Source organism: Rhea pennata, chromosome 4 (assembly GCF_028389875.1).
Source record: "Rhea pennata isolate bPtePen1 chromosome 4, bPtePen1.pri, whole genome shotgun sequence".
Classification (NCBI taxonomy): Eukaryota; Metazoa; Chordata; class Aves; order Rheiformes; family Rheidae; genus Rhea; species Rhea pennata.
In genome coordinates, this window is record NC_084666.1 from 9,755,694 (window position 1) to 10,021,282 (window position 265,589).

Sequence of the window (265,589 nt, forward strand, 5' to 3'; positions counted from 1 at the left end):
AACTCTGGGTGACCTGTGACTTTGCCAGTGACACACATGATTTAAATCCATGCAAATGAAAACCTTGCCCATGCCACAGGCAAATTCTTTGCTTTTCTCAAGCTGCTCTCAAGGAGCTGGATATGTTTGATGAGTAAAGTCTTAGTGATGCATTTCAGCAATAATTCATACCCCATACATAATGTAGGAACTCACTGCACTGCCCCCCGTAACACAACTTGTACAGCATGTACACACACGACTAGACAGTGGCTTTAAGGAGGCTCCAGGCATAATTCACAGTAAGGATAAGTTTGATCCAGCTCCAATTTGCACCTGCCATATCATGAAGGGAGCTAATTGGGTTAAAATATTGTAATTATCATTTCATTTATGTGTGGCAAAACCTTAGGGAAACATTCTAAATAGCAGATAATTTGAGGACGCAGTCTCTGAAGTCTGCTGCTTAGAAACTTAATGCTCTCTCCCTTCTCCATTGCCTGAGACTCAAATTTGATTGCTAACAAAAAGCAATCTTGACGAGAGATGTATATGTAGTCAGTGTAGCACACACAGATCACAAAGTACTAGTTGGTCTGATCAGGCAAGCGTGTTCACATTTATCAGGGCTACTTGGATGCCTTTTACATCACCAGTCTGTAAAGACTGCATCTAACTCTCCCTGCAGCCCCTACACAGGCAAAAGTCTTGTTAAAACACCCTCAAGTGCCTTGACACAGGAGTTCGAACGAGAGCAAGCTGCCAGGCTGGCTGTGAACCTGGAAGAGGCGTGGGAATCCCCTTCCTTTTGCTACGGCAGCCGTTTCCTTTCCGCAGGGAGATGGTCCTCTGTTTGGGGGCCGAGACGCTGCGGGTGCTCCGCTGACCTCCCTTTCAAGCAGAGAGCAGGACACGTGGCCCCACACAGGGCTGGAAAGCCACCCGCCGCCTGGCACGTGTCCCCGGACTGCGTTCGCCAGGTCCGGAGCACAAAGCAGCCAAGCGTTTGGATGGGATCCAAACACCCAGCTGGGATGAGCCATGTCTCATGTGCACTGAAGAGTATCACCGAGGAGCAGGGAGACTACATGCCCTCGCTGCTGCCCACTCTGACTGAAGGTTCATTCCAGAGCCTAATCAAACAGAATACAAGGAAAAGCAAAAACAGGCCAAGTTGATGTCTTCTCTCACCTAGTGGGTGCTCTTCAGAGGAGGTAATTTATTTTGTGTATTGCAGTGGATTTACATGTTGCATTTTAAGATGCAGAGAGATCTCAGCCTGGATCAGATGTGGAACCGTTTTCCTCTGGGTGCTTAGTGCTCAATTCTGTATCAAAAGATGTCTAATTAATTTCAATATTTTTTCCAAGAATAAACAGTCATGGCCATGATGAGAAATAGTATATAATGTTGCTGTGCTCTTGTTTACACAAAAGCCTTAGGTAGGGTTCATGCCTTGGGTCTGGTCTGCTCAGGTCTTCTGTGGAGCTGACATCTAGCTATTGATCAAAAACAACTTAAAGCTTCACTGAATGGCCAGTCCTAACTGGAATTTTGTGTTTCTGTCAAGAGCAGAAAGGTGGCAACAGGAGAGCAAATATCACCCTTACAGAAAAAATATTAAAGGAAACTCCGTTTTAGGGAGTGTATTAAATCTACATGAGATACAGGCCTCTAAATAGTCTAGTTTGCAATTCAGGCCCTGCTCATGTCAGCAGCGAAGGATGGTACATGGGGGCAGTGTTAGTACTCAGTTCAACACTTTGCATGACTGACAGCAGCCTAGAGCCTACTGCTGACACACTTCCCAGATCTCAAGGTTACCATTTCTTTTTTGGAGCAGCCAACTCAATGCACAATATATGGACCTGACTTCCAAAAGGCAAGCAACCCACCCCGTCTGGAAACTGGAGACTTGGTGAGACATCTCCATCAGACAAGCAGAAATCAATGCACGCGCAGTCATTAGTCATTCTGGAAACCTCCACCTTAGTGAGTCAACCAAGGAGCCTGGCATACTTGGCAAGCTGGAAGGGAATCTGGGGTTGTTTTGTTTTGTTTTTTTCCCACTACTCCAAAGTTTTAAACTTCAGTTGTACAAGCAGTAATCAACCAGCTTGGGAAATCTTCTGGCATGGAACATGACATGAAATCAATTTCTGGTCTCACTGCATCACATTTAACATGTCTAGAGAGTATTTGGCCTACCAATTACCCCCCCCCCCCCCCCCCGTAAAAACAGCAAACAAAGAAGCAAATATCACCAAAGCAAACTAGCTGATGATCTTCTGTTGAATGCACAAGCCCACGGGAAAGGGGAAAAAGTCAACTGAAAAGTAGAATTTGCTATCTGCCCACTTTTCTCTGGGTTATCTCCAAGAAAGGCAGCATGATGGACGGTTGCCCACAAACAGACCAAATACGGGCACTGTTAGTTCAGCTAAACACTGATCAGAAATAGCATTGCCATTCATGCAGTTCTCCAAGCTTTAAGTCAGCCACGACAGATTTAGCCTAGATTTATATTCTCCACCTGGCCATCCCAGTAAATCATCAGATCTGCCCGTTTCCAGGCATAGCTTGCCTGCAATGGAAAGCTAAACAGCACAGTTCTTGTTAACAGGACTTCCAAGACTGCTATGAATTTACGCAGCCGTATAAAGGAGTCTTAAGCCTGTACTGTGTGCTTAGCGTTGACTTTGCTTGCCTTAGCTGGACACCACATGAGGAATTCAGCCTTCCCAGGTTTAAACTTCTAACACGCCTCTGTGCAGTCAATGGCTCCTCCATGGGGCTGCACAATCTACACATTAACAGCTTTTTACACTCAGTAAGCTTTTGCCACTTACACATCTCACGTGCTACAAATATATATTTGGTCTTTAAATCTCCACACTGCTACAGCGTTGATAAAAATATTTTGCTGAAAAAGACAAAGCAGGTCAATGGAAATAAACACTTACCTTTGAACACGCTAATCTTGGGTTATAACCATTGCATTTCGGTGATCTAAGGGATTTGACTGACATGCTTTGGAGGTGAGATGAGTAACCCATCACCGAAACTGTTGCTTTAGTTTCCTTGAGACACAACTGCAGGTGTTCATTTCAATAGCAGAGAAACTGATGATTCTCTACCAGAGCTCAAAAGTGTACAAGCAAGCCAACAAAACTCTGAAGAGGCAAGGGAATGAGGTATATCTGGGCTCACCCAGCTTGGCTTAGCATCACTGCATTAGACAATCCAGTGACAGGACCGGGTGGGAACCACAACACAGCTGACTCTCCCTGATCTTGGATGGTTGAGAAGTCAAAGTCTATAATACTTTAATACTAGATTTTTCTAGAGATACCAGCCTCAGTGGTGGTTTTCTCCTGGGCATCACATTTGGGAGCATACAACAGCTGCCATAGCTTGGAGCAGAGTAAGGCAGCACCCGAGTTTTGTGCCGTAACACAGTTTCCACCTGTGCTGGCTATAGTGAGCTCTCAGGCTCTACCACAGCCCCTAAAATCCAAACGAGCCCACAGAGACAGGAAATCATTATTCAACGAATGTGATGGCAATGTGTAGGCCAGAGCTTAGCATGTATCACTTTGCTTAATAAATGACAGAGGTTTGTCTGCTGAGCTGGCTGTCAAGGGCAGCCAACTCTCTAAACATCATTAAGCCTTTAGCACTCCCCAGAAGCAGTCCAGCTCTCTTCTTCGTGTTGTAATGTAGCTCAGTAGTTTTTATGATCCACAGCATTTACTTAGCAGTAAGACTTTCCCAGCTCCTCTCCTTGGAGGATATCAAGGAGATCCCCAGCAGACTGCTTCCTGGAAGAGGAACACTGACCCAACAAGACTTATCTCGGCCTCCTCTTAGGGGCATACCCTAGCTCCAAGCTGGGTCACGCTCCTGCTCTTTCACTAGCAGAGTCCAGCAGGAAGAAGAAAATGTCTGAAGTTCAGTCAGGGGGCTGTAGATGGCCAACCATGACCTCTGTGTTTAGGAGAAGACACAAACCTGAAGAGAGAGCTGCTGCCTGCCACCCCACAGAGGCATTTCCCTTACAGTGTGAACTGTTTGCCTGAATGTGACGGAACGGATCGTTCAAGGTTAAATTGGATTAAACTGTTACGGCTCCACTTTCCCATGTGTGGTTTAAATTTAAACGCTATAAATTTCATGGTGAGTTATTAAAACCTTCTTGGCAAGGAAAACTCATCTCTGAAAGAAAAGATTTTCTTCAAGTTTGCAAACCCAACAGGAGGCCTTAAGTCAAGTTAACGGTGAGATTTCCAAGTGGAGGGGAAGGAAGAAGTGATTAAATACTGGTGTGTGGGAGCAGAAGCCCTGCTGAGCAGTTTGGCTCCATCTCCCATTTCAGCTGCTTGCCAGGTTTTCGTGGTATGTGCCTTGGTCCCACATGTTGCATTTTGTGGCATGGATGCTTCTGGAGCAGATGCTGAGCAGTGCTCTGTACAGCAGATTCAGAGACAGTGAGAAGTTCTGGGCTAGGTGGACAGAAATTTTTGTGAATATTTGTCAGTGCAAATTAACCAACAAACAGTATGGGAGTCCTCAAAAACTCATTCTTCTGAGAAGTCTCATCCTTCTGGTCCATCAGGATCACTCAGCAACATGGTGATCTTTGCATTGTTTGAGTGTAAAATTTCACACTGAGGTTCACCTGAACCTTCCTGACATGTGTTTTCACTCAAGGAGCAACACAAAGACCATCATGAACATCACACACAGAGACTCTCCGGGACAGTGGGTTCTGCCGCCAGTGTACATCAGCGTGGCCACCTTCATTTCACTGGGGCCATGGAAACTCCCCAGTTCACCCAAGAGGAAGGTGTTTCCCTATTGCTCCTCCCTCCACCTATTAACCAAAAGCCATAAGGCAGACCTCTGGCAGGGAACCGAGCAGTGAACCATGAGGAAAAAAGGACTAGATCAACTGTTCACAGCAGGGCAGCCATGTTATGTCAGGGCTTTCTCCTTCTGCTCACCACAGGTGATGTTTTTAAGTGTCAGCCACAGCAAGGACGGCATAGGAAGCATTCGCCCTTGCTGTGTGCCCATCCTGGCTGGACGTTGACCTCCAAAGGACTGAAGCCCAGAGAGGTTGGGGCTTGCTTCTTTGCTGAACTAGCACAGCTCAGCAGGAGATACCAGCCCAGGCCACCCTGTCCCACACACTCATTTCCAAAACCTGCCTTCCGCCCTCTTCTCGCGGAGCAGATGTCCACCAGCCACTCTTGTACTTTTGGTGGCAGAATCATTTTCCAGCTTAAAGCCTTCAGCACGCTGCCCCATCGGACCACAGAGACACGGCAGCTACCGCCTCCAGCAAAGGGAATTGCAAAGCTTCTCCCTTCCTCCTAACACAGCCGGCAGGAAAATAACGCAGCGTCCCACGAGGCACCTGTCTGTGCTTACAGCACCACCGCGACAGACCACGAAAATTCAAAACCTGAGAGCAAACACCGTGGGCACCAAGTTGGGGCTGGATGATCTCCACCGCTGGCTTCTGCTTTCAAACATTTTTGCAACTGGGAAAATGCTAAAATGTCCCTGATGCCTAGCTGAAGCGTAATTCCCAGGGGACCTGCAGAGCCAACCGGGCAGTTTTTGGCAGTTTTCCCCGTTAAAAGGCACAACCAGCTCAGAGGACAGCAGGCCAAACCGCGGGAAGTTCAGGCCCTGGAGGGACATCCGCTCTCCCCTGGAACCAGCGGGCCTGGCTGACTCCAGGCCTTTCCGAAAGGACCCGGCTCCCCTGGCGAGGATGCCTGAGCAGGCCCAGACGTGGGCCTCAACGTCCCGCGGCTGCGCGGCGGCACTGCGCCCGGCGGCCACGCGGTGTCAGAGCAAACCCGCGGCTGCCCCAGCCGCTGCGCAGGGTTCCCGCCGCGCTCCGGCCGCTTGCGCGGGCCCGACGGGCCGCTTCGGCCTCGAGGGCTCAGCGCCGCCGGGCCGGGCCGCGTTTCGCCCCGGGGAGGCCCGGGAAGGGAATCACAGCCGCCGCGGGGAGGCTGCTCCCGCCCGCAGCTTCCCCGCGTCTCTGCCGGCTTTTCGGAGCTCCTGAGCCGAGCAGCGCCGGGGCCCGGCGGGCAGCTGGGCTTTCCCGCGGCGGCAGCGCTGGCCTCGGAGCCGCCAGCACCCGGCGCTGCAGGAGCCAGGAGCCAGGCGGGCTGGTGAGAGCCCCGAGGGGCTGCCGAGACCCCCCTGGCCGTCCGGCCGCGGACAAGCCCAGCCAGCAGGACGCAGCGCCGGGACGTGCCCCGGGGAGGGTTGCTTTGCGGTGCTCTACCAGGCCCTGAAAATACCCAAAGGCCCCAGTAACGAGACTGCAAAAAAAGAAAAACCCCGAAGAAACCCGCAAACCCACAGGCCTGCTGCCCGGCGGCCGTACCACGAGAGGCACCGGCACCCCGGCAGATCCACCAGCAGGGACCCCAGAGGGGCAGAGGGGCCCCGCAGCGGCGGCAGGCCGGGGGAAGCTCTCAGCACGAGGCGCACTCCGGAACGGCGCGAGACCTCCGTGCACCTGTAAAGCCCGCGGACAGCGAGGAATCGCAGTGGGAATCGCACGCTCCAGCACCCAACAGGCTGCCTAGAGAGCGCGGCCGCCCGGCTGGCGGGGACGGAGGCACCCGAGCACGGAGCAGCTCCGGTGTCTGGGGGCCCAGAACGGATCCGGGCTGGCACAGGCGCCTCTCACGCTGCGCGTCGCTACAGACAACCTTGGCGGTCTAGCACGCAAGGGCTGGTGAAATGAGGAAATAAAACATATGTTTGGGGAAAAAAAACCAAACAAACCAAACCAACAAGGGACCTGGGAAAGCAGAGAGGCCTGGGAAACGGGAGGCATCTCTCACACGTGCTTACGCAACACAGGATCTGCGGGACAAATATCTGAGATGTTTCTCTGCGCAGACAGGCAGAACCAGCCATTACCAAATGCAATTAACTGCTTCGTTACCATCGAAAGCAAAACAAACCAATCAGCCTCCGCTGTGCTTTGCTGGAGAAGATAACAGCTCTAGCAGGTTTTTACTCAGCTTAGCACAGACACAGACATCACCCTCCAGACTGCAGCTACTGCAAAGCAGCCGTTACGGACGCTCCAGCCCTGCTCGCCGTTCTGCTCCCCGGCTCCGTCCCTGCAAACACATTTTAGATTCCCTCTGCTGTTTTAGGCATGCTGAGCACACCAGAGAGCCGCTATTCAATACGCTGAGCAGCCCCCATGAAGTCAGCCAGAGCTGTTCCTAGGGACCCAGGCAGAAGCGTTGGAGATGAGGGAAGAATTTAATCTTCAGAAGTCAACCTTTACCACTGGATGCCTGTGCTTAAAGTGTGCACCAGGACTGGAAAGTTTTAACAAGCCAACTGAAGGGCAGAGACTGCTTTTAGAATCAGACCTGTCTGCAAAGAGCAAGGGAGCCTATAATATACTGACCACTTGCAGGGGATAGTGAAGAGGAGAAGCTGTAATTTTTGAGCTGGAGTCCAAAGCCACCACAGATCTCAATTTACCTGACTGAACACACTACTTTCAGAGCAACTTAGACATTTCCTACAAGCTCTCTTCTTCCCACTAGACATGTCTCTACACAAGGGTCCAGGTGACTGGCACACAGTAAAAGGTCTGACATGCAAGAGAAATGCAAAGAATTGACTAAGAAATTCAAGGTTAAGTTTCAAAGTGCAGTTAAAACATCATAGTCTGGAGATTTTGGCATCTCCAAGACTTTCAGTCTGCAGAGAAGACTGTTGAAGACAAAGAAAACTGTGCTTACTTCTAGGATGAGGCACAGTCCATTTACAAAAAGGATTATTCAAGGTTGTTTGAGACAGCAGGACAGGACAATCCAGTTTCGTGTTCTCAAGTCTTTTAATAAACTCACTCTCCAGTGCCTCTTCTGTAGGATGAAGATAACGTACCTACAGCAGTGAGTAATCAGGACCTGTGTATTGGTGTGCTAGCATGCTGGTACCATGGTTACCATGGTAAGATAAGACATACTATGCAATTTGCAGGGTTGAGGAAGGAATTACTATACAGTATCCTATGGGCTCTGCTACAGTGCATTATGGCAACACCTCTGCTGCGAAGCCCAGAGAAATAAAAGCCGGACAGTCCTTTAGCCTGACAGTCTCTGAAGGAAGCAGCCTTGTCTGTGGGGCTCGGAGCAGACTCAGCAGAAGTCCTTGAGGGCCAGCAGCCCCCTCCCCACGTTCAGGCAAGGGAAAGCTATGGGACCCCAAGTCCAGTCCTTGAGGGCTAACACATTCTTGTGTGCAAATATCAATGAACACCTTCTGTATATGATATTTAGTTACATCTTGTGTTGTACATCACAGCAAAGTCTGTGCAGAGCCAATGCCCAGCTCCTTAGTCAAACAGAATTATCCCCCTGCTTTATGGCTGGGGAACTGAGGCACAAGAAAGATTTGGAATCAGATACAGTGTCCTTGGAAGCCCCTGCAAGGGCTTTGCCTTGATTCCAATGTGACTGCGTAAAACATGCAAGAGGAGCAGGAACAGAACTCCAGCTTCCTGATGTCCAGCCCACTGCATCCATCATGCTACTGCCATGTCCCCCAGGTACAAGAATTAGCTCAGTTGAGCAGCAGAGCCATGCCTAGTAATTACAAAGGAAAACAAAACTGCAGGATTATTTCTTCTTTAGTTAAAGGTTGAATATGTGAAAGCATCATTTTTTATGTATCCAGTCACTACTTAGCTTCCAGTGCATGCCACACTACCTACAGAAGTTATCTGGAGTGCAGGGGGCCCACTTGGTCCTTTGCAGGAGTCACACTTCTCATCCTGACACTAATACTCACAGCAGATTTGAGAAATGTCAGCCAGCTTGTGAGGACCAGAGAACCACAAAGCACAGCTGGAGAACAGGAAAGTGCTTCCTCTAGCTGATCATTAGCGAGGTATCTGTGGCCGTGGATTCTTTCCTTTACCAAAACGATAGTGTATTTTTCCCCTGCTGCTTTCTTTGCTGTGGTGCCCTGGCATAGGAATAACTCCAGGGTGAAATAGGGAGATGGCAAATACTGGACTGGCTTTGCTTGTGCCACAGGCATCCCCAGGGAACACCTGCTGGAGCACAGGACAGCGAAACCCTCACCCTCCACCCTGGATGCTGCACCGGCTGCTTCATCCTGCAGAGGAAACATCGGCACTGGCAGTTCCTGAATTGATTCATATGCTTTTGAGACCTTCACAAACACCTCCAAAGAGCATCTGTGTAATACAGACCAGCAAGTGTCCACTTCGGCTTTAGTTCCAATACACGTGGTTGCACCGTTGCGCGTTTAGGAAACCGTCTAACATTGAGTTAAAACATTCTAATGAACTAGAGAAATGAAGAGTTCACCACATCTATTAGTTCATTAATTTAGCAACTAATTATCCACACAAGAATTAGCCTCTTATTGTTCACATGAATTTGTTCAAGTTGGTTCAACTCACTGGTTACCATTAGATCTGCCAGCCTGGTGACAGAGCCCTCGTTACCAGATCTGTGCGCCCAGCGTAGATATTTACAGTGCAGCTAATTGCTTTTTCAATTAACCTTCTCTTTGATACTATAGATCGATTCTCTCTGATTCAGTAGATGGCACCCCTGGAAGATTTCAGCATAAGAGCACTTTCCAATCCTTTCGCCATTCCCATGGCTTTTCCCTGGCAGTACAATGTATGCCAGAAATGCTGTCTTTAGCAGTATGCCAGCTCGACACCTTTCCACATTCAGGTACACGTTCTGTTTTGCCAGATGCTTTTATAAACATCACAAATAAAAAAAATATCCCAAATGGGCTCACAATGTACAAAGCCATGAGGCATCAAATCCCAGCAGCACAAAGAGCAGCAATGAAGATATGATTTGGCAAGAACCAATTTCCTCTGGCAAATAATGCGACAACATCTGAACCTTTGGAGGGTACCGGAAAGCCTCCAGAAACGGCAAGCCAGACAGACATCATTTTTGTCACACTGCGCTGGTATTCTCAGATGCTTTTCTGAGCTATTTACACTCAGAGCAAGTGCTTTCATAATTGTTAGATCTGGGGTTAATGATTTTTTTTTCTTTACTTTAAAACCAAACTAACATTATTTGATGATCAGCAGTTATTTGCACTATGCAATTACATCACAGTATGAGAGTTATTTGTTGCATGAATAGGAATCAAGATTTTTTAAAAAGTGAATACTTTCTTTTTGTCTTTCTTCTTGCAGGAAGAAAGCAGAAAAACAAAAAAATATGATCAACAAACAAAGAGACAACAGCCCCCCTCTGCCAAGGACTAATATTCCTGTTCATGTTGGGTGGAACTCTACAATTAACATGCACAAGGCTCTGCTTAAGTGGTGGATATTTCTCTAATCTGCTCAGAAATACACTCATGTCTTAGGTAAGACAACACCTTGCGTTCCTCCTGGGATTTGATTTTATCAGAAAGGAAAACCAAAAAAGATAGTGATTAGAACGTGATGAGCAAACATGACCAAACCCCGCTTCTTTCGGGAGTACAGCTGCACTACCATTTTCCTGCTTTGTTTCAAGAAAGGACATCAGCCTTGTTTAGAGAACAAAACCCCCCAGACGCAAGAAACACAGGCTATGTAGTTGGTTGGTCCTATTCCAACAGGACCTAATAGTTGTATTTTCTTATTTGAATGGAGCTTCTTCACATGGGAGCTGTAGCAGACTTCCTTCATTATTATTTAAAATTATGACAGAATTATTCCTATAAAGAGATGTACAGTCACTGCCTAAAACCTTTCATTTCTATTTTTCACCACTGAAGAGAACATTTCACCCGGAGATCACCTATTCAGATTAGCCTTTGCAGCAGCTACAAGAAGGAAAAGTCCTAGACAAAAATCAGACAGCTCAGAAATTGTCATTCTGCACTTTTGAACTGCTTGATTTCTACTTTTTTTCTGCTCTACCTCCCCGTGCCCGAGAGTCAAAGAATCACAGGCAGTTCTTTTTCAAATATATTTATGAACTTGCACAAGCAAGCTTTTTCTCTTTCATAGCTTCATCCAGTAATTTCTAGCTTTTCACAGATAAGCCAAAGTGAGTTGAATTTAAAAAACAACAAAAACAGAGCACTTTACTGCTGCATAATGAACAGGAAACTTGCTAATGAAACAAGTCACTAATGGCCTTGAGAGAAAATCCAATTATTTGAGTCCCTCAAACTCAAAAGCACAAAAGCAAATGAAGATTTGGTAGCACAAAATCTTTGGATTCTCTTTGCCAGTAGCATCCAGACAGCCCCACTGCTCTTAAACACTGCTGGTGTGACTCCTCATGATGTCAGAGCATCTGTCTAAAACAGCCAAAAAATGGAGCCCACAGTCCCAGCCCCAACTGTTGCCAAAGGGCAAATTTCTCCAAACTGTCCAAAAAGACTGAGGCACTTGAGAATTGTTTCCAGATAAGTCTTTTCAAAAAGACGGGCACTTTTGGTATGTCTTCTGCAATGCTATCACAAAGAAGTTATCAGTACAAACGCTACCTGGGACTATTTCTTTGCTGTTTATTCCCCCATGCTTCTCCAAAACGTATCAGGACCGCAACCCAATTGCAAGTAAAAAGCTGAAGAGAGACACTGCTGAAAATATTACCTAGAAGGCAGTCTCCTCAAGCACCCTCTCTACTAGAGCGGTACTTTTAAAATTATTGTTAACTTAGAGCATAAAAGAATCGGGACAACAACAATAGTGGTTTTTTTTTCTTTTTTTTTTTTTCCCTGTGAAGAACTATGTAAAACTGCAAAAATATGCAAACAAGATTTTCTAGAATCAGCCACGGGTTTCGTGCTTGCTCAGGTGGTATGAACGCTCGGCAGCGGGTTCTCCTCGGAACACAAACCCCTGCATTAGCTGAGGTAGTTACCTGCAGCCTGGCTGGCTCTACAGTCCCCATGCGCAACGGGCCTTTACCTACCACGCTGCAGCAGAGCCTGATGCTCCCGGCAGCAGCCTTCAGGAACCGGGCATCAGCAACAGCCCCCTTTAAAATTGGCCTTATGCCATGCTGGTGCACGGCTAACCACCGCTGCTGATCAGAAGGGTCCGAAATAGCAGACAGGAGGCCTGGAGGTCTCCACCGTTGCTTACATCCCTTCATAGACAGACTTTGCCTTCTCCTTTATAGATGAGCTCAACCAGACCCCTAGCAGATGGCTGCCACTTGCAGAAAGAAGCTGAGCAGAAAATGACAAACTTGATCCACTTGGTGAAACATGAGGGTGAAACATGAAGGAAAAATCTGCACCTAGGCTTTGGACTTCAGAGCCCTCATGTTTAATAAAAACAATGAGTTCATGAAACACTAATTGCCTGATTTGCTTTCTGCATCTGTAGCACACGCAGTTAGTTTGTGTTCAGAGAGACTGCTTATTTCATTAAAACCTTATCTTCACACTTTCAGATTTGCTGTAACAAGTCTTCTCCCCTTTATCCTTTTGGCTGAATACTTTGCTATTTTTTTTGGTTTAATACTGAAGAAAATAGTCAAATAAAAATTTCGTCTTTGTAATATGTAATACTTACTAGTAGGTATCAAACCCTGGGACCCTTCCTTTCTTCTCTCCAAACTAAAGGAATATTGCAGCAGGGCACAAAACGAACGTTCGAAAGGATCCGGTGCCAGGAACTTGAGGGGGAAGATCGGGAAGGAACAGAGATGAAAGCTCCAGGGATGGGGTAATATCGCTTCAAATCTTTCACCGGCTGTAAGGCACCCAAGGAGGCTGCAGCATTAGCTCGGTGCCTATCTAGGCGTAACGAGGCACAGTTAGATGCCCAATTTCCACAGCAGAAACAGGCAGGGGAAGGGGTTGGAAGAGGGGAAGGAGAAATAGCCGGAGGACCCTCCGAAGTGCCGAAAGGGATGACCACAGAGGAGAGCCCTTCCAGTACAAGCACAATAAGTAAAGCATAATTCAATTAAATGTTATTATCGGAAAATGAGAATTCACTGCAAGCCTCTGACTCGGCAGCGTAAATCTTCACGGCCACAAAGCGAGCTGCTCGGGCAGCCGGAGCGCGGCGGCGGCGGCGGGTAACCCGAGGATGCGGATCTGGCATCTTTGACTTTGAACAAACCGGCAGCGAGTTCAACCGGGGACGAGATGCTGAGAGCGCCGGCGTTTTCCTCCGGCTCCCGGGAACGGTCACGACGTGGCTGCGTTTGGACCCGCCTCACAGTCCGGTCTCCCACGTCAGCCGCTTCTCCGGCCCAGCTCCATGCCCCGGCGGCGCAGGCACCACCGCCCGCGCCCGCGGAGCTCTTCTCCCTCCCTCCCCAGGCCCGATAACAGCAGCCTCGGGCCACTTCCCTTGCCCATCACTTCCGTCCCGTTGCTCCTCACACAGAGCTGCCGGGCGACCTATTTTAAGTATTTTTGAGCCTTCTTGGTTAGGAAGGCAGAGAGCTGTTTTACTGAAGCTCCTTTCGCTGCAGAGGGAGCCCTGATACCGAGCCTCGCTTTGCAGACCTGGAGGGAGTAGGAAGCTCTGTATGATTAGCACAGCTCCAGAGAGAATTGTTTTATAAATTGTTGTAAGCTTTTTCTGAAAACAGCCTTGACTCAGAGGGAACCTCTCTTGCAGGCAAGCCCAGCACCAGCTGAATTATTGCCACCTTTGGCAACGCTCTTATCTTTCTATCCCATCTTGGCTCCCTTGCAGCAGCCCCCCAAAGGAATGGAGAAACCAATGGGGAATTTGGAGAAAACAACAAATTCCTTTTTACCCTACTTTCGACAAATCCTCAAGCACTGTGAATTTTATTTAAAAAAATCCCTTTAGGACAAATTTCTACTGTTCATTTACATGTAAACACTTTAAGGGAGCAGTATTTGCCTATAAATATTCCGTATGCCAATTCAAATGCAATCTTAAAATTGTGCAAAAAATTCCCACACAATTTTCCTACTATTGCACCATACAGAAGTTGAAACTCTAAGGTCACAGGGCTACAATATTTTTTTTTCTTTAGTGGAATGGCCTCCTGAAGATATACATTAAATCCTCTAGAAAAAAATCTCTGAAAACCTACAACAACTGCATCAGTTACATCTCATACAGCGAGCATAACAAATCAGTATTGGGCATATATACTTTATACGAGTAACTGTTGAGGTAGATCCAAGGATCAGTATTTCCATGGCAGATTTGCATTACTCAGAATAAATTATTCTGATTTGATTACAGGCAGACCAAATGTGTGTGAAGTGGCCATTGACACAAGATCTTTGGGGAAGGGAGAGTTTAAGCCGGGGCAGGGGTAACACAAAACATGTTAAATCTTAAATGACAGGTTAGTACTCAGGCCTTGATTTGCCACTCCTCTGTGTAAGGGTGACTTCCATTTTCTAACTTAAACTCATTTCTTTCATGTTATTTGCAAACTGGGCAAAGCAAGACAGAATTAAGGCCGTTTCTTTGACAGGATGTCAGCTGTCACTGTGTGTAAACAGACCAGAAATGAAAGAGCAACCCAGCACATGGAAGTAGAAAGTCCTGACATTTTAATTATCTGAAGAGATTACAAGATGAAAGTCTTCCTTGAGGCAAATGTATATTAGTATTGATATAGTCATTGTGCTTTTCAGTAAGAGAAATAGGAGTCTGTATTTACATAAGAAACTATAGTGTTTGAGATCTTTAAATATCATATTTATGGAAATGATTCTGAATTACAGCATTTACAAAATAAAAACAAGCTTGAATAAATATTCAGTCCATTAAATAAGATTCTTTTTTCACAGAAGCAACTTTTTGTGCATATTTATTTCACAATTGAAGTTTGTTGTATTCTTTTTACCTATAAAAGAAGCATTATATTTGTTGTTTTTCTAAAAATAAAACTGCAATAGTCATTGCAATGTGAAGCCTGAGATTAAAGCCTGAATAAGTATCATTGCTTGCACCACATTACCCACCTCCCACCGAACACCCACCCCATGCCTTTTCAAGTTCTGGTGAATCTGACAGTCCAGCTCAAGGACTCCATGAGAAAAATTTTGGAAAAATGATAATAAAAATATAAATAAGGTGAGGATAACATTTTATAGCTGAAATACTCTACAAACAGCATCATAAGGCTTGTGCAATACACATAAACTAAGTGAAGCTGTTTCATCTGATTCAAAATGACAGTAGTGCCAACAAACTCTTATATCCTTATATGGCTCATTAACACTGAATATAAAACCACATGACAAAGGAATGTCCACAAAAACAAACAAACAAACAAACAAAAAAAAAAAACCCAACAACACTGGCCAGATTTGCTTTATCATTTTGAATGACAATCTTTGAGTATGATACTGCAAACAACTTCCTCATCCTTTTTTTGTATTTATCGTCTTGAAACATGCTGTGTAACACTGCAAGTCAGGAAAGGGGATACAGCAAAGAGCTCTTGATCTCATTTCCTCTGTAACCACAGCACACAGCATCTTACTTTTAATGTGGCTAACTCAAAGCATGTCCAAACATTTTTGAAACCTCAGTGCTCATGGAGCTCTTACTGCAAATATTTTGTGCAAGATCATAGCATGAATTCATGTGAATCTTATTTCTTTCCTCTCCAAGTGGAAATAAAAATTAATTCCTAGTGTTTCAAATAAATACAAATGTTTCTGAGGTGTTAGCATGAGTGAAGTAACAGTATGCAATATTTTACAGTTACTTTGCCAAAGGTGGACAACAAGAACCCTTACCTGGTTGACCATTCTGTAGGACCTTTGAATATATTATAACATTACATACTTATCTTTTTAAAATCATTTAACAAAAACTCAGTGTGGGATAAATTGTCTGTCACATTTACTGAATTTTGCTGCTAAACTCTTTCAAAAATATGTACTTTAACAGTAAATCATTCACTTGGAATCATTTCCACTGAAGTGTTTTGTTACGTTTTAGTTGTCGATATAGAGATCAAAGCTCTGTATTATATTTCTATTAACAGGATTTAGCATAAGTGATGCAGGCTATAAATAATTTCAAAATCCCCAAATATGGAATTATAAGTTAGAAAGTTGAATTTTTAGAAGACAACTTAGAGTTATTGCTCAGCTCAGTAAATGAAAGGCAACAGAAACATACTGCTTCAGGACCTTCCATTCTTCCTATGCAACTCAAACAAAAATTGCCTTCATAAATACTGAATACGGTTTTGAAATATTTTTGCTTTAATTAATCCTAGCCTAGGTAGCAAAAACCCAGTAACGGGAAAGCTAAACCGCAACTGGAGGGAGAGAGCTGACATCCACAGCCATGCTAGAATTGTAGTGAGCGCAGAAGTGTCCTAGCTTTGGAATTGATTTGCTGTGATGAACTAGTTAACCAGCTACTCTGTTCTTAGCACGTAAGATAAGCAGCAATGCTTGTTCAGTTCTCTAAACCCTATTTCTTTCCACGCAGTGCATTTGTTCGGCATATGGCATCGTAACATTAATGTTATAAATTTATGGAAGACAGTACTGTAGCTTTACAGCTACAGACGCTTCATAATTCCCTTTAGCAGCGTAATAAAATGCAATAAAAACTGTCTGTACAAAATTTATAATAATGGATGTCAAAGCCTACATGCCCTCACAGGGTCCCTCTTTCAAGTTAATTCTTGGCTTAGGTCAAATATATTAGTCCGTGCAAGACTCCAGTAGACACATCACTAGTTTAATATGTCAGATACCAGCTCTGTCACTATAGAAAGGAGTGACATGGAACATGTAACAGTGAGTGCAAACACGGACAGGCTTCATCTGACCATAACGAGGTAATGGAGCAGAGTGAGAGGAACAGCGGGAGCAGAAGATCTGAAAAACAAGAGGAAGATTTCACTTTAATTCCTTTAAAGAACTTGATGGGACAAAACTGATTTTGAGAAAAGGGAGAGATTGTATGCACCGTGCTCACCAATTTCAAGAAAAGAGAGAGTGTATGCACTGCGTTCACCAAGTACTGGGAACACCACCTTTTGCATCATGTCAGCTAATAGTCCTCTGCAGGCAATCCACAGTCCAATGACAAACTATTCTGACCGCTCTTAGCAAGCACTAACATTAGCCAATGCAGACCAGTTTCTCTGTATAGGTCAAGAGAAAAGATGGCTCATCCAGAGAAAACAAGCCATGCTGACCTTAGAGAAAGTCTAGGGCAACATCTGTGAATATCCCCACAGTTCTTACTCACACGAGTCTACTATTAAAGTCAAAAAACCAATTTCTCTATCCTCATGATTTTTGACCAGCAAGTAAGAAAGCAAGCGAAATGGGACTGCAGATTTCTGGTTATCCAAGGCACACAACTACTTTATTCTCCCTTGCTCCCTCCTCCTCCTCAACAAACTTGCAAAACAGCAGCCCTATACATTGCAGTTTTCCTGTAAAGGCTTATAAAGAAAGCAAAAGGCCACTGAACAAGGCCACTGATCCCCCTCACAGCACAGGCTATGCACAGCACTGACTTTGAAGTTCATTAAAGCTTACAGACGTAGTCTAGAGTGACTCTCGATTTAGGGTGCTGATTCTAAGACCTCAGTAGGGAGCTCTGATTTTTTAGAAGGCAAATGTCTACTACTGTATGAAATTCAAGACCCTCCCCTTCCTTTCTAAATGTAAGCTGAACAGTTGACAATGAAGACATACAAAAACATTTGTCACTTTTGAGAATCCTGGTGAAGAGCATGCATTTCGCTGTGCAGCTGAGTTCCTGTGGTGTGTGTGAATTTATGGTTCTCTTTGGCTGACATTTTGTCACACGTTTAATAGAGTCGTTACCTTGCCACAGCTCCTACAGTGGTGTTTCCTGCGAATGACTGTGAAAGGAGCCTTGCACGCGGTGCAGTAGCTACAGACTTCATCTGGAACCCAGTCAGGAGGATCTGTCAGAAACACAGCAACAAAAGGGAACATAGTTCAAAAAGGAATAAAAACAAACATGTGATTACAAGATCCTCAAGGGAGTAGTGAGAATAAAATAAGAGCAGCAGCTTTCATCTAAGTGTCTCAAGGTGCTTTGTAAACAAGAAACTAGGTAAGTTTAAGAACAAGTAAGTGGAATCACTCCCCATTTCACTAAGAGGCAGCTACCTTTGATGCAGAGCGCAGCAGGTGTTTAAACTGAAACAGCGCGTGGCAGTTTTTGGACTTGAAATGAGAAATATCCTCTGCAAGTGAAAGTAGCAAGGAAAAGTAGAGAGGCAAAATGAAATATAAAGATAAGATAAGCAGATCTGGAACACAAGTGTTTTTGACAAGCCAATCAACCACCAAAACAAGCTGAGTGCTGACGCCACTTCTAACCTGTTCAGTCTGTTACAGAAAGGCTGACTGCTTTTCCTTCAATTAGGCAAGCAATCCTACAGATAATAAACTCAGGACCTCATATTTCTCTTTGCTAACTATTAGTGCTCTTACTGGAAGTCTGCTTTATCAGCAATTAAAGCAAAAATGCAAAATCAAGTGCACAAAAACTAGCAGAGAAAGAACTCTACCATTATCCTTGACAGTATGTTTTAATAGGTTGTTTTTCCTGTGAGCTCTACAACCTTTCCTAAAAGCAAAGCAATGAAATGATTTGTTTTCTACAAATCAAGATGTATTAGGCTTACTGCTTCTCTTGAACCGCTTCTACTAGTGACAGGCCCACACGACCTCAGAGAGTCTAAAATTATGAGCGTAGAAATGATGCAGTTGATTGCTTAACCGAGTTAATAAAAATCTAAACCAAGGGCAAGCCAACTTCTATCCAGAAGCAACCTATGGACACAAGGGAACATGAACTGCTAGATATATTTATCCCAGGTCCCAATGTGCAGCTTCTCTCCAGGTATTATTTACAGTATGTAACATGTGACTGCTGATTCATATACCTGAGAAGCAAAACACCTGCCTCAAGAAGCGTACTCTCCAGCAGAAAAATATACGGTGCACTTGATACAGAGACCAAGTGCACAGCAGCTACAGGCAAAAAGAATGAACAATTACTGAAGATAATTAGATGAAAAATCCACATAATTTCCACTGCATTCTTCTGTTAAACATAGCTGTGACCAGTTTTCATGTATTTGTCATACTGCAACATTTATCAGCTTGAAAACAAAAAGGATATACAATTCAATGCAGAAGTTCAAAAAGGAGGTAAGTAAAATAGAAAATGGACAAGAATTTCAATTCTTGATACAGCTTTATGAGTTGTATCCTCTGATACAACTGGGAATTAAACTAGGAAAGAAATGAATCTTTCATTTAATGAATGAGCTGTTTTCTGATAAAGTCACAGCAATAGGGAGAACAACCAAACCAAGTCTGTGTGCAGAGAAATGACCAACGAGGTGGAAAAAAGGGAGACTGCACAGGGCAACCCTTCACCTCAACCCCGGGAACAGCAGAGTTAAAAAGTTAGAACTGAACTGCTACAAAATCCTCCTTAAAAGACATTTTTCCCTGTCATAGTAGGACGATGCAGGACTACTAGCTTAAGTCTAAGCATTAATAGCAATGAAAGCCAGAAACTTTCCTCTTCATTCTTTTCTCTTCCTTCTTTCTGCAACCTCCCTAGGTACTACATGTAATTTCTTTGGTGTAATTTACTCCTAATATCAGTTTGTGATGTGGATTTTGAAAACTTCATATCACTTTTGCAAGAATCTCTGATGTGAAATCACAGCAAGCCTGGTGACCTTGGAGGATCTCCATGTTCTCCATCCAGGAGGCCCCTTCGGATGTCACATGTATTCCATGGAAAATAACCAAGCCAACAAAGATATTTCTGTTTAAAACTTGCCATTAGACTACACAGCTTTGATTCTGTTTACAGGGATTTAATCTGCCCCTCAATTCTCACTGATTTTGAGGACAGCAAAATTAAGTTCTGCAAGCTCTGTGCTATCAGGTCTCCCTACCATATGAACCCAGATCTGGTAGAAGCAGTTTGGTAAGTTGCCTACTTTGCTACCTACGATATACCAACTGGCTGAACACAGTAACCTTCATTTTAGCGTAGCTATTAATTTTGACGCTTTGAGAACAGCCACAAAACACAGCCCCTTTTTGTAAACTCTATCAGGAATTGAAACTTCTGGAGAAGCTAGTACCAAAACCGAGTATCTTTCTTGAGATTCATGATTAGTGCAGATGCATTATAAGCTAAAGTAATTCTACTACAGAGAATATGGAGTTCATCAGCAGAAAGAAGCTTTCTTATCAGCAGGTGTTTGCCATTTGGATTTTGTTTGTTTGTTTTTCTGTCATTGCCCTTGATGAGCAGTGTGGAAAAAGTGTGCGGTGGGTGGGTGGGTGTGGAGGAGTTGGCCTTGTATAGGCTTGTCTCCAACGCTAAATTAAAAGAAAAAAGGGTAAAAATATGTATGTCAGAGATAGCAAAAGTATTTTGATAAACAGAGAACTTACACACCCACAATAACCATGTAGCCCATAGTCTATGGTTACAGATTTACTTTACTGCAAGATAAATTCATTTGCAATCTTTGTTTTAATGATGGCATAATAAAAAAAAAATCATATCTCACTGGTACTTAATGTATAAAAACAGTATATGCTTCTACACAGACTGTTTTCCCAAATTAGAGGAATTCTCTTTTACCTCTGTTAATATCGTGTCAGCTCATTCATCACTCCTTAACATTAGTGCATCAGTAGAGTGAGCTAAAGGGTACATTTTCTCCCAGACAGTGACTCAACAACAGCAAGGCAGGTCAACAGGACCTGCACTGTGCCGTATTGCTTCTGGGTTTTAGTGCCCTCCTGACATCCAATTTCCTAGCATCAAGATCAGCTGCACTGCAGCACACCCTCAAATAGTAACACTTAGTTATGTAACAGCTTTTAACATCACAAATGCTGTGCAAACACTAACTGCTTTAATCGTCATCACCCATCTACAGTTGGTAAGTCGGTCTATTTGTGTGGGGGTGGGGAGAAATCAGAAGAGAAATGCCTTGTCCAAAACTACACACTAATGCAGTGGGGAAATAAGATTCAGAATACAAAACGTTGGGGCCTTTAGCCCCATGCTTTTAACTCCACTTACGACAGAAAAAAAATCCTTACGCTGACTACAAAAACAGAAGCTTTATTTTGAGATTATGCACTTGCTTAGAAATGCAGGGTTAAATGCAATCCTGGGTTAGAGCAGAAGTGCTCAGCATCTTGCACGAAAGATGAAGCTCTGAGTGACTCAAGCCTCCCTCACACCATGCAGGTACCAACAGCAACGGACTCGACACCTTCAGTTCCATTCCTAGACCCCTTCACAAGCCCCATCTCACTCAACCACAGGAGCAGCCCTTCCAACTTGCATATATTAATGACTGAGTCATCAGGGTTTTTATAGAACAGGTTTTGGAAGTGTTCTCTGAAGAGCAGTCTCATGAGAGTATAAAGCTTCAGTACGATGATGAGTGTAGTGAATTATATAAATTAAACTCCTAGCTTTATCCTGAAGGCATGCTGGAAGCAGGGCAGTAGCACTGCACTAGTACGCTTTTTATGTTATGGTCCTTCTGCTGGCTATACTGCTCCATTAGTTCTGCATGCAGCAGCAAATTGAAATATCCTAAAGCACTGTCTCTCTGTGCTCCAGGGATTTGCACACAGAGTGGAGAGAAAATCTTGTTTGTGGGCTAACTGGCCCATTGCTTTATCATGCAATAAGGGCTAAAAGAAATCTGTTAGAAAGCAGATGAAGACCACAGCAGAAACATCAAAGGGAGGAGGAAGGGAGGGAATTAACAAGACAGAAAGACTACAGAGATAAATTTGAGAAGGTAAAAACATTAGAAGCATGTACAGGGAAAAGGCAGGAAAAAGAAGAGAAACAAGCATTTAGCTGAGTAAGAAACGTAAGCCTAGAGAAAGGAAGATTTTTTTTAAAGGCTCAAGATAAAGTCAAGTATTGTGAAGACCAAAGATGACAGATTAAAAAAAGAAAAAGAAAAAAAGGATTGTTAAATTTTAACTATTCAAAAATCTTGCCTCATAATCTTGCTCATAAATCATGAAATTCTATCGCCTTTGAGCTGAGCTGTGCTGTAGCTTTTAGAGTTCACCTTTCTTTGTCTCTGCAAGCCCTTTAGCTAAAGTAGTTTCATTCTGCTCTATGAAAACTTAAAATTGTCACAAAAGCCCAGGAAGCTGGAGCTTTAAGAAAAAATCCTAATCACAACAAAAATGATACAAGTTGGAAACATTGTCCAAAAGCACATATGAAACTCATTTTGTTTAAATATGTGCAATAGATCTGCTGCAGTCCTATCTAATCTGACAAAAGCAAGGGTAACATCTCTGTGTCACAGAACACAGGGAGAAGAGAGTCTGAGTTGCTGAGCCAGGACCTGGATCCATCTGTGTTGATTCTAACAACACTACAAGACAACGCCAGTATAGTCTTTAATTAGAACAGTTCCTACTGGGTGGCGTGAGGGGCTGGACATTTGGCAGTAGCCACTCTGAAGGCAGAAAGACGAGAATCGAAAACTGAACCCTTTCTCAGATGAGAGGACACTGTACAAATCCAATCTCTTTGACACCTTTGAGTCACAGAGCTCTGAAGTAACACCGAACCCTTCTCCAGGAAGGGTAAGTTTGGTGGTGTTGAGACACATGAGACTGGGGGCTGAGGAAAAAACCCATAAAGTCATTAGAGCTCTAAAAGAAGGCCTAATTTAGCAAATCTATAGCCTGGAAGAAAACAAACTGGAAAGCAAGAACATCATGACAGCCTGTAGAACACCACCTGCTAAACACAAAACTTGTGACAGTGTTTGCATTATGGCCAGGCAATTCAGAGAAAGAAACCTTTCTGAATCTTCCACTTTTACCAAATACTATTTCTGCACAGCTCAAACTGTATGCTTTCTGGATCAATGTATATTAGATTTTAGAGCACTTCATGTATAACCCTAATTGTACTGTTACTAAACTAACCTGAAGAGGGCTGTTCCTACAGCAGTGTGTTGAACTTAGACTGCTGCAGCCGTCAAAGTGCATTATGCTCACAGCTGCAAAAAAGGTCAGATCAGCTTGCTATAACTCTTTTGATGGAAGCAGAAATTGTGAAGCATAGTAAATTCTTACAGTTTAAAGTACAGAAAGCAGAGAACTAAGATGACATGGCTTTACCCTTCACTTCAACTGCCATTGTAAAATGAACCTTTTTGTCCCTTCTGACATACAATTTTCTGCATGTCATTCTGGGCAACCTCTAAATTTTACCCGAGATTCCTAGAAGAATATTGCGCTAACGCAATCTCAGTGAAGAACTGTAGTCAGTGCTGATTACCGCTGGTTTGAAATTTATTGCGAAAATGTTTTTTGCTTCAACAATATTATACAATGAAAATTTGGGGGCAAGAGAGAAAGCAGAGGCAGAGACTTACTAACTTCTAGGACAGCTTTGTCAAAGCTTTCTTAGGACAGAATTTCTGCACAAATCTAGAATGGTCTCACCACAGCACACAGCTTTGGTAGACTGGTTCAAACCTCTGCTCTGATTCAACATGATCTTGAATGACGATGCCCTTCTCTGCAGGTACATAACCAGCAACTCTCTCTTTCAATGAAGTAATTGTTTACAAAAAACAAAACAACTCTGATAGAAAAGACTATCTTCCACTAGGATGAAGTTCAAATCTTTACTCTAAATCAGATGGACCTGAGAATTTGACCCTGTATCTTCCATATAGCAATTTTTCCTTGTAGTAGTCATCAACAATTATCAAACAATTTTCCTTCAGGTTTCTCCATGAACTATTTTTTAAATTATTTTTTCTGTTTTTAAACATCTCAAGTTCTTTTCAGACCACAAAATAAAAATACATTCTGAAGCCCCCAAATCTGAGATTTACAAATTATTTATTCTAATAACACACACATGGATTGCAAATATTTCTCTCCTGACACCTTTTTGACCTAGGTTTTAAATCCCAGAAACATTTGATATATGTATTTTTAGGACAAAGAAAAATTTAAACTTAATCAAAATACCTAAGTCACTGTGAAGCCAAAAAAATCTTGTGCTTTACAAGTACCTATGGGCTTGTTTTCCCTCCTCCTGCAGTAAAGTCTCAAGTTTCATATTGGTCAGTTCAGATAGAGGGAGATAGTCTTTTAAAAGGTAAGAGACTCTGTGCAAGTTCTTTAACCTTAAATAAGAACAAATTACTGAAATACTACCTAAAAACAGTACATTTGGAAATCTAGTAGTTTTACATGCAAGACTGAATATGTTCAGTTTATTATAAAACACTGGCTCATTTTGGAAAACTCAGTACTAAATTCTCCTCTTACACAATGCACGCAGAGCTGCTGAATAAGGAAAAAAGTTACACAGACAGAATATGTTTGGCCACTGAACTGTGCAACAATTTAACTTCTTTCATTTAAAAAGTGTTGCTGGTCATCATTATAAATAACAGAGAGCCATAGGTGTGTAAATAACAAAAGAAAAATTGAAACATTCGGATGGGGTTGACAGCTAATTCTAGGCTCACAGTGATTAGATTCTGCACACAGAGGAGCATGGGAGGGTTTCCTTGACCTTGCAACTCCATATGGCAAAAAGAACAAGAGCTTGAGCCTTGGGATCATAAATTACTGAATTGTGTTAGCGTCGCTGGTTAGAGAGCAGCAAGGAGTTGTGCCTTGCAAAAGCGGGTGGGCTGGAACGTTATGAGATGGAAAGGGATCAAGGAGTAAAAACATGCTGCTACACAGTAAACAGATGCTAACGCCATTTGGCGCAAACAGTTATTTGTACCGGCAGTCATGGCAAATCCTTCATGGTTGGAGTTACAACTGCATGGCAGTGAGGAGGGCAGTTCCATACGAACGCTAGAGGGAAAGGGAGGGGAAATGAATGTATGGCTACAGAAAGAGCTGAGATGCTACAGTGATTACACTTTTATGGAGCACAAACAGCTTCATAACACATTATTCTTTTCCTGAAAATTTTTCCAGTTTTTAAATCCCTTGTGTGTTCTTAGACCAGAAGCATAACTCACCTTCTCTTAGTCTGCCTGTAACTGCATGACATTGACACATTGGAAATACTCAACCTCCCTGAATCCCAATAGATGAATCTTCCTGAGCGATAAATCACCCCAAAACCCTAGTATGGTCAAAACTCAGATTAGCCAAGCAAAGATAACTATTAAAATCATCAGGCTCACCAGGACTATCCTAATGTTTGCAAATGTGGTGACCAGGGACTTAGACTTGATCAGAATTACAGATTAATAAAGAAATGAATAAATAAAAATCTTTGTAGAAACAAAAATTTAAAAGTTACTATATGTATATGGGAAACTGCAGGCACATACAAAGCAAGATTTTTGTAGGGATTGGAAACAATATCCCATGCACATAAATGGCTTAAGACTTCAGACTTCTGCTTCCCCAATATATTTTCTAAGATGCTGTAACACATACTGCAGTCTAGGAACGATGCAGCTCTGTCCCAGCAGGGTTACATTCCCACTGCATTAACTGAGGAGTAATTTTCTAAAAATTTTCAGATGTGAAGGTTTGCTTTAACCTGTGTGTAACCCTCTCTGCCCACTCCCAGTCACATAAAAACCTCCTGTTCTGCTTATTACCCAACAACAGTTTGCCTCAACCTGAGCTTGGGAACTGCCCGATAACTTTCTCCCCTCGTGCTCGTGGGTGCGCTGGCTGGTAGCTCACCCCCCACGCAGGGAGAAAGGCAGGACCACAAGAGAGGAGGAGACACCAGCCCTTTCTGCTGTTGCTGCAATGCACAGCAAGCACCATGTGTGCTCTCATCTATCAGCAAAGAGCTCAAGCTGCCTTTTTTCTGAGCTACTGTACTACCGTTTGCTTTCAGTTCATATACAGAACTTTGTCACTACTGGCCCTCATCATAATAAAATTTTGTGCTCTGGTCATATATTTAAAACTCATTTTAGGGAGTGTTGTATAAATTCACCTTATATTCTAGGAAAATATAAATATATTTACTTTACATATTCTCTAAACACAAATAAACTACTTTATATATTCTCTGAAGTATAAACACATTTGCTTCCTAGAAAAAAAAATCCTAGAACATTAGAAAATCACAGCTATATACATATATATATATATATAGAGAGAGAGAGAGAGAGAGAGAGATGTGTGTGTGTATATATATATATATATATATGTATGTATATTTTTTTTTCTGTGGGCTCATCTGTATTTTTGAAAATGTTTCTTGTTTTGGAATGCCAGTTAATCTGTAGTTTATTGTATTTCAACATTCAGAAGGTCACAGGTTTTAACTCTTATACCCTTGCCAATGTCAGTTGGCTCATAATAAACATTCATATTTGTTTTATGACCAAGACCAGCTGGTGGATTTAATACAGGGTAAGAATGTGAAATCTGCAAAAACAAGTGATTCATCTTCATAATCTGTATAGAGGCTGGAATCTTCAGCTGAATCTTAAAACTATTCAATTATTTGTTTGGCTTTCTGAACTTACTTTTTTATTAGCATTAATTGGATGCAATCTTAAATATTTGGTAATTTGGGTAAGAGGGATTTATTTGATAATTGGAAATAGCTTTCCCAGCAGATAGCTTACTGGACTTTTTCAATTCGATACATGCTTGTGTTCCGCCATGATGGCAGAACAGAGGACCTACTGATGTGCTCATTTGCTTTAAACTTTCTTTTTCTGTTAAAATCACTAAGAGTGACCCTGAAGTGTTGAAATGATGTACAAGAAAGGATACACTTAGTTTCAGTGTGGTGCTGTCAACAGACTTTGTTTTGAATCATTTACAGTGACAACTGCAGTGCATTCCTGTTGGTGGCCTGCGGTCCGTTTTTGGCCTGGGGGACAAATCCACCAGGCTCACTGCAAGAGGCACGGAACAAGCGTTCCATCAGCAAAGGTTGCCCCAACGACCAGACAGCTTCATCCGCACCCAAACATCATCCAGCACAAAGTCGGCAGCTGCGGCTTCCACACCCTCTGCACAACGTTAGGACACAGACTGACGCCAAGTGTTTTTGCCAAAGTCACAGTGACCTGCAGAAATGAGGCAGTTAGGGAGGTCTAGGGGGCAAACACACATAGCTGCTGAGGTTAGAACATGTTGTAATGCCACACACTGGATGCTTTTGGAGTAACAAAACCATGTATCCATTAGCTACCACTGCATGCCTCAGTCAAAGAGAAGTCTGTACAGCTTTGCCAACAGTGACAATCTGTGACCTCTGCCAGAATGGGTAAGGGTCAGGAGTGTACTGGAGGAGAGGACATTGAAGAGCTGCTTCTACAGTGTAGGCAAATTTAACAAACCAAGCCACTAGAACGCTCCTTTCTGCAGACCTTTTAGAAGTTTCATGCTTGTAAGGCAGAGTTCATCCAGGTGAATTTTACCTCCATGCTCTCCACCACACCTCATCTTTTTGTGACATTTGCCTCATCTCAAAAGAAAATCTCTGCCTATCAGGAAATCTGAAAGCTAAGTAACAGAGCAGACCGAAGGAGGTGCAGTTAAAGCCAGTGGGGTTGTATGGATTTATTCAGAGGAAGGATTTATAGCACTGCTATTTCCAACAGAACCCAGATAAGACTTCCAGAAAATGTCTACAAAGAGATTAATTCAGACATGCCCAAGCCATCCCAGTGAGCAAGTATGGGTATCAACAGCAGAATATCTGCAAGAGCATGGACTAACTGGCCCTGCCCAGAGGATACGTTAGCATGAGGAACACTGTGCCGTGGCAGCCATGCTGATTCTGGTATCCAGGCAGAACATCACCCAAGTACCAGGACTGTTTGTTCTTGTTATTTCAATAAATAATGTTCCAGTCCAGGGGCTGCACTTCTCCAAACACAAAACTTCCTGGTACCCATAGGAAACTCTACGAAAGGCTGAGGAACTCTAAGAGCCAAACAACATTTCATGGAAGTGAAGCAACTCTGCTGTAACAAAATGCACATCCACTGTGAGAAGGTTAGTTAGCATCCTGCAATTAAGAATAACTTGCTTTCGAGCTCTGTAAGTCAAATTCATTGTCAGCACCGTCATCGATTCAAAACAAAAGAATATAAATGTAAATAGTAGAGAATGAATAATCTCTTGCATTCTGTTCAACTATAGCCTATACATGGTACATATTTTACTAAAAAATTGTTTTATGTGAAACAGTTCTTCACTGCATCTTCTGTCACATTCTGTGTTATGGCACCATAGAAAAGTCAATTAAAATTATTACAGAGCAATTCTTCATCTGCTTCAAAATCACCTTTCAGAAAAGAGAAAAGATATTATTTCTACAGTGCATTATATATGAATTAGCCCTGTTGTTCTAAAATAGATTTATTTGAAATCCTTTAGCCTGCTTTACCTTCAAATGAAGGGATAGCCACAAACTACAGGTTCTATGCAAACATAATATAACTTAGGTAGCACTACTCTAAAACCTAATCTTTAAGAGGTGTTTTTTTTTGTTTTTTTTTTTTTTTTTTAACTATAACCTCTGATCTTACTACAAATGACAAACTAACATTTCTTGTTTGTTGGCCTCCCTTCCACATTCAAGTTGAGATTTAAGTTGCTTATCACTCAGATCTCAGTCATACTGGGTTCAAACCTCTGACTGGAAGAACAGTGGTGCATGTGATTAGACCCTGCACATGCCCAAACAAGGAGACACAACAGTGGAACAAGGTTTTAAAGCACAGTGAAGTTACCATGCAGCTGAATTTCAGGGAAGTTCGGATACAGTTTCATAGTTTATGGTTGTTTTGTATTTGTCACCTAACCACAGGAGTATTATCTACCCAATAACTGGGCTCCTGAGGTGCTGAAACCATCACCTTGTCTTGAAGATTAGATCAAAGCTGACTGTTTTCTTGTCTGCTATATCCCATAGACCTACTTTCTCTTTTCTTACTCTTCGACTGTAAGGTCTCTGATGCCTTTTTATTCACTGTTTATACAGTAACTACCACACTAGAGCTATAGTCCATGACTGTAAGCTAAACACTACTGCAGCTCCATTAAATGAACAAATAAACAAGAAAACCCCAACACAACTCTGAGCTTTCAGTGTTCAAATACTGATCTAAACTTTGAGACTTAAATATGCTCTTTCTTCACTCTTATTGTACATTGAGATTCAAGTAATATAAGCATTTATGGCACACCCTTAGAACAGTCACCTACAACTATTTTTTCTAGTTTATTTACAAGAAAATATGGGCTTGATTGATTGCAAAGAACATGAAAACAGTAACAGCAATATTTTGACCATTCTCCTTGAAGATAGAAGTGCAGAATATATGAAAAGTACATTTTCTGGAGAAAAAACTATCATTTCCATGCACACCTAATGATATAAAAGATCTCTTTAGATTTGGCTAAGACCTTGCTTACAGTTTTGCATCTTACATAGCTGAGACCTGTGATATGTAATGTCACACATTATATTAAAGCTTTTATTACGCAGAACCTTTCTGCACTGATACAAAGGCATTCATATTGGAATGGGCAATTTGCATATGCCAAAGTTTCACGAGGCTGTTAGAAAAAGTTCTAGAAAACATATGCTCAGTACATACCATACTATGAAAACATCTTACACTCGCTTTCTAGAGCCAAACTTTATATGCATTTTCTTTTACTTTAATGACTATTTTTTATACCTCAGTTTTGTCTTATTTTAATTCTCAGAAATAAGAAATACCTTCAAAGTCCCCATCTCTGGCTTTTGCTGCAAGTTCTGAAGATGATATACTTTCTTGACATAAAGCACAGTCTTCCAATGCTGCATTCCTTAAACCCTGATTAACTGCAAAACAAATCAAAAAGTACTTGAATTTTTACTTTCCAGTTTGCACTTAAAATGTTCATGGTCAGATTTCTTTTATTAGATTACAGTAGCATCTGTATGTACCTTCTTATAATTCTTGCCTTTTCTTTGCCTTGACACAAACAGTAATTTAAAAGTATCCTCCTCTATTCTTTTTTTGAAATGACAACAGAAATGAAAGACAATGTTATCACAGGACATCCAGTCCTCTCTTCCAGTAGTTTAGCTGCATCTTGTATTTTATTTCCCAGTTTCTTACTTGGATCCTTCACAAAGAAATATTTATGAGGACAGCCAGAGATTCCCTAGGTGAATCATGCACATCAAATCACATAAATCAAGGAGAAACTTCATTCCATAATCCCATACTTTTGGTTATGCTTACTTCTGCCAACAAATTGTTCCTTTTTTTTTTCTTTGTAATAGTTCACCCATTAGAAATGATTCCAATTAAGTACTGTTGACTACCATATTTTCATATCTTCAAAACATACTTGTTTTGGTAAACTAAACCAAGACAAGTTCCGTTGTGAAATAATACCTGGACAACCCCAAAACCATGAAGTCCAGACTTTGCATATATTATATGATGAACATACTGGCTAGAAACACTGGTCCGTTAGCCACGTGGATATGGAAATTTGCAGAAGCACTCTGAAAGCCTTAACTTTTTCAAAATTTGCTTCAGGACATACTCCTATGTACATATATTTTTACTGACTTCATCTTGTTTACAGTCTACTTCCATGATTTAAGCTTAGGTCAAATGACTGAGCAGTGAAGCCTTGTCAGAAATTTAACAAAATGTTAAGGAAATTCTTGCCAAATAATTCATGGACCCACATGCAGCTACTAGCAGAAATTTATGATAGAAATCCCCTATCCCTCCAAAAAAAATTATTTAGATCTCTTCACCTTTCTTTTGCTTCTCCTTGTCTTCTGTTTCAGGTTTGGTTGCCATAACTTCAAATAAAGTCTTTAAGATACTTCTCAGATCACTAGCATAGTTTGTCTGCAATTGGTCAGCAACACCTAAGAGTTTGAAAAAAAGGATGGAACTATTACTAGACCATTACTATCCCCCAATTATTTAAATTTATGTATTGCAGTTAGTAACTGTCTCGTATTTCTTCTTGAGGAGATTACTTGCTTATGTTAGTGATAAAAATAGCACTTTTAATTAAAACTAAATTACCATAATACCAAATCATGTCCTGGCCTTTATATTACCTGCAATTTGATTTATATGTTTTTCTTGTCCTTCTGGCAGAAAGAGAGAGATTCTGTTCACATCAATACATAACTGCTGGATCAAATTTCATCCCTTTAAGACAGACCACATCACCAAGAAAAATGAAGCACTATAAAACTGAACCTGTTGCATGGCCAAACTCTTCGTCACCATAGATCTAAGATATTGGCATTATTTGATTCTGGAACTTGGTATCACTCAAACAACAGACTTTACTAGACCCGTCTACTTCGGCCCCAAACCACAGTCTTTTGGCTCTGTTATCTGAGTCTGTTTTACTACCCCATATCTTTATGCATGTCAGAGAAAATGGTGAATAAGGTTTACTTTCAGAACAAAAAGACACTCTCATACCTGAGATACAGACAAAAAGCCGGTGAATAAGATCATTGCTGCCATGAAATCTGGATCTGATCTTTTCTCTGGTGGCGATTTTAGCAGCCTGCAACGCAAGCTGAATTTCTTCCTGATCAATGTCATCAGATGAACAAGAACTTGTCATTAAACTGCTAGTGGAGAAAAAAATATAAAGAAATAGTAAGGTAAATCTTCATCTGATTGTTCAGTTTGCTCAGTAAATTGTAAAGGATTTATTACTCAAGAAATACTTTAGAGTAAAATAGAATGAATTGTTGTAAATTCTTGTTGAATTTAATCTACACACAATCAATTGCTATCGAGTTTGATTTTCACTTTGTACAACAGTTACAAAACAACTTTTGAGTAGAAAATCATTTGTCTGTATTTTATTGTATTCCCCTTTACTGTTACAAAGCGTTGTGCCATTTTTCACATTAGCTTCCACTAAAAGCTCAGTCTGGAGACCGTAACTGCAACAAAAATCCAAAAGGGGAATATTGGTCTGAAAATGAGAAGGTCAATTCTGCAGCCAACTTAGAAATTAAAGTAGAAGTTAATTTGAAAAAAGAATTTCTCAATTAAAATAGAGAGTCACTAGAAAGCAGATATTACAGAAAAAGTTGAAAGAAAGGTGATAAAGTCTGCATAGTAGAGCTAGATTACTCCTCTTACATAACGTGATTACTGTCAAATGTCAAACTGTTATAATAGAATGGCTCATTGAAACCAAAGAGATTAAAATGTGTCACCAAATGTCTTCTAGAGACATCTAATCTTCATTTAAAAAGCCATGCAGAGGGTTGTTCACCATTTACATCTCTTCATAAGAGAGAGAAAAAACCCTCTAGGAAGTTTTAGTCAGAATCCTTCTTCAGGTAATCTGGAGTTACCTGAACTACCTCTAAATCAAGGTACATACAAAAAAAAGGGGGGGGCAGGCAGGAGGGAAAACATAGCACTTCTCCCACAAAAAAATATCCTGATTTGGTAGTAGGGCACAGGATGAAATTACACTGAAGTTTTAAGGATTCATTGGTGACTGGAAGGAAACATGCATTTTACTCTATTGTATTCAGAGATAGAGGAATATAAACCAATTTTTCCCCTCAGACAAGAATGAAATTCATCTCACCAACAACTATGAAAGGTAGAATGTTTTACTTCTAACTGCATTTTGGCTGTACAAAAAAAATTATCTTACAGTGATATAAACGTCTGCAGCATATGCTGCTCTTCAAGACAAGTGAAGACCTAATGACTTGAACAAATACAGTTTGTTTACGTAGTCTCATTACAGGAATCTCCTTGCAACTGCTAAACTACGCAAAAATCTAAGTGCAGGGGGGAAAAAAAGCTAGAGGTTCAAGGTTAACTCCCGTCTCTCCAAGACATGGTTGAAGAAATGTTTAGGAGCACTGTGTTGGGCAGAGAGCTGTGAAAACCACCTTTCAAGAACATAAAATATTTAGTCCCTTACAGTTTTGGAGAAAGGAAGGCTTATTCCACCCTCCTGAACAAGTTCTAGCTCTAATATCACTGTTCACCTTCATAGTCTCGTCTTCCTGTGTCCAAGGGGAACGATTTTACCTATGGCTGTTCCAGATCCTTCTGTGCTGGATTTTGTGGTGAGTCACTAAGACCAGTAATGTCCTACCACGAGACTGGCTGGCTTTTTCACACGCAATCCCTAGTACAGAGCACATACGAACTGCTTTGGCACTGTGGGATGCAATACACACATTTGTCACGTGCACTCAGATGCCCAGGGAGCTGCACGTAAAGTACAATACCCAGTCAAGCACGTTCAGGAAAGAGGGCACGTTGTATTCAGGACTGCCGGTGCCCTGCAAAGAGGAAACGTGAACGCTCCAGAACGATTCAAACCTGGATCTAAGAATCACTTCAGAGTTCGAAAGAAACGATTACTCTGCCTTTACCAACAGGACCGAGTCAGATTTAGGCAGAAATGACTGTTAGAGAATGACTAATGACCATCTGTTCTTTACTTTAAAATACATTTTATTCTACAAGAATGTAACTAGAAAATAAATAGTGTAGAGGCAGTGAGAAATACCATAAGGACAGAAACAGAGCAATTAACCATTTCAGGTGAGTAGCTAGCTTTTCCTATAACAGGGTATCCCACACAGCTGTGAGTGCATCTGTGCAAATATTAAAGATTCTCTTGACTTTTAAAGTGACATCATAGAAAATAAAACCGAATTTTGACCTGCAGAGTTCAACTTATTTGATGGCCAAATTATTCTTACAAACAAGCTGGTCTTCTAATTCTGCAGGGAATACCACTTCTGCAGGGAATAACTCACATAATATGGATGAAAATTTTCAGCTGATACTAGACATGTAGGAAGCATTTCACTAACATCAGGAGATTATACTCCAATTCGGAACACTTCAGTGCCAAAATCTGCAGAACTGACTACCACTGCAGAACAAGCACAACCATACTTCAGTCCAAGGTAGTGAGAGAGGTTTCCTCATTTTTTCAGCTTCTTGGTTGAAGAGAGCCCTGCATTACCCAAGGAATTAGGTTGAAAAGAAAATAATAAAGGCAGAGATAAGACAAAAGTAAACATGGAATTCCCCTTGCTAAGTGTTTATCATATAAACAATGCTCATCACGTATTTATTTTTCATACTGTGAAAACATTGCAAAGTTAATATGTCTGAAGGTGAGTATCAAGAAAGAAGACTTTATGTTAAAGGTTGACTCCAAACAGTAAAACTGCTTATACATTATAAAGGAACAAATACTCTCTGGCAGATGCAATAAATCAGCTTTATATCTGAGTTGGCTAGCATTTACTTATTATTTTAAACGACTCTTCATTTATCACGTTGCGAGACTAGCAGTCCTCTTTCAGCATTTTAAATATGTATCTCTAGAAATGATGTTTGGTCTTAAAGCTTGTCTATGAAATTTAATTAGCTATGAACAAGCAAAACACAGTACTGTCACTGTATATAATATCACCTTTCACTTGTGGAACCAACATGCTTTACAGCTTTCCAATTCCAAAGGATTATCTACAGCCAGGTTAAGTAGTAGTATCTATACATAATGGAAAACAAGACTGTGGAACAAAAAGGTTACAACTGACATTTGCAGAAGTTGCCAGGCGTTTCACCTAACCATCTGTGATACCTCAGGCCTCGTGCTGAATGCTGCCGAGTGTTGACACTCATCCAAAAATACCAAGAGCAGTAAAGTCTCAAACTGAGCAACCAAAATCAATGGATTCAAATTTAATCCAAACATAAATGTGCTATATTTGTGCTCACACAGTCAGTGACAGTAGAAATCTTTAACTCACTGATGTTTCCTTCCGAACTTGCCTAGAAGCATTTGTTTCATTAAACTTGAAATCTTCTCTGAATTGAATGCAGAATGCGCAAGATTCTCTCTAATTCTAATCCCCATTAGTCACAAACAAACTCTCAAACTTGCATTAAATACACAATAACAAGCAAACAAATTTAAAAGCTGTATTTGAGCAGATTAAGAAAAGCTTCAATTCAGAAATTTAACTTTTTAATCATAATATTTTATTAAGAGGGTTTTTGCATAGAATATACAAAGAAATCAACCGAATTACTCTGATTTCAAAAGATTCACAAAAACTAAAATGACTGGTTTTAGAAATCTTCAACTAAAAGCAGCAGGTGGTCACTTATAGCAAAGAAGAAAAACCCTTCATAGATCTGCTCTACTCTGGGTTATGTAACAATGTCACCAATTTCAAAAGGAGAGACCATCCTCTATTTTTCTGACTTTAGGTAATGTCTTTAGTTATGACTAATTTTCACGTACAGATCTCAGAAGATCGTTGGTGATACTTTTAAATTAAGAGGGATCAAGTTCCAAGTAAGACAAATTCATCCCAACTAAATGTCTAAGAGCAAAACACTTGTAAATTCTACAAGCTACATCACACATTTGCTAGAAAAATGTCAACATAAATTTAGGGAGCCTACTTAGTCCATTTATACTATACAAATACTGGGATGGCAGTGGTTTCTATTTGCTTGTTCTGGAAATCTCCAGCAAAGTGCACAAGAATAGTTAGAAGCAGCATATAACATTAACTGTGAAGTTAATTAACTGCAGATCTAAGTGGACTGTATGTGTGCATTATTCCTACAAACCTATATGAACATATGTTTATCAGCAAAAGCTCCCTTTTGCTTCTTGTTTCCCATACTATAAAGCAATCGTGTAACTTCTCAATTTTTTTCTACACAATCATTTAATTTCTCTGACACAAGAAAAATTCTAGAGTTGAACGTGATTTCTTTGCTTATAGTTCCAAGCTCCTTTCTGCCAGCAGTCAGACCAAATCTCTCTCAATGCCACATTCTTATAGTTTCTCTAACTAATATTTGCTGCCTCTATTCATGCCTTTTTTTGCAGCACCTCTTTTTTTTGGTTACTCTCACAAGAAATGCAATAAACAGTGTGTAAAAATCCTTCAGTTTCTAACATGTACCAATGTTGATACAGTTGGGAGGAAACCTGCTATTATTTTATGTATTTAGTTAAATTAATAAAATTAATGTTGTCTTATAATTATTTTAAGTGTGGGAGGGGTGTACAATCAATTTTAGAATCATTCTAGACAAATTGAGAATATGTTTTCTTATTTGGGGAGTAGCACATAGTTATTTAAGGACAATATTTTAATGAATGAGCTGAAAAGCTATATTTGAGCAGATTAATAAAAGCTTTAATTCAGAAATTTCTTAACTTTTTAATCATAATATTTTATTAAGAGGGTTTTTGCATGCAATGTCTTAGGTATTTTATCCTTATTTTAAGAGAAAAGGCTCAAGACAAAAATCTCATATTGTTTCCAGTTCCCAGGGCTTCCAAACTTGCAGATGCAGATACAGATCCCTCTAGCTGGTGCAATTCAGCTAAGCACCACCAGAAGAAATTGAGTTCTAACACATTTCACTGTTACCAGCTGCATTACCAGTGCCCAGTTCCAGACACTTTCGGACACATGCGAGAAGCCCCATCTGCTGTCAACCTTTTGAATTCAACAACAGCAGAAGCATTTTTCACACACTGCAAGATTTGCAGAAGCCCCTACTTAGCTTTTTTGCCCCAGCTGAAGTGGGCAAGAGATTAAAATAAACAATTTGGCTAATGAGATCAGCCATATGTCCTAAGCGATATCTTCAATCAGGAAAACTTCCTTAGCACTGAAGACTATTGAGTTTGATTTCAGTAGGAACATCTGCTCCAGACCCTGGCAGCTTCAGCAGCTGTCCACTCTGTTTGAAGAGCAGCTTTGTGAATCCTTCCTCAGCCCTTCTCACCTCAGACTGCAGAGCTCTCTCCTTGCACATCATGATGGACTTCCCAAAAAACACAGGTGTTAAAGCAGCATGCTGCTAAATAATTACCATAAGAAACTCTTTAGCCAACTGTCCCATTGCATTGTCATGTTGGCTTATTCAAACTCATTGCCACGCTGGCTTGTCTTTTCAGAAGAATGGAAAAATTCTCTGTTCTAAGCAGAAATTAAATAAAACAATACTGCAAGTCCAAGAATTACCAACTTCCTTTGACATAGTTATTTTGTTCATTACAGATAAAATTTCTATAAATATAAGTATGAACAAATAAAGCATTATTAATCAACAAGGTTGCTTTCTTACTACAAAGCTGAATGTCAGACACTTGCAAGGCATCATATTTACTGCATTTCTGAAAAAAAAAAAAAAAACTAAAAAGGGGTAAAACTTGCCAGACAAAGGATACTGGAAAATTCAAGAATAAATAATAAATGAAAATGCAACAAATTAAAATTGCTTAGATTCTATTAAGATTCTCCCAAATCCATCATTCTTGTAATCTTTCTTGTAATCAAACACACGTTTAAAGTTCTCAGAAACATTCAATCATGCTGCAAAATAAATAATATGAGATTAGAGCATAGAAACACTTAAACTCAAAAAAATAATCTGGAAAAAATGAAAGTGAAACACAGAAGCAGGTAAGAAGTTAGGGGGAATGGTATAAAATGTCAGTTCTGCCATCTAACACGGGGATAGAAACGTCTCAGTCCCAGCTCTAATTGCTTATCCTCAAACCAGAAGAATCTGATACAGGATGGATAGAACCTTGCTACCTGATGCAGGATACAAACCCTTCTAAAGGAAAAGAGGCATTTCATACAGCTGCTCAGCAATGTCTTTTGTGTTATGCAAGAAGCTATACTGTATGGTATAATAAAAAGCAAATTAATTTAACATCCAGCTCCACTAAAAGCTGTCCTGAGTTACAGATCTTGTGTGTGATAGGCACAGAGATGGAGAAGGAGCAATGAAAACCATTTTCCAGCAAGAGGAACTCTGAAGGCTAGAGCTCATTAGTACATTTCTTTATTTGCCCCCACGAGTTCCTTCAAAAAGTAACAAAAAACAACCAGCTGAAGTGCTGAAACATCTTAAGGTCTAGGAGAATCGCCCAGGAATTCTGTATATAGCCACAGAAGTTCAGAAACACTAGTTAAACGACGAAGTGGAACTTTAAAATTTCAGTTAGAAAAAGGAAACTTTCTCTTCAGTTTTCAACTGCAATGCTGTTTTAAGTATGAGGAAATCCTCTTTTTCCTAAACATGATTGTGCTTTTACAACATATTTTGGCTATAGGCAGTGCAAGAACTCTGCAAAACTGTGATTTTAATTATTACACATAATCTCAAAACCCCTAAATATGCTACTGTAAGTTTGGGGGGGGGAATTTATAAATAAAATCAAATTTCTGAAAGCTGTTATTTTGTGCTACTAGTAGCACAGGGAACACCAAGTGACATTCAACAACAGATCTTACACATCCTTAAAATGGACATAATTATAAATGTGACTAAATTACTAAATATGAAAATCAGAAGTGAGCTACATAAACACAATAACACTAACTGACTACTATCACTCTCTGTCAGTCTCATGCCAGATGATATGCCACCTAGGATACTGCCCCAAAATTGTATCTTCTAGAGTGCCAAGCAATTTTGCTGGAACAAATTTACTGCCTCTGCCACTAATTCTAGTCAGCTTAACGTATTGCCCTATTTCACTTAATTTACAGAGAGAGGAATACATTTTATATTTAATTTACTTCGATCATATTAGACATTTTAACTCTCTAAATACAAAGATTACAGTTTAAGTAGGGAAAGATCAAAGTTTCACCTTCCCACTGTAGTAAGCATCTGTTAACAAGTAGTTCACACAAAACACCTGAGTCCTTGAGAAAAAAAAAATACATCAGACACTTGTTACTGAACACAAAGCCATGAATATGTTATAGATACATAGATAGATAAAGATTCTACCTAGAAATATCTTGCAACATTTTTAAAGGGGAACACAACAGTTTACAAGATACCACCATCTGGAGATTTATTTTTTGTCTTGCAAGCTCAACTGTAAGCTCGTGAAAATTGAAGAACAAGACAGGCATGAACACATCAAGAAGAATCTTGCTGGTGAAGAACCAGACATCTGCTTCAGTCATGTATGTCTAGTTGACTAAAATCATAAGCAAATGCCAATAGACCTTATCAACACTGACTTTTTTTTTTTTTTTTTTTTTTTTTTTTTTGCTGGTACTGCTCAGCTGCTTGTTAGGGCGAAGGATATAGCAGTAAAGCAAAAATATTCTACGCTGCAGCCTGTTTATGATGGTCTCTATCAATATGAATATTAATCGCTCTCACACCACTTGAGTGACAGAGCTACAGAGCTAAACAGCATAGACTCACAAATGCCTAAAACATACATATGCAGTTTGCAATTCAAAATCATTAAGCAGGAATAACATTTATTTTAGATGCCATTCTGATTTTCTCAAGGTATAACACCCTTCTGTCTTCCTGAAGCTTTCCTCACTGCGCTCTGTTTCCATGATTCCAGTATAGTACATGCAAAGCAATTACACCAGCCTTTTTTCAATTATCAGCCTTCTTTCCATAAAGAGCAGCTCTATAGACAAAGGGGAAAGAAAATTGTGAACAGTAATTCATTGACAAAAACAAAAATGATAATACCAAACATTAATGAAGAATTAAACTGTTGTTTTGTATAGCTTAAACAAATCTAACTTGACCAGAATAACAATGGTAAAACGGCAGGAGAGAAGATTCAGGACACATCTGACCAGGCAGGCATCAGACCTGACCAGACCACCCAGCAAATCCAACACTGATGCATTCAGAGTCCTCTAAACTACTGCATTCTCAGGAGTCGTTGTGATCCCTTTATAGACCTGGTGGGCATATATCCTACACCGTAGCACAGATTAATGGACAGCACTGGACTATGACATGAAAGAACTGATCCCTATTCCTCGTACGGTTAACAGTCCTGCTGTGTGACCAAGTTATTCTTCCTTCTTGTATCCTCTGCAAAGCACCAAGTTCTAATGATGAAAAGCATAGTGTAAAAACTGTTTTTGCATGAAACTGTTCACCCACAAGAACTGACTGGGCAAGGTAGCTTCAGTCTCTTCTACAACCCCTTCTATTTTTGAAGCAGATAATCAACATTTCAGCTCTTTCTCTTTTATATCCTAAGACAGCTTTCTCCTTGTTTCACATCTGTGTGTTTAAACTAACAGGAATCTACTCAAAATATGTTATACAGCAAGTGATTCCAGCAGCTATATCCAGCCAGCCAATGAGACAGTGATCAGTGCACACACAGGCAGACGTAGAGTTTTTGGCAGAAATAATACAATAAATAAGCCACTCTAACTGCTGGCAGAACCTCACTGTTTTGGCACAGATTCAAGTCACAGTATACTTCAGATGCATACTTTCATAGATTGTTGTCAATATAGGCTAAAATTTCATTACTAATTCTTCCTAAATGCCTAATATTGTAGGAAAAATACTGCAAAAGGCAGATATTTAAAAAGATATTTTAAAAGCTCCAGTCTTTCAAAGCACTTATGTTCCTATATGGCTTTAAGTACATCAAATCATCTCATTCAGTTAGCATATGAACAGCCTTTATTTCCGTCTCAACCCAAATTGTAGGCTTTGTCAGGATCTTGCCCAATGATATTCACACATGTTGAAAGCTGAGGGACAAAGAGATTCCTGAAAATACAGTTGAATTTTAAAAGCTACTGTCTTTCAGACAGAAATAAAGAAACTACATCTGACACTGAAATGGACAAGATTGCAGCACTAGGAAGAGTGTTGCCAGCAGGTCGAGGGAGGTGATCCTGCCCCTCTACTCAGCCCTGGGGAGGCCACATCTGGAGTACTGTGTCCAGTTCTGGGCTCCCCAGGACAAGAGAGACATGGAGCTACTGGAGAGAGTCCAGCAGAGGGCTACGAGTATGATGAGAGGGCTGGAGCACCTGCCCTATGAGGAACGGCTGCGAGAGCTGGGCCTCTTCAGCCTGGGGAAGAGAAGACTGAGGGGGGATCTGATCAATGTGTACAAGTACCTGAAGGGAGGGTGTCAAGGGGATGGGGCCAAACTCTCTTCAGTTGTCCCGTGTGACAGGACAAGAGGCAACGGGCAGAAATTGAGGCATAGGAAGTTCCGCCTGACCGTGAGGGGGAATTTCTTCCCTGTGAGAGTGACGGAGCACTGGCACAGGTTGCCCAGAGAGGTGGTGGACTCTCCTTCTCTGGAGATCTTCAAGGCCTGCCTGGATGCAACCCTGTCTACCATGCTCTAGGTGACCCTGCTGAGCAGGGCGGTTGGACTGGATGATCTCCAGAGGTCCCTTCCAGCCTTACTGATTCTGTGATTCTATGATTATATTTTATTGTTTTATCTACCTATTTGTAATTCAGTAAATTATACTTACATTAAAATCATTCTAAAAAATAAATTTTTAGAAAGATATCTGTAAAAGTAAATGGACCGTTTTCTGGAGTTGTTAAAAAAAAAAAAAAAAAAAAAAAAAAAGGATCAATTGCTGCTTCCCTGCTACAGTTACAAATGTCTCAATTCCACTCAAGTCAGCAGTATAATTCCACATTCACACTGACTCTTGCAAGTCTACAAGTTTCTCTGTAGCCTTCTGAAATAAACAGAAAACATTTACTCTTCACTGATAAAGCTGCGTACTGATATAATCATCTAAAATTTGAATACCTCTTAATGAACATTTTGCAAAAGAACAGCTTCCAAACAGGGCTGAACATTCAACTCTTCGACAATCAGATCTCCAAGATTAGAGGGAAAAACCTGTAATACAGATCAGCTACTAACAAAACAATCAAACTTTTCTTAGCAAATTGACTTTAGGATCCTCTTTATCATTTTTTCAAAGTGGTCGTGCTTCCAGCAAAGTTTTAAAATGTGTGTTTCAAATTACTGAGTGAGCACAATCAGCGCTCAAAGTATATAATCCTACTTCTGATTAAAGACTGAAAAATCTTCGGCCCACATGAGATTCAACAAACTAGACAATTTCCTGAGGTTTCTGTTTTTCTCCATTGACTAAAGAGGGAGCCTAGAGCAAAAAGAACCCTCATTTAGATACATCAGTTAGGTGCCTAAAGTTAGGATGGATGAATCTAGCTCAGAAAAACATGCAGCGCAGTGTGATGATGGAATAATTTAAGGCAGTAAATCATGCGCCAATTTGAAGCAGCTTTCTTTAACAAGACCCTGCAATCCAACCAGCTCTTCCTCTCTCAGCAAATATCCTAATGACAAACAACGACACACGGCATACAGTGTTCTCTGAGATGAGAGGAGGAATTTTCTCCCAGTTCTCCATTTGGAAAACAAGAAATATGTATGCATAAAGAATTCTATACATAAAATAATCCATTATTTCAAAATCATTATAGCTATATGCTAGATTCAGCTTCAGTATTGGTTATCCACCTTAACTTGCAATGATTATTGTATCAGCACAAAAAAACTGCTTATGACTCACAGAACGTCAAAAGGCCAGAAAAAAAGCTTTTTAAGAATGCTATGTTCAGTTAATTATTCTTCTGATAAAATTGCAAATGTAGCATTTAAATTTCTAATTTTTGTTATTAAGATAACAAGTGAAAGCAGTAAGAAATTAAAAGATAAAAATACTATATGCCAAGAAAGGAAACAAAAATCAAGAAAACAAGTTAGATACTATTTTGAAAATGCAGACAACATCATGGAGAACTTAGTTATTTCAGAAAAGAGCATTCTGTAGACATAGTTGCAAAGGACATTCTTGTCCAGTATATTTTCCAAAGAAAGTCAAGCTGGTACCCAAAGAACTTGGCGTTGTAGCAGACAAATGATAAAGCTCTAGAGAAATTGGTTAAAAGCTACAAAAAATACTCTTTAGATAATAAGAGGGCAGAGGAAGACCTTAAAAAACAAACATATTCTAAATTGTAACACAAACAGATGTACTGAGATGATGCAGAGTCAAATATTATATATATATGCACACAGCTCTAGAAAGCTGCTTCTCTGAAGCACTCAGACTTTTGAGCTTTTTTTTTTTTTTTGAAACTACATAGTATAGATATCAGTATAGTTAATAGCTCATATCAGTATAGTTAAGTAAGCACTTAAATGTTTTATTGGACCATAAACTGCACGAGCTAGACTCTAGTAAAGTCAATCAGATACAGAACAATGGCAGCTTAGATTTCTTAAAAATGACACTAAGGAATAATGCAGTGAAATAGTTTAGTTTGCAAAAAGCACAGAATACACATGTGCAAATACAGCCTTACAAATCAAACACTCAAAAAAACCCCTTAATGATTATGTACTTAATGATCTTAATGATTATATAGTTTATGATTTGCTGCTTAAGTATCAAGATATTTTAATACAACTCTTACTTGACTTTTTTAAAAGCAGAAATCATTAGAAAGATTGAGCCTCAAGATGGATAGAACCTAAAAAAATATATCCTAAAAAAAAAAAAAAAAAAAAAAAGTAATACTACTTCTGCCATTATTAGAAAAGACCATTTGCCTCTTCTTTCAATTCCCAAATCCAGACAAACTTCTGAATTCGTGAGCTAAAGAGCTCATTTCACATCAGGGAAATAATGCTTCTGCATATATATTGAAAAATGCAGAAGAACTCTTCTAGCAACATTTTTCTGCCCTAAAATTTATTCTTCTACTAAGTACTCACGTTAAAATTCATTGTGAAGTTAGAACTCATGTAGGTTTAGAGGGTGAGAATATAAATCAGTATTCTTAACAATTTTTGGCCTACAACACTGTGGAAATTATGGTTAATTGGGATGCTTTCCTTATTTTACTAAGCTGAAATAAAACGGAAATATGGTATCTGTAAAGTCAAGACCTAGCTCTACACAAACATTCAGTACATTTCAAGCCAAAGTTGGAAGTCTCTCTTGAAGAAACACTAAGCAGACAAAAATGAGATTACTGACATATCAGATAATTCATTGCTCTATACACTGAAACTTTTCTGTAAATAGTTGACTCTCAGTTGCAACAGCACTGAAGAAAACTGCGAGAAAAAAAGTATGTGCTGTTCAAAAGGAAGAATAATCAGAAGTGTTGCTGTCACTTGTTTGTTAATTCAATGAAAATTTGTAACCAACCACAACCCAACACAATTAGTCAAATCTGACTATGAAGGGACGTTATTACCTCAGAGTGTATATGCTGGAGAGACTACATGTAGTGACAGAAACACTCTCATAGTCACTGCTGGAGATGGAGCTGAGGGGGGAATCACGTAAGCCATCCTGAGAACTGAAAAAACATACGGAAACAAAATGAACTGCTGAAGCGAACACAGGTAAGAACAGCACGGCGGTAACTCACAGATCGTAAATGATTATACAGAAGTAAGAGTAAATTAACAGTTACATTTCTGTTCTTTAGGAAATAATACATACCTATTTTATATCACTACCAAAAGGACAGACAATTTGGCAAAATCAGTAGGCACACGCCTGTAAAAATCTTCACTTTAATTCATAACGTACAGTTAAAACATTCAGGAAAGGGCCAAAAGATGCTACAATTGCACAGGGTACAGATAGAACAGTGCGCCCCACACAGTAAAATGTGGCCTGATTTTATAACAAAGACATAATATCACTGCAAATTCATAAAATCACTATGTGCTTCAGGCCAACACAGCCTAAAAAAAAAAAAAAAAAAAAAAAAAAAAAAAAAAAAACTTCAAGAACCTCTATAATATCACAACAGATTTCATCCAAGTTTCCACAGAATGAGGATGAGCAGGAAAAAATCCAGGAGAAAGCAGACAGCTGACTGTTCAGTAAAAGAAAGGGGGCTAATACAGCTACCCCTGATCTGAGCGGTCCCTACAGTGATTCCTCAGATGTGTGCCTTAGGCCAGCCATGAAGCAGCAATCCCGTGACAAAATACTAACACTTCGTTACACCAAATCTACTAGCTTCTAAATAAAAATATGAATAATTTAAATTAATGATTACCAACTTTTCCCTGTCATTCCTAGGCTAATGAAAAGCCTTTAAATATTACATCATTTTAGATCTTACATCATATTATCAAATAAGTTAGAAGATTAAAAGGAGTTTCATAAGCACTACAGACCTGTCTCGGAGAGATCAATTTTTAATATTTCAGTAACAATTTACTGCTCAGCTACTGGAAATTCCAAAGGCTGAAGAAAATTAAATTATAGAAGATAGGAAAAAATAATCTTGAGCAAATGTATGAAAACTGTGTTGGTTCTAGGCAGTGCAGAAGAATCATGACAGCCTGCTGAACTGAAGTGTTCAGTCAGTAGAAATCTTTGGACAATGAGGAGAGAAACCTAAGAAATATTTTTTAGTTAAAAGAAATGTAATTATTTAGACTAGGATTAAAAAAAAAAAAAAAAAGAAAAAAAGAAAAAAAAACTTACTCCTCTATGACTACTGTTAGATTTATTACACTATTTTGATTTGTAGGAGTAGGTTGGCTAGGTATTCAAACCAGCTATGCTTCGAATTCTTTTCCTCTATTAAATTTACTATTATGGATATTTTTGTGGCTTGAAGTCTGGAAGAAAACTTATGGGGAGTTTTTGAGAGTCATGTATGGAAGGTATGTGCTCTAATCCCTTTAAGATGTAATAGGATTTGTTTGCATACCTCCTCCTCCTCACTTTGAAAATATATCTCTTAGTATTCCTCATTTTTGATTTCCAAATTGAAAATAAATCCAACACGTTTAGCTTGAAAACAAATCCCAAATGTTATGTTTTATTTGAAAGAAGAGCTGTCACAACTGGAAAATAATGCATCAGACTTGAACAAAAATCTATTTAACTTTCATTCGTTTCATACAATTTCCCTTGATAATTCTGCTCATTATGGAGAGATAAGGCTTGCTCATTTATAGCTCATCACCTTTACTTATCCGATTTTGCAATGTGGTATTGCTACTAACATGTACTTTTACTATCTTTTATAGCAGTTAAATGAGGTAAAAAAACCTCTTTAGATTGTGATTTTATAGCATGATTGAGCAAAAGATACTGCTGCGCAAAGATGAAATTTATTGTTGAAACAAAATAATCTTTGAACAGCAGAACCAGGACGTAAGAACAACCAGCAAACTCAGCATTTTCTTTTATTGCCACCATCCCTTACTCCTCCTCCCCAGTTTCCAGTTTTGTTCCTAACAGTCCTGCAGGCTGACTTGGGGAACAACGCTTTTTCTGAGATTTAAGGTCTTGGTTTGCTGTCCTTCAGTGCTTTTGTTAAGCTCTCCCTGATATATTTGAAATCTAGTCAAAACATCTGTTACCAATAGTACACAAAACAAAATCATGAGACTGTTTAAGAATCTAAAATTTTATTTTCTTAGGTTCAGTTTTGAGAATTTGAGCTTTCCAGCTCTTTCTAACAACTAAAAGGGATGAAACTTTCCTTAAGTATGAAGAAGTCAAAGTTCTCATACAATTTTGGGAGCTAAATGCTCTAGGTTAAAAAAGAAGAAAAAAAAAACTCTCTCATTAAGAGCTGGTGACTTTTAGCAACATTGTTGCAGGTCACAAAATCACTTTCTATCCTGAGCTGCTGCTCTGGAGCATGCAGTACAAGTTAGAAAGCAAAACTATAAAGATGGCACATAAAGTGCTGGATCTTAATGGTAAGTAAACCTGATGACTGCCCTCAGAATATTCTTGGGCAGTGGTCAAAAACAAACAGAAAAAAACATCTCCAAACTTGTTCACCATCAAAACACATTTTACCTGAACCAAGTGCTGGCAGATAGTGATCTCCGGCTGACCCCTTAATGGCATTTTCCTTGCCTCTGTCATTTTGAGCTGCAGCATGCTCCTTGGGCTCTCAAAGGAGTCTATACCACACTGCTTTCAGATGATGTGAAAGTAGAAACCCTTTCAACACAAGCTTCAGAACTGCACTGATACTGTTTGCAACATCATTCCTACCCTTCCACAGTACCTAACTGTGCGCTGAACGAAACGTTAGTTCATCCGGGCAGAGAAAAGGGTCCTCTCTCTTCATGCTGCAGAAAGCCACATTCAGGCAGGTTCCTGGCTATATCGATTCAAGTGCAAAGTGCTCTATACACTGCAATTATTCCAGCCTCCACGAAAAGTCTGGGGTCGGTGAGAGAGGGAACTGGCTTTAGAACAAAGTCCCTTACATGGTTCAAACAGCTTATACAAACTAAAGCATCAAATGGGACAGGTATGTCCTGTATTTTGCCAGCAGTAGAAATGGAAGTGTAGTCCGGTGAGACCTGAAGTAAAATATTCTGTCCATCTGATTATCAAAGCCTACACATGAGAGTATCTTTGATTGCTGATTGAAGAAAATCTTGGACTGTCTTCTCATATGCATCAAGAAACACCACAAAACTCTTGCCTACCAAACAGCCCTCGCTCATTAAGAAGGGCTGACGTTGAGGTCTTGAGACAGACTCTCAGCTGACACGAGTTGCTGTCATTGGTGTAAAACCAATTTACATTACCCAAAAATCTCAATCCTATTTTTCTTTTAATGTTCTTGGATATTCTCTGACCACCTTATACGTATCATCCGAGTCCTCTCCCACATGTAAGTAGATACTATTTGCACAATTTTCCACCTCTTTTTAATTTTTTTTCCTAAAAAAAAAATTTTTGCCATTCTTACACCTTCATAAATGCCTCTCTTCCCCCTACTATTTCATCTCTCGATGCACCAATCTGTATGATAGGCCAGGTCAGCCACATGCCATAGGCCATGCGCCAGCCACAGCTTTCAGCACTAGAAATCAATCTCGACAGTAATTGTTTGGTAATGCAAACTGTTTGGACATGCTGTATATAGACCTCACTTACAGAGGTCGGGGTATTATCCTAAAGCATATGTAGTTTAGATAACTGTAAACATTTTTCTTACTCTTGTGCACCAAGATAGATTGACCTTTTCTACCAGAAATGTCTTTCTGCTTTATATTTAGACTGTGACCTCTTTAGGGTAAGAAAGTCTGTGTTTGTTTAGTGTCAAGAAATGGGACCCAATAATGATCTTTTTTTACACCTTCTCAGTGTTACGCTATTTAGCCTAAAAAAATTTTTTTGAAGACTCTTGACCAATTCACCACATTCATAGTTAGTAGACACAAAATTCAGGATACCTTTTTATATAATATTCTTTTCATTAGTGTCTGAAGATTCACTCTGCAGTTCTTGGATGCTGGTAGCTCCTGAGGTGAACTGACCTGCTTTTCCCAACTCATGGCTCCTTTTATCAGCTACTGCTAGCTAAGCATGTCTTCATTAGTGCTTTTGCAATAAGAGAACTTACACACACACAGACACATTTTATAGCAGGCATCAGCACAAAAAAAGCAACTAATCCTTTCTTCACATACCAGCCTACATGCAGCCTAAACTACACTGCATCGCTTGTGCTCATTTGAGATTAATGCCATACTACACTGGGCTCCCCTTGTCACAGGATTCATAGGACTTGGCTTAAATTGCCTAAGGTGGCACAAGTTTGTTTCACTCATGAGGTCCTAAAAACCTGTGAGGCTATTTTTTAAAATGCCATTCCAGCACAGAATAAAATCTGCATCCAAACTCAAAGAATTACAATTCTCCAGAGTTTTTGATGAAACTAAAGAATAAAGATTTGAGAGAACAAAGTAAAGTTACATGGAGTGATACGGCTGCTTCTTTTAATGGAATGCTGGCACAGCGAAGCAGTGAACCAGCAGTTCTTGGTTATTTTTGGTAGGCATTATAGGCAAAAAAAAAAAAAAAAAAGACACTTTCATCCATATTTGTATGACTCTTTTCTATCAGAATGTGTTTCCAGACTCTTAGGCTTAACTGAAATTCTCATTGTTTCATGGGATAGTTTCTTCTTCATGCACGGATTTTATTACTTGAGTTACAACTGCATTTCAAGTTACATTAACTAATTGGCAAAGATACTTCCATCTTAGTCTATTTATATCTATAAGTGGCTTATAAAACACTGACACCTTTTATTTGTATCATAAGACTTGATAACAGCAGCTGTGTTATCAGATACCACATAAAATAAATGTTCAACAGACAAGGTCAAAACCTGTCACTTTTAAACCTAAAAACTCACTGAAAAAAACTCATTTGGACCAAATCTGATTTGGCCGATTGCACAAATAAAAGATTGTACAATACCAGAAGGGGAACACAGGAAACTCAATTAACTGCTCAATAGCCAGGTAAAGATTTGCTTAAGCAAAGTTTGCAATTGAAGGGCTGATAGGACATGCTCTAGGTGCCCCTGCTGAGCAGGGAGGTCGGACTAGATGGTCTCCAGAGGTCCCTTCCAACCTTACTGATTCTGTGATTCTGTGATTCTATGATATTTTATTTTCTGTTAACTACTATTTCCTTCTTGCTGTTAGCTACATTGATGAGAAATTTTCTTACTCTTCAATAGCTGGTTAAAAGACTAATCAATGCAAGATGGCTAAACATATTTTCAGTTAAGTAAATATGTACAACTGTCCATTAATTCTTATGAAAAAGGCAAATTTGTCATATGAAGAAAAGCATAGCTGTCTTAAGTCTGTGATAGAAATGTTATAGGGAAAGCATGATTTTAAGGCCTATATAATCAAGTTAATTTATATTGCAGTATCAGTTAATCTAGTTTTGATTAAGGACTGCTTACAGAGTCAAAGTAGAAACTTTAAAAACTTTTTTAGTTATTTCCAGCCACCCCGAAATCCAAATGCTTGTTTTTCATGCAGTTATGATGGAATGTGCACACACCTTACAGTTTACATACTATTAACCAGTGAGAAAAATTAAACGAACACATAAAAATCAAAATTAGAATCTGACTGTACAAAAACAGCTGTTCATCTTTTTACAAACAAATTCTAATAAGAGGAAATAAATTTTTTTAAATATAGTTTTACATTTTTAGGCCATGAAACTGCAATGCTAAGAAATAGGACAACTTGAATACCAAGCTGGAGAAGATTATTTTAATCATCTCATTGTAGGATTGCAATACAGAACAGCAAATAATAAAATACGCTCTTTCAAGGATATGCATCATTCCTCTTCCTTACTCTGCAAAAGTATATGGCAAAATATTCTGCTCTACAAGCCTCTGCAAGTAAATCTGAACATCAACAGCATCTAAAAGCTGATGAAGGACACTTACAGCTTGCAGAAAGTGTGAACAAATTAAGTTCTCACTATCAGTTTCAGCTCCTTTTGCCAAGTCTCATGTGCACTGTAAAAGGCTTCATTAAGAGTACGCTCACCAAATAACAAATGAAGGAAAATGGCAAAAAATCTATGTTTTAAGGTAGACTTAATAGACCTGCAGGGGAAAGGAGAGAAACTACATTTAAGAACTGCTACAAGGTCAATACATTGATAAACGAACACACAGGCATTTAAACCTAAAACATGAAAATGCTAGCATTGCATGACAACGTGAAGAAAGCTGCCAAACTTCATGAAACATGTAGAGGAATACACAGTTTTACAAGGACTCTTCAATTTTGGAAGGAGCAGAAAGCCGAGTATTTCCAAAACACCAACGTAAATGTGATTTTCAATCTATACATTTTTTGCTTGGAAAGAGCAAGAACACTGTGACAGAATGAGTGCTTTAGTAATCTGTACAGCTTGCTTCCAGTTTAAAAAGAAGGAATACTAAATACAGATCTAAAATATTTTTCTGGTGTTAACTTATATCCTTCCTACTCCAAAATACTAAATGCTTCTTTGTTGCATTATTTTACCATCTTCTGTATTGTTCTTCTTACATTATTCCCCCCTTTACTGGTTTACTTTCTGTTACATGACAGTCTTTATTTTGTGACACTGTCCCCAGCATCAGTCAGACACTGACTAAATTTTTGCTCGCACTTTTCTCATCTTTGAATGACGTTAATCCCAGTGCCCAAAACTCAAAGTGCCCTTTCTGTTTGATTTTTTCAAGGTACTTGCAAGCAAATAATGGAAAAAGAGATAATAATTTAACAACTAGCAGCTCCAGTTTAAAAGGTAAAGTCAGAAATACATGTCAACACACAAACCTTAAGTAGAATATTTAATGTGTACTTTAAACTTCACTGAATATTAACTTACCAACTGAGTAACCGAGGCTAGATCCTAAATATCTGGCTTCACTGGGCATTTAGAATAGCTAGGCACTGTTGCAAGTTCTGGATTAATTACAGTAAACCTGACCGGATCATTGAAAGTATACCTTCAAATGATGTCACACTGCATAGTTAAAAAACAAAAAAAAAAAAACCCACCACAATAACAAAAAACAAACTGATTTACTGAAAAGAAACAATTTCTGTCATAACATGCACATTTGATAGCTCCTTGATTCAGACAAGGGAAAGAAAATTTTCTTCTCTTAGTTGCTGACTTACCGTAACTAGAAAGTAAATATATTTATCAATTTGATGAATAAGTATATCCTGCAGCTATTCCATGTGTATTAGACTGCCTATTGTTCAAGCTAATGGGTCCATCATTCTGAAAATAATCTACTGTCTCAAACATTTCTCCTATGGTTAAGTTGGCTTGCAAAAGCAGGTAATAGGGAACAATCACAGAAGCCTAATATGATCTTCGTATTTAAAAATACCATTGAAAAGCAGTGATTATTCACCACATAGGCAGCATGTGTAAGGAAATGTCCATGTTCTGTTTTGTAACTGAATTCTCTCTCCCCAATAACATGATTAGCAATTCACAGGCAATAACTAAATCTGTGTTTACACACACACATTATATACATATATACACATTACAAATATGTATAAAATCTAAAGACCCCAGCAGATGCATCTTTGTCTCACACAAAATATTCCGAATGAATTAATCTCAGAACATTTCCAAATAAAGGAAAAATAAATTAATAACAAAATGCTTCCATTCTTAATTATTTCCCTATTTAGGAAAAGATGGAATAGTACTTGCCAATTAGCAACAGACACACTGAAGTCTAAACAATGAATACAGAGATTTATTGATTTTATAATCAATAAAATAACTGTAGAAGAGACTATGGTGATAATGGACAAAACCCCCGTTAATATATTGAAAAAAATATTCAAATATATCCACCCAAGACTTTCAGGAGAACTCAATAGTGAAACAGATGAATTACTGACCTCTCATTTAGTTCTTGATACCTGAAGTTTAAAGGTGGCAATCTAAAATAGAAAAGGACTCCAAGGAGATTCAAAGAACTCCGATCTTAACGAGCCTATATTAGTACTAGACAACTTCACAAAAGCTAAAATTGGTAGACAAGAATGAGAAAATCTGCCTCGGAATAAATAACACTGCTTCTGCAAAGGGATGTTCCTTCCTTACAAATGTGTTGGGAGTTCTCTAAGAGGGTCCAGCAAGCACAAGGAAAACGGTTACTCAGCTGAGAATCTCTAGATTTCAAAAAAAAAAAAAAATTACACAGAATCATAGATTGTCTGGTCTAACCCCTTGCTCAAAGCAGGGTCACCCAGAGCATGGTTGCATGGTATCACGTCCAGTCATGTTTGGAGTATCTCGAAGGAAGGAGACTCCACAACTTTTTGGGCAACCTGTTCCAGTGTTCAACCACCCTCCCAGTGAAAAACTGGTTTCTTACTTTGAAGTGGAATTTCCTGTGTTTCAGTCTGTCTGTTGCCTCTTGTCCTACCAGTGGGCACCACTGAAAAGAGTTCGACTCTCTCCTCTTTACATCTTGTCATCAGATATTTACACAGACTGATAAGATCCCACCTCAGCCTTCTCTTCTCCAGGCTGAACAGTCTCAGCTCTCTCAGACTCTCCTCATACGTCAGATGCTCCAGTCCCTTAATCATCTTTGTGGCCCTTTGCTGGACTCACTGCAGTAAATCCATGTGTCTCCTGGAGCCTAGCACTGGACCCAGCACTCCAGGTGTGTCTCAACAATGATGAGTAGATGGGATGGATTACCTCCTTCAATCTCCTGACAATGATACACCTAATGCTGCCCAGGATACCACCGGCGGCCTTTGCCACAGGGATGCATTATTGGCTCATGGTCAACTCGCTGTCCATCAGGACCCCTGGGTCTTTCTCTGCAAAACTACTCTCCAGCTGGTCAGCCAGTAGCCTGTAATCCTGCATGGGGTCATTCCTCCCTAGGTGCAGGACTCTGCACTTGTCTTTGGTTCAACCTCATGAGGTTCCTCTCCACCCATTTCTCCAGCCTGTCAAGGTCTCTCTGAATGACAGCACAGCCCCCTGGTGTAGCAGCCATTCTTCCCAATTTTGAGTCCTTTGTAAACTTTCTGAGAGTGCATTGATCTCATCACTCAGGTCATTAATGAAGATGTTAAACAATATTGGCTCCAGGATCAACCCTTGGGGGACACCACAAGCAACTGTTCTCCAGCTCAACTTTGTGCCACCGATCACAACCCTCTGAGCCTGCCAGTTCAGGCAGTTTTCAGTTCATCTCTCTGACCACTTACCTAGCCCATACTTTATCAGCTTAGGAGAGCTTTCTGGGAGACAGTATCAAAAGTCTTGCTGAAGTCAAGGTAGTCAGGTCATCCACTGCACCCCACCACATCCACTCTACCAGTCATATCGTCAGAGAAGGCTACCAGGTTGCCTAAGCATGATTTCCCCTTCGTAAATCCATGCTGACTACAAATTGTCCCCAAAATATCAGAGTACCTCAGCAAAGGCTTTTAAGAAAACTAACCAGCTATAGTATAACAGAGAAGGGTCCAACATCAATTAATAGTTCTCAGTAATTAATAGGGAGCTATTGTTAAATTACCCCTTCTCAGAAGGGCAGGAGGTCACCAATGAAAGTGTCTGAGACCTTGGGGATTTTAATATTCATATATGATCGGAAGGGAGAGGGTAACAAGGTTAGAAAGTTTATTAGTGATAGAAAGTTATTCAGGGTAGTAAGAAAAAGGGCAGACTGAAGAACTGCACAGGATCTAAAAGAGCCAATATAAGGGCAGAAAATCAGTGTGAGAAACAGGGGGAGAAACAGTTTTAGCTTCATATATGGAATGATGGCCTCTCTGAGCTGACAAGTATTTTGGCGCTTTGACAGGCAAGTCCAAAAAAGAAAACCCCCATCAGCTCCCTGCTTGGCAATGGTCCAAAAAAACCACAGTCAAATATTAGGAATCATTAGAAAAGTAAGAAAAAAATACTTATGCCACTGGACAAATCCACGGCTTACCCGCACCTTGACTACGTATAGTTCTGTTTCCCTTATCTTTAAAAGGAAAGAGTAGAGTTGAAAGAGGTTCAGAGGAAAGCAGGAGACCATGCAGGGAAGGTGTAACCGATCCTATAGAATCACAAATGACGTGGACAGATCAGACAGGAATTGACATCTCTTCCAAAGCAGGAACTGGAAGCCCTTAAATGAAGAGCCAGCTCCCAAAGAAAAGGATCCGAGTTATCACACAAAGAGACAAAGATCTACAGAATGCTTTGTAAAAATACATTTTTCACACAAAGTTTTTACATGCTATTAACAGGAGGCTGGACAAGCACTTGAAAAAAGAGGTTACTACATACACAAACCTAAAAAATAAGTTTACTTATAATTTTAATAAGTTTTGCAGAATTGTTCTTCCAAATATCACCTAATATCTTGCCCAAGTACAATAAGTAGACAAATGGTCTGTCTGAGGTTTTGTAATACATGTATAACTTATCAAGACTTTGTAATTAACCATATAGTAATTATTTTTAAACAACATTCCACTTAATGTGGTGTAAATGCAGAAAATAAAGGGATTTGTGAATTATTTCTTATGAACTTCTTAAAATGAAGTTCACTCAATATTTCTGTTGTAAGGCCCTGAATATGATCATACTTGCAAGCCTAATATCACAAGTATTCAGAGCGCTGAGAAAGATGAATAGTTACCATCTCAGAAATAGTTTTACACACAGTAATTTGTGTTGCACATGTAAGAGGAATTAAGCAACATCTATTGATCTACTGCTCCAGCCCTGAAACTCTTAATTCTATTTCCACTGCTAGTGAAGTATTTCATAATTCACTTGGTACATTATTGTATACATTTTTATTTCTGTAGCCTTTACACTGTGGCAATGTTTTACGATACAAGCTGCTCCACTGGGTTATTCTGAACTCTGTATACATTTAACAAAAAGACAGATCCTGCTTAAGACACACAATCTTCATAGTACTGACATAGCATGACACATCAAAGGAAGTGAACTGTAGCAGAAATACAGAAAACAACAATAACTTTTACTTCATTTCTTCACTCTGCTTTCTGATATTCAAATTTCACATAAATTGTGGGCAGATTTGTGGGTAAGAAACATATCTTGAATATATATTGTCATAAGGTATCCCTGATGTCTAACCAGAGCTGAGCTAAAGCATAGCATGTGCTCTAAAACAGATATTATTATCTTATTTTCATAGAACATGCAAAATCTTAATCCATGACTTCCATTCTTCTGCCAACTGTGGTTGAATTTGTCAAAGGGATTTAAAAGCTACTTCTGCACTTTTTATTAGCCTCCTCTGGCATGTGCATTCACACGCGTGCACACACACACATGTATACACATGCCCACAGGCAACATGATCAGATACATTTTCTTAAAACAAGCTAAGGTAACAATGAAGTTGGAATGTGGTTAGATCACAATTTTATTCTGTAAACTAATGCAGAAGCAAACTTTTAGTCTCTATGCATTTTTTTTCCTGCAAAATGGCCATGTAATTATCAAGGTAATGCTCAGCTGCAACGCACCCTTTGTTATATTACACTGTTAAGATTGCTGTACTTTATTTCAATGATACGGAGACATTACATGTTTAAAATTTAAATGTTCTCCAAACGTTTCCAAAAACAGATAAAGTCCAATAGAAAGCTTTCAAAAAATACTGTGTATTCAAAAATTCCTTAAGCCTGCAATATTCTATTCCCTTTAAAATCAACATTAAATATACACTGATCATTAAAGTACAAGGATATAGACTTTTTTTTCATTTGCCAATCTTATTACTAAAACCCCAGGTTGCTCTTACCTTGAACTTGATCTTGACTTGATGTCGTCCTTTGTTGTCCTTTCACTACTACTGTCTTCGTTGTTCTCCATTTTTTTCTCATATGGTTGCTTTCTCTTCTCCCACTTCTTTTCCTGATTTGAGATGATTTCTGCTTCTCCCTGTGATTCACTTTCTGCTCCTACTTGTGAACCTGAGGAATGTGCCAGGCACTTAGAGGAGATTGGCAGTTTCTGCTCTTCCCTGCTAGAGTCTCTTTCTGCTAGCAAAGCAGGAGAAGTTTCAGGTTTTAATGTTTCCTGTGCAGGGACTGAACTGTCCAAGTTATCTACATGGTCCATTTCTTTAGACTTTACTAAAGTATATGAAGCATTTACAACATTTCCTGCAGAATGTTTAGTCTTTAAACCTTCAAGATTGTCCTCCCTGCTGTCTTCACAGCTGCCACAACACACACAGGAATTAATTAGACAGTTTGTGGCAGCTATACTGAGCTTATGGGATTCATTCTCCTCCTCATTTGTTAATGGATTAGCAGATCCAGCAACACAACCAATAGCTGCTTCTGGAGTTGTTACTGGAGATTCTGAGCTAGAGGGAGATTTAGGATTAAATATTACAGTAGCAGATATTTTCATTCCACCTGTCCTGTGAGCTATCACTTCTGCCATTTCCGCATCATCAGCATATGTATCCCAACCATTGAGGTACAACTGTGAATCAGGACCTTCTAAACAGCTGCATGAATTTTGAACTGATATGCCAGACCTCTGTTTGCCATCTTCAATATTGTTATTATTGCTTAAGTCACTTCCCACATCTTTCAGAAGCAAAGTTTCTTCTGTCTGATGGCCATTCTCGTACAGTAGAGCATCTCTATATTGCAGGTTCTGCTTTGAACTGTGGCATGGGTTATTCACCCAAGCAAAAGTATCATTTACTGAATCCAACCCAGCAAGAGCTTCTCCTGCTCCATCTAGGTCATCCATAAAAAACACTCTGTCCTCTTCATCAGCTAAATTGTCAAGATGGTGTCTTGTTGGTGAGGCCTCTGTGCCAGAACTATTTCTTAGACTAGGTCTGTGAGCTGGAGACTGACAGATGCTTGGAGGGGAAAGCAGAGAAGACATTTCATCCCCTACCCTGTGTACCATTCGATTCAGCTGTTCCAGCTCCTGTTCATCATACTGCATAGAACAAGCGAGCTCAGCGTCTGTGTTTTCAGCTTTTGCTGAAAGCTCCTTTGCAGGCAAAGTTGCAGTCATGCCCGATGTAATGACAGAGGGCACTTCAGGATCTGTTCTGACTGGAAAATCCACATCTTGAGAGATACAGAGATTACGTTCTAGCGTGTGCAGTTCATCCTCAGTTAATGTCTGAAGTAGATCCCTAAAAAGAAAGAAATACACCCATGAATGTGCATTTACAATCACAGAAGACATTGATGTCACAGATTTTCCAGAAGCTTTTACAGTTAGCAAAGAAATCCAGAAACTGAACTTGGGAGCAGAGTACTTTTAGCTGTATAACTCAAGGTGTATTTTGTACTCAAATTCAAAACACATGTGATTGCTGATGCCTGAATATGAAATTACTTTCGCAAATGTCAGCTTCTAGATTATCTACATCCTTGCAATGAAGCCAAACAATAACTCAAAACATGTCCCAAATATAAAACAGATCTTCCCACTCCCTTCTGCTTACAGTGAGACAGTGTTACCCACATTATATAATTTTGTCGTGTAATTTTTTTATTCCGCAAATCTGACTTTGATTAGCATACAAATTTGCTATCTTTGGCACTAGACCCTGAAAGTTATTGCGCAAGAGAGTGCAGCTGAAGTTTCACAGTATTACATTATCAGATAAAATTAATTTATTAAAAATAATCAATATCACTTTCACAGTGCTGATGTCTTAAAAGTCTCAGACTGTAATAGATAACAAATTTTAACATTTTGGAGACATCCTAATCTGTTCAGTGTCTTTGTACAAACTATTACAGGTCTTGGTGATTACAATAAGGTTACAACTTTTTTTCCTGCCTCCTGGTATTAACATCTAAGTATTGAATAGGTGAAAAACAAGTAAAGGAAAAATATGTGGACAGTTTTGCATTTTTTCCTCTCAGTCATTCTTTGCACTTTGGTCCTTTAAAGAATGATGTCTACAAATAAATATAACAGCTAAAATATCAAATAGTACATTTAATTATTAAAGGCACTTCATCACTTTTTTTTCCTAATTGGTCTCAAAAAAATACAGAAAGTATACCATGTTCTGCTGCAAATAATACTAACTAATCTTGGATACACTATTAATCTATTTTTAAGCTCCATCAGCTTCTTAAAAGACCTCAAAATTAAGATGTAGTACAAAAAGAGCAACTGCAAAATTAACACTAACATGACAGTTGCTTCAATATCCACTCAAATGACATTACTTATGGAAAACAAAACAAAAAAAAAAAAAACTCTTCCAGTTTTGAAAATGTAACTGAGAATTTTTTAGTTGCAGTTATTTTATGAAAGCATAAATCATCCAGAGCTCTGCAGCTTGAAAGAATCACTAGACATAAATGCGGTATTTCCTGTCAGTACACCAATGGCAAAAACTTATGAAAAGAGGAAATTCCTTTCAACATATTTCAAAATACTCCCCTTTGCTCTTACTTGCTGATAATGTCAACGAGTTAAAGCCTGTAAAGAGAGAATTGTAGCAAAATCACACTATTTCACCTTCTGGAGAAGGACTGTGGCTTGTCTCAAGGGTCATTTAAGTTTATAGTCATTTTTTCCCCCCCCAACATAACTGGGATTTCTGTTACTTCAAACACTGGGCTCCCCCATTTCACCGGCTGCTCCGAAGACATCACTTCCTTTGGGCTTGTAATGAAATAATGCCCCAGCTGAAGCCCACAGATAGCTCTGACTGCGTAACAGGAGGATCACGCACGTAGCAGAACCACCAGGGTACGGTGTTTTCCGTCACAGGAATACGCCTTTCCCAAACAACTCACAGCTTTTAACCAACTCCTGAACTAAGCACCTAAGTCTCTCTTTCCAAAATTGAGTTGTGATAGGTCCTAGCATAAGCAAGAAGGGATGATCCAATATCAAGGAGTTTAAACTACTCACCCCAAATATGGAAGAACTGGATACAGCTCATTCTCCACCTGAAGGATTCCCCCATTTTTAAGGAACTACTTGAATATCCAGTTTCCACTTCAGAAGCATAGGGTGAATAAAATTCAGACCTAAAATGAAGTGCTGCTGCCTCTGTGGATTTTGTTCTACTTATAAAACACTTATGTGTAAGAGTCCCAAATGACAATTTTTTAGGTGGAAAACAGTAACGCTTAGAACCCTTGATAACGCTGGAGATACTGTATGTCTCTTGAAAACATGGTTTAGCTAAAGCCAAAATGTTTGCTTTTATGCTTGCCTGATTCTTCACATCACATTACAGCTTAGCTACTTAATAATTACTTGTCTGAGATGGGAGAGAGCCAGGCTCCAATCCTTGTTTCAGCAAATATATCTAAAGAAGAAAATTTTGTCTTCTCATGAGTTTTCATGACCAAATGAATGTGTAATTGCACATGTAAGTAGTATTTTATCATAAGAATGATCGCTCTGACAAGTATATACACACTTATATCAGAAGATATGCTTTGTATACTTTTTAGGCAGATTAAAGTAGCTTGGCAGAAATTATGAAAATGTCTTAGTTTAAAAGGAACTGAGATAACACTATTATGTAATTATGCATTGATAGTAGGTATAACACACCAATGATAATTTAGTAATAACTCAATATATTTTACTTATATCTAGATCAAAATTAACACAAGCACCTTGCACAGATTTTAATTAAAATATTTAAGCTCATTGCTTGCTGTCCCACCATATCAAAACCTAAAAAACCCTCTGAATTCTTTTTGTTATAAAGGAGCAGTGGAAAGTATTATTCCTGGTCTAATTACCAGAGAGCCTCCACATACAACAATCTTCATTGTTTTCAGAATTTCCAACCATCAGTAAGACACCAAAAATATAACTGATTCGTCTAGTCAACAGGTATTTTCACAAGCCAGTTCTGATTTAAATATGTGGATCTGTGTAAATACAGTACTTCTCTACTTCAGAGACATTTAATAGGAGAGATGTTTTAGAATATTCAGCTTAAAATCAGCCTGTAATACAACAAAATTATGATCTGTATATTTGGGTTTAATCCATAAGTGAAAATACTTAGATGGATAAAAAGTTACAGCTTACTGAAGAATTAATTACTGGAGAAATTTACTGGGATGTGATCATAAGATGTTGGGTTTTTTTCTTAAAACAGGCATATGACTAAAATATAGGATGTAAATATTTTAACAAAAGACTCCTTGTGACTATTTTCACGCGTTAGCTACTGGTGATGGAGATTGGAGAAATACTCCTGGAAAAAAAATGCTCCTTTTTTGCTAGAGAGGACATCAAATACATCATTCCATCTTCCCTCATAGGTTTCTCTGAACATTTACAATGAGCAAGAATTGCAATCTGATGAGTTAAAAAAAAAATCTGTCATAAAAAAAAAAAAAAAAAAAAAACTAGCTAGTTCAGATAATTTTTAAATTAATTTCATTATACTACATAAATACATTATATTATATATTTAGGATTTGCTGTGTATAATACTACGCTGCAGACATGTCCTTCCTTTTTTATTTGTATTTCAGTGTTCTTTACCCTCATTTCATCTTTTGTTGTTCAAGATTATTACCGAAGATTTTTTAAGTCCAGTTCTTCAAATATTCAAATTCTTCAGGTGGGTTCCCTGACATTCCTTCAATCACCAGGCTGAGCTGCAATTTCACATTACATTTTAACTTGATTTTTCACAAAGCTGTGACAAAAACTGTTTCACTAAGGACACTAAGTGAACTTTGCCCAGATAACTGAAATCACATTTCTTAACACTTATTTGAAAGAATAAATATGATACAAATCTTAGACTATAAGAGAATCTTTCTTTTTCAAAAATAACACTAAAAGATTCTTTTCATTTTTAAAGGCTGCATTGGTTATTGAACAAACCAGCATTTTACAATATGTTTTCAACCCAACCATTAAGTTCCAAGTAACTGAAAATTAAATGGACTAAGCAATAAACTGACTTCACTGATTTTCATTTTCCATATTATAAAATGTAAGGGGTAAGCATGAAGTAAGATTATGAGAAGTACACTAGATTTTAAATATTTTTTGGCTTTATTAATCCAGTAGAATACAATGCTGAAACTTTCTGCAATGGCCATATATTGGGAATGAATAAGATATTTTAATGTAAACTTCACAGACTTATTGAGCTTCAGTACTATTTCTTGTAAGTGTGTTTTTCAGGATTTTACTAACCTAAGTTTTGCCACTCAATTCATGTGATTCTTTTAAATTAGTTTTTTTTTATAAAACTATAATCACTCAAAATATAGGGAAAAAGTAGCATTAATTTGTGCGTTTTCATCATGAGATTTCAAGATCAGTATCCATAACAAACCTAAAAATAAAACTGTACCTCTTCTATACAGAAATATTAGAAAAATCTTGAAGGGGCACAAATGGATATGGTTTGGACATTCACAAAAGCTTACTTCAGAAATGCCTCCTCTCTGAACCACTCCCCGATAGAGCCTAGTTTCTACAACCGGAAATGTTTTACCTCTCTAAACTGGATAGAGACTAATCTGTGGATTAGTCCATAGATTCTCTCTTCCAGATAATCTTAGTCTATCTAAAAACTCTTCTTACATCAAACCATCATAATGACAGACAGGAATGGAGGTAACTAGGTAAAAATTGGATATAAGACAAAACTTTTGCTAACTTATCTCTAGAGATTTATAGGAATGAAACCTGCACTGAGAATAAGAAATTTAAATTCCAATAAAATGTTAGGGTACATGGATATAAACACCTAGAACAAAACATTTTAAAAGTGCACTAAATATGAAGATCCTTTAAAGATATGGTTCAAACAAATCAGTCCTTAGAGACCTCAAGCTGAGCAAAACTTATTTTAGCATCTTTTATATTTAAATTAAGCCTCAAACGCTGTATCTTCAATGGTTATTTAGACTAAAACACAGTGCACAAAGAGGTATATATAAAAAGATCCACACTTTAAAAATAGATCCATAGTTTGAAAAACTTATAGTAATTTCTATTACATTAAGAACGATCTGAATATTGCATCATGACATACAGAGAAAAAGTAATAAGCCTAGTTAAACAGAAACATTGATGCTAATTAGAAACAGGGTCTCCCAAAAATAAACTGCAACTTTAGTATTTCAGGCATCATCCACCCATAAGGAAAAACTGAAATGTAATAAAGTGATATTCAGAGACACATCTCACAAAGAGATGAGAAGTTCAGAAAACTCCAGTGAAATGAAAAACAACAATTAGGTACATCAGGTAGATGAAAGGAAATATGTAACTTATGATTAGCATAGTAACCACAAAAATGATATTTTAGACATTTTTGTGTGTTATTTAGGTCTCTAGCTTTAACTACAGAAAAGATGCAATTACAACCATCTTTTACCACTTGCCTTATTTTTCTCAGCAGGGTGTGAAAAGGTCTGAAGAGTTCTGACATATCTTCAGGCTTGTGGTCCAAGTTTAATGGTCCCTCGGAGTAGACTACAAGGCCACTGTAGTTCAGAAACATGCATGAACATGCAAATATTCAAAATTTCATTACACAGAGCAATTATTGAATGAGTAGTCAGAAAAACAACTCTACATAAACATTAAATCTACTCAATCACTGAAGTTACAGGTTACATAATTTTTGTATTGTTATCCTATTTTATTCATCTGCAGTTTCAGTATCATGCTATTTGAAGTAGCAGCAAGACAGTCCCCCCTTCTTCCCCCTCCTCTCCCAAAGGATGAGAGAAAGAGCAATGGAAGCATAAAAGGAAGGACATACATTTCATTCTTACAGTTGGCCAAGGAGAAAAAATAAATAAAAAAGAAAAGAAAAAAGAAACTGATTATTAGCCACTGAGTTGGAGTACTTGGGGAAAGCTCACTGACTTGAGAGAGATCACAAAAGGCTTGGTTTTTCTAGTCTAAATAAGCCTTAGCTTAAAACTATTTATAATTCTGTCTATTGCAAAAACAACTTACGTTTTTCAAAGGCAAATGCATCACGTGTTCTCACACCCTAGCCTACACATGCTTTGTTTTAGATAGGGCATTTTCCCCTTCCTGCCCTTACCTGGATTGAGGGTTGACTCTATTTGAAACATAAGTTACTCTTACTACGCTCAACTTAAACGTTGTTTCAGAGAACTTCCTACCTAGATGGTCTGTATTTGAATCAGCCAGAATAACGGGGACACTCAGCTCACTATCAAGACTGTTGATGTATCTTGAAAATATTTTTGTTCACTAGCAAGCACCCTGTGTAATCACCTGAAATTCTCTGACGCACAGCAGTGATGCTGATGTCACAAATAATATGAATCCCACTGAAATATTTTTAAAAAATGACCACTTACACTCTGTTTACCATCTGGGTAATACTGCTCTTTCTCTCTTGTTTATAAACGCAGAGTCTGGCTCATGCCCTGGTACTGTAGTCTCCCATCAGGCTGGAAGATGGCCATCAGAAAGTCCAGAATTGTCAAGATAACAGAGGGTCCAAGAAATTTGACTACTGAAGGTGATCAACACTGGTTCTGGGATTAGGATTTGAGGGTTGGGGGCACAAGAAGGGGAAGAAATGGACGGAGAGGGAAGTTGCTTCTTTTGCAAGTCATTTTTTTTTTTTTTTTGTGTGTGTGTGTGTGGATTAAGGCAAACTATGCTGTTACCAAAGATACTTGTTTGTTTTTTTTATTTATTACTTTCTAAGCTTCAACAAGCAGGCTACCATGAAGCAAAGTAGTTACTGCTGACTCATATCTTAATCTTCTGCCTAAACAAATGTTATTTCTTCACTAGGTGGAAGCTAGAGGCTGCTTTCAGTGAAATTTTAATTGACATAAAATCAACATTCCTTTGGCAATTTTCAAGTATAGTTTGCTTTCTTTATAGCTTAGCTCTCTGAAGAAATTCAAAATCAGAAGATGGCTAAAGCACTACAAAAAAATGACTTTGAAATGGCCTCTCTATATATGATTGTATATTGAATCAAAGTGCAAATACAGTTGCACCATGGAGGGGAATCAAAATTGCAGGAAAATATATCTTCATATTTCATACTGGGTTAAAAGTTCACTGACATCTGTACATAGATACACATACACAACATAGACTGTACAACATGGACAGTAAAATGATGTCAGGAAAGTAACTTAAATGAAAGCTCTGTGATTAGAGGACTGAGGGAAGGCCAGCATTTGTCCTTGTCCCAGACATACCCCCTTATAAAACACTGCACAGCAACCACATGACAACGTCCAGTTGCATCTGCCTTGCGTATAAAGGCATCTCTTTTCACAGTCCAAATAAAAGGCTTCCATTTCTTCAAAACAACATTACTTCTGGAAGATGTATTTTTTCTGTGAAACTTTACGTAGTAGCGATTTATTTTCACATCACTTGGTACTCGGGAGCAGTTAAACTGACCTCTCTCTCCTCCTCCCTCTCCCTCCGTCCTTCTTTGTATTTTTGGATTGACACAGAATGTTTCTCAGAGAGCCTTTGGCTTTCCAGTTAGTCATGATGTATTTTTCTTGATTGTGTCTACCAGAAACTTCAAACTGAGTCCTTACACTCCTGTTGTCTTTTAATGATCAGATTACTGTAACCGCTATTATTTTTACCATGACAGCTACAGACAATATCCTACTTAACAGGAAGAATGGGCCAGAGGGATTTCCTGAGGAGAAGCAGGCAACACTCAGGATTTGAGGTTTCTTACTTCCCTCAATTATATTAGTTACGTTAGCCAACTTTAAAACATCGCCAATGGTAAAATATTAAAAATATGCTGGCTGTACTCCAGAGAAGCTGCTGACTTATGAAATCATGACTCATTAGAAAAAATGCTCCTCATTTCTTCAATATACAATATTGCAATGAACTGCATGAAGTAAAGAAAGCTGCCTTAACACTTACTTGTCTGAGTAGTTGATACAGGGCAAAACAGCGACACAAACTTGTGCATACCTTAAACGCATTAATACTTTCCTCAAAAGAAGATTTAAATCTAACTCACTGGCCAGAATGCATTCAGTTTGTCATGAAAATTCTTTTGGACCTAGACTCATTAAGAAAAATACACAATTACTATTGAAAACCATTGTTTTTCAGGACTTGCATCCTTAGGCCATATTATTTTGGAGTGAGACAGTGTATATCTGCATTCAAAGACAGCTTCTTGATTAAGTGACATTCTATATATTAATATTATTAATTCATTTTTAAAAATTTCTTTCTGAAGGATGACTGATCAACTGCTCCAGGTTTCTTCCATGTATATTTAGCATTTTACGTTCTCTTTGTTTCTTTCTTTTTTCCTCTTGTTAACATGTATATTTAGCATTTTACCTTCTCTTTTTTCTTTCTTTTTTCATCTTGTTAAGCCTCTAATGATTAAAAAAAAACCCTCATTTTTGTAAGAAGGTAGGAACAAGCTCAGATGAAAGAAAATATGCCAAAATTCTGAACAAAGTGCTCTAAATCTTCAGTACATTAAGTGAATGTGTGTGTGTGTGGGGGGGTACACTAGAGATTAGTTAGAAAAAAAAAATACTTACCACACAATGGCTAACCTCGGAATGGTAAACATTAAAGCTGGTTCATAATCATCAATCATATCTTGAGTGAGGTAACCAAGCCTTAAGGCTCTAAGCAGAAGAACAAAATGAGTTAGAAAGAGATAATCTGACTTTCAAATAATATAATTCACCAGGAAATTATGAAAAAGGGGTTGTTATATAAGCAAACCAAACTGATAGTATTTAATTCATGAAATCTTTTTGTATAAACCAAAATATTATACATTATATATATATGCATATACACACACACACACACACTGTTGCAGTCGCCACTATAAAAAACATTAATATTAGAAAAAAATCATCTTTAAACACTATCAAATTTTTATAGTCATCCAAAACCAAAGTCATTTTTATGCCACCTTTCCACCCCATTGACTATTTTATGACAAGTTTCAACCTGTTACTGAAAACCACTGATGCTTACAGGTTTGCAGCTAATAGTTGAAGAAGCCTTTATAAAAAAATAGGGGGAAAGTATTTAGTTTCATTTTTAATCAGAACTTGCTGAAGTTTCCTAGACCAAAGACCCCTATGCAAGCAAATTAAACTAAAAATGGTTATAGAGAACAACTGTTACTGAAGTCTCAGAATCTAATATTTGGGACAGGTCGTCATCATCCTCTTCAAGAATTTTTCCTCAAGTCCCTTCTCCTATTAGACTAAAACCCAGTTCTTTTAGATTTTCCACTTGGTCATGCTTTCTAAGCTTCTTCATTATTCCTATCTTCTGATTTGCCCACATGATTTTGTAAGATGACGCCCAAAACTGCAAACTACTCCAGCTGCGCTCTTACTGGCCCTTAGTAGAATGGAATTAACAACTTGGTCTTATCTCTTGTCACTGCTCATCTTGTCAATACTGCTGCCAACAGACACCAAAATGATCGTGACTTTCTTTCTTCATGCTAGTAGCAAACGGACGGGGCCAGTATGTGGCCCACTATGACCCCCACATTTTTCTACAGTTTGCTGCCTACCAGGTTATCCAAAGGTTCAAATGCAAAATCATGATTTTCACCTCAATGGGCAAGTATGTGGCATGTATTTTTATTAGCTATCTTATTGATTGAACGTAATTCCTCCTACCTGTTGGAAACATTTTGAATTTTAATGCTGTCTTTTTAAATGCCTGAAACATTTCTGATCTTGGTGTCATGTACAAATTGTAAAAGTGTTCTGTACTGCTTCATTCTTTATCGAAACTCTCAGCAACATCAGGGTCCCACTTAACAAGTTTCCTAACGTGACAGAAAAAACAACACTTATTCCAAGTGTGTTTTACAGTCAACTGATCTCTAATAACTTCTTCCAGACTATACTTTAGTAGTTCCCTTTTGAGAACATTATTGCGCTGCTCAGAACTTCACTAAAGCTGTGATGCATTGCTGTTCCTCTCTCCTGCCCATCTTCTAGGTCAGTTACTCTGTCAAAGCAGGAAATAAGAGTCGCTCAACATGGTATTTTCCAAACAAATTCACTTTTTTTTTTTCCTTATCACCTGTACTCTTAAAAGCGCCTATAAATCGCTGGATTTTTAAAAAAATCATCTCTTCAACACATAAAGGTTGGGCTTCAATCCTCTAAGATTTTAACAAGCCTCTAAGTTCTTTATGATAGTCACTGGAGTTTCACAGATTACTTAAACCACCTCCACAGTTATTCTTGAATGAAATACCTTAAGGCCTTGCTGACTTAAACTCATTTAGTTCATTTAAATGCTTAGTCTTCATTTACACATCTATAATTACATATATCAACAATATTACAGATTTATTAACTTTTCTTTTTTTTTAAAAAAAGAAAGGCTTGTGCCTGGGAATAGTGCTTAACACTTTTTAACTTTATATTTGAGTATTTACAAGAAAAGCAAAATACCTGATCTTCTATGATGCCTTTTAAAGATTATAGATAAGGTATTTCTACAACAGGTCAGACTGAAATTAAACACAGAAATGAACTCTATTAGTTATGCAAAATGCTTACCTCTCCACAGTTTCACAAAAAAGTACGATTACCTCTTGCTGTACATAATATTCTTTTGGAGATTTCACAGGTACCATGGCCGACACGTAACTACAAAGATTATAAAGTCATTAACATACTACTCTTTTACCTTCTTTGACAACCAAGTAATAAACAAACTTGATCCAATTATCTTAGCAACATAACATCTCCTAAACTATTTTATTTTGACATTAGTCATTATGAGAATTGTACAGTGTAAGAAATCTGTAAGAACTGCAGATTAAGGCAACGGAACTTGGTAATGATTTTATGAGTATGATAACACACATCTAGTAATCACATTTATGGCTTCATATTGTATGGCACAAGGAGGTAGGTCCTGACGTATCCTTGTAGGTCTGCATTTCCTAGAGAAAAAAAGTAATCTAAAATACAAATTTTTAAATACATTAGCAAAGTTAAATTCTGTATCTACTGAAAAGCCAAACTGACTTGAAAGTTGGCCTCATTTCTATGTGGAATTACACACAAAAGTACTAATGTACAAGGCAAGAATTACTGGTAAAAGTAACTGTTCTTCCATCACTGTTTTACTTAGTCAGTCATACATGCACTACAGCTAACTTAGGAGGAAAAAAGAAGTTGTTTCGTAAAACAGTGGCAAGTAAAAATGCTGTTACGTGCACATTCCTACAGTGGGCAGGGACAGGTTAGAAATTGCACTTGCACTGTCAAGAATCGGCTCCCAATTGCCATCAGTGTGCATACAAAAAGTCATGCTTGACCAAAAAAAAAAAAAAAAAAGGACAGTTTTTGATTAAAGTGTTTTTCACTGTAACTGTAAAATTTTAATCAGAAAAACACTCATTTGGGCAAAATAGTACAAGAGAACAAGAATCCAGTGATCTGAGACAAGATTGTCTAAAGATTTATTCCCAAGAAAAATTTGAAACACTGCCCAATTCTCAGAAAAACTCTTCTGCTGAAGGTAGGAATGGCTGCAGTGTTAGTTCTGTAGATAATCCTGTTCAGTATCCTGACATGTCTGAGAGGTGCAGGAAGTTGGCTTAAATTCCAAAGCTCAACACAGTATTTGGTTGACATTACCTTTGATTCAACAAACAGGTAATTTTTCTAGCTCTCAAATTAGTTATTTTTGCTTTTGCTGTAAACTGCTACCCCATTTTTGAATCTCAAGATTTTAAATCAGTGAGTTCCTTATTTCAATTATGTCTCACATAAAGTAATTTCCTTTATCAGATTTCAATTGCCCTTCCTAAATTCATTGGGTGCATCCTTGCTTTTTCTCTAAGCATAAGAGAAAACAAAACCTCATAATCTCCAGCCTATTTGTTATCATACATGCTTTTTTACATCACTTATTCGTTGCCTTTCCTGGGGTGGGGGGGGTGTTAGGGGAAGAGATTTATGGCTTCCTTTTGTGTCTTGGAAAACCTCCCTAAAATGCCAGATGCGAGTATGTAAATACAAGATTACAGTTTACTTGGAGAGAGCAAATGCTGAGTGCCAAAAATCTATTTAATTTTCTTTTCATTATTGCTACACTGGAAAGAAAAAAATGTAACAATATAACAAATTACTGAAGAATCCAAACAGCATGATAAAAAATTACATACTTTTTCAATAAAAACAAAGTAGTACAAACACCCAGTCTCCAAAAAACAAGCCAAACAGCAGCTGTAGTACCCATGCCAATACTCAGAATGATTTTTTTTTTTTAGAATCTGTTACCTTAATTCAAATTCAGCAAAAAGAACATCAAAATGTTTAAGTGAATCTTTCATTTTTTCGGTGTAGAGGTTCAAATCCCTTAAGGCCTGGTCACGAATGATGTTTCTGACTTCCTCTAGGCTCCGGGTCAGATCCTTGGCCAATGGTCTCATAGCCATGCTCTCAATTTCACGATTCATAATAATCGAACCTGCAGCCAAACACTGTGAAAATACATTTTAAAAGAGAAAGCTTTTTTTTAATTAAAAAAGTGATTTGTACTTAAAAAAAAAAAAAAAAAAAAAAAAAAAGGGATCACCACGACAAGACGACACATTTAATACCAGAGGTGGGGAGGTGCTAGCCTCATTTGCAGCTAATTATTACCCAAGTAAAAGATGAGAGACAGGTATGTTGATAGTCACAGGTGATCTTCGCATAAAACGCTAGCGAGTAAGCTCAGCCAGGGGGATAGGAGAAGAGGTGGGAGGTTCAAGGGGAAGAACCACAGAGTTGACCGAAGAACCTGCATAAGGGTCTTCCCACACCAGTTACGCAGACACAAGTAATCACTGCTATATATGCTGCATGTGCAAGGACTTCCTGGGTAAAAAGGGCAAGTGAAGCCAGGTAAAATATGATCAATTGACTATTTTCATTCAGATAATAAATCCATTCCTTAAGAAAATAACAGAAATTCTGTGACTATGGTGACTTTTGCAAAAAATGGTCACCCTGGCTTAGACATAGGATCCAGCTAGGCCACTGTCCTATCTCCCCCCAACGCCACAGGAATATATTTCAGGAAAGAACGTAAGCAAACAGGTCACAGACAGAGCGATCTTGCCCTAACAACTTCTGGAAACCAGCTGTTTAGGGACTTTTTGCCCAAGGAGTTATATGCTGACTCCCTCTGACCAGCTCACAAAGACATTAGAAGTATATTTTTACCTTAACACACTAATAAAACATTATTTAAATCTTGTTATTAAAAAGCAGCTATTTATAATCTCTGCTGCTGGCTATGTCCCTTGGAAGGGACCTGCACATATTTGGAAGACAACACACACTGACATAAGTCATACTGGTTGTATTCTTTAATAGTAATACTTTTATTAATTGAAAATGTACAAAGTTGTTTTATTCCTGAAATTTTCATTATTTTTTTAATCCCCATTCACAACTCTGTCCTTGCCTCCTTTACTCCAGGAGACCAAAGACCAGCCCCGGATGGAGGATCTGCAAGCCTCGACCTTGCTCAACAGCTGATTAAAACTGATAAAGAATTTTGTCTTCTTGTCTCTTAGCAGCCCAAAGCACTAAATCCTGGGAGAGTATGGACAAGGCAAGTCTGACTTGTTGATAGGTACTTTTAATCTAAAGAGGACTCAAAGTAGTGACAGGGATGCATAAATGTGTATTCAAAAGCAGTCCATACAAGTCTTCCTCCCTACATGCATTTGCAGGAGGACAGTGAATACTCTGCTTTTGTCTAGCAGCGTGAGTCAGCAGAACTTCAGCCCTGCACAGATTATACTTTTCTGACACCAACAATTCCGTTCAGACTAGAGACAGCAACAGTCTGATCTGGATGACTGGAAGCATTAATTCATGTAACAAACTGAAAAAAGGGAGGATTCTTTTTTCTCCTAGAATATCCTGGCTGTCTCAGTCCCTCCTCAAGCTTTTTCCAACATGCATTCAGAGAGTCATTTCTTTTTTGGTTGGTTTTTTTGCTGTTTTTTGTTGCTGTAATCGTCATTTGTTAGTCCCTTAAAGTAGGAAGAAATAAAAGGATTCACATGGACTCATTATGAATGGTTGCAAAAACGACAGTCCCATCATGTCCTCCCTAAATACCAAGCACAGGCTACGAAGTCAACACATCAGACTCCCTCCACATTTTAAAATCGAGCATAGTATCTGCTGGATGAAGGTAGCTGAAGGTCAGATGGTAATGACAGGGAAAAAAAAAATGTTCTTGCTGAACATAGGATTACAACGCATTGATATATTGATATATCAGGTTCATTTTGTAAATTGTACCCAGGACTTCCCTGAATTTGAGGAACTTACATTTAACAAATTTTACAGAAATTTTCCAAAACAGAACACATGGAGGTATATTGGACTGAACAAGACAGGAACTATTGGCAGAAAGCATGTACTTTAAAAAGGGAGGAGGAATGCAGAGAAGACTGCATGATAACAAGAGCTGAAGGATTGCTTCAAATACAAAAATACAGAAGACGCAAAGCTGAAATCAAACAGAAAAAAGTGTTGCTGCATAGGGGATGTCCAGATCCACTCCATCTTAGAAACACACGATGCTGAAAGTCATCTTAAGGCCAGCAGATCTGAAGATACTGAATTCACTATTTAGGATGCCACAATGATCTCTTTAGCCAGCAGACATCAGCACTAATGGACACGTACCTTATCTGTCACACTTGTTCTGATTATTCAGTCTTTCTTTGGTTAAAATAATTAAAACTTACTCACTACCAAATTCTGTTTCTATAGGTTGCTGTGGAAGCATGACTGAGAGAAACGAGGTAAGAGAAGGAAAGTAGACCTCAGTGCTTTGCACAGAACTCATTTTATTTTCCGTATATATGTGAAACAACTGAATTAAGTGCAAGAAATGTCAGCTAAACAAAGTTATATACATTTAACAAGAGTTACAGCATAACACAGTCATTAAAATAAAATGACATCATGTACTTATATTGGAGATAGACTTTTCTTCTCAGAAAGAACTTCATTACACGTGTGTGTGTGTGTTTATAAAAAATATATATACACACACACATATATATGCATTTACGATTGTCACAGAATGAGATGCGAGATGGCCCATCCAGATGAAAATAACCAAGATGATAAATCAGATACTAAACCATAAAACAATCCTAATCAATACAGAATCCTGCACATCCACAGGTGTGCACATCATCTGCACACATGAGGACAGCAAAGATGTGTTTACATTATTATCTGCTTTAATTCCAATTATAAGCCTTACGTCACAAAAAAATGGCCCTTAGCAGTAAGCAACAGAAAAGAGACACTCACCTCTGCTCCAAACCAAAGCTGTCCTGCAAGGTTGTCATGGCGTATTTCCTCTGGAAACTTAACACAAAAGTCTCGGTTGGCCCGTTCATGAGGAATGCATTCATCCATGATTTGATTTATGATGTTCAAAACATTATCCTGAAGCAAAAAATATAAGGATAGCATATACCATAGACCAAGCTGACTGATCCCAAAGAATCTCACAAATTCCTTAGTTAACAACTAAATAGATAACTTAGAAAATATACTATTCAACTCTTAAGGTCATTATATACACACAAAACACACTGGGGAAAAAAAAGGAGACTTGTATGGAGGAAAGGGTAGCAAACTACAGTTTTTCTAGTTTTCCTGTAGAGTGTTTCTCAGATTCACTCCACTTAACTTTGAAGATTTAAGCGAGACCTTTGATAGATGAGTTTAGAATCATCTATTCAAGTTCAGACTACGTTTAAACATAGTTTAAAGAGGTTATTGCCCCAACTATCTATCTATAAGATACCATTAAATAATCTAGAAGTACAAGTAAATTAGATTTCTCATATTTTCTCTCATCAGCGATAATGAAATTCATTCTTCCTAAAAAGAATGCCCTACAGAGTGCCCTGGAGGCCTTAGAAATTAAGTTACATTGGGGCTGCCAGCACTGAATAGACTTAAATTCATTCTGTAAAGCTAAAATAGGTGTTTTTGACTCAAGTGTCCAGTGCGCAAGAGCTGGCACACCTCCCTGCCATCTCTCCCCACCATGACTATCCAAGAGGATAAAGGGGCAAGTTAGATAGAGAGGTCTTAATAATTGATCTAATCTATACTTGGACTATGCCTACAGGTCTTTCATATATATATATATATATTTATATACTCCCCCATATATATATATATAAAAACAGCTTCTTGAAGTGCAGTAATAATCTGTATTTATTTATTTGAGAAGATGATTTTCAAACAACCCTGATAGGTATTGCATGGAATATGATTAAAATAATAAAGGTAGATTCAGAGCACAAAAAAAGGCTGAGTGCTTCCACTGAAGATGTTTGGTTTGTCTCAAGCTTTTTCCACTATTTACAGAATTCATGTTCTATTTAGAGTGCTTTTCAAAAAAACAGAAACAAATCTGTCACTTATACAACTGCTTAACAGATAGAATTGCTTTCAATCTCCAGTTTCCTGGGAGGTTTTTTTGTACTTAAAAATTAATTAAAAATAGGAAATTTAAAGTAAAGCACCTCTTTTGTCTGTTCCCCACAGAGACAAACAGAATCTAGTCTATGTCGAAAAAATAGGTTCATATTTTCCTAAATTTCAGTGCAGACTGCTGTAACTATAGTTGCCACAAAATAATCATAGGATCAATCCAATAGCCACAATGGTCTCCTACTACTACCCCTCCCACCCAAAAGGATTGGCAATGTTTATTACACATTAGTATAAGGAATTTCCTTTATTGTTATAATCATTAAAACATATTTTTACATAAACTTAGCTTTTTTTCCACTTTTAACAAGACTGTACCTAAAACCATTTAAAACACATTGTCAGGCACTAATATTCAATTGTCTTTTCTAGCAAGAAAATCTAGAAATCAAATACTCTGAAGCATCTTTGCAGCATCACAACACACAACACAGTCAGCAGTTACGGGAAGAGACAAGAAAACCCAGTTAGATTCACAGAACTGCTCACTGTACTGCTGGGAATGGCGTTTCTCTTTCCAAACACTGGCTCTGAGATTAGCTCCCGAACAGAGAACTTGATTCAGTAACAAACTCTGCACGTATGGCACGAAGGACCGTGCAAAGTGCAGAGTGCAGGTGCGAAAGAGGCAGGAGCGGGACCTACACACCCCACTGCAGAGGAGCTGCACCCAGAAGAGTCACTCCCATGCTGAAGCCGTTCTCTGTAAAACACATTTGGATTTAGAGATGCATTCTCTAGTTCAAATCTGAGCACTAGAACACTGCTGGGATGAGTGAACTACCTGGACCTCAAGGCACTCAAAGAGATGAAGAGACTTCATCCCTCTTCAGCAACTTCCTCATAAACTACTGCCTGAAGAACAAACAAGACTGAAACCACCTCCCGCTACCAACCTTAAGTGAAGCTAGTCAGTGGATTACGTGCAAAAGGAGTTTTATGGAGACAGAAAGCATGAAGTAATAAGCTTCCTGTTCTCTTTCTTCCTCTCTCTTCCTTGTGCCCAGTTTCAGATGTCACAGAACATTTATAAAATAATTAATAAAAATCCTAGTTTCTAATTGCTGGTATTGACTACGCTTCTCACATCACTAGCGTAGCTCTTGCTGGAAAACTAAAATAGTTTGAAAATAGGTCCCATAAGGAAGTCAAACGCTAAACCACTTAGCCCCCCATCCACAGTTAGAGAGCGTAGAATGAAACTGAGGATTGTAACATTTACATTGTAGTAAGTTGTAAGTCAAGCAAGATAGATTTTAAATCAGTTCGCTACTGATCTATTTTGAAACCAGGTGCTTTGCCTGAAGCTCCACATTATCACCAGAGCAATATGGATTGGCATATTAGGCTGAAGAAAAAACAGATTCTTCGTATCAGGGAATTAATATAAGCTTGCAAAGATCTTTTATCATTGGAAAGATGCAGTGGTAAAAGTAATTCTACCAGTCACATTATACAAAAGCTGCAGGCAATACAGTAGGCTGTTAAAGCAGAGAACTCGGAAAATAATTACAGTATTCTGACTTTGATTATATCAGAGTTTAAATAATCCAATTTCATTCTAGTTTAGAAAACGATATCCTAATTTATTTTACTTCTTAGCAAACTTGAGTATGGGAAAATGCAATTTTCAATTATCTTTTTTCTTTTTTAGACTGCTATATCACATAGGACAAGAAAAGTACTTATCCAAAACAGATTTCTACATTTCTACTTAATCTTGTATTTTTCCAATATAATCTTATTTTATAGCAATTGTAAGAAAAATTGAGTTTCCAGTTTATAATCATCCACTTACTTACTCAAAATCTGTGATATGTCCATGAAAGTTTCATGCAAACTTAGAGTGAAGCAATAGACTCATACCTGGCTAAATAACCATTCTGTGCTTTTGTTCTGTTTTTATTATCCTTGTATCTGCAAAAAAAGAGCTCAGATTCTGTCTACATCATTTCAGGGGCTAATTAAGCATAATACAGTTTTGTACATTAACGAATATATCTCAAATCAAATAATGTAATTTCATTAAATATGGTCAGTTTTCACCAAATTTTCAATATCCGTCATATACTGTGAATATTTAAATACATTATTCGTTATATAGACAGCATTCAATTTTTATCCCCATTTTCTTCAGGTATTCCAATAATCTCCAGCTTTCTGCTCCAAAACACCTACAGTCTATGAACACATCTCCATCTATCTCACATGCCCAAAGAATTCCGTGAGGTGGATTATTTTTGCTATTTCAGGTTTCTTAATTTCCCAAATTCTGTATAAGTTTTATGCAAAACCTTCTGTAGATTAAAAAAAAAAAAAATACATTCTATTCCTACCTTCTCCCAAGTTCTTACGTCACCCAAAGCTGAATAATTTAAATAGGAAATTTGGAACACTTGCTCCCATGATGATTTCAAATCTCAGCTACTTTGAAACTGGAAAATGCCAACCAATTTAGACAGACTTTCCAATGTATTGTAATGTAAGCAAATTAGTCTTTTCTTTCCAGGAGCTTCAAAAAGCATTCAATTTAGTTAATTACAGTATTCTGCTTTGTAAGCTAAGAATGAATGGGTTCAGATACATGGCAGCATTGAGGTTTTGCTCTAATTTAAGCAACAGAAATCAATTAGTTGGAACTGTAGTAGTAAATCTTTCATTTGATCCATCTTTCTACACAAAAGCCTCCAGATTTTAATGTATCCTTTGGTGGTTTTATCTGTTATCTTTTGGTTCATCTGTATACTGGGACAAGAACAGCTCTGTTTCAGCTGATCTAGTAGCTTTCTACCAGCACAAGGGACAGAAGTTGCAGAGGTTCTGGTTTGGGATTTACTCCAAGTCACTCATTCCTGGAAAACAGAACTCAGTGTTTCACATAATGGAGAATATTTGTTTATATGTTATTTTGTTAGAAATAATATATAATTATATATTATTTTGATAGAAAATAAAATAAGCGCTAGTAAGACAGTGAATAAGGCAAACTGCAGTAGAGGACAAAATGTTGGTTTATTTTTGACCAAGCAATATTTGGCCATGTACTCAATAATCAAACCATAAAGCTAACAGCAACTGATGCATTTGCCCTTTAAATAGTTATAAAAAGAAAAGTCAATAATTTCATCCTATTTATACTCTGCAAAATATGTTTATATCAAAAGGCAGACTTATCTGTCTTTCCACATATATTCTTCATAAAATTTACACTGCTTTCCCATGTTATTATTAAATGCCCTTCTTGCCCTGCTTTAATAACCTTCTTGAGGTATATTAAATTATTTGCAGGATATTTCCTCTGTTAATTAGGTAATATCAATTTAATATAAATTATTCTGAATCATCATATCAGTAATATCTACCTATGATCTCTATTACCACGAATTCACAGAAGATATTTTAGTCTCTTTGTTGAAACCTGTCTCCCAAATTTTCTGCTTCTCTACCTGGCTTGATACTAAGTTGCAAACTCCCTTCAAGGGCGCACTAGCACAACTGTGACACACAGAAGTAATTGGTAAACACAAATTCACACTGAACATAAAGGAAAGAGTCTATTTTGCTTAAGGCACCCCGTTCCCCGCAGTCCTCCTCCGAGGCCGTGCTCTCAGTCTCTCTCGTGTGCCCGGTCAGCTTTTCAAACTGTTTCCCACCACTAGCTTCTGAAAGCTCCACCTTCTGAAAGCAGCTCAGATTTTTTTTTTTTTTTGTAGTTTGACAGGTTTGGACAGTAGCTCATAGTCTAATCTAGCCCACTGTAAAGTGCTTCTAACTCTTCTCAAGAATGAAAGGCAGCTTGAGTCTCCAGCAATTTCAAGCCCTGGTCCTGGGAACTCTGATTGCTGCAGTTGGTGTTAAACTGTACTACCAACTTCTCTCTTCTCGAACAGTGTTGCACCGCTATAACAGCACGATGCACTCCAGAAATCACAAGTTTGTAATCTTTTCTCCTGCATGTATTCAGAGTTCATTAAACTTGCACTGAATAATTATATCTCCCCAAGTGGATTGAATGTTACATGTGAAGTACACCAATGCTGTGCTAATCCAGCATGCATTCTTCCTATGGATTACATTTAAGTTTTAATTAAATCTATTTTCAGCCTCTTTCTCTCTAACACACAGACCTAATCATGGAATTCATTTCGCTCTTTCCCTGCTACCCTCCCAAATACAGCTCTCAGTGAATTTAAAAAGAAAATACTATTCACAGTAGGGCTGTTTACAACACCAACTTGAGAGACTGCATTAAGTACTGTCATGCTGCAGGGGATCAGCCTCTCTCTGTAGGATGCTATCATCAGAAAAAAAATCCTGTCTTACTCTCACACATCAAAAAGCATCAGCTAATATTAGATACAGCTGACTGTACTGAAATGAAGTATAGGAGGACTTTACTGAAACAGTGGGTTAACAACACAGAGCTTTTCAGTCTTGTCGTCTTTATCACTAGCAGGTGACTTAAAAACTCTGACCACTACGAATTCAGCTGTTGTTGGACAAATACCCTGGATATAGACATGTTCTTACAGTAGTTTATGCCTACATAAACCTTTTCTATAAATACTATGAAATGTTTACCTTGCATTAAAAGACATCTGAAAACACTCCAAGAAGCAATCTTATGCCTTAACACTCCCTTTTATATAGTTTCAGAGCAACAGATGAGTACAAGATACTCATTTTGGACTCAGACCATCTCCTACAACAAACATAAAATGAGCTTTCTCTTCTACCAGCATCAGGCAGCCACCATCCTACTGCAGTAAAGCAGTCTCAGAACTGTCCTGAAACACACTGGAAGACCTTCCAAACACAAAAATCCCAGACTGGCATGGAGTTGGCACAGTCATCTTCATATTGCTACTGCACTGCTGTGCAGCTCAGGCCAATGTCATCATGACTTAAAACCACCTTTACTTTCCCTTTCCCTACTGCACAGAGTGAAAGCATCCTGCATCCTCAATGTATTCAGTATTGAACTGGAATTGGGCCAGATTTCCTCCCTATGGTTTTTCCCTGTTACAAATTAATTCCCTGACCTGCAGTGCACAGCATTTTCAAACCACTCTGCCCACAGACTTAAATAATAAGCAGTTCCTCTGAATGACCTATTTGATCCATATGAGCAAGTGGAAACAACTGAAAAAGCTGGTTAACATGAAAAATTTCAATTTCAGACAACTTCAGTAGACACTACTATGATCCTTTTCTCAAAGAAAAAATTGCTTAAAATATTAATTATTCCCTATGTTGGATCAAACAGGAATCCCACGTGAAGAAAGGAAAGACCATTCTTGGTTTATTGAGTTGTACTAATGCCTCTGCGTCTAGCCAAACATTCGAATGTAACCTTCATGCTAATCATTTGGTAGCGAAAAATACTGCAAGCAACCAAAAGTTTCACAGGAATGACAAAGAAAAACAGATAAGCAGAGAAAATTTAAAAGGGATACACCTAATTCTTCTATTTACTCATGAAAAAAAATTAATTACTGTATATTTGTTTTATACCTATTTCATTCCACTAATCACTTAATTTATAGGAAAAAAAGGTTAAGTTTTAAAAAGTGTAATCTTAGCCTACTTCGTTACTGAGACTAATAGAGGGGGGAAAAAAAGTTTTACTTACAGGATATTTAGTGTATTTTCCACAATTAGACCTAACGTTCTTTTTTCATTGACAGTTCAGTAAAAATATCATATGAAAGAGTTGAAAAGTCCACATATTTTTAAATGTTACATGCTTTTGTTCAGTCCAGTACCTATACAGCAAATGGTTGCCTTGACATCAACTCTTTGTGGATGTGATGAGGCACAGTTAAGACACCTGTTGATGCAGTGCAACTCATAAATAATCATTACTAGGTGTGATGAAACAATAAATACTGTAATCAATTATAAGACAACTGAATTGGAGAAAAAATCCACTTTAAGGGGGGAAAACACGAAAGCTCTATGATCACAGATAAACAGTACAGCATAAGTGTGCATTGTCTGGAATTCAAGGCTAGCCTTGACATTACCACTTAAATGAAGCAAAAACTTTTTTTTTTCCTCAGATTTACTTCTCTTCTTCCCAAAAGTGGTGCAGTTCCCACTTCAACTAAATAGGATGAGAATGTATAAAAGAAAGGAGAAAAAAACATTCTTTGAACAAGACTTGGCTCAACTGCCTGATCCTTCCAGCATGAATTTCGGGCTTTCCCACATCTGTATCAAGTCATGTAGACTTCACAGGAATTTCCTCACAGCCCACCAGTTCTGTACATTTTTTAAAAGAGCCTCACAAATGCATGCAATTTAGAATACTAGCATGATAAGCTCTTCATCACAGATCAATAAATCATGCTCAGAGTATTCCAGTAGTACTGAATGGGCTAGAAGGATTCTGCTTTTGATTCCTATTTCTTCCCTCTCCTAGCAAAAAACTTCAGTCTACTACTGTTCCTAACATTTGGGAAAACCAAGGCAAAGAATTTTGCTTTAAGTCAATTTTTATTTATTTTTCAGTAATTATCCTGCTGTCTCCTTCACTGACCTCCCTAACATAACTAATACAACGTCTCAATGGTTGCAAATTAACAAACTAGAAATACTTGGCCATTACTTTAGCCCCCCAAAATACTCCTGGCTCAGAATCCACATGGTTTAACCTTTGTAACATTTAACAAAACAATATAAGGAACAGATTCTTGCCAACTTTTAATCAATCATTAGCTTTCAAAATCCAACAGGGAGTTTTGTACAGTTTTATTCTAACTTGTCTTCTGTAATGAGATCCATTTCTGCCTAATTCTACCTGAAAATGTTCTTGGATGGACAGATGCAATCAAACCTGAAAACATCATACCTCTGAACTGCCTCACTGCTCCCAGGGATCATGGTGCATGCTCCAGTTTGCTCTTGTCAAGACTGTTAATGAATACAATTAGTACTTCTTAAGTAATCCGCTGCCATTCCACAATGACAACATCATTGTGCTGTGAGTTATTTCACAGCTCTTGACATGTTCCTTCTTCGCCAAGGGATGCTCATTAATGTTCACTTTCTTTATAACCATTGCTTTCTCTTCATCACTGATACAATACAGATAAAGCACAGATAAAGGGCATATTTTTTTCTGAAGATTCCTTATTCTCACACCACTTAAACTTAGCAAATAATAGGAGACACCTTCAGCTAAGTTTCTTTTATACCTGAAACAGAAAGTTACTCTTCATCAAGGACTGGCAGAAAACAGTCTAAGGCCATTTCACAATATAAGCTGTCAGGCAGCAATGCTGGCTTGCAAAGTCCCCCCCGCAGCTCATCTCCTTTGAGGCTTTTGCTCTGTCCCCAGGCTGAATCCCACCAGCACGTCAGCTCACTTGCGCTGTGCCACACTGTGAACCGGCTCAGCTCACTGCCCCGCAGCGAGTCGGCTCTGTTCGCCATCAGGGTTCATTGGATGCCTCTGCAAATACTGACATCAGTACACCTGAGGATGCGGTTTCACTGCCTAAAGCTGACCACAGCTCATTCAATCTGACCAGGGAGAGGGACCTCTAAGGCCAGTCCTCTCTCTCCGCTCCCGTCTGCGGATGCTCTCTGCTGTACGCCAGCACTTTCATGCCATCATGCATCCGCACATTACATCAAACCAACTTGCCCCCTTTGCCTGCAAAAGCATCTCTATCAAAGATTCATTTTTAGCCAGGCTTGCAAGCTGATCAGTCGGTCCCGGAACACACGCTGGGGTGCGTGCACCCAGGCCAGGGCTGCAAGGAAGGACGAGAGCGCCTCTTCCAGTGGAGGCACCGTCCCGGACCGGTCCAGTGAACGTGAGCTGCTCTTGGAGGGGGACTACGCTGCACTGCCGGGGTAGGAGCAAGAGACAAAGGGAAGTGGGAACAGAAATCCTCTCAGCTGACACTGTCAATGGATCATGGAATTACAGTCTAAGGAACTACAGGATAGAACATAAAATACACATTCCAGGAGTTTTTTTTTTTTAATTTACATTTACTTTATCTTATTTGCTCATACTTAACCAAAAAATCAGGCAAAAAAGCTAAAAGATATTTCTGCAAGCTAAAAAGTTTGTAACCTTTCTAACAACTGCCCAAGAGCTTGCTTGAACCTAAGAGTGGACAATGCATATGCACAGCTGCTAAAGTTATCAGAGGACTCTGATCGAACTCACTGAATTTTACATAAAATATTTTCTTCTGAAATCACTCTGTGCATTTCCCTTAATATAGCTGTAAAATGTGGGAATGCTATTCCATGGAAGATTTAAGAGACTGTAGCAACTATGAGAGAAGGAACACATTAAAAAATAATGAAAAATTTTTCATTATTTCACTGAATACAAAGTTAATTGAGGGACGTTCTGTAGTTGCAGAGAAAACAAAGAAAGACTAATATAGTATTACTTCACCAATAAACTGTAGAGTTATTTCCAACAACAGTTCAACTCAAAACTGCACGTCCCAAACTTTGGAAAGATCTGTCCTAAAACAGAGTTTTCAGGTTTAGGGTCATTTCTTCTATCAGTATAATAGAAATGACCGATTAAAAGGTTTCTTCCTAAAATGCATCTACATAAAGAGATTGCTGCCTTCCTTGCTGAGGAATGCACTCAAAGTTGTATATTCTCAATGACAAAATACAAAGAGCTTTTAAGCTCTTATTTGCATTATAGAATAAGTCATAGAACAACAGGCACGTCAGTTGGATCTGTTGACATACCTTCTCACATTCCTGTTACAGACTTAAATTATTTTGCACTCAAATTTGTACCCATGGAAGACCACGGGTAAAACACCATTAAGCAGGTTTGAAATTGAGGCCATAGGGCTGTAGGAATGTGTGAAAACAGTATTTTTACTCCCAGTCATGACGCAAGTCAAAAGTAGTCAGGAATCTGCAAGCCTGTTAAAATTCATCCCTGTTTACTTATAAATAAATATATCTGATTTACTAAGGAAAAAAAAAGACTTTCTGACAGTATCAGAGCAATTGTAAGGCAATTTATTTTAATGCATCACTTACTTGCACCAACCAATGCAAAAAGTTAGCTTTGTAGCAGGAAGGTGATCACCCACCCTTCTATACGAATGGCTACAACTGCTGACTAGGAGCACTACAGAAGTGGGACAGCGATGACTTTGGCAGAAGTTACAGGTGCCTTGTGAACTTGAGAAATTGTGGAATACAAGTAGCTGTTCCTTGGTATTTACCTAAATAAACATCATCCAAAGAAACCCTGAGAACTGAAAATGTATTCTCAGGGGAAAATCAAAAATTTATATTGGGTACGTCACACAGTGGCATCATGGGGACCATGTTTTCTTTAAATTAAAAGGCTTTTTTTCTGAATTATGCAACAAGTTGCCATGGCAGTTTCAAATATGGAAAAAGTTAGCTTTTATTTACTTTGAAGTGGGAAGAACCTTGTACTTTGGGCAGTACTGCTGTTGTTCATCTCAGTACTTCATACTGTAAGGCTATAACTACCTCAGATACTCCATTTTTCATTAGTTCAGACTGTGCCTTGTCCCCAGTTAATGTTTGATATTTTTAACAGACTCTAAGCTTAAATAGTATATTGAAACAAATGATATCTTAATTACTACTTTTTCTCTTTGGGGTTTTTTGTTTGTTTGTTTTGTTTTGTCTTTTAATAGCAGGTTTCTAAGTGTTTAGACTTAGGAACGCTACTTTTAAAGAAAACACTATTATGTATGTAAAAACAGAAAATCCAGTAGGTGAGAGAGTAGATGGGGTAAGCAACAAGGAGAGTGTTCTTAACCAGAACTTCTGCATAATTTGCTTCACACAAAGACTCATTTCTCAGAGTGTTTAAAATGGAAAGTTTCCATATGTGTACGTAGTGCAGAAGAGTAGAATAACAAAGTCTACCATCTACTCCCGCATTAGGTTCATCGTTACACCATATCTGGTCTCTAATACCAATAAACTTACTTACCACAAGCTGTTTTCATATCAACCATGTCAAACCTCAGAAGTAATCTTAACTTGCTAATAAATATAGCTCTTTCAAAAACTAAAAATAAAATAAAAATGACTAACCTATATTCTGCATTTTTCTGTCAATCTTTTTAGAACATTGTGTAGCAATGAGCTAATTATGAATTCTTTCCAAAGCATAACTTTGAGATACAAAACACAATCGCTGCATTTATTTACTGTAAAAGGAATTTAGAGTTATGACTCAACTATTCAATCTTCTCCTTCTCTCAGTTGAATGATAGTTACAATAATTAATCAAGTTACCCTAACAGATAACAGCTTATTTATTTCATTTGGTTTTGGTTTTCCCCTTAATTTTGTTTTCAAGTAGTTAAACTAGTAATTTATTTTTAAATTATACCAGGCTACTTTTCACAGTCACGGTAACAGCAGCGTATCAGCAGCCTGCGACTGACCTGTTCTTTCTGTATACTCCGAAAACATTTTCTATCTCCTCCTTCTTATATGTAGGAGTCCTTGCTGTGCACAAAGCATAATATATCGCGACAAAAGACTTCCTTTCAATTAATGAGACTGACATAGGGCAACCTGACACACGAGAAAAAAATCTTTCACAATATTCCACAAAATATCATTCATAATATTTGAAATACTATTACAGTGGCGTAGTATGTGTGGTATAGCCCTTGAAAATATATAAAGGACTTAATGTTTCGTGAATTATTTCACATTAAAAAACCCAGCCTTTAACTGTCAAGTATGTTAAGATCATAATGAAAAATAAACTCCACTGCTAGGGTTGTCTTTAAAGAATTTATTTGCCCTCTTGTCTTTCTTCTCTTACTTCCCCATATTAAGAAAAATTAAATGGATGAACACTTTTTTCCTACACGATTAAGTGAAAAATCTAAGAAAATAAACTCTAAGTATGGAAATACTAGCAAATAAATAATCTGCATATATTGTTAATCTTGTTAGCATGGTAGCTGCACACACATACAGAGCAAAGAGGGCATGAAGATGGTATAAATAAATCAGTGGCTGATATCACAATTTACGGTCCTTTGCAAGAGTAAAAATGAACACAAAAAAAACAAAAAAAAAAAGAAGAAAAAAGAAATACATCAGGGCTGACAACAATTCTCTGATGACACCAAGGAACACAGAAGAACTATAAAGCCTCTGACAGCTAGACACGTCACATTACATTAATTCCTACAGAAGTGGGTGGATCTGGTATAATACTGTACTTCATAAAAGCTGAGAAAAGTCAGTTTTAAAATTATCTTGCTCCACTGTCCTGATTTAGCTTTCAAATACACTGGTCATTACCAGCTAAATTACCTGTTAAAGCCAGGTCCTCTCTCTCACAAAGAGAAGAAAATGCCATATGTCATATATGCCATATGCCATATATGGCTATAATGCCATATTTTTAATTTGGGCAAAACTTGTGATACTTTGGTCACAAAAACTACTTTTATCTGACTTTCTAATTGTAGTATATATAAAGTATTAACATTATTCTCATGCTACGGCCTCACGTTTTAAACAGATATCTACCTCATCTTCTACCAAAGCCAGATTATATTTTTCCTGAGAGTTTGCATGCAATGGTTAGTGAGAGTGGACAGCACATTACTATCTAGCCTCACAATTCCTTTCAGTAACAACCTAAACCTCCCCCAAAACACATTATTTAATGCAATCATGTCCCTTTTTTCACTGATAAAAAATTAATTGGATTTTATAGGCAAAGCCAAGTTTCCTATTTCATTATTTACTAAGTTATCAATATAGCTTCAGTTTCACCCTTGTGCAATATCCATCGCCACTTGTGTTGCTATTTTATGCCACAGCATTTTATAAAAATCAGCCTGCTTATAAAGATCCTTTCTATTTTATAGAGAAACGCGCACACACTCTGTGACTGAATTCACTCCCATGCAGGGACACTTCTCCTCAGCTCTGGGGAGAACTCTATTGGGCATTTTGGAAAATCTGTAGTCATTTCAGGGTTGTTGGATTTTTAAAAGTCACCAAAAAAGGAAGCTAGAAACCTGCCGTAGACATGGACAAGGTGCAAGCTGAGGTGAAAGGCAATTAGACTGGTTTCCTTTTATCAAGTGAAACCAGATAACTGCTTTCCAAAGTGACTCACTATCCAACATCAGCAACTGCTGTTCAATTAAACACTAAAAAGTGACGGATGAGAGGGCATTCCCTGCTTTGAGGCTTGCCTTGCCTTGTCCACTCATCCCCAGCTTCAGAAAGCAAACAATGTGTTACTATGGTCTTTGCCTACTTTAAAAAATTATTTCCATGATGGAGGCTATAATGCCTTTTTATTTTTTAAACGAAAATATAGATGTAGCACACTGCTCTGTGACAAGGGAGACGATACACATGCTTGGAGCAGCATTTTGTCCTGCATCTGATTACTCAGTGTTTCCAACAGCTCATTTTTACCCTCTTTCCACATTATACAGAAAGCTCTTCAGCTTGTGGACCAGAGCCCTTTTATAACACATGCCTCCTTGGCAGTAGCAGCAAGGCTTCATTTTCCCTGACACTTGAATCTCAGCTTATCTTGTCCTCTTGCTCTCAATTGTTAAAGTGAGCTGGAAAAAAATATGGAGATACATATGATTGGTAGAAATGGAGCCCTTCTGATACATCTTCACCTTGTATTTTATACTGCTACAGAAATTCTTGAGATGGACATCATAAAAAACAACACTGAAATCTGCTTGAGCTTCCTCTAAGAGCCCTGATGCTTCAGCGGGATCAGATCACGTTGTGATAGGCTATGAGACCTCAATTCACAGCCACCTACTTCACACTTGCCCCATGGAGGACTGAACTATGTAGGAAGCACGCAAACGAAAGGCTCTAGTTTAAAGCCTGATCTTGCAGCAAACTGAAAATGGTGCTAGCTGACTTTCAAGCAACATGTTGTCATTTGCAGTGATTCAAGAGGTTCCCAAGCACCTTGATCAGCCAAGTAGCAGGGAAGGAGTGAAGGGCCAGCGCAGTACCCTACCAGTCACCGCACTGCCAATCAGTCCTACAAGTGAGCCAGAAAATGAGAGGTTTCACAAGTACTATCCACGTCCCAGCTTACTCTGCAGTGACATAGCGCGAGGGTAACACATCCAAGCGAGTACATGGTTTGCTTCAGGCCAGTCCCCTGACAGGGACAAATTCCTTCCCAGTATATCATTATGGATCAAATTACACATTACCAAGACATTATCTGCAGTTCAAGGGATAATTTTGATAAAACCATGCTGGGAACTGACTCATATGCTATTCTGAGAACTCGCTACTTTATGCAGACAAACAATTCTCAGCAAATTGAAACAGCAAGTAAGTACTACAAGCCTGAAAATGCTAATGCAATCGAAAGCAATTATACATAGGCTCAGTGTTGACCTATCAAGTTCTAATAAAATATCTGGGCTAGAAAAAAGGGTGCTTTTCTTCATTATTGTCATCACGCTTAATCCATTAGATTTTGTAAAACATAAAATTAAACCTAATTCCATTTAAATGACCAAGAAATTGTTTTAACCCAGCTTATCAGCTAAAGTAAAAGGATAGCAACCAATGTGAAAACAGTAATGATCAAGGAATGATGAAAAATGTTTGAATGATTAATTTAAATTATACACCAAGTACCATTACTTCAACATTCAATACCAAAATAAGCCCTCTGATGTCAGGAACTTTCTGAAATTGAGGGGTAGGGGCAACATAAGAAAGAATACCTTATCTCAACCCTCATAGAAATAGTTTTAGGAATTATTTGTGTTGCAAATGAACTAACATTACAAATTCCTCAAAATTCACAGTTGCAAATACATTTTTCTTAATAACTTGTGTTCCCTCTACTACTATCAATAATCAAGTTCAATAAATTGAAGTATGACATTCTAGCTAGTGTTCTTTTTCATTTAACAAAATATCCCTGCTTTCCATTATTTATCGTGGCTTACTTAAGTTATCATTAAGTTTAACAGGAAGTAGTACCAGAAGTGTTTTGTCAGATATTATGAATACAAGAAATGCAAGGTATTATATTAATGCATGTGTTATGTTCTCATAATATTCTGCTATTGACATGCAAATGCAGAATGCAATTTTTACAGTAAGCAAAATGCAGGATGTCATTTTTACAGTAAGGTACCATAATTGAAACAAATTGCTATAGTGCATTAATGTGTAAATGAAAAGTGACCTTGATTCTTACTCATCACTATGATAATTAGCATCATGCTATACAGTCAACTCACAGCATTTGAAATTCAAGTTGCAACATCTTTTAGATGTTTAAAAAAAGAATTTACTGTAAAAATTGTAATTTTATCATCAATCAAATAATATTAAGGCCAAAAAATATAAGGTAACATTAAGAATGGCAATTCTTTAGTAAGGAAGTGTCAACAATCTTGAAAACTGAAGTTTTCTGCATATCCATAGGAAAGCACCACCATGAGGCTTCTCAAAGCACCATGCCTTCCACTTGATTGACTAATACTTAAAATGTCCTTTCTGTTAAGATAGAAAAAATTAAGTATGTCCATTATAAAGCATTACAATCTTTAGGCAGAATCTTTTGTTGTATGAATTCATCTATACACTGTCAGAAACTTGAAACCCTTTTAACAATAGCCCTGAATTTTTAAACTGAACACAAAGATATAAAACACAGCTTTTTGGAGATAGTAAAGATCCAACAGAATACAGTCTCTCTTTAAAAGGAATTGCCATTTGTAAGGCTTGTTGGTCCTTCAGGAAACTGCAGTAATTTAAAAAGACAGTTATCTCCCTTAGATAATGAGATATGGAATAAAATTTCAAAACATCACCTGGTAATTAAGCAGATACTATCAGTAATTCAACTGAAAATAAGCAACTCAGGAACAAATAAGAGATAGACCTTGTAAATTAATTTCAAGTCCAGATGAAAAGATAGAAGATCATAGGGATTTTAGAAAACTTTGTTCCTAGAAAACACCAAAGTCTGATGGACAGACTATGTCTCAATAAGCTTTATGGAAATAAGCATGGAGGATAATCTGGAAACCTTAATAATATATGGAGGGGAAAAAAGATAAGATTGGAGCAAAGATTGGGAATATGCTTAACTATATCCTGTGGCCACAAAAGCATTGCTTGATGCTTGTACACCCCTTCCATTAGAACAGTTTTGATCCCCAGGCTGACATCATCTTCAAGCCCCACCAAAAAAAGTAAACAACAAAAAATCCAAACACTTTGTTTTTACACAAAGTGTTACAAAATAATTTGGAAGTCTCATTTAATAAAATTATTATTTGAAATGACACTGGATTATGATCTGACTTATTATGCAGAATCTGGTGAAAATTATGAATTTTAAAAATAACTAACTACACAAAAAATGCAACTATCTTTCAACCCTTGCCACAGATTGCTTTTGTAGCAGTAAGATGTTAGAAAGAAAGGAATCATCAGACTTCAGAAGTATTAAGAGTCACAGGGTAGTGACCCAGGAACAAGCTATAGCATAGAATCATAGAATGAGTAAGGCTGGAAGGGACCTCTGGAGATCATCAAGTCCAACCCCCCTGCCCAGCAGGGTCACCTACAGCATGGTAGACAGGGTTGCATCCAGGTGAGCCTTGAAGATCTCCAGAGAAGGAGACTCCACAACCTCTCTGGGCAACCTGTGCCAGTGCTCTGTCACTCTCACAGGGAAGAAATTCCCCCTCACGGTCAGGCAGAACTTCCCTGTGCTTCAGTTTCTGCCCGTTGCCTCTTGTCCTCTACCACGGGACAACTGAAAAGAGTTTGGCCCCGTCCCCTTGACACCCTCCCTTCAGGTACTTGTACACATGGATAAGATCCCCCCTCAGTCTTCTCTTCTCCAGGCTGAAGAGGCCCAGCTCTCGCAGCCGTTCCTCATAGGGCAGGTGCTCCAGCCCTCGGATCATCTTTGTAGCCCTATGCTGGACTCTCTCCAGTAGCTCCCTGTCTCTCTTGCCAACTAAACTGACCAAGAAACTGCCAGAATCTGCATTTCTTGCATTCCTACTACATTCAGAGAAGCTACTAGGGTTTACTGATACTATAAAAACAATCCGAAAGCTTGCGCACCTGCAGAGAAACAGCGAATGAACTTTATCTCCAGGGATAAGACTACGAACAAGGAGATAAATTTAGAAACAGAAAAAAACACCACAATATAATCAAAAAGATGCCATTTTGACTACCTGACAGGAGCGAAACTGGTTGACTAGCAGTGTACATCTCTGCGGGTCTTTTCTTCCATCCAAACTGTCCAGTTCAGCTGCTACTTGATTTAGTTCCTCATCAGCATAGTAGAACTGAGCAAGAAGCTGTGGGTCTGTTCTCTGCAATAAAGAGATATATATACCATATTACATTTTTTTGCTTAAAAAAGAAGTACTTTAGTTACTTATTTTATTTTTTCTTCGGGCAGATTAGCAGTCTGACAGCAAGGAAAAGAATGATTTTAAGACACTTGCACATACTTACAATTATTCTACTTTGAAGAAAACTCTCTCATACAGCAAACCTGAAGCATTATTAAATACCACTCTCTCCAAAGCCTTGCTGGCTTTCTCCCTAATTCTGTCATAATTATATGGTGGAGCAAACAGCTGAATCACAAGTTCTGTTTATTGAAAACAAAATAATACATTTCAGCTCTAGGCAAAATAAGCCAAAATTGCTTTCCAAGTTAAAAGAGCAAGAAAACTGTGATCTATCAAGCACTGTGAAGGACCCTGGGCAGAAGCTAGTGCACCAGCTGGTCAGATTTGCCACAATAATCCTCATTTTGACAATCCCAAGAATCAAGTCACAGATGGTAGATGCACAGAATCTACCAAATCTACCAAAAAAGTTACCAGGGCAGAACAGATGCCCTGTAAAGATTTGACAATGCAAATAATTGGACTGAGACAATTCAGACAGAAAACTATGCCACAAGTCTTCTGAGTGGCAAAAAGCAGAATTATCATGATGGATTTTCATTCACATTAAAACCAAATAGCAGTTACAGAAGAACAACAATGTAATTGACACAGAATCACAGAACAGTTGAGGTTGGAAGGGACCTCTGGAGATCATCGAGTCCAACTTCCCTGCCTAAGCAGGGTCACCTGGAGCATGGTAGACAGGGTTGCATCCAGGTGGGTTTTGAAGATCTCCAGAGTAGGAGACTCCACAACCTCTCTGGGCAACCTGTGCCAGGCCTCTGTCACTCTCATGGGAAAGAAGCTTTTCCTTGTATTCAGGCAGAACTTCCTGTCCTTCAGTTTCTGCCTGCTGCTTCTTGTCCTGTTGCTGAAAAGAATCTGGCCCCATCCCCTTGACACCCTCCCTTTAGGTGTTTGTAGACATTGATAAGATGTCTTCTCTTCCCCAGGCTGAAGAGGCCCAGCTCTCGCAGCCGTTCCTCACAGGGGAATGGCCCAGTCCCCTAATGATCTTTGCAGCCCTACGCTGGACTCTCTCCAGTAGCTCCATGTCTCTCTTGTACTGGGGAGCCCAGAACTGGACGCAGTACTCCAGATACGGCCTCTCCAGGGCTGAGCAGAGGTGGAGGATCACCTCCCTCAACCTGTTGGCAAGGCACTTCCTAATGCAGCCCAGGATACCATTGGCCTTCGTAGCCACAGGGGCACATGGCTGGCTCATGGTCAACTTGTTGACCACCAGTACCTTCTCTGCAGAGCTGCTTTCCAGCAGGTCAGTCATTAAAATAGTAAATAAAAGCCTGTGCCCTAAAAGGAATAATTTAAACATTCATCAGTGACTGGAAATTCTGATGCCTACAAAAGCTTCCATCTAAATATTCAAAAAATAATTGAAGTCAGTGTTGGGGGGGAAAAAAGAAGAATTTTGAATGTTACAAGAGACTGGAGATACAGATGGAGGAAAGGAACCAGTATTATTTCATAGATGCCGTGAACTTGGTGAAAGATTCAAGGGTTTCAGATAAACAAAACTTTTTTTTCCTAAACAAGGAGTTAGTAAACCATACACAGTCTATTCAGGAGGTATGTATACTTTTTTTTCTTTTTAATCAAATTCGATGGAATAGGCACATAGTGTAAAAACCATTTGTCTATACTACCTATAGACTGGCAATTAGACATAAGTAGTTGTTGTCAGATGAGACTGAACATCAAGCAGAGCAAAAAATAGCTGAAAAATATCTGAAAGGGGTTCTTAAAACATGGAAGAATGAAACAGTACAAAGTTACTTCCACCAAGACTGAGTTATGTGTAAAGCCCAAATAACATGGAAGCAATTTAAAGAAAGTCAAACATTGAAGACAAAATAACATAAGAAAAAAATCTTACAGGTAAAGAAAATCATTGGGTAAAAAGAAAATATTGCTTTTAAAAATGAAGAAATAGCAAAAGCATAGAAATTAGCAAAGTGTAAAACATTTTAAATGATAGATAATGCAGATCAGAGCTAGACATGCAATAGTACAAGACAAATGTAAAAAATAAGGAAAATACTCAATAGCAAAATGGAAGACAGTATGACTTTGAAAGATAAAATTATTCAGAACAACAAATGGCAAAAAAGGACAAAAATACTGAGGGTATAATGATGAAATATATGTTGCACAACTTAACATTCTCTGTTTGAAATATAGAAAACATTTCCCCTATTATAAAAAGATGAAGTAAGATATTTTTGAAGGGACGGGCATAGGTTTGCAGCAAGAGTAAAAATTAGCAAACTCCAGGTTTAAAGCACTAATAGAGGTGATAACAGCTATACTCTGAAGTCGAACATCTCACATACTTTGCCAACAGCCAGGCACACAAGGCCCCGCCAGGCTCGGGCCGTGAGCACGGCCTCTGCAGAGGGGCCGCAGCAGAGCGGCGCCGGGGACGCCGCCACGATCGGTAACAGACCCCAGCGCACCCTAACGCGCCGAGAGCGCAGAAAACGCCGCCGTGAATTCTTGAAAAAAGCAGAGTAACTTCTGCTTCATTAACTTCAAAAAAGCATTCAATAAATACTACCACAGCATGCTATTCAATTCCCAGTTTTAGCCTGCACAAAATACATATCCTGCAGAAAAACCCGTTCAGGCCGGTACAACAGCATCAAAACACACACAGCTGTAGAGTCCCTGAGAAGGAACAATTAATTAAAAAGGTATTAATACCTTTTTTAAAAGGTATTTTTAATACCTTTTAAAGAGATCAGTATACATCCTCTGCTCTTGACGGGAGCAAAAAATTAACTACAGCAAATATTTTATTGTAATAAGACAGCAGAAAAAAGATTTAATCTTTTAAATTATGCTAAGTACTACCTTACACTTACTTGCTGTACTGCTCCTCCCTCAGCGATTTAACGAGGCAACAAAAACCATTCCTGAGCAGAGACTCGTGTTCTTACGCGCCTTGCTTGTGCACAAACACAAGGAGTTTAAGGCTATCTTTAACATCATCATGAGCTGTAATACTGCTGCAAAGTGTTCCTCATCACTAGGTCAAACCATTAAAATTCTGAGGCAAGTCACCAATGAAATACCTTTCAAAGGAGCTAAAACATATAGTAATTAAAGTGGGGTTTTTTCCCCAAAGGGAAGCCATATACTTATTACAAAATAAACCTTTTCAATCTTAAGGCCCTTCCTCTTAACCCCTTCAATGTTATCTCTTACTAAACAGCTAAGATGCACTAAGCAAATGTAAAAGATCAAACAGTTGGTCTTGGACGGTATCTTCACTATAGCCTTGATACAAAAATATCCAAGGAGAAGGATAAAGCCTGCAATACATAGTAATGAAACCAAGGAAACAAAATTCAGAAAGAATGATAGTAAGAGGGAAGCCATCTAACTAAACTCCTAAATTGAGTCTTGGGCTAAATTTCTGTATTTACAGAATAAGCCTCCATACAGCATTTTTTCAGCATTTCCCACTCAAATCCCATCGATTATTTCCGATTTTTATTTTTTCCTTTAACATTTGTCTACATTCATTAAAACTTTCTAGACAAAGTTGTTAACTAAAGACGCAGGAACTCAAGTGCTAAGTTTTGGTAACACGTGACTATTTATAAGCATCTAAATTGCACTGCTTAAGTTAAATAGGGAATCTTAAGACTGACTGAAAGCAAAAACCATAAAGATGAGTTTTTCAACTCAAACGTCTGATCTTTCAAATTGGAGATAAAGTTTTAATCAAGTTCTCTCTATGTGCTATGTTCACATGGATTAGCAGTGGGAGCTGATTGTGCCCATCTTACAGGGTCCCCACCAAGATGAAGCTGCATGAAAATCTATGTCTCTTAGTATGAGGCCATTTGAAATGAATATTCACAACTTTCTAAATTAATTTGTTCCAATTGGTATCAGAAAACATAAGCTAATACCATTCTCAATGTTAATTTTCGCTTTCAGTTGATGCAAAATATGGTTCAAACGATTCCTTGTGAATTACTTATTACTCTTCTATGGCACAGCACAGATTGGTTATTCCCATCATCATCTGTTTAAATTAATAATGCAGAAGATCTTATTTGAAAGTCCCTGACAGAGAACCTACCACTTATCCTGCTGTTTTTTTTTTTTCAGAAATTACCACATTTACCATCAAATTCATGTATCTAATTTCTTGCTTTTATTTGCTGGACTTCAACTTCTAAATACTAGATAGGTATTTGCTCTTGTTTTGCCTTTTTCCACTAAGCCATCCAGTTTTTGTGTTACCTCTATTCACCTATTTCCACCACATCCCCCTGGGAGATCACACAGCTGGTTCTTGCGCTGGGTCACCTGTGAGCCTGGTGGCATCCCGACTCAGCTATCCGGGCAGGAGTCGTTCCTGTTCTGTAGGAATACCCTGCACTGCCCGTCTCTAGCGTTTCTTTATGCTTCACATCTAACGTTCAAATGGATTCAGCCCACTAAACGATCCAGTTATTCTGTGTAGCTATACTGGCAGCCCATGATTAACCGCACTGCCAGGCCACAGGCTTTACACATTTTAGACCATCATTTACAGATTGGTCATTATTAATTATACTGATTTGTATGATATACATTGATTATCACTCATATATAAAGATGGGAATCAGTCACATATGTTTTTTAAAAACATTTAGCCACATCATGCATATTTAATTCCATATAGCACATGAACTAGAGGAGACCATCTGGACAATATTACATCATTGTGTAATATTGCAACGTTCCAGTCTTCTCTTTATGAAAAATCACCATTTTTTAAAAAAACTTTTTTTCTTTTACTTTTTATCAAGTATCACTCTTCATTTTCTGCTCTCCTTTGGTCAGTCATTAAGTTTAGTATACCATTGACAGGCTTAGTACATCCAGTCTACAAGAGAAAGTACTATAGACCTATTGAACTTGCTAAACTCAGTTTTTGCCAATAAAGTTCTACCAATGACTACTCACTCAGACTAGATGAGCTCAGTTTGCTGCATAATAAATTCTGATTAGATTTTTAATCAGGATTTATATAGACTATAGGAGAATGTTAGAAAGAAAACAATTTGGGAGATGTGGAGTACATATTCACTAATTCTTATGTTACACTTAAAATTTTTTAGATAAATAACAGGCCTGTATGATTACTTATTACATATTATCAAATGAAAAGACATCATTACCACATCTTGTAAGCAAACTGGTCTTCGTCAAAAACTGAAGCTGTAACCAGAAAAAAAGTGTAGAGAGATGCACTTAGAGGGCAAGTAAGGAATTTTAGCACAGACATTTCTTCATAGGACAAAAGCAAACTGCTAGAAAGAAAACTGATACTACAATGAGAAGGCAGGATGCTAAGAGATAAACCTTAAGCTGTTCAGTAATTTCAAAATTTGAGTATTGCTTTGAAAATGACATTTCTAGATATATGGATTCTTCTTGTGGAGGATTTCCTTTCTGAGACACAAAACTACAAGAATCTTTCGAGCAGTTTTAAACACAGACAGCTTTCGAGTACAAATACTGTTTCTTTCTCATCTATCCAACATATTAAAAAGCTCGGTCTTACGAACATAACTGACATCAGCCCGTACTGAATCATAAGCAATTTTAACACCAATGAGAACTTTTCCATGCAGTTTCTACGACCCGTGGCAGGGAGGTAAACCCTTCGGGCTTTTCTTCTACTGACATCACGGCAGGCACGGAGCCCCCCGCCGCCCCTCAAGCCCCCCACATAAAATACGTAATCATCACAAATGAACTCAAGAGGAAAGACTGAAGCAAGGAAACCCTGGAGATGAGCGAGATCCTAGCAAGCGACAGAATTATCTTGTGATGCCTGTCAGTTATCCTCAGGAAAAGAGCATTCATCAGCTGTGAACTGCTTCAGAACAGCAGCTACTCCCTCACCCTGCTTAAAATACCACCCCGGGGAGCGTGAGCGAACGCTGCGGATCTCGGTCGTTCATTTGCGCTTTTCTAGCATTCTGCGCATTTACGTCTCTCCCACACACTTAGAAACCCTAACTGAATCCTTATGGAAAACTACTAATTCTATGCATTTTGCTGATGGTAAATCAGCGTTGCTTTCTGACCAGAGAACAACATAACCTCTCTCCTGGACCGGACAGCCCAGGTGTGCCGGTTTTAACTGTAGTAAGTGCCTTACCGTGCTATCCTTCCTCAGGGTTCGTTAGGAAACATCAATTAGCTCCTCTACAATTTCTCTTACGCTACAAGCAGTGAGACTCTAACAGCTGAAGCTGAAGTGAAAAGCTTCAGAGAAAGGCCACGGCATTCATACCTGCGCAGCTTCCTTCACCCCTGCTTGGTATGGAAAGGGGGGGGGGGGTTGTATGCCTCTATTACCAGGACCCAGTTGTTTCTGGTCTAAATCTGTTTTGTCTACTGTATTTGCAGGGAAAGGCAAGAAGGGTACTGTCACACTGCCAAAGTGAATCAGCTTCAAACTTTCCATATTCTCAATAAACACAGCAGTTATCAGAAAGTCCCAAATACGAACAACTAAACGACTGCACAGAATTCAGGAAAGGGTCTTCACAAATGGAAGCATGTCCTCATTGAGCTGGGAATTTGGAAAGACTATAGGTTAAGAATTTGATCTCCACGAAAAAAAAAAAAGGCCTAACATTTTGGAAAACAATTTATTGTACAAGATGACAATGTGTTCTGTGTATCACAAGGTCCTGACTGTTTTAAATATATTCAGTTACGCAGTTAGATAGCACGTTTAGCAGCCATGGTGGAATAGCTATTTTGACCTGTTGTTCAATACCAACTTATTTTAAATAATCTCCCATATATTGTACTTCTGGATCAAGAAATAAAGGTCTTAATCAGGGCATAGATTCTCCAACGAGATTAAAAAAAAAAAAAAAAAAAAAAAAAAACGATCCAGCAATGAGTTCAAGCCTGCTGATTATACGTGAGTTATTACATAGTCCCACTCAGGTATTAACAGGCAAAGCACAACACTTAGCTTTCTTTGTATTGAAAGAGCATTTTTATTTTTGTCTGTGTCAGCAAGCTTGTTAAGGATGAATTTGAGGTGCCCTATATGATATTCAAAAAAGCACAATCATCTGTGTAAAGTTGCTCGTACAAAACCTAATTTGCTTTGTAAGAAGCTTTCAATAAGCTCAGGTTGAACATCTGGCAAGATGTTCAAAACACAACAGCTACTTTTGCCTCGTATCACTAGCACAATTGATCATTACAGCAAAAAAGATTTCATCAGAACATTGTTCCTAAAAGCATTTGCTCAAGTCCAGTGATGGCAGAAACCGATCTTATCAAATACTCATCACGTGAGCTTTTTCCAGCTTCTGCTTTCCATTGGACAATAATATCAAAGAAATGCCTTTGTGGTAAAAGTTTTTATCTATTTCAGCTAAGTCATGTAATCCTCAAGGAATACACGCACAACAGAGCCCTTCAGTCAGAACACTTAACATCGTCTCTCTTCTCCACTGGGCATAAAGTTCCCACCTCCACGCAACTTCTGGGAACATTCTTGCTTCTAAGAACTTGCTACTGATCTGAGGATCCTTCTGTCCAGCTTGCCTGAACATGAAGAGTGGTTTTGAAAATTGCCAGCAGACAGACAGGCAAAAGGCACCAGACAGATTGACAGCATGATTGCATAGGACTTTGTAGCCCCTGCTAAAAAACAAACAAAACAAAACAAAAACAAAAAAAACCTTTCAGAATAGACCATCCATTAAAAAAAAAAAAAAAAAAAAAAAAAAAAAAAAAGATGTAAGCACACAAAAAACATAAATTTGCTGCAAGACAATAAACTGGATGACAGTGCATGGTAGGATGCTCACCTGGCCCTGCCTGCATTCCCCTGCTGAATTGGATCTTTTTGCTCAATTAGGCATTCCTTGGTCTTTTCAGACAATACAATATCCTCAAGGTCTCTCCTTGGTCTCCTGGTCACACAGGAAATCTCTCTTGGGAAACAAATGGGTTTGTACAGCTATTCTTTATGCCCATTTTTAGGCATAAATTTTCCTGAGCTGGACAGTTTTATATTCTTTTATTGAGGGTGAAAAATACAAACAACAAAAAACAAAAATCATAGTCACTACATATTAGTGTGTCACATTAGGATTTCAAATAGGTTCTAATACCCCAACGTAGGCTCCTCTAATGAACTCCAGCAGGCACCATACCAAAAGCAGAGGCAGACTCATGACATTTCTGGCATATAATGAATGGGGCAAGGAATTCTAGTGCTTACAAAGCCTTAGAGAAAAACACCTGCTGGAGTTTCTGTATCTTAAGTATTAAAACCATAACAGGGTAAGAACCTCTATTGATTTCACTATGCATATGGCATCTGACAGGAGGCTCAGCATATGCACCATCTAGGATCAGAGTTACTTACTACTTTTCAATTGAGAAATAGTGAATATTTTTCTCTGAATTAAAAAAAAAAATTAAACAGTGAACATATCATTTTTTGCCATTTGGAAACAAAATTATTCCCAGTGATTGCAAAGTTAAATATATGAATCCATCCCATCATACACATCTGTCCACTTACCTTTTTTCTTTATTTGAGAGGGAAATGAAGTCCAGAATTTATTAACTGGAGGTGACAGGGGCAAGAACATAGTCTAGAATTGATTAAGTTAGGGGATACGTGTACATCTGGGAGAGGTGTCAAATATGATTTGTATTCAGTGAAACACAATGATGTTGTTTGAAATGTACTGAAAACACAGCAACGTAAATCAGGATGGCACTATGCCTCTACTCCCCAAGCAGCTACTGCTCGTGTTTATTCCTAGCATCACCTACACCAGCATAACTACTGGCCAGGCCCCAGCATAGCTGAAGACAAGAGAAAGGGAAATAACAGAGAAAGGAAAAAAGCATATTAGTAGGATGGTGGAAGTACTGACTGATTACAGTACAACATATTCTGATATACACACATATTCCATACACTGCAAACTAATTTCAGAAGTTTTACTGCCAAAAATTAATTTCCAGGAGGTATATGAATGCAGATTGTTTCTGAAAGATCAGTTTGAAACACAGTTTCTCTCAATTAAAGAAAATGAGTGAGGCACGAAATACCATAGTCACTTTGTTCAACACAACACTGAATGCTCAGGCACTATGGAGGAATGTAGTAAGAATCTACAAGCATAAGATACAAAAAAGCACAAACAAAAATACCCAGACTGAGAGAGCAGCTAACATCACTAACGGTGTTGAGAGCAGTGCAAAGATGGGGGGGAACCCTCTAAGTAATCTCATTTAAATGATGGATTTATAAGCCCTGAACAAATCTCACCTCCCCTCCGAAAAGCATGTTGTGAGTTTCATAATAAATCTCGTTGCCTTGCTCATTAGTAACTTCTGAGGCTCAAATCCAATTTATCACACAGCAATCAACCATCAAAGTTAACTTCTAAAGCCATGATGAATGCAACCCTTCTAACAAGATGAATCCTAGAGTAAATGAAGCAACTTTAACTTCATTAGCATATTACATTATGTTATATTAAATTATGAATATTACATCAACTTTTACAGACATGTGTACACACATATATAGACAGACATACATGTGTGTACATATATGTGTCCATGTGTGTGTGTGTGTAAATAAAAAATTCCTGCTGCAAAGTGTGGGAACTGTTCCTGACTTAATTTGCTATCCCTTGCAACTGATTATACCATTAAAGATGGAATAAATTCTTTGTGAAAGATGATTTCAGGGAAACGATGCAAGTTATTTTATTGTATAAAATAATAAACCACACTGCCTGTAAACTGAAAGTTGCCAAATTACCAGAAGAGTCATTAAAAGCAATTTCATTCCTCAGGAAACAATTCCATTACAGAAAACATGAAAAATCAGGAGGCTGCTAGGGCTCCTGATGATCATACATGTTTCTTACCACAAAGCTGTCAGCACTCCTGGGAAGCGGAGATGTACATGTACAGAAAAGACAGCCTGCCTTAACCACCCCAAATTTATCCAGCAGAGCCCAAGGACACCAGTGTGCCAGCCCACCGTTAGGCGTACGCCGCACGCTCCTCCCCTGTAACACAACCAGAGCTCTGGGGCTCTGCTGCTCCCGTTCCAGCTGGAACTGCAGTCCCCCCAGTACACCATGCGGGCTAATAAAGTCTTGCTATTAAGAGAGACTTTTCTCTCTAGATATGTTGGTACATTAAAAACTTGTTGGGACTTAGAGCAAGACATACTCCATGCAAAATTCTGAAGAAAAAAAAAAACAGAATTTAAATAGCAAAGTAATTTGTTCCTTTTTTTCTAAATACTGCCTAGGCCAATTTTGAATCAATATTCCTCCCCATGCATCATCCTCTGTAACAGATGGGAAAACTCCCTAGCAGAACACTGTCATGCACTTCAAAATGAATTGTAGCACATGACTCTTACATGCTTCACGTACTGAGGAATTTATTCTCACTTACAATGGACGATGCTACAATAAAGCCTTGCCCTAGTATCTCTCACTACAAGCATCACTGAATTCTCAGAACTGGAATTTGGAAGAAATCATTGTCCTGTTGCATCAACTCAATCATGCCAACTTCCTAGAAAAATGTGGAAGCCAGAATACAGTTATTATATATATATTAAAAAAAAAAACTCTTAACAGTGGCAATATATCAAGAATGGAAACTATATAAAAGAAGCTTTTCACTCATTACCTCGAACACCTCAAAGACTCTCTCAGGCTTCTTAAAACCAGATGCTGCTAGACTATCTGAAGATGCAGCACATACGAATTTGTTTTGGCAGACTGGTCTTTACACCCTCCTGACCCTCGAACCGTCTCTCTCCGAGGGGATGACGCACACCTGCCTGCGTTGTACCTCCAAATCTTTCTACTGCTGTCTTCCATTTTCTGACCTCCTTCACCTCACCAGTACAAAGCACATTTATCATGCCAAGATATACCAATATGGGGACATCATCTTCACAAACACAGTGGACTGTCATTCCATCCAGACTAACATTAAAAAGAATTTCTTATGCCTTCTACTGAAAACCATGAGATTCTCAATCTGAAGCCTCCAAATTCACAGTCTTTTCTTCTCAGCAAAGAACCAAGATATTCATACTATAGAAGACTTCTCAAAGCAAAATATAGAGGGATTCTCCAGCATAGAAATTATTTTTAAATCATTTCTAAGAAACAGTACTTATGCATAGCTTATGTTTAAAGTAACAGTTCATGAAGAACAATCCCAGCTCAGAATGGCACCTAAAATGTCACATTTCTTTCAGAAGGAATAAGAAGAAACTGAAATATAGTGAATTACCAGAATTAATTTTAAGCATGTATTTTCTCTGTATCTATTTTTAAAAATAGGCAACAAAAAGAGTACTCAAGGTTAATGTTTTTCTGTCACAGTAAGCTAGTCAGGTTTTGACTATTCTCTGCCCAAACCAGCTATTATCCCTAAGGCTGTTTTGTTGCTATCATGTCTAACGTAGAAAGACAGAAATAAGTTACACTTATGTGAATATGTAAGGGGGAAAAAAAACATGATAAAACATAGTATGTGATCAATGTATATGGAATGCTTCAGTGCATAAAGTATTCAGGTATTAAGGATAACCTCCTTCTTCTCAGCATGCAGCTTAGAGCTGCCCCCCAGAGTAGATGTACACTCATGAGTTCAAACCTCTTACCACACCAGGATCCTATTCAACAAAAAAGAAAGCCTATTCAAAAAAACACAAATGAATTTGACATTAGACCTCAGCTACAAGAGGTTGTCTAAGACTCCTGGCAACATTTTAGGTGGTGGAAATAAAGACAGTAATTTGCAGTTAAAATAAACACAGTTATAAAGTATTGTTCTCTCTTCATTCTCCCACATGGGAAAAAAGATCTTTGCTGCTTGCCATTGGGAAACTTCACATAAAGCATCAAACTAATAGATTGAAGTGGTTGCTGATAACAAAAGGATAAAACAGAAAGCATCAGGCTACAAATCTGAGATATCACTTTTCCTTAGCTCTCTACTTACCATCTCACATACACAAAACAACTGCTTTGCAACATCTACTTTTTTCATAACATCTGAAGAAAGTGATAAAAAGTCACTGGCACTAAAAAAATGTCTTAACTCATATTTATTAAAATCTAAGATGACAACAAACAAAAACTCGCAAAAAGTGAGTATTCATGGGTTTTATGCTACCCCTCATATTCGCTATATTGCATCTTTAGGGTATTTGCTTCTTAAAGGAAAAACATGGCTTAATTTTAGTTTAGAAATAACAATACAATTTTCAAAAAACTGTTACGTCTTTTTTTATATATACAATTTAATAGCCCTATATAGTATAGTATTTATATTACCATATTGCTAAGAAGCCTTCATCATGATTTGGTTATGCTGCTGTGGTCCTGAATCATACTGAGAAACAGTCTCAACTTCTTCATCAATGACCTGGGTGAGGGGACAGAGTGCCTCCTCAGCAAGTTTGCCCATGATACCAAGCTGGGAGGAGTGGCCGATACACCTGAGGGCTGTGCTGCCATTCAGAGAGACCTGGACAGGCTGGAGAGCTGGGCAGAGAGGAACCTCCTGAGGTTCAACAAGGGCAAGTGCAGAGTCCTGCACCAAGGGAGGAATAACCCTAGGCACCAGTACAAGGTGGGGGCTGACCTGCTGGAGAGCAGCTCTGCAGAGAAAGACCTGGGAGTGCTGGTGGATGATAGATTGACCATGAGCCAGCAATGTGCCCTTGTGACCAAGAAGGCCAATGGTCTCCTGGGGTGCATTGGGAAGAGCGTTGCCAGCAGGTCGAGGGAGGTGATCCTGCCCCTCTACTCAGCCCTGGGGAGGCCTCCTCTCAAGTACTGTGTCCAGTTCTGGGCTCCCCAGTACAAGAGAGACATGACGCTATTGCAGACAGTCCAGCAAAGGGCCATGAAGGTGATGAAAGGCTTGGAGCAACTGACAGACGGAGAGACTAAGAGAGCTGGGACTCATCAGCCTGGAGAAGAGAAGACCGAGGGAGAAATCTTAGCAGTATCTGAAGGGAGGGAGCAAAAGAGAGCCAGGCTCTTCTCACTCATGTCCAGCGACACGACGAGAGGCAATGGGCACAAACTGAAACACAGGAAGCTCTGTCTGAAAGTGACAGAAAACCTCTTTACTGTGAGAATGACAGAGCACTGGAGTAGTTTGCCCAACTCCTTCCTTGGAAATATTCAAAGCTATCTGGACACAATCCTGGGCAAAGTACTGTTTGAGCAGGGGGGTGGGATTAGGTGATCTCCAGGGGTCAACTGTTCTGTGACCTTTATGTTAAAGGGCTCCAGGCATGTTACTCTTCCCCCACCCCCTCCGTCGCCTTACAAGAGCAGAACAGGCAGCCTAGAATCATCTGTTTTTACTCAAGCTTTTCTTAAAGCAAAAAAAATTACCACCACATTTCTACTGCATTTATTTACACTGCAACACTTCAGCACATGCTTGATGTCAGGTTTATAGGCTCAATGACAACAAACAAGTTGCAAAATATAAGAGGACAGCATGAGTTGCTCCCATCTTCTTTTAATCAGAAAACGTGTAGCTTTGCAAACTTATTTAATGTAGTGCTATCACTCCTCCCTCAAAAGTGTCATTACAATAGCAAATCTGAAGGTTTTACTTTGATATTTAAATGTTCATTGCCTTGGATTAACTGTGCCAGTAAACTAGTCATACTTTTTCAAAGGCGCTCTGAAGACATCACATGAGCATGGATATTAACTAAGCAAGTCAGCTCACACACAAGGAGTGGAAGATAAACACTGAGAGTAGGATCCCTCCACACTACTGCTACCTACAGTGGGCAGAATTAATTGAAACTGATGGTAGGAAGTCTAAAAACTAATTCAGCAACTTCTTAGGTTCACAAAAACCCATTAAGTTGACAGAATTTTTAAAGCTAATAAATGAGAACCCAATACATTCTCATTCCAAATACATGGAGTAACCTCTGTCTCCCATATACAATAAAGAATAGCAATACAAGGATGGAGGAAGTGTCTGTCTAGCTCAGGATCCCATTATCAGCTGTCGTCACAGCAGATACCTAAAACCTATGTAGATAGCTGGATTTTGTAGCTAAGCAACTTCCTGAAGCAGAGTGGTGTCTAGGACTATTTTTCTTCCATTTGTTCAGCTGCTTTTTGAAAACAGCATAAACACTGGGCATCTGCAGCATTCTAAGGCAAGGTGTTCCACAGGTCAATCACGTACTATAAGAGAAACTTCAAATCTTTTGTTTTGAACCAGCTTCATTCAATGTCCCTAAAATTTTATACCATTAGAAGCAACATACATCTCTTCCCCGGCCCACTACTTCACAGTATTGTCACATACGCATCTATCATGTCATTTCTTTTCCCCAAACATTTCTTCTTTTCCAGGTTGAAGAATCCTACACTATTCAGATGCTCCTCACCTGTGAGCCCTTTCCCAGCACTGATTACCTCTAACAGCCTTTGAACGCTCTGCAGTTCTGCTATTTCTTTTTGGAGACGTGCGGACAAAACTGCTCACATCAATATTGAGACATGGGGATAACATAGATGTATGTAGGAAGATAATGGTATTTTTTGCTTTATTCTCAATTCTGTTCCTAATAGTTAACATACTTTGTTTTGAGCCCTATAAAGTTGTAACCTGAAATTTTCTTAAATCTACTACAGACGTCCTTCCTAAGTGGTAACAGCCAGTACAAACCTCACCACTGTTATTAGGAGTTAGGAATGTTCCTTCCCACCTCCAATAACTTCATCTTTTTTTCTATACTGAAGTTCATAGCTTCAATCAATTTTGTGCAATTCTTTCAAAAGATACTGGGGGTCAACCACCCAAAACAACAATAGGACTAGTCACCCAAAGGAACTAGTTAGTACTGTGTTTTTCTCAAATCTTAGAACAAGTAACGACCTAAATAGATTTGCCTCATCTAGGTATTTGCATTCAGTTTGTCTGTTAGCATACAAGTGTCCATGGAAGAGCCAATTCAACCTGAAACAGAGACAAGCACGAAAGGGGATGGGAGGAAGGTCTGTAGAGCCATGCTTGCTGAGGTAGAAGCATCTTCCAATAACTAAGGCGGCTCTCTGGTATGCTCACGATACCAAGAAGCATGCTTGAGCCTCAAAGCTTCTGACATAAGTTTGTCACAAACACTCTGAAAACATGCACCTATTAGAATACTGCCTTTTGGCAGTCTCTAGCGAATAAGGAAGAAAATCAAGACAATGAGAACATCTGCTCCAGCAACCAACTTTTACTGATACCTCTTACTACGCAGGCCCTGAAAGCATGCTTGTGCATACTGTTTCAAAGGCAAATATAAGTAGAAATATGATTAAATATGGATTTGCATGTGGAAGGATTTTATTTACAAATTAAAATTTGGGAAAACAACTAGACAACAGATTAGGGTCTACAAAGCAGAGAACCCATGAAGATTTTTTTTACATACATATAAGACAAAATTCATGGCTCATAGGAACATTGCGTGTATCAACTTTGAGTTAAAGCAAGGACAAAATGCACACACCTCCTTTAAGCAGGGGCAAATCTAATGAGTGCCTCAGCAGAGAGAAATTATGCCTATTCCAGCTAACTTTACCGGAGCCTCCAGAGCAGTAACAGCCGAACTGCTACCCCATTGAGTGATCCAGGCAAGGCCTATATGAACAACCACAACGCACACCAGTGTGAACCTAACACCTCTTGCTCACATATGCAGCAGAGTAGTTACAGAGTAGTTACACAATTTATTATCAAATATACCGTTTCACAATAGTATTTGTATATGCTTCAAAGTGCAAAACAAAAAGCATGACTCGAGACAAAAAGTGGATTTTCACAGTTAATGTGTGGTAATTTAATGCATTATAATTGTATTTCATGATCACATATCTTATTTGAAATGAACTACAAAGAGGACCAACATTCACATATCACTTGCATTTTGAGCCCAGAAACCATTAGAACTGAAGGTTGCTATCAGATTGCAGAACTGGGAAAATCTCATTTTCATCATTGCAGGTGAAAGCAGGACAAAACTTGGACTTGCTCTGAGGAACATGTCTATAAAGTAGGAATTTAGAAAAAGAAAAGACTTTAGGGAAAGAGGGTGGGAGACGTCTGCAGACACATTTGATAATTAAGTTAAAGGCAGAGGATGAACCAAAACCCAGACCTTGAAAAGGAACTTATAATCCAAATGAGGTTTTGTTCATTTTCCTATTAAGTTGATACTGGTCACTTTAGAAATCCTGCTTTTGGATTCAGCTAAGATGTCACTATACAGCCAAATGGGAAGCATGGTACCAAGAAAATCTGCATATTCATCATTACAACATGCTACATGTTTCCTTAACAATTTAAAAATTTATAAAAATTTGGTATACCAACTAAGCAAGTAATATGGAGAAATGTAAGCTTAGCAAGATGCTGGAGCATCTGCCCTATGAGGAACGGCTGCGAGAGCTGGGCCTCTTCAGCCTGGGGAAGCAAAGCCTGAGGGGGGATCTTATCCATGTGTACAAGTACCTGAAGGGAGGGTGTCAAGGGGATGGGGCCAAACTCTTTTCAGTTGTCCCATGTGACAGGACAAGAGGCAACAGGCAGAAACTGAAGCACAGGAAGTTCCGCCTGACCGTGAGGGGGAATTTCTCCCCTGTGAGAGTGACGGAGCACTGGACCAGGTTGCCCAGAGAGGTGGTGGAGTCTCCTTCTCTGCAGATCTTCAAGGCCCGCCTGGATGCAACCATGTCCAACATGCTCTAGGTGACCCTGCTGAGCGGGCAGGTTGGACTAGGTGATCTCCAGAGGTCCCTTCCAGCCTTACTCATTCTATGATTCTAAGTACCTGCTTTTTCTTTACAAGGCCAGACCAGTCTATCAAAATCCTGCCTACCTAAAACCACATGGAACTTCCAGGTGATCCTCAGAGAAAGATTTATGATGAGAATGTGCAATGTTGGCATTTTTCCTTTCTTGAATTCTCTCCTAGTACAATCTTTATTGATCTTCATAGATATATAACTGTTGATGGAGAGAAACTGGAGAAACACACAGCTGCCCAATGAATAAGACTTACAAACAAGAAAACTTCGTGTTTTCCTTGGCTTTCTCCACCTGTATAAAAATGTACAGGTATATCTTACAAAAAGCAGACTCTTTGATTCAAGAATATTCCATTGGAAGGTTTCTTATTCTTTACCTCTTTCAAAACAGTTTGCTAATAAGTTTCTATATTGCATGTTTTTCAGCTTTACTGTGCATGACCTACCTTTAGTTGAAACTAAATCTCCAAGAAACTTACTATAAAGATTTCTTTTTCATTTTTTCCCCAAAGCTTGTCCAATTACAAAAAAAGTGAAGTAGTAAATATTTCTGTATTAAAATTTGTTAAACTATCATGTTAGGGTGGTTGCAAAAGCAAGTAACTCCAGCTTTATTTTTAGGTTACTGATGTGATACAGATTATAACCTGAAGCATTGCTGGGCCAGTGACATTTTAGTAAAGAATTAGGGTATGAAGAAGCACCAAGCTGAAAAGTATATTGATTAAATAAGACAGAGAAAAAAAATGAAGAGAAATGAGGAGGCCCCCAAGGAAACAGCAGAACTTGGATCCTCTTAACTTCTGCAGATAAGATTTGTAGCCTCACTTAATTACTGTTTTCTTTTACTGTGTTTCTCTTAATGTTCTTATTTCTATTCAAGTAATAAAACACTATAGCTCTTACAAAGTTGTTGTATAAACTTTCTTTTCTTAGAAGCTGTGACAAAACGGTATTAAGAAAATGACAAAAAGCAGAATGTGGCAAATCGATTAAATAATAATTTCTTTCTTCACTGATTTTAATTCTATTTTACCTTTCATCTCTTACGAACACTGAGAAAACTATCAGCTTTACCTCTAGGCCTGACAAAGCTGCTGACTGCCGTATAAATATCTATCACTAACATCACCACTAAATCCCTAATCCCTCTGTGACCATGCGATAGTTCTAGGGCTTTAACAATATGATTACAGGCTTTAATTTTAGCCTGTAACTGTATAATTAAGTTTTATTAAACAGCGGTCTGCTCTGTGACTCACGTAAGAAGTAATCACAAACTTTTGCTGGATTAGAACCATAACACGTCCACTTCACATGTGTAAAATTAAGGTAACGTTTCATACTCACAGCACTCAGGAGAGTGCTGCAGAGCATTTTAACACAAACAAACATTGTGCAAATAGAGGCCAGCATGTTCTTAAAGCACTTGGAGAAATTCTTGGGTAGAAGTTATAATTAAAAATTAAGTTACTCTAAAATAGCGGGAGGCCTTCTGCATCAAGTAGGCTGTTCTGCTCAAACCCTCCCGCTCACAGCGGCACCTCTGCGGTTCCCACCGCTCTCCCATAGCCTGTGCGGACAGTGTTCCCATCCTGCTGTGCATTCAGCTCTGCATAAAGTTACAAATCAGCAGCTTTATTGTAGCTGAGAAACTTCAGTTTTGTTATTTAAAGAGGGCTGAGAGGCACTAAATCTGAAACTTCCAGCCATATTTTAAAAGCAGAGGACAGCGATGGAATAAATAGCCTAACCCTTCGGTGAGGATTGCTACTGTGACTTTTTATAATTTCAGTCAATCAACACTTGGAGAAAAATTTTAAAAAGACTAAGCAGCGTGAAAAGTTACAGACAGACCCATTCAAATCCCTCTCTCCCCCCAACTAAATACCTGGCTCACAAGATTTTTCTTCTTCTGCCTTTTTTTTAAACTTGTGAGTTAATTAAAAAAGCAAGTTTTTTTCACGTATACAACAATAATTTCACACAACAGAAGAGTTATATTTCACATTTTAAAACCTACTACATCTGAAAATCTCCAAACTTATTTTAATAGTCCTAATATTGAAAGAAAAATGGCTGTAAGACAATGACACCAAAAAATTATTGTGCAACAATTTATATCAATTATCTTTTGTCCTAAAAAGATTACAACTCAGTTTGAAACGAGACTCTTTGTACCACTGAATATGGGGATGAACATGCTAAAAACGACACAGTTATACAGATTAACTATCACATAATAACCAAAAGTTATAGATTTCTTTTACTTCATCAAAGGATGAAAGACAGCAGCTTTAGCAATCCATTTGGCAAAGACATTACAGGCAAACAGGGAAGCGAAGGAGAAAGTAAGTTGATCTTCCACACTTTTGCTAAAAGCCTGAAACCAAGGCAGTGAGAAATACAAAAATATCATATTATATCTAAGAGATGAGTACATGTTCCACACCGCATTTAATTAACTGCATTAGATACCTGGTTATTAGGCATCTTTTAACAGTGGCTGGATGGTTCAAGCAGTAAATGTTTACAAATGTTGGTCACAGACAAACTAGATATTAAAATCTGGGGATCCACCTGAGGCAGAAGTTACTGATTCACAGCAGTCACCCAGTAAGACTTTACCACATAAGTATGTGGTAATTCTAAGCTGCCTTACACTATAATCCTTTTTTTCTCCCCTTTTTTTTCTTTCTTTCTACTGCACATACAAGACTTCTGCAATAATCTTCATCTGGAGATGTAGCCTCCCTGCTTTTTGGTTACCCAAACCAAGAGAACTGGGTTTGCCTTTATAGTCTCTGTTGACCATAGCAGAAGTCTACCCTGAAAAAAAGCTTAAAACATCTTTCCAGATAGTCTTCTATAGGTTATATAGCACACAACTTACTTTCCTTGTTGCAAGTAAAGAGTCAAAAATAATCCCAAAACAACATATAAATGTGCATATAAGTATATAACATTACATTCAGAGATAGAAATAAATTTAAAAAAACAAGGTAAAAACATGACAGAACATTTACAAATAACATCTTCCTTTACAAATAACACTAGTAGTAGAGGTATGGCAATTGCTTTAAAATAGACAAAAGCTCAAACACATTAGCATTCCCCTATTTAAACTATTAACTGCTGTGCCGATCAGCTGGGCTGCTATACTGCTGCCAGTAGTTGCATAACAGAATTACTGAGGTTTTTAGAAGTCCCACCAATATCGGGGGGGGGGAGGAGATGGAGATTCAATTATCTGCACCATGTTCCAGATGCATTATTTTTCATAAGCAATAACTTCAAGCTATGTTTAATTTGGAGGTGCTCTCTCTAAAGCAAAAATCAAATTTTTTAACTATTATACATTTATACAATTTCAATTGTATGTAAAAAATACTACAACTCACTTTCTGAAAATGCACAAGCAATATATGGTAGAAAGCACCTACCATCTCTGTTAAAAAAGAAAAAGGAAAGGAAAGCTCAGTTAGGCTCCAAATACAGACTTCTGCTGTGAGTCTAATGCAGGCCCCCTAGCAGAGGGATTATGTGATTATTTATGGATGCCGCAGTCATGTGGTTGCACAGCAAAGCTTTTGTCGGAAACATGACACAATTAGATTTCAGTCAAACTGCTCACAGCCACTTGCAGTTTTGCATTTTCCTAAAAAATGCCCTCAGTGACAGCAAAAGAAATATCAGCTTTCCAGTGTTATAGTCTCAACTGATTAAAAAATCATATCCCTTGGTACAATAAAAAAAAATTTAAAGGTCTCTTTCCTTGTTTTGTTACTTATTTTGTATCACTTAGACAGCAAGCTCACTGGATCTTACTAAATTATATAGTCCCAACTTCCTCACCTATCTCCTCAACATCTCTTCTTAAGAGGAAGGCTGTTTAAAAACTGTAGAACATGGGAAGGTTTTTTGGATGTTGAATCTTACATCATCTTTCCCTCAGGTACCAACAGAACTCACAACAATCTAATTTCATAATCACATCCTGCATCTCCTTTGCTGTACTATTAACTTCTCTGTAGAAAAACAGATGCCTTCTCCAAGGCATTACCAAATGTTATCCCTTCATTTAGAGACAGAGCTGTTTCAGAATATTATCATATTCTCTCTCATACTTTTCAGAAAAACACTAGATTTGCTTAAAAAAAATCTCATTGTAACACATCTTAAAGACTTAAAAAAAAAAAAAAAAAAAAAAAAAAAAAAAAAACAACACAGAATACTAACCACTAAGCTTCCAGTCAGAATATTGGCTCTACATTCAAATGGGAAACTTCATTAAAAAAATTTTAAAGAGAGCGAGAGACAGACAGAAAGATAGAGACTACAGCATTAAGGATTTTACCTACAAATGCTAGATCACTGTCTGGGATACAGAGTACTACAAAGTACTATACTCAAGTACTTGTAGTTCAGAATAATTGGCCTTTGGCCATAAAAAACAAATGTTTTAATTTGATAACTTGCATGGTGTATTTTTGCAGCATTTAGTTTTCTTTCTGAAAGCTCATAAAGAAATGCCAAGCAAATAAAAACAATTCCCCTCTAACAAAATAAATTTAGCAAAATACTATTAAAAACAAAACACCCACAGTAAAAAAAGCTGTGAAAACCTAAAACCTCTGTAGGAATATTCCAGAATACCTAGAAAAGATTCTGCAACAGAGAGACTCCTATTCCCAAACTCAATTTGACTCATTTAAAAGCTTATGGAATGGGCTTTCTTATGTCTCTGAGTACAACCTTACTCCATTTTCTGGGACACTTAACCCAATACACAGCGCACAGTTCAAACATCACTTACTGCAGCCTTCCTAGAAGATAGCTCCTAAATCGGTACTGTAAGTGGCATTATAAGATTAGCAAGTAGGACTCTTGGCCAGAAGTGCAGTGACAGTCAGGAACAATTTGGAAACAGTAACTCTAAGGCTGATTTCTGTAATGAAAGTGCAAGTTAAATTAGCAAAAAACTGTTCCTTCCTCAGTTTAAGTCAGCCACCTCAGTGAAGGCGGTGAGTTATGTCCCCAGAGCTCTTCCCTGTAACAGTGAGGTGCGTGATCTCACCCTGCTCAGCCAGTATCAGTGGGATGATAAGACTTTGTTTGTATACCTGCCTGAGCTTAGCATAAAAAGTCTCTCATATAATACCTCCAAATAGCGCACGTAGGGTGAGGTAGAGTTTAATGCACACTCAACTACAGTTGAACACATGAGCACCAATTTGCTTTTCTTTCCCTGGGAATACAATAAACAAGCCAGGCTGTAATAAGCTCTACTGTAACTAATTAAGGATTTTCAAATTCTAAGAAAAATCTTGAAAAACAAAGAACATTTGCATAATGAAAGCTTGAAAATAATGTTTTGCACTTCCACTATCTACAAATCTCAGTTTAAAGAAAAAACAGAGCTGTCAAATTCAGATAAGTAACTGAAACTTACAGCACTTCAACATCCTGCTTGTGGTCAAATGGCACAACTGCTAGGTGCAACACGGGCGTACGGAGAGCTCACAGTGCATCTGAAGCTTCTGGGAGTTGTGTTAGGCAGAGATGGATTCCAGATAAAATGCAGTTCCAAGTCTTAAACCAAACACCCAAGATCAAGTGCCTTCTTGTGATCCTAGTTTGTAGAGCACAAATGAAAACCATCCCCTCCATCAGGTATTTCAGAAAAAAAATCACTCATATTTGTGAAGTGCATATGCAGGAACTCCACAGAAAGAACAACAATGGGAGTAAGTAATCCCATATACAGAGCAAATTTCATAATAAGAGATACATAATATGCAAAGAGATAAAATACTCTAAGCAGAGCTTCATGAGACGCTACCAGCTCAATTCCCCTAAGGCAGAAGCCTGGGCAGCTATGGGGGAGCTACCCAGCTGTGCAATTAAGGACTGTACTCTGACACCTACAAAGGAGCCTGACACCATACTGGAAACTTAATACTGGAAATAGAGAACTTGACAGGAGAAGTATTTGTCCTGATCATCTGACCTTCCTCCTAGACATCCACACTTAATCATGCTTTCAGACATGGGATAATGAGCTAGAGGGGCTTTAGCAGGACTATTCTTACCTTTCATCATGACCATTATTCTGTGGTAGAAGCACTCCCAGACAAACACTGAAAATGTCAAAGGCTGATCAAGGATGGTTGCAAAACTTGGATCTATATATCATAGAATCAGTAAGGTTGGAAGGGACCTCTGGAGATCATCTAGTCCTACCCCCCTACTCAGCATGGTAGACAGGGTTGCATCCAGGCGGGCCTTGAACATGTCCAGAGAAGGAGACTCCACCACCTCTCTGGGCAACCTGGTCCAGTGCTCCGTCACTCTCACAGGGAAGAAATTCCCCCTCACGGTCAGGCGGAACTTCCTGTGCTTCAGTTTCTGCCCATTGCCTCTTGTCCTGTACCATGGGACAACTGAAAAGAGTTTGGCCCCGTCCCCTTGACATCCTCCCTTCAGGTACTTGTACACATGGATAAGATCCCCCCTCAGTCTTCTCTTCTCAGGCTGAAGAGGCCCAGCTCTCGCAGCCGTTCCTCATAGGGCAGGTGCTCCAGCCCTCTCATCATCTTTGTAGCCCCATGCTGGACTCTCTCCAGTAGCTCCACGTCTCTCTTGTACTGGGGAGCCCAGAACTGGACACAGTACTTGAGAGGAGGCCTCCCCAGGGCTGAGTAGAGGGGCAGGATCACCTCCCTCGACCTGCTGGCAACACTCTTCCCAATGCACCCCAGGAGACCATTGGCCTTCTTGGCCACAAGGGCACATTGCTGGCTCATCGTCAATCTATCATCCACCAGCACTCCCAGGTCTTTCTCTGCAGAGCTGCCCTCCAGCAGGTCAGCCCCCAGCTTGTACTGGTGCCTAGGGTTATTTCTCCCTAGGTGCAGGACTCTGCACTTGCCCTTGTTGAACCTCAGGAGGTTCCTCTCTGCCCAGCTCTCCAGCCTGTCCAGGTCTCTCTGAATGGCAGCGCAGCCCTCAGGTGTGTCAGCCACTCCTCCCAGCTTGGGATGATGGGCAAACTTGCTGAGGAGGCACTCTGTCCCCTCATCCAGGTCATTGATGAAGAAGTTGAATAGGATGGGACCCAGTACTGAGCCCTGGGGAGCACCACTAGCTACAGGCCTCCAACTGGACTCCACGCCACTGATGATGACCCTCTGAGCTCTGCCTTTCAGCCAGTTCTCAATCCACCTCACTGTCCACTCGTCTAACCCACACTTCCTGAGTTTATCTAGGAGGATGTTATGGGAGATGCTTTATTCCATAAGGAAAAATAATTAGAATGTTAGCCATATGGCACATAAATTGCAAAATACCTTTAAAAACCTTTTAAGTTACACATATGTCATAAAAAGTATTTTGTTAATTTGATTTGTTTATAGTAAACCTCAAAGAGTAGTACAAATACTTTTTAAGATACAGGCATGAATTTTACAGAAATAGTGCTGAAATAATACTTAAGGAAGGTGTGAAAAAAAAGTGGGTAGTTGAAAAATAAGAATGCTATTATATTTCTATAGAGAAATGTGAATAAGTGTTAAATACACCATTAAATGCAAAGGTTTCCTTACCATTTTTTATGATAGATTTTTTTCTGAAGTCTAAAATGTTTTGCACACTTAGCAACTGATTCCCACATTATCTTAATTCTTACACCTTCTAAGATTTTTTCTCCCAATATAATTAAGTGAATAAACTAAATTCGCTTTATTATCAATTACCTGGTTGTCACTATTATTGTTTTCTTAAGATACCAACTATGTTTTATGTATTACTCTAAAGTTTTTGAAATGCACAAGAGATACATCCAAAACTACCAGACACAACATTTCTCTAAACTAGTTGTTCTGAGCTAAAATATAAACCTGAAGATAGAGTTTCTCAGATGGGTCACTCTTCAGTCTCAAATGGAACCTTCCCAGAAAGGGACAGCTAATAGTGACCAGAAGCATAAATACCATTTTGAAATAGAAAGAATAAGACCAACTTGGACAATCTTACTAATAAGCATTTAAATTTTACATGGCATAAGGACGGGAAAAACAGTCCAAGTCTGAATAAAAGACTCATTTAGGATTCATTTGGGACTATATTTGTGATTGTTGTGTTTAGTAATATCCTTTCTCAGCTTCATGAGTTGTCACTAAAAAAAATTTCAGTTCATCACTCATGTTTATGAAAATCACCCCCATCATTGTGTTTTGAACCCTACACGTACTGTTGCAACAGATATTTCAGCAGTGCTTGCTCTCAATATTCATCCAAGCCTCATAAGGTGTTTTCAATACAAATGTGATTTTTAAAAATTATAGCATTAATAAACCTGCTAAAGATTATAGAATGCAAAGTGATTTTTTCACCAACGTGGACAAGACATTCACAGTAAGGAGCAGAAACAAAATAAAAATTTGTTTATAGTATTGTTCAGCTATTGGATTCCCATGTGACAGGAGAAGAGGCAATGGGCAGAAATTGAAGCACAGGAAGTTCCGCCTGACCGTGAGGGGGAATTTCTTCCCTGCGAGAGTGACGGAGCACTGGAACAGGTTGCCCAGAGAGGTGGTGGAGTCTCCTTCTCTGGAGATCTTCAAGGCCCGCCTGGATGCAACCCTGTCTAACATGCTGTAGGTGACCCTGCTGAGCAGGGGGGTAGGACTAGATGATCTCCAGAGGTCCCTTCCAACCTTACTGATTCTATTATTCTATGATAAGATTTTTTCCTGTCATTCTCAGACCTCCCCATGGCTAATGCTAATCATAGCCTTTGCTAATCAGTAACAAATGATATAAAGCTAAAGCAACAAAGAAAATGTATTGTATACTTCCTTTTCGGGTCCTCAATAATTCTATTGACTCTGCTTCTGCCACATTAATTCTATTTACTTCTTGGATTTCATGACACTAGAATTGCAGTTGCATCTTATAAATATGAAATTTCATATTTACTGAGTGTACATCTCTAACTATGCTGATATGTAGCAAAATGGTACCATAACTCCCTCAAGTAAAAACTGATGCTGTCATATCAGGCTCATTTTAAAGGGAACTTGAATAGAGCACTAAAATGTATCAAGTATCTGACTTATCTCAGTGGGTCTTAAGATTCAAATAATGAATATGATCTGTATTCCACATTAAACATTTATCTGATGGCCTGGTAATTTTATTTAATGTTGAACTTGTTCACCAGTTCTAACACAGGAAAAATTAAAAGTTAAAATACAAGCCCTAATGTATCTCATTTTATAGTTTAATGCATTTGCTTATTCAGACAAAAAACCAGCTCCTCAGCCAGATAACATTAACTTGCTTATTGGGGATACTCAGTAATTAAAAATGTCCTCTATTGCCAAATTAATACAGAATTCATTCATTCTGTGACTCTAACACTTTAAATACAGTTTACGCAGTCACAATGTTCCAAGACAGTAAAGACACAAACTTCCATATTCTCACACATCATCTCTCTGATAGCTTATCCATCCAGCCAAGCAAGAGAACAGCTTTATAGTTAGATTGCCTATAACCTCTCAGCTGGCTCATCATCAAAACAGAGCTCCATGTATTCCAGCTGCTCTCTTGCATAAAGGACAACTCCCCCTCCATGCCTTTGTGGCTTGTTCTTCCTCTGGAGCTCGTAATCTTCTGTTACAGCACTTAGGCATGTGAGCTATCTTGCCACATCTGTATCAACCCAGTGAGATCATAGCCCTGTAGCTGCTTGCAGATTTTTGTTTTCTCCGGTTTGTTCCCCATGCTGAAGGGTTTACAGGCACTTCAGAGGCACATAGTCATGCTAATTTTCCAGAAATGGTATGGGAGCTTTCCCCATAATGCTGTCCTGTAGTCATTTATATATATCTAGGGATATTGAAATGCACAAAAAAAAATCTTATTCCTGGAAGAGTACTTCATCATAATAATTTCAGGAAAAAATACAGTAAAAATAATTCTGTAGATGCCTACATGTCTGTGGGAAACTTATATACATCTACTATGTTAGTAGAATATACATCTCTTCCAGCCTAAAATTGCCTGTGTGTAGTTTTTGCAGCATTTCTAGTGCAGCACCAACGCGCATGTTGATCGGCAGACAAATTAATGCACATTTGATGTTTATAGCAGCAAGTTGAAAGAGAGAACTTTTAGGGGTCTAGAGTGTTTTAAGCACAGCAGCTTTTTTTCTTTTTTTTTTTTTTTTTGGAGCAGCCGGGAGTGAGAGAGAGGGGGGGACGAGGGAGGGAGTGCGTGCATCTCAAATGCTTTTTATTAGAGTTTGAGCTGAATCAACTGCAGCTGTAAAATCCAAGTCTTCAATGTGTATTGAATGACTAGAGTTTTAAGATCCTTTTAGTTAAAAGCTATTCTATAGTTTACATTACTGTTAGTAGCAAATAGTAGCAAAGGGACATCTGTTGAACAAAGGTGTATTTTTAAAAAAGAGAAAAAAGTTGTGTATGCAACCCTACCTTCATAACTGTAGAAAGCAAGAAGGCAATAATATAAACCCCTTCAAAATGCAGTCCCAATGTTTTTTGAACTGAGCTCACCTAAAATAGTAAGATTGGAAGAAATGAATAATTGTAATCCTCTAACTTTCTGCCTAGAAATGCCTGAGCACTTTGTGATGAGTTTACTTTTCAGTAAAAACTTATCTATGTATAAAACCACAAATTGTATGGACAATCACTTGTGTAATCCTGCTTTGTCTCTGTTAGAAGACTGCCTTTACCATTTTTGATCATTCAGACAACTGGAAGAAGTCATAGTCAAAGACACTGATCCTCTTGAAGGGTTTATGTCACTCTGCTATCTGCTGCAGGGACAACACAGCAGAGCACAAGCAATCCAGCAGGTTTCTGAAGCGTATTGATAACAACATCTTGACATAGGTGACTGAGGTGCCAACAAGGGGACATGCTCTGATGGACCTGATAGCTACAAACAATGAAGAGCTGGTCAGAGAGGTGAAGGCTGCCGTAACCATGAGAAGGTGGAGTTCAGGCTCCTGAGAGGGGAGGGAAAAAAAGGCAAGAGCCAGGATCACAACCCTTTGAGATTGGACTTTGGCCTCTGACCTGCTTGGAAGGATCTCAGCCCTGGTGAGAGGAAAGGCCCAGGAGGGTCAGTTAATATTCAAGGATCATCTCCTCCAGGTTCAAGAATGGTCCATTCACACAAGCAGGAATTTGAGCAAAGGTAGCAGGAAGTCTGCATGGGTGGACAAGCAGCTCCCCACTCAACTCAGACAAACAGGAAGCATACAAGGGGTGGAAGCAGGCCACTCTTGGTTATCTTTCAAAGGTTGTGCTGCCTGAGGGGGGTTCATGAGGACTGGGGAAAAAAGTGTCATTTCTACCTTCAAGGAGAAGGATCTGGGAAACTACAGGCTAGTCAACCACACTGTGATTCCTAGGAAGGTGATAGAACAGATCCTCCTGGAAACCATTTACAAACACTTGAAGGCCAAGAAGGTCATCAGCAGTGCTCAGCATGGATTATGAAGGGGAAAAAAAATTATAAAAAATAATGTTTAACCGATATGGTCTAGGAGTAGCAGCTAATACACCAGAGGGCTGCACTGCCATTCTAGCTGGAGAAATGGGCAGAGAAGAACCTCATGAAGTTGAACAAAGGTAAATACCTAGACCTGCACCAAAAGAGAAACAACCTCATGCACCACTATATGACTGGCTGGAAAGCAGCTTTGTAAAAAAGGACCTGGGATCCTTCTGGACAACAAGCTAAGTATGAGGCAGCAATGTGCCCTTGTGACAAAGAACTTCCCAACAGTATTGTGGACTACATTAGGAGGCACACTATCAGCAGATTGAGGGAAGTGATCCTTCCCCTCCACTCAGCATCGGTGAGACATTTAGAGTGTTGTGTCCAGTGCTGGGCACCACCGTATGAGACAGACCTGGACATACTGCAGCAAGTCCAGCATGTGTTTCAATGTTTGCAATAGTGTGGGTAAGCAGCACAGGAGTACAGGTTGTACTAAGAGAATACTTGAATTTAAATATGTTTCAGCTCAGGCCCTGGCCTTTAATATATAATTAGTCAGTTCCTCCTCCTCCTCCTTCACCCCCCAAAAAAGTGGATCTTGTTTCAACAATTTTAATTATAATGATTAAAATTTTAAGCTTATAACCATTTTCTCTCCATTTGTAACCACATAAAGTCAAAAAAAACAGCAGCATCAACATTGCCTTTACTTTCAAGAAAGAATAAGAATAAAACTGATACAGTGGTTATTTCAATACCCATAATAGCAGCAGAACCCCAAATCTCCCAAACGAAATAGTCATCTACTTAATATTTTTGCAGTTAAATCCCCGTATTTTATAATTAAAAGGTAATAACTTCAAGGTACAATAAAGCACATGTTAACATAGTGAGTTTTTCCCAATGCTTTATTAATATAACCCAGGAAGAGCATGACTGAATAGATGCTGAAGCACTTCTATAAGATCTAGTACAAACACGGGATACAGAACTTCTCTATTATTTTTTCCATGAGGAGATAGCAACTCTGCTTCTCTAAATGAAAAAAACATTTAGATTTAAATCTTAAAAATCAGAGAATTCAATTATAAACCATGTCTGGTTGACAACTCATTTGGGAAAATGCAGTTCAGCAGTGTTTGTAGCCGCTATTTTTCAAATCGGCCCAGGACAAGATCAGGCCAGACCATATTCACAGTTTAACAGTACAAACATGCAAGTTCCACAACCTGAGGAACACTGCTTGGCAATACATAATTTACTAGTGTAGACATTTCCCACAGTCCTGAAAATATGAGTGGTGCTTGGGTCAGAATCCTCTGCAATTAACTAAATTACTCCTTATGTTAATGCTTCTGGATTTGTCACATGGACATGTTATCATACCATAACAAATTAACGTGTATCAGCCACTTGCTACAACTACCCACATGACACACTTATCCCCCCTTTTTTGCAAAAGCTAAGCTACTCAAATAATTAACTAGCGACTTATAAAATATGAAACATTAGTTTCCAGCAACAACTCTGGAAAAAAAATGTGAAGTACCAACAATTTTTTCCTGGCAAAACTGAAAAACATTTGAGTTTAATCTCCTATTAAAAGCATATTACACATTTTTAAAATGGAATGAAATGATTCAAGTCAATATGAATTCAAAATTAGTAGTTTGACTTAAGAACCTCAAGATTCAGGCTTATATGACTGTCTACCTTTAAAATAGTATGGTTATTGCAGATATCACAAACCAGCAGCACCATATGGGAATTAAGGATTCTACTACTGCAATAAACTGTGCTTCTGTACTTACAACTACTTCAGTTTAGCTGTGGAAAAAACTTCTCCCAGAAAATGAAACAAAATACAGGCCTTAACTATGTACGTGAGCTGTGATGATCCAATGATTTGTAGATGCTACCTAAAAAAAGTGGGTGGGTGCTCTCAAAGCTGTGAATAGTTCTCCTGCAGTTAAGGCAAAACCACCTGGCTCTCGGGGAACTGCAATAATTCCATTCACTATTTTTCCCCATTGTACTTATCTTCAGTACTTCTTTACCAGTCCTCCTGAGTAGGAAAATGAGGTAGCTGCATTTCTGAGAGTTTTTATGAAAATAATCCTAAACACCTGCATGTGCATGACAAGGGGCAACAAGGGAAAGGAAAGAAGGGTAGAGAAATACTATTGATGTCATTTTACAAAATGACAGCTGAACTGCAGAAGAGTTAAAACTACATGAGAAAAGCATGGCAGAGCAAGAATTAAAATACATACACTTCAAGCCCACAACTAATATTGCAATGACCACTTGTGCCATAAATGACAAACTCCTGATCCTCCTCTTGTGGGGTCAAGTACACACAATAGTACCTTTACTGTATTTTTCCATACCTCTCAGTATAGTGTGTGTGTGGATATACAGTATACACACATACAACTATATCCCAACTGACCACAAAATTGTTAACATAATTGTTGTCACAGTCTAATTGTAATGATTTAATTGTTAATAAATATTTCTGTTAGAGTGGATTTGGAAAAGATTTTTGTCACCAAAACTATCAGACATAACTATATGCTACACATACGAATTGACCAACTTTATCCAGGTTTTCTTTATAATACAATGCATTCTAAAAGATAAACTACAAGTTGAGAGGAGGGAGGCTTTACTTCTTTTCAGAATGCATCTTCGCACCTTTTCTTTCCTTCCACAGAACTGTGAAATTCTAAAGATGACAAACTATGGGGACATTTTTTAAGTAAACTTTGTCAGGATGCTTCTTCATTGCTAAGTCCTGCTTAGCTAATTCTAGCCTATTCGCCACAATTTCTTCTCTGAGCCATTACCATAATAAAATTTGGTGACATTTAGAGTCAAGGAAACCCATCTGCTAATACACAGATAGCTAGTTGCTTTGACAGGCTAATTTTTACCTAGGACAGCAGAAGAAGTAATCTCTCACTAGCACCACATATATCATAAATGAAATCAGCCTCTGCTTTTCATTATTCTGCACTGATTATGTTTGGAAAGGAAAATGTACTGTTACATTAATACATCCCATTGCTTGTCAACATCATTTGTAATTTTAAAATCAGAAGAGAATACATAAGGAAAAAGCAGTTTCTTAGGGGATCAGAGAAAACTGGGCGTGTAGCCCAGTTGGAGGCCTGTGGCTAGTGGTGCCCCCCAGGGCTCAGCACTGGGTCCCATCCTATTCAACTTCTTCATCAATGACCTGGATGAGGGGACAGAGTGCCTCCTCAGCAAGTTTGCCCATCATCCCAAGCTGGGAGGAGTGGCTGACACACCTGAGGGCTGTGCTGCCATTCAGAGAGACCTGGACAGGCTGGAGAGCTGGGCAGAGAGGAACCTCCTGAGGTTCAACAAGGGCAAGTGCAGAGTCCTGCACCAAGGGAGGAATAACCCTAGGCATCAGTACAAGCTGGGGGCTGACATTCTGGAGAGCAGCTCTGCAGAGAAGGACCTGGGAGTGCTGGTGGATGATAGATTGACCATGAGCCAGCAATGTGCCCTTGTGGCCAAGAAGGCCAACGGTCTCCTGGGGTGCATTAGGTAGAGTGTTGCCAGCAGGTCAAGGGAGGTGATCCTGCCCCTCTACTCAGCCCTGGGGAGGCCTCCTCTCAAGTACTGTGTCCAGTTCTGGGCTCCCCAGGACAAGAGAGACATGAAGCTACTGGAGAGAGTCCAGTGTAGGGCTACAAAGATGATGAGAGGGCTGGAGCACCTGCCCTATGAGGAACGGCAGCGAGAGCTGGGCCTCTTCAGCCTGGGGAAGAGAAGACTGAGGGGGGATCTTATCCATGTGTACAATTACCTGAAGGGAGGTGTCAAGGGGATGGGGCCAAACTCTTTTCAGTTGTCCCGTGTGATAGGACAAGAGAAAACGGGCAGAAATTGAAGCACAGGAAGTTCTGCCTGACCGTGAGGGGGAATTTCTTCCCTGTGAGAGTGACGGAGCACTGGCACAGGTTGCCCAGAGAGGTTGTGGAGTCTCCTTCTCTGCAGATCTTCAAGGCCTGCCTGGATGTAACCCTGTCTGACATGCTCTAGGTGACCCTGCTGAGCAGGGAGGTAGGACTAGATGATCTCCAGAGGTCCCTTCCAACCTTACTGAACCTATAACCCAAGCTGATACACTCAGATTTATAATCTTTTTCTGGTGTTTAAATTAAAAGAGGCAACTCATATTTAATTTATATGCTTATAAGTTTAGAAGAGATGAAGGTACACGTTTTTAGTCAAGATAGGCCCATGTCCTAGCACGGCCTACCTGCAAACTCCAGCCATACTATGAAATTTATAGCTTGGGCACCAAAGATCAAACTTCACACAATTAGAGTAGCTCCAGCCCTGAGTGTCTGTATAATACAGGAAGATAGAAGCTTTGTAAATCCCGTAAAGTACTACACAGAAAACAAAAACACAGTAAGCAATGGAACAAGGTGGCAGATTTCTTGAGCAATTCTTCCCATCACCACCACTGGGAGGCAGAGTTCCTCCATGCTGGTTAGCTCTGAGGTCATAGCAGCGCCAGACTCCCCCTCGCAGGCCCTCCATTTCCCTCCACACCAGCACATCACATGCATTTTTAAGAAAGCAAAATGAGATTTTAAAAAACATACATCTCTTTGCTCAGCTTCAGGTATATGCCCATAGGCAGATCTGCAAGGGAATAGTCTTATCTACAGGAAACATTTTAATTAAGTTTATTCTTTCTATGATACCATTAACTTACCCTAAAGTGAATAGTTACAAAACAGAAAGCAGGATTTTCTTCCACCTCACACATCAGAATTGCCACCCAGTTTCAACTACAAAATTATCTGCACCTCATTTCTAAAGCATCAAGTATCCACACTGTTAAAATTAGTGCTTCCAAAAATCATAAAAACGTTTATTTACATTATTTATGTAATTAATTATTCATTTCACAGCTACAGTGTGACATAAATAATGTAAAGGAAAATGGCTTAATTGTCAGGTTCCACTGCATGTCTATTGAATCAGTATCTGGAGGGGGGGTATTATTAAAAGCAACAACAAAAAATTAAAGGCCTGACAGATCCCTGAGCTTACCCCATTACACACAGGAATGCAATGAAAGACTGCAGCCTATCAAACAACACAGGGAGCTGAAGGGGACAGCCCAGGCAGTTGCACAAACATTCAAAATATAAGATTCAACCAAGATGGTCCAGCAATCTGATATTGTTGCTTCAAAAGAGACTAGCCTCCAGGTGACACTTTTTATTTTTAATTATATTTTGTTATTCCTGTTGTTAAAATATTAATTATCCATCTAAAAGTTATTTTAATGACCATGCTTTTCCCTCATCCAAACAGTGGGACACAACTTGTTCATGAATTTTTCCTTTCTAGTACACTAGGTGGCCTTTCAGCTGAAACTGCTCTCTACTACTAGATAAAACTCCCTAAAAATCAAATTCTCTGCACCAGAGGGAAGCCAAATCAAAAGACCTAGTGGGAGAATTTTGTTCCAATCCAATCTAGTGGGAGAACTTTGTTCCAATCCAATCTACTGTAACCATGAATAAGAAACTTGACATTTCTTCCATCTGCCTTTTTAACCCATGTGCACAGCTGTGACAGAAATAACCTTCGTATAAACTAAGCAAAACGCCGTGTCTATAAGGCAACAAATATCCTGCATTATGAACTCAAAGTAGATGAGAAAATCAGGAGCTATCCAAGACTTCAGAACATGGAAGACCTTTAGCAAGAGAAATACAGATCTGCAATACTAAATCGAAAAGACTGCAGAGAACTGCTGATGCTATTTTCCTTCCTTTCCAAGGTGATGCTTACTTTTAAAAAGGTGCTGTTTGAAACAGTGAAAGTATTAACATTCTGAAATATTTGAAATATTAATTCTGTAACATGGTACATATTGAAGTTGAAAGCACCTCAACTGGTCAAATAATATTTGAGAATACTGACATAAGTTCTAGATATAGTGAAATAATCACAAATGAAATAAATCCTGATCATACAGAGAAAGACTAATAATTCACTGCAAATATGCAATTAATAAATTAATAACTATTTTGGTTCTAGGCTACTGAACATTGTCATCTCTGCATAAGTTGCTGCAGAAATTCTGGATCACCCCTTAGTGAGCGCGCTAAGTTTAACCTTGGGATTCAATTCAGTATGCCAATGCTTAATAAAGAAAAGTGAAGACACTGTACTACTTTTTTGAATCAGTTCTTCATGGAAAAAAATGACATTAAAAGCCCACCAGCAAAACTTCTGTGAGAATAAATACATTAAAAACTGTTTAAACCCTCCCAGGGGATCAAATATCTATATTTTTTTAGTTCAGTTCAAACTGAAACCACACTTCATGGCTGCTCACATTAGAAAAACTACATAAAGGGTGGTTGGGATCATGCCACTTTTCCACAGTCATCAGTGGGAGGCTACGGAGTAAAGAGCATAAACAAGAAAGCCCTACACATCCAGAAACCAGAACACCACAAGACAGGGACAAATACGGTAAAAGTAGTCAAGTAACACAGTGAGGGAAAAAAACATGAACAAGGTGCGACTTAATTAAAAAGCATTTTCTGTTCTCATGGAGCCTCCTACACTCATATCAGCTTTAACAGTCTGGTACCTTCAATCTACAATTTGACAACAGCATTGAGACATGGGAAACCTTGTTTTAGAGCTAGAAGTCACCCACCAAGATAAAAATACAATAAACACGTATGAGAAAGCTAATGTCATTAAAGCAACTGGTTCATGAGAGAAGGATTAGAGAAATTAAATAGAAAAATATTTCTAAACAATTTAGTACCAAAAACTGTTAAATGATGTTTTCCAAGCTTTAGAAGGCAGACGGTTTTGAATCCTTCCTCATACTATCCATCTTATCCCTTCTCTCACACATTGCTTTCCATATTAATGGAATACAAAATGTTAAAAACTGAAGACTAAGCATATCTGTGTTTAAATTAGTTTCTTGAGAAAATCTTGGTTCTAACAAAAAAACTGCATTTGGTCCTATTTGGAATTAATCTAGTAATATCTAGGGCTTTCCTACTGTTTTGAAAACGGCCTTGTGTCAGTATGCCATACAACAGTAGAATCCAGCAATTTTTGAACAAATATGCCCTCCATTTGCATATAATTACCTTAAACACTGACAAAGTCATAATTACCTTAAACACTGACAGCTGTTATAACTGACAGCAGTCAGATTTGATTTGTATTTGGAGTTTTCTTCTAGGAGTCATGGACATGCAAACCATTTTACTTTTAAATGATATATATAGATCTAAAACTACACCAAATGTTGGCCATTATGCCACAGTTAGCCTAAAGCCTTGCCCACCAGTTGGGCTTACAAAAAATTGACTATTCAGTCACACGCACACATTGCAAAGTAAAGCAGCACACTGATCTCTGTGAGTAGCTTTATATTTTCCTGTTTTATAATCTCTTACATAATAACAGGAGTTTATTAGAATTTGTATTTTTTCTAGGTATATTCTTAAACTAGTAAAGGCTGGTACTGATCATTTTTGTGCGTGTTCACTGAATCATGTGTCAAAATGCCACTTGAGATTTTAAATTTCTATCTTTACAGTTTAAATGATCAGCCTTCAAAAACCTATATGTGGATTTGTAAGTGCTGTCTGAAAAATTCACTTGAGCAGCTTTAAAATACTCAGGAGACAGCACATCTGTCCATGACAAGCTGCTGAAAACCAGGCAGCAAGCCAAACACTCCGAAGTTCTAGACTAGCAAAAGCAGACAAAGTCTTGAACAGCTGTAAACAGCAAAGGAAGAACTGCTTTTAACATTAAACAAATACAAAAGGCTGAGATAAGCCTATGCAGTTTGCTCCTTGAGGTTTACCAAAGAACTAACACAGGCACAAGTTATCTAGTCCATGTTGATGTATTACTGTTTATTGTTAGTAAAATAACAGAGATACACATTTGCGCTTTTAAAAAAATTACATTAGATATTTTAAAATATGGCAAGTGCTTCATTGACTTGCAATTAAATTGATCCTCCTGTCAGGAATCAACTATGCAAATTCAATGAAAAAACAGATAAAATAAATCTTTAGAGGAAAGATGGACAACAAACATTAGGTTTTACGATTTCTTTGTTTTTGAGGGATCATAAATTGATCTTTTGCTGAGATATTATAGCAATGAAAACTAGAAAATAAATATAGTGAAAAAGGCTTGTCAGGATAGAGATAGACAAATGGATACAAACAGAGGGGAAAGGTGTGGAGGGGGAAAAAGGTACAGGAAATTCTGGAATTCTAAAGGAAATTCTCAAAGATGTGTTAATAACTCCTGTTAAAAGCAGGAAAAAAAAGTAACCTCATTTTCATCATTAAAAGAAAGTCAAAGCATTTCAAGAAGTAAAGCAAATGAGAGCATCACATCTTCTGTTGTCAAGGATATAAAACTGAAAAGGCTATTTCTAGGAAAAAATATGTAAGTAAAATGCTCTTTGACTATGCAGCATTAAAAAAAATAAAATCTCAGAATATAAAGACTTTGAAGCACAGGAAGTTCTGCCTGACCGTGAGGGGGAATTTCTTCCCTGTGAGAGTGACGGAGCACTGGCACAGGTTGCCCAGAGAGGTGGTGGAGTCTCCTTCTCTGCAGATCTTCAAGGCCCGCCTGGATGCAACCCTGTCTACCATGCTCTAGGTGACCCTGCTGAGTGGGGAGGTTGGACTAGATGATCTCCAGAGGTCCCTTCCAACCTTACTGATTCTGTGATTCTATGACTTGAGTGAGAGAATAAACTTTAACATAAACTTCACATGCAAAATCCCACCACAGTGTTCATCTGTAAGACTTGCCTCCATATAATGTATTTGGCCACATTTTCCTTATGACAGAATGCTGCTATATCCTATGTGATTGAAGTCAAAGGGAAGAAAAAAACAACCACACACACACACACATACACTCAATCTTAAAGTTCCTTCTCTCTTAATATGTGATATCAGGTACCAGGCTGCATGGCAGTCAAGGGACCATACACAAGAAAGATTCAGGGCATGGCTGGGGGCTATTCTGGGTTGGTACCACAGCTCGCACGGGTGGCACACTGCAATGCACTGCTCTGTACTGCACCCCTGTACGTCATGAGGTTTGGGAGCGGAAAAGACAGCACAGCATAGACAAAATGGGGCACAAAGAACCCCCATTTGTGTGAACCTGATATTCAGAGGGCATGAAGTCTGCATAATATAAAATACTGACTCTGAAAGAAGCCTAGTGCTGTGACATCTGGGAAGAGTTGGTGATGTAAATGAAGGATACCACTTGCAAGGGTCAATTGCTGACAACTGCCTCTGAACAAGTCCAGCAGCATTAATTACAAGACCACGTAATAAGCGAGTTCTCAGATATATCTCCTGACCTCCCCTTAGTTTCCTGGCGCTTCCACGGCATTGGTGATGCCCCACGCCATCACTATCCAAGGCTGACTGCAGCACTGCGCAAGAGCAGCAGAACAGGGTCAAGTGAGGTGTTTAAACTGGAAGTTCCAAAATATAAATGCCTAGTGACAGGGAACGTTCACAGGAGGGACCTGCACTCAATTTACTTTCCCTGTCAGTCTAAAACAAGTCAAGCATGATCTTTTGTATAAGCCCACCAACTTTCCAGTTCTTTTTTTGTTATCGTTTTCTTCTCTTTAGGATCCAGTGGTAATAAAGAGGCTGCTACACTGTTGTTCTGCATATCCTCCCTTGTTTTTATTTTTGTCATGAAAGAATTTGCTACCGAAACTTCATACATACTCTCCTCTTCATATTTGGATAGATGTTATAAACTGTAACTAGTTTTCATTTAAAATACAAAAGTAAAAGCTTATCCAAGCTGACTGACAACTAGAAGGCACAGGGAACTGCTTGTGTATCGCAGAGATACAAGTGAGTTACAGAGGGGAGCAAAAAGGTGATTTAGTATTAAAAATAAGGACCATCTAATTTAATTTATAGTTGCCATGCAATGAACCACCAAAGAATGCTCTTTTGAAAATCATTCTGCTTCAGGACAAATTATTTTAGCTTGAGTGTTATTGGAAACAATGTATCTTAAAGTGTCAGGGTAGAAATAAAGATCCGCACAATTTACTCCTTGTGACTTAAGTTATATTTCTCAGTGTCATTATAGGTCTGGTTCTTATGTTGGTAGAAGATAAAAACAGACTTAGTGCAACCTATAACGATTAATGGGAAAAATTAGTTTGTCAGCATCTGTGTGTTATATTATGGGGAGCATTCAATCCTGCTCAAAGAGAAACCAGGAGTTGTTATCATCTCAAAGACTTTAGGAAATAAATCAGAATTCATACAACAAACTTTGGTGAAACCATGTTTAAAATGCATGGTAGCTAAATGCAGCTACATGCAATGTAATATTTAACTACATCTATAAGGTCCAAGTTATAGTTCTCTTTTTTTTCATAAAACTAAAATTACATTAAATGTAAGTTGTTTTAGGGAATTAAGTTATTCAAACATCACCCCAAAGCAACATGAAGCAACTGAAATATTAAACTCCAGAAAACCACTAATTATAACAAACACTAACTCATCCAAAATTGAAAAAATGGTACTCAGTTCCCACAGGCCATCGCCCTGCTGGCTTTCAATACTATGCATTAGGTTGCAGGGACTCATATCTTAAGTATCTGAGGAAACAAGCAGAAACTACCAAAAATTGTTTGGAAGACAACTTTCCTGAGTAAAAATACAAAAAGGTATGCTATGCAGAATAACTACGTATAAAGATGCTCAAAATGAACAATCTATAAAGAACTACCATTTGGTCTTTCTGTCCTATCTTTCTGCATATTTAGACATGATGATGAACAGAGTACTGACTGGAATTTTTGATCAATATATTTGTCCATTAAAAAGTCCTAAATTCTTGTCTTTACATGAAACAGATTATGAACAAGTATCTTCTTCATCCTCTAGCCTCCAAAATTTGGTACAGATTAAAATATGCTGGAAACACTGCAAAGCAGATTTTCTTTTTAAATAGCACTAAACAAAAATGACTTGGACAATCTGTGGCATTTCTAGGAACTACCTTAACAGTAATACCTTCTTGATACCAGCATTGCTAGTACAACACAAGATACTAGAGAATGACTATTTCAGAGACGAAATTAAAAACTGGCACAAGCACAAACAAAATTTAAGTATTTGTAGTTGGATTAAAGGAAATGGGAAAGTTTAGGATGAAGTTCCTACTCTGTCAGACGTCCGAGTTTCAGAAGGGTTCTGTGTTTATTTGTTCACAGAAAAGGACCACACGCAAAACAAGCAAGGTATATTTACTGAAAAGAGGAGCCAGTAATGATAGTGTCCCCTTTACCCTAGGTGTCACAGCAACCACTCAGGTCACAAAAACACGGAATATGCTCTCTCCTCTGCCTACAGGAACTGGTACTTCTCTCTCCCACTTCCCATTTCCCTCTTCTCTCCCCACCTACTGTCTACTTTGGGATGCCTGTAGATTGTACTGAACTTCCCCATTATTTGGGGGAGAAAAGGCTTTACTCTTCACTCTCACCTCCAGGACACAGACAGGGGAACAAGACATGGCTAGCACGCTAATTAATCCCACGAGCAAGTTAGCTGCAGCCAAGTGTTTTATGACTACATAGCAGGAAAAGAAAAAACAGTCAGTTGTTCCTGTCAGGGAGCAGGAGGAAGGAAAGCAAATAACGCAAGCTGGATATTGCTGCCTAGCTGCAGAGAGCTGATCTTTCAGTACTACTGGAGACCTCCTGCACCTGCTGGAGTTAGAGCAGGTGTGTGTTTCGGTGGTGAAAACATAGAAAAATGAAGGAAGCAGTTTTGGTACCTGTTATGATAGGGAAAAGGGAGGCAGTGGAAAATACTGTAAAATAGACATGTGGTCAGATTAACAAATTAGGCTAGTACTGTTTGAGCGAGAGCATGAACCCAAATGTAAGGAGAAAAATATATCGTATTTGACAGAGTCAAAAAAACCTAGGACAGTCTGCACAGTGTTTTATATACATATGGATATACAGGAAGGCAATATCATACTGATTCAATGCCAAGAGCATTTGCAAAAAAAGTAGATATAGATATGACATGAAGTCTACTTAGATACTGAAATGACACAGCTGAGAGAACTGAGGGAGAATTAGCACAGTGGTGAAAAGGATCAAGAAACAAGATAATTCAGAGTTAAGCAGAAAAAACATTGAGAGGTACTGTATGCACACTGAACCGATTTGCTAGAGAAATGTTTAGTGTACTCAGGTTGTTCACTCTCAGGACAGAAGCAGCTTTAGGCAGCAGTGACTGCCAGTAAGGATCTCCTCTTCCTTTCTAGGTTGCCTCCAGCTTTCACATTCACCACAGACTCTTCACTGCGGCCACACAGCAGGCTGCCTTCTAGACTCGTCTCCTAAAACTCAGCTCTGGACCTTTTGGAAAGGGACACGGCTGCCTGCACCATCTCTTTTTCAAAGATGCTCTCATCTGCAGAAGAGCTACCTGCAGATAGGGGAATTTTGCATCACTCCCTGCCAAAGCCCTTGACGAGAAGGGGCCAGTTCCTGCTCTCACCACAATTCAGAGCATGGGGTAGGTGTGCTTTCATCGGGTCCTTCTGCAGAACAGGGTCTTCACACAATTTAGACTAAAATAAAGTGTCAAGCCATTTAACTGCATCTTTTCAGTGAACTGAGTTGTTAGACAGATAAACAAGTAAAAAGAGTGGGGGGAAAAAAAGCAATAAGACAAGTCTTTCTTAATATAGTGAATTTTCCTCCTTATAGCTGGATGCAGTATGCTAAGTTTATTTTTAAAATGCTTTTAGGGCTAAACCTCAGAAAATAGAGCTTTGCAGACGAGAATGCCACTAGTTCTTTTAAAAGAAGTTCCTAGAAGCAGCTACATAGTATCAAGATCCATAAATGAAAAATCAGAAATGATAAAATTATTTGATATTAGTGGAGAAACTGGACTGCTCAAAAGGACTAATGCTACCTTATACTAAAGAGTACCTACCACACTACCTGCTAGCAGAATTTCAGTATTTCTATTACAATACTAATGTTTTCAATTTATCACAACCTTCCAGAGCAACCTTCCAAATCAATACTTTTCAGACCGCATCTCTAAGTCATCCCTCCCCCCCAACCCCCTTCCTATAAAGAAAAGGTTTAAACAAAAATACAGAGTTATGTTGGAACAAATAAGAGCAAGTAAGCCACCTCTCCTTTTCCTAGCAAAATAATTCTTGAAATGTACAAAAATTACGAAGAGTTTTAGCACTAATAATCCTGAACTCTGAGAGACAAAGTCTGGAATATCCTCTGGGAAAACTGGCAGACAAGTGAATTGCTCCACAGACATCTCTAACATACAGTGCTAGCTATGATGACTTTACAACAACTTATTCAACTATATATTTTTTAAACTGCACAAAGCAGAAACCACTATGAAGCTGAACTTTATTTTACAGTAACATTTACAGTATTTTGCAGCATTCTTATTCACACTGCCTCTGTAAAAGGAAATCTGCCTGGCATTTTAACTTTACCAAAAGCAATACATTTAGCAGTTCACTTTTAAGGTATTATTTACATTAATGTTTGCAGTTTCCTTACAGGTACTCCAAGTAAATCCAAATCCTTTAACAATAACTAGCACAAATTATTTTGGCACAAGACAAAAATTTCAGCATATCAAAATGAGAAAGACCACATCAATACTTTAGAGAACTACTTTTAATTGATCAAGGAATGAAGAAAAGTGGAGGCCTCAACATATTCAAAAATTTTCTGAAAAGGTGACGTGGGACACTTTTTAGACAACCAACTCTTAACACCTTTAAGAGAAGCTTATTTCAAATGCAGCTGAATAATGCACCATGAGAATAGGAACTTTTTAAGAGAAAGTCAAACATAAAAACTCAAGTCTGTTAATATTACAAGACTAAATCCATTGTAATCCGTTCACTGGACAGTGTTTCCCTCCTGGCCCTCTCACCATTAGTTATAAACAAAAGCAAATATTCAGAAATCTTCTCATATTCTGATTAAAAAAAAAATGAGAACTGTCAGTTTTCAGAAAGGCAAGGACAAGAGAGGAAAAGGCAATCAAGACATTAAGAACCCTGACTTTAAAAGGACTCTAAAACTGTTTTATTAGATACCTGTAATGGAACCATAATTCTTTTTTTTTTTTTTTTTTTTTTTTTTTTTTTTTTGTACAGGCATAGTGATGACAGGGACTCAAAAAAGCACTCAAGTCTGCCAGCTTTACCAACCTCCTTCCTATAATGGCAGTCTTTTCCATACTTCCTTCATCAGTACTCAAAATCTCATGCACATTAAAAAAGGTAACCACAAAAAATGCTGCATGTTATAATTTAAAATGTTATAGTCTACCCATGGAAAGTCTCAGATGCAATGAAAAAGGTCGTAAGGCACAATGTTATTGTAAAGAAATTGAAATGACAAATTCCAGTTACACACCACAAAAATATTAATGTTGTTCATAGAATCCATCATAAGATATGGACAAGAATTCCAAGGCAAATAACTTCTCTTACTAAAAAGAAAAACAAACAAAAACACATCCACATACGCAACTCTAAGATTTTACCTAGAGAAAGTTCTTCATCAGCCATCCCACAGAAAAGGAAGTTAGATTGCTAGTTAGTTCTGGAGAGTATCAACTGAACAAGAGAGGGGTTAAGAGAAGTGGGCTCTGGTCTCAGATTAGCTTTTAGAAGTCCCTTAGCCTCCATCTCAATTTTCTATGATAGATTAGGTTTATATTCATCTGTAAAAATTAAATCATTTGAGAGAAGACACACTGCATAGGTCCTAATGAGTAAGATAAGATTTAAATCTTGATTTATCCAAAGTACATTCAAGAAGTACAAGAACGTGGATTCAGTTTTTCAAATCTTAGCAAATGTTTTTATATTCCAGACTCAAATTTCAATGCATAAAATTGAAATCTGTAAAAAGACTGCTGACATTCCTCTCATCTAACAGAGCCTACTAATCACACCACTAAGGAAAGAAAGATTAAAACAGAACTACTCCACTCTTGCTTATTATTTGAAGCAGGCACAAAAACAATGAACTAAACTAGTGGACTAACATCAATCTTGAAAAAGGCCAGTTTTTTTTGTACATCTGCTTACCTCAGCTAACTTCCAAAGCAGACTCATCTTTAAAGCTGATTTTACACATTAATTTCTCCTGAAAAAAACAGCATCTTTCCTTAAAAAAAAATCAAAATGAAAGGGTTTTGTCAGTAATTGCAATTCTATAATCCTTTGACTCTTTAAGACAAAGGAGTCACCACTGAAGCCATGAGTGCTATGAGAATGAAAAAAATCAAAACAAGATGCAGAAGAAGGTATAACCATTATAACCATAATTGAAACTTATTTGACTTTTTCAAGATCCAGAAATGCGAGGAAAAACATGAGATAATACTTCAGGCGATCTTCTCCCATGTTTTGGAGCTTAAATACTCATAACAGTAATGCTGGGTGGTCAGAAAACTGTTCATACAAATCACAGGGAAATGTTGTAATGCAATGTATGTGATTCCTGATCAAGCAAATTAAAGTTTAAATCCCTTTAGGGCTAGAACGCAAGTCATTTTTATTTTAGAAAAAGATCCAGTAAGCTCTTATTAGCAGTTACGTTAACTGCAAATTAACGAAACCAAGTCTGGAAAAGCACAGATTATGAAGTGTTACAGTGCATGGATTCCTTTTCACGCTACCGGACTTCTGCACTACCCTCATACCTGTTTGAGACTGGACAAGATTGGCTTTACATACTGCCTGACCACATCTAACAAACAATTTAAGTATGACACCATAGCTGAAATAAAAATAATGTTTTTGGAATCCTCATTTTGCAGCATTAAAGTATTAGCTAGCTTTGTATTTTTTCCAAGACTCTCTTGTCCCAGCTGTGTTATTACTTGAAATAAATAGAAAAAAAAAAAAAAAAAACACAAAGTACATGAAGAGCTAAAGAGGATTAGAAACACTACCCTTAATAACGTATTAGTTAAAAGACAGACATGGCCTTCAGCTAACTTAAGTTTCTGATTGTTTTGAATTTGCAGTGTACAAGGCACTATGTCAGAGTTTCAGTGGAGGCAACTTCAGAACAAAAACATTTGTCTTCTATACCTCAATCTTACAAAGCACATTTTCTTGAAACAGCTCCAGCTGATGAAGCTTTATGCAGTTCTTGCTCTACAGAAAGCTAAGCCAAAAAGTGGCCACTGTAATTGTCACGATAAATTCAAACACCAAATCCTTTTTGGTATGGAATTTGACATAATGGATAATCTCATAGACCATCATTTTGTACTTAATCATTCCAAAATTATAATAATCATGAAACTACAAATTTCTTACAATAGTCAAAACTGGAATAAGTATATGAAATCACCATCCCTCTTGCAGAAAAACCACTTATTAATGTTACTTGTACATCAGTCAGTCTTCCAAGTTAGCATTTCCTCAACTTTCAAATTCAGAGAAGTAGACTACTTCTCTGAAACTTTTAAGCAAGATGCAAAATCAGTTATATAAAGCACTCTCTCATGATACTGGTGATGCATAACATGAGACACCACTTCAAAGCATCCAACACACCACAACCTTTCAAACGGTGAACAAACCTTAAAGCGATTTCTCCAGTCTTGTTTCTAACTAAGCATCCTCCATTTCCCACAGCAAATTATAACTTTGCCAGGGGGGGAAATAAGCTCTAAAAGCAGAAATTAGAATTTCTAAACAATATATAAAACTTCTTTAATTCAATAGGCACAGATTTGCCAGACCTATTATTTAAGCTTTTAAAAATAGCCTAGAAAAACACCAAGTTACCAGTGAATCTTTGTTAAATTCTTTGTCAAGATTTTTCATAGTAGCTTTGTTGAATCATTCCTTGATTTGCGACAGAAGGGAAAAGAAAAAATAAATAAATAAGAATATCAGAGCATCTGAAAGTGTAAGCACACAAATAAGTTACTGCCTGTCATCTGGCCTACAGTAACTGCTGTGCATGCTCTTTGCCAGTGGCAAATGCCAGGCAATTAGAGGTAGGTTTTCACTCAATAAAAGAGGGCAAAGCTAAATAAAAGAACTTCCCTGTTACCACAGGCTAAGAGTCACCAGACATCTGATGATGTGCAGTAACTTGTGGGCATTACTTGGCCCTGAAGAAGGGAAACTTATTTGAAAGGAAAATAAAAAAAAGAAAAAAAAGAAAAAAGTAGTTTGAAACAGTTACTTCTGCTCAGGAAACATTCATTCCCGCTAGGCTGCTGACAACTTTGTCAATAAGAAATTCTATTTCATTGGGTTTAAAGCACTTACACATCTTACATGCATGAGGTGTATATATGCACGCACACAAACACACACGTGATGCTTACTACAGGCAAGCTAGACATCGCCTTTAGCCCAGGCAACGAACGCTGCAAGCTCGCAACATGAAGAGCGCGGTGCTAACAGGCCACTGATGTAAGATTCTCCTTAGTGGCTCTCTCAGATTCATACTGAGCCTTGACTTGTTAACTGTGGCAAGAAGTCCTTCCTTCAAAAATATTCCCTAGAAATCATGCCAGCCTTATAAAAATTACTACTGAGCAGCTAATACACCAAAGCTACTTAATCTTCCGAGTAACTTACTTGCTCACACTTCCCCAAAAACATGGGCTCTGAAAGCCTATACTGTTAAGAGAGCAAGTAGCATAGCATGATACTGCAACTGCTGTAATACTGGAGAAATCTAAAAGTTCAACAATTACATATCTGTACACTTATAAATTATATAGCTTGTTGGCTAACAGTAAGGAAGGTTTGGAAAAAGCTGTTGAGTAGAGAGTCCACCTCAAACGTGCACCACAATTTCTCATTTAAATACTACATTGTAGTCTAGATATGGGTAGAGGGCTGCATGCGTGCATGTGCATATAAATGCACTTGACTAAATTGCGAAAGAAGGGCATCACTTTGGATTATATTTCCAAACGATGAGAAAGTGAAAGGATGTACAGAGCAACCGAAGTAGCTCTGCAAACTGAAGAGCAGACAGGAGCAAAGGATTCTCTAGCATCAAATAAGACACAAATCTCACACAAATTTTATTTGCAGTTTTGCACAGATTTCAAATATTTGCCAGTTTAGGGTCAAATACTCTGCCACAGCCAGTCTGACAAAAGCTCCAACTCCTCACAAAATTCAAATTTTTTTAAAACCATTGCTGCATCATCGATACAGAAAACTATGAGGAACACCAAAAGGTGAGATGACCTTAAAATTATTTACACAAAAGAAATTGCATTAATTACAATGGCAATTTTCTTACTTAGCCTATTTTAAAAGCTTCATCTAAAATTCAATTTGCAAAAGACCAACCTTGAGCCATAAATCATGAGAGCAAAAAGGTTTAAATCAAATTCCATATTCTTAGAATCTGGACACAGCCTTTTAAAAAAAAAAAATGCAGGATTTGAAATAGATTTACGTAAGAGGAGAACTATTTCTCTAATAATCATCCTATTATTCCCAATTTTGAAATACCATCTAGTTTCTATTCCTGCAAAAACTGTAGTGAAGGCACCTTTTAAGGTTTAGAGAAGAAATGAGGCCACACAGATCGGAATGCCTTATATTATACCAGGCATATTATATTTCTTTTCTTTCTTAGCAAAGATAGTATTTTTTTTCTTAACTCGCAGCTTCTATAGTGGAAGCATCACTTCAAAACAATTAGACAACTCAGCAATTAAGGTTTGTAAAGTACGCCAGAATAGCATAACATGTGCAAGAGATGGTAAGTGAAAGTTTATTCCTACTATCAATTTCAATGGCTATATTAAACAATGTTATTTCCACCAGAAGGACCTGATCTGAAATTTCTTATCTCATAAATAACCACATCTAACATCTCCTTTTAGAAGATCTCAAAAGAGAAAAGTCTAAATTACTGTTTGGCAGTTTTTTTTTTTTTTTTTTTAATAAACAATCTTCCCCAAGACAGTTGATTTCAATAGCATCATTCCCATGCATGAGTTTGTAATATTATGTGGATCACCTACAGGTAGTGAAATCTGTCTTGAGATCCAATACCAGCATTCAAAACATTCTGGTTTCTCAACCCATGTGCAAATTCCAGTTTGTTTTAAAACCAACCACAGCCCTAGCTTTAGCTTTTTATGAGCAAAAACAAGAGTGAAGAGTGCACTCCATCTTCAGAGAGAAGCTACAAGTCCTCTGAATCGCTAAAATTTTTACTTGAAAATGTGGCAACTCTTAACTTGAGTTACATTTACAGAATTTACAGAAAATGTCTTGATGCCAGGTCCTCCTTTCTAGCTAGTTTTCAGACAGCTTGCTCACCTCTAGGTGCAAACAGCAACGAAAACCCAGACAAGACTTACCACAAAATGCTGCATATTTCAGCAGTACATGTTAACCTACTAAACAGAACAAAATGAGACTTTTTTCCAGCAGAGAACTTTGGCATTCATTGGACAAAACCAAGGATCAGCAGCTTTTGCTATCACCTCTACTTCACTCAATAGTGCTCACTGAGGCCAAACCACACTAAAATATGAGCATGGGAGGGGGGGGAGGGGTGAAGAAAGACTGTTGCCTCTACCATCTATCATCATATTTACTACAGGTTACTCAGTGTCCACACATCTGAATATTTCAAGTATCCTATGTCCCTCAAACATCAAAAAAAAGCTGTAATTTTAGTCACGTGCAATCCTGCACATCTATCTGTAGTGACAGTTTTGGGGGAAGATTTGTTTGTTTTTAAATAAACACTTGTCCTCTTAGTTGGTCTCAGATTCCACTTAGCATTATGCAATAAGACCAACAGAAGCTTCAGACATTTCTTAGTCAATAAACCTGGATCTTTTAGTTAGTAGGCTAAAATTCTCTGCTACTTCTAAAACTTAAAATTAAGGCTTATCTCAATAGAAAAGTAGATTAAATGATCATCCTGAAGTCACAGTTCTAAAAGATCTCCCCAGTCCTATGCCAGATTCCAAAAAATGGGAGGGAACAAAAATCACCTCACTACTCCCACACCGAGAAAGGTCACCTTTGAAAACCAAGTCTAGCCTTTATTCAAGTTTTAGAGTTTTCACTGTTTTAAGAAGGGGAGAAAAGTACTCAAGAGCTTTAGTCTACATTCAGTCATACCAAGAGCAGCCAGATTAGTTTTAACACAGAGGAGGAAGAAAAAAGTTACTTTGCAGATAGGGCTTGTTCTACACAAGAATTTCTTATTACAGTTACATTGGTCAAACTCAGTATTATGAAGTACCTGGAATCCTCAGATTTATTCAGTGTATTTAATAAACAGTTTCACAGCTTTAGTCTAAATGCAAAGTTGGAAGACATACTCCATATTCAGATTAATCACAGAATCATAGAATCAGTAAGGTTGCAAGGGACCTCTGGAGATCATCCAGTCCTACCTCCCCGCTCAGCAGGGTCACCTAGAGCATGGTAGACAGGGTTGCATCCAGGCGGGCCTTGAACATCTCCAGAGAAGGAGACTCCACAGCCTCTCTGGGCAACCTGTGCCAGTGCTCCGTCACTCTCACAGGGAAGAAATTCCCCCTCAAGGTCAGGCGGAACTTCCTGTGCTTCAATTTCTGCCCGTTGCCTCTTGTCCTGTCACATGGGACAACTGAAAAGAGTTTGGCCCCATCCCCTTGACACCCTCCCTTCAGGTACTTGTACACATTGATCAGATCCCCCCTCAGTCTTCTCTTCCCCAGGCTGAAGAGGCCCAGCTCTCGCAGCCGTTCCTCATAGGGCAGGTGCTCCAGCCCTCTCATCATCTTTGTAGCCCCATGCTGGACTCTCTCCAGTAGCTCCATGTCTCTCTTGTCCTGGGGAGCCCAGAACTGGACACAGCACTCGAGAGGAGGCCTCCCCAGGGCTGAGTAGAGGGGCAGCATCACCTCCCTCAACCTACTGGCAACACTCTGCCCAATGCACCCCAGGAGACCGTTGGCCTTCTTGACCACAAGGCCACATTGCTGGCTCATGGTCAATCTATCATCCACCAGCACTCCCAGGTCTTTCTCTGCAGAGCTGCTCTCCAGAATGTCAGCCCCCACCTTGTACTGGTGCCTAGGGTTATTTCTCCCTAGGTGCAGGACTCTGCACTTGCCCTTGTTGAACCTCAGGAGGTTCCTCTCTGCCCAGCTCTCCAGCCTGTCCAGGTCTCTCTGGATGGCAGCACAGCCCTCAGGTGTGTCAGCCACTCCTCCCAGCTTGGGATCATGGGCAAACTTGCTGAGGAGGCACTCTGTCCCCTCATCCAGGTCATTGATGAAGAAGTTGAATAGGATGGGACCCAGTGCTGAGCCCTGGGGGGCACCACTAGCCACAGGCCTCCAACTGGGCTGCACGCCACTGATGACAACCCTCTGAGCTCTGCCTGTCAGTCAGTTCTCAATCCACCTCACTGTCCACTCATCTAACCCACACTTCTCAAGCCTCTCTAGGAGGATGTTATGGGAGACAGTGTCAAAAGCCTTGCCGAAGTCAAGGTACACAGCGTCTGCTGCTCTCCCATCACCTACCCAGCCAGCCATTCCATCATAGAAGGCTATCAGATTGGTGAAGCAGGATTTCCCCTTGGTGAATCCATGCTGACTGCTCCTGATCACCTTCTTTTCCTCCGTATGGCTGGAGATGACATCCAGAACGAGCTGTTCCATCCCCTTTCCAGGGATGGAGGTGAGGCTGACCAGCCTGTAGTTGCCTGGGTCCTCCTCCTTGCCCTTTTTGAAGACGGGAGTGACATTGGCTTTCTTCCAGTCCTCAGGCACCTCTCCAGTTCTCCATGACTTTTCAAAGATGATGGAGAGCAGCCTGGCAACAACATTCGCCAGCTCCCTCAGTACTCATGGGTGCATCCCATCCGGGCCCACGGATATGTGTATGTCCAGCCTGCCCAGAAGGTCTCTAATCCTATCCTCCTCAACCAAAGGGAAGTCTTCTCTTCTCTGGACTTTCTCCTTCACGTCCAGGCTCTGGGATTCATGGGGGCTGCCCTTAGCAGTGAAGGCTGAAGCAAAGGCGGCATTCAGTAATTCTGCCTTCTCTCCAGGGCCCCCGCCCCATTCAGGAGCGGGCCCACATTTTCCCTAGTCCTCCTCTTGCTGATGATGTATCTGAAGAAGCCCTTCCTACTGTCCTTAACATCCCTTGCCAGACTCAATTCCAACTGGGCCTTAGCCTTCCTCGCCGTATCTCTACATTGCAGTACATCTGACTGCATTCCTGTAGTTCTCCCAAGTAGCCTGCCCCCTCTTCCACATTCTGTGTACTTTCTTCTTCTGTCTGAATTTGGCCAAGAGCTCCTTGCTCACCCATGCAGGTCTCCTGCCCCTTTTGCTGCACTTCTTACTCAGAGGGATGCACCGCTCTTGAGCTTAGAGGAAGTGATGTTTGAATACTAGCCAGCTCTCCTGGATCCCCTTCCTTCTAGGGCCTTCACCCATGAGATGCCACCAATTAGGTCTCTGAAGAGCCCAGAGTCTGCTCTCTGGAAGTCCAGGGTTGCAATCCTGCTTGTTGCCTTACTTCTTTCCTGCTGGATCCTGAACTCCACCATCTCGTGGTCACTGCAGCCAAGGCTGCCCCCAACCTTCACATCTCTAACCAGACCCTCTCTGTTGGTAAGGACAAGATTCAGCAGGACACCTTTCCTCGTAGGCTCCTCCACCATTTGTGACAAGAAGTTATCATCAATGCATTGCAGGAGCCTCCTGGACTGCTTGTGCCTTGCTGTGTAGTCCTTCCAGCAGATGTCAGGGTGGTTGAAGCCCCTCATGAGGACCAGGGCCTGTGATCTTGAGGCTACCTCCAGCTGTCTATAGAAGGCCTCATCAGCTTTCTCTTCCTGGTCAGGTGGCCTGTAGTAGACACCCACAACAGTGTCCCCAATGCTAGCCTGCCCTTTGATCTTTACCCATAAGCTCTCAACTGCCTCCTCCTCCTCCGTCCGTAGGCAGAGCTCGATGCATTCCAGTTGCTCTCTCACATAAAGAGCAACTCCACCACCTCGCCTTCCTGGCCTGTCTTTCCTAAAAAGCACACAGCCATCCATGGCAGCGTTCCAGTCATGTGAGCTATCCCACCATGTCTCTGTGACTGCAATGAGATCACGGCCCTGTGACCGCACACAGATCTCAAGCTCCTCCTGTTTGTTCCCTATGCCACATGCAGTGGTGTACAGGTATTTGAAACAGGTAGTCATGCCTCTCAGTAACACTGATCTACAAGGCTGGAAGAATCAAGAGCTGTGAAACTCCAAATTCACTTATCCAAAGGAAAAGAATGAGAAAGAAAAAGATTAAATGATGCATTTGGGAGATTTTTATATTTTTGTTTCTTTTGGTTTGGGGTGGGGGGCAGAGAGGTGAAAGGATTTCAAGGAGAATAAGAAAGTAACACACAAAGACATATCCTACATGGACTGACATTGTCAACAGCTGATCTTTAACACTTATCATTTACATTTATCGAGTATTAGCTCTTTATTCCTAACCAGATACAAAATAAATATATATATATATATATATGCTGCTCTTCTGAACAGAAGGAGAAAAGAAAAAAAAGAAGAAAAAGGCACAATCTGTCTTTATGAATACTCTGTGTCTCCATCTGCTGCTCAGAAAAACATTTCAGAGAAGGAAGCATTCCAGAAAAGACCAGTAGAAATCAGTTTCATCATTAGATTTAGACATTTATGAATCTTAATTTACCTAATATGAACTGCTTATGCAATGCAATATGCTGGCTATCATTTACGAGGCTATGTTACTTATTCAATTATCCCCTACAGCCATCACTATAGCTAGGGATCAATATTATTAAAATATCCAGCAATATGTCAAACCTGGTATAGCCTCAAAGGCAACATGAGATATCGGTATCTATTTTCCTGCAATCTTTGCTACCTGTATTAATTCCACACAGAAACAATTTCATGCAGAGATCCATATATCAAGCTACTAGAAACATTTCAAATAAAAACAAGAACAAAAAAAACTTCTTCCAAAAATATTTTACTGATTTTTCAGTGAGATTAGTTTTAAAGCTGTGTTCAGTTACAGTCTCCAGTAATAGACTTCTGTTGCTAAAATACTAATGCTACATTCAAATTCCAACTTGCTGTATTATACTTTTAACAAAATATATTTCTAAAGCCTATTAAAAACTGCACTTAAAATCTAAATCATAAGATTTCAAAAAGTAGTTTAGGACAACATTTTCAGCTATGTTTCCAAAGATTACCTGGTTCCCTTACAAAAAAAATGCTGACTAGTGAAAGATGCATTTTGCATCCAAAACTAGTTCTGATAAGTGAAAATCCATGTTAAAATTGAGATGTTCCAACTAGAAAGCATTTTTGTAATTTATATATTAAGAAATACATGCAAATTAAATTGTTCTTAGACATTAAAATATTTTGCTTTTAAAGTTATAAAAGTTTCTTCACAGAGAAACTAGTCTTTTTAAAAAACTGTTGAGATGCAACAGTTTCAGCTACAGGAGGGAATAATTAGAAAAATAGCTACTTGCTGAACTATTTAAAAAGTATTTCATGTCTTGTTGCTAGCACACACAGTCACCTCCACTTAAGATCTGCATTCAGTTCATGTGCTAAGTGATTTTATAAAGTAATTACTATTTTGGAGACTAATTACCATAGGGGATTTACACAGTCAATTACTACAGAACACCTCTGAGAACAACTGAAGCTTTTCAATCTCACTGCCACAGTCTGGAAAATCTCTGTGCACAATACAGTGACTCTAGCTGATGCTACAAAACTCCTAGATTATGGAATACTCAATCAGCACCAAAGAAAAAAACTCCTGTGAATTGTGAGGGGCATCATAAAACTGACAGTAGAAAGGCTACTGAAAACAGCTCACACATAGCATGTAGATCACAACTTGTATTAAAAAAAAAGACAGACAGACTAGACAGACTAGTAATTTAAAGCATTTCTATCCCAAAATACAGTACAAATTAAATAACCACTGTGCCTACATTTCCACACTCTATAGTCTGTTTCTGCTCTTTTTCCTAGTCATACTGGAGAAAGTTTTATTACAAAAAAGAGCAAGTCAAAGTCTTAGCCCAGGTCATGCCTTCCAAAGGCTGCTTAGCACAACATAAAGAGTTTTTCCTGACCTCTGCCTACCCTTCCCCTCTGGCACTAGAATCTGAACTCAGCTCCTGCTACGAAACACAGGCTGTCTTTCAGGTAATATATTTATTTCTCCTTACCTCATATATATATATGTATTCCTTCATTTTAGGTAGAGGCCTTGCTTTAAAGTTATAGAAGTCAGAGATTCAAGTTAGAGGCCAAAACACCACTGAAACTTGTAGCTTCAGGTGGGTGGATTGCTTTCAGATGAGCATTAGCTAAAGCAATGCACCACAGTCCAATGCACTGCATGAACATGTGACTCTATGGACAGTCCACAGCAGAGCAATAAACTGCTCAGAGATTTCTTAAACCACAAACAGCGTCCTTTGCTCCTGCCCCCAATAACCTATAATGCATGTTAGACTCTCCCTCAAACTAAACCTGTACAAATTGTATATTGAAAAGTTAAGCCAAAAATGCAAAGACAAAGGCAGATGTTAAAAGCAAAAAAAAAAAAAAAAAAAAAACACACACACACAACACACACACAACCAACTCAATTCCCATCCTGATTCGTAAAGCAAGTGAAGTGTCACTTTCTTTTGTTCTTCTTTCACACACATCCATGACTCTGTAATCTCTTGGGCCACAACAGGCTATCACATAGCAAGTTTATTATTCTGCTGTAGAAGAACCAATTATTGATTTTCAGAAGTTCAGTCCCCCTTAACAATTTTAAAAACAAAAGATTACTCAAAGGAAACTCTGCTTGAGATTTGGAATTTCTGATTTAATTTCAAAACAAATCGTAATTTGCATCAGATCCAACTGAACAACCATTAAAAACACAGCCTCCTTGGAAATATAGGAAAAGACAGTTTTCAAATAACTACTTATTCTTCTACAGATTTGTATTTCCCTAAATTACTAATAGAAGAGCAAGTCAAAAAAAGAAGCAGGTACAGAAGGGAACTTCCACATTTCTTAGGTGTCCAAGCACTTGAACAGCTTCACCTGTTTGCTGCCTTGAGATTACAGTGATTCTAATTTGGTTATCATTTTTTGAGGGCTTGTTTTAATTCCTACCTACTGAACAGTCACCCAAACTAAAAGAGATAAACTAGAATACAGAAGTTCAGAAGAATTATAGGTATACTTGTAGACAAAAGATTCAACCTGTATGACATGGGGATTGCAAATCAGAATAATGCTAAAAGAAAAGGATCTGTCAAAGAACTAAGAATGGTCTAAGCTCCTTTTAATTGCTTCAAAATATCTGTGCAGTAATGACAGAAGCAGGGCATTATTGCAACCAGAATCTGTGCAACAGCAGCCAAATCTGATCTGGCAGCAAGACTACACCAAAGAGGCAGCAGCTGGGGTTACTCCACTATACACTTGGTACATGGGACTTCCAGGTGCCAAAGGCTCTGAGAACTCCCACTTGGGCATAAGATTGCTGGACTGTTGGATATCAGGTAATTTAAATTAACATATATTTATATACATATAAACTTTACATACCCTATGTATATACTGTATACTTTATAAAGTGTGTATATATATATATATACACTCTATAAAGTAAAAATCAACTTCTGGTCTTCCTTTTATCCAATCTGCAGCAATCCTTAATAAAGTTATTCCTGCTAAATGATTTAAGTCCTCACTGATCAATGTAAAAACAGAATTATTACAACACTAACTGCAAAAACATGTGCATTAACAGCAATTACTTCAGCCAGGCAAAAACTAAAATATTCAATAACTGTGACCCTGAGCAACCCAACTAAACTTTGAAGCTGGCCCTGCTCTGAGCAGGGGGTCTGCAAGACCTTGAGAGATCCCTTCCAACCTCAGTTCTGTGATAATCGGTCTCCACCTACCAGCAGGAATACCTCAGGTACAGTATGCACAGATGAATTAAAATAATGACAGCCTATATATCAGATATGATTCCTTTCACAAAGCAGCTGCATTCAATATTAAGAGACTGCTAGGCCAAGATGTAAAAAAAAAAAAAAAAAAAAAAAAAATAGAAAAGACCGACCTTCTCTCAACTGCTTCAATGGGTTTTTGATCTGTTAACCAGACTAATTTAACTTCTTAAAATGAAGACTGGGCTCGAAAAATGCCCCTCCCCCCAAATATTAAGCTGATTATGGACTTTTCAATGGAGATTTGAGATTTAAGAAAAAAAAAAACTCTCCAGAATGTATATGTAAATCCATTAAATTAAATATTTAAAATGCTCAACCTTGCTGTTTCAGTGACTCCAGCTGTAAGAAAGAGATAACACTACTGACAACCATTCACATCACAGCAAAGTAGGCAAACTAGTCATTTGAAAGAAAAAAATGACATGACTCCTAAACAGACTGAAAGTACTAAGAAGGGTCGATTTGATCATTTTTAAAGCATATTAAGGCCAAACTAAACTTGTGAAAAAGGTAGTCAAAAAAAAATATATATTCCCAGAACAAAAAGCAAAAACAAAACCAAAGTTCATTGAAGGGAAAAACAGAAGTGAAGCAACATCCATGTGTATTCAAATTACTATAACTGGACTAACTCATATCTAGAAGACATGCTTCTGCATTTTTCTTATGACAAATTGGCTATTAGTTCAAACTGTAACACAAGTTTCACCCCCCCCCCCCATTCTCATACACCTTTTTGCTCGATTTCACTAATTCTTTTGACAAAGCTACTAGAAATACCAGTTAAAACCCAAACATGGCTGATGTTCAGATCTGTGAGAGAATGGAGATAAAAATAAGACAAAATATCGGCTAGTCTAGCCACTCTGCCTAGTTTGAGTTACTCTTCCCCAGGTTACTTTAACTCAAGCTATACAAGTTCAGTACATGAATGAATGTAAAGTACGTACAGTAACCAAGACAAATTCAGACGAGTTTTCAGTGAAAGAGGCCTAAACTGTTCAGGAGTCTTGAGCTGGCCCTATCTAGACTTTTACTTGATAGTCACCTACACAGATGATCAAAAGGGTAAATGTAATAGCTGTGTAGACCCTTACTAGATTTAACTAAACTGATACAGGCAACGAAAATAAAGACATCGAGGGTTAGAAACCCCAGGAAAAGCCCAGTTACCAGCCTGATGCCTACTCTAACCCACAGCAACACCATATTCATTCCAATCACCTACGGTAGTTAAATTACAAGAAGGCAGAAATGCCAAGCCATGATGCTGATCCTTCTCTTTTGCCGAGAGCTGTGAGAAATGACAGCTGTGACCATGACAAATGGGGCCTGACAACTCTAGCTGCCTTTCCTCAAGAAGTTATTTTGTCTAATTCCTGGTATTAAGAAGAATCTGTCACAAAGCCCTTTATATTGGTGAGAAACAATAAACAGAAGATAACGATTCTTTCTCAGAGTTTTTCCTGTAGACAACAAAAATACCAACAAAATTATACCTACTAATAGCTGCCAAATTAGATGTTGAAATACATTAAAAGTGCTATATTAATAACATGATCTTCCAATCCTGGCAAGTTATTTTTGTCCAACCCTCCAACTAAACCAGTAAGTTAGTTTGAAAGGGATGCAATACTTGCCAGTCCTCAGACAAAAATTCCATTAGCAAGTGTGAATTTATTGAGACAGAGTAATTAGATTCCACCTTCAGGCAATTGCTACCACTAGTAGCATTCTGGCATCAACACAGATTACATTTACAAAAGCTATAAGATAACAAGACACACAAACAAATGGTGGGAAATCTTATTTAAAAAGATTTTGTAACACACCTTTTTATTCTTGAAAAACATGTAGCCTTTAAAAGAAAGCTTCAGGACAGCTGATGCTGTTCAAGAGATAAAAAGACCAGGTGGAAAGACAGACCAAAACCTCTAGTGTCTTTTAGGCTTACTTGGATTTTTCTTACAAAATAATGATTTTAGTGAAGGTCAAAAACTGGAGAAATCATGTAGAGCATATACAAATTGACTGCTATGACTCATTTCCATTCTCCAGTATCTCTAAAATTTTAAAGTAATTATTTCATGTGCAAGAACTCAAAGTGCCGCTTGTGGAAAAAATTATAATACCTCAAATGATAATACTGTCAATTCCTCCAAATTGCTTCAGGAATTCTAAAGGGATATTCACAGGCACTAGATCGGTAGGAATGCAACTCTCAATTTAGTAGTCAGTGGAGGATAAGAGAGAAAAATTCTATGTGACAAGACAGCCCAAAACTAAGCTATAGATGCTCTACATTGTTTTCTGCCGAAGCCTCTTTCACCCCTGTGATTTTGGGAGGAGACTAGCTTCACTAGGCTGAAGTTAACCTTTGAAACTTTTCCCAATAACTCTTCCCTTTTATAGGAAAAGGGGACAATATTCGCACTTCTCTGCAACTGCTGCGAGGCCTACATTACTGCAAATGTTCTCAGACTGTTTGCAAAGGAAAAAGGCAAAAAGTCACTCTAAATTTGTTTCCAAAGCTTTCAGAAAATAATGCTGTTTGAGGTGTGCTCTGAGGCAGCAGCACACAGACATTAAAGGTAAGACTGGTAGAGGCAGCAGCAATCCTGCCCCAGGCTCTCCTCATATGCAAGCATCTCTAACAGAACTACCTAGTAAAAGACAGAAATCTTGCATTCCTTCTTAATCAATTTTATGAATACCTTCTGGAAACTTCTAAACTAATACTACAGTAACACATAAGAATTAATAGCTATGCTCCAGACTTGAACTACTTTCATTTAAAAAAGGGAAAGTCATAACTTTTTATGGAGCATTCACTTTTTGCTAACAATAGCACAAAAGCTAAGTTCTCATGAAAACGGAACCTTTCAGGATGCCGCAAATATCTGTTTTAGAAGTCAAACCAGGTCACAAGTTAAAATAACAAACGTAGTTTTATTCAAAGTATCCAAAACCAAAAGTTTAGCATCGAAGAGCTGATATTTTCCCCAAAAGAATCTTCTCAGTTGTCTCTTCCCTTCCTCTCCCCCCCTATACTGACAATTCCTCAGGCTCTTTCCTCTCTTCCTTCTCCCCCCCGCCCCCCCCCCAAAAAAAAGTAAGAAAACTTAAAATGCAACAGAATCAACATTTTGCAAGGTATATGGTCAGATCAAATTCCAGTCACTGAATGAATATGAAAATTAGCTGTTAAAAGCTGTCCTTTTTAATTAAAGGATCCAAAAAAAATAGCCTTTTTATTTTCTGACATTTTTGCATAGCAAAAGAAAACACATTCATTTACTGCCTCATTCAATGGCTTTGATTACCTCATGTGTATTTAGGGCATCTCTCAGATCTTCATTTCCCTTCTGCTTTCGGCCTGAGGCAATTTCATTCAATATAAGAGAATGTGTAGGTTTTAATTGTGCTTCATAAGTTCATGAACTCAGAGGCCTGGAAGTGTTAATTTCTCTAATATTACAGCACGAAAAGTACCAACAAGTTTCCTCTAACAGAAACTCAGGAAGGTCCAGAAAAAGGTGTCTTGTGGTGCTGAAATAAACACAGATGATTTATCAAATAATTTATTTTTTAATCTAAATATTATTCAGATATGTAGTACCCAATTAAGTTCGCCTTAGAAGATTTAGAAAGTGAGCCAAATATCACCTCCTGGAAGAGCAGAGAACACTAAAGATGACTGGAGAATAAAAATTGAAAAAACTATTACTGAGTTAAGGGAGAACAAATCAGAAAATTATGGACAACTTAGCGTAAGCTGATACCTAGAAAGATACTCGAAAAAACCTACTAAAGCATCAGTTTGTAAGCTCAGAAAGGACAGTAAGTTAATAAACTACCAACATCATTTTTACATCAAAGCTAAATCATATCATATGAAATCAATCTAATTCCCTTCTTCAAAAGTATCTCTGGTCTAGCAGATACAGGAGGAGGAGAACTACCCATTTCCCTCACTAAATCTTTTCATGCTGTCCCATTTGATAATTTTATAAACAAACTAAAGAAACATGATCTAGATAAAGTTGCCATGAGAGAAACTAATTGTGTAACTTAAAGTATATACTGTCTGCTGTTAAAACCCAAGTACGTTTCAAGTGGTATCATGGGCCTGGTTCTAGTCAACTTAAGTGTTGATAGTCTACATATATGGAGATAGTATTAAGGCATGGAAAACACTTTGGAATAGAATTTATATTAGAATAAACTGACCCAGTTCTACTGCTGAACTTTACAACACGCTGATGCCAAAAGCATAACCCCATTTCTCTGGTTTTTCCTCCCTCACTTCTGTGTATCTGGCTGGCTACCATAAAGTTCCTGCACCAGCTTCAGCTCCGCAGGCCCTTTGTTGTTAAACTGACTCAGGCAGCTAATCTGGCAAAGAAAAAAAAAAAGAAAAAAAAGAAAAAGCTTTCCAACGAAAGGAAAGAGAAGAAAGATCAGGTCAGTTCTCCTTACTAACTCGCAGTTTTCAGCAAGGCTGGCTGAGTCAGCTCAGCAAGGGTTCCCAACAAATGCCACAGCCAACACTGGGGAAGCAGTGGGGGTGACAGAGGGCAAAATGACCACAGAGAGCTGTCAGACTGGGTCAACTGCCTCAGCAAGTAAAGCTCACAGTCTTAGCAGATATGATCCAAAAAACAACAGGATGATACTGTACAAAACTGCCACATGGAAAGGACTCATGAAGAAAAAGCATCTAATAAATGAGGAATGCAAAGGTTCAAATAGTTTTAAAACATCACAAACTGAATATAAATCAATGTCATAACACAACAAAAACATCATATGCAAGTCACTGTAGATACACATTCTAGTCCATACAGCACTTTGGATAGATTAGTTGAAGCCCTGTCATTCAAGTTTGATGAAAGAACTAATCTCAAACTGGAGATGGAGCAGAAGAGAGCACCAAAAATAACAGGTTTCAAAAACCTTGGCCTACAAAGCTGTTTTGGGAAAGGAGGCAGGGTGGGAAGGGCAGGGAAGCTTGCTTAGTGCAAATAAGACAAGGGGAAAAAAAAAAAAAAAAAAAAAAAAAGAGTAACACTTTTTCAAGCACAAGAAAAGTTATGAAAGATTCCTCCCTCCCAGCAATTTGGGAGTTAAAAAAAAAAGAGAGAGAGAGAGAGAGAAAGACAGACAGAGAGAGAGAGAGAGAGAGAGAGAGAGAAGAGCTGGATCATTTCATAGCATAAGTGTTTGAGGTTGAGTGTCATACAGGAACCAATTACAAGGCAGAAGAATACTGGATGCCCAAAGAAATGGTGCAAGCTATTTTTATTGCAAGACTTGAAGAACAAGTTAGGCAAACTTAAATCAGGGATGGACTAGGTACATTCAGTATACATTCTGCCTCAGAGCTACAGTGTGAGACGTCTCTTCCAGAGCCAGATTTTTATGATATTAATATTGTAGTATTATTTGTATCTATTTATGAACTTATGGAGCTCCTAGGTGAAAAGCAAGATCAAAACCCCAGACTTCAAACAAACTTCAGCCTCTGTTCAGAGACCTGCTTGGAAGAACCCATGGGATACACCCCTGGAGAGAACAAGGGTCCAGGAGGGCTGGACCAAGCTCAGGAATGGTCCATCTTGATAAGCAGGAAGTCAAGCAAAGGTAGCAGAAGACCTGCATAGATGGACAAGCAGCTCCCTACTCACCTCAGACAAACAGGAAGTGAACAAGAGGTGGAAGCAAGGACTGGTGACTCACGAGGAAGGCAGAGACACTGAGCATGCAGGGACACGGTTAAGAAAGACAAAGTCCACTGGAAGTTGAATCTAGCAAGGAACGTGTATAAATATCTGATGGGAGGAGGGTGTAAAAAAGATGGAGCTAGACCCCTGTCAGTGGTATCCAGTGAAAGGGCAAGAGGCAATGGGCATAATTTAAAAGACAGGACATTCCATTTAGGTATAAGAAAATATTCTTTTGGGGGTTACCAAACAGGCTGCCCAGAGAGGCTGTGGCATCTCCATCCTTAAAAATATTCAAAAATCCAACCAAACACGATCCTGGGCAGTCTGTACTAGGTGATCCTGCTTTGAGCAGGAGGGCTAGACCATATAATTTCCACAGTACCTTTCCAACCTCACCCCTTCTGTAATTTTTGTGTAGTTACAAATCCACCTACAAGGTGCAGAAAGCTGCTATATAATATCATCACTCAAAGCCGGGCAATTTTTCTTTTATAGGCTGGAGAGAGGTTTGCTGAGTTTAGGATTCAGCAGCTCTGTACAATAAACCAGGAATGGGACGCAACAAAGGAAAAGGCAACTTGTGCTAAAATACAGCTCCCTATGACCAAGTCACTCTCCAAAAACGAGAGTGAGCAAGGTTCAGAGTCGATTTAATCTCCCTCTTCTCTTCCTTGCAAAGATCTTTTCTTGAAACATTACTACAGACGTATTCAAAAACTTTCAGGGCAACCAGCTTCCTTAAAGTTACTCCTAAAAAAAAGCAGCTAGAGTGTTACTACATTTCTTGGAGGTTCTCAGGATCAATCACTTGAAAAATCAAGATCCACTAGTAAGCAGTATGCATTTCATCTCTCTGTTTAAGTATTTGATAAAAATACTTAAGTTCCACTTAGTGACACCTCACACTGAAACACACAAATATTCAGGCATGAGAGAGAAGTTCTAATTCTTCGGAGCTAACATAAGCCAATGAAACACTGAAGTTGCTATAAATAGTGAAAACATTTGTATCACCAAATTAGTAAGCCATTTCATGGAGGTGACTTCCTCACAAAGTTAACAAGAAATATATTTTCACTCAAAAAAAATGAAGTCAAATAAAGCTGTGTGGTAGCTCCAGGAGAAAGAACTGCATACATCAGCTTGATGATCCCTCTGAGCCACATGGCCTGTAAAGTCTACAAAAAAAATGTCTCTGAACATATGTGGCAGATAAGGAACTCCAAGGGACAGACCTGTCAGTTTTAACATCTTGTAGACTAAACATGCCTTTTACGAACATCTAGACTTGTGCTATTTATTTTGGATTGTGTACACATATTTTCACATGCAATGAAATAACTTCATGTAAGACAATTTCAAGGTAATTCGGAATGTGGTACCACAACAGTTTAAAACAGTCTTAGTAAAGAGCTATCATGGACTTGTTTTTTTCACCATTTCCAGACACAGACCCATCATTTCTTTAGAGCTTGCTCCAGATTTGTGTTAGGAGAATCTGACCTGAAAAGGCATAAATTGCAATGGAACAGCAGCCTGACTAACACCAGGCATTCTTCAAATCAACAGGGTGGCCTGTCTTAAAACTAGAAGACTGAGGACACTACCCAGCTTTCCTATATGCCATTCAAAGTTTGTTGAAGTATAAGAGAGTGCGGCTCAACAAAAGATGCATGGCCTGACTGAATGTAAATATTGTAGATGTCAGAAGAGGAAATATCTTCCAGTGACACCTAGTAACCAAGAAGATATATCTGGATGGAAAAGAAAACTCCACGGGTTCCAAGTTTGCAATCACAGGGGGCAGGAGTGGGGATAAGTCCTAAGGTCCTGACTTCTGTAACTTTAAGATTATCTGCAGTTAGGCTTTAACTTTAGATAGACTAAAATACACAGGGCAACAATTAGACTTCTGTCTACACAGGTATGTTCCTGAACATATGCATGAATAATAAGAGATAGCAGTTAACTGTTAGAGTATTATTCTGTTTGATTCCACATTCCAGTTCCAAAAAAAGCTACCATTTCAGTGGTTTGGTATGCAGTAAAATATTTTAGCACGAAATGTACCTGTTTGAAAATTTCTAATCACCTACAATCAATCTCTAGACATATCAGATGATATCAAACAAAAAGAAACGGCTTTCAGCATTACATTTAAACATCCTGTATGAAAGTTACAAAAACAATTTTCACTAAAGTAAGGGTATTCGCATAGACAATGCAGAGAAGACTCCCATACGCTTCATTAGCTCTCACAGATTCAGAATATTATAACGACAACTAATCTTTTAAAGATGCTAAAGAAAGACCAAAAAAAACTTCACATGATCCTGGTATATAGCTAGTGACATGGATTTAATAAGAAGATATGAAAGAGTTAGTATATGTTAGAAACAGTATTCACTTATGAAAATAAATTAGATGATGTTTACAGGTCAGGCAGTGTTGAACATCATGCACCACATTTTGTAGCCTAACTACTGCAGCTTATGAAGTGATAAACTGAGCAGAGTCAGGTTGCTGAACAGCAGACTAGAGGGGGAAAAAGATTTGGAAAAAAAGCAAACAAACAAAAAACTCATAGCATTGGCAATACTTGGTCATATTCTTTCCCAGTTTGACTTGATACAACGTCCCAGCATGACACCAATGATTTCTCTATTGCTGAATGTGTAGCTTTCAAGCAACAAATAAGATCACGAGTTTCCAAGAGTTAGGAAAGTAAAGGCAGTAAACTGGTACTCCAAAAGAGGAGTTGTTCTTAAGCTTTTTTTCTCAGTTTATTAAATAGCATTTAATTCTGCATAATGGAAAAATTATATCTCATGCAATTTCCATTGGACCTGGTATTCGTCACTTTGCCTGAACTTCAGTGAATTTAAATAAAATAAAACAAAACACACAGCTGCCAAGAGCTTTCTTTTCAAGAGAGGTACACTAGAAAAATACACACAAAAGGTCTAAAATATGCTAATTAATCATTTTCCCTAAGGGTCTGCCATTGTATTTTGATAGGCCTGTAGAACAGTATAAGGTACCTGGGTTTGAGGGTTTTTCATTTTGGATATTCATATCGTTATCACCAGAAAATTACTAAGCTCATTTAAATGAGGCTGCAGGGGGTGCTCCAACACACCTTATAGACAGTTTCTATTCTATCCCCATGTTCTTCAAAAATCATTCATCTATTTTTCAGAGGTAATTAGAATTCGGAAATAACACCCTAAAAATAGTTTTAAAAGCAGGTTAGGATTAGACTTCCCTTAACACAGGTTTATCCACCAGTAAAGAAATTCTTGTTTCCAGAAAAGGGGATTCTGAATGGGAATAACATCTAGGGAGACTTGTCCATATTTTTGCCTTTTTCTTGCTTCTAAGATTCAGTTCTCCTTATGGGTCTAACACATTGGAAATCTATTCATGTGAAGTGAGGAAAGCTGGCACACGCATATGAAAACACATACCACAGTATCATTGTCCATATTGCTCCACTATGGCTTAAGCAAAGAATCACCCTAGAAATTTCTGCTGCTTTAAGAATAACTCCTCAAAAATAGCAGAACTTTTAGAGATTTTGAGTGGTTGTGAAAAGACCTAGAAAACTCACACAATGCAGAATTCAGTGGCTGATACAGACAGTCTTTTAAAGCTTGGAAACAATCCACAGGATTACCTCTGCCTCTGCATCCCAGACCTTATTTTTATATTTAACACTGCATTCTCCTATACATAGCAGAGATTTATCTGCTAGCTTGCAAGCAAAACACAGATTAAAAGACTACTATTGTTTCAGTGAAAATTAACAAGAATTTGCACTTTTCTCATTTCTTGCAGTTCTCTTAAATCTCTCATTCCAGTAAACACACAATGAAAAATGTAAAAAATGTAACATTGTCTGATGATACTGCCACTTAAATATATTAACGCTGAGCCAGTTGATGAAAAATGAATAAAGGAAAGGCTTTTAAAGTCACTGAAATTAATTGAAAAATGTTGAAAAATGTTGAATTAGCACAATTAGCTGATCCTTCGCTTTACTAGCTCCAAAACCCAAATTAGCAAATTCTAGGTTTGATAATTCTTGAAGAGAACTTGAAACAGAAAACACACATGCCAAGCAGACAATAGGGCATTAAGTACTGCAGCATCTTCACAATTCTTGTTGAAAAGAGCAGCCAGCTCAAAAAGCTAAATAGTTTAAGAATGCGAAAATCCTGCCCTTTCATAGCTCACTTTCCCTCACTACTCTGGCTGAGCTTGGCTTCCAGCAAACGTTAGCTGTGCAAGGTAACTTCAATTAACATTCTCTACATAGTCTATAATTTAGTGTCACCTAAAAATGATATTGGCCGAGCCTCTGTTATAAATAATAAATAATTTCGTCACACATCCCACTCTTAGTCTCACGTATACTTCAAAGTGGTTTCAGACTGCTCCATGCATGAACCAAGAGCAATAGAAGTATGTTAAACGTATGACCTAAATGTTTACATCTTTGGATTAAGGCTTCATTCTATTGACTTATATTATGAATACATCATAAGACATAAGCACAAAGACATTGAAAAATGCAATTTCACAAGTGGTATAAGATAATATAAAATTATATATTACAATTGGTATAAGACCACGTTGCCACCAAAAGAGGAGATTATGCTGTCCCTCTCCCTGATTAAGCTTAGAACTAACTCTGCTAAATAACATAAAAAAATAAAATTAGTTTTCAATTAGTAGTAGCAAGCTGACCCAAAGCAAAACACGGCCACACAATTTCTAACGTTAGCAGTATAGAGAAGATTGGAGCACGCAGCCAGGAGCCGATAGACCAGGAGACTGGCAGAATTTCTGCCCTTCCAGTAGAAGCAGTATCATCTTAGGCTGATTTCAAATTCGCAAGAGAAACTTACAAAGCTTCTCGTAGGTCATATATTAATACCAAAACTGAAAACTCCTTTTGCTCAGAAGGGCTCGTTACTACACAAATATATTAACCTATATCTTAGAGTATTTTACAAAAGATTTAACTCATGATAATAGATAAGTTGCCTGTTAGCCAGTAAAAGAAGGAAGTCATAAATAGTATACAAGCACAGAGTTAGGTAATCAGACTTCTGATACGGAGTCACTATCAACAGACTCATTTTCCAGCAAAAGAATTTGTAGCAAGCAAGTTCAAAGGTTGCATTTAGTCATTCCCGATAACACTACAAAGCCTATATATAATCACAGATGCTAGCATTTTGAAGAGATATTTTCAATTCATATTTTGTTATTTGGCATTTACCATATTATCAGCTTAATTTTACACAAACCAAATTTAACATCTTTAAACAAAATACTCCACTCCAAATAAGTGACTTCTGTCTTGCACTTAAGGCTCATTGATAGTTATTGTACTGAAAGCCCCCCCCAACACACACAAGTCAAAGAAATGTTTCAATAAAAAAATATTTTTCCCCAGAAGCCTTGTATGGCAACATACACCAACGATTTTCCGATCTCTCCCTTGCGGTAAAGACAACCAACAGAAATGACTGAAGGCATGAGAATTGAGGCATTGGTTTAACCATGACTAATGAGTAGTTGAGAATCACTGTTACATGTCTCCCACATGTTCTCATCAGTAAACAAGAACTGGACAGTGAATCTCAACATATGGCAACAGTAAGTTGCACTTCAATCTTTAAATAGCAAAGCACATACAATCTTGTTCTGTTTCAGCTATAAAAACATCATTGTACTGCAACCCAAAAAGAAAAATAATCTCATGCAAGGTAGCGAACAGGGAAAAGTGGCAAATTAGGGGGAAAAAGTGGGTAAGAAATCCCCAGTCAAGCTTTTTTGGCTGGTTTGGCTATTGACTTGCATTTGAGGGCACTGAACAAGGTCATCTAATCTCTGTGTCTCAGTTCCCTATTTGAAAGCTAGAGAGAATGATCATTTGTTCTTGAGAGATGCACAGATGCCACATAGAAGCTTTTTACATATACAAACACTTATACATATGTGCATGTGTTACATGTGTGGATATATATATAGTATATATATGTATTCTTTTAAAAGAAGACCTGAAACCAGCCTCACAGCATTTCATTGCCTGACCTGACAGATAACAGACAACTCCAGGCTTAAGAAGAGATTGTGTTTGGCTTTCTTCCATTAAAACTAACATTTCTGGGATGAAAGGTTGTTACCTATTAACTCTGCAGGAGTACTCATGAAGTACTATTTGTGGCAGCCTTACAGGATTCACTGTTTTCAAAAAAAATGACTATATGAGATGTCCATTTCTTTTTTTCTAAGATGATTACACTTAAGCACTGATCAAGTCAGCTGCATTTAAGCAACGAACTTGTTTCACATAGGAATCAAAACACACACACACACACAATCAAGAAATTAACAGGACATTTCTAATGTTGAGTAAAAAAAGCTTTTTCTAATTGTTTATACCAAAAAGTATACTTTGTGGCTCCTTAAAAAAAAAGAAAAAAGAAGAAGAACATCAGCTTAAAAAGTTACATCTTTGTTCCATTTCAGAACAGACTTCCCCAAGATAAATACTAAACTGACAGAAAATAAATAGAAAACATTCTAACACATCTTCACAATGACCTAATGGGTCTATGGATCATGCAAATCCACTTAAAAGAATGCAATACATTTCACCCCATGGCACCATATGCCCTTGTAGAAACTAAACAGACGAAACCAAGTAACCACTGTGTTCAAAGATGAACATGCACCAGTCATCACTGAGGGACAGAAACAAAGCCAGTTACCGATGACCTACACAATAACTTTAAAATACAAGGCAAAGTAAGTCATAAAAAAAAAATCTCAAAATCTCGTCCTGAACTCATATTTCTTCCCTACTCCTTACATCCTACTAACTCTTCCTTATTCAACAAGGGCTTCCATATTGCACCATAAAATGACATTACTTCCAGTGTAAAGACATTTTTTGTAAGGCTGTCAACTAGATCAGGTATGCTAATCCAGCTTTATAAGAATACTTTACAAAAACATTAAATAGTATGTTCAGAAGTGCAGGCACTACAAACACACACACACAGAGAGAGAGAGAAATCTTTAAAATACAGAAAAAAATGACAATGCTTTGAGAGAATTCATAAGATAAGCAGCATGCTGATATGCTCTTAGTCCCATTGCTAGAGTTTGCATGTTCTTACCATACAAATAACGTACAACAATGGAATGCATACATGCACTCAGCAATGTGTAATTTCAGCCAAAAGATTAGCGCTTACAGGAGAAAGAACAACAAATTGATACGAGAACCCACAGCTCTCCTAGAAAAGATTCCTCCATGACCAACATCCACTCAAAGCCACATTTAGACAAACAGCAAGACCTCTTTCATGCTTAGCTATATAGCATCTCTCTATTGGAACGAAACAATAAGTTGAATAATTTGATTTTTCTGAACATCTGATGAACCTCAGAATTTCAACAAATGTTTTATTTTCATCTTCATTTGTAAACCTGTTAATGCATGAGATGAATACAAAGTAGAAAAGAAGAACACCCTGAGCATCTGGTAACTATAGCTTCAACAACCGTTTTTTTTTTTTGCAGAGGTCAGAGCACCAGAGTACTGATGCTGGAAATTAACAGATTCCAGAATAAGCATCACCTCAGCTTAGCTTCAGTGAGGTCCCATTTGAAAATAAAAAGCAGGTATTTTGAAAGACCAGGAAGGAGAGTAACCCTCCCTCACTTTTTATTCCCTCAAACTATTTAAACATTTTTATTCCAAGCATTTTCTTCCACCTTATCTTGTTCACTTCTCCACCCTCCGGCATCCTTTTCCCTTGGAGTTTTCCTTTCGTTCATTCACCTAATACGGATTACATCAAACTGACACGATGCTACCACATTTTTCATTCTAAATGGCTATCAAGTATGGATAAAGGCCCTGTAACTGGGAGGAGGGGAGGAAGTGGTCTTACAAAGACAGGAAGAAGTAGAGGCAACCTCTGTATAACATTCTCAGAGGTCAACTTTCCTCACTACTGTAGAGCATTATATTCTTTTACTGCGTTACTGCAGAATCTTATCTCCTTTCATAAACTAATTCCATGTCTATCAATTCTTCAGAGTAAAAGCCATCTTATCTCATCCTTAAACATTATCAAGAACATTAATACTACAAAAGGGAAAAGGTGGTGAATAGAGAGGAACAGGTGTAAACAGAACCACTGTCAATGGGATCAGAAGAAGCAAGAATTCCCAGGTTAGAGACCTGAGGAAGTAACACAAAAAGTCACTGACTACTGAGAGACAACGAGGGAAATTCTATAGTCTGTGGAGTAGAACAGAAGAAAAACCATACACAGAGGGTATGAAGTTTTTCCCACACAATCAAAATAAGTAAGATTATCCAGTTATAACAGAAAGGAAACCTGAGACTGGAAGGCTGCATCTATGTTGTCCAAAAATATTGACAATCCTCTCTTCCCTCTCGCCTACCCACTCAAAGTTCACTATCTCCTGTATCCTAGATCTATACAGCTCTATAAAGCATATTAGAACCTTGGTCACTACTGTATTTTCAAATAATTGACACTGCCTCAACAGAAGGAAACTATTCTGCTATGCAGACCTTCTTCTATCCATCATATACAGGCTAAGAGTCAAAGTTTTGTTAACTTTGAGATACCTTTAGTTTTACAGGATTCATATGCTTCGGCCAGTAAGGAACGCAGCAGTTTACTTCTTGAATGGAAAAGAAGGCATAGCTATTAAACCAGTGATACCCAGTCTGTAAATTTAGACATAATGTTAAAGTGTTGGTATATTTTGTGTCTTCAAGATTAAAACAAAGACTCAGCTAAGGATAGATAAGGCAGACTCCAATGAAGCAGCATCCTCCAGTGAAAGGACTGATCTTGATAAAACTACTTTGACATGCACTGTGAAGGTTGGTCAATCCTTCAATATGAGTCAAACAAATCCGTTCAATCCTCAATTAAATTAACATCATTATTTACAAATAGTTTTACTGGATGAGATTTTAAATGAATGTTGCCAGAACATTTAACTATTTTAATGGTGTACCATTGTCATACCAAATAGAGCACCTTGGGGATATTTGCTACATTTATTTTTTTTTTGGATGGTTTAATAAGAAAATATTCTTCAGGCACCCTAACTTCCAGAGCTTAAAGCCTGTGGATACTTTCCAAAGAACTCAGTTTTTTATCCACAGAACTAGCTTTGTTAGTAGCATCTATTTTAAAACTTCCATGATCCAGTGCAGTCTTTTTGGTATTGTCATTCTTTCAAAGAATCCAGGAAAATGCACTGTGATCCTTAAAGGGTATTTTTTCCTGAATTGTGATTGTGGAAAAAGAGGGAATCTAAACATCCAAATTAAAAGAGAAGAGTGGAAGATAGGCAGCAGGACAAAAGACACATTATGTAACACTGATGGATACCTGAAAAAGCTTACAAATAAAATGCTTACCTAACTAGCATAAGACTTGGCTTTAAGCACCAGTAGTCATTACAGAGGCCAAAAGTATGAATGGATTGAAAAATGATTAGACAATTTAAGGAAAAATGTTCGCAGGCTATTAAGTTCTAAGAGTACAATCTACAGTTCAGCAAGTTCCTAACATACAGATTATTATAAGCTTAAAAGAAAGCCCAGGAGAAATATCACTTTCCATTCATCTCATCTTTTTTCCGTAGGTATCTCTTACAGGATACAGAGAAAGAGATAACCAGCAGACTGGACAGACCTCTATTCTGATATGCTATGATCGTGCTTACAGTAAACTGCAGCAAAAGTAGTTCTGTGAGGTGTGTATTTCTCTCCTTTTGGAGTACTTCAGAGCAACCAAGCAATTCTCTTAACAGACAACTGCCATAGTTACCTATTCCCCTTATTTATATACAGGTAAAACAAGACTAAGAAACAGTATAATCTCAGGTAATTATCAGTCAGTTATTATCAGTCAGCTGCAGAGCTAGAACAGTGAAGTATTACTGGCTTCAACGCTTGTGTTCAAACCACTAGATGGTGCTTCGAAAATGAAGCAGTTGTATGCGGAACCTGAAACTAGAATAATGTATATTCATTTTTAAGTTGCCTTCTGTAGGATTTTTTATCAATATTGCTGTCTAATGTGGTTCAATAGCTGCAGCCTCTAATCAGACAGTAGCAACAAGGACAACTGAGTGGATAGTTTAGTGAGATCAACAAGCTGATCATGAAAATAGTGAAAGTTTTTGAAAAAAATCCAATATTGTCTCCCTAAGTAAGAAAGACTCCCAATTCTTTGTCTCTTTGGAAGTCATTAAATGTTAATGGAAACATTGCATTAACTACCAAGTTTTGTTCACAAACAGCTGTGCTCAAAGGCTTTTTACTGTATGATACCAGCAATGTTCCCCTCCTCCCCCCCAGCTTCTTTCACTCTTCACCCAAATAGTTTTATTTGAGATGTTCTTCCTCAAGACTAAACTTGCTCTAGTTCTCTCCTGCAAAGAGCAAATACTTCACTTAAGACCTGAAAACTAAAATGAGATACTAGTTTCTTTCAACCTATAAGCCTATAGTATCATCCATCCTTTTCCATCATCTTCCTCACAATTAGTCTCAGTAGTAGCTTGGCTACTCCAGTAGCTTCATCTTTTTTCCATCTCTGACATTTCAGCCCACCCAAACACCTTGCTTAAGATAATCCTTCTTTGTTCTGCATCCCATTCTACTGACCCAACTTTAAAAGTGCTCTTTGCAGTAAGTGAAGTATATATTCAAGACTGTATATATTTAATCTTGTTACAATCTTTCCTTTCTCTATCAAAAGTACATATTTCCATTTTGCATCTTCAAAGATCTTCTTTCTCTTTTCCTATTCACATCCAACTTTTTCCAACACTCCAAATAAATTTCAGCTTTGATTATTCCTATTGTTTTTCACTCATTCCTGATTGCACACCATCCCCTTTGCTTGAAACACCCTCTATGTTGCTACCTGAAAAAGAACATATTTTATTCTTTAGAGTCATCGATAAGAGCCCAGCAGCTCTATGAAGCCTATCCACATATTTTTGGTTCAGCAATAAGTTCCAAGAGTCACAGGATTCATTTTTCTGCACTGTATACCTTTCATGCTTTGAAGCATCTGTATATTAACCGAACTGTATAAACAAATAATTAGTTTACTGTTTTAATTGCTTTATTTTTCTATGGGAAGAGTAAATGTCAATGTTTTACAAGAAGAAATGTGGTTTCAAATTAGTAATTGCCAAATGATCCATCAGCAGATAGGGGAATGCTTCTTGACACAAAAGATAACGACAAAGTTTTGAATTATGCCTTGCACTGCATGTGCAAACAAGCAACAAGCAAAGTGGAATTGATTTGAAATAACTGAAATTTCAGTGATAAATTAAGGTATTTCCACAGTTTCTAAGATCTTGTCATATACACCATGTCAATTTTTAAACAGTCATTTTAATTTCTCCCTTCTCCTTTTGCTCTTTTGAATCAGCTCCATCACAAAGCAAGCCTGACAACACTACTGAGTGAGATTCTCTTATGTGCACTGTTTGCTTTGTTTAACACCCACCTAGGAACCTAGGACTTTTTTTTTTTTTTTTAAATCAGATGACCTATAGCAACTTCCACATTACTTTGCACATGGGTTAAATTTAAAAATGTATTTTTGTCATTGGCTATCATCTTTGTACATTAGGGGATTACTCTATCCCCCCTAGAAATGTTCTCTCATCTGCTTACTTACATGGGATCCTCTTCCAAGACATCCATTTACTATCTCAGGCTTAAAAGCCTGGTTTAGAACTAGCATATCTATACTTTTCTTTATCTATACAATGTTCCTTAATTATTATTAATAGCAATCATTACTAGCTATGGCTTTCTGTCATAAAATGTAGCTTAGTAAGACGACCTTGATAAAAGTTAGAAAGAGGCATTATGCTGACACAGAAACAAGCTTTCTCCAACTCCTTGTAGTTCTACACATCCCTAAATGTTATTTCTCAAAGACTACAATCTTCGAAACACATTAACAGGAAGCAACAATCTCTTGAGGATGCATCTGATAATCCAACCTTCTAAAGAAAGTAATGACCAGAATAAAAGAAAGAAAATCAAAACAAACACCCAAGAGGGTAGCAAGTTATTCCCACAGGAGAGAATACACATTTACAGAAACAGCTCCGATCTGTAGCCATGAGTGAGCATTTACTGACAAGCAGGTACTCAGCAGATCTTTTCCACATGTTTCAGAGAGTGTGTATCTTCATGTCTCCATGGCTGTTATAGAGCCTTTTATTTAGGACACAAGTTAACAGCAGAGATGGGCCTTGGTCACTTTTAGATGAGAGAGATGTTTTAAGAACAAAACAAAACAAACAAAAAAAACATACAAAATATCCAGGTTACTCAAGCCTTGTGAATACTGTTCAATCTGCAAAAGCATCCACAAAATAATAGCTCAAATACTTAAGTTATGAATTTTGTGTAAACTTTAAAGACTAATGAATCTTTAAGATCTGTCACAAGACATTTCCCTTCCTTTACTAGGTAAAAGAAACTAAGAGTAAGGTATTATGGTAGTGAATGTGCATCTGAAAGATTAAAAAAAGAAGGTATTCTTTTTATTTTTGTTCTTTGGGAAACAATTAAGATTTGTAGATACAGATCATAAGGTAAGTGATATGTTAAAAATAAAAATATAGACAAATAAACATACATTCAAGATTTCCTAGTCTGTTACACTAAGCAGATAAAAGTATCATCTTAGAGTTTTGGTTAGAGATGAACTTTCAGGGGAAAGGGGAAACAAGTATCAAATACCAATCTGATCCTTCTCAAAACATCAATAGTTTCGAGCTCAGCTTAAGACATTAACACCAGTGAGCTAATTACCCACTGTTCTAGTTGCTCACAAAACTTAAGCAGCTATGTCCATGGAAATCGTTCTGAATGCTTTTGATAGCAAAAACATTCCAAAACTCTATAAAACCAAATGGTTTCCATTTTTTTGCTCGATATTCAGATTCTGCCTGTGAACAAGTTCTGACCTAACATCTGTGGAATGTTCTAACAGCAAAAGGTACAAGATAAGAAGTTCCCTGAAATGACAGGAAATATCTCTGTTATATCTATCTGTGCATGCATGCAGTATTTCAGTATAGAAGGAGTCATCTTTTTTCTCTCAAAGGGTAGCATTGCCTGGGAGGAGCCTGCAACACCTAAGGAGGTCAAACAATGTAACCGTTGTTCCACCAATGTGCTGCAATTCAAGAACACAACTGCTTGCACTTACTCCTCTGCATTTTCTCCTGCTCCAGAAGCCCAACCCCTCTCCAAAAACCTAATACACTGAATCTGTAGCCCCCAAAAGGAAAACGTTCACTAAAATTAAAGAACAATCTCTGTGACAAGGAAGCTAGAAATAAAACCATCTCATTGCTCTATCTACAGTTACAGATCAGTAATACATCAGCTAAAAGCAATTCCTTTTACCCGCTACACAGATCATGCCACTACTGTTCACTTTATTCCGTTTCCTCCTACCATTGACATTAAATCTTTTAAAATACAAGGACACTTGAAGAGTCTGAAGAGCACTAGACAGTATGAGACTGCTTAAGAATCTAAAAATCATATTGTTTTTGTGACGCTCAGAACATTAGTCAAGATATTCCACTTCCCTATACCACGTTTCTTCTTGCATCTTTAGTTTGTTTAGAGGTGTAGCAGTTACTAGAACATGCCTCTGTCCAGATGCAGGACCCTTCTGCTTACAGTAAGTTGAGGATGATACCATTAATTTTGTATTTTGCTCTTCAAGAGCAATATCTGTTCTATCCCACTCTTGGTGCTCTCTATTTACAAAGATTAAGCTGAATTAATTTACAGATTTTACAACATAGAATTATAAAAGTGGGATTAAACTAACCATATATTCAGGTTTCTGAATGGACAGTAGTGTAAATTTTAATACATTCTAACGTCATCATCTCCCACACCTTCCTTATCATATTCCCCTACCACCTTCAAAAATCTCTAAGTGACAATTAGAGGAGTAAGCCAAGTGCCCAGTACGATGCAGCCATGCAGAAATCCTAGTTATTTGAAATCAGTAACTGAAAGACTAAAAAAGAAACATTATCCATCAGATAGAATGTAGAAGTAAAATATATCTAATAAAATGCACTTAACATCTCTAGCACCTAGAAGAATGCTATAACTAAGCAACACAGATCACTACTGGTAATAACTCCCACAAGAATCAATATCCAAAAAAAGTCATCTTCAAAAAACATTCCATTCAACAACACTTCAAGTTAGACTGTGGAACCCACTAAGCTTACAGGAAGGGTCCTTGGAATTCCTAGGATTCCCTGATGAAATAGAAAAGTAAATTATATACCTGAAAAATTACAGTCTGAGTAGCATCCCTAAACATACTCTCCTGAATCCTACTTCCCACCAAAAGAGCTATTCAAGCTTCTATATATTTAATTATGTTATCCATAAGACTCAACAGACATCAGAAAAATGTTTGCTTCTGAAAGAAAATGTACTATTATACTGAACACTAATCCATTTTGAATATAGTACAAGTACGAAAAGCAATGTAGTAAGTGACTGAAACTCACAAAAACTATTTGCAAAGAAAGCACAGGGATGCACACCAATTGCTTATATTTCAGGTAACTTTTTTTAAAGAAAGAAAAAGGACAGTCCTGTTTTTAAAGTAATAGTAATGGTTTGACTGCAAACGTTACTAATTTATGAGACTCAGTGTCATGCAACAGGTTTGGATAGTTCCTTTACCCATAAAAAACTGAAAAATACAGTCATATGCTATCTGATACATATCTTGGGTACCAAATACAAAGCATACAACACAGAAATAGTACATTCATAAACAAATTTTACATTAAAAAATGAAATCTTCACTAAAAAGGGAAACAATGACAGATGTAATTAGTGCTAATAAAGAGATAGTGCTAATAAAGAGATAGCGACAAAAGATATACATGCAATGATTTATTCTGAATTTAAACACTGCCTTTTTGTTTATTTAATTGCTCCTCTCTCAGTTGCTCCTTGGTGTAAAACATAAGCAAACAGTAAAGTTTATTGAAGGTAACATGGCTGCATGTAACTTGTTACTGTGTTTTCAGTTACTTAATCTCTAAATAATTTGCCTTTCAGTTGTTTGTAGCAACATCAGACAAGTAGGTATTCTTCAGCAGTGCTAGTCAGTTATAACTACATATGAAATACCATAAAGCCAGTATAATCTGAACTTTTGTTTTGCAGTATAATCTCAATATTTTTTAAAATCCCAGCATACTGGCTATTATTTGGGGGAAACAAACTGTGCATGTGGAAAACTTACAAAAACATGAGACTTAACATTATTATAGAAACTAAAACATAAGAAAAATAGGTGGTAGTGACACATAGGAACAGAAATTAAGTGAAGTACTTCATAAAGTGTACAATTATCCTTTTTTTATTTAGACATTTCAGCAGTCAACATACTATAAATGTTCAAAGTCAGTAAAGGTCTTCATATATGATCCAAACATCACATGTAAGACAAGGTCATTCTTTAGACAGTTATTTCACTTATTTCAGAAGATAATTTCATTATAAAGCAAGCTATGATTCTTGGATTTTTTCCAAGACTTCCAAAGCAAGAACAAAGGGCAGAAAATGTTCATCTACAGAACCTATTAAACGAAATTCTTCCTTAAAAGCTCCCATGTACACACAGATCATATTAATAGCAAACAGGAGCACTGGAAAACACAGAGTCCAATCTCTCTCTCTCTCTCCAAGTTCAGAGTACAAACCACACAAACCAGCTGTCACGAGTTTAGCTGAAAATTAAAAATCCAGAGATTACAAAGAGCTACCTATTCACTGCAAAGCCCGCACGGAGCGGGTAGCAGTTTCCCAGGAGCGCACCAGCAGGTCTGCAGTGCCTCTGGAGACTCCTTAGTGCGAGCGTCCTCCTAGGAGACCCCCAGCGCCGGGGAGAGCCTCCCCTCGCCTCCGGCCTCTTTTGTTGTCAGGTCCGGACGGCAACGAAGCACACGCTCTGCTTTGTCATCTCTCCTCTCCGAGCAGGAGAGCTGCTCCAGGCACGCTGGTAAACGCTCCTCTCCGGCTCACTGCAGGCAGGTGCCTTGCAAACCTTTCCGCTGTCTCTGCTGAGCCGCCGCTAGAACCACGACAGACAGCGTTCAGCAAGACACGTCCAAAATTAAACGAAACTAATGCAGTTTGTGCCTGAACCTCGCGTCACCTTTTCAGCAGCTCGCAATGCGAAACAGCATATAGTCAGAAGTGCGCCGAGACGCACTCCTCTGCCAGGCATTCAGCTCAGCGCTTTAATTCACGAGCCGCGGGATGAGGGCGACACGGGAGCGAGGGCGGCGGGTTTCCAAACCGCCCCACCGAGCGCCGCACGCCCCGAGGGGAGTCCGCGGGGAAGGGCCCCGCTCGGGCGGCACCGCCACGCGCCTCCTCAGTCACCTTCACTCCCCGCGCCGCGCCGCGAGCGGCTCTCCGCTGCCCAGAAAGCCCTAGAAAACAGCGGCCGCGCTCCCCCCCCCCCCGCAGCCCGCGCGCCGGCGGGGAAAGGGGCCGCCGCTGCCCCGCCAACGGCCGCCCGCCAACGGCCGCCCGCCAACGGCCGCCCGGGCACGGAGCGGGGCCGCCCGCCGCCGGCGGACACGGCTCCTCGCAACTCACCTTGGGTTTGTAGAGCCACTTTCTGAACCTGTTCATCATCACCGCGGCCGCCGCGCCGCCCGCCCCGCCGCCGCAGGGGGCTGGCGGCCGCTCGCCCGCGCCGCAGGCTGCCCGGGGCACCGGGGAGAGCCCTGCCTCTCGCCGGGCTGCTTCCCGCGGTGGCCAAACGCCGCCGCGGCGCCCCGCGGCTGGCGAGGCAAGGGGAGAGGCTGCCGGCCGCCGCGGAGCGCGGCGCCGCGGGGTCCGCGCTCCCCTCAGCCCGGCCGCCGGCCGCCGGCACCAGCGGCGCCTCTCCTCGCTGACAGCCCCCAAAACATTGCGCGGCCGCCCGCTCCCGGCGGCGGCTCCCCCGCGCGGCGCATGCGCACGGGCAGCAGCACTCTCCCTCCGCGCTGCCTCCCGCGCCCGCGACCAATCGGATCGCGACCCCGGGCGGCCCCCCCGGTGGCCTCGGCCCGCCCACTCAGCTGCTCATTTGCGTAACGCGCGGAGGGCGCGCGGAGACCACGTGCCCCAGCATGCCACGCCCCAGGGCCGGCCCGGGCCCGGGGCACGCCGGGACCTGTAGTCTTCCCCAGGGGCACCGCCGAGCGGGCCCGGGTCCCGACGGGAGCCTCTCACAATGGCAGTCAGCGCCATGCGAGCGCTCGCGAACCGGCTGCATGGTTTCCAGTCTTTCGCGGGCACGAAAACCGAGGGGTGTGTGTGTTGGGGGGGGGAGGAGAACAGTTGCTCGGCAACGGCGGCAAACAATCGCCGCCATCTTGTTTCCCCGCCGAGTAGTTCTTTCCCCCCGGCTCGGTCCTTGCTGCGTCACGGCAGCGCGCGCGCGGGAGAACTACAGCTCCCAGCAGCCCCCGCGCGCCCCCAGCAACGGCTCGGGGCCGGCGGCGGGCGCGGCCGGGCGCGGGAGCGCGCACTTACCTCAGCGGCGGCGGCGGCAGCGCGGTCGCGGGCCGCGTTTGCGAGGCGCTTCGCGGTGCCGCGGCAGCGGCAGGCGGACAGGAGCCGCTCGCGGCATCCCGGCGGCGAGCAAAGAGCAGGCGGCTGCGATCTGATCCGGGCGCGTGGCCGTAAACGGGCACTTTTAAAGCAAAAACGGGCGAAACGCTTGCTGCGCGCCGCGCAGAAGGACGGCGCCAGGTGCCCCGGGCAGGCGTGTAACTACCTCAGCCGTTTATTGTATGTTTGTACGCGAAGTAGCCAAGACGAGCAGTGTAAATCACAGGTATGTGTTGCACTCTGCCCAGGGATGGTGCGCTTTGCTCCCGGAGTTTGTAGCTGCTGTCGCTGTGACCGAGCAGCAAGCCATCCTCGGCTGTCCTGTGGTTTGCCTGCCTGGTGATAAGTCTGATAAAACTTAACTTGCCGAGCATATTGGAGAGTGAATGTTCAATTGGAAGGTTCACAAGATACGAAATAAAAAATGGCGTGTCGAGTAAAACACTTGTAGTAAGTGTACAAAATATCAAAATAGATTGAAATTAAAAGTGAACATGAGATCCCATGTATAGCCAGTGAGTCTAAATGTGTTTTCCATCGGATGCTCTGCTACCGTACCGGAGGAGTCCGCTGAGAAGAGGACCTGTGCCCAGAATCGCTCTCAGTTGTGCTGAAATGCCAGTCAGAGATGTGGAAAGTTCCAGAGAGAAGGGGCATGGCAGGGGCATCCACAGGGACAGCTGCACCCCCTGTTCGGTGGTTCTTCTTCCAGCATGCAGCTGAGAAAAACACCTTTTCCATTTTGAGCAGAAACTACTTGATCTGGCTGAATTTTGCATGAAGGCCAAGGAAATGCAGTCACAGTCTTTCTAGGCTTGGAACACAGGACTGAATATGAAACCTGAGGGAATATCTCAGGTCACTGAGACCAATCCCTACAGCTGTGGGTGATCTTATTGTATATAATTCTTTCAAAAGAATCTCCAAATTCCAATGTAAAACAAAGCTAGGTCAGTTCCTGAAATTCTACATTAGGTCATGGAAGTAGAGTTATACCAATTTTATACAGCATACAAATTGATAGCATTTTTATACATAGTAATTAGAGAGTATATTCTCCTAAATGACTGTATGTAAACAGGGGTGCATTCCATAAAACAATGGATTTTATTCCTAATGTGTATATTTTAAAGCATTGATGATAATAATGACACTGGTTTAAATACAGTCATAGGCAAAGTTCTTTCTATTAAGAACCCCTGTATGTCCAGCATCCTTAAGGTGTTTCTGTATGTCTTAGTTTTCATATTTCAGTTTTTGGTTCTCATGATTGTTATTTCTGGACAGTGAATATCAGAATGTACAGACCATGAGAACTCAAACTACTATGCCAGTAGAAAAAATTATCTTTCACTGTGAGGGAGATTGGAGCCTGAATTGTGATTCAATCTGAATGAATACAAAGGTTTTTCTCTCTCCCTTATTCAAAATTCCTTGTGAATATAAGCATGTTGGCAGGTACAGAGAAGCAGATCATATTCCACAGAGAAGTGGAGAAATGGTTGTTCCCCCTTTATTCTTCCTGAGGCAGAATACACTTTATGATACTGGCTATATGGCAGAGAGACAATGTAGTGGCTCTTGGTTTTGGCCATCTCTGGGCATTTTTGTTAATAGGACATTGCATTTTGATCATATCTGCTATATCTATATTGAACATAAACACAGACAGAAACCTTTCTTTTCCTTACCACTTTGAGATTAGTAATTAAAACTAGTGCTGTTTAGGCAATTATGATAGAGTATGATAGTGCTGAAAAGCACAGTACAAAAACACTGTATCAGGAAATGTTACAACATCCTTTTACAGCAAGAAATGATTTATCTTTAGCACAGTAGGAATGAATCATCTTGATCAAGCATTCTTTTCTAACAGTACAGTGTGATACTGTGTGTAAAATGCGAAGACTTTTTTTACTATATTTTTTTATTTTCACCATGTAAAATTAGTTTTGCGATCTTTTTTTCTCACAGCTAAACCAGTGTAATGGCTTTCACCCTGATAATTACTATCATTTGTCTTTATACACAGCAGCATGTGCACATGTATAAACAAATGAAATATAGGTCTTGTCATGCAGACATTAAAATCTAGGTGGCCAGTTTTATGAACTCTGACTCAAGTGAGTAAGACATCATTTGAAATAGATATGATCCAGTGAGTGTCATTGCACAAACACGGCATCAAGCATAAGAAGTCACCTGAACTGCTGTGCCTTCAAAAACCCCAACAGTGGACTAGACTATTGACATGTTGTCACTGCCCATCCTGCTGCTGACCAATACTGCCTCACTGTTTTTTTTTATATTCCCCATGTCCCTGTTCCTATTCTTTTCATTGTTTTGAAAATACAGACTGTTAATAACAACAGGTAACGAGATTTAAAATTGACATGCTACCATCAATTGCTTCTCACTGAGAAGATCAATGTATTAAACAGGCCCTGTATAACACACTGACTACAATTAATGCTTTTCTCTAACATAATCTTTAATTATATTTCATCAAGTAACCCGATACAGAAACCATTTAAGTGTCACCCTAATGATCTTTTGAGATATTTCCAGAATAAGAAAAATGTAGTTATTTGTCATATATTTTATTGATGTTTTTACTGTTTTGTCATTCCTCCTGTTAGCTCTTCTATTTAATTGTGATTTTGAAAGCTTGACCTAAATGTTCTCTTCTATGTTACTGCAGTGTACGCTTCTTTGTGAGCCTATCAACATACATTATGCCACAACTGAAGGAGGCATGAAAAATTAATGATTTACTATATTTATAGGATTCTCCATGGTGAAGATGGTCAGCCATGGAAAACATATTGCAATAATAGTCGAACAGCTTAACAAATTTAACCCTGAAAATCAGAGCATGGAGGATTTCTTGAATGAATCGGCTGAAGTGTTGCAGGTATATTAAATTTCTGTTTATCGTACATAGCTTATGAAGTTTTAGGAGGTGATTTTTAAATACAATCTCTGTCTCATCTTTTAAAAAAGATCTCTGTTTTCCAATGCACTATTGTTACTTTCACAGATTTTTTTTTACAGTGGCTACATTTTTCATGCCTAAGTAAAGTCCAAATTTCTTAAGGTTATCTAGTCACCAGAAAACAAGGAAGTAAAGATCAGAGGGGCTGAATAACTGCTTGGTGGCAACAAAAGACAGGGAATGCAGCAACCTCCTAAAATGATAGGGAAAGTTTCTCGTCTGCTTTTGACTAAGCTGTTTTGAAGTTTCCTGTCTTCGCCTTCCATATAGAGGTTTCATATACATAGATGATATGAATATTAAATTAACTGTTGATCCATCCACAGTCTAAGTAAGGTAGGACTTTGAAGAATGAAGAGGTTAGTTTTTCACTGGCCATATTAGTGCAGTTTTCAGCCCACCACATCTAGTTAAACCAAAATCAGGCTTCATTTGCTTGAATATGCCCAGCTGAAAATTGTGACAGTATAGAAGCTGATTAACAAGATCAGATGTTCTTACTTGGGGGACAAAAGTGACAATCAGGACCATTGGATAGAGGGCAAGTGACAGAAGATCAACTGTGTGATTCTAATCTAATACTACAAGTAAGCGGGCCAAGATTTGCCAGTATGTAGCTACGCTGGCTACACCAGTTCCCATCCTTTTCTGACCATACTTTATCACCTGTTCCCATCCCTGTGTCCTCATTGCCACCCTCGGTTGTACTGATGCAGTTGTTATGGGACCCACTGGTCTGAATCAGCTTTATAAAAATCACTAACAGAAGACAATGACATTGTTAACTCTGCTTTTGCCTGTGCATTAGCAAACAACATTGTCAGAGCCCTGATTCCATGTTACTACATAGCTCAAGTACTCATTTCCACTTCTGACAGTAAAGTCGAAATCATTAGCATTCCAAATAGATAGTCTTTTATGCTGATTTTGTGTAAACATAAATGACTACAAGAATATAAAACTACAGACGTCTGATACAAAGATCACAGGCTGAGGCAGTGGGTCCACATGCGTTTCTTTGGTGTTTGCTTTCTTATACAGCTTCTGCTCAGGCCGCTGGTTTTTGTCACTGCCCTGCTGCTTTGTAGCAATGGCATAACTCGTATTTGTATGATGAATTGCATTAGGAAATTGATTCAGTTACAAAATAATCATTTTTGCTGGGTGGAGAGTGGGAAGATTTAATGACTGCTGCTAAAATAAATACCTGTAAAAATTAATATTCAGGTCATTGTTCTTGCCAGCTCAGGAAAGGTGATACAAAAACAAAAGAAATACTGCATGAGAGAAACGTGAATCTTAAGCTTCTTAATAAACGCTTTCAAAGTGGGAAAAACAGAGAAGATAACTGATGTCAAAGATAAGGCAAAAAATCATTCTCTGGGATTGTGTAAATCTATCTATTTCTCCTCCCTTACTACATAATATTTTGACTGTCAATTTATCCAAGGAAATAAAAAATAAGGTCTAATTTTATGCTAAATCTAACTTCCTTGCTTGTGTCAAGTATAAAATAGATGATAAAACCCTGCTGTTCTTTTGTTACCTGTCACCCGTATTATCTCAGAAATCTTAGAACACATTTTTCAAACATTTTGTTGTCCAAATGAGTATACTGAACATTTTAACAAGTGATCTAATGATCTAATTTAAATTTAATTTTCTTTTTTGGAAAAATACTGATTCTTACTCCCTTCCAAGGCCCAACTGTTCTACTGGTCACTCTTGGCATTCTTGGTACCCAAATCCACTCTTGACTGTTCCAGACTTGGCCACTTACCAGTTAGCCAGTATTAACTGAGTAACTCAACTTCCTCTCCTTCCAGTTAGGATCCTGATTAACTCTATCACTTTTAATCACAGACTTGATTCAAACCTTTACATCTCATGCTGGCAGCATGACAAAGAGCAAACCTAACTCTGTATACTACTGACCAGACAACAATCAGGAGGCTCAAATGCCAGCAGCACAAATCTGAATAATTCCAAACCACAGCTCTCTTTTTAGTTAGGTAGTTAGTTATGTATACAGTATCTCAGACCTTTTCTTTTCCTAAAAATTACTATCTTCCAATCTACTAGAATTTTCTAATTGGTTAATTAGTTTTCCATACACTATCAGTGCAGTCAGGTTCCAGTCAATATCAACACAGTTTCATTCATGTTATATATCTCTAAATGTTGTGTTTGGACATTTCCTAGTTAACATGATACCTACAGTTGTCTTGTTTAGTCCTCTGATAACCTGTTGAATAGCTTGTTAGGTTATTACTCACTATTTGTGGTTGTTCCAGGTGAAACCAACAAATTTGAGATAATTATTGCTCTTTAAATATTAAAACAATGTGCACAAGTAATTCCAAAATATGTTCATGGAATGTAGCACCTTGACAGTATCTCTGCCAGGCTGCAGGATTGATGCCAGTATTGGCAGGTCCTAGAGGTGAGTGCCTCTGACAGCCATACACTATTACTTGAACTACAGGGAACAGGTATCAGAGGGCATTTTGCAGACCAAAACCTATTCACTATTACAGTGAAAGAGGTTTTCAAGAGCAGTATAGATGCTTGTAGGAGCTGATCTCAAATAAACAAAGGTCTTTGCTTGGAAATCTAATAAATGAACAGTGTAGATGGGCATCTTTTCGCTGATCAAAAATGGGAGCTGACATCTGTAAAGAATAAGAGATAAGAGGTAGAATGGAATTAAGCTCCAAATCATCTTAACAGCAAAGACAAGTAGTGTTTGTTTTTAACTTTTTAAAGCTACTGCTCAAAAAAAAAATGCACGAGATGCACACATAGACTGATTGTGATATCCTGAAGAGTAGTCTACATGAAAAACTGCCTCTAAGTTTTGGACCTGACTAACAGGCAGGATAGCAATGGTCCCAAATATGAAGAAGTAGCAAGGTAATGCTGAAGTTTTGTTTAGCATTGTTGAAATTAAGCTAACAATCAACAACAATGAGGAAATGTCACAGAGAGGCTATGATTTTATATTCTAGTTTAAGATTCTTATATGTGTACTTGACAAATGAGAATATGTTATGAAAAGAAACTGAATTTAGTCTTAAGGAGAGTACATTTGGAAAGCACAATCTGCCTTTATCAAAGCATCTCCACCAACCTTCCACCAGGAGCATAAGACCAGCCTTTGGGGAATCCTTGCTAATTAAAGCAGTAAAAATGAGCTGCCAAATAAGTCACAGGAAAAGAAGTGGAAGTGGGCAAGCAAATATGTTAAAATAAAGGACTTTACTATCTATCTATCTATATGCAGAAAGAACGAATAAGACATAAAATATAAAGGGTCATAGCTGAATGGTGTAGTATAGGAAATACACCTTATAGGAAATTATGGAAAAAACTAACTTGTAGATTTCCATATTAGATCTTACATTGATCTGTGAAATAGATCCTTGTTGAATATTCTGCTCAAACAGGGAACACAAAATTTCTGTTGGCTTCACTCTGCTGCTGTGAAGATAATGCAATCTAGAGGGCTGGGTAAGAACTCTACAGCAAAATTTTCTTCATAATCTCTAGATGCTCTAATTTAAATTACATATAAGTTGAGATAAATAGTTAAAACCCAAAATTTGTGATTGTTTTGAATAATAGTATATTGTCATCTTTCTTAAAGATTGTATAGCAAATGTTAAAAGAACGTTTTGAAGTTTTGACAGTTCACAGTGGTTGGGACATGACCCTCTATAGAGGTTTGGAATACTCTGCTAGCCAGGGTATTGAGCAGCTGAAAGAGGAAGCTGTGTCCTGGTCTAAACTGTCATCTGTCTCTTCCTATCCTTTCTCTTACTCACCCTAACACTTCTTATTTATCCCAGGCTCTTATCTAACCTGTCCTCATTCCAGTGCCATTGCCACTGTCCAGCAAATCCTGCTCACCTCTTCAGATTCATTCTGCTCATCTCAAAGTTCTTGCACATGCAGTCTCAGTCTCTGCAATGCCTAAATTGAATCAGAACTATCTGCCTCTCCAAATGAAGCCCATAAGAGGTAGCTGTCACAGAGAAGAGAGTTGAGCCAGGCTGTCTTCAATCAGTTTGTGCTGCCAGATTCTGACCCAGCAGGGCTTGTCCCAGTCTCATGCTGTATTTCAGTAAAAGCTCTGCTTGCCCTGGGCTGGGAACGGTTTGGGCACATAAAATCTTCAGGGGAGATCTGCTAAAATCTAAACACAAACTAGTTGCAAGTTGAGATTTTTCACTCAGCAAAATGCACATGGATTTTCAAAAAATATCAAAAGGCTAAATGTGTATGGCACTGCTTGATCCCTGTGTGCCACTTTGAAAATATACTGCCAGCTGTTTCCCTGCATGTGATTTGCAACCACTTACTATTTCCAAAGAGTTAGTAAAAAATCTGAAAAGTTGACACCTTTCTATCAGATATCAGTTCTTTGATCCAGACTATGTAAGCTACTCCCATTTTCTTTCACTTGAATGCAACAGTAGGGTAGCTATTAACTTCAACAGGAACAAGAGCAACCTCTTGGTTATTACTGTTTTTGTTTCTTAATGCATCTTTGTAATTTTACTTAAATATCAGTATTCACATCTGACTATATTCTCTCATTTTAGGAAGTCTTGTTTCAAGCTTTGAGAGAGGAATCTATCTGGAAAACATTTGAGTCTACATTCTACTTCTAATTATATTACAGAATGACTTCCCAATGCAGCATTGCTTTGAGCATATTTTGCTGTAAATGAGATAAGTAGTTGGCCATCTTTATTTATAGAGAAATGATGGCATTAGATACCGCTATCAAGAGTTATATTTTTCTTAGCTGTATGTGGGATTTTGCTTCACATATTCCATTTAGGGTAATGGCAGTTGCTCAGCTAAACTCTGTGTACTGCTTTGAAAAAGCACCCATTTTTTCTTGCATTTTTGTAATTGAAGTAGATCAAGCAGATAAAATATCCAATAATTTAGGGAGGTGGGTACATATTTCTTTTTCACTTATTGTAGTTTGCAACCACTTAGTACTCCAGGATACAGACAGCAAAGGAATAGAAACAGAATTTCAAAGAGCAGAGGTAAAACATTGCTTTGATAGTAGCTCAGGTCTTTCTGAACCACTGTTTGTATAGAGATAGAATCTTCTTTCAATGTGATGGAAAAGTACAAATAAATTGCCCAAGTGCCAAGTAGTTAACAGTGTTTAGTGAGCTATAATTAGCTCAAGGCTGGATCTGTCACCTTTCAAGTGACACAAGCTCCAAAACATCTTTCTTTCTGGAGTGATTGGGTATGAGCAACATTCTACCTAGGCTTCTTCCAAGAAAACCTCAACTCTGTATCAAAAGTGCCAGAAGAGCTTGGGCATGTAACAGCTCCTGGAATTGAAAACTTGACCTTCCTAACAGCTCGTGATTCATATGACTTCCCCTTCCTGCTCCTTTACCTATAAGAATTATTGTAGCTTTAAAACTGGTAGTAATCCTCTCTCCCCAAGATGCACAAATAGGAGAGCAAACAGTTTCAAAACTGGGTCTGTTTTTAAGACAAAGGCAATTTTATTGAAGTAATTGAAAGGGGAAATAGAATGTCTTGATTGCTTTAGGGTACTCTCTTTGCTCTACTATTCTTGATGCAGTAAGGAGACACAGGGCACACATTTGGGTTTTGTGAGGGGACCCCTCATTTCAGAAGATAAGATGAAGATCTTCTAAAAAAATCTGTTTTTCAGCTAAATATTCAATTTCAACTCCAACAGAAAACTAGACTCAGCACTTAGGCACCGGGGCCCCTCCGACCTTCTTTGTTCATTCTTTGTTAAGGCATCCGACCATGATTCAGTAGAACAGGCGAAAACACACTTACGCACTTGGTTGGTATTATTACAATACATGGCACTTTTCAAGTGCTGTATACAACACTTTAGAAGTAGTCTTCATTTTACAGATCAGGAAACCAAGGTGCCAGAAAAGAATGTCTCTACACAGGCACTTGGCAAGCCAGGGAGAGAAGTGTGCCAGTCTCAGTTCCTACCTTCGAATTCCTACTTCATGCTTCTATATACAGGTGGAATTAGGGAAACTTGCTGATTATTTGCCTCCAGTTTTCAGAGAAATGCAAATGAAATATTTTTAAGTTTATTTTATTTCTTGAATAGCAGTAGATAAATCAACTTGACTTCCTCTAATTGGAATGTTATGATCAAAATTAGACTTGAGGTGATTCATTGTATATTTTATTTGTGCAACATGGGAATATTATATCATAAAAAGAATTTCTATCCATTGTTCCCAATAAATGATTGGACTTTATCTTCTTCCAGGAAGAAAACTATACTTGTCTTGTAATTCACTTACGTAGAGTCTTCATGTTTATTGCATTTTAAAGTATAACATAACATAGGACTTGTTTTTCACTGAAATATTTTCATAGGAACATAAATTCGTTAGTAATATGATACGCAATTCCTAGTCTCAACAAGCAAGCCTTCACCTTTGATCTTGAAAAATCATATTATGCCCCTCAAAGCTCATAAAACCAAATAACTGCAAACAGATGCCCTTCTTTAGATGTTGTGACCTCATTTATGTTAAAACAGAATTCAGTTTGAATTATCTTGAATAACATATTAAGCTATAATAACTCTTTAAATCCATCATGGTTCTTTAAATTAGTGGTACTCACATTCAAATCTGCATATCTATTTCTTTTTTCCTCCTCTGAAGGCCAACACTACTTCTCTTTGTTTATTTTCCTAAATGCATTTTAATGCTCCTGTCATCTGATTGATGCTCTGCTACTGTACTAAGCCCTCCTCTTTGTATTAAGTATTCTTCAATTAAATCTATCAAAAATGATCCATATCCAGAGTGGTCCTTCCTCCAGTCTATTGCACATAGGGATGTCATTTCATCAGAGCAGAGAATATAGAAGTGGAGTGTATTTCTTTATTTTGAAAAAAAAAGATTTCTTTATTTTTGGGAAAAAAGTTTTGTGCTTACCTGAAGTATCACAGACATTTTTTCTTCCTTGTGACTGTTAGAGTCATGCTTTTGCTATGATAACAAGAGACAGATTTTAATACAGAAGTCCATATGCAATGTTTGTGCCTTTCTCTATGCAAATAACTCTCTTCATTTTCAGTGGAATTACTTGCTTGAATTAGAGTTGCAGGATGAGACCCATCACACTGACCTTTATAAATCCAATCTACTAAAAAGCTTACTTCTGTAAAATCAGAACTGCCATCACAAATTCTCTGTTTTACTCCTTTCTCTCTCTCATATTTATAGCAAGAATAACCTGTTTATGATCTTTCCATTTTACAAGCACGTGTTGTAATTTGGCATAACTCTTAGCTCTCATTTATATTGGTTCGGCTGTATGTCTCACATATGCCCACTCAACTGTGAGTAAAATCTCCAAATGTCAGAAGTCAGAGATTTAGTTTTAAATATGAAAATCACGTTATAGAAGATTCTTTTGATATCTGTGGTGAAAAATTCATACTAAATTATACAAATCTAATTTGTATTATTGGTTACTGATATAAATTCAGATTGTAATCTTTCTAAGCAAAGGATTAATAAATCTGATAGTTCTGCAATGTCCAGTTCATGTGAATTAATATCTATTACAAAGGAAAATAGCCTTAACATACCTCTTGAAGACAGTTAGCATTATCACATGAAGGTGAAAATACTTGCTTGTGTCTGTAAAATAGAATGTAAACAGTGGAAGCAGTACATTCTCCTATTTATATCTTAAGATCCCAGGGTTTTTTTCCCAATTGAAATTACTGAAAGCATTTTCCCAGGCTTCAGGGAAAACAGGACTGGGTTCTGGCGACTGATGCAAAACCCAGTGAAGTCCATAAGATTTTTTTTCTTTCATTTCAACAGCCTTTTGATTAGACTCTTAGAGAGGACTAGCACTGGAATCTGAAGCTATAAATTAATCAGACCACTTCTGCAAAATATGTGTATTCTGCCTAGAAGTAGTCAAGTTTGGTACATACTATTACTCTGTGCTCCCAGAACGTGAAAACTATTTTATCTTTTCATCAAATATTATCTTCTTTCTTAAATGTTTTTTTCATCTTAAACTAAATCCTTATCCTGAGGATTTTTAAACAAGGCATAGCTGTTGTTCATTTTCTTCCTTCCCTCCAGAAACCAGAGCTTTTCATACTTTCTTCACCCATCCCTTCCTGACCTCCCTGACTCTTAAATTGATCTCTTTGTCACCATCGTTATTACCATGCACCCACAGTGGTCAAACTTGCGTTTTGCAGGTACTTTTCCACTTTATTTCATGCTACCTGCTGCATTTACACACATACTGAAAGTTGTTTGTATATAGAAGTCCTATGCTCAAACTTTCCAGCGCAGTTTCTTGTCTCCTAGGCGAAACAAGGCAGATTCCCAGCTAAAGCTAAGAAAATGCCCATGGAAGCAGGCCAAGGGCATTAGGGATTTCTCAGAAGGGGAAGGCAATGCCAGCGAGCACATATTCAAACAAGAGTCAGTCAATCTCATCTTTTTCACAAACAGCATTATTCTTTTACAATTTAAACACCTGGGTATCAAGAGAAGCTGAAATTCAAGGCCATAGAGAGAACACTTTCAGATATTTTTATGTGAATGCGTAGAACATTTTACTTATATCCAGAGCAAATACTGCTCAACACTGTAATATATAGGCTTCCAAACATTAAAAATATAGGACCATCCAGTATTAATCTACCATAAAGTCACCATGCTTTACACAACAAAACAAGAATTAATAAGCTATGACTTTAGTGATAGAGGTTTTTTCCTGGGCATAGAGTAAACATACCATCCATTAAGATTTATTATACCTTCTGATAAATTTAAATATTCAGTGTAACAGAAAATCATACCTACATGTTATTTTCAGCTGCAAATTACCTAGCCTTTCCAGTGCTGAAGGACTTGCACAAAATATTTCCAAGCATAACCAGCTGCTAGTTGTTTCAGAGAAATATATTAGGTAAAATGTAATTCAGAAGGTAAGAACATGGTCTGATAGACAAAACAAAGACTCAGGAAGTAGCATTTATGAATTCTTTTCTTTTTGCCACTAAAGACTTAGTGTGTCACCTAGGGCAAATCTGCACCATACTGTAGTTCCTGCATATGTAAAATATTATTACCCTAAATCAATCTCATTAAACTTAATTAACGTTTGTCAAGAGTTTTGAGAAATTCATACAAAAGGTTCTATAAATGTGCAGTCTGTTACCATATTGTACTATGTTCCTGGGTCACTTAACTCACTTCTGAAATAAATCCTATTGACATAAAATACAACGTAAAGGCACATAGAAGGAATGCACTTGGTACTGGAAGTCAAACCTTCTGAACATGCTACTTTCCCAAAGGAGTCACAATTTCAGATATATGGATAAAAAATGGATATATGGATATATAGAAGAAATTTGCCCAGGACAAAAGGGACAACCTAAGACTACCAGCAGAATAAAAGACTGGAGATATTTAATGATCAGTTCTCTGAGCTTGTACAAAAGATAGCATTTTCTATGGCACAGAGTATCCTAGAACTATTTTAAAGCATTGGCTCCATTTTTGATTCACTAGATCAGTATTGCTTAACTAACAACAGGCTTATCCTTGAATTTTTTTATGCAAGTACTGATCCTGCCCAGTCTTGTTCAGTTTTTATGAATTCTGATGAGATCACACCCTCAGATGACATATCTGCAGGCTGCTTAACTATCCTTAATTTTCAGATGTAGAAACAGAACACTTAGTATCCTTTGTAATTAAAAGCAGATTCAATTGATAATGTTTTATGACAGAAGGAGAGGACTTTTTTGGCATGTGGCCTACAGAATTACCAATCAGTGTTAGTATTCCGGTGCACAGCTGTCCCAGAGCTGCCTGTCTTGTCAACTTGTTGCTTAGCTCAAGGCCATGTAATTATTACATACTTTTTTGCCAGTTACTATGGCAAGAATAAGTATGTTATTTCTATGCTTGTCCTACAACTATCTTCTTATTGATTTGTTAACTCAGAATAGTAAAAGAAACTGAATATAAATACGCAATTGTACTTTCTATATTGTATTCTGAACAGTATAGGATTTGGGCATTGCTGTCTTCCTGTTGCCATCTGATTGTACACTTGTTCCTCCTCAAAGGTACATTTGAAAAGCACTGGTCTGTTGTAGTACTTTATATAGTACTTTGAAATATATCAAAGTATTCAGAAGGTAAATGCAATGATTCTAGTCAAATGAAGACTTTGGTAACAGTTTATTTTCTAGATAGTTATGAGAGTTTTTGTTTGGCTAGTTTCCAACCAGTTTATCCTGTTTCACAATGGATTTTCTGTATATCATCAGAGCTACAGACATACTGATTTTTTCCAGGGGACAATTGTTTTGCATTACAAAGTGTTAGAGTCCTATTTTATTGAAACTAGCTGATTTTCTCTCATTTTATCCTTCAGATGCTTGGGTTTGCATTTGCTTTTTGTGATGAATTCTGAGATACACTCTTATCAAATAAGGGATTTATATTTGAATATTTAGTGAGGGGTTAGATTTCTGGATTTTCTGTGCCAGGCTTATGAACAAACTTCCATCAATCTTCATTCAGAAAAGGTATATTTGGAACTGAGGGTGAGCCGCGCAAGAATTCTCAGTGCTTAGCAAGATGAAGTCTATACTCTCTATCAAATTCATTTTTTGTATGTTTTCAGATGTGTTCAGTCTCTTTCCTCTACTCTTCCATTTGTGTCCTTCCTCAGCCTGAGCCCTTTTGTATTTTCTCTTTTACCCTATCTCCTTTTTCATTCTTTTCCCTGAGCTCGTTTTTTGTCATATCACTGTTGTTGGCACCGTTTTTGGAAATGCATTCCTTTTATCTTCCTGCCATCTCTGCCACAACCTATTGGGTCTCCTTTGTCTAGGGCCTTGATTAAGAAAACAAATGATATCCTACTTATTCTCACTCAATCTCCAGCTGCCCAACAAACTTTGTAAAGCTTCAATGTCTTTATGTAATGAATAGTTTGGTTATACTCTGTTCCTTCTCACCCAACATATCTGGGTCACAGAATATATTCAGAGTCATATCTGATCAATTCTATTGTAGAAATAAAGATTTTCTGTCATTTTAACTACTGTTAGCCTTAAACAAACTAAAAGTCACAGTCTGAACTTCATTCTATTTCTGTTCATGTATCATTGGTGATATTTAGAAATGTTTAGGCTAGAGAGAGAGTCAGATATGTTAGTTCAGTGTCAATGGCAGTAAAGACATTACAGGGATGTACCTAGGTGTAATTTTGTCTGCATATATACATATATAGAGAGGCAATTATATGGAGGCACTATTTTTTCTAGTAATGCACAAAAAGTGAAGAACCCAGCCTGGCTTTTGAGCAGGAATGGTAAAAAAATTATGCTTACTCTTTAGTGCATTTCATCTGGAAGACAGCCTAAGAAAATACACTTGGAACCTTTCTACATTGTTTTTTACTTAAAAAATTATAAACGTAATTTTAAAATTATGCCTTTTCCATGCCCAGTCTCAAAGCCCCATATGGTGTCATATACCAGAAGACTTGCGTGTTTCCTTCCAACAGCCCCTAATGATACTTTCAAACTAGAAATGAATTGCATCAGGGAAATAAAGGAGTCATGATGCCACCGGAGATTGCCTACCAGGAAAGGCAAACTTCTGGTCTCATATATTACTGCAGTTCAGTTGTTGCCACATCTCAGAGCTTTAGTGACAATCCTGACGTGAAATGAATAACTGAAATCCAACTGTTACATAGGGTATCCCACGGGGCCTTGGACACTGTAGCATATTTATTGGGAAAGAATGGACTGGACAGAAGTTGAGGCATATCCACTACTTTTTTGACAGATACTAGGAAATTTTTAGTGCCTGCAAAAATAACTTGACGTAATTTTACTTTAAGATTTGATCTTATTGAAAACTAGCTTTCTACAACTGCTCTATTGGCTCCAGTGCCAAAGCTAGATCTCTCTTTGAGCTCCACCGTCTAATCTGGAACCTGATCCTACTATATCTTGTTACTAGAACCCTAGTGACACTAAAAATGACCATTCTTGTTCTGCACAAAGTATTATACCTTAGTATGAGAGATCATATACTAAATATGGACTGAATCTGTTCAGAAGATGCACTCAGCATTTTTTTTTTTTTTTTTTTTTTTTGGCTTCCTGGGGCTCACTTCTTTGGGTCAAAGAGTCATTATTGTCTGTCATCTAGTCATACTTTGGCTGCCCATTTTTTCAGTTTGTTTAATAACAGTCTGCTCTGGGCCTCAGACTTTATTGAAATATTTTAAAGATGGTTCATTCTGGAAGTATATCTCATGTAATAACAGAAATTCCCTAGCTTATTTATTAGGAATGAAAGTCTGTGAAGTTCAGAAGTATTTAAATGTTTTACAGGGATTGTGAGGTATAATCCAAATGGAGTGCAGTGGGCATCGTTTCCTGTTCTCTTGTGGTATTCTGTGAACATTATGAGTAACCAGAGAGCAAAGATGGATAAGAAACATACTGTCTTCATTAACAAGAACCTGACACTCACAAGTTAAGATTAAAAGAGTCTTATACTCACATATTAGGCTAGAGTGTCAAGTAAGAGTCTTTTCTGTAATTGCTGTCCAGCTCCTTCCCTAGATTCAGATTCCCAAGTAGCTCAGACTTCACCCGCATAGAATACATGTTTTATTGATAAAGCAGATTTCCTACTAGAAGGTCAAAATCTTATTAAAGCTTTCTCATACTATTGACTAAGTTGTTCATTGTTCATAGCTCAAAAACATCACTTTTTCTTTGCATTAATTGTTGGCTTTCACACATCAAGGCCTTGTAACTAAATGCACATATCAGCAGGTTAACTGAAAGCTTAATTTTGGAGGGGGTTGCATTTTACTTAACAAGGGTTACTAATTTGTTAGGACTGCCCATACGTTTATAGTATTGGAAGTGTGTCAACCCTATCTCGGACACTGCTGTTCAGTACTCATGTTTTTTAATTACTATAGTGATTGTACTTGTTTTGCACACAAATAGCATTTTTTTTCCAGAATGCATTAATCATTATTAATTTTGTATCTCTATAGACTCTTAATATGACAGATGAAAATTTTGTGTTGGAAACACTAGCTGGATGCATAGAATATAAATCCTTATTGGATGTAGTAGTCAATGCCTTTTTTGTTCGAGATGGGAAACATTGCCTGTTTTCTGATCGTAATCTCTATGCAGGTAAGTTTTTTTTAATGCCAAATTTTTTTAATTGAGCACTTTAAAAATATTATTTTATTAGTTCAAGTGTTAATATTATATTACATTTGAAGTATTGTCATAGTGTTCAATGTACTATGAAATTTAGGACCTTTTCCAATGCAATTACAACATAAAGCCTAAATCCTGAAATTTGTATTTATTCTAGACTGTCACAGATGTTAATGGGATACTTACCTAAGAAAGTTGTGACTTAGAGATGGAAAAAACATCATGGCTAGAAATGTTTTGATAGTTCACCTGTCACTTTAAAAAATGTTCTTCAATGACTTTGCTTTATTCTCTTCTAAGAGATCTAGCACCTCTGCCATTCAGATATGAAACTATATAACAAAGCTGTGTCTGCTGAGGAAAGTAGGAACACTCTCGTAGTATGACGATACCATTCCTCCTATCCATACATAGATTTCTGTCATGCAGCCTTCATTACTGACCATAAGTGACATAAGCAGACTTCTGTCTTTTCTCCATGAGCTAGGTTACTTATCTTTCTTTCACTTTTTAGTTGGTTAGAATCAGTTATACTACAACAATACCTTATAGTATGAGCTGGTTAATCAAACTAGTTATTATCCCCAAGGTTATTTCCCTAGTTGAGAAGTACATTAAAGAGTCATTTAAAAAATATTTCTATGCTATGCATTTACTTAGTACAGATATACTGAGGTTGATTTATAAATTTCCTGAAGAAGCTGGGATCAGAAATCACATTGTCATTAGTTCTCTAAGTCATATATGTTCTGAAGTTCTGTGGACACTTTTAAACATCCAATCAAAGTTGTCCACTTCAAAAAGTAAAAAAATGTATCTAATTGAAGTAACTTTACATTTTATGTCTTAAAAGCTATTAGTTTTCACTGAAATTCTAGTTGCTTCTGTCACAGTACTAGGTAAGGTATAGAAATCTAAGTCAAACATCAAAATGAGAGGGACCTAAACTGCTATGGATAAAATTAAATTAATATTGAGTTTATTCTAAATGATAATACTTCATCGTCTGCATTTCTCCAAAGCCATGTTTTTCAGTGTCTGGGACACATAAATTATACCTTTAAGCTGAGTGTTGCTATAATTGGATTATCAGGACTGGTCTGCTTAAAGGCCTCCATTATCCATAGGCAGAGGAGAGACCCCAGAAGATTTTCCTTTGTCAACAAATTGAGAGTCTAAGGTCATTGGCTTAGATTTTTTTTTTAAGCTGCTTGTGATTCCCTTTGCCAGGCTTCATTGACACTTAAATGATCAAAGCTGCTTATAAGGGCTGTTGCTATGTGTGAGCAGATTTGAATTTAATAAAGCTTGTAGGAGATAAATGTAAATTCCACTAAGACTACTTAAAAATGTTGCTATGCTGAAGCACAAGACAGGAGTCTCTAACAATAAACTGACTTGGCTGCAGCATATTGGTCAGGATTTACTGATCATTGCTACTTGGTCGCAACTAAAATACTTCAACGCAAGTGAAGCCTGATTGATCAAAGTCAATATGGTTAAATAAAGCTTGAAACAAAGCTCCTCAGCTTAACAGGTCCATACAAATCTGACAGCACTGAGTGCCTCCTCCTGTATCAAACTCTGTATTTGCTGAAGGGGGGCATGACAATTGCATTTTCTATTCCCCAGAGAATTCCACAATTTAAAATTTTGTTTCTATTCTAATTCAGAATTTAAAAAATTACAAAATTCTGTGCAAAATGGTCACTTGCAGCAAACTTCAGAGCAAATGAAATGCTGAATCTTAATATGATATTTTCTGGTAACATTTTTGTTATATACAACAAATGCTGATTTTGGAACGAAGAATAAGAACTATCCACTCTGAAAATGTTAAAAACATAATATGTTGAAAACTTCACTATCAAAATTTTCTTTTACATCTCCTGTTCACATTAAATTTTGCCAGAGTTAAGTTTGCTTATACTGAAAGTTTTGGTTACATCAAAGGAGCTGTTTCTGAAAACAGAATTCTGTCAAAAACTTTTCAGTCACGTCTCTCAGGAGCCATCTGACTCCTTTCCTCCCTGCCTTCTTGCCAGATTGACATCAGGATTGCACAGATATGATATGCAGGTATTTGAGGTATAAGTTGGTACGGCTACCCAAAAACCAGGCTGCTCCTTTTCTCTTCACTGCCCCTCAGTCTGACCGCATGTCATATCTTCTTGTACTGTTTAGCAGCCACCCAGTGAACTAAGGAAGAAACTGCTTCAGGTTAGAATTCACAATCTGGTTTAACTTTAAGGAGTGGGAAAAAGCATGGAGGGGTTGACAATGCTGCTTAGTTTAGCAGTGGTGTTGGCCTAGTGCAGTGACTGTGAAACTTAGAGCCTTCGTGCTGTCCCTGCAAGAGGTTGCCTACAGCCTTGCCGAGCTCCTCACTCTGCTATGGCTCTTCTCCCAGTTTTGCAAACAGATATTTGCAGGCTTCAGAAAGACCTCTTTGAATGACTTGTTCTGTGCTTTTTGTGTAAATGCCCAGATCCTCAGGTGTTATCATTTCTATGAAATTTTGAAGCTTTACACTAGCTTAGATGTGACTCAAGAAACAAATAACTGATTTATATGAGCCATAAAATAGTTAGCAATGCTAATAATGAACATAAGGTTAACATTATGTTCTAAATTCTCATTGTCAAGACTTATATTGGCCGGCTGGATAAACAGTATTCAAGACTATTTAAAATTGTAATAATAGTCCAAATCTCAGAGCACGGTGATTATAAGGTATATTTCCTCGAATTACCTGCAGTGTTTTAAATATATGTATCTTTTGATAGTTATTTGTTATCTGGCTACTTTTCAACTAGAAGAGCTCGGTCTTCAGCACTTCAGCAGAATTGTGAAATCTTTGGACACTGCAAAAATGCATAAGGTAATGAAAGTACAAAACATTTTTAAAATAATTAAAATAATTATCTTTTCATTGTGTTTGATTAATCTGATGATTTTTTTTTCAACTTTCACCATAATTTAATTTGAGAGATTGGGGTAATTTTCTATTTAAATTATAGGAAATTGTTATTCTGCTGTCACAAAAATCTTCAGTTTACACACTCTCTTGCTCATATTCAGTCAAAGATCAGTTAAAATGTAGTTTACATTATCTGAGAATTTAAAATGATCAAATTACTTACAGATTATATGATTTACAGTTTTCTCTAATTTACATAGCTCACTCTTGGCTATAGTCATATTCTTTCTTTGACTTCAAGGCAATAGAACATGTTTTTTTCCATAAGCAATGAACCCATTGAAACCTGTGGTTCCTGCTGATTTATATTCTTTTTTTTTTTTTTGCCTGAACAATCCAGTACCACTTTGATTATTTGCTCATCCTTTGCACATCCATTCCCTTTTCTGATTCCCAAGAAACAATTGCTAGTTTGGAGGTATTCAAGTACCAATTACCCAGTTAGAACATACATGCAATTGGCCAGTCCATTGCTGCTGAGGAGAAAGCCCAACAACAAAATTCTGCTTGCCTTTTCCTCATTTGAGTCATTTTTCATCAGTCAACTCACTAATTTGAATTTCTGCCCTTTGTTTGCTAATTTTCTTGAAACCTGTAGAACTGAAGTATCTTTTACTTCTTTTTCGAACTGATTGAAAGTGCTGATTGTCTCAAAACCTATATGGTGAGAACAGGCAAGCAGAGGGATAAATAGACAGATAGCCCTGTTTTCTTATGAAGATAGTCTAAAAATTAAATTACTGCTGACGTAGCATATGTAAACTATGATCATCCAGATGTTTAAAGTGTGTCCAAACACAGGGCTTGAATAACAGCTGTATAGTTCTGTGTAAGTGTGGAATTCAGGCAATTTTTGGTAATCAGCATTCAGAAAGCTAAGGTTTATCTTTATATTGATTACTTTGAATGTTTGTGTGGATGCCAGTGCTGCTCCTGTGAGTACAGTTGCTACATAGTATGTAGGGACAAAGACGGTTAGGCTGTCTGTATGATGCTTTTAGAAACACTTTGTTTTGATGAGCTTACCATGCAATGTCTTTAATTCTGTTCAGGGACAAAAATGACAATGACAATAAAATGACAATATTTCATTAACTGTTAGAAAAAGCAGAAGTGGCAGGAAGAATTATCATAATCTGATAGACAGACAAATCACTGTTTGTCTAAAATGCTCTCCCAGCCCCTTCTTTGATAAACATCTTATGTTTGTCAAATCCAGATAAACACTGGATTGGATACGTCTTGAGCTCACAGAGCTAGCAGCACAATCTTCCCACTTCATGCCAGTTATCTCTTGTTGATTCCATTCACCTAGCTTTATATGGCTTGAGAAGCAGCGCCCTGACATTTTATTTCAAATAATTTCTCCTTCTTCCCTGTCTGGAGTAATTTTTCTTCTCATGGGAAAATGCAGCATTGTGTGATATTCTGCACCTGCTACTCTTTTCCTATACATGTAATTTTGTTTGCGTAAGTATCTTATCAGATCCTCACCACCATCATACCTAGGTTTCTTTCTCTTGCATCAAAAAAGGTTCTTTGCTGCCAATCTGATGCTAGATTGTATGAATGCACCTGCAGCAGAGTTTTCAGAAACAGCATTTAGTCCCCCAGCAACACAGACAGAAACAGCAGAAGGCAGATTTGCAGCCGTAGCAACAGCCTGAAGTTGTCAGAAATCTGAGATGATCCTTCAGGATGCTGACTTGTAGAGATCCTCTGATGACTGTTGTATCCAAGGTGCAAAAATGCTGAGCTGCTGAGCTGCAAAATAGATACTCACGTATATTTGTTTGGAATAGATTTATCTTAACTAAAAAAGAAATGTTGCTGCACATCAGACACTGACTGAATTATCTTTATCATGCAGATAATGAGTAGTCTTCATGAAATTAAGTGGATTATTTGCTTGAATGAGATCCATTTGTGAGAATAGATCTTTCTCTTAAAGGACTGCATGATGGAATCCATTCTAATCGAAATCAAAGTGTTTCCCTATGACTGGTATATGTTTAAATATTTTCATTTAGGCAGAATATCCAGGCGTAAAAATAATGCTTGAACAGAAAATTATGAGATCTCATTTTGTAATATTAAAAATATATTCAGGAATTCTTTATGGTTATATAATTACAAAATCACAGGATAGAACTCAATTTTGTAACCTTAGCGGGATTGTTACTCTAAGGAACTTATCTATGCGTTGCTAGTTTAAGCCTATTTTTATTTTTCATTTTTCATGCATGATATTTTATTTCTGTGGTAAAATTTCAGGGTTTGTACATTAGAGAAAGACAGTTGAAATAAAAAGTTTAAGAAAAATGGCTTTATAATTTCATACTTGCTTGTATAAAATGCAAAATAACTAGTGTTTGCTTTTTAGCCTTCAGGAACCTATTTTGTTCTGTTTCATGTTCCGATTGCTGCTAACAGTAGTGAAGAAGTTCTTTATAAAGACCTTCAGGAGCTGCAAATGAAAAGCACTATATAAGAACTGGGTATTGTAATTGCTATTGTGACGAAGTAGGAATGGACAAGATCAGGCCCCTGGAGGACACGTGGCCAAAGGAAGTCCAAGTTGAGTCAAACAATGGCAGAAGGATCCAAGACCATGCTAAGACACTTTTCTCTGGAACTTTAATCAAGGATCCTCAAAACATAATTACATATTACAGTATCTAGGTAGGAAAGCGTTCTTAAGGGCTTCTTGCCTTCCTCTTCATTTCCCTGTTGCAGTTGAAAGGTACAATTCTACAGGTACTTGAACTGGCATAATTGAAGAGCTAAACTACAGTAAGAGTAAAGAATCAACAAATGAAGAGAGGAGTGGACAGGAACCTCCTTGATTGCCAAATAGCTGTGGGTGTCTTTAGCCAAAATAATCTCATTTTCAGGTAGTGGCTGATCTTTATGGGGGAACTGAATCTGCTACAGCTTTCAGTTACTTCCTTAACTCTAGGCAGAAGCTTATGTTGTAAATATAAAGATTTTAGCTCTGCAAATGACTATATGGAAGTAAAGATAAGCCCAGATGAGGAAATTTCAATTTTTTTGGTTCACTTTTTGAAAAATCTACACAGTCTCACCATTTAAAAATACGTTAAGGCAATATTAGCAGAGCATGTGCAAATTCTCAAAAACAAGACATTAATTCAGCCCACCTATGCAAATTGAAGACTGCAACAGTCTTTAATTATACAATCCTGTTCTGTTTTATGATGGCAGAGTAAATTAAGGCAGTAAAAATGGGTACAGTTCATTCCTGGTGTAATTCTACTGCTTCCAGAGAAGTGAATGTCTTATCATGCTCTGTTACTCTAGAGTGGTAAGAGGAGTAAGCAGAATAATGCTGTTAGCAAAATGACTGTCCGGTGACTTCCTTTGCAGACTGATACTGGTAACATCTGAACGATGATCAGTGAGAACTTCTAGCTGAAGTCTGCTGCTATAAATGCAGAGGCTGCTGATGTTGGAGATGCCACCCGCTCACACATGGCCAAAGACAGAACTGAAATATAAGGGATTTTTCCTAATGATTCAGTTCACAAAGCACGAAAGTTCTTATTGTAAAGAAATTAAAAATATTCTATGGTTTCATGCGTCCAATCCTGTCCACATTCGCCATCTCTTATATGGATTATCAAAGCCAAGACTATCGACATTGGCCCAGACAGACTTGGTCAGAACAGATATTTGGCAGTCCCTGGGTTGCCATTTGCAGTCCTCGTGTTGCTGTTACAGTGCCTGGATAACCCTTCCAGGGCAGCATCCAAAGCCTTCTCTGGTATGATGCATGGGGGCACATCTTTATTTTAGCATTTCTCTGGGAACTGTGACTAAAACACAGAATGCTAAAGCGTATATCACAGTAGCAATATCTGATTACACAGTTCGCCATTCCCTGTAAATCATAGAGACACCTCATAGCATTTATTAATCACATGATTTGTCCTAACAGTGTGTGAAATGTTAATGACCAGTGCATAACTAGAGATGCAGTGAGAGGCCTGCTGCTGCTGCTAAAGACAATACTAGAAATGTAAACTGCTGGCAACCCAAAAAACCTCCAATTTGTTAAAAAGCTAACTGATTTGAATATATATTTTTATATGTTTATATTTATATATTATATTTTAAGTGTTAGGCTACTTTGGATAAGCTGATTTGTTAGACTGATTTGTATCCTTTAATCAAGATTTATTGTAGTTTCATCTTCCCTGAAGAGGTAGTCGCAAGCACATAGTAAAAACAAATATTTAAAAGACATAGACACAGATGATCAGTTAGAGCTCAAACAACAATAATTCAGAGGCTTAGTACCATGTGGCATGTAATAGAAAACTGAGTGGTGCCAGCGAGGATGGACTAGGCTACATGGAAGAAAAACTGAGGACATAGAGATGGAGGAGGAGTTCAGCTTGAAGAAACTAGTGAAATAAAACTATAGGATTTACAGATTCCAACCTGCAGCTTTTCCACATCAGCTTCCTGTGTGAACTTTCTAAGTACCCATAAATTTGAAACTAGCTTCTCCCCTCAGAGTCTGCCCAGTTCTAAGTTTATCAGCTGATTTTCAATCTTGTATGCAGACGTGCTTAAATTGGTTAAAAAAACATATTTTTGATAAATTCTGGATATAGTCAAAGCCCCCCATAGAGTAAGAAGCAGTAGGCATGAATTCTTAGTCCTCTGAGTTTATAATCATAACTAAACCTGTGATACGTGAATATAAAATTTTGTTATGATAACTGGTAGAAAGCAGTGTATATTCAGTGCATCAGTTGTCTTGGAGACTATGAATTCTATCTAGTCTTTTAGCATTTCATGTCTGCATTGCACAAGTGCAAATGACTGTCAAGTGAAAAATGGAATCCAACATACATGTACTACAGAGAAAGATCCTCCCTAAGGAGAATGAATGAGTTTTTTGACCAGTGGGATGAAACATATTCCCTTATCATATACTTAGCAAACTCCACTAGAAGCACTGATAAAACAATTTCTTTCTTAATTCAAAGTTTAGTTTATATTCACGCTTTTAGAGGTGAAAGTATCTTCTTTTGGAGGATGTGTTGATATACTAGCATCTGCAATTTTGGGGAAGAACAGTAATTTCCAGACAAGAATGTGAATCTAAGGTGGTAATACGCATTCAGTTGTTGCTTAGAATTCTGACCCTACCAAAAATGTAATAGTTGAAAATAAAACTACATTCATGGGTTAATTCCTTGGCAATGGTTATCCTGAGGCTATAGCTTTCAAGTAACAGGCTTTCTACAGCTGTTGAACACCCACTGGCAAACAGCTAGAGTCGAGTCAGAATTGTTTATTGCTGAATTATTCACATGACTCTGAGCCATATTGGGCCTGGCCTTGCACCTGAATTAATAAGCTCCCAACTAGTCCTTCAGAAACAAAAGAGCGAGTGGTTCTGGAGACTACAAACACCTTCTGCAGAAACCAACACAGATAAGACAGGACTGATGCCAAGTCTGAACTAATAAACCCTGCCATCTCCATTTGGAGCTACTCAAGTGACTGCATGCTCCTTTCCACCATTTCCCCTAACATCCATATTATTTAGTTTTTTTTTTTTTTTTTTTCTATTATTGGGGTTATTCCAGCATAATACTTGCCAGTGCTTTAATTTCTAAGGATTTTAATGAAAATGTTCAGCTTCACATTTGGAATTTGTATTGCCATCAATGGTACATATTGAATCTTTAGTGCTGTTTTTCAAGAGTCTATTTCAAAAAGCCATTTTAACAATTTAAGTTTTAAAGAAAGGCCATTGACCTCCTGGTGGACTCCGGTGGAAAAAGAAAGTTCAAACGTTAGTTGTTATTTTTGCAGCATGCAAAGCCCTGTGATGTAGAAGTGTGCCAAATTTCAACCTTCTCAGTTTAATGTGAATATGCCAATTAATAATGTTTAAAGAAAACAAGAAACCATATTGTATAGCAGTTACTAAAATTCTCACCGTCCTTCCTTCCTAGTTCCCAGGGACCTGAAAGGCTCTTATTAATTCAGATGCAGTGCCAGACCCAAGATGTTTCTGAGCATCGTGGATCATCCAGCAACAGATAATCAGGAGTTGCCCTTTGGCATATTAGAGTTTAAAACTGTATTGTATAATTAGACTAAAATCAGTGTATTGCAGTAACAACTGCTTTATTTTCTAATAAAAGCTTTTCTTTCATGATAGCTGAAACAAGTTCAACGTACATCAAAATACCCACATGTTGTTACCACTAGATTTTTTTGGACAGTAAAAATATTTTAGTATCTATTAATGTTTCACAAAAGAGGTCTCAAGGGCATGAAGCGGGCCTAACAGGATAAAGAAGAACCTATAAATATTGGACATACTTGATTATAGTTGCAGGGTAAAATACAAGCAAGTTCTTCAGTATGTTTGTAGTAAAACCATTTATCTTTCTGTAGTCTTACATACATCATACCTTCCGTTCATTACATTTAATCTTATTAGTTTCTTAGATTCTTCTTCAATGCCTTGAATTTGAACACATGGATAAAAGATGAATGGAGTCATTTCTATGATTCCCTTTATGTAAAAGAGAACTGGATTGATCCATTGCTAAGGTAAGCAGTACTTAAGTAGTCTGTGTTCACCTGAAAGTTTAAAGGCAATATCCTGGAGAGAGCTTCCCCTGAAAATTCAATTGCTTTTAAAATCTTTCTTTTATTCAAGTCACTCAGAACCCTCATTGTTTTTTGTGAGACTATAGTAATCCCTTTTACTTAACCAGTGGCAAGGTTCTCTCATAGAAAAGTCCTTTCCCGGCTGTTGCCTGTTTGTTTCTCAGTGCCACTGAATGTGGTAGTGTTTTTCAGTGCCACATTTATATTCCAAATAAAGCTGGAGGGTTCAATTTATCTTACTGAGTTAGATTCCAACCTCATAATTCACTTCAACATCTGTATAGCATTAAGCACACAAAAAAGATGTTTAACTTTCCAGAGCCTGGTTTTTTGCTCAGCTTTGTTTATGCAGATGGTCCTAAAATCCCTTCTGAGCAAATCAGATAAGCAGGTAAATAAGCCTTTTAAAATTATTATTTATTTATGTGATTGCAGCAGCATTTAGTCGTTTAAATACTCTAGTCTGTTGGGTGTGTCCACATATTGGTTAGGAGTGATACAGCAGCATGAGTGCCCTTGCCAAACTGGAGAGTTTTCATGTGGAGAACTGTAGCTGTATCTCAGGTCACACTGCAGCCTGTTGTGTCACTTCTTCACTGTTGTTTTCACCCAAGATAGAAAGATTAGTGCTACCGTTGGCACACCTCTGTGGCTGCAGTCGCACATCTTCATTGCAGTATGGACTACCACAGATGATGGCAGACACTGTTAGACAAAACTGTCTTACAAACTACGTCAGCTGAAAAAGAGTTTGCACCAATTTCTAACCTTCATATCAAGATCAGTGGAATTATCCTTTTCATACTCTTTAGATTATGTCAGATTAGCAAATGCCATGATATAAATTTGGCTCACAATTCCGCTGAGTTCTACTGGAATTGCAGGGATATATTTGAGGTCAGAATTTGGCTGAACGTATTCCAGTGTAGGCATTCTAATCATAAAATATGCTTACAATAATATACAGATACACACACATCCATGCACTTCTTATATGTACATATGCAGGCACAGAGATGCTTAATCCATTGCTCCCATTTCATTAATATAAAGCTCATTGGAGCTGTCCTTCACACTCAATTTTTTTCAATGTAAACAGCATATGTCATGGCTAGAAGTAAATACAAACTGTGCAAGAACATTCAAGGCCATATTTGGTTATTGGATTTGAAACTTGCTTCAAGGGACTGAGGATGTACTGATCATTTTACTCAATTCAGTGACTTAAATTCTTTTGAATATATCTTTGTATTCTTCTTTCTGACATCAATGAGGCTAATCATAAGAGTGCTATTTATTTTAATGGAGCAAAGCTACTTTCAGAAGTTACTTTTAAGCTTCATCCCACAATGACAGTACAGGTGGTAGACACAAACATGTTACTGTAAATTTGTAGTGTCAACTGCTTTTTAATTCAGGGAGAACTCCCTTGCATGTATAATACTTAAGGGAAGAACATATCTGGAGAAGGAATAACTGACATGAAGGTGATACCATAAAGAGCCCTGTGATAATTTGTTTGTTTATGTGTTACCCTGAGACTCTGCACCTTCCTGTCACTCTTGGTAAGACGTTCCAACATTCATACAAGACAAAATCGAAAAAAAGAAACTGAAATCATCTCAACTGCCCCACAAGAATCAAATTATGTTTTGGGGATCCATTCGCTAATTCTATTAAATTTCTTACATCTTTCTAGTTTTTTATTAGAATTGCATGTGCTGTGAAATTAATGTATGTCTGTTCTGTCAGACAGCAAGAATGATAATACTTAGACCAGTGTTTGTCTGTAGTCTTTCCATCAGTATGTACTTTGCTTGTGACAACTGCTTTTCTGATTTACAGTCTTGTCCTGCTGCAAAGTGCACTGGCAACATAGTTGCTTACTCAGCAAAATTTATGGCTATTTCATGTCTAGTAGTCTGAATAAAGTAGACTATCATCTATTAAGAAGTGAAGTAATACTTTAATTTGAGAAACACAATACAGCTAAATCATTGGTATAAATTCACGGGTCAATTTTGTTAAAAGAGAATCAACAGAATGGCTAAAAGCATTATATTATTTATACCAATGCCAAACACAGATACTGCATTGTAAGCTTGTACAAAAAGAAGAAATTAAATAAATCTGAAAAGTCTTTTTTTTTATCTGCAGATGGCAGCCAAAAGTACAACACATGATTGAACAGCTCACAGATAAATTAAATAATTGTACTACTATTGTCAAGACTTCGACGGTCACTCAGCCAAAGGAATTTAATTTGACTGTACCTAAACCTCGTGCCATTCCTATACCTCTGCCAATACCAGTACTGGAAAAAAGTCAGCCTGTGAGTTTTTTTATTCTTTGTGAGATATTAACTTTTCTGTGTTCTTGGGTACGAAGTTATGGTACATGGTTAATAGTGGCTTTCAGAATAACTGTAGAAAATCTGCAGACTTTGACAGATCAACAAGAATAATGCACTGAGGCAGATCAGAAAAAGAATATTCAAATGTCAGCTTTTATAAACTTAGACTGATTTGTTTGTAGATGAGCTCTCACTAAAATAAATGGCAAAGTAATTTGGGTGAAGATGAGGTAGACTCTAGGTTTGCAGCTCCTCCTTGAGGGTGGAATTTTATTACTTGCTATTTCAATTAATACTGAATCTCCTAAATTAATGTTTTTCAGTTTAAACTTATTGGTCACATATCATTGAGACTAGACTTTATCTCTGAAATGCTAAGCTTTTATTTTACTAATTATTTAAGATTCTGATTCGATTGCATTGGTATAAATATGGAGGGCTGCCATTGTTTTTAAGTTAGGACACTGGTATAAGGCAAACAGGATTTGGGATCAAGTTGCTCTGACTAACTTAATAAAGCATCTAAGATCATCTATATTTAAATGCAGTGAGAAGTGAGCTTGGAAGTCATGGTTTTGGGCATTATCTGCAACCTTCTATTAGCACTTCAGATTTTAAATAACACTTGAATGCTTGTGGAAACCACTTATATCTTAGGATAGCATAGCAATTTAATGGTAGCATGTTATACAGTTAATGGGATTTTACATTGAAATAGCGTAATACCAGGCTTTGAAAAACTGCATTTAATAACTGCTTAATCACTATGGGAATGAGTCACATTGCTGTCATTTTAGTACCTTTATGCTGTGTAGCCCCTCTTCAAATAAATTTGCTTTAATGCAGATGCATTTACTGAAGTTCTTTTGTGTTGTTAGGATTATATTAAATGTGGTTTACATTTGGCCAAGACTGTTAATTTAAAAGCTTGTGTGAATCTCAAGCCATTAGCATAGCAGTGACATATGTTGTGCTCATTTCTGCACCTATCTCAGCAAATTAAGCTTCACTTTAATTTGCCATATTGTTGCCAGCATCACCATTTTAGATTTTGAACTTTTGGCAGAGACTGAAAAGACAGCCCAGATGGCAAGAAAGAGGTAGGAAAATGAGAGCAGGCCATAGTTTTGGCTACTACATGGTAGGGAATTGTATGTAATTGAGATGAATGCACAGAAATATGGCTCTTCCTGATTATATTCCATAACCTACTGTAGAATATTCTCTTCCATTTTCTCATGACATTGGCACTTTTATGAGGTATCTGTTTCTTCTCATGATTCTCACTCATCCATCAAAGAACTTGTCATGTAGTGTATTAGCATGGAATATTGCAGTCACTAGAGGCATAGTTACTACTGGACTTTGAAACAACTGTGTGATTTCATATGGATGTGTTTGGATTTTGAGCAATGACCAGTGATAAGCTATGGCATTCCTATGTGAAATTCATTCATTTTGATTAATAGAAGTGTTACTTCAAGTGTTTCTTCCTGCTGTGTTACATTATATTCTGCAGTAAAAAAAATGCAGAGTAAGATGAGAGATATCCCATACCTCTCCTCAGGTATGGATAATCAAGGTTTACTCATCAAAAATGGGAGAGATAAAGTGAAAAGGAGAAACACCTTTCCACTGATCTCAAACTGTCTTCCCAGAAATAATAAGTTATTTAACTGAGAAATTTAATAATGAAATCTCGTGGTCTAAAGGTTATACAGTCTCTTCAGTGTCCTTTGCACACAAACCTATGGATGTGTACCTCCCCCCCACACACACACACTTACAAATACAATTCTTCAAAGGAAAAACAACACTTTAGCTTGGCATTTGCAAAGGAACCAAAGCGAAACAGGTGCTTGAACCTGATAACATGCAAATGGATTTGGACTTCTTTTGACTCCCTTGGATATCTTGACATACAGTGCAATAAAATCCATCCCTTCAATATCAGCACTGTGCTAGAATAATAAGACTATGCAATTATTTTATTTTTAGAGTTTCTAGAAAACGATAATATAGTTTAAAAAAATTAAAAGCCCCACTGAGATATGTTATTGTAACTCCATTCAGCCAAATTTAGTGTATGCTTTAGATATTTTCCTTATTTTAGTTGTACTTCATGGGTGGAGTTACTTCCTTGTTTAAAATAATTACATGAGTGAATTGGCTAATTAAGAGAATCTTATTTGCAAGTATATAGATAATGCTTTAACTTTATGACCTTGTTATAGATAAAAATAGAAGGTCTTATTGCATTAAGCATTGCATTAGCCTGCGCTTGTCTATCTTGCAACAGTAAATTTGAAAAAAATAGAGGAGTGATCACTACCAAAGTTCAAAGTGATTATTTATCAGTTTGCATAATACTTTTCCCCTCATGCATCTTCTTGAAGTTTACGTTCTCTGGGCATTGTGAAATTGCCTCATCTCATCCAATATAAGGTATTTCTACTTGGGTGCATTTTTAGGTGGTTAAATAAAACTGAATGAATTGAAATCACTTGTCATTCTCTGCGTATTTACTACTTTATGCCTTTAAGGCACTAGTCTGTGTTAAGGCTGGAGCTTATCCAGAGCTGAAGGAGGATGCATTGCAGGAGCAACTTGTTTCAGAGCCCATTAAAAAGGCCTGTAGTTCTGCTGCTTTCCGCATCCACACATGGTGTCAGCTCAGCGAGTAGGAGCATTCCTCAAGCTCCTTGTGGTATCTATTGCCTAAGTAAACTTACAGTATAAGGAAATTCAGAAAGCGTAGCCTGACCACTGGTTGGAGGGGAAAAGCAATCATGAAACATCTTGCTCCCAGCCCATTTTTGTTCACATTAGGATTAAGTGGATACAGTTTGGCCTTTCTGATCTCTCTCTATTGCTGGAATTTACAATTTTTGTAGTGATTTTTTCATCCTCTTCCAGCCAGCAACTGCAAGGAGGTTTATTATTATACAGGGTAATTGCTGTATTATCTGATTGGTACTTCTTATCATCGCAGTATCTGAGGGCTAAATTACAAGGCTAGGATCATTTCTGAAACAAAGCTGACTGAAAAGTCACCTCCTTGAATTACACGGAATAAGCATAGCAGTTTCTGAGGAGACAGAAATTTTCAGGTTACCCTATCAGATGGGTACAGTTTTGCAGGTAAAGCACACGACTAAGAAGAACACTGCAATACGCTAATACTCATTGCTTTTGCAACCCTTTGCAAGTCCTCTGGGCTCTAATTTCTCCATCCATAAAAGCAGAATAAAAATTCTTAGGTGCTGTTGGGAAATACTTCATTTCTACTTCACTTTAAAAATTCACAGATATACTTGAGCAGTCCCACCAGTGCATTTAATTGCTAGCTTTTTCTGTGCATTTGTTTGCCTGTAGATAATGATGTCAAATGGCAAAGGCAGTGGAAAGCATATTTTTAGCAAGATAAACATGTAAGCAAGTGTCCTGTAAACTGGCAAGACTATCTCACCAACACAGGGAAGAGACATCCAGTCTTTTTTCAAACTTTGCTTCCAGACAAAATTTATTGCTGAAATACAAGAGCTGTGAGTAACACAAAACAGAGCTTTTTGCTTAACAGCAAATACTGAAATCCCCCAGAAGTCTCAGCCTAGTTCAACACCATACATTCCCTGTTCCCCCTTCTGCCTGCTGGACCATAAGACAGACAGGCTATAACTCTTTCCTGGTTGTTTTATCTATAGTACTTTCTGACCTGTGAAGGCTTGCACAGGTCTATGAGTAATGCTAGGAAGCCCTCTCAGTCATCTACCCCAAATATTTAATCTACATCTCCAGTGATACTCCCTTCACAAGAATATAAGGGCAGCCACAGTTGACCAAAAAAAAAAGCCAATTTTGCCCAATAGCCTTTCTCTAGTAGTGGCTAAACATGATATCTAGGAGCAGTACAGAGACAGGATAAATATATTTGCTGCTTTATCCAGCTGTCTTCCTAGCCTGCAACCATTTCAGCTCAAAGACTTCCTGAGCTACAGCAAGCATCCTGAGCATGTTAATAACCCTCAAAGGATTTCTCTTCCCTAAGCTCTTGGAGCATCTGTAAACTCGTAGCTACTATAACATGCAATGCCAAAGAGCTCCATGGTTTAACTTCATTCAACTGCCCTATCTGGCTGTCAGTGCAATGAAACTGAAGTTTATGAGATGCCAAACAATGTTTCCCCCTTCTGGTGACTTTCCCCCTCAGTCAGACTTACAAGTTTTGTCTTCAGCCTTTCTTGTACTAGTTTCAGATTTTTCTTTCTTTCTGGTGTCATAATCCAGATTTTGCATTACACTGGATAGTCCTGAAAAACCTGGGCAGTCCCAGGTGACTGGAATCTGTCCAGGTCTTCTATGCTGGTACTAATAGAAAAGAATCAATATTTTTTTAAAAAATAACATCACCTATTTTACAGTAAAGGTGAATGTGTTTTTCTCCACAACCATGAGTCACTTGGAATATTTTATATCATGTATTATGGAGTTTATTGCCTTTTAATACAGGTTCCTCCAAGCACCTACAAATCCCCAAAGGAAAAGAAGCAGTTAGAAGAAATCAAAACAAAAAATCGCCGAAAAGCAGAAGTAAGTGTATTATGTTCTTGTTCTAGCCTTTTCTTTCTTCCAAACTCTTTGTTCTGTAATATGTTTCAGTTTTCACAAGTCATAGAACTCTATCTGGAACAAATTTGCATTTGCAGCTAATAGTTCGTGCTTCTTTCTCTAGAGTCATGGAGCTGGTGTCCTCTATTTTGTTCTATCACCCTTTGTCCATCTTTCTTATTTTAATATTAATCGTTTGAGACAAGGTCCACCTTTTATTCATAGTATAAGTAATACGTGAGAAATTTTGCAAGTAACCATGTAAGGTGGGAGAAACATGATTACTTTCGTCTGTTCACAGGATTGAAGGCTCTTTTGCTCCTACAGGACATGTGGCTATTTAAGACATTCACTTAATAATTAAGGCTTCAAAATTCAAAATATGTTCAATATTTTTGTTTGTTTTCTATACTAACTGACAAATAACCACATGCCATCAGCCACTACTGCATCAGCAGACTCTGACTTCTTGCAAACTCTTTACTCTTTCGCATAGCAGACTGAGAGTGGGAAGTTATCAGGGTTTGTAAAGAAGGAGAATACATGGCCTGTATGTTAAAAGAGCAGGAAAAGGGAGGGCATAGAAAGTGCCTGCTCACAAAGAAATAGATCTAGTTATTTGAATTGATCCCAACTTTGATATGAACCCTATCCAATGAGTTAGCTCCTATTATAGGTAAAGCAGACTGTTGTCTTCTCCTTAGAATGGAATTAATTAAATGTCAATTCCCACTTCTTTCCTCCTTCCCACACTGCCATGGCCATATCCAATCCAATCACAGTATAAGCTTGATAAGACACATGCTATTTGACTTTTTATCTGCACTCTCCCACCTCCATTCTGCAAATGCCTTACTCTAGTTTTCATTAGCTAGTACAAGACAATTTATCACATCAGTTGACTCTCCTCATGTCCTTGTGAAAGGGGCATTGGATTCTGTTCCCAAACTGTAGTAAATGCTTTAATGCCTGATAGGTTCTAGGGAGATACACTTTGCATTCTTTTTAGTGGCCTATCTCATTGCCTGTGCTTGGTATTTCATTATCAAACAATACTGCTTTATCCTTTTATTATTTCCACATTGTGCAGAAAGCACTTGCTTATTTGTCTGTGCTTATTTGTACACACAAACTTCCTAGAAACATGGGGAAAGGAAAGTAAGATATCACAGTGCCTATATTGTCAAAAATCTATGACCACTGTAAAATCACTTAACTACCAGTCACATTCCTCAGTGGAGGAAATGCATGAGTAACGGGAACAAAGCAAAACCACCACAGAAATTATAGCTGCAAACAGCAGTTTTTAAGATCTATGGAATGTTATAAAGGCATCCAAAGCATTTACAAAGGTCAGTTCCCTAGATTACTTGCTAAACAAGCTGAAATGGTGAGTCCTAAAAGAAATATGCAGTAAGAAATGTCATTTGTTTCTTAGCATTTTTCAAAAAGCAATAGCTGCCATTGTAACTATCATGTCTGAACAACTGTAAAAAGGAATGAGAACATTGGAAGCCATATTCTAGCAAGCTTATGGAGACACTGATGTTATGGACAGCTACTATCCAAAATACTATTTGAAAATTTACTCTGTGTTTCACACTTACGCATTTCTCTTTACAATTGGAAGAAATATTCAAAAACCAGAAATGTGGTAATTTGCATACTGGCTGCTTGTGCTTCCCCCTTTAAAATGATAGGTGGAGTTACTGTTATGGATGTGCTAATCCTTGGTAATAAGATTATCCTCTAATGCACCAAAAAAAAAAAAAACCCTCAAAAAACAAACAAACAAAAAGCCGTTGTTTATTACCTATATGAAAACAGTTAGTGTCTATGGTACTGATGTACTATAGATATGATTATGAGGCTTTTAACTCAAATTTCAAATGAGTAACATGTTTTCTGCAGGCAGACCTATCAGAGGGCCTGATGCCCTATGCGAAGGGTACAGCCAGGCAGAACTACTTAGAAAATTTTGTCTACTGTAAGTCTTTTGTCAGTAATGAAAATTCATATCAATCCTAAGTCCAGACTTCACTCATCATAAACAAATTAGTATGCTGTCAGGGCTGTAGGGCTTTTTCAGATGGAAAATTCTTAGTAGAAAATTCAAATGTACCATATTTTTAAGTTAATGACTTTAATTTTAGGATCTGCTTCTGAAAGCAAATACTAACCAGTTCAGATGTGCAACTATGAAACTTGAAAAGGAAAAGGTATGTTACAAAATAGTTTATTACCTAGAAATCCCCTGCTATGAAGATGAAAAATGATTGAGGTATATAAAAATATCTCAAAGTACTTGAATATTTTGTATTTATTTAGGGTGAGGAATTACGTACTATTATTTATAGCAGTACTGTCATTTCACATCCATGTTATTATTTTTAGATTATGTTAGATTTTAGAATATGTTAGATTACTAACATGTTCATCTCCATGATATCCAGATACTTTCACATCAGTATCTATAGCTAACACCACAGAATGAAGTTACTAACCATTAGTAGAATTCTGTCATTATTAAATAATTTCATAAAGTATGCTTTGATACCCTATTTTGTCTTCCCAATATCTGTATTTCAGTTAAGTATCAAATCTATTCATGTTCTATAGGTAGTATTTCATAGTCAAACAAAATACTGTTACATTTTTTGTCATTATTTTAGCCAATAATTCCATAGTAATCAAAGAATCTTTGCAATAACTTTTTATTTAGACCTACCTTTGTGTAAATTTTCCCACTGAGCTGGGTGTACATAACAAGTTTTTGAGCATATAACTATTGCAAAATATATCCCCTGTGGAGGATATATTTGTTACAGTGGAAGAATATTCAAGATAGGTGGTTTTCAGTAAAGATCTAACATTTTTTGCTGAATATTTGAAAACCTATCTTTGAGATGAAGTAACGTATTTTGGGGTTGAATTGCAGAATACACCTGACAGTATGAAGAGTAAGCCAACATTCCAGGCTCAAAAGATCCAAAGCAGGGTGAGTAACATTTAAAGTACAGTTGTCAGATGTACTTGAAGATTTTGGAGTGAAAAACACACATGCAAATTCTGTTTTGATAAATACTACTGGAATTTATAATTTTACATAAGGCTCTATGACCAGAAGAGCTGGATGAATTTGGTCTGTGGTTTATAAATTTTAGCCTATGGACCAATGACAGTCCACAGGGAAATGGTCAGAGAGCAGCAAGAGTGCAACTGCTCCATGAGGAAAGACAAGCCAGGAGTCAAGAGTAACCAAAGCACAGGCAGTGCCTCACCAACCAGGACGTAGGTCCCCAGTATCGGAATAGGACAAGGCTGGCGATAGTGACAGTCTCTGTTGACAGCATAGTGATTATCCAGCAAAGCAAGGTAATGCATGAGGTCTGTGACCTGTGAGTCCTAACTGACCCAGGGAGTTCAGTTAGGAGACCAGGCTACAACATAATTCCATGTCCGTGCTGAAAGGCCAGTCAGGAGAGCAGGAGACAGAACTGGAGAGGTGCTGAGGAGCATTACAGCATTAAGGAAATTAAGGAGCTCCAGCATTACTTAGGCAAGGATTGAGGCCCTGACCTAAGCTTAAATGGGGCTCCTGGACCAGTGGGTAGATGAGGTGAATGGAAGTCTCAAGTGAGACTAGTCAGGGCAATTAAGGCCTATGAGTGCACTGAGGGCCCACAGTAAGTTTTGTGCTGTTGTACAGTGCAATCATATTGCCTTAACAGTAGTTAACAGGAGTTTCTTTCTCCTGAAGAAAGGAGACTTCCTGATATACAATATACAAACAGTCTGGAAGTTCATCTTGTTTCTTTTAGACACGTACTCAACTCATAAAATCCGCTATACTGATTGCTTCTCTGCTATGATTTCCAAGGGTCAGAGAACTGTGAACATGGAAATAACTACTCACCCGTAATGGTATATAGCACATGAAAACTCACACTAGTATTTCTGCAATTACTGTGCTACAGATAATCTTCAGTCTTACATCATTCAATCTGTCACTTCTCATTTGTATCAAGTGCATAGCAGAATAATTGAATGCAGACGCTGTGCTTGTATTGCACCCTCAAATACTTTGTGTGCCGATATACGTACTCTTTAAAACTGCGTATTTAGGTATAGCTCATACACACCTTGGAGAGACTTATTCCCTGCTTGGGATATGGGTCCTTTAGCAACAATTTCTGAAGCATATCTGACATTGATCGCAGACTGGAATTATCTTTAATAACAGTATCACTTAAGCAGTCTACTTCCTGACAATTCAGTAGCATCTCCAAAATATGCTGTTTTGTAAATGGATGCATATGTCCAGTTGCTTTTAAATTACAGGTAGGCAATAAGATCCCAGCTCCCTCTGCACTCAAAAGAAAAAAAAAAGTGAGAGAAATATTTACACAATTAACCAAAACACACATAACCTGTAATTATGTGATTTTGATTCAAGTCTATGAATATTTCACTTCCTTTTCTGATAATCTGAAATACTGAAACTTAACTGCTAATTGGTGAGATTCAAACCATCTGCCTAAATTGCATAAAGAAAAATACAGATCTAGTATCTTATTGCATTGATCAGGGACACTTTTAACACTTGCTATTGTCTTCTCTAGGAGCACAATCACTTTTATCTTGTCTAAACACATTTGCCTTAAAGGCCAGCTAAGTGTTATGCAAAAAGCTGCTGTAGCAAACTGAGATAGGCATATTGTTACGAAGTTTTAAAATACTTTCTATTCCTGTTGCCTTTCCTCGTGAGCAACTCTGTCTCTGAGCAGACAAGTTAAAAGGCCTAACAGAAAGGTTTATCCAACATGTATAAATGAGATTATCTTTTTCTCAAAATAATGAAATTATGCAATGTTTACCAACTAGTACGTTCAGTTCCCTCTTTATCAAAACACCCACAGTATAATATACAGATTTTTTTCATTTCAGTCAAACCAAAGATTATTTCTTAGTGCCATTAAAAAATCTTTATTCATTCTTTTTCACTGCAAGCATAAGATAGTAGAAGTGTGTCTGGTTCATCCTGGTTCTTGCTCATATGAGGCCTTATTCTCTATGTATTTATTCATTTTGGTGAGCTATCATGTGTTCAATGGGTGTAAATAGTGAATAAATTTTTTTTCCACAAGAATTACAGCGGTTTCCGATTTGTCAGATCGTTTCCATTTCCCAGCTTGAAAAAGCGGAAAGTGTCACATGGCAGAAGGGGAGAGAGTACAGTTTAAATATTCACTGATATCACATGAAATTGAAGAATCTACTCAGTTATTTTATTTATACGTGTCTGCATATATTTTGGGAGTCATAGTTATTTTGACTGTATGAGCTTCAGTAGTATTTCTGTTTAATAAACTGGGAAATTGAAGTTAAAATGATTTCCGTAACCAGTCTCCGTTCAGTTCTCTATCCAAATTATAGTTAGGAAATGCAGAGCATGAAATTGCCAAAAATATCAAAATTTCTACATATGTCAGAGAAAACTTCCACTCTAATGCCAGTCTAGTGTATAAAACACAGGCTGGAGATGGAACATTCACATAATGCAGAAGGCCTTGGGAAGGGTTGAGAAATGGATCAAAGAGGAAAGAAGACCCTGAAAAGAGTAAGTATGTTGAGTCAGACAGAAAGGAAGAAAATACTTACATTTCTTCAGCTTCCTCTGCAAAATTAAATTGAGTTATCCTCATTTTGCTAAGAAATAGGCAGGTAATTATTTTTTTTCTATCAAAATATGCCATCTGTGTGGAAAATACAGTAACTATACCTAGAATTTCTATGTTAAGTTTGTTATCCTCAACCTACATAATTATTATCAATTATGAAACATCCCATTTCTTTTCCAGTTAGCTCATGTGTGTCAGATTGTGTGGTAGATTCATACAATATTTGTGGTACTAGCTTGAGTGATTTCTGCGCATCTGTTTCTCTGCTACTCATTAAGGTGTTAATTTGGACTGTGAATACATTATTGGACTCCAAACACTCTGGACTTAAGTTAGTAGGTGTCATGACGAAGTTTTGTTTCCTGCAGGAATGATTCTAGTTCTTATCCCACCAGTGCTGCTTTGCCTCTGTTCAGATCAGGTCATTTATATGCACCTACGAAGCTGACATATCTTGTCTTCTGAACAGTCTACTTGTGCAAGGAGCATTTGTAACTGGAAGAGAGGTTGTTTTCCTTCCCCCCTCAGTAGCTAGAGGTTTCCAGTAGTTAGTCCTAAGGCAATACTCCGAAGAACTGCAAAGCAGCCGAGGCTCTCGCCCAAGTAACACCATGAAGAGTGAAAGTCAGTGAAATCCGTGATTTGCTGCTTCTGTCTAGAAGATGGATATGGAGATTATTGATGCTAATTAGAAGTATTTTAAAGTTAAAATATTATTTACAAAACACATTTGATATCTTCCTATGAAAGGTACTGCTTATGTTTTACTTCAATGATTTTGGCTAGCTTATCTTCTTTCAGCAATAGACACACAAATTATGTTGGAAGCAGTTTATTTTCTCCTCCAAACCAGATGGAATCTTTTTCCTCTTAGAATGTGTTCGTGCACACTACGTATATGAGTACTGAAAAAATGAAAGGAAGTGAACACCTTCTGTGGGATTTGACATGGTCCAAGAGTGATTAAAAATTTATAATCCACTTGGGGGGCTTTGCTGATTTCTTAAGCAGCTTGAATGGTTTATGAACAGCATGCAATTTCACTGTTAATGTCAGATTAATGCTAGATGGATGCTTTAAACAAAATTTATGCTGTCTTAGGTCGATTTATTTAACCCATTGAAATGTTTTTATACTCTGTTTTATGGTTTACATTACTAACTACAGAATATACATTCCCTTTCCTAACAGATTGACAATATACCTGTTAAACTAAATGCAGCAGCTATTTTAAGAGAGGGTGCCCTCTATCAGCGGAAAATGGAACAGGAGCTCAAGAGGTACAATCATGCATCCTTGTCAGATTATTTTTCATATCTCTTGATATAGAATAATTAACCATTCTAAAAATAATTAAGTAAACTCCAGATAAACTAATATAATGGGTCTATTGCAATGCATTAGGAAACTGTTCTGCAAACATAGTTGACAAATAAAGAGAAAAGTGGACTAAAATGAAGTCTACATAAAAGTCATGGCTTTACTCTAGATGCTATACAGTGTGACTGTGTTCTGATTAGCACTGTGGGTAGTGCCCGCTTGTAAATTCCAATAAAGACCACATGATATATATACTCTGACTCCCTGGAATAACTAATGAGCCAAAGGCACATCTACTTAGGTGTCCATGACAAAAATGTATATGCACATATATTAAGCCAAATCATTTCTTATACTTCCATTTTCTTCAGTGTTATGTGGTCAACTACATACTCAATTTTTATACATGAATTTGTTTACACATGTATAAAAATACTTGTCCATTTCCATCACAGTAAGGTGTCAAGGAGGAGTAACATTGTTCTGCTCCACAAGGCAGAATAAGCCAGCAGCTGAGGATGAGCACAAGGCATGCAGGAGCAGTGTCCTCACCAAAAAGGGCTCAATCCCACAGAACCCATGCAAGGCAGCAGAGGAGGTCCAGTGGCAGAAACCAGGGTCAGCCAACAATTCAGGATTGCCAGATGAGTCCATAGTGATGAGCTGGGGCTGAGGTCAAGCCAGAAAGCCAAGTAAATAAGAAAGGGTCAACAAAGTACAAGGCTGGGCACAGGCATATCTACAACATAGCTCAGACAAGGACAAAAGTTGTTGACATGAGCTGAAATGCGGCTCTCAAGCGAAACAGGAATGAACCCTACACACCCACCAAGACTTCTCACAGCTCATCCTCGCACAATTCCTTTCACTGCAGTCTGATCTGAGGTTACATGGTACAGCATGTCAGAGCTGGCCTTGAATACAGGCAGCTAAATCCTTGGGGGAACAGAGTGGGGGGTGAGTAAGCTGACATGAAGTTGGCAGAGAGTGACTCCTGAACAGCCACAGCACATTGTATTCTCTAACTAAAAATGCAGAAAATTTTCACTAATTTTAATAAAGATAAAACCTACATGATGTCATCTTGATTTAGTATTATTAGTGATCATCCTGACTTAGCAGACTGAGTAGTAAACATTGTTAGCATTTTATATCCTGGAATGACAGCAAAAAGTTGGATCTGGTCTTCTTTGAGTCCAGCAGATTTTGATATATAAATCAGGACTTTAGCAATAAGATATATCATTCAGGTTGTGCTATCTCCTATCAACAGCTACATAAGTAGAGTCAGGGTTTTTTTGTATAATCCATGATACTGTTCACTCTGTCCTGCAGAATTTTGCTCCATGCAGCAAAGGAATAGATTTACCCCTTAACTTAGCACTATTGTATATTCATGAGATTTAATCTTCAGCTGCATGTAACACAGAACAGATACTTATATATGCATTTGGGAGCAGCAGTAAGGCATGATTCACTGTGCATTTTTTTTGTCTGTGCTCTAATTCTTGGCTCATTCAATCCTTTGCTGTAGAACTTTAAAGGGCCTGCCCCAGAGCTTTGCTATGCTTTTCTCTTTCAACCAAGCATAGTAAATAAGAATGTGATTTTGCTTAATAGCTCAATACATTTTTGCCGCATTGCAACAATATTACAGTATTATTTGACAAAATACAAAACAGAAATAGAATTAAGGGAAAGAGATTTTAGTTCTCAGTGTTAAAGTAGCCCGGAAGATTGCCAAAAGACAAAAAGTATATGTTCCTTCCAGCTCCAAGCAGAGAAAAGCTATAAATTATAAATTGTTCTGAAAAAAATGTACATACCTTTGGCCTGATTCTCCTTGCTCCTAATTACTATGAGAATCCACATGTGGATAAAGTTTGTGCTGTCTTGGGGCTTGGCTTTACTGAAAACTTACAAGTCCATGCCCTCATGCACCTTCTTCCAGTCTTTCCACATATTAGGAACACCTCTTAGAGATGTCCCTTGGAGTTCAAATACACCTGTCAAATGGCTTCGCAATGACTGTTTTTATTTCTCTGCAGAGATCAAATACCTTATATTACAATAAACATCTAGAAGTGTTCTACAAACCAAAGCCAGACTAAACCAGATCACTGGTATAGTATACCATTTCTCCTCTCTTACAGAATTGAAAATTTGCTACGAGGGGCCAGAGACCCATCTGAATTCTTGGAATGGCAAAAACAGATGCGTGGAAAAGATTTGGAAGAGCAGCTGGCCGAAATAGAGTGTAAAAGGCTTCAGGGGAAACTAAGTCATGAAGAGGCAGTCCTAGCCCATCAGAATGTAATTCAAGAAAATAAAAAGAAAGCTGATCTAATGAGAGAAGAGGTAATGCATACAGTGTTGAGGAGATTTTGCTTGTATTCAATCAGCACAAAGCTTATCATAGATTATATCTACTATAAGTAGGTGTAGAAGTTCTATACATCTTTATTCACTGGAGTCAGCAAACAATGGAAAAACCATGCTATAACTTCCAGACACAGAAATGGTCACATACTTGAAGTACTTTTTACTAGTATTTGATTTGATTCATAATGCTTATGAATTAAATTGAACAAAAACAGAAGAGAAGAATATTCCCCCCTGTGTTCATGTTATTGTGAATATCCTTTTTGAATAGATACTGATGTATTAAGTACCATTTGCAATGAAATCACCAATATATGACTAATTTCCTTATAATGTTAACTGAGAGCCACAAATATAAAAGTATTTGTTTTCTTAAACTGATATAATTCAACTTACTTCATGTTATCTGACATGCATGAATCTCTCTTAGGAGAAAATCAGGCAGAGAACCCCTTTTAGGTAACACTGATAGCTGAATACTTATGTCAAGAAATACCTTTCCACAGAGTTTCCAATCTGACAAATCACATTTTCTCAAAAACATTGCTAGATCTTTCCATTTTTCCCCCAACTCACATTTGTTTTTCCACTAAACAAGTGCGCATGAAATAACAAATATTGTAGATTTAATATTTTTAATAGTCATTGCCACAGGCTACATCAACTGCCTTTCTTTTCTACTAGATAACTTTACTGCTGTGCCCTGTGGGCCAGCTGCTACTTTTGTCCTGGCCATACCTCACAGATGTCTCTGCAGTGCCTCAGCAATTTAGGATGGACCCATAAATGCACAAGATCTTCATAAAGGCTTACTGCAAAAGGAAGGCATACTTAATAGGTTCCTTTTCTGTTCTTCAGAAAAAAACTTTCAGCCTTGTTTGGCAATGAGTCTACCTAGACACGCTACAGCAATGACTTAGAATGAACCCACTGTGTACAACTGAGCATAGCATGATTGCTCATAGTCATTCCAAAATGATTGTAACTTTTATATTCCCCTGAGTTTCAGAGCAAGTAAGTTTAATTTTTAATATAAATGTCCCAATATGTTTTGATTTTGGAATGTGCAAATCAGACTTGCCCTATCTTGACTGGTTTCAGGCAGTTTCCTTTACTTCCCAACAAATGCCAGCAGGGTACTCCTGTCCATACGGAGGTCTCCAGGAATGCTGAGCAGCTCTTCCCCATTCACCAACAAGTGCCATGATGACCCCCCCCCCTTACTCTTTTAAAAATCCTGGCTTTCATCTAAAATGGAAAGTACAGAAAGGACTCCTACTCTGGGAAAATCCTGCCAAATGATAGTCCTGATTCCTCTGACAAAGAAATGCGATAGTTGAAAAAAAAAAGCACTGTCTGCCCAACAGGATCCAAGATCTTGTTGTTACAACTAGCTATGCATTATATTGGCACTCATAATGTGCCCTTGTGGCCAAGAAGGCCAATGGTCTCCTGGGGTGCATTAGGAAGTGTGTTGCCAGCAAGTTGAGGGAGGTGATCCTGCCCCTCTACTCAGCCCTGGGGAGGACTCCTCTCAAGTACTGCGTCGAGTTCTGGGCTCCCCAGGACAAGAGAGACATGGAGCTACTGGAGAGAGTCCAGCATAGGGCTACAAAGATGATGAGAGGGCTGGAGCATCTGCCCTATGAGGAACGGCTGTGAGAGCTGGGCCTCTTCAGCCTGGGGAAGAGAAGACTGAGGGGGGATCTTATCCATGTGTACAAGTACCTGAAGGGAGGGTGTCAGGGGGACAGGGACAAACTCTTTTCAGCTGTCCCATGTGACAGGACAAGAAGCAATGGGCAGAAATTGAAGCACAGGAAGTTCCGCCTGACCATGAAGGGGAATTTCTTCTCTGTGAGAGTGACAGAGCACTGGACCAGGTTGCCCAGAGAGGTTGTGGACTCTCCTTCTCTGGAGATGTTCAAGGCCCGCCTGGATGCAACCCTGTCTAACATGCTCTAGGTGACCCTGCTGAGCAGGGAGGTTGGACTAGATGATCTCCAGAGGTCCCTTCCAACCTTACTGATTCTGTGATTCTGTGATTCATTTTGGTATCTCATGACCAGAGCCAGAGATGGTTTTTTATCTATTCTTAGGAATATTTTGGAGAGAGTCCTGGAAAATAGCAGTATAAATGTCATAGAAATATCATGTGGGAATGTCATAAGGCACTGTTATGTCATAGGGAAAATAAAAGGTGGAGAGAGGAGTCTTAAATCTGTGTTTCTGTGTTGTCCTTTTTTGCTTTTGTGGATAATGCAGTCCTTTGGATCCATTTGTCCTTGCATTATTTCAATGGTTTGAGGCATTCAGATCACCAGTTATGAGCATTTTTATTGACCTGTTTGTTTGGGATTTAGAAAGCAGAGCTGATGCACCAGTATGCAGAGAAACGTCTACAGGAACAGAAAGAAATGAGAGAGCTGGTGGAGCAGATTGTGGAAGGACACAAGAATGCAAAGCAAGCAAAACTAAAGCTCCAAAAATACAAACAGCAAATAGGTATTTATATATTGTCAAAACAATGAGAGATGATGTCAAATGTCCCCAAATGACTTTATTTTAGTGGGGCAATTGTAATCTCTGTTGAAAGGAAAGGGAAGGTGAAGGAAAGATCCAGAATATACACTCCCTGTGAACAAGCTAGTAATAAGCAGGTCAGAAATTCTAAGCTACAGGCCATGGGAATTATTTTTTGTTTAAAGGGGGGAAATACAACATTAGATGTTCCATATCTACTTTTCCTTCAGTTTAGAAGTAGTATATGTGATTGACAGTTCTTACTGTGAAATCGTTATGCAGCTTAGATTCTTGTGATTCATGCCATTAAGCATGAATGACTTACATAGCAGTCACTTTGAAAGAATCATAGCTCAAGATGTCTTCTCCAGAGACGACATGCCAAAGAAGAACATCATAGCTAATGAAAAAAAGACTTCTCCTAGAAGGACAGTATCACAAGGGACAAGGATGCAGCACCTCCAAGAAAGACCAGTGATTAGGATGAAGGGAGATTATGTTACACATCTTCAATAATTCTTAAAGAAAATTCTTTGCTTGATGCATTAGCTAATGAATTCTGAGCAGAAGACTATTCTGACTGGCATGATTATACATATTTCAGTGCAGGGCCATGTTAGCATATAGTGTAAGAACAAGCTACCAGTAGCTGTCCATATCTTGGTGAGCAGGAGATTCTCTTCTCTGCTTGGGTATCTCCATGCTTGTATGATTAAGGGTTGAGGGAAGGGAGACAGCAAATCTGAATGGGCTAGCAAAGCCTAGCAGCTTTTGAAATTCAATGATTTCTAGGATGTATGTAGCTCAAAAAATAAGTATTTCCTATTGTATAGGATCCTTTTATTAAATAATGAAATAGTATGCATTTTGCTACATGTTACCATTTTTCATCTTAATTAGAACATAAATTACAAAACTATAATTCAAATGGTTTATGTTTGTATACAATATGTATACAGCATGTTTAAGTTTTTCATAGAATGATGGATAGATAGTGGGAAACAATAATTTGTTTCTTAAATCATTTTTCCCACCAATGACAGATTGTTCCTTCAAGTACCTTTACATCAGTATTATTATCATCATCGTTATTCACAAGTGCATACCAATTCTTCTCCAGATGGGCTACTTGTTAAAATATGCAACCAGCTAAAAGAGATTCCTTCTTTCCTTTCAGTTCAGGAAGTTTGTGAGGAAAATCAAGAACTTCTTCGGCAAGCTTTAGAAGAAGAGGAGGAAAAGCTTAGGAAAAGATATGAACTAATTCAACAAATACGAGCTATTGAATCTTTACCCAGCCTCAAAAACAAGTTTGTTGATTTAACTGAGGTAAGCTCAAAAGTAAAAATTACTGTTTTTTCATAAATGCATATTGTATGTTTCACATATTCAGAGGAATTATGCATGCACATACATAACATTAAATATAAAGTGACCCCACGACACAAAGATTAGATGTGAATTGGAAAGTTCCACAAAGCTTTTAAAATACAAATTTTGCCATGAAGAATATTGTGATGGTAAGTGAAATTTGAGGCCCTTTGAACTTTCTGTGAATTCTGCCAATAGGAGCTAGATTTTGTGATACCTTGAAAAAAGAGACTGCAATGTGATTAAAATGTCTAATTAGCCTTCACAAAGTCACAGATCTGTCAGTCCTAGGCACTCATAGAATCATAGAGTTGGTAAGGTTGGAAGGGACCTCTGGAGATCATCTAGTCCAACCCTCAAGCGAGTGGCCCATACAGCAATCGAACCCATGACTTTGGCATTATTAGCACCATGCTCTAACCAATTGAGCTAAACCTAACCCCCAATGTCTAAACACAAAGTTTGGACTGATATTGCAGTGGCGATTGCCATGGTTATTAGCAAAGTTAATTTCCTGTGTTTTCAAAATTGTCAACATTTAGCTATACAAAAGAGATTGTCTACTGAACCCAAAACCTCTGAACCCCAAACCTTCTGAGGTGTTATGTACACACTGCAACTGACCTGTGTGTATATGGTTAAGTCCACAGCAAATGTATCCCAAACTTGATGAGTTTACTAATCATGCACAAACAACAGCTGATAGGTCTGACACTGGGCTTGCACATATATAATGCAGTTATTCTGCTTATGCAAAGTTGCCATTTTTCCAGAATTTCAAGACTTAGAAATCCAGAAATCTGTTATGTTACCACTAAATCAGAAGCACAGTAGCTGAAAGCTACTCTTCTATTTCCCATCTCCAAAATGAAAATAATAATAACAGAGAATAACATAAGATTAAATTAGCAGTTTTAAATACAATCCTTCTGTTTCTTCTTTCCTTTCTTTTGAGTATTCGAACAAAGATCACAAAAAAAAAGAAACATCCATGATTAGTCTGCAGAAACCAGAGAGAAAGGAACAGGTCTTTCTTTTGTGGGGCTGATGGAACAGCCAACATGATGTTCTCATTTTGTCTCCTGCTCTTCTGAAAAAAACTGAGCCATTTATTGGTTTCATTTCATCACATTCATTTTTGAAGTCCTGCAGATAAATACTGCATCCCATTTATCCAGATTTTGGAACACATTTTATCCTAAAGGATAGAGTAAGTGAACAAGAAAAAAATCAACTTTCTGAATGTTCCATCCTCCTTTTCTCTCCTTGGCTTTTCCTCTACTTCCTTTTTTTTCCAGCCAAGAAGGGCAATTCTCTTATATCAGTGTCAAGCCCAGATTCAAATACTACCAAACCACAATGGGAAAAACAGGGGAAAAAAGTGAAAAATACAGAAAATTGTTGTATATACCACAGATACTGTTAACTGTCTGCATGGAAATGACAGAAATGCACCCCCAGTCTATAGGTTCTTCATTGCTTCCAGCTAGAGTGGCACATTGTGTCATCCCTAAACAGAACCTTTATTAAGGTCTCACTGCACACTTGTTTCCCAGATGGTTCAGTCAGAAGACTGCATGCTGCAAAGACACATCTGTATAACGTAGTCAGACCTGGAAATGTCATTACATTTTCAATCACAACAACTTCTGTGAAATGGTGCAGGCTCTCATTCAGGAAAATGAAGGTGATTGGAATGTCAGTACTTCCTTATTTTTGAACCTAGTTCAACTCACTGCTATTTACAGTGCTTGTTGACTCCTCAAATAGAGCTTCCATAGAAATCTTATTTGTTTCTAAGTGCAGAATATGACTTTAAATACATTTTCCCATCTAGCTTACTCAAAAGACAGAGCGAAAGAACATAGCAAGTTTCAAGTCTTATTTGAAAAACTCGTTCCAAATCAAGCTCATGCTATGTGTAAGGTTACCAAAGTGTAAGGTTGCTGATAATGGGGTGGCCATGCAGGTCATATTGCAAGTAGAAGAGAATGGACCTGAACAATATCTCTCAGTTGACTTCACAGTTCCCTCATATTCATCATTAAGATGGCATTCATATTTGAACTAGCACATTTCTGGTGATAGTCTGCCTTGTTTTTTTCTTTCTTAGAAGGCTTTTTCAGACTATGTAAAATTAAATATGTGGCCATAAAATTCTGACTTATTCTCATCATTTTTAAAGTACCCAGTTTTTCCCTTGATGGCACTTCAGTTGCCTGAGCAGTAGCATTATATACTGCACAAGAAGAGAACTTTTCATATTTTTGGAAACACTTCACTGCCTTCATTGAGTATTTTTGAAATGCAGACACTGAAAGTATTCAATCTCTACCATTTTACACTTCTAGGAAATTCTCTTTCCTAGAACTTTTCAGTGTATCCTTGTCATACTCAGATACAACCACTGATACATGTGCCCTGTTCCAAAACATTTTCCTTTCACTTCCTGTTAATACAACTTTACAGTCATTTTCTAGGTCAGAATGGAGTCAAGGTGGTATAACACTTGATATTTGCAAATACACTCTAAATTCAAATCTGAGAAGGAAATAAGTGATTATTAACTGTTTCAGTAATCTATGGTAGTAAATGTTGATAAAAGAGATGCAAGAAGGCGACTGATTAATACTGAACCCCTTCATCAGTCTTTTACTGAAGCTACACTTGACTTGTATTTAGATCATATCTGGTAAACATGAGGAGTGTGGAAGCAGAAACCACTAACCGAACATTGGAGAGTCAAACTTCAAGTGAAAAAAACAGTGAGGCAATGATCTTTTCTTACTGACCTAACATTTGGAGGCAGGTTTAGCTCAGTTGGTTAAAGTGTGGTGCTACTAATGCCAAGGTTGCAGGTTCAATCCCTGTATGGGCTATGCTGAGGGTTGAACTAGAAGATCTCCAGAAGTCCCTTCCAACCTTACCATTCTATGATTTGAAGCTCTAAAAAGAGAAGCTATGGGTACCAAAATTGTAGGGAAACCTTGGAGACATCCTCAGGGAAGGTCACATTCTACTTCATTTTCCAGGGCACATTCTACTTCATTTTATATCATGAGAAAAACTCAATAATAAACCCACTTAAGCACCATTGTTATAGAAGGAGATAGGCAATCCTGATAAATATAAAATGCTGTTTTGTCTTACTCTGCTTTGGGTTTCCCTTTTCCCCTCACCATTATTTTTTTCTTCCTCCCTGTTGGCATTTCCCCTGATTCTTAGAAATGCTGCTCTGCACAGCCAGAGAATGAGGAAGGGTACCTTATAAGGCTATTTAGATGGCATGCCAGACCAGAGAAGAGGGACTGGATCCGGGTCAATTCTTACAGCCAAACTGACAATCAGAGCAACCATCTGTGACTAAGGATCTTTCTCTTTTCCCATTTTTAATTCTTCCCTTCTATGTTCTGTTTTGTAAAAAGCTCAAAAGCAGGAAGTCAAACTGTCAACAACCAACTCACTATTCAACACATGGATTTTTTTGTTTTCTGTTGAAAAGGATTGCTCGAAAAAATGCAGGCTCATAAACTGAGTAATTTCTCTCCATTAAAAGGATTGTAATGAGTTTTGATTACATGTGTCTATCATTATCATATAATTTCATTGTCAGAAACACAATTTGGAAGATCAGTTCTTTTTTGCTCCCCATTCATCTTTTCCAAACTTTGTCATTAATTTTCTGTCATTGGGTCTACAGAAATGAGTCTTTGTGATCAAAATTCCAACTAGTGTTTCACCTTTAATGTTATACAACCATATAGCAAGTCAGATTAACATCTTTAACTTTCTGCACCCATATATTCCATTATAACCATCAAAACGCATCGTACAAGATTTGTACCAAAGATGTGTACCAAACAATACGTTAAGGTAGACAAAAGAATATTAGCTAGTGTGAAATGGATGAAATTTTGCAAACAAGCTTGATATTTGTCCAGTTACGTATTTTTTCCATATAGGCAAATGTATATAGGGAAGGAGAGAGTATATGTATGAGCAGGGGCTGAAAACTTCACATTTTCATGAATCATTTTAGAAATGATCTGATTTCATTTGCAAACACCTGCGGACTAGCAAAGATGCTAAAGTTTCTCATTACATTTCAGAATTAGGCTCCTTATCTTTCTCATTCAGAAGTGGATTTTAAAAAGCCTTCACAGAATCACAGAATGGTTGAGGTTGGAAGGGACCTTTGGAGATCATCTAGTCCCATCCCCCTGCTCAAGCAGGGTCACCTAGAGTACCTTTCCAAGGATTGTGTCCAGACAGCTTTTGAATATCTCCAAGGAAGGAAACTCTACAACCTCTCTGGGCAACCTGTTCCAGTGCTCAGTCACCCTCACAGTAAAGAAGCTTTTCCTTACGTTCAGACAGAACTGCCTGTGTTTCATTCAGTTTATGCCTGTTGCCTCTTGTCCTATTGCAGGGCACCACTGAAAAGAGTCTAGCCCCATCCTCTTTACACTATCCCATCACATATTTATACACATTGATAAGATCCTCCCCCCCTCAAGACTTCTCTTCTCTAGCCTGAAGAGTCCCAGCTCTCTCAGACTTTCCTCACATGAGAGAGATGCTCCAGTCCCTTAATGATCTTCGAAGCCCTTCACCAGACTCACTCCAACAGTTCTATGTCTCTCATATTTTGGAGGGGCCCTTCATTAAACACTGAACATTCATGATTGAATATTTTAACTTAGGGCATTAAGATTTCAATTTTCTAGGTACAAAGCATTATTTATTCCTAGCCTTTCAGATAAAAACAGTAGGTATACATGATAGAGCAAATCCATAATCTGGAAATTGATAGAAAAATACTTATTTTGGAAAGTAAACTCTCTCGTTCCTGGTTTTACGAATTTAAAAAATAGTTTTACACTTTTCAAATGAAACTTAAAAAATTTTATTAAAACTAAATGATATGCCAACTATTTTTTTCTGCCAGAAAATGTATTGCATTTATGATTAGACTAGCCTGTATTTCAACTTTTTTCATGAAAAGTTTTATGAGCCTTATATTTTTACAAATACAAAAGATGACCTCTACCACCTGAAACAGTTTGTGATAAAACAGTAAGTTAAGGCCTATCTTTCTTGAAGTCAAAACATTCAGCATGATTGGTAATACAACAAAAATATTCTAGTTTTACTCACTTACTCTTCTCTTGCTATTTAAAGAGTGTTATTTGAACCAATATTTCATTTTCTCTAGACTGGTGGCCATGGTTTAATTTGTGAAATGTCAATAGTGGAACTACGTGAACGCCTTGCTCTACTCAGAGAAACACAGAAGGCAGCAGAGGAAGAGAAGAGAGACCAGATAATTCATGAAAAACAAGCTAAGGAACAACTTCTTCTAGACAAACTAGACCAGATTTCTGTGTTCAGAGCAGAACTTGGACGAGCAGCTGCTTTAAAGTTAGTACAAAACTACATGTGGCATTTAAGACTTTGCAACTTTGTTAATATTTTGCTAGGCCTTTGAGAAGAAAAACAACTATAGAGCAAAATGCTGCCCTTTTATAAAGCAGTAGGACTTTTGCAAAAGATTGGAGCGGGGCCAAGATTCTCATTTTGTTCTTGGAAATAATTTGCTTCAGCTTTAACAAATCTTTTTCATCAATTTGAATTTATGGCTGAAGATCTCCTTAGGTTAGTGACAGTATTGCCCCAGGATTCAGAGCCAAGATCATATGTTGGGAGAAGCAGCTCTGCCTTTCTGCTGATCCTTTTCAGTTAATCAGAACTAATCTGATTTTATTGGAATCATTCTAGATGGCTGCTTAAAGTGGTTTCTCATTTTTACTTAATACATTAGAGCCATAATTTTCTTCCTTGAATCTCATTTCTTGTGTGGAAGGGCAGGCTTTATTTTGGAAGTTAAAAATATTATAGGAAGGAGATTTTCTTATAATAATAACAAATAATGTATGTATGTACAAATGCAATGTAGTGTATCAGTAGATCAAAGAGAAAAATCTTTGCTTACAGGCTCTCTGATCAAATTTTGTATTCATTATTCATATCTATTATTCATTATTGTATTTATTATTCATTATCATAAAGGTCCATAAGCACCATAGATATTTCACATATGCAGAAGCCCTTCCACAAAGCGATAAAGTTAAAACTATTTACAAATAAAGCTGAGCAGGAAGAAAGCCTGTACGACAGTATAAAACATGGCACACTTCTTGATCTTATGCCATTTTTACTGCATCTTGACTAGTTGTCATTGTTTCCTTGCAAGTTGTCTTTCATCTTTGCCCTTTTGTCTATTCCGTAGTTTATGCCCTGTCTTGTCATATTTATTTTGCAAACAGACATTCCTGCTGAGATTCTGAAGACATAGTCTACAAGGCTAAAAGCACATGTCTTTAGACATATCTTAGATTTGTGTTTATCATAAAGGTACCAAAGGTGGCTTCTTACAGTTAAAATTATATTATTGATTTATCTGCCAGGTCTAATTCTCAATCATCTCAGAAAGCAGTACTGATATATTCATTTAACTAGTTCTCACAAATCCCAGCTCTAATTTGTTTTTTGCTGATAGTTATTCTCCAAAGAGTGGGGTACTGTGTTAATACTTAAGAAGGTAGTACTAAGAAGATAGTTTAATGAATCAATGACTGCAACTCCAGTGGACTGACTGCATAGATCAATGACCCTCTCTTGGATGACATCCATAGAGAGAAGGTTTTAAGACTGACAAACCTGAAAATAATTGGACATGGAAATAAACCCTTATCTCTAAGCATTCAGTGTTGTAAAAGACTGTGGGAGCAATTCAAGTCACTACTCTCCATTAGAGATTGAAACTAGAGCTTGAGTTGTATACCATGTAAAATCTGTTTCTTTAGTAACTGATGAAAGAACCATTTGTTAAGCTACATATGCTGTCTTTGGATTTCATGTAGTGCTGGATTTCTTTAAAACAGACTCTTCGGCTTTATTCAGATCTAAAACTGTTACGATCCTAAAATTTGTCTGAACGAGAAGTTAGCTTTATTTCACTTTTTGTCCTGCCACATTTGAGATGTTACTTAGAACAGACTACCATGCCAAAGATGATAGAATCTAAATGAAATTAAACACTTAATTTGCAGGCTTCTGTTCAGATTCATGCTAAGTAATACAGAAATGTAGTTTATTTTAATGGAGCCTAGATTACTTTCCAAATAAATAAAATACAAAGTTTAATTATATATGAAACTTGATGTTACAAGACTCTTCCTTAGCTAAGGTATGGCTGCTAAGCTTTGCTAAACAAATGTGTTGTGGTTAGTGACAGCTGAAATTTAATTGGGTCACTACCAAGCAGGTTTCTTTCAATATATAATTTTCAAACAGCCATGCATCAACTCAAAGGAAGCACATAATAACATATAATGAACTATATTAAACAAAATAGGAAATGCATCCTGAAAAATTACCAAGACATCAAGCTTTAATAGACTGTAAGCCATGGCATCCATCACAGGAATAGCTTTATGAGTGCTTGCAGAACACTTGAAGAGATAACTCAGTATATATGCAGCACATCCCTTTAATTGGTAGAATTTCACAGTTTGAAAGTCAGCAGCAACATACGCAGTGGACAAACATTTGACTCCTCATCTTTCAAAAATGAACACCAAAAGATTTATGAATGTTTCAATACATGCTAATGTATTACTGGTACATCCCTGCATATTTCAGGTGCAATTCCCTTTTATTTCAGTGAGGCTAGTTTCTATTGAAACTAATCTAATGCAATTAAAACTAAGCAGTAGATCAAACCAGTTGGTGCAGAGCCTCCTTCCATCCACATTATCTGTGACCTAGGGGTTTTACAGGCTTAGAGTTAGCCAAGTCCTGGGATTTCATGTGCTTTAAAGCTGTCCCAAGGAAAGTTATCCCACAAAACTTTACATACTCAATTTCTGTCTTCTCTGCAAGCTCCTCTAAGGAAACACCACCCTATCCTTTTGTCTGTCTCACCCAGATAACTGTAGGATGTCATTGCCCTCATCACCCACTGCCACCTAAGCAAGGCCTTGCACACAGAAGCCAGTCATTTCTGTTCTTGCCTTGCTTATTTTCCTGCTCATTTCCAAGGGACATGACGGTTGGTGCCCGCTGCTCAAACCTCCTCCCCACTCCAAGTCTGGGCAATGTTCAGGTGAAGTGCTGTGGGAAACAAGAGCATGGTGACCAAAATTCTGCCACTGCTATTTCAGGGAGGCAGTCCAAACTGACACTAATCCGCTTTGGCTTCCCTTTGTAGGAGAAGAATCAGGGAATTGTTACGTGGCACAAGATGGATGGACTCCCACACTTTTTCATGAATTATCACACATTTTTCTACTAAATATGGAGAGGATTCTTCTAAACATGTTTAGACCCATTTTGAATGACTGTTACCTTGCTTTCTTAGCAAATAGGTGATAGAGAAGGCAGAGATTGTATGAGCTTTCTGTGCCTTGAAGTTCTTAATTGACCATCACAAAACACTATAATTTTAAAATTCCATTTTTCATGCCTTCCCCTCTTTGAATTTCCCGGAAACATTGTGATGTGGTATGGCATCTGAAAATTTATGAAACTGGCTGCGTTTTGGAATAATGTGGATGACAAGCACATGACTTCATGTAGAAGAAGACTGAACATTGGACTGATAATAAGCAACTATTTACAATGTTAATTCAGAAGCAGCAGCTGCTGCTTCATGATGTTAAACCTCTTGCTGTTTTTCCTGTAATTGTATTTACAAGAATCCAGATTTGCATGTAATGAAAGGTTTTGCTGCTTATTCCCACCGACAATATTTAATCATGAAGTGTTTGCATAAAACCGTATTGTTATATTCTCCTGTATCCCTTTGAATGCAATGCCTCATTACAGTGCAAATAGAAATAATCCACATTCTCAATCAGATTAATTGATAGAGCATAATTTTTAGACTTACATATTTTAGAACATCATTTTTTAGACTTCAGTGTTAAAAACTAATCTTACTGTAACAGAGTAGGTAACTATATTAAGCAGGATAAGGAAGTGTTATCCCATCCAGATACCATGACACAGACAGCAGAGCAGTTCAGGAAGTGTCTCAGGAAAGCAACTGGAAGTGAGAAGCCAATCTAAACTGTGACCCAATCTAAACTGTGACCCATTTTCCGTATATTAAAATATGAAAAAGCAAAGATGAAGCTAACAAGACAGACAAAACCTATTTCACCTAAGGTAAAAGAAGGATTTGGATCCCTGGGATCTTGACATGGACACTTTTTTAAAAGCAAACAAGTGATTTTAGCATCAGAAGGGACTTCTTCCCTCTTCCCCATGCTCTGTGAGAAGTGTGCCTTATACTGAAAACACTGCAGTATCAGACCCAAGAGATAAGGGAAGAGTTCTGTTGTAAAAAATTTCCAAGGGGCAACTCGTTGGTGAATTAGTTCTGCAACTCACAGTTAGTTAACATATCAGCTAAACAAGGCCCCAGTGCACTCTCTGCCTTGAACAGGTCATTCAGAGTCTTACTGTGGTTTCCAGTAAAAGCAATTGTAGAGAAGTGTAGAAAAAAATGTAGAGAAGTGTAAAAGAAATGTAGAGAAGTACTGCAAAACAAAAGGAGCTTTTACAAAACTTGGAGTAAAACTAAAAAGTTTTGCTATCCTTGCCAGCTGAGAGAAGACATCAGTTCTAACCTGGTGATATGTAATATAATCATGTATCTCCTTTGGTAGGGCTGACACTTACTTTAGCTCTGAACTGTGCCAAAGAATCAGAGCTACTCATGACATAACATTAATACTACAGCTTAATGACACTGAACCAAATTCAAGAGCAATGTTGAATAAAAGAGAGAGTTGGATGTGAGTGAGTGAGTCACTATGTAAGGTAGTGTAACCTACATCAAAAAGTTGGGAGTAAATCATGCCAGCTGGGTGAAAATAAGCAAAAACTGATCAAATGTAAAGTTTAGAAAAATAAAAGGAGAGAAAAAAGCAAAAGAAAAGACTTCTCAAATAACTGTTCTCTTATTCCTTATTTTTATGCTATACACTGTACTATCAATTTATGCCCACCTTGATGCATGAACCTCAATTAATAAATACATCACCATCCCCATTGATTCTGAATTTGGGCATTAAGATTACATAGAAAAGAGTATCTTTATTTGTCAAGGAATATAGCAATCAAGGTGAATACTAATGATCATATAAAGAAGATGCCATAGTTCTCACAAGCAAAAAGCTGCAGTATTATCACGTTTTACACATATTTTTCCTAAATATTTTTAGGCTTGAAATGCCTCTGATATTTTCATCATAGCATCCTGTAGGAAGAAATTGCTTTATACTGTTTAGTACTGCTGTTCTGTAAACAACAAGAAGCAAGTTGTGAATACCACATTCATTGAGCTATTTGAGCTATTTGATTTAAACCTGTTTTCAGTCTAGCTGGTCCCCATAGGCAAGAGCAAATTCATTATTATTGAAGTAATATATTCTCAGATGAATTATTCTGTGGGTTGATACTATTTTACCTTCTCTTTTTTTCTTTTTGATTTTGTAGGCAAGAAGAAAAGAAAAGAAAGTCCCAGTCTGATGAAAGGCCTGTGAAAGATGAACGCATTTTAAACCTGCAGCAAAAGATTATAGAAAAAACAATGGAGCGTAAAAAGCAAGCAGAACTCTTAAAGATTACCCCCCAGAAAACCAGCATTACATCAGCCAAGGTCTGGGAGTTACATAAAGAAAAACGATCTGCAATATACCTGATGTTCAGAGACTTTTTTTGCTCAACTGCCGCTACTGGCAGAGGTGGCAGAAGCAGGTGCTGCCATATAGTAGTTGCAACAGCAACCCCCTGCTTCCTGTATGTGCATGTCTTCTGTCTGTCCAAACCATGGGATCAACCTCATCTTCTTATCATATTTGCTACCACAGACCAAGGCTCATCCATATGATCCCTGTCTTCTCACTCCTCCTAGCATATACTCTCCTCCCACCAAAACAAGATCTTACGCCTTGTCCTTAACTCTATCCTCCTCACCCCCCATAACACACATCCTGCAACACCCAGCTGTGACCCTGACCACCTATTCCAATCAAACCATGTTTCAGTTTATTGTCTCCATGATTTTTATCTCACCTTTTCTCAGCCTGGTCCCATGTTAAGATATGGAAGCATCACTAGGCCTGTAGGCTTTTTGGTGGGTTGCATTGGTTGTGTTTCCTTGGCAAGTGTCTAAAGACAAGCAAGTCTGCTGCTGCTGCTGCCGCCTCTGCCATCACCTAACATTTAGAAGTGGTTCAAATACCAGCAACAGTACATATATCACAGCTTATGAAACACTGCATTGAACCAGTCATGATGGGATCACTTTTTAAAAGCTGTACTAGCCCAATTTAAAATTAGAACTATATCTTCCAATCTGTTAAAATAATAACTCTTGACCTATTTTTTGAGGAGCTTTGATGAAACTGAATTCAAGTGAAGAGGAAAACTGTATTTTTCAAGTGTGTATTGTTCAAAAACTGAAATGGTTTGATCTTTCAGAGTACCACTGTTTGCTACCCTCAGAATCCGCATTTCAGGCCACAAAACCCAAAACTGTAGGTGCATGCAGACAAGGGCTTAATTCAGGAAGGCATTTCCTAAATTGTGAGGGCTTTCTGAACTGAGGCTTTGAACACATGCTTAAAAGCTTTGCTGAATAGGATCCAGAGTAAAGTGAAAGCAATAAATAGAGACTTCAAAGGAAAGCAGCCATATAATTACAACGTGAGTCATTTTTAAAAATTAACGAAAAGAAATTACAAATTAATAGCTATAACTTTTGACTAGCTGATGTGGGAGTCTGTGAGTGCTCTTGTGCCATATGAATGAGCAAAAAAAGCCAGAGTTTGAAAGCTGTTTTGATACTACGTTTTGTCTTTTTATTGAGTTTAACTGTAAGTCTCTGAAAACGTCACAGTGTTTTTGTTTATGGTCTGCTCAATTGTTAAGATAGCTGTAAGAAAAATCCAATAGAAAAACCTCAAGGTTAATATAAATTATTTAAATATTTTAGTGCATCTTCCATCAGTACTATTTGGCTATGCCTGACTGTATCCAGACATTACTATTAGAGAAGTATTTAATTCTGAACAGTTATGTCCAGCAGTATCTTTATTCTAGCTGAACTGCATATTATGGAAAATAGTGGTAATGTGACTATAAAAAAGAATGCTTTCTTTTATGCAATAGTTATCTAGCATTCCGTTTGTTCTGCTACCTTTTAAGTGTCCTCAATAAATTAAAGAAAATGAGACCTACTTCTGTATTAAATTTCCAAGTCCAGACTGTGGCTTCAGTTACATTTGTGGTGGTCCTTTAGGCCAAGTAAGTTTGTGCTGAAGATAAAATTTGTTCATAAATCACTATTCAATTCTTAATAAAATAGACTTTATATTACAACTTAGAAAATTTACTGTAAGAAAACTATCATTAATAGAATACACATTGTTCTATCATTTTAAGCCAAAAATCAGATGAGCAAGTCACTGTTTTCTGTTTATTCTGAGCTTGTGATGCCTTGTGAACCTAGTTCTTGAATCCACAAACCAGTAGAGTCTGACAGAGAGGATCTTTGCAAGTGTTCACTTATAATTTGTTGGCAATGGGAGAACATAAGGTAGTGGCACTGGAGCAAAATAATCCAGATGTAGTTTTGTCTCGACCTAACGTTTTGTGGAGTGTTGCAGCAGTTTTTAATTCATCTTAAACTGGACAGCCCAGTCACATTGTATTTCTATTCATCATGCCTAATTTGAAGCTGACATGTTTCCCAATCTGATTATCAGGTAGAATGTGTCACCAGTCAGCCACATTATCATATAAAAGTTCAGTGCATCATTAAATATAACAATCTTTGTTTCTTTTATGCAGAATTCTTTGCACCAGGACCATTGGAAAGAACTGGAAGAGAGTCGGGAAAGGCAGTTCAAGATCCTTCAACATGGCTTCATGGCCAGAGAAACAGCTCAAAAAATGGCTGCATATGAGGCAGCAAAAAGTGGAGCCACAGTTTGTATACTGCGGTCTAAAATAAAATAAATGCATTTGGAAAAAAATCAGACTTCCTGGAAAACTTCTCCCAGTATGCCTATATACAAGGTTGAATTTTAACCTGTGTATCATCTTTAGAGCTTGAGCAGCACACTTGAATCAAAATTAGTTATTTTTTTTTGTCATAGATATTTTATTTTTAACCTATAATGACATGTTTTTCAATTTGGAATCCCAAGCTGTAAGAAACTGAACACTTGCACTGAGGTTTTGTGGCAGAATGACAAATATTTGGGCAAGAATGCTGTATTTGTATTATCATTGTACCATGATTTGCTGCATTTATCTTCCTAAAGAATAAAAATGAGGAGAAAAGACAAGCAATGTTTGTTCACATATGTATCATTTCAGAAGGCATGGTCAGCCCAAGTTCCCAACACATCATCTTACATGATAGTAACAGTGCATAGCAGGACCACCAGTTTCAACACTGATTTTAGAGTGTGAGGGGAGAACTGTTCAGGAGGTTTATATGACATGATGGTCTACAGCAGCCAGAGGCTAGACTAACTGACCTAGCCATATCATTCCTGTATTTGCAGAAGAGAATCGTTTTTGTCTTTGAATGTTGGAAGGAGAATATAACATTGTTTGATCTCTTTAGGGAGATCTTGCTTCCTGAAAAGGGCAAAAATTTGTTACTCACCTTGAAGATAATTTGCCCTCTGTGAGAATTACTGTACTGTGTAAAAAGGCCTTCAAATCACAAGATTTATTCTAGGCATAAAGCCAAGGAGGATATAAATCTGAATTAAAATCTGCACAGCAGTAAGACTATGTAATGTATTTCTATTTTAAATTTGTGCCAGTTACTAAGTGTTTAATTATGGCTATTGCAAATATTTAAATTGAAGGAGACTGTCACTGACATTAGAGTCAGGCAGCTGCTTTTAATGCTCTCACAACATTGTATTTCCTACTTTTTGCTGAAGGAAATCTAATCGAATTCTTTTGTTGCCATCTAGCTGTGAAGATCACTTCCACAATCTGCAATGCTGACAAAATGTGCTGTATTTTTCCTTCATTGCAAATGCTACAGTAGTTCAGCAGAGCAGTGTAGGACTCATGCAGTAGCTCAAAAGGAAGAGTTAGGGGTCCTAGGAGAGTGTGAAGAAGGACTGATAGCCGTACAACTACAGATAAGACTGTAGTTGTATCTGAAACTATGATGCTACATCTAACAGAGGGTTGACAGCCTAAAATGACAAGCTCTTGGTTGCAGAGAGTTTATCTTCTTTTGTGTTTGTTCAGCACTGTGCTGTATTCCACAACAACAGAGCCACATCCGGACCGTAATGCCTCAGTTTTCCAGAAGCCAGCAAATAACAGGACTAACAGTCATGGTCAGGGACGTTATACAGCTGAATATACCTCTTAAACTTTTTGTTAAACCATGCGTTTTGAGAATGTAGAAGAGAAAGATTCATTTTCAGGCAGATAGATAGGCAGATGTGTTTGCAAAGGGCTTTCAAATTTCAAAATTTCAAAAACTTATCATACTGCATGCTTCTGCCTCTGGGTTGTTGGACCCCATCTTCAAAATTCTTAATGAACTACAGTCAAGCTGACTTGTAACTGTTTTGTTCTCAAAGTTTTCCCCTGCTCTCAAAATGAAATCACTGAGGAATAGCACTATCTTAATAAAATTCAGCTGTGGAATTTTTACCATGAGAAGTCACAAATAGCCTTATTCTTCCTACTCTAGGACCTAATGCGTGAAGTTATTTTCATAACCAGCGTTTTAAGGAATGTAAAAGAATGAGTCTTTTGGGAAAAATATCAATTTATTATTTTTTAATATAACGTACTGATTTTACAGTGATGGGAGGTCTTCCAACAGAATACGCAGAATAAAATCGAAGATTCCGCGTTCCTCGTGAGCAGCGTGGGTAACGCGATGCCGGGCCAGCCGACCCTGTCCAACGCAGCGCACCAGCTTCGGTACTGCTACTGGCGCCAGCTCATCTTCGAGGCGGCGCAGCGGCGTTCACCCTGCGCTGCCCCAGCCAGTATCTGCAGCACAGCCAACCCACCACCCCGTCAGTCCGCACAGGGCCAACCGAGCCTCGCCGGCGCGGGCCCGCTCATCCCGCCCCGCAGGAGCCGCAGGCGCAGGCCCACGTTCACTGAGGAACACCGAGGGAGTTCAGCCCGCATCGCCCGCGGCACACATCCGCCCGCACCTCCTCTGCGTGCCCGAGCGGGCGGCGGGGCCCCGGCCGCGGCCCCTTCCCGTCAGAGCCGCGCAGAGCGCGGCCGCCGCGGCTCGCGCGGGCCCTGGCGGCCTCCGGGCCGGGGCCTCGCCGCGAAACTACAACTCCCAGCGCACCGCGCGGCCGGATGGGGGCGGGGCCGCGCGCCCCGGGGCCGCCTTGAGCGACGTGCGCGGCCGCCCACTCCGGGAGCCGCAGGGCCGCGGTCCCGCCAATGGCAGGGAGGCAGGGGCGGGCGCCGCGCTACGCAGTCGCCGGGCCGGGCGCCGAGGGTGAGTGCTGCAGGCCGGGGGCTCCGTTGTGGGGGTGGGAGCGGCGGCCGGGAGCGGCACCGGCGCCCCCGGCCCGGCCTGGCCCGCGAGGCGCCGCGGGACGCAGGTGAGGGGCGCAGGCGGCGGGGCCGCCGCGGGGCTTGAGGGCCGCGGGGGCCGAAGGGGCCGCGTCCCCCCGGCGGGCCGGGCCGGGGGCGCCGTCGGGCCCGGCGCGGCCCCCTCCGCGCGTTGCCCGGTTGGCGGCGGGGGCTCCCCGCGGCCCGAGGGCCGCCCCGGGCCCTGGCGGCCGCCGCCGCCCGCCCGCCGCTGACAGCGGGCCCGGCCCGGCGCGGCTCGGCTCGGCGCGGGGGAGCCGTTCGGCCGCCCGCGGGTCGCGCTCGCGCGGGGCCGGCGGCGCCGCTTCTCCTCCCGCTCCCGTGTCGTCCCCCCGCCGCGCTCCGCTGCCCCTTCCGTTCCCGGCCCCGCCGGGGGCTCCGGGCCGCCGAGCCGCGTCCGCCAGCCGCGGCGAGCGGCCGCTGCGGAGAGCGGCGCGCGGCTCCGCGGGGCGGCCCTCGGCCCTGGGGGAGGCGGCGGCGCGTTCTGCCCGCCGACGTCCCGTTCGTCCGCAGGTGCGGTGACCGGCGGAGAGGAGGGGAGCGGGCGGTGTATCCCGTCCTCGGGCTATTTATAGTGCCCGTCACCGAGGTTTTGTAGTGTGGGACTGTTTGACCTAATTTGGATACAACGTAATGGACTCAGCCTCTGTTTTATGTGTTTTATGCAAAAGTTGGTGTAGCGCGTTTCAAAAAAAAAAAAAAAAAAAAAAAAAAAATCCCCACATCTTTAACGGCAGAGGGGATGCACGTGATAGCAAAGTTTTGGAAGCGTAAAATGGCAGATTAAGTTGTTGTATGCCAAGAAAAATAATGCTTGGTAATAGGCACATGCTTCTTTTGATCACAGAAAAATCTTTTCTAGTTGTTTACCTTTCTGCTACTGTGTTTCCTTTATTACCAGTGCAGGAAGATGTCTTTAAAAGTGAAAGTACAAGGCAAAATCTTAATAGCATGTCCTAGTATTTTCTTGGCTAACGCAATGTATATTGTTTTTTGTCACCTGTGCCTTGTACAGACCAAACATTTAGTCTGAAATTGTTGGTTTATTTAGTGTTTCCTTTAGAATATTTCTAATGCTTAGGATGCTTATAAGGTCAAGTCTTGTCTGTGTTAGACATGGTAGAAGTGCCTACTTCTTGCTTAAGCTGAGTTGTTTCAAACCAAAGCCAAGATTTTGTTTTCAGAGTTGTACAGCAAAAACCTTAAATATATGCTTAGTGAGTTAAAAAGACATATAAAGACTTAAGTCATGAATAGGAGAATCCGTATCCTTTCACTGCTAGTGGAAACATTCTTAATTTGGATGAGTTCACATGTACTTTTCTCAAGTAGCTGCCTGTTGAGAGAAAGGTTGGTCAATACAGCCCTTAAAATGCCAGCTAAGTTAGCTAGAATAAACCTTGAACTTTGTTGTTATAAGGGCATGACAGTCATTGAGCCCTTGGGAGGGTGAAATGACAGGAACACTAACTGTCTGGAGAGCTCTGTGCATGAGGGCAAGGGGAGTGGCTTTTCCCGGCTGTGTATCATCCCCCAGTGATGCAATAAAAAAATCCTATAAAAGCTGGTAGCATTTATTGGCTTGTCAAGTGCTAAGTTTTTGCATTTTAATATCATTGTCTTTTTTAACTTTAAATTTAAAAATCCTAATTCTAGGATTTTTGAATTGATGTCTGAATGCATCTTGCTACAAGCATAATGGATGAGCTACTAACAGCTTCAACTGGAGTTGTTTGATGCTTTTGGGGGGAGGGTTGTGCAATAGCTCTATTTGGTATCCAATTTTGATAATATTGGGCCTGAGTTTTATAGTCACTAAGGGAGGAGGACCATATAGACTTTATTACTGAATTTGGATTATTCAGCACTATATAAAAATCTTACTAAATTGAGTGATCCTGGGGTTTTGAGAATTTTTATTGATGGGTATATCTCTAAATGCACAAAATTTGGAACTTCTTTGTTTTTCTCTGTTCTTGAACACTACTAATTAGATCAGCAATGTTTTAAAGAAAGCAAGTTTTGCTCTATATTTCCTATCCATTCTTGCAAGTTGAAGAACTAATTTTCAGTGAAATTTCCCTAGTAAGATAAGAACATATGTGGAAATCTGTAGCACCGCAGAAGTGGCTTGTTTGTTCTTGCAAGGGGAAAAAAAAAAGGCTGAATCATAAGATTCCTTCTGTAATTTTAATAAACTCTAGCAGTTTGGTTTTCTTTGAGTATAATTCTTCTGATTTGGCAGGTTCATCAGTATCAGTTGAAGCTTATGATGATTTTAAGGTCTTTTTACAATTTTGGGCTTCTCTATGGATATCCATTCTTAACTTTCCCCTTTGAAGGGGGCTCACAAAGAGGTTAAGATGTGAGCCGTTAGCAGGTGGCAGAGCACGGGAGTACTTGTGCCTCCCGCATGCTCTCTGTATTAAGTGCTGTAACAAGCAATATAAAGAAAGCTTACTGCCAGTGTTGGAAGATTCTGAAAAATAAAGCGTATAAATACATCAGTGCTGCTCTTTGCCACATGAGTTCTAGAAACAGCTCTGTGCTATGTGCCTTTGAGGTCTGAAGTTAGATCTTCTGTCATGTAGCAGTAACCATAAAAATAATCTGTTCTTGGATATCTTGGTAAAGAGGTGTGTGAATATTTAACACAGGTAAGGTGGCCTTAGAGTGATAGATCTTCTGTTGGGTATCACCTTGGTTTTCTTTCTCATCATTATTTTTCAATTTAAGTTATGGGGTTTTCTTTTGTTTTTTTTTTTTTTTTTTTTTTTTTCCTTTTTTCCTTTTATTTTTTCCCTATTATGAGTCGTCTTTGGTGCTTAGGCCACTTATGGCTAAAGAGAATCTGTGTAACGTGTGCCTCTGAGTCACCTCGGGCACTCTCACCCTGCTCTTCCCTGACCCCCCTCCCCCCCCCCGTGCTTTAAAGCTATTTTTAACCTTTTAAAAGATGCTTTGTTCAAAAAACACTGAATCTTGTGAAATCTTTCTGGGCATTTTATGCTGAAATTTTGTTGTCTTGTGAATGTTTTGTGATCTTTCAGCAGGGTGGATACATTCAAGTGTCAGGTTGCTGTCTTTTAAAACATGTTTAAAGTTTAGTTCTCTAGAATCATCAAATGTGCACACTGATGAACATTACCTGCTTTTTTTTTTTTTTTTTTTTTGAGGCGAAAGTTATTATTTTTCCAACTTCATACCTGAGGAGAATCAAGGAAACAGTCTTTCAGTTTTCTAGGTGAAATAGCATTAAACTTATAAAGAATCTAGTAGTATAATTTCTTAATGTAGTTCATGTTGCTCAGTTTTTCTTAGTCTTTCTGCTGCGTAGGGGAAAGCAGCTTTGCCAAAGTTACTTTTGGTTTCCATTGTAGCTGTTAAACGCAGATGGTATGTTGTCTTTGAGTGACCTAGCCCAGGTGGAACTGGAGACACTAGCATGTGAAAAAGCAGATGGGCTACACTTAAAGCTTCCCCCCCACCTTCCATCGTGTTCCTTCACTTGCCTCCACAAAGCCCTAGTGACAAACCTATGAATAACAACCCTGTGGAGAGAGGAACTCCTTTAGCACCTAGAAAGCATGGTCAGAGCTGTGTCTCTGGTTTGTTTTGTAGGGTTGTTTTGAGGGCAAAACTGGGCATGGTCTTGCTTAAAGAGTTCTTGTTCCATGTTCTGAAAGTTCAGCCGGTCAGTAAAATAGGATCTTCCCAAGAATTTTGGTGTTGCTGACAAAAAAGCTTTGTTTTCTTCACAGGTGAAATGAAACCTAGATCTTAAGAGCAGTAGAGAGAAGGGTGTAAAGAGAACACATGTAGCTGTGCCTGGATATAGAGTGCTAAGAAAACAAAAGGGTCTGCATAGGTGAGTTTTCTCCTGAGGAAGCAGGAAACTGGAGGTCAAAATCCGGCTGTCTCTAATATAGAGCAAACTCTGAGCCTTAGTCTTGCCCATTCTAGGTGAGTACCTTAAGCCATTTGATCTCATTTCCTAGAAAAACTCTTGAGTAACTTTACACAGAAGTACGGGTTTTAAAAGCACTTTCTGTAATATGTAGTAGAAATATTAAGAATACTAGAACTGATTAAGTTCATATTTATGGGATATTCTGATGTATAACAATCTCAAAATTGGATCCACTGTGACTAGGAACTGCGAGTGAGCTTACATATTAACAGTACTTTTCCTAAATCAATTTTTAATGCGGAACCTGTTAAACTTGCACATCAATCCGGCACATAATGGATTGTCTAACTAAAAAAACTATGTTGCCTTTCACTTTGGCATTTTTGGAATTCTGTGCCGGTTTAAAAATGAGAAAAATGGGAGGAAAAGTGAGTGCACACTATGTAGCTTAAAACTGTGTGTAAATGCACTTTTATCTTTTGGCTTAATAAAAGTGCCAAATTTACTGTGAACATTCTTCAGGCCTCTTGTTTTAGTAATTTCACGGTTCAGTGTTAAAGCACTTACTCTGAGACCTATTAAGAAACATAGGAAAAGAGCAAAAGAAACAATCAGTAAGGCTTACTTTAACTCAAGGTTATAATTAGCAACCAATGTCATTCCATCCCACTGTATGGTCTCAGTGTTTCTTAATAGTCTCACAATGAGTTATGGTCTTTCTGCTGACGTAGTGCCTCCTACCTTTACCCCCCCCCCCATCACCCCCCTCCAAAAAAAAAAAAAAAAAGTGGGAGCAGAGAATCCTAAACCCCTGGGGTTTACAGCTAGTTTACATCTAACATTCATACAAGTCTTCTGGGGTTCATATAAGTCCTAAGAGTGGAATTCTTTTCTGATTTCGGTACAGAAGCTAAAGTTTTGGGGAGGCAGAATAAATTCAGCAGTGCTCAGACATACTTGTCCTTGAATTTAGGAAGGCTATATTCTTGGTTATGGATTTATCTTATGCTGTTAGCTCATATATCTTTGTATCTGTGGTGCTCTTGTTGTTTTTGGCCTGATGTTCCTGCCACTCTTCAGAGAAGACTAGTTACCTGGAAAGTAACTCAGGAAACCTGACATTACTCTGTTTCGTCTTTGAAGCCATAGCCTGACCAAAACCTTTCTGAAGCCATAACCTGAGACTGACTTTGACATGGACTCTGTGTCATTCTCTTTCTGAGACAGCTATAGTTGTGGCCTTTAAAAACAACATGGTATACCTAAAGACAGGGAAGTATGCCGTGTTCAGGAATTTGGGTCTGTTAAGCATTCAGAGCTGTGACTACAATGGTGAACTAAACCTCCTAGATTGGTGATAACTGTGGATGACTTACATAGTCAAACTGCTTTGTCCCCAAAGCAGTAGATTGTCCTGTGCTATAACATAATGCATATACATTTTCTTAGTTATTCGTTGAGGTTGCTTTAAGGTTTGAGGTTGTGTTCAAGTAACATCTTCCTGGCTCTACCCTCTTTTTAAAACAGGGTACTGGACTTCATAAGATCAAATACAGGAAAGCAGCTCTTCAGTCCTTATTTGACATAGTTGTTTTCCCTTGTTTCTGTGATGCAGAGGACAATTCTACTTATCTGTTAAGTATAGTGACATCCGTATAAGCTGTGTTTCTAAGAACTATACTTTTTGTTGAATTAAATAGCATTTTCTGTCTTTCAACTTGTGCCCGTTGCCTCTTGTCCTGTCACTGGATGCCATTGAGAAAAGACTGGCTTCGTGTTGTTTTTTATCCCCACCAGGTATTTATACACATTGATAAGTCATGTTTTTCCCCCCACCTCTGAGCCTTCTCTTCTCCAGACTGAACAGTCTGAGCTCTCACAGGCTTTCCTGGTATGTCAGATGCCCCAGTCCCTTAATCTTCTTAATGGCTGTTTGCTGGACTCGCTCCAGTGTGACTGTGCCTGTCTTGCACTGGGGAGCGAGCCCTGGACGCAGCACTGCAGACATTTCACCAGTGCTGAGTGGAGGGGAAGGGTTGCCTCCCCTGACCTGCTGGCTACGTGCTTCCTAACACAGCCTGGGATGCTGCTGGCCTTCCTTGCTGCAAGGGCACGTTGCTGGGCTGTGAAGATAGATGCAGTTTGGCACAGCTACAGCCCAGGAAGGTAGTCCACAGTCAGTGTTTGTGGAGTTAGAGAATTTCTGCCTTGCTTCCTGTTTTGTTTGACAGCAGTGGAATAGGTCTCTTCTGATGAGGTCCCATCTTTTGGTTATGTTACTTAACTTGTTCTGAAGCTTACCAGGGTTTCTGTGCATTCAGGTCTGTGAAAACATACTAGGGCAGGAGATTTGAGATGGTTTCAGACCTCGGGCAAGGGAAAGCTGTATGTCAAAAGATTTTTTTTTTTTTTCCAAGACTGTTAAGATGTGTAACAAAACTTACTGTCTGTAAGCATTGGTGTTTGGACACTTAATTGTGTGTTAAGGCTTTTGTTTATTATTTTATGTACTAAAAAGCAAGTTGTCTTACTGGCTTGATTTTTGGGCTCAATAACCACTTCTATTAAAGAAGAATTTCCTTTGTACTAATTTAATGCTTTGTTTTCTAAATTGAGTTTAGGTTTGGGGAGGGGGGTTCCACCTCCTTCTACCTTCTCCTAGCTACTCCTTCAGTTGGATATGTGATAATTGTATTGTGAGTAAGCTTAAGGTGCAAACTTCTGTACTGTCAACTGCTCAACTGATTGCTAAAGGGGAAGAGATGAAAAGCACACATGGAGGCAGTCATTAATCTCATTGATAGGGACACACACACTGACAGTTACTACAGAATAGATACTGTAAAGTTGTATTCTCTTACTCAGTGGGAACTTGTTGATCTGTCTGTATTTCTAAACTGGAATTTCCGTGCTCCACTTGCTTTAGATTCCTTTCCAGCTGTTTAGCTCTCATGTGTTGGAATCTGGAGATGGGTTGGAGAAAAGAGAACTGCTTATCTGTAATTTTTGTTCTCTGAAGATGGCTGCTTATGACACAATCCCCAGTTATTTCTGCCCACATAGGAACATCTCCTGAAGAGGGTCAATCAGTTGTCTTTTCAAATGAAGCTTGATTGGGACTTCTTAGTATTTTTCTTGTTTACAATTAAACTGGCTTATTCTGGTTTTTGGTTTAGGAAATGGAAAAGAATGATTGAGGCTTCAGACCTGCCTGTAGGTGGCTGAGGCTAAACTACCAACCACTGGGATTTCCATGTAGCTTTGGACAGAAACTAGTTACTCAGGAGTGGGAATCTGTGAGAGTGGGTGTATGTAAGAGAACAAGAATTACAGATAGGTAATCTTCTCTCTTCTTTTCTTATAGGTTTGGAAGAACATCATTCTAAGATACAGAGAAATCTGGACTTTTTAAGTGTACTGCCTAAAGAAATATAAGGAATTGAAACTTATAGATTCCTTGCAGTTAATTTTATGGTATTTGTACCTCTTACTTTTTCTGTAGCTTTAGATCAAGAAACACCATGAGTACAGTAAGTATTTTACTAATCAATGTGAAACTGATTCTTGAACTGTGGTTTTATGGTATTTCTATAAATCTTTAAGAATTTGTAGTAAATACACTGTAGCATAAGGATTGTTAGAGTCCACGTAACTTCATGTTCTGTGCTGCTTAATATTTTTGATCTCTTTGGATACTACCAATTTTTCAAAAGCACTTACGATGTGGGCAAAAACTTTAGTTCAGACTGATTCAAATAGTTGGCTGGAAGCTAACATCTGATATACTTTTGAGCTGATTTCATTTGCAAACCCATTATAAAATGTGTCTCCTTTGTTACCCATTTGTTGGAGATTTGTGGTGATATCTTTTCCTTCATGTGATGAGTAGGAAAGACCCATACCATCATTATATGCATGAGACAGCCTCTTAGTGTTTTGTGTGTCTTTGTCTGCTTCTTTCCTTGGTGCTGCAAAAATAAGGTCCACATTAATGGTACTTCTAAAGAAAATTCTAAGGCTTTGTTCTCTCTTAGACTCAAAGAAAGCGCCGTGGAGGAGCAGTTAATTCTAGGCAAACTCAGAAGCGAAACAGGCTGATAGCTTCTACCACAGAAATGGCTTCAGAGGCAGAGCCAATAGAACTTGAAGAAAGTGGTAAGCTTTCTTTTTAATCTGGGAAGAAAATAACTTGCTTCTGGAGTATTTGGGTCTCACTTAACTTGTGTTTGTACCAGTTTCAAAGCCCTTTAAAGAGGAAGAAGGGAAACCTATTTATTTTTACAAGGATCTAGTGTGGACTGTGTAAACAACAAGACGATTGAGATGTGATATATTCACCACTAGTGATAGATGGGTTACGTAAGAACGGTATGTGAGTGCTGCCCAGTAGCTGAATGTCTAGGCTGATGAGTGGGGAGTTACTGCAGCTGCCACTACAGATAATGGCAAACTAAGTATGGGAACTCCCGAGTTTTAAGGAGATAATTAAAAGGTTGTCATTAGACATGCTCTGCCTTCAAGGGAGAGATCCTAGGTAAATATATTTTTACAAAAAGTATGAGGATTTTAGAAGCTTCCTTAACCTTCTAGATATTTAAAATATCTTCAGAAATCTTAAGAAAGATTAAAAGTAATTGTTGATCACCAGATAGTCATATGGCTTTTGCACTTTTAGGTGTACATTTAACTGTTAGAGATTGGGAAAGACATAAGACGGGACCATTTACAGCAAAGCATTGGAAAATTGTCTGATATGATTCATATTTTATTGTGAAACACATTCTCTAAATTGGAGAAGTACTCTGTTTTGGTGTACCTCCCGAAGGCTGTTGACATAATAACAAAAGTACGTGAGGAGATCAGCTGCTGTTCCTCTATTGAGGAAAGAATTAAGTGTTAGATATAATCCTGAAAAGGAATAGGGCATGGGTTGAATCAAACTGTTATACAGTGACAAGTCATTTTACTCCTCTGCAAATTCTGATCTTGATTCTAACATTGTGTTTTTAAGCTGGTGAAGAAGTAGTAGATCTCACATGTGAATCTTCTGATCCTGTAGTAGTTGATCTAACTCACAGTGATTCTGTTGTGGTAAGTAGTGATCAGCACACTTATTTAGAGTAGTCAAATTAGTTCTGTATTGTGCTCCCTGATAGAATTTATCCTTAAAGCTGCATTAAATATTCCAGGTTCGAATTTGACTTGTCAGTGCATGAAAACCATGTGTTATAGGTCAACACAGAAGCTCTTTGGACATTCTACTTAGCAGACTGTTCTGAGGCATAGTAACATACTTTTCCTGTTTTCCCAGAGTGTTGAAAATCTGCATCTGTACTTTTCTTGAAAAATGACTGTTCATAGGAGAATTTAGACTAGAGGTGATGTTATACCTTTTCACTGTGCTGACATGATAATAAATATCTTGCAAGTATGACATTCTTTGGGGATATAGACCTCTTAGTTAACTAAATGTTGAAGGTACCTGAACTGCATGATGGTCGTGTTTTGATACTGCTTTGGGGGTTTTTGAACAGTGTAGCTATGTAGAGTATAATACAGAAGCTCTTCAGTTTCCTCATTGTTTGTAGTGTGCATTTCTTAATAACTAGGTACTGTCTTTATTGCTTCTCCTCTAAGAATCAGAGGAAGTCTGGTATGCTTGTCATGGCTCAATCACAAATGTTTGTGAGGAATCATACCGATAATTACTAAGCTTGAGGAGTCTGGATGACTGAATACTAAGGCATTGAGAGTTCTGTGGAAATGTATATTTGACCTATATTTGAAGACAGTAAAAGTAAATGGATATATTGAATGCAGAAGTAAGAATAAAACTTACAGGCTCAATGCTTGCAAGGTTAGACTTTGAGTCATAGTTGACCAAGGTCCAAGTTTCAAAAGTTCAGACTATGGGTCTGTCTTTTGGCATCTGAATAAGTAGCCCAAGGATTAGTAATACTTTAGACAGAGTTCATGTTCAACTCTAAAGGGACCTCTGAATACATCTACTAATATCACTTGCAGATAGCAAGAGAGAGAGATGTAAAATAGCAAGTTGCTTCAGAACTTGGGGAGAATATATACCAGTCATGGATAACATAACATAAGTGGATGTTGTTAAAGTTAAAATATTGTATGTCAAAAATATAGACATAAGACAGATTTAAATAAAAAGTGAAGGAGAAAATAGATAGGTCTTTGACTTAACAAATAAGAGGTGTTTAGCTGAATTGCCAATGTAAGATATTCCTATCACAGCAGTGCCAAGCACAGCTTAGTTGGTTGTGTTAGAAACTAGTTCATTTTTCTGTTTCAATAAGTTCTCAAAAAAAAAAAAAAAAGGAAGAGAATGAATCATTCTATTACTACTTTTTAAAGCTAGATCAGTATTTCATCCAGTTCACGTTGCCACTTATAACTTCAGTGTTTGGGTGCTACTTCTGCCATACAGAACCAGAAATAAAAAGCAGGAATAGCATGGGAATCTCTCATACTAGAACTGTACCTGAGGATTTGTAAAGGAGAGGCCTCAAACTTTATATATAATCTGCATTATCTGACCTCTAGTTGCACTGAAGACAGTGGTAGAACTCCTTATTTTCTTCAACGGTTGTTAATTTAATAGGAAGTGTTTACAGACATGACACCCAAGATTGCCTGTTTAGCAGAGAGAGGGAAAGAGTCTCCTCTAGTCTAAATCAATTAGGGTATTGATATTGTGGGGTGGGGTATGTTTAAGATTATATCAATTAGTAGTAACACAAGCTAGGAATCATAGGAGTCTCACTATGTTGTTTTGATAAAGATTGGTAGAAGTAGTAAATTAGCTGTTGCTCTCAAAATAGCTGGTTGCCTTCTGGTTCTGTTTATGCTGCTACAAAGGAATGAAAGGGAGGTAGTTTAGATGGTGTTTCTATGTAACACTTAGGGTGCATGCCAAAATCTAATTTTGTTTTTCTTTTCTTTCCCTTCCCATATATATTAACGCAAGATTGTTGAAGGTGAGTTGATGCTTTACAATTGATAAAGGAATTGTTTAAAGTTTAAATTTTTTTCATGATAGTCTTACAAGGTAAGTTAGCTGATAATCTGTTGACCAGTATCTTTTAAATTTTTTGTTTTCCAACAAACTTGAGCGTCATGGATTGAAAATGGGTTTACCGGACAAGGAAGGACAATGTATCTGGCTAGTACCCTAGAAAAATGGATCCAGTTTGTTATGTACTTCATACAAGCTCTAATAGGAACTGTCTGAAATAAAAGCTGCTCAATTTTTTTTCTTATTTTCCAGATATAGAAGTTCTGCAAGCTCCAAGTTGATAGTGATATTAGCTAGCACTTTTAGCAATAGAATGTGTGCTTTGAATAAGAAAATGTTGAAAGGCTTTACTAGCCTATATTGCAGTGAAAGAACTGAAGCAAAAAGAGAATGAAGGTCATAGCATTCACTTTCACTGTCTAATCTAACACTTTCAAATATAGTGCTGAAAAGTATTTAACAAATATGGATTTTTTTCTACTTTAGATGTTTTAATATTTAGAATAGACATAAACTAATTCTTTACCCCTTTCAGACCTTGTTCTGATTAAAAGATCTGAGTTATGCGAATATGTTGTTTATTAGCTGTTTACTTGGAGGACGTAATTCATTCTGGGCTCTGAATGCGCAAGAGCAAGTAAAAATACATGCAATACAAGTAGTATCTGAATGCTTATGCAGGAAGGAACTTTAATTTCATAGCTGTTTATATAGTCCTAATTGATCAGTGTTTGATTATTGATATTAGACACAAGTAGTACACTTTGTAGCAGCATAAAAGTGACACTAGAGTTGTGAAGAAACTTCTTTTATGTGATTTCTAATAGTTAAAAGGCAAACAGAAGTTTTTCAAACTTTGTACATTACAGACAAAGCAATTAATGTTTACAATCCTTATCTGCTCTTATCTTGGGCAATATGAACTCCATTTTCAAGTTATGTTAACTTCCTTAGGAGGAAGATGGTGAAATTTTTTTTGGAAGACATCTCTTAAGTACTTCTACAGTTTTCCAGATACTGTTTCTAAAAAGACTCATTTTATTAAACTGCTTTTGAGTGAGGGGATTCAGTTTAAGCTATACTCAAAGAATGGAATGCTTTGGCCTCATAACTAGATAGAGCAGTGAGAAACCAAAACCAGGAACTGCATAATTTAATTTTTTAGACTTAAGTCTGTCTTTCATGACTTCTTACTTCAAACTTTCATCATGAAAACTATTTTTTTAAAAACTTTGCTACCAGAACAAGGTATTGGAGAGGTGGGGGTGCACATATGCATGTAGTGAATAATCCCTGGGAGCCACAACTGACTGCTGGAAACTGTATTCCTGCCCTCAGCAGTTTGTGCAACTCCTGAAGTTGGCATCCCCTTCTAATCTCATGCAATATGCAGTTTTGAACAAAGCGTTCTTCATCTGTTTTACACTATTGTCTATGTGCTACCTTGCTGTGCTACTTGGAAAGTTAATTTCAGTAAACTGAAGGTGTGTGTGGCTTTTTAATTTTCAGTTTTGGTGGGGGTAGGAGTGTTTGAATATATTAGCAATTGTAATTCCTCAACAAAGCATAAGAATGAGCTTGCTCACATTTGTAGTGGAGATCTGTTGTCAGCTAGTGAATAGATGGTTGCTACATAAGTGTAACTATAGGCAAAGTTGTCTCATGGACAGTCTTTGAGATCACATTTCAGCTGTTTGCAGGGTGAATAGGGTAGATGAATAAGGAGTCCAAGTTTTATGTCAATATGTAACTGAATGTTGACTGTTTCCAGATGTTGTGAATCTTAATGTTTAGGAAACTAGTTTGTTTAAGCTTGCTCTTAATCCAGTTAAATATGGCTTAGTCCACTTAAAATGTGAACTGTTATGGACTATTTCTAATAATTAATTTCCTGGATGTTTCCAGGGCTAATTCTTGTAATATATCTAACTTGCCAAAATTAAATTATAGAGAATCAACAACAGAGGAGAAATCTCAGACTAAGAAGCCAGCGGCAGTCAGACAGCTGTGTTCTGAGCAGTGATGATGAAGATGAACCAAGAGATAATGATGTGTATGTAACAAACAAAGTGTCTCGAGAATTGGGACCTCTGGAGGATGAAACTGCAAGTTCAAAGTATGTATTCTTTACAACCTAATAAATGCTGAATTATTTTTATACATACAGAACTAATTTATATTGTTATAATCTGGTTTATCTTTTAAACCATAACTTATTCTAGTTAGTTCCCCCTTTCAATATGCACAGCATGACATTCCAAGTACTGACAAAATGATACTCTTCTCACTTCTAGAATAAAAGGCCAAAAAAAGGGACACAATTTTGCATACAGCCTTTACGATGAATGTGGGGGTGTGAGAGGGAAGAAGTATTAGTCACAGGCCATAGTTCATGATGTATTGCATTTACTTTTCACATGAAGGCCTAGCAGCACTGTTAAATATGCAAATATTTTCATTAGTGTAGATGAAGCTAGGTGCCTGAGAACAGCAGACTGCATCTTGGCAAATTCCAGTAAATATTATTTATTTACTACTTTTGTACACACGTCAATTAACTGTCTTTTTCTTAAAGCAGTAACAGTCCTTCCCAAGGTATATTTACAAACTGATTGTGGAGGTAATGCAGTTACGTTTTCTTTGTCCTGTGTCATGGAGCTCTTACAGGTTTACACATGAGATGGAGATCTCGCTGTTTGGACAGCTGCCTGCATAGTAAAGACCATATTCTGAAGAGAAACTGTAAATTCCTGTTATAGAAGCACTCCATGATCTTAAGAAAGACACCATATATTAGACTAATTAAATGAAATGAGGTGTATGTGTGGCCAGGGATGCCAAAGAACACCAGAACAGTGGTATAAACATCTTTAAAGTGTTTAAAAAGATACATTTTTTTTTTATGATTCTGATGCAGTCTTTTTGCCTAGCTTACTGACAGCACTGTTGTGTAGTTATACCACCCTGTCCAGACTGTGTTACTATTAAGCGATGGTCCTTGGTAGTAAAATCGGTGAAAGCAAACTGAAATTGAAGTGTGATGGTTAATAGGAACAGAAGAAGAAATCTATTTTAACTTGCCAAGAAATGTATTTTCTGAAGAATTCCATAAATGGCTTGATAACAGACTCAAAACTTACTCAACTGTAGCAGTCAATGTACTGCTGACAGTGAGTGGAGACAGCTATTCTCATCTCTCGAACAACTACGTAACTTTGAGCGCGGCGGTCCCGTCCGACCTCGCGGCATAAGCTGCTGCATCCTAGCCAAGTAAACGTCACTTACGATACAACTGATCTGCCCTAGGTATCAGGCAGCAGATGATAGGAACTTGGCAGAAGGGATGTGCTAGCTAACTTTCAAACCAAATAGCATTGGTGGGTTTGGTTTTGAATTTCAAGGAGTATATAGCATTGACAGACTGCAGTGTAAACATTCTCAGCGTAACAGCGAAGCTGTGCGTGGACTGTTATTCTGCTTTACAGTATCTTGGTTTCTGCTACCGCTAGATGTTTCACTTAAGACAGCAAGTAAATGACTTTAACTCGCAGGTTTTCTTCTTTCAATTATCTTCAACTCAGGTGCTGCTTGGCACGGAAATCTTGAGTTAATATGTGTATTGTGATAAATAATCAGACACTTATGCAAGCAGTGATGAGCTCTTGCAACATGTATTCTTGTATTGTCTAGAATCTATGAGTAACTTCTTATACAAGGGGGCACGTTAAAGTACCTCTGTTGAATCTTTCTAACAGAGCACTTATGCACATGTGGATATAGCAGTAATCTTGAAGCAACTCCATACACTGATCTTTTCGTTATCTTTTTAGTGTGCTGCAGGACTTTTGGATTACTGGAAGGCAATATAGGGAAGAACTTGGATGTGAAAATTTTGTAGGTCATTTCTTAAAGAACTGATTTGAAAACTTACTTATGGCTCCTAAAGTGCCTGTAGCATTCTAAAATGTAGTGCATTTGGTTGATGGACTTCTAGATTTCTTTCTTTTTGTCTTAAAGTATAGAGGTAAGTAAATCACGTTGCTTAGTTGATGTAAGGATTTAGTGTGGTGTTACAGCAGTTTCAAGCTTCTGTTGAAAGGCCTCCTGCTCTGAACAGTTGTTCAGTACTGTAGCATTTAACCTTTACAAAAAAAAAAAAAAAAAATACTGATTGTGACAGAGCATGGTGTTAGACTACAGAATTAATTTGCACTTGTGTATGCAGAGGTTATCACCAATTGTAATTAATCATTGAACTGATACTATAGCTGTGCATAAAGAATTTCAGTAGTGAAAATGGGGAAATTAGGGCTAAATTTATGTATATGAAGATAGGTAGACTTAAGTAGTACTTGCTGTTTGACTTGAAATTAAGGGATAATTAATAAATTATGGAGCTTAGCATGGGAGATAACATGAGAAAGCCTAGGCTGTCAGAAGGGACAGAATTGCAGAATGGTTGAGGTTGGAAGGGACCCCTGGAGATCGTCTAGTGTGTCGTGTCCCCCCCCCCCCCCCCCAAAGCAGGGTCACCTAGCACATGTTAGACAGGATAGCATCCAAGTGGGTTTGGAATATCTCCAGAGGAGACTCCACAACCTCTCTGGGCAACCTGTGACACTTGTGTTTCTCGTAAGGGCCTATGAAAGCAGCTTGCAATGATCATTTAAAACAGGGATTATCTGTAAATAGAAGAGGCAGGAAGCTCTTATCGTTTCTGATACAGAATACTATTTAGCACTCATAATGTGATGTGTTCCCTTATGTGGAATAGCTGAGTCTGTTAGTGCCTAGCACATGTGGTACAGCCATCCTCAAGGCTGACGGCAGGAGAGTGTGTCTGTGACTCAGCCTGGTAACAGCCATGGACTCGGTCTTTTCTTGTCTGAACTGGGAATTAATTTTTGAAAGCTGCTTCATGCAACTGTGTTCTTGCCTGACTTGCACAGAGTAATCCTGTCAAAAACTAGACTAGTCACAGTTTTCCTAACATGAAGGCATCTTGAGGGCTCCTTCCACCTAGCCCCTCTGATTCTAAACATACTGCTTCGTGCAGGGGTGGAACTGGCAGGACTGTGCAGAACTCAGTCTAGTTTTGGATATGAATTGGTTAAACTTACAGTTGAGAGCTACAGTACCAAAGACAGTTATTTGTAATTTGGCTTTGTTGGGAAGCTCTGCAGAATTTTATTCTCAGCACGCTCAGTATTCTGAATATATCAAACGATTTCTTGTTAGACAAGGGTAAATTAGTGAAGAGAGATAACAACAAATTTTCCAGTGTTTGTATTGGGCTTTCTGAAGTCTAATTTCCAGTCTAAAATAGAAATTTTGATTTCTCCAAGCTTGTGTTTGATCACTGAGCTAAAACTTGAAACTCAAAAATTTTTTCTCTTACCCCCAAAAAAAAAAAAAAAAATCCCAAACCCCGACTTTAGTCTGCATGAAAACATTCTGTAATATTTCATCCACTATAGCTGTAGGTTGAGACACTAAAATGCTTTTAGTACATAAACAGCCTACTGTCTGCAAAATACGTTCCACGTAAGCATGCATTTTTATAAGGAAGGAGTTCTTTGGTTTGTGTGTCTTATTAGATTGGGATGCTGCATCTTCTTCCCATTTTCCCTTTAATGTAATAGTTGAAAAAAAGCTAAAGAGTTGTTTCCCTTTGATAAGGGACATCTTAACTGCTTATTAAATGTAAGGGAGTTAAAGGTTTACAGGGATCTTCAAATTAACTCTGTCTTGTCTATTCTGTGGAATCCAATGATTACATTACCGTCTGTGAGTCAGTAATGGTCAGTGCACTGGAATTAATACATACATATTCTTTCTTTTTGTCTTCTCTATCACAAGGCCGTCTGGTACTGTTAGTTGTCCGATTTGCATGGATGGCTACTCAGAGGTAAGGATCCATGTGTTGTCATCGCTGCTCGTTTGTGGGAAGGGGGTAAACTGTGGACTTGTGTTAGGTTATGTGGGAAAGTACAGACAGCTAGCTTTAAGTCTAAGTAGTTTGTAACTTCGTCACTTCTTAGTAGTGTACAGTGGTGGAAAACGCTTTTGAAGATGACACTGAAAGATCTTTGGGTTCCTTATCATAGAATCAGTAAGGTTGGAAGGGACCTCTGGAGATCATCTAGTCCAACCTCCCTGCCCAGCAGGGTCACCTAGAGCATGGTAGACAGGGTTGCATCCAGGCGGGCCTCGAAGATCTCCAGAGAAGGAGACTCCACCACCTCTCTGGGCAACCTGCTCCAGTGCTTCGTCACTCTCACAGGGAAGAAATTCCCCCTCATGTTCAGGCGGAACTTCCTGTGCCTCAATTTCTGCCCGTTGCCTCTTGTCCTATCACATGGGACAGCTGAAAAGAGTTTGGCCCTGTCCCCTTGACACCCTCGACACTGCTTATTATAGCAGTAATGTACAATTACAGATACTCTAGGTATTATCTGTCCGGTAGCAACAGACCAGATAAATTCCTCATTCGAAATACCTGTTGTGATTTCTTTTCTTCCAGATTGTGCAAAGTGGACGACTTATTGTGTCAACAAAATGTGGCCATGTCTTCTGTAGTCAGTGCCTCCGTGATTCCCTTAGGAATGCCAACTCCTGCCCAACCTGTAGGAAAAAACTCACACACAGACAATATCATCCAATTTATATATGAGTACTTACATTTCTCAGGACAGACTCAACTGGATTTTTGGGGAAAATGTCATGTTTTCAGTGCTCTGAAGACTTAAGGAGCAGCAGGTTGTACACACATCCAAATGTAATAAAACTGATTTTTTTTGAGAATAACTTGTACATATATAAACAGCTTTTTTATGGTCCAAGCTGCTTCTTGTTATGTCACTGGTTATAATGTTGAATTTATGACTGTCTATAAACTAGACCAGCAGCCTATATCAGAAATGAAGCAGCTAATCCATTTCCTTCTACTTTTTTAATGCTTGAATAAGAGGGGTCTGAATATTTTGTTATTTCTTACTCTTTAAATTACTCCCATCATCACACACAGATATGGAATATTTACTTTTCAAAATACAGATGAACACTTTGTTCATTTCATTACGCTTTCATTTTTATCCTATACTATGTTCATTACTATATTGCTTTCTGCTAAACCATCTTTGCCCAAATAGTGTAAGTTCTGTAACAATTGAACATTTAATCATAAATCAGTATTTAATTGACAACCAGGGTAATGCAATAAAATAACCTGCTGTTAAACCAGCAGTTTTTTTAAGCAGAAGGCTTGAACATGTAGATGTCTATGAACTCCATGAGATCTAAAGTACATAGTCAAATTACAACATGTACAATGTGAAAATATTTCTTTGAATGTTTTAACTGCCAAGAATCTCCCTTATTTGAATCACAATACTGAGTTTATTTTTTAACATGATGAAATGGTCTCTTGGGTTTACTATTGTTCAGTAGCTCTCTCCTTATAACTAAGGAGAAAATAGTCTTCTCCAGGCTTGCTAGTGATGAATAAGCAGCAAATTGTATGCTTTGCTTTTGTCAGCTGAATACCAAACTACGTAGACAGATTTTTCTTTTTTTTTTTTACTATATCAAGTGTACCCAGCGTAATGCTTAAAGTTCGATGTGTTCACTTCACTGTTCTCTTCAGTTGCTATACTGATACCTGACTGGTTTTAGCCTGGTGTATAGGATTAATAATTAAATAATTGTATTACCATAAATTTATAAAAACTGAGGCTTTAAATGAGGTTTGGTAGTAATGTCGACTTAGAAGCTTTTTGAAAGAAAAGTTAATGTCCCTTTGCCCTGGGAGTTAAAAATGTGCATCTTTAAAGAAAAAAACAATGTCAGATATGTATCCTAGGTGAGGACTTTGCTGCTAAAACTAGGCAGCATTATGCACTGTTACCAGTTACTATTTTTTTTTCCCAGGGCTGTATTATAAATGTCTACTTTAAACCTGCGACAGCACAAATCTCCAAGCTGATGGGGAGTCTGAGATGGGCTGACACAAACAGGTTTATAATTAAATGTAGGTGAGATGATTAAAATCAGTATTTTATGATCCACATATGCAGTAGCAGCATTTGTAAAAGTTGAAATTCAGTCTGGAAAACAGTCCAAAGCTAAAGGGTCAGCCGCTCTTGAAAGCCGGTTGACTATGAAAGCCATTAGAAGCCTTTTCTGTACCACACAACTGTAGGATGCCCTTAAATTGCTGATATCTGATATATCTTTGCTAACCTGTCCTAGGGATCTGTAGGAAACCTTTAATTAAAAGTCTTCTGATTAGCTGTCTTGACTTCTTGACTGAAGACTGCAACCCAAGAGTAAAGTTTCTTATTAGACTCTGTAGAGGTGTTGGTGGATGTAGTAATACCTGGAGTTTAGTTCCGTAAAGGCCAGCTGAAGAAATGCAATACCTTCTCCCCGTCCCGGATAGCTCGGGTTTAGCGTCGTTACCAGGCAAATGCAGGCTCTGCATTCTGGCAGTACTGTAACCATTAAAAAGATATAAATGTTTAGTAACTATGTGCTTCCCTATGGTAATATAAACTACAGGCAAATGAACAAAGCAATCTTAAGATAGTAGAGTGACAACAAAGGCTGATTTGTGTCCCAAAAAAGTAGATAAGATGATAAAACATAGTACTAAAGATTGCTTAAAATGTGAATTGCATGAAGAGAAGCAGCAAAACATAAAACAGCCTAGATATTTAAGGACCACAAAAACAAACTCCCTCCCTCCAGCTTAAAAAAAGGAAAAATGCCCCCAAAGTTATGGCCAGTTTTACTGAGGAGGCTACCCTATGATAGGGAAGACCAGATTTAAGGGATTATGTCTGGGGATGAGGTTGAGTAACATGTTTGTACATCTTTCACAGTGTACTAGCTGTAGCCTAAAATGACTTTGCACAGTTCCCTCCATGTAAATATCACTTTATAGTTTGTGTCTCAATAAATGTTTTAGATATCACAAACTATAAAATATTCAAGGAAAAAAAATTTTAGCTTTGTGTACCCTGTGAAGTGCCACAAATTTTGTGCATCTCAAAACAAATTTTAAGCTCTCAGTACCACAAAGAAAAATGCTGACGTTACATTATACTTAAAAAGGAACAACCAAAAAAACCCAATATATTTGACTTCCAGTGATGTTTCAGTATAACAGATGACATTGGCAAGAACTGATAGATATTATAAAGATTTTTTTCATTATGTAAATGTATGTCTTGTTGTATATAGTTCAAATTTTCCTGTATTTAATTGTATTCATGTCTGTATGTCACATCTATGTTGGAATCTACCGGTAGGCAAACAGTTCTTTTAACAGGTGGAAATAAAACTATTAATTTGAATCAGAAGTACTCTTTCTTTTAATTGATTGTGTTTGCAGGGGAGGGAAATTCTTAATGCAAAAAAGCTTTTAGTTCTTTTGGTCAGTGTGTGTTTGGGCAAGAGGGGGGATATTACCCAGTGCCTGGGCTAGTTACAAGATGAGAGGTCGCAGCCGTATGGGGAAACGGGTCAGGGTGGGCGCAGAGGCGGGCGCGTGAACGGGGGGACGGGGAGCCCGTGACGGGTGTTCGCGGCCGTTGAGCAGCTGCCTTTGCTCACGTTTCTGTCGTAGCGTACGAACCCTCCCGCTGGCGAGGAGGCTTACGGACACGGAGGAGAGGGCTAGGCCTAGCGGGGCGCGGGTGTCGCGCTGTTTTATTTCTTTGCCAAACAAAAGAAAAAATGCTGTTGCTCTAAAGTTCTTCTCTAGTCTCTTCCCCCTCTCCCTGTCTTCTCTCCTCCCATCCCCTCGCCAAAGGTTGTTTGTTTTTTCTTTTTTTTTTTTTAAATGAAGTTCTCCACTTTGCAGAGAACACAGAATATTCTGGCTGGCTGTTTATGTGTGTAAGCATTTTCTAGAGCATGTTAACCAGGATCATGTCCATGTGCAAATGCACTGCATCAGAGGTCTGCTTGTTACTTACTTACAACTTAAGTCGATCTTAAAACAATGTTTTATGATGGACCTGAACAGCTGCTATGTAAGCGTATAATTTTTAATTATGTTGCTGCTAATAAAACTCATTAAGTGTGTATGTCTTCTGTTGATCTTTACTTCCAGTAGGCTGATGCCTTTCTGCATCTTCTAATTGCATTTTTCTTGTCCCTACCCAGTCTGTCTTAGTTCTGGCTATGCTGGGAAACAGATGGTTTTACCTTCCGGTATGGAAGATTACCTATTCCATAGTCTTTCAGAATGAATGTTTTTCTGAATGAATGAATGTTGTAGGGCTGTGGTCTCTGACCTACGAAAACTGGGGAGCTGGTGCAAAATGCTGCTTTCATCTGCAGATGGTGATCGGCTATAGCAGCTCCTTCATAGTAAGCGTATTTGAGGAAAACAGCAAGTGCCTGAAGCTCACACGTAGGCTAAAACAGTGGAAGGGGGAGCTCTGAGAGTAACTTTTTTTCCTGCAGCTTTAGTGTTCAAGGTAGCTTGCTCCTCTGTTAAATTCCAGCCTCTCTACTGCTGTTGGTAATAATGAGAAAAATAATGAGAAATGATTGAAAAAAATCATGCCTGATTTTTATTTAGCAGCTTTTTTGTTATTATTTTATTTTTTTTTTTGCAACAAGCTTTGGGAGCCTGTACATTTCTGAACTATGGATTGATCTCAAATTGTTATTGTTACTTTGGATTTCTTTTTTTTTTAATTAAGGTGCTTCTGAATGATAGAGCTGGTCTCTCCTGCAACAAGGCTATTCTGAAGTTGTTCTTCTACCTTGCACCGTGTGTTGGTTCTCCACTGAACACAATCCAGTGTGAGAGGTCTTCTAGTTCCCATCTCCACCACCTCCTGGTAACCTGTGGTGGAGCTGGTCTGATTTCTGAATGACCTGTGCAAACGTATGGGCTGTTGTGAGGGGTCGGTCCTTGCTGCTTCAGTTAAACTTTGTCTGCTTCTGATACTGCTCGAAATACGAGATCCATCAGAGCTAACTTCTGATCTGCGGTCAGATTTGACACTGCATGGAGTGAAGCATGTAGCAATTATAGGAAGATGTTCTCACTCGGGGTCTAATTCAAGATTGCATTTTTTTGGAGATGGGAAGAGATAAATGTGAAATCAGAGCCCGATAACAGAGTTGGAGAAGCTGAAAGTCCAGGACCAGAGAAGACCAGTCCTGGATGAGGAAGCTGACTTAGAAGCATGGTCCTGGGGTGAGGTGGAACATTAATAATCTGGGGGATACTGGAGTGAGGGGCAAGGTGACTGGGGTCTGGTGCTAGAGCACTAAGAGACACAAACTGAGCTAAAGGCCACGTACGGCTGCAGCCACGTGGCGTGTGAGCAGGCAGGTTGCGAAGGTCAATCGCGCAGGCTAAGCGCTGACGTGCCGAATCCAGAGAGCTCGGCTCAGCGGGCCGCGGCCGCTGCAGGGAGCGCGGCGGTGTGGCTCAGCTCGCGCCTCCGTTGCCTTGCTTGGGTCTCGCAGGGAGGGCAATGCAGCTCTGGGGTGACGCTCGCAGGTGAGGCAATGCTAGCTGTTAACCACAGAAGCATGTGTTCTTGTGTCACGTTTGATACGTGTTTGGTGACAGTGAGTGCTAATTACAGGGAGTGCTAACTTCAGCTGTTCTGCTAAAATCTATTTTATTTCCTTAGAGTGTGATGTTGAGCCTTTGGGCTATGAGAACATTTTAATCTTCAAATATTTTATCCATCTGTTGCCTGATGGTGTGCAATCCAGCTTGGTAGTGTGTGTCTTGCTCTGTTTCGTCTGAAAACCAAATTCCTCTTAGTCTCTGTAGCTCTTGTTCAAGGACTGTTAACAGTGAAAACTTTTAGGGCTTCTTCGTATTCTTTTTGACATCCTAAATGCTCCTGCAATTTCTCTTTGAGGGCTCTGGGAAGGTAAGAGGGACAGGAGCATCTTGTCTTGGGCTTCCCAGACAAAACATTACCATTTCTACCAAGGAAAATCTGAGATGCTGCGTCCAGATGTAGCTTGAGTGCTCTTTTCCCTGACCTGTCATTTTAGGAAGGAGTCCAGCCAGCCCATCATATGTGTACAGAAGGAATATCGTGGTGGTGATATTCCTACTGTATACGTAGGAGTATCACGTATTTTTCAGCTTTTATTAGGAATGAGTTTGAGGTCACTAAGACCATCTCAAAAAGATGCTGAATGACCTCCAAGTTGTGTTATCCTTCACTTGCTCTAGACCCAGCAACGCAGAGCGGAAAGCCCTACGTCCCACCATTAACTCTGCTGCCCAGCTGTCTTAGACTCACTCTCAGTGCGTGTTTATTTCCATATGAGATGTTACCTTAAGGTAGAGACAAGACAGTTAAAAGCAGATATATTACGAATAAAAATGTGGGTAGAGAACTGCCTATTTGTAAATCTGTTTCCATTCCCAGGAACAAGATATTAGCAAAATACAAAAAAATACATTAAAAAATCTTTAAATGTTATCTCTACCAGAGAGCTCTTTGAAGGGCTTGAGTAAGGCAAGGTCGCTGTTCTGCTATATAAATTCCTATTAATCCTGATGTCAATGGTGTGTAGCATAAATGCCTTGTGACCCCGGCTTAGGGAGGAGATGGAGCAATCTGTAAATTAGGCCTTAAAACTCGGACCGTTGGGATGAGGTGGTGTCCTACGGCTTCCTTCCTTACCCGGTTCCTCCATAAATCTCACTCAAGTGTGTGCTCTCTGGAGGGATGGTACGAAGCTCTGGCTATCCCAGTGACCACGGCTCCAACGCGATTTCCCCATAATGATTTATTAATGCCCCAAAAGGTTGCAAACTAATTCAGCAATCAGAATTTTAGACATGCACCGTGCACGTATTTGTGCCTGCCTCCCTCCTTCCTTCTCTCTGGAGTGCAGACGGATGAATTTTAAAAATAGCCTAAGGTGAAGGTTTAAGTCATTCATTTAACGAGGCTCTTTAAGAGCCACTTTTCCAACCTGCCAGATTACAGGATGGTTATAATTTGATTAAGTTTTCCAGCAGTTCAGAAAACTCCTGCCGCGTGTAGAAGCAGTGGCGCCCCTCGCTGCGCGGGTCTCCGGGACGAGGCCGGGCTGCGCTGGGGCAGAGCGAGCCGGGTGCGGAGGTTCCCGAGTTGCGGACCGCTGATGGGCAAAAATGCTTGCAGAAGCCTGATTCCCGTATGGCTGAAACGTATTTGAGGCGCATTACCCTGATCCGGCTTTTGTTGCAACAAAATTTGGTTATAAACGACTGTCTAAGTAGCTGGGTTTTGTTTTATGCTTTGGGCAATTTGGAGAAATTGGTGAACAGCAAATTTTTGTCAGTGTTGTGAATAATTATACCTGCAATTATGAAACACTCGTTACTCAATCAGACCATAAAGCTGGCAAATTTTGTTTAAGCTGCATAGTGATAACATTAAGGATGCCAAGAGAAAAATAACGGAGATGATTAGGGAGGCGAGTGGAAGGTGTGGAGGAAGGCTGACTTTTATTTAGCCTAACAAGGGACCCATTAGAGAGGATTTAACTGAAGTATTTAGTGTGTTAAAGTATATTGCAGTGACGGGCCCGGCCTGGGAGGGAAGGGATCACTCAAGGTTAATGGCAAACATTAAAACAGCCTGCTCTTTTACTCTTTCGGGTTCCTTTTTCGGCTCTTCTCCTTTAGCAGCCGGCTGTGAGCGAGGCTTTCCCAGGCGTCGTCGGTCACGAGAGCACCTTCGCCCCAGTTGTGCACGTGAGATGGGGAAAGTCGGAGCAGTGCAGGGGAAGGGGGGTGAACGGCTCAGCACCCAGATCGTGCAACTCACGGCGGGTTTAAAACAGCACCAAACGCAGCACGCGAATGTGCCAGGTCGCTGCCTGAAGCTGGTGGTTGCCCTGCTGGGGAAACAGCCTGGGTGGCCTCTGAAAATACATGTTAAAAAAAAAAAAAAAGGAAAAGGAAACCCTTCTCTGAGCTGTCCTTTCCAGGGGAACGAAGAGCTGCCAGGAGGCAGCACCTGGGACCATCTCTGAGACCTGCCCGGGGCCCGGGTTAGCTCACCGGCGCGCCACCAGCACGTCCAAAGAGCCTCGATGCGTGAAGAAAGCTGCACGGCTTGCTTAAATAAATTTTTTAAAAACCCCAAACAGTGATTTCAAGGGTGTTGGCTGTTTCTCCTAAGTCCCAGGAGCCTCCGGGTTTGCCGACAACCAAAGGAAGTCGCCAGCGCGGTCACGGCAGCTGCGGTGCCGGTCGCGGCGCCTCTGCGGAGGGTCTGGGGACCTTCGTCCCACCCGCCACGTCGCCGGTTGTGCCGGAGGGAAGGCGCCAGCTGCGCTGGGCCGACGACCTGCTCCGGGTCCCCTCGGGGTCCGTGCGGAAAAGGCACCGGCGCCGCAGAGCAGAGCGCAGCGGCGATCTGGCCTGAAATAAGATCCTTGTGGCCAGCAACACGCGCTGGAGCTGGAGGACCGAGCGGAGACTGCTCCCGGGCAGGTGGAGCGGGGTGAAGAGGGCCATAATATGTTTAGCGACCGGTAATGCAAATTACAGCCCAAGCGAGGGGGGTTTTGTCTGAGTGAAGCTTAGCTGAACTGAACGTAACTGAATCCCGCTGAATTGATGCCCCCGCGCGTACCACGGTGTACCACGGAGGCTCTGGGCCCTGCAGAGCCGCTGCGGGGAGGCCCGGGAGCCGGCTAGCCCTGACCTCGACAGCGGCAAGCGAGCGGTGCCGTGCCAGCTCACCCCAGCGGTACGGCCAGCAGCGCTGAGCGAGGCACCTGGGGCTGCCGAAATTTGCCCCCGAGTCCTTCGCTGGCAACGCAGACCACGCTCCACGAAACCACGAGATGCCGTCCGGCCCGCCTGGCAGCAAAGCAAATTTGGCCACGGGCACAGGGGCGCTCTGATGGCTCGTGCTTCCACGGCAGGGCCCGCGGAGGGGGGAGGCCGGCAACCCGACCGACAGAAACACCGCGAACGTCGCGTTTCTCCTCTGCTGTATTAGCCCGGCTAATGTGGCGACCGGCTCAGTTATTCACTTCGCTGCCCAAATAACCGTGAACATCAGTCTGGTCTCCACAAGTTTGCATTGCACCAGAGGCTGCGGGTGAGAAGACCACAGGTTCATGGGGTGCCCGGCACCCCGTGGCTGTGCGACCGCAACCACGTTGCACCAACGGGAAGAGGAGGGCAGATGACCTTCCACTCCCCGGTTCCCCAGAGCTCAGGAGTTTTTCTCTCAGCTCTAGGTTGCCCCGACCTTGCCCACATCACCCTGCCTGTATAGTAAAGCCCGTCTCAGTGGCTGACAGCAGCAGTCCAAGCATCCGAGCTATCTTGTTCCTTACTCTCCTTCGGTGTTTAATTTGCTCTCGAGCGCTGGGAGTTGGACAAAACTTCCCTGAGGAAAGCTGGGCCACGAGCTGCCCATTGGAGAGCCCTGGCGCCTTCGGAAAGTCTGGCGCTGGGCACTCGGAGCCAGGCGGTGGCCTGGACGGAGAGCTGCTCTGACCCAGCTGGCCAACGCTCAGGCTCCTGTTTCTTCAGCAAAACGCTGCCTTTGGTCCTTACGGGTAAGACTTCCAAAGACTGGCCTGCAAGAAGAGACACTAACGCTTGAAAGAAATCATGTGCATTAGAGCCAAGCGCATACTGTGCGTGCTTATGGTTTTCATCATAGAATTACCCAAAGGAAAAACAGAGAGGGAGACGTACATCTTCTGGGGTTAGCTCTTTGTTTGTTTTCTTATGATGCTGAGTGAAATGTGTGTTGAACCAAAACTCCATCGCTTGCAAAACCACAGGGTGTTGTGAAATTTTGAGCGCACAGAGGTCAGCAGAAAGATTCCAGTGAGGACGAATCAAGCTCAGAATAAATGTGGTTTCGTTTTGTGGCAAACCTCTACAGAAGAAATTCCAAAGAAATGTTAAAAGGAGAGAACAATTTCCCTGTGATTTCCTGGGGTCCTAGACGCAGTGAGGGGTCGGTTGCTGTGTTCACGTCAAGCCTTCCTCCAAGGAACACCTGCCTTGTCCCGTATAAAGAGAGAAACCTTAAAATCAGAGTCTTCCTCAGGTAACCCAGGAGCTAATACCAGGCACTAATAACATTTGTAACTACTGTCTTAGAGGACAGTGCTAAATGAGGATTAAGTGATTAATTTTGTTGTTCACAATATATGTACAACACTTATTCCCAAGTGCGAAGACTTAAACGGCATTAGAAAACACTCACCACCTCATAAAACAGATGCTCTAATTTGTCTTTTTCTTCTTACCAATCTTTTAATAATAATAATTACAAATGGAACTTTTTTCCATCCCTTTTCCTATCTCCTCTCCCACAATGGCCGGTCCAAGGGCATCTCTCAGCTCCAGCTGCTGCTACCTGCGAGTGAATAGATAACGCTTCACCTACAGCCATCACCTTGGAAACAGCAGAGTGGCTTTGCACAGCGGCCAGGGGAGATTTAGATGTTTTACAGGGAAATGAAAAAGGCATTGCCTTCTCCAAAGTGCTCTCAATCTGCTGTTCACTGCAGGCAATGGCACCCAGGTGGATGCGTATTGGTATGGGCTGATGTTGGTGCACGTCAACCTTGACTTCACAGCTGCAGTCGGATCAACGGGCTGAGAGACGTATTACCTGCGCTAACAACATGCCAGCGTCCGCAGTAAATTCTTGCTGACCGGCTTGTGAAGCTGTTTCAAGACTTGCATTGTAGTGGAGGCTGGGCCCATCGAGCGCTCCGCACGGCAGCCCTCCATGTGCCTCTTGCGCTCCCAAGGAGGAGCCTCCGTACTGCGTCAAAGTGCTCGGCACCGTGGAGGCAGCCCGCTGCTGTTGCAGTAAGGCAGCTCCGGTTACGCTTACAACTAGTCCTAATTGCATCAGGGTGAGATAAATCACTGCCTCCACAGGCTGTTGTCAATGTGAAAAGGCATGGCTTCAGAGCTGGCAAACCTGCAGCCAGTGACGGACACATCAGGAATGCACGAGTCTGGCTGGGGAAAAGATTTACTCATTAATGACAAAGCAGAAGAAAAAGTACTGATCTCTGTACAAAAAAAAAAAAAAAAAAAAAAAGAGAGAGAGAGAGAAATACACTGGCAAAGCTGTGAAGTGGAATCAGGCTGTTGTTTCTACCTTCTTTTAATCCCACCTTTTCTGAGAAGGCCTCATATTACCAGCCATCCTCACCAGTGCACGTGGACTAGCTCATCTGACTGCCACATGGCAGTTTCAACATCTCCGCAGTGTTGTGGCCGCTCCAGAGGTCACTTGCAATAAGCAGTCACAAATAAGGCAAACTGAAGGCCAGGAAAGGAACCTACGGCTTAAGTCAGACTTGTGGCATTTGTCTTGCTCCTCCCTACCTACACCAGTCACCAGGGGGTTGTGCAAGAGCCATCCTAGTGCTTTGACAAGGTTGTAAAAGAAGGGAGGGGAGATGTGGTTGTGCTGAAAGGAGCGGAGGAGTGTTACAGCCTTAGGTGATGTGACAGCTACACGTGCCCCCCAAGGAGCCTCAGGGCTCCTTGAGCTCTGAGCTATACTTCACAATATTTTCACAGCAAAACATAGAAATGAGGGTGCTAATGAGAAGGAATACAGAAAAATGGGAAAAGTCAACAGAGATTGTTTGACTGTGGGTCCAAACGAGAGCACGCTGTCTTCAAAGGACCCACTTGTGAGCTGTTTGTGCTGTCTTGGCCTGTCTTCACTTCTAGAGGTGCTACAGTGATGCTGTAATAGTATGGATCACTTCAGCTCGCAGGTAGAAGGATGCTATTACAAAGTGTGAGATGTTTCAGTAATGCTCCTGATGCTGAAAATATGTTTTGCTTCATGCTTGGTCTTCACAAGACAGGAGAGTCAAAGGCAGGCGTGCTGAATCTGGAGCAGAAATCTGGCTTTGCTTTGTTTACCGCTTTTGGTGCGGGGAACTGGAGATCACATCGCAAATCCTTCATCAGCCAGCATTGCCGGCTGCCAGAGGACAGAGGCAGTGCATTTTGGGGTACCAGCTGCCATAAATGAAATCAGTAAGGACCAGAAGAGCACAGTGCTTGCTATCGTATCCCAGGTGGAAGCAAACTGGACTTAAGGACTTGAAACACAATCTCACACAAACAAAGCCAGGAAGAGCTGTCACCAGCTGACATAGCAGCAACTGTTCATACTTTGGTGATCCGGTGATCCCTCTGTATACTGGTAAGCCTCAGAGGAAAGACCTGAGCAAACAGAGCAACTCAAAAATCATGCAGCAGCCTATAAACTCTAAAGCAGGCTATAAACTCTAAAGCAAGAGGCCTGATTTACCACCTTGCCTCTTGCAGGCTGCCTCAGGCTAACAAGATTGCATGATCTATAGAGAGTGCAGCAAATGAAAAAATAGAAACATCCTTCTCTGAGGCTGGCTGAGGATCTGGGAAGAAAAGCTTGTCCGCATTTCATCAAAATGATGGAGGTACCAGGAGCAGAGTTGATTTTTGACAAATGAGCTCCAGCTGGGGGTCTTGGGAAGTGATCACATGTGACAATCAGAATACAGTGGAAAGTCATTAATTAGCACCTTTGCTGGGTAAAGCAGAACTGTTTTATCAGAACTAGGCAAGTTCATTGGGAAAATAACTTTGTCATTTACAGATGTTTATGTTTTTCAGCTGGAGACCTCAGCTTGAAGACACGTGCAGTCACGCATAGCACTGGGAACTGGGAGCCTCCCTGGTACTGCTTCAAAGTCAGGACTTACTTCGCTGGCAGTGGTTACAACTCCAGTAAATACAGGAGAAAAGGGCACCTGAGTTGCCATGGTGATGCTGAGGCTGGACTCACTGAGAAAGAAGAATGTTGCTGTAATTCAGAAGTGCCCTAAGCAATAATTCCTGAGAAAACACTTCATTATTTTTTTAAATGAAAAGGTTCCTTCCCTTGTGCAGAGGTGACACGGATGACCTCACATGTATTGCTGGGAGGCATTTTGAGATTCCCTCTAGGCTCAGCTATAGCTCACAAGCCCCGAAAGGTGCTCTGCCCACCCTTTCTTGGGCTGCCTTTGCATGAGAACCTAAAAACTGAATGAAGGGATAGGTCAAGAACTTCAGGTGTACAATACCTTTCTACGACCTTCTTTTCTTTTCTCCTTTGCCATTTATCATTATTTTCTTAATCAGACTCTTCTTCCACTTTCCATGGCCTTTATCTTCTGTGCCATGTTCTCCCAGTTCCTGCTGCCCAAGTCTCACCTCCTCCTCCAACCTTCACTTCTCCACTCACACGGAGCTGCTTGCTCTCTTCTCTTCAGTAGCTCCTCACTGGAATTTAAGACTTGTAAACAGCTTTAAAAAAACTTCTGTCTTGCTTTCCTCTATCTAGTTGCTACCTCCTCTTCTGAGCCACTTGCTCCTGAGACACCCATCTGCTCTCCATGGCCACCTCCCTACCCCTTCACTCATAATTTTCTTGGCCTTTATGATCAGTACATCTTCCACAGCCACAGCATTTTCTTCCTTCACTCTCCACCACTTTCAAGTCCCCTCTGCACTCCTGAGCTCCTCAGCTGTTGCTGGGGAAGTCACACAACATCTATCAGCTCTTCGCTGCAACTCTCACCTTCACTGTTCAGCCAACTGTTTAGGTAGAAATGGTTTCTTCTCTCCTTATTTCTTCTGACAATGAACATTGCCATTTCGATTTTGCTACTTTCTCCTTTTCTTTCTTCCTCAGTTTTGTAAGCTTTTTCATGTACGAGAGCAAACAAATCCAGACCAGTTTCTGCCTTGGCCCACAGCTGAACCCATTTCTCCACAAAAGCACAAAAGCCCTTGTGATCTCCACAAGAGGCAGCTACTTGACACTGTGTCCTAAACATCATAGTTAGATTGCGTTAGGCCCTAAAGAATGCCTTTCCCATATCTCCTCCACGTTCCTTTTTTCTGTTCTTACCAATAATTATAGCTGAGGTTTAGACAAAGCCTTCATTGTACTAGACCTGCAAGGATAATATGAAGAAAATGCTGTAAAAACTTGTTCAGGTCAGCTAGTCAAAACAGATGAGACTTATTCTTGCAAGTTAACAGCAACAGTGGGAGCTTTTGCCAATTCTGCGCAGAATTAAAAAAAAATGCTTCCTGATATTCTCTGGAAAATGGGGCCACTTTTTAAAATGGGGGGGGCAGAAGATTTTACTTTGACAGTAAGAACTCGCTTTGTATGAACTCAATTTCCCTAAGTTAAAGACAGGCCAGTGTCTTAGTAGAAAATGCTGCAGCTCCATTAGCTTAATATGATAGTGTTCAAATTCTGGTATCTCACTCTCACTGTAAAGAAGCTGGGACTATGGTCTTTTTTAAGGCTCTAAAAGTAAAACCGCTAGGGAAATGCTATGTAACTAGTAGAACTGGAACATTTATTAAACTGCTGTGAGGTAGCTATTTAATACTTTATTGCCATTTTTAAGAAGAAAGCTTTTAAACTGCTTTACTAAATGCTTGAGGGATGGCGCTCTAACAAATACGCTGACAAGGCAGTGGATATATAACTCTTTAATATAGGGTAAGAAGGAACATTGTCCTATCTTAACGCACGAAACCTATTTAATCTGGGTTACCCACTGTTAATGGCACCCAGTGGATAACCCAGATTAGACAGACTTCAAAAGGGTATTCTCAGTGGATGGCCTTCTTTCAAGAAATAAATTTTTGGCAGTCCTTCCCCTACTAGGTTTTTTAGATTTCAAGCTGCCAAAAATGAATTGTTCTCTTTGACAATGCTTTTGAATCCATTCAAGCTAAATTTGCTTCCCTGTCTGGATTCGAGTTATTAACCATTATTTTTATCTATAGTGCATCCAGCTATGCTGTATTCTTAAATAATGATGCCATCCAACCTAAATAGAATTGCTTGAAATGCAGACACATACTTAGAAAGGTGAGCACTCTTCAAAAAGAAAAGTGCAGGATTTTCAGGCGACTCTTTAGAGCAGTACACTTCTCATAGCAGCAAGTTACTTGATTGAAGCACATGATGTACTATTTGGACTGTTTTTATACACCATTTATTTGCAGTCATGTAATGAAATATCTCCTCTTTGTTCCAGCCTGTTCCAAAATTAGTCACGAAGAAATAAAAGAATTCTGAGAATACTCCCATCTCTTATCTGGCGCAACAGCAATGAAATATTTTCAATTTTGAATGAGATGACTGAAGTGCTTCATTAGCCAGAAGGAGAGTTGTTATGCAGCCTGTAGAAGCTGCAGTGTGATGGGATATTCTTACAGTGTGAAATAAGTACATATAAAGTTATGGTACCAAATCCAACGACCGTACACTTCCCTCCTCTTCTGTTGGCACGAAATGGCCACACTAATGTAGAGTTTTAAAAGGAGTGGAGGAGGAAATTTCTCATTGTCAGTTAGCCTTGACGCAGAGGCAGCAACTGGCTAGTATTAGTGAAATTTGTCTTCCAAACACCCCCACTCCCCCCCAATTTAGGACTATTTAAAATTCCAGCATGGTTTCACTGTTGTTCAAAAACATTTGGGCACCCTCATGGAGAGAACTATGGGGTCGGGGCCCCCAAAGAAGACTTGCATAGAAGAACAAAGCAAGATGCTGGTTCTGTGCCCAGGCTTGCCAGGATATCCCAGGGGGATCACACAGGCTAAACCCATGGAGCTCTCCACCTGCACAGGATGAGTTGTCAGGAGCCTTTACATGGTCTTTCTTGATGGTCTCAATAACCAGGAGGGTTACACACATTAGAATTGTTTGCAATGTCCATTCTTTCTTTCTTCCATCCATTTCCCAAACAAACAGCAAGTATTTCATGGGCAGATTCACTCTCTAGAAGGTGGATGCTTCAAAACACAAACCATAGTACACAACTGTGCACTGATTTCTCTGCGGAGTTAAAGATATGTGCAAATGTGGATGCTAAATGTGACCATAGGGATTAATTTCCTTATCCATATACATGAACAATACGGTAAACATGGTATTTTTACTACTTCAAAATAAACAAATAAACTCAAATCACCAAAAGGCCTGAAACCCAACAAATGCAGCCCTCTGCTAATGGTCTGTGCAGAAGAACTGTGCAGGTTAACAAGCTCATCTCTGCTGAGGCTCTTGATATTGCTGTTGCACTTGACAACTCAGATACTGAAGTGGCTCAGAAAATGTCTCTCCAGCCTTGCTAATGCACAAACTGCCTCCTTGCACTTACAGAAATGCCTCTCGCAAGCACATACTGTGCAAACATGTCAGTATTTATTAAATCTGGGCCTGAGATGTGGAGTGGCCTCAGTCTTCTGATACTGAGGAAGATGATGTTCTACCCCCTGCAGGATCAGCTCTTAGCTTGCAAATAATGCTATATGCTCATCCTTCATCAAATAAATTCCCTCTCTCTGGTAATTGCACACTCTTGGCATGATGCCAGCCTCACCCGAATGTGACTTGCCCTTCGGGGAATTTTCTTGAATATTTTCTCTCTTAGGAATGAGAAAAGCTCAGAATTATGACACCCCGTATTCACACAAATACCATGAAATGGTTGTTTATAGTGAACTGTTTATCAGTTCAACAAAAAACCGCACTGTGCAAATAATGTTAAGTGGCTGGAATAACAGGTAGCTCTTAAAGGACCTGCAGCCAAAACTATACATATTGATACTTGCTGCTATGGTACTCAGCATCTTTTTGGATCATGTCATCACATTAAGTGCTCGAGCTGATGATTCAAAACTTGATGATTCAAAAACATGATTTAGACTTCTGGAGACAACATGGAAATCACCCTACAATCCAAGGGCAAGCCCAATCAGTTCCAATGACCTCATCAAGCAAACGAAATATTTAAGTTGAAGTAAAGGCACGTACTGTGGTAAGGACTGCAGCCTGGACTGGAATTTCACAGCTGGTTTTAGTATCTTTGATCTTGGCCCAAACACTAGCCCCCAGCGCCCCAGGCTTTGAGGAATCTCAGAGAGGTCAGCTCTGAATCTCAGTCTTCACTGAAAAATGCTGCTCTGTGAGCAGTGGAAATGAAGTTTCCCAAGGGTTTGGACTCTGCCTCTCCACATTCCTGCCCTTCCCCTCCCAGCTCTCTCACTTCCGCTCCGCCTGGCTGGGCAAGAGGCAGCATCTTTTATGCTGTGCTTGAAGTTACACATGGGCTGGCAGGTTCTCGCCTTTCATTACAGATAAGAGGTTGAAAGTGTTGTTAACTATGTGGGGCTACACTGGGGGCATGAAAATTAACATCTGCCTAAAAACTGTAGGATAGCATAAATGGGGGATCTCGGCATCCGTCAAATGTGGTTG

General features: G+C 38.9%; 3 protein-coding genes across 6 annotated transcripts; 2 read left to right on the top strand and 1 right to left on the bottom strand.

The window, feature by feature from the left end:
• Nucleotides 1-14,787: 14,787 nt before the first annotated feature.
• ZFYVE28 (zinc finger FYVE-type containing 28) lies at nt 14,788-168,782 on the bottom strand. 3 transcript variants are annotated; one of them, XM_062575260.1, is made up of 14 exons: nt 168,440-168,667; nt 90,024-90,164; nt 72,589-72,726; nt 69,535-69,737; nt 67,801-67,890; nt 65,791-65,880; nt 62,629-62,730; nt 56,043-57,410; nt 44,136-44,240; nt 31,491-31,645; nt 30,800-30,916; nt 29,759-29,863; nt 17,812-17,915; nt 14,788-16,848 (listed from the first exon to the last, which is right to left on the bottom strand). In XM_062575260.1, the coding sequence occupies exons 1-14, from the start codon at nt 168,476-168,478 to the stop codon at nt 16,717-16,719; spliced, it is 2,889 nt and encodes a 962-aa protein (XP_062431244.1). In that variant the 5' UTR covers nt 168,479-168,667; the 3' UTR covers nt 14,788-16,716. The 3 variants fall into 3 exon arrangements, with proteins under 3 accessions (XP_062431244.1, XP_062431243.1, XP_062431242.1); XM_062575259.1 differs by lacking the exon at nt 44,136-44,240 and having other exon boundaries at nt 168,440-168,782; XM_062575258.1 differs by lacking the exon at nt 44,136-44,240 and having other exon boundaries at nt 31,491-31,642.
• A 3,453-nt stretch (nt 168,783-172,235) lies between these two features.
• Nucleotides 172,236-229,035, top strand: CFAP99 (cilia and flagella associated protein 99). Of its 2 annotated transcripts, none has more exons than XM_062574648.1 (15): nt 172,236-172,355; nt 185,577-185,721; nt 188,538-188,632; nt 195,222-195,334; nt 197,552-197,726; nt 202,257-202,337; nt 204,509-204,578; nt 205,268-205,353; nt 209,228-209,316; nt 211,510-211,714; nt 214,102-214,243; nt 215,439-215,590; nt 220,848-221,053; nt 226,199-226,361; nt 228,557-229,035. In XM_062574648.1, exons 1-15 carry the CDS (start codon nt 172,236-172,238, stop codon nt 228,722-228,724), a joined length of 2,010 nt encoding a protein of 669 aa, XP_062430632.1. In that variant the 3' UTR covers nt 228,725-229,035. The 2 variants fall into 2 exon arrangements, with proteins under 2 accessions (XP_062430632.1, XP_062430633.1); XM_062574649.1 differs by having other exon boundaries at nt 204,509-204,574; nt 205,294-205,353.
• A 6,158-nt stretch (nt 229,036-235,193) lies between these two features.
• RNF4 (ring finger protein 4) lies at nt 235,194-251,621 on the top strand. Its single transcript, XM_062575262.1, has 8 exons — nt 235,194-235,279; nt 238,591-238,756; nt 239,261-239,381; nt 240,238-240,317; nt 242,218-242,227; nt 244,216-244,381; nt 248,125-248,173; nt 248,789-251,621. The coding sequence occupies exons 2-8, from the start codon at nt 238,748-238,750 to the stop codon at nt 248,936-248,938; spliced, it is 585 nt and encodes a 194-aa protein (XP_062431246.1). The 5' UTR covers nt 235,194-235,279; nt 238,591-238,747; the 3' UTR covers nt 248,939-251,621.
• Nucleotides 251,622-265,589: the final 13,968 nt, after the last annotated feature.

Coding starts and splice junctions, on each gene's coding strand:
- ZFYVE28 (XM_062575260.1), bottom strand. CDS start 168,478: ATGATGAACAGGTTCAGAAAGTGGCTCTACAAACCCAAG. Junction 67,891..69,534: donor TTTGCTGAATTTGAATTAAG/GTAACAGATTCT, acceptor TAATCTTTGTAG/TTACGTGTCGGCCATGGTAC. Junction 29,864..30,799: donor CAAGGAGAAGCAAAAGAAAG/GTGAAGAGATCT, acceptor TTTGTTTTGCAG/TTAATCAGGGTTTAAGGAAT.
- CFAP99 (XM_062574648.1), top strand. CDS start 172,236: ATGGTGAAGATGGTCAGCCATGGAAAACATATTGCAATAATAGTCGAA. Junction 202,338..204,508: donor AAAATCGCCGAAAAGCAGAA/GTAAGTGTATTA, acceptor CTTTAATTTTAG/GATCTGCTTCTGAAAGCAAA. Junction 215,591..220,847: donor AGTTTGTTGATTTAACTGAG/GTAAGCTCAAAA, acceptor CATTTTCTCTAG/ACTGGTGGCCATGGTTTAAT.
- RNF4 (XM_062575262.1), top strand. Junction 239,382..240,237: donor AATAGAACTTGAAGAAAGTG/GTAAGCTTTCTT, acceptor TGTGTTTTTAAG/CTGGTGAAGAAGTAGTAGAT. Junction 244,382..248,124: donor GATGAAACTGCAAGTTCAAA/GTATGTATTCTT, acceptor CTCTATCACAAG/GCCGTCTGGTACTGTTAGTT.